At 50.3% G+C, this 272,914-nt stretch overlaps 19 protein-coding genes and 1 long non-coding RNA gene across 27 annotated transcripts in view; 12 read left to right on the forward strand and 8 right to left on the reverse strand.

Annotated features, from left to right (window-relative positions):
- Window positions 1–9,787, forward strand: part of SGTA (small glutamine rich tetratricopeptide repeat co-chaperone alpha) — a 13,004-nt gene extending 3,217 nt beyond the window's left edge. Inside the window, exons 5-12 of the mRNA XM_058821080.1 lie at window positions 379–478; window positions 2,056–2,160; window positions 2,964–3,102; window positions 4,892–4,954; window positions 5,298–5,335; window positions 6,052–6,141; window positions 7,962–8,077; window positions 9,464–9,787. Of these exons, the coding sequence (XP_058677063.1) occupies window positions 379–478; window positions 2,056–2,160; window positions 2,964–3,102; window positions 4,892–4,954; window positions 5,298–5,335; window positions 6,052–6,141; window positions 7,962–8,076 (650 nt within the window). The 3' untranslated portion in view covers window position 8,077; window positions 9,464–9,787. The remainder of the gene's footprint in view (window positions 1–378; window positions 479–2,055; window positions 2,161–2,963; window positions 3,103–4,891; window positions 4,955–5,297; window positions 5,336–6,051; window positions 6,142–7,961; window positions 8,078–9,463) is intronic.
- Window positions 9,788–11,508: 1,721 nt separating this feature from the next.
- Window positions 11,509–17,704, forward strand: SLC39A3 (solute carrier family 39 member 3). The gene is made up of 4 exons (XM_058821125.1): window positions 11,509–11,518; window positions 12,177–12,315; window positions 13,380–13,675; window positions 15,372–17,704. The coding sequence occupies exons 3-4, from the start codon at window positions 13,469–13,471 to the stop codon at window positions 16,104–16,106; spliced, it is 942 nt and encodes a 313-aa protein (XP_058677108.1). The 5' UTR covers window positions 11,509–11,518; window positions 12,177–12,315; window positions 13,380–13,468; the 3' UTR covers window positions 16,107–17,704.
- Window positions 17,705–19,653: 1,949 nt separating this feature from the next.
- On the forward strand, window positions 19,654–22,308 carry DIRAS1 (DIRAS family GTPase 1). The gene is made up of 2 exons (XM_058821114.1): window positions 19,654–19,748; window positions 21,683–22,308. The coding sequence occupies exon 2, from the start codon at window positions 21,699–21,701 to the stop codon at window positions 22,293–22,295; it is 597 nt and encodes a 198-aa protein (XP_058677097.1). The 5' UTR covers window positions 19,654–19,748; window positions 21,683–21,698; the 3' UTR covers window positions 22,296–22,308.
- Window positions 22,309–26,552: 4,244 nt separating this feature from the next.
- Window positions 26,553–79,589, forward strand: GNG7 (G protein subunit gamma 7). Of its 3 annotated transcripts, XR_009275747.1 has the most exons (6): window positions 26,553–26,653; window positions 42,853–42,909; window positions 53,952–54,019; window positions 72,859–72,977; window positions 74,790–74,992; window positions 79,485–79,589. XR_009275747.1 is itself a non-coding variant. In XM_058820898.1 (5 exons), the coding sequence occupies exons 4-5, from the start codon at window positions 72,897–72,899 to the stop codon at window positions 74,913–74,915; spliced, it is 207 nt and encodes a 68-aa protein (XP_058676881.1). In that variant the 5' UTR covers window positions 26,553–26,653; window positions 42,853–42,909; window positions 53,952–54,019; window positions 72,859–72,896; the 3' UTR covers window positions 74,916–75,080. The 3 variants fall into 3 exon arrangements, 2 of the variants coding, with proteins under 2 accessions (XP_058676881.1, XP_058676882.1); XM_058820898.1 differs by lacking the exon at window positions 79,485–79,589 and having other exon boundaries at window positions 74,790–75,080; XM_058820899.1 differs by lacking the exons at window positions 26,553–26,653; window positions 79,485–79,589 and adding an exon at window positions 27,885–27,984 and having other exon boundaries at window positions 74,790–75,080.
- A 5,184-nt stretch (window positions 79,590–84,773) lies between these two features.
- GADD45B (growth arrest and DNA damage inducible beta) lies at window positions 84,774–85,905 on the reverse strand. The gene is made up of 4 exons (XM_058821068.1): window positions 85,746–85,905; window positions 85,554–85,655; window positions 85,099–85,312; window positions 84,774–84,980 (listed from the first exon to the last, which is right to left on the reverse strand). The coding sequence occupies exons 1-4, from the start codon at window positions 85,781–85,783 to the stop codon at window positions 84,867–84,869; spliced, it is 468 nt and encodes a 155-aa protein (XP_058677051.1). The 5' UTR covers window positions 85,784–85,905; the 3' UTR covers window positions 84,774–84,866.
- Window positions 85,906–88,896: 2,991 nt separating this feature from the next.
- Window positions 88,897–89,977, forward strand: LOC131569039 (cocaine- and amphetamine-regulated transcript protein-like). Its single transcript, XM_058821237.1, has 3 exons — window positions 88,897–89,100; window positions 89,570–89,653; window positions 89,742–89,977. The coding sequence occupies exons 1-3, from the start codon at window positions 88,960–88,962 to the stop codon at window positions 89,847–89,849; spliced, it is 333 nt and encodes a 110-aa protein (XP_058677220.1). The 5' UTR covers window positions 88,897–88,959; the 3' UTR covers window positions 89,850–89,977.
- Window positions 89,978–90,705: 728 nt separating this feature from the next.
- Window positions 90,706–99,785, forward strand: MAP1S (microtubule associated protein 1S). The gene is made up of 7 exons (XM_058820962.1): window positions 90,706–90,844; window positions 92,008–92,109; window positions 92,605–92,687; window positions 92,765–92,905; window positions 93,634–96,751; window positions 96,834–97,051; window positions 98,275–99,785. The coding sequence occupies exons 1-7, from the start codon at window positions 90,706–90,708 to the stop codon at window positions 98,428–98,430; spliced, it is 3,957 nt and encodes a 1,318-aa protein (XP_058676945.1). The 3' UTR covers window positions 98,431–99,785.
- A 3,371-nt stretch (window positions 99,786–103,156) lies between these two features.
- Window positions 103,157–119,611, forward strand: FCHO1 (FCH and mu domain containing endocytic adaptor 1). Its single transcript, XM_058821061.1, has 27 exons — window positions 103,157–103,183; window positions 103,751–103,842; window positions 103,931–104,005; window positions 104,081–104,222; window positions 104,302–104,454; window positions 105,231–105,335; window positions 105,799–105,897; window positions 105,983–106,079; window positions 106,828–106,872; window positions 106,949–107,021; window positions 107,606–107,627; window positions 107,706–107,760; window positions 108,628–108,806; window positions 108,878–108,902; window positions 109,276–109,353; window positions 109,407–109,467; window positions 109,569–109,660; window positions 109,760–110,359; window positions 111,199–111,311; window positions 112,631–112,736; window positions 112,814–112,925; window positions 114,105–114,260; window positions 115,885–116,017; window positions 116,091–116,290; window positions 118,032–118,096; window positions 118,186–118,350; window positions 119,446–119,611. Exons 1-27 carry the CDS (start codon window positions 103,157–103,159, stop codon window positions 119,466–119,468), a joined length of 3,093 nt encoding a protein of 1,030 aa, XP_058677044.1. The 3' UTR covers window positions 119,469–119,611.
- A 411-nt stretch (window positions 119,612–120,022) lies between these two features.
- On the reverse strand, window positions 120,023–134,132 carry JAK3 (Janus kinase 3). Its single transcript, XM_058820956.1, has 23 exons — window positions 133,928–134,132; window positions 133,035–133,158; window positions 132,836–132,947; window positions 132,226–132,371; window positions 131,231–131,513; window positions 129,680–129,808; window positions 128,841–128,998; window positions 127,714–127,825; window positions 127,342–127,528; window positions 126,760–126,884; window positions 126,549–126,683; window positions 126,385–126,469; window positions 126,163–126,290; window positions 125,473–125,611; window positions 124,737–124,888; window positions 123,913–124,063; window positions 123,703–123,842; window positions 122,887–123,076; window positions 122,251–122,375; window positions 121,830–122,002; window positions 121,228–121,345; window positions 120,251–120,361; window positions 120,023–120,162 (listed from the first exon to the last, which is right to left on the reverse strand). Exons 1-23 carry the CDS (start codon window positions 134,130–134,132, stop codon window positions 120,046–120,048), a joined length of 3,345 nt encoding a protein of 1,114 aa, XP_058676939.1. The 3' UTR covers window positions 120,023–120,045.
- A 2,252-nt stretch (window positions 134,133–136,384) lies between these two features.
- Window positions 136,385–147,141, forward strand: SLC5A5 (solute carrier family 5 member 5). Its single transcript, XM_058820858.1, has 15 exons — window positions 136,385–136,755; window positions 137,229–137,586; window positions 138,455–138,532; window positions 139,529–139,580; window positions 139,677–139,744; window positions 140,152–140,306; window positions 140,976–141,116; window positions 142,100–142,229; window positions 142,689–142,777; window positions 142,865–142,977; window positions 143,494–143,564; window positions 144,396–144,482; window positions 145,466–145,716; window positions 146,362–146,465; window positions 146,939–147,141. The coding sequence occupies exons 1-15, from the start codon at window positions 136,385–136,387 to the stop codon at window positions 147,139–147,141; spliced, it is 2,271 nt and encodes a 756-aa protein (XP_058676841.1).
- Window positions 147,142–147,511: 370 nt separating this feature from the next.
- Window positions 147,512–149,792, reverse strand: LOC131568786 (translation initiation factor IF-2). The gene is made up of 3 exons (XM_058820859.1): window positions 149,679–149,792; window positions 149,156–149,636; window positions 147,512–147,828 (listed from the first exon to the last, which is right to left on the reverse strand). Exons 1-3 carry the CDS (start codon window positions 149,790–149,792, stop codon window positions 147,686–147,688), a joined length of 738 nt encoding a protein of 245 aa, XP_058676842.1. The 3' UTR covers window positions 147,512–147,685.
- On the forward strand, window positions 149,791–162,606 carry CHERP (calcium homeostasis endoplasmic reticulum protein). 3 transcript variants are annotated; one of them, XM_058820923.1, is made up of 18 exons: window positions 149,791–149,815; window positions 149,905–150,078; window positions 150,691–150,872; window positions 151,667–151,804; window positions 152,028–152,179; window positions 152,525–152,636; window positions 152,985–153,074; window positions 153,677–153,914; window positions 154,634–154,812; window positions 155,452–155,848; window positions 156,899–157,137; window positions 157,906–158,039; window positions 158,310–158,396; window positions 158,978–159,127; window positions 159,243–159,359; window positions 159,910–160,004; window positions 160,502–160,687; window positions 161,850–162,606. In XM_058820923.1, exons 1-18 carry the CDS (start codon window positions 149,791–149,793, stop codon window positions 161,852–161,854), a joined length of 2,700 nt encoding a protein of 899 aa, XP_058676906.1. In that variant the 3' UTR covers window positions 161,855–162,606. The 3 variants fall into 3 exon arrangements, with proteins under 3 accessions (XP_058676906.1, XP_058676905.1, XP_058676907.1); XM_058820922.1 differs by lacking the exon at window positions 161,850–162,606 and having other exon boundaries at window positions 160,502–160,695; XM_058820924.1 differs by lacking the exons at window positions 149,791–149,815; window positions 161,850–162,606 and having other exon boundaries at window positions 149,987–150,078; window positions 150,732–150,872; window positions 160,502–160,695.
- C28H19orf44 (chromosome 28 C19orf44 homolog) lies at window positions 161,630–166,493 on the reverse strand. Its single transcript, XM_058820925.1, has 7 exons — window positions 165,850–166,493; window positions 165,207–165,564; window positions 164,604–164,680; window positions 164,062–164,521; window positions 163,832–163,927; window positions 163,572–163,738; window positions 161,630–163,218 (listed from the first exon to the last, which is right to left on the reverse strand). Exons 1-7 carry the CDS (start codon window positions 166,162–166,164, stop codon window positions 163,138–163,140), a joined length of 1,554 nt encoding a protein of 517 aa, XP_058676908.1. The 5' UTR covers window positions 166,165–166,493; the 3' UTR covers window positions 161,630–163,137.
- Window positions 166,494–167,022: 529 nt separating this feature from the next.
- LOC131568818 (uncharacterized) lies at window positions 167,023–167,801 on the forward strand. Its single transcript, XR_009275748.1, has 3 exons — window positions 167,023–167,220; window positions 167,487–167,656; window positions 167,763–167,801. It is a non-coding gene; the product is annotated as an uncharacterized LOC131568818 (long non-coding RNA).
- A 1,020-nt stretch (window positions 167,802–168,821) lies between these two features.
- On the forward strand, window positions 168,822–210,145 carry EPS15L1 (epidermal growth factor receptor pathway substrate 15 like 1). Its single transcript, XM_058820986.1, has 24 exons — window positions 168,822–168,938; window positions 173,327–173,368; window positions 173,584–173,673; window positions 173,910–173,957; window positions 174,582–174,677; window positions 175,323–175,385; window positions 176,167–176,292; window positions 177,770–177,829; window positions 178,164–178,400; window positions 179,874–180,031; window positions 180,486–180,642; window positions 182,473–182,558; window positions 182,926–182,998; window positions 183,514–183,675; window positions 184,457–184,654; window positions 184,911–185,075; window positions 186,963–187,089; window positions 187,205–187,255; window positions 187,642–187,778; window positions 188,682–188,742; window positions 189,121–189,203; window positions 190,660–190,792; window positions 205,111–205,316; window positions 209,764–210,145. The coding sequence occupies exons 1-24, from the start codon at window positions 168,909–168,911 to the stop codon at window positions 209,908–209,910; spliced, it is 2,736 nt and encodes a 911-aa protein (XP_058676969.1). The 5' UTR covers window positions 168,822–168,908; the 3' UTR covers window positions 209,911–210,145.
- An 11,622-nt stretch (window positions 210,146–221,767) lies between these two features.
- KLF2 (KLF transcription factor 2) lies at window positions 221,768–224,278 on the reverse strand. Its single transcript, XM_058821060.1, has 3 exons — window positions 224,193–224,278; window positions 223,193–224,084; window positions 221,768–222,648 (listed from the first exon to the last, which is right to left on the reverse strand). Exons 1-3 carry the CDS (start codon window positions 224,265–224,267, stop codon window positions 222,473–222,475), a joined length of 1,143 nt encoding a protein of 380 aa, XP_058677043.1. The 5' UTR covers window positions 224,268–224,278; the 3' UTR covers window positions 221,768–222,472.
- A 26,759-nt stretch (window positions 224,279–251,037) lies between these two features.
- AP1M1 (adaptor related protein complex 1 subunit mu 1) lies at window positions 251,038–259,774 on the reverse strand. Its single transcript, XM_058820876.1, has 12 exons — window positions 259,699–259,774; window positions 259,094–259,250; window positions 258,660–258,727; window positions 258,075–258,205; window positions 257,793–257,940; window positions 257,287–257,413; window positions 256,071–256,213; window positions 255,326–255,397; window positions 254,908–255,066; window positions 254,170–254,295; window positions 253,887–253,962; window positions 251,038–253,139 (listed from the first exon to the last, which is right to left on the reverse strand). Exons 1-12 carry the CDS (start codon window positions 259,738–259,740, stop codon window positions 253,117–253,119), a joined length of 1,272 nt encoding a protein of 423 aa, XP_058676859.1. The 5' UTR covers window positions 259,741–259,774; the 3' UTR covers window positions 251,038–253,116.
- Window positions 259,775–260,350: 576 nt separating this feature from the next.
- Window positions 260,351–261,740, reverse strand: FAM32A (family with sequence similarity 32 member A). The gene is made up of 4 exons (XM_058821066.1): window positions 261,641–261,740; window positions 261,381–261,519; window positions 261,234–261,287; window positions 260,351–261,078 (listed from the first exon to the last, which is right to left on the reverse strand). The coding sequence occupies exons 1-4, from the start codon at window positions 261,715–261,717 to the stop codon at window positions 261,010–261,012; spliced, it is 339 nt and encodes a 112-aa protein (XP_058677049.1). The 5' UTR covers window positions 261,718–261,740; the 3' UTR covers window positions 260,351–261,009.
- Window positions 261,741–263,062: 1,322 nt separating this feature from the next.
- CIB3 (calcium and integrin binding family member 3) lies at window positions 263,063–266,993 on the forward strand. Of its 2 annotated transcripts, XM_058821006.1 has the most exons (6): window positions 263,063–263,113; window positions 263,431–263,465; window positions 264,197–264,308; window positions 264,655–264,802; window positions 265,539–265,734; window positions 266,211–266,993. In XM_058821006.1, the coding sequence occupies exons 1-6, from the start codon at window positions 263,063–263,065 to the stop codon at window positions 266,230–266,232; spliced, it is 564 nt and encodes a 187-aa protein (XP_058676989.1). In that variant the 3' UTR covers window positions 266,233–266,993. The 2 variants fall into 2 exon arrangements, with proteins under 2 accessions (XP_058676989.1, XP_058676991.1); XM_058821008.1 differs by lacking the exons at window positions 263,431–263,465; window positions 264,197–264,308.
- Window positions 266,836–272,914, reverse strand: part of RAB8A (RAB8A, member RAS oncogene family) — a 7,983-nt gene continuing 1,904 nt past the window's right edge. The window contains exons 5-9 of one of the 3 annotated variants that reach the window (XM_058821004.1): window positions 272,608–272,697; window positions 271,936–272,001; window positions 271,545–271,595; window positions 270,521–270,654; window positions 266,836–268,575 (exon numbers count right to left, since the gene is read on the reverse strand). In XM_058821004.1, the coding sequence (XP_058676987.1) occupies window positions 270,562–270,654; window positions 271,545–271,595; window positions 271,936–272,001; window positions 272,608–272,697 (300 nt within the window). In that variant the 3' untranslated portion in view covers window positions 266,836–268,575; window positions 270,521–270,561. Of the gene's footprint in view, window positions 270,655–271,544; window positions 271,596–271,935; window positions 272,002–272,607; window positions 272,698–272,914 lie in introns of all 3 variants that reach the window. The other 2 variants (XM_058821003.1, XM_058821005.1) reach the window with 2 other exon arrangements.

Raw genomic sequence — 272,914 nt, forward strand, 5'->3', positions numbered from 1 at the left:
AGGGAATGTTTTCTATTTTGTTTTCTATTTTGTTTTCTGTTCCTGCCTCTTGCTCTGCTTGGGCTGTAGGAATGTGGGGAGGTTTTGCTGTTGGATCTGTGGGATTTTTATCCCAAAAATCCTGTGGGGTGTGGAGCAGAGCATCCATCCTTCCTGCTCTGTGCATGGTTTTTTCCTGGGAAAAATGGGATAGGTGTGGGTGCAGCACCTGGGGTGGTTTTTGAGAATCAGGATCAGGAATGGGAGAATTTCCAGCACAGCCCCACTGCTGGCCCTGCCCCACTCTGACAAACCTCTCCCCTGTGCTATTTCCATGGATCCAGCCCTTTGCTTTGGTTTATCCCAGTTTTTTCCCATCTTTTCCCACCCTCCTTTCAGGAAATGACCAAATGAAGGCAGAAAACTTCGAGGCTGCTGTGTCTTTTTATGGAAAAGCCATCGAGTTAAACCCAGCCAACGCCGTTTATTTCTGCAACAGGTACTGGGCAGCTCCCCCTGCTCCAGAATGCCCAAAAATCGCATTTTTGGAACAATTCTGTGGAGTTTTTTGAGCAGTTTCTTGTTCATTGTGGGATCGTGCCGTGTTTTGGTGCCTCCTGGGATCTCTGTGTGGGATGTGGGTGTGCAAATTACCTTTATCAGACCTTTATCAGATGAGAGTTGCCATGGAATGGGATCTGCTTCCATGCACAGTGGGATTTGCTGGGAATTCAGGGTGGAATGAGGAGCTGGAGGCTCCTCGTGGAGAGTTAAGGGAGTTGTGTGTGCAGAATCAGCAGTGGAAGGAGGGAGGTTTTTGTGTTTCTCTGCAATTCTTGGATGAAACAGATTTTGAACTTTAATTTGATTCTATCCAGGTAGGAATGTTTGAAATCTCAGATTCTATCCAGGTAGGAATGCTTGAATTCTCAGATTGTATCCAGGTGGGAATATTTGAAATCTCTAGATTCTATCCAGGTAGGAATGTTTGAAATCTCAGATTGTAGGAATGTTTGAAATCTCAGATTCTATCCGGGTAGGAGTGTTTGAAAGCTGAGATTGTATCCGGGTAGGAATGTTTGAAATCTCCAGATTCTATCCAGGTAGGAATGTTTGAAATCTCAGGATTATATCCAGGTAGGAATGTTTGAAATCTCAGGATTCTATCCAGGTAAGAATGTTTGAAATCTCAGATTATATCGAGGTAGGAATGTTTGAAATCTCAGGATTCTATCCAGGTAGGAATGTTTGAAATCTCAGATTATATCAAGGTAGGAATGTTTGAAATCTCAGATTATATCCAGGTGGGAATGTTTGAAATCTCAGGATTCTATCCAGGTAGGAATGTTTGAAATCTCAGATTGTATCCAGGTAGGAATGTTTGAAATCTCCAGATTCTATCAAGGTAGGAATGTTTGAAATCTCAGGATTATATCCAGGTAGGAATGTTTGAAATCTCAGGATTCTATCCAGGTAGGAATGTTTGAAATCTCAGGATTATATCCAGGTAGGAATGTTTGAAATCTCAGGATTCTATCCAGGCAGGAATGTTTGAAATCTCAGGATTATATCCAGGTAGGAATGTTTGAAATCTCAGGATTATATCCAGGTAGGAATGTTTGAAATCTCAGGATTCTATCCAGGTAGGAATGTTTGAAATCTCAGGATTATATCCAGGTAGGAATGTTTGAAATCTCAGGATTATATCCAGGTAGGAATGTTTGAAATCTCACGATTATATTCAGGTGGGAATGTTTGAAATCTGAGATTCTATCCAGGTAGGAATGTTTGAAATCTCAGGATTATATCCGGGTAGGAATGTTTGAAATCTCAGGATTATATCCAGGCAGGAATGCTTGGCTCCTCCCTCTGGGCTCACATCTCCCAATGGGATGCTGTGGTTCTTATCAGCCATGCAGTGACATTCAACGGCTGTTATCAGCAGGTGTCTGCCCAGTTGTGGAAGAGATAAGGAAAAACTGCTCACTGAACAGGAGCCAGCTGCCATCCAGATAACAAACAGAATCCAATTTGCTTGGCAATGCAGGAGATTGTGGATTTTTCCCGTTTTTCCAGAGCTGCTGCCTACAGCAAACTGGGGAATTACGCGGGAGCCGTGCGGGACTGCGAGCGAGCCATCGGCATCGACCCCAGCTACAGCAAAGCCTACGGCAGGATGGGGTGAGCAGCCTCCTCCTGGGCAAATTCCCACCTTTCCTTGGGAATTCTGCAGCCCTGCACACCCCAGAACAAGGATTTTATCCATTTGTTCCACTATGAAAAATTCTTGCTGTTTCGGTTTTATAGGGTGGAGAAAAATTCACATTTTTCAATTCTAAGAAACTTGGTGGAGACAACTGGATTTAAAAAATGCCAAAAAAAAAAATCCTCTGTGACTTGGATTTTCATTTTCTTTCCACCTTTCCTTGGGAATTCTGCAGCCCTGCAAACCCCAGAACAAAGATTTTATCAGTTTGTTCCACCATGAAAAAATTCTGCAGTTTCGGATTTTTAGGGTGGAGAAAAATTTCACATTTTTCAATTTTTTAGGAGGTTGGTGGGACAACAGTTAGATAAAACGAGTGACCAAAAAATTCCTCTGTAACTTTGATTTTTTATTTTCTTTTCTGCTCGAATTTTGATTTCCTGAAACTTTCTTATTTCTCAATTCTAAGAAAGTTGGTGGGGACAACTGGATTTAAAAAGTGCCAAAAAAAAAAAAACAAAACCAAACTCTATGACTCTATGACTTTGATTTTTATTTTCTTTCCACCATTCCTGGTGGAATTTTCAATCCCTGCAAACCCCAGAACAGGGATTTTATCAGTTTGTTCCACCATGAAAAAATTCTGCAGTTTCAGCTTTTTAGAGTGCAGAAAAAATTCACATTTTTCAATTCTAAGAAACTTGGTGGGGACAATTGGATTAAAAAAGGTGACAAAAAAACCTTTCTATGACTTTGAATTTTCTTTTTTTTTTCCCAGCTTGGCCCTGTCCAGTTTAAACAAACACACAGAAGCCGTTGTTTACTACAAAAAAGCTCTGGAGTTGGATCCGGACAACGAAACGTACAAATCCAACCTCAAAATAGCTGAACAGAAAATGAAGGAGACTCCCAGTCCAGTAAGTTGTGGGATTTATTGAGGTTAAAAGAGCAGGAGCAGGGTTTTGCAACAGCAATTTCCACTTTTGTGATCAAATCTCTCCAAAATTCAGCTTTTTTTTTGTTTTCCCCATAGCACCAAAGGTGGGTTTTTTTGCACACAAAACTTTTTTCCCCAAAAGAAACCTGGAGGTTTGGCAGGAATGGGCTGGAATGTCCTTTATGGATCATTTTGAGGGGGATTTTAATTTTCCAAGGTTTTTTTCCAGGGCAGAGCTGAGGGGGTGAGCAGGAATCTCTGGGGTTTGGACAGAGCCTCTTCTCCCTGTCAGGGTTTAAATGTTGGATTTGGGATCCTCCAAAAAAAAAAATGGGGAAGGGTTTTTCCAACAGCTTGGAGAGACAGGAGAAGGGGAGTGTTGGGAAGGGTTGGGTGGGAGAATGGGAAAGAATCCTTGGATGGAATTCCCAGAAAAGTTTGGAGTGTCCCAAGGAAAGGTTGGAGAAGCTCCAAGGAGTCACTTCCAGGGGTTCAAGGGGCTCCAGGAGAGCTGGAGAGGGATTTGGGACAAGGGATGGAGGGACAGGACACAGGGAATGGGGTTAAAATGGGAAAAGGGAGATCTGAGTGGGATTTTTGGGAAGGAATTCCTGGCTGGGAGGGTGGGGAGGGAATGGGATGGAATTCCCAGAGCAGCTGGGGCTGCTCCATCCTTGGGAGTGCCCAAGGCCAGGCTGGGACAGTGAGAGGGGCTGGGAATGGATTCCTTCATCCCAACCCTTTCCTGCTGGGATTCACTGGCTCTGGCAGCTCTGGGAATGGGGAATGGGATTTGGGAATGGGGGATGAGAATGAGGAATGGGGTTTGGGAATGGGGAATGGGGATGGAGAATGAGAAATGAGGAATTGGGAATGGGGTTTGGGAATGAGGATGGGAAATGAGGAATAGGGAATGGGAAGTGAGGGAGTAGGGAATGGGGAATGAGGGGTGGGGAAATGGGAATGGAGAATGGGAATGAGGAATTGGGTTTGGGAATGGGGATGGAGAATGAGAAATGAGGAATTGGGAATTGGGAATGGGGTTTGGGAATGAGGATGGGAAATGAGGAATAGGGAATGGGAAGTGAGGAGTAGGGAATGGGGAATGAGGGGTGGGGAATTGGGAATGGAGAATGGGAATGGGGAATTCGGTTTGGGAATGGGGAATGGGGTTTGGGAATGGGGAATGGGAAATGAGAGATGGGAATGGGGAATTGGGAACAGGGCTGGGAAATGAGGAATGGGGTTTTGGGGAATGAGGAATGGGGTTTTGGAGTGGGAATGGGGAATGAGCAATGGGAATGGGAAATGAGGGATTGGAATGGAGAATGAGGGATGGGAATGAGGAATGGAGAATGGGGAATTGGGAACAGGGATGGGGAATGAGGAATGGGGTTTGGAAATAGAAATGGGGAATGAGGAATGGGATTTTGGAATGGGATTTTGGAATGGGAATGAGGAATGAGCAATGGGAATGGGGAATGAAGGATGGGAATGAGGAATAGGGAATGGGAATGGGGAATTGGGAACAGGGATGGGGAATGAGGAATGGGGTTTGGGAAATGGGGAATGGGGAAATGAGGGATGGGAGTGAGGAATGGGGAATGGGGAATGAGCAATGGGAATGGGGAAATGAGGGATGGGAATGAGGAATGGGGAATGAGGGATGAGCAATGGGAATGGGGAATGTGGGATGGGAATGAGGGATGGGAATGAGCAATGGGAATGGGCAGTGAGCAATGACAGCAGCTCTGGTTTCTCTCTTCCAGACCAGCGGCCCCGGAGGCTTTGACTTGGCCGGATTGCTGAACAACCCCGGCTTCATGAGCATGGTGATTGCAGATCCTGGGGTTCCCTGCAATGGAGCCTTCCTGGGGGCTCTGGTGTCTCCTCACATGGAATTCCTTGGCATGGAGCCCCTCTGGAAGCTTTCCCCACTCCCTGGGGCTGTGTGGAAGCTGCTGCTGCTCCCTTCAGCTCAGACAGAGCTGGGAATTTCTCCTCAGGCTTTTCCCAGCCTGTGGCAGGGCCTGCTGTGCTCTGGGCTTCGCCTTTGCTCTCCTTTTTGCCATTTCCCCCCTTTTCCTGAATTCCCAAATGTTCCCACCTTCCCTTTGGGGTTGATCCCACCCCGTCCCTGCTGCCTCACCCGGGTGTTGTTTTTATTCCCCACAGGCCTCAAACCTCATGAACAACCCCCAAGTACAACAGCTGTGAGTTGGATCCCACTTTTATTTATTCCCTCTTGGAATTCTGGGTTTGGCCTTTCCCAGTGGGAGCAGGAGGGAATTTGGGCCAGGAATGTTGAGGGGGGCTCAGAACCAGTTCCCTTGGGGGGTTTGGGTGCTCTGGGAGATGTTGGGAGAGGGATTGGAATAAAATTATTCCCAAGGGAGGTGGGGTGGGATGGATCATGGCCCTGGAATTGGTTCTGCTGCAGTTTTATGGGATTTCAGGAATTTCCCAGCTTGGTTAAAATGGGAATATTCCCATTCCTGGATGGCTGTGAGGAGCAGTTCCCAATATTTGAAGAAAATGGATAAATTCCTGAATCCATTCCTGAGCATCCCTGCAGAGTGTGGCAGGAGGGAGAGACCCTCTGGGGCCCCCAAATCCTTGGATTTTGGGATGAGACCACTCAGCTCCCTTTGGCTTCTCCCTATTCGTGGTGCCATTGGGAATTCCCACCTGGATCTAGCCCTGGAGGGAATCCAGGGAGGCAGAGCAGGGCTGGAATTCCATAAATCTGGGAATATCGACATTATTTTAACAATTTTATTCATTGTTCAGCTTAATTAGTTATTTCCAGCCAACCAAAAGCTGCTGCAGGGAATTCCGAGATCCCCAGGATGGGAAGTTGCTCCCAGCAGTCCCCAGGTGATTTTTTTGGGATTTTTCCCCAGTTTTGAGCCCTTTTTTCCCTCCCCAGAATGTCGGGGATGATCTCGGGAGGCCACAACGCCATGGGAGCGACCGGGAGCAGCCCCTCCACCAACGACCTGGCCAGCCTGATCCAGGCGTGAGTGGGGACACCTGGGGACACCTGGGGACAGGGCTGGGGGATAGCATTGGGGGACAGGGCTGGGGACAGCTGGAGACAAGGCTGGGCTGGGACTGGGGACAGAGATGGGGACGGGACTGGGGGATAGGATTGGGGACACCTAGGACAGCAGGGGACAGGACTGGAGACAGACTGGGACAGCTGGGGATGGCTGGGGGACAAGGATGGGGACAGGATTGGGGGACAGGGCTGGGGACACATAGGGACAGGGCTGGGGATGGAGCTGGGGACAGGCTGGAGGGACAGCTGGAGGAAAGGGCTGGGGACAACTTGGGGGCAGAACTGGACTGGGACTGGGGACAGGACTGCGGACAGGGCTGGGGACAGCTGGGGGATAGGATTGGATACAGCTGGGGACAGGGCTGGGGACAGCTGGGGACAGGTCCTGGGACAGGACTGGGAACAGGATTGGGAGCAGCTGGGGACATGACTGGGGACAATCCAGGGGGACAATCCTGGATCCAGGGCTGGGAATGTCCCAGGGTGTTGCCTGTGTCCAGATGTCCCCAATGTCCCCACTGCCCCTGCTGTCCCCCGTGTGTACCTGCTATCCCTGTGTGTCCCCTGCGTGTCCCCGCTGTCCCTGTGTGTCCCTGCTATCCCTGTGTGTCCCCTATGTGTCCCCGCTGTCCCCTATGTGTCCCCGCTGTCCCTGTGTGTCCCTGCTATCCCTGTGTGTCCCCTGTGTGTCCCCGCTGTCCCCTATGTGTCCCTGCTGTCCCTGTGTGTCCCTGCTGTCCCCGGTGTGTCCCTGATGTCCCCTGTGCGTGTCCCTGCTGTCCTTGTGTGTCCCCGCTGTCCCCTGTGTGTCCCCGCTGTCCCCTGTGCGTGTCCCCGCTGTCCCCTGTGCGTGTCCCTGCTGTCCCTGTGCGTGTCCCTGATGTCCCTGTGTGTCCCTGCTGTCCCTGTGCATGTCCCTGCTGTCCCTGTGCGTGTCCCTGCTGTCCCCTGCATGTCTCCCTGCTGTCCCTGTGCGTGTCCCTGATGTCCCTGTGTGTCCCCGCTGTCCCCTGTGCGTGTCCCCGCTGTCCCCTGTGCGTGTCCCTGCTGTCCCTGTGCGTGTCCCTGCCGTCCCCTGCGTGTCCCTGCTGTCCCCGGTGTGTCCCTGATGTCCCCTGTGCGTGTCCCTGCTGTCCTTGTGTGTCCCCGCTGTCCCCTGTGTGTCCCCGCTGTCCCCTGTGCGTGTCCCCGCTGTCCCCTGTGCGTGTCCCTGCTGTCCCCTGCGTGTCCCTGCTGTCCCCTGTGTGTCCCTGCTGTCCCTGTGCATGTCCCTGCTGTCCCTGTGCGTGTCCCTGCTGTCCCCTGCATGTCTCCCTGCTGTCCCTGTGCGTGTCCCTGATGTCCCTGTGTGTGTCCCTGCTGTCCCCTGTGTGTCCCTGTGCGTGTCCCTGTATGTCCCTGTGCGTGTCCCTGCTGTCCCCTGTGTCTCCCTGTGCATGTCCCTGCTGTCCCTGTGTGTGTCCCTGCCGTCCCCTGCGTGTCCCTGCTGTCCCTGTGCGTGTCCCTGCTGTCCCTGTGCATGTCCCTGCTGTCCCCTGTGTGTCCCTGCTGTCCCCTGCGTGTCCCCGCTGTCCCCTGCGTGTCCCCGCTGTCCCCTGTGTGTCCCTGCTGTCCCTGTGCATGTCTCTGCTGTCCCCTGTGTGTCCCTGTGTGTGTCCCTGATGTCCCCTGTGTGTCCCTGCTGTCCCTGTGCATGTCTCTGCTGTCCCCTGTGTGTCCCTGCTGTCCCCTGTGTGTCCCTGTGTGTCCCCACTGTCCCCGTGTGTCCCTGTCCCCAGGGGCCAGCAGTTTGCCCAGCAGATGCAGCAGCAGAACCCTGAGCTCATTGAGCAGCTGCGCAGCCAAATCCGCAGCCGGACCCCGAGCGCCAGCAACGAGGAGCAGCAGGAGTGAGGTGGGGATTGATTAGTGATTGATTGATTAGTGATTGATTGATTGATTGATTATTAATTGATTTGTTCAATACAGGAATTGATAAATCCAGTTCTAATCAGTCAGCAGTGAGGTGGGGCAGGAGCAATCATTGATGATTGATTGATTGATTGATTGATTGATTCAGTACAGGAATCAATAACTCAGGAGTGAGGTGGGGCATTGGTGATTGATTGATTGATTGATTGATTGATTGAATACAGGAATTGATAATTCAGGAGTCAGGTGGGACAGGGCCATTGGTTATTGATTGATTATTGATTTATTCAATAGAGAAATTGATAATGTCAATTTGAGTCAGTCAGGAGGGAGATGAGGCATTGACTATTGACTGATTATTGATTGATTGGTTGATTATTGTTGATTATTGATTATTGATTCAGTACAGAAATTGATAACTCCACAGTGAGGTGGGGCAGGATCAGTGTCATTGATTACTGATTGATTATTGATTGTTTGAATCCAGGAATTGGTAATTCCAGTTTGAGTCAGTCAGGAGTGAGGTGGGGCAGGATCAATACTATTGAATATTGATTGATTATTGATTGATTGATTGATTGATTGAATACAGGAATTGGTAACTCCAGTTCTAATCAATCAGGAGTGAGGTGGGGCAGGATCAGTGCCATTGATTATTGATTGATTGACTGATTCAATACAGGAATTGATAACACCAGTTTGAGTCAAATGAAGTTTTAAATTTCTATTCTAAATTTTCAAAATTTTAAATTTAAATTATTTAAATTAAATTAATAAAAATTAAATTAAATTAATATTAAGCTAGATCAAAATTTAAAGTAAATTACAATGTGCAAATGGAAAAGAATGAAAAAGTTAAATTTAAATTAATTAAAATCATTGAAATAAGAATAAAATCATTTAAAATGAAAATAATGAAAGCAATTTGAATTTAAAATAATAAAAAGTTAAAATAAAACTAAATTTAAATTGAAATAAATTTTAAAATAAATAAAATAGTAAAAATTAATAATAAATAAAATAATTATATAAATATATATTACGTCATTTTACAGGTTAATATATTAGTGTTATATTTATAATAGTAATAAGTAAATAATAATAATAAAACAAAAATTTGATTGAAAAAATAAATTTAAAATAAATTTGATTGAAATAAAATGAAATTATAATTTGAAATTAAATAAAAATAAAATTAAAATCAATTGAAATAAAATAATTTGAAAATAAATTAGATTGAAATATAATAAAATAAAGTAAAAATAAATAAGTTAAATGAAAATAAAATAAATAGAAATAAATAATCCAGATGAAACTGATGAAATTCCCTTTTCCCCAGGTGAATTCCCTGTTTTCCCTCTCTCCACAGCCCCTGGAAATTCCAGAATTTGCTTTTCCAGCTGGGAGCCACCTCCGTGTTGCCAATTCTTGACTTGGAAGTGTCCAAGAGGGGGAAAAAACCCAAAACTCCAACGGATAAAAACCACAAAAATTCCCAAATCTTCCCATGCCCTGCATGTCCCTGAGAATTCCCATTTCCCTCCCTTTTTTCCCCTTTTTTCCCCCTTTTTTCCTCTTTTTCAGGTTTATTTTTTGGGGTTTTTTTCCTGGCAGCCCCAGCAGAGCTGAACTCAGAATTCTGTTGGGAAATTCCCAAATCCCTGCAGGATTTGCTGCCTGGGGGGGGTCTTATTCCCAATTTTTTTTTTTTTTTATTTTATTTTTTGGAGCATTTCCAAGTGAATAATTCTCTTTTTTTTGCCCCAATCTTCCCCTTGGGAGCCACTTCCAAGAAGTGTTTGAGTCTCTGCTCATCCCCACCCTGGAATTCCTGGTATTTTCCATCTCTGGAAATGAAGATTTTGCTCCAAATCTGGGATTTTTTGGGAATTTTGCTGCCTTCCCCTCTCCAGGATCCACGGGGGAGTCAGGACTGAACCTCCCCCAGGCATTTTGGGGTTTTTTCCCAATCCCAAAAAATCCTGGAAAATCTCATTTGAGTGTTCAGCAACTCTGGCAAAAATGGGGATTTCTCCCTTGGAATGTGAGCAGGGAGGGAGTGAAGGTGTTTTTAGTGTGTTTAAAGGAGTTTTTTCTGAATTATTTTGATTTTTTTTTTAATTGCATGTCAGTGATCAGCCTGGCTGGGCTGGGGGTGGAATGAATCCAAAATCCCCCTTTGGATCCAAAATCCAGGATTTGGGCAGGGAGAAGCTCCTGGAGCCACCTCAAATCCCAGCTGGGGGAAACCAGAGGGAATTTTTTAAAAATCCAAAATGGATTTAAATCAAATTTTTTTGGCTCCTGGGGGAGGAGGAGCCCCTCTGGAACATTGGGGAGACGGAAAAAATCATGGAAAAATGTGATTTTTTTTGGTCAAGGCTCCGTGGAATTCATGTGGTTCGTGTCGCTCGTGAGGAATAAAAACCATTTGGACACTTTGGTTGTTATCCCTGCGTGCTCAGGTGATTTTCCAGAACTTTCTGTGGGCTCAGGGTCTGTTTGGGGGCACATTTTATTCCCATTTTCCTCAATTTTTTTTGTCCTTCCCAGTGGGAATTCTCCTGCACATTCCTACAGCACAAAAATAAGAAAACTTTTATTTTTCCCTCCACTTCTCCTTCCCTAAATTGCTTTTAATTTCTCTCCACCTGCTTTTTTTTGTAGCCCTACCAAAGGAATTTCAGGCTGGAAATGAAAATATTCTGGAATTATCCAAAAATATGGAAACCATGGCACTGCTTTCCTGCTGTTTTCAGCTCATTTTGTGCTGTTTCCTTTCCCTCACCCTCCTGGCTCTTTCCTGATCCATTTTTTTATATTTTTTTGTAATTTTCTTCCTCTCTAAGTTGGGATTTTCCAGCCCTGAATTCCAGGTGAGATTTTCCTGGGAATTCCTCCTGCCCTTCCTGGAGCTGCCCCTGAACTCCAGGATGAACTACCTGGAGTTCCCCAAAAATTCCTGAGCTGACAGCACCAAAAAAAAAAAAAAAAAAAAAAAAGGAAATTGATGGATTTTTGTGGAATTTTATGGAATTTTCAGGTAGGCCTCAGGTCTCCCTGCAGCACCCCACAGCTGCCATTGGTGCGGTTTAATCACAGAACAGCAGGAGCAAGGGTTGTGGGCGTGGCGGACGCTGTTCCAGGGATTGTTTTCCCGTTGCCGGTTCCCGTTTTTTTCCTGATTCCCGGTTTTCCCATTCCCGTTTTTCCCGGTTTTCCGGTAATCCCGGGCCCGGAACCCAACGCTACGGGACGCGTTTCCCGCGGACCGCAATAGCTGCTTCTCCCGCGGCGTGCTGTAGGTGCGCTGATTGACAGCTCTAGCGGCCAATCACAAATCAGCTTTCCCACCTCAGCCAATGGGAGGGCGCCGTGGGCGGGCGATGCGGGGCGGCCGGGCCGGGAGCGAGCGGGGCCGGCCGTGAGTGGGGGGGGAGGGCGGTTACCGGGGTAACGGGGCCGAGGGGGTCGTGAGGGGATGGCGGGGCCGCGCCGGGGACCCCGGGGTCGCAGCGGGGCTGGGGGAGCCGGGGCTGCGGGGGAAGGGACGGGAGAGCGGGGCTGGGCGGTGTGAGGGGCTGGAGTCCGGCCTTGGTGTGAAGGGCCGGGGCTGGGCCCGCTCTGGGTGTGAGGGGTCGGGGGGGGCCGCAAGCTCCTGTGGGGGGAACTGGGGTCCCCTCCTCATGAGGGGCTGGGCCCCTTCCCCATCCTGAGGGGCTCCTGTGAGGGGCTGGGCCTGGGCCCCTTCCCCATCCTGAGGGGCTCCATTTGCCTGTGAGGGGCTGGGGCTGAGCCCCCTCCCCACCTTGGAGGGCTCAGAGCAGACCCCAACCCCCTCTGAGGGTCTTCCCAGCTGAGCTCTGCCCATGTGAGCTGCTCATCACCCTCCTGACACCCCTCCCCTCATCTCTGCTCCCTTTAGGTGGGCTCAGGGTGGGCTGGGAGGAGCCCCTTCCCCGTCACCCCCTTTCTAAAAGTGGTAGGACAGTCTCAAAGGGCTTGGAAGGGCCGGTTTTAAACAGAAACATTGGGACTTAGAGGCTCACAAATGAGGAACCCCTTTGTTTCTCCTCCCACAGAGCCCTGCCTGCTTTATAGAATATTTTTCATCGCTTGGATGCTTCATTTTAAGCCAGTGACCCGAGCAGGAGCTGAGCTGGTCCCTTGGTGCAGCAGTTCTGGGGCTGGGGGCACAGCCCAGGTGTGCAGGAGGAGCAGGTGAGGAGTTCCCCAGATATTCCTGGGGCTTCCTTTCCCTCAGGGCTGCTCCAGCCCCATTCAGGGATGCTGGATGTAGGGGCAGGTTTGGGTTAAAAAGGGGAAAAAACTGAGGTTAAAGGGTTTCTGTGGGGAGCCAGGTGTGTTCCAGAGGTGTGAGCTCTGGAAAATGAGGATTTTATCCCTTCCCTCTGCCCTGGCACAGGCGTGGCTGTGCCTGGACCCAGATTTTGGGCTTGGCCACACCTGCAGTGAGTCAATGTCACCTGATGGGCTCTGAATTCCTCTCTTTGTCCCTTAGAGACAAAGAATTGGGGTGGCAGCGCACGGGGAATGGCTCCTCCCCACTGCCAGGGGCTGGGATGGGTGGGGGTTTGGGAAGGGAATAAATGGGATTTTGGGGAGGGGATGGATGGGATTTTGGGGAGAGGATGAGTGGGATGTGGAGGGGATAGATGGGATTTTGGGAAGGGGATAGATGGGATTTTGGGAAGAGGATGAGTGGGATGTTGTGGAGGAGATAGATGGGATTTTGGGAAGGGGATAGATGGGATTTTGGGGGGAGGATGGATGGGATATTTGGAAGGGGATGGGTGGGAGATTGGGAAGGGCATGGGTGGGATGTGGAGGGGATAAGATGGGATTTTGGGAAGGGGATAGATGGGATTTTGGGGAGAGGATGAGTGGGATGTGGAGGGGATAGATGGGATTTTGGGAAGGGAATAAATGGGATTTTGGGGAGAGGATGAGTGGGATGTGGAGGGGATAGATGAGAGTTTGGGAAGGGGAGGGATGGGATGTTGGGAAAGGGAGGGATGGGATTTTGGGAAGAAATTCCTCCCTGGGAGAGTGGGGAGGCCCTGTCAGGAATTTCCCAGTGCCTGCCACATCCCTGGAAGTGTCCAAGGACAGGGCTTGGAGTCCAGCCTGGCCTCAAAGACCTCCAGGTTTGAGGCGACCACAATTCCAGCGCTTTCAAACTCCTTTTGAATCCGGTTTGAACTTCGCCCTGCCGCTTCCTACAGCTCCTACAGGAAAATTCCCTGCGTTCTCCCCATCCCCAGGCAGCCTCTCTCCCCGAGGCCCACCCAGGCCGATGTCCCCGCTCTGAGCACACCCAGAGCGTCCCCTCAGGGCCCGGATCCGGGGCAGGATGAGGATCGTGGTGGCCAAGCTGCTGTGCCTGCTGGGCATCTGCGTGCTGGTGCTGGCCGGGGCGCTGCTGCCTGTCCGGCTCATCGAGGCCGACCACGAGAAGGCTCAGCGCTCCCGCCGCCTGCTGGCGCTCTGCAACTCCTTCGGGGGCGGCGTCTTCCTGGCCACGTGCTTCAACGCGCTGCTGCCCGCCGTCAGGGGCAAGGTGGGTCCTGGGGGTGTCCTGCCTAAATCTGGGCCTGCAGGGACCCAGCTGGGAGAGGAGCAAGGGGGCTGTGCCCAGGAGCTCACTGAGGAGAGCTGTGCCCACCTCCTGCCTTCATCTGAGCCTGCAGGGATCCGAGTGGGAGTGGATTGAGGGGGCCCTGCTGTGCCCCCTGGAGCAGCTTTGCTGTGCCCACTCCTGCCTTAGTCTGAGCCTGCAGGGACGCAGCTGTGGGGGCTCTGCCTGCTGGAGCAGCTTTGCTGTGCCCATTCCTGCCTTAATCTGAGCCTGCAGGGACGCAGCTGTGGGGGCTCTGCCTGCTGGAGCAGCTCTGCTGTGCCCGGGGACTCACCAAGGGGAGCTGTGCCCACCTCCAGTCTCAGTCTGAGCCTGCAGGGACCCAGCTGTGGGGGCTGTGCCCACTGGAGCAGCTCTGCTGTGCCCGGGGACTCACCAAGGGGAGCTGTGCCCACCTCCTGCCTTAATCTGAGTGTGCAGGGGCCCAGGGCAAATGGATTTAGGGGGCTCTGCCTGCTGGAGCAGCTCTGCTGTGCCCAGGGGCTCACCAAGGGGAACTGTGCCCACCTCCAGTCTCAAGCTGAGCCAAGGGAGATACAGGCTAGAATTAAGGAGGAAGTTTTTCACAGAAAGAGTGGTCAAATAGTGGAATCATCTACCCAGGGAGGTGGTGGAGTCACCATTCCTCGATGTGTTTAAGGGAAGACTGGATGTGGCACTTGGTGCCATGATCTAGTTGAAGTGTTAGAACATGGGTTGGACTCGATGATCTTAAAGGTCTCTTCCAGCCTAAAATTCTGTGATTCTGTCTCAGTCTGAGCCTGCAGGGGCTCTGGTGTGAGTGGATTTTGGGGGCTGTGCCCCCTGGAGCAGCTCTGCTGTGCCCAGGCCCTCACCAAGGGGAGCTGTGCCCACCTCCTGCCTCTGTCCACGGAGGAAGTGGAGGTTTTTGGGATGCAGAGGAGGCTGTGGGGTGTGAGATCAAACAGCAAGAGATCCACTGTCCTCTGCCAGGGGTGCTGTCCAAGGATGTGGCAGCTTCATGGATTGATGGAGTGTCCCTGTCTCTTCTGGGGAATAAAGGGGTGGATTCACTGTGGGAATGTGGAATGGTTCCCTTCAGAAGGATAAAAGGGTGGATTCACTGTGAATCAATGGGAATGTGGGAATGGGTCTATCCAGAGGGATAAAGGGGATGGATTCACTGTGGATCTGTGGGAATGAAGGAATGGTTTAGGGGATGCATTTATTGTGGATCTGTGGATCTGTAGGAATTGTTCTCTCCAGAGGGATAAAGGGGTGGATTCATTGTGGATCCGTGGAATTGTTCCCTCCAGAGGGATAAAGGGGCTGGATTTATTGTGGATTGATGGGAATGTGGGAATGGTTCCCTCCAGAAGGATAAAGGGGTGGATTCACTGTGGGAATGTGGGAATGGTTCTCTCCAGAGGGATAAAGGGGTGGATTCACCGTGGGAATGTGGGAATGGTTCTCTCCAGAGGGATAAAGGGGTGGATTCACTGTGGATCTGTGGGAATGGGTCTATCCAGAGGGATAAAGGGGTGGATTCACTGTGTCCATGTGGGAATGGTTCTCTCCAGAGGGATTAAGGGATGGATTCTCTGTGGGAATGGTTCTCCCCAGAGGGATTAAGGGTGCATCTTTTTCTCCCTTCCAGCTCGATGAGGTGCTCAGACAGAACAACGTGACCACGGACTACCCGGTGGCCGAGACCATCATGATGGTCGGCTTCTTCCTGTCAGTCTTTGTGGACCAGCTCTTCCTGAGCCTGCAGAAGGAGAAGCCATCCTTCATCGACCTGGAGACCTTCAACGCGGGCTCGGACGCGGGCAGCGACTCGGAGTACGAGAGCCCCTTCATGGCGTCGCCGCGCGGGCGCGCGCCCTACGGCGAGCACGGCCCGCACTCGCACAGCCTGCACCTCCCCGAGCTGGCGCGCTGCGGGCCCCGCCGCCTGCTGGGGCTGGTCTTTGCCCTCTGCACCCACTCCATCTTCGAGGGCTTGGCGCTGGGCCTGCAGGAGGACGGCAGCAGAGTGGTCAGTCTGTTCCTGGGAGTGGCCGTGCACGAAACGCTGGTGGCCGTGGCCTTGGGCATCAGCATGGCCAAGGCGTCGCTGGCGCTGAGGGACGCGGCCAAGCTGGCGGCGGCCGTGTGCCTGATGATCCCGCTGGGCATCGGGGTGGGCATGGGCATCGAGAGCAGCCGCAGCGCCGCGGGCAGCATCGCCTCCCTGCTGCTGCAGGGCGTCGCCGGCGGCACCTTCCTCTTCGTCACCTTCTTCGAGATCCTGGCCAAGGAGCTGGAGGATAAAAGCCACCGGCTGCTCAAGGTGCTGTGCTTGGTGCTGGGTTACGCCGCGCTGGCCGGGCTGGTGCTCGTGCCTTGGTGAGCCGGGGCCTCAGGAAGCCGAGGGAGCACAACCTCACCTCTCCCCTCCCACGGCGCCGGGAGGAGCCGCCCCTTTCACCGCTGGAACAGCCCGAGCCGGGCGGAGTTTCCGTGATGACCTGGAGGAGGAGAATCTCTTCCCGTGTGCTCAGAGTGAGGAATATCCCGAGGGATTGTCCCTGACCGAGGGGCTGCAGGGATTAGTGGACACAAACGTTGAGGATCTGGGTAAATTCTGCTCCCGAGAGCTCCTCGAATGTGTGTGTGCCTCCCTCCTTCCCTTCGGCCACGCTCCGGAGGCTCCGAGGAGGTGAGGAACAAGCAGGAGTGGAGGCAGAGCAGGTGTGAGCAGGGATAGCCAGGCTGCACTAAGCTGCTTTCGCTGGCTTAGTTGGGAGTAAAACCTGGTTGTAAGAGCTGCCAAAAATAACATCCCTGTGGGGCTCTGGCCTTCCAGGCCCTGCTGCCTCCACAGAGCTTCCAATGCTCCACCTGAGGCTTGGGGAGCTCAGCTTTCCCAGGGATTCATGGAAGAAATGAGGCCGGGCCCCTCTACCCTGCTTCCTTCTCAATGTTGTACTTATAGGCTGAGCATTCCCTAAGGAAAACCTCTGAAAATCAGGGGATGAATCCCAGCATGGTTCGAGTTGGGGAGGACCTTAAAGCCTGTCCAGTGCCATGGGCAGGGACACCTTCCACTGTGCCAGGGTGCTCCAAGCCCTGTCCAGCCTGGCCTTGGACACTTCCAGGGATGCAGCAGATCCTCACCTTATCCAGAGCCTGGAATCCATCAGCTTGCAGGAAACGGGCAGTAACAATTCCCAGCACTGATATTTTGGGGCAAACTCTCTGTGTTTTCAGTGCTCTGCAGTCAGAGGGGCTGAGATGCTCCCATCAGGGGCTGCTCCAAGGCTTTTCCAGGTTTCCAAAGGAATGGAATCACCTCCCTTGGGGGGGAGTGGAGATGATGCTCAGAGCCACGAGCAGCCCCTGGGAAGCTCCTGATCCTGATGGATTTGCCTTTGGGATTGAGGAGCTGGGATCAGAGGCTGAAGCTGGGAATGTGCTCCCCCCCAGCTGTGAAACACAGCCTGGCTGTGTTTTGGGGCAAACTCTCTGTGTTTTCAGTGCTCTGCAATCAGGGGGGCTGAGCTGCTCCCATCAGGGGCTGCTCCAAGGCAAATCCAGGTCTCCAAAGGAGTGGAATCACCTCCCTTGAGGTGATGATTGGAGATGATGCTGAGAGCCACGAGGAGCCCCTGGGAAGCTCCTGATCCCGCTGGATTTGCCTTTGGGAGTGAGGAGCTGGGATCAGAGGCTGAAGCTGGGAATGTGCTCCCCCCCCAGCTGTGAAACACAGCCTGGCTCAGGCAGGGGCTGCATTTTAATTACCCGGAGCTTTGGCTCCTGCAGCAGCCGGGCCGGGCCCCTGGAAGCGCTGATGGAATCGTGAGGATGGCGCAGTGCCGGCAGCGGGAAGGAGGCGCGGAGCCTCCGCGGTGGCCCAGCTGCAGCATATGGAGGCAGCTGAGCATCATCTGACAGATCCTGGGGCTCGTTAGTTTAATTGCTGCAACATCCCCGAGTCAATTAATCTTCCTTTGAAAACCTGGAGTGGAAAGGGGGGGGGGGGTGGAGGGAGGTTATTTTGGGCCTGGCATGACACAAAGCAGCAGGATGAGAGGAGAACGTGATTTGCCTCGGCGTGGTGAAGCCTCGGGGCTGTTTCACCTCTCTCCTAGGGGGGAGGTGACACGGTGCTGAGTGTCCCCTGTTGGGCTGTCACCTCCGTTTCACACCCTCCTCCTGCTGCGGTTTGGGATGGGGGGCTGTGAAGTGCCAGGGGGTGCTGAGCTCCCCCATCCTCATCCCGCTGCCCTGGGGGGGTTCATCCACAGGGTGGAGGAGGAAGAGGAGGAGGCCCTGCTGCTCCCAATAAATTCCCTGCCCTTCTCCCCTCGCTGTCACTCGCTTTTTTTGATGTCCCCCGTGGCTGCTCCGCGTCCGGCTCACGCGGCATCCACACGTGCCCAGCTCCAGCGTGGGCTGAGCCCCCTCCCCGGGCACACAGGAGCCCCCCAGAGCCCTGCTGAGCCCGGGGGCGGGGGCCGGGACCCCCCCAGCACCCCCCGCTCGGCAGCGCCGTGATTCAGCCCTGCGTGAGCGGCCGCCCCGTTGCGTCAGGCCTGGCGGGGAGCTGCGGCTCAATGGAACGAGGAGGAGCCGCAGGAAAATGATCAAGGGGAGCTCATTCATTCCCTCTAACGAGGAGGATCCGGCCGGCTCCGAGCGCGCCGGGGGGGGGGCTGAGGCTGCCACCAACCCCCTGGCATTGTCACCTCGCAGGGCGGGGCGGGCCGATGTCCCCGTGCCCCCCCTGTGCCCTCCCTGTTCCCGTGGGGACGCGGTGCCAGCGCGTGGGTGCCACCGTGGCCCGGTGCCCGCTGGCCGCTATTAATAGAGGCTGCGGATTTTAATTGCTGCCACTCCGGAGTGGGGTGGGGGGGAGGCAGGAGCAGACCCCGGCTGTGACAGGGACCCCGGAGTCATCGGTCACCTCCAGTGGCATGACACAGAGCTGGGGATGGTCACCCTGGGCACTTCTGGTCCCACTCAGGCATTGGGGGAGGGCTCAGCCACTGCTTGAGTGTCCCACAGCCCCGCCAGGACCCCCACTGTGTCCCCTCAAGGGTTTTGGGGCTCTGCCATGAGCAGGTGACACCAGTGTGTGACAAAGGCCCTGTGGTGTGCGCACAAGCTCCTGATCCTGTGCTGGGGTGGCACCATGGCCTCTGTGTCCCCAAAGCCCAGCATGGCTGCCCAGGCCACCCCCAGCTGCCACAGGGGCTCTCAGCACCCTGTGCCACGTGTGCCCTGCCTGGCTGGGACGTTGGTGTCCGTCTGTCCTGTCCCTGTGTCCCCTGTCACACCTGTGGGGCTCTGTCCCCATTCATGAGTCCCTGGGCTGTCCCTCCTCATGTGGATTCAGTCCCCACCTGTGCAGGTGTCCGTGTGGGGTCCCTGTCCGTGTGTCCTCATCCCCAAGTGTCCCTGTCCGCGTCTCCCTGCCTGGCTGTCCACTCTCACCCCCACATGTCCCCATCTCTCTCTCTCCATGTGTTCCCATCCGTGTGTCCCTGTCCCCATCCCCGCATGTCCCTGTTTGTGTGACCCTGTTTGAGTCTCTTCTCCGTGTGTCCCCATCCCGTTCCTGTCTGTCTGTCCCTGTCCCTGTGTTTCCATCCCACGGATCCCCATCGCTGCCCGTGTGCATCCCTGTCCGTGTGTCCCTGTCCGTGTGTCCCCGTCCCGCCGCTGCCGGGTCCCGGAGCCGCTCGGGGCCGGGCCCGGGGGTCCGGGCCCCCGGGCGGGGCGGGCGCGGCGGGCGGGGCCGGCGGCGGGGCGGGATCGGCTCTGCGGCGGCCGCACCGCACCGAGCCGAGGCGAGCCGAGCCGAGCCGAGCCCGCCCAGCCGAGCCGGCCCCGCCGCAGCGGCCGCAGCCCCGCCGAGCCCCGCCGAGCCCCGCCGCACCGAGCCGCGCCGGGCGGAGCGGAGCCGCCGCGCCGGGGCCGCCCCGGGCCGGGCCATGCGCTGAGGCCGCCGCGCCGCCCGCAGCCAAGGGCGGATCCCGGGCAGGACACGGTGAGGCGGCGGGCACCGCAATGCGACCGGCGCGGCGGGGGCCGGGGGAGCGCGGCCGGAGCGGGGAGCGGGGGTGCTGCCGGCAGGGGCGGGGAGCGGCGCGGGGGGACCCGCGAGCCTGCCCCGCCATCTGTCCGTGCCCTCCTGCTGCCGCTGCAGCTCCATCCTGAGCGGGATGCTCGTCCCTCCCGCCCCTTCTCCCGCTCCTCCATCTCCATCCTGCCCCTCTATCCTGCCCCTTCTGCCTCTCCGTCCGTGTCCTGCTCTTCCTCTGCCGCTCCATCTCCATCCTGAGCGGGATGCTCGTTCTCCCCGCTCTTCCTCTGCTCCTCCGACCTCCATCCAGCCCCTTCTCCTGCCCCTTCATCCCTCCATCCTGCCCTTCCCTGCCTCTCCATCTTCACCCTGCCCTTCCCCTGCTCCCTCACCCCTGCCCTGCCCTCCATCGTGACCCCCGGGTCCCCACCAGTGTCACCCCCGGTGCTGGGGGGCTCGGGAGGCTGCAGGATCAGCCCCGGGTGGTCCCTGCCTATGAGCAAAGGGGGGGCCGTGCTCTGAACCCTCGAACACCAGGGACTGTTGGGGTTGGGGCACAGGCCGTGGGGTCACCCCAAAGATCCCCCCGGTTCCGTGAGGGTCTGTCCAGCCCAGCCCCTGGGCTGTGAGTTCAGGGGCACTTTTGGCTGTGCCATGGACAGGTGGGACGGACAGGTGGAACAAGTGGGATGGGACAGGTGGGACAGGCAGGTGACACAGGTGGGATGGGAGCGGTGGGACAGGGTGGGAGCATTGCCAGCCCTGGCCGAGGTTGGACGTTCCCACGCGCCAGCTCAGCCCCGGCCCCCGCTGCAGCCCCAGCCCCCGGCGCTGGTGACGCTCCCAGCGTGGTGGGATCCAAGGAGCCCACGGTGGGATGAGCTCCTGGGCTCCTCCAGCTGCCAGCCTCGCCTGGCTCTGGTGTCTGGGGACATGCCCAGGGTTTGGGGCTGCTTTGTGGGGTCCAGACCCCCTGGTGCCCTGGGATGAGGATGGGGTGATCGTGGGAAGGGGCTGCTTCCCCCAGAGATGCTCAGGGATGCAGGAGCTGCTCTACGGGGCTGTCTGGGGCACTTTGCTGTCCCCCTTACCTGGACTGAGATGGCAGGAGTGGAGCTGACTGGGGACAGCAGGGCTCAGCCCCCTTCCCTCCCCTCCTTCCCGCTCGTCCTGTGACTGGGCACCTTTGGAAACCCTGTCCCGTGGTGGGTTTAATGTCCCCAAGGCTCTGTGAGGGTCCCACACACCCTGGGGACCCTCGTGGGACAGAGCTGGTGCTGCACTGAGGGACCAGGGCCCAGCACACACAACTCTTTGTGCCACCTCATTTCACATCACTGGGGGGCACTGGGGACCTTGCCCAGGTCCAGGTGTCCCCTGTGGGTGGGCACTGAGGTTTGGCAGCATGAAGGGGGCTCTGACCCCACTACCCACCACCTGCAGCCCACGGCTGTGCCATGCTCCTTTCCTGCACTCCTGGGGTGGGAGCAGAGCAGAGGGATGGCATGGCATGGGACAGAGTGACAGGGAGTGACAGGACACCAACAGCACAATCTGTGTGTGAAAGGGCACCTCTGTACCTGGTCAGAGAGCCCAGCTGGGCGCTCCAGATGCCACCATGACCTCACTGGGCTGTTGCTGCCCTGGCTGGGTGGACTGGGGGGGGGGGTCCCTGCCCAGCGAGCCCCCCCGGCAGCCTGGGCAGCAGCTGCGGTGCCGGTGGCCGCGCTCGGCCATATGGCCACGGCGGGCGGCCGGTAAAAATAGCCAAGGCGGCCTCACCCCTCCCCAGCCGGCAAGGGCGACCCAAGGGCAGCGAGCCCAGCTCCCGGCCGGGGCTGCATCTCAGGGGGGCCACACCTGGAGTTGGGGGCTGACGCCTCGCTGTGCCCCCGCAGCCACCGCGGGGCCAAGATGCCGGAGCAGAGCAACGATTACCGCGTGGTGGTGTTCGGAGCCGGTGGCGTGGGCAAGAGCTCGCTGGTGCTGCGCTTCGTCAAGGGGACCTTCCGCGACACCTACATCCCCACCATCGAGGACACCTACCGGCAGGTGATCAGCTGCGACAAGAGCGTGTGCACGCTGCAGATCACCGACACCACCGGCAGCCACCAGTTCCCCGCCATGCAGCGCCTGTCCATCTCCAAGGGCCATGCCTTCATCCTGGTCTTCTCGGTCACCAGCAAGCAGTCGCTGGAGGAGCTGAAGCCCATCTACCAGCAGATCGTGCAGATCAAGGGCAGCGTGGAGAGCATCCCCATCATGCTGGTGGGCAACAAGTGCGACGAGACGCAGCGAGAGGTGGAGAGCAGGGAGGGGGAGGCCATGGCCAAGGAGTGGAAGTGCGCCTTCATGGAGACCTCGGCCAAGATGAACTACAACGTCAAGGAGCTCTTCCAGGAGCTGCTGAACCTGGAGAAGAGGAGGAACGTCAGCCTCACCATCGACGGGAAGCGCTCCAGCAAGCAGAAGAGGACAGACAAAATCAAGGGGAAGTGCAGCATCATGTAGAGCCCCGGACTGGCCCGCGCCCCCTCCCCACTCCGGATACCCCCTCCCCTTCCCTCCTCCCGCCCACGGCTGGATGTGGCAGTGGCATCGCAGCGGGACCGTCCCCTCGTCCTCCGTGTGCCATCACTGTGACTGTGCGGGGCCGCCGGGGGTGAAGACGGGGCCGAGGTGAGGGACACGCGGCCATCCCCCCCCCCCCCGGGCACGGCAGGACCGGGGACACCCGGACCACCCCCCCGCACTCAGCACAACCGGAGCCACCGGGCCCGGCCCCCGTCGGTCCTCGCGGGAGGGAAGGACGGTGCCACGTGGGGATGGCGGTGTCACCCTTTGGGGACAGTCCCGCGCGTCCCCCGTCCCCACGCCATAGCGCTCTGCTCCTGCGGGCAGAGACCCGGGGCGGGGGCAGCCCCTGCGCGGTGCCCGTGTCCCCCTGCCCGGTGTCCCCCTGCCCCATCCTGGTGCCATGACCCCCTCCCCAAACCCCCATCCCCGTCCTGGTGCCACAGCCCCCCCAGCCACCGCAGCCCCCCAGCCTGGCACCGTGGTCCCCTTGCCCCCCAGGCCCATCGTGGTGCCCCCCGTGTCCCCGCCATCCCCGAGCCGGTGCCGCAGCCGGAGCCGCCAGCCCAAGCACAAAGCATCGGGTCCGCGGGAGGTCCTGACCCAGCACAATCCTGGCGAGCTCCGGCGGGAGAGCCCCGGCCCCGCGGCCAGCCGGGCCCCCCGCTGCCCCCGCACCCCCTCGGTGCCACCCCGTCCTCAGAGTCCCCCCGCGGGGACCCCCGGCACCCTCCAGCTCTGGCTCAGCCCCGCTTGTCCCCCCCGGCCGGAGCGGGGTCCCCGCGCTGTCACCAGCCCCTCGTCCCCTCGAGGTTTGTCCCCTCGCTCCGGCCCCGCTCCTTCCCCGCCGCCGCCACCGGGGTGTCCCCGAGGGGGTGTCCCCGAGGGGGTGTCCCCGGACAGGCCGAGCCCCCCCCAGCTCCCCGCACCCCCCGGCTTTTTACACGAGGATCCGAGCGCCCAGGGGACAAGGTGACGATGTAGCCTTTATTCTAGAAATAGTCTTCCTTCAATAAAGAGACGAGAAACGCTCCCGCGTCCCCCGGAGCCGCCCCCGGCCGGGGCGGGAGCCACGGGGGGAGCACGGGAAGGGGGCGAGGTGAGTGTGACGGTGAGTGTGTGATGTGTGTGCGTGTGCACAGCTTGGGGACAGCCACGGGACAGTGGGACGGCCACAGACCCGCGTGTGCAGGTGTGGGGCACGTTGGTGTGTGTGCAGGGCTGTGGGCATGTGTGACATATGTGACATTTGTGTGTGCGGGGCACAAATGTGACATGTGTGCACAGGTCTGTGTGTGACACAAATGTGGCAGTAAGCACAGGTGTGTATGGGGCACAAATGTGACAGTGGGCACACCTCTGAGTGTGACATAAATGTGACATGTGGGCACAGCTCTGTGTGTGACACAAATGTGACAGTAAGCACAGGTGTGTATGGGGCACAAATGTGACAGTGGGCACACCTCTGAGTGTGACATAAATGTGACATGTGGGCACAGCTCTGTGTGTGTGACACGAATGTGACAGTGGGCACAGGTGTGTGCGTGTGACGCGAATGTGACGTTTGTGCACACCTCTATGTGTGACACGAATGCGGCACGTGTTCCGTGCGTGTGACACGCGCGTGCCCCGTGCCCCGCTCGTGCCGCGCGTGCCCGCCTGTGACGTGCGTGCGACACGTGTGACGCGCGCGCGCTCCCGCGTGTCGCTGTCCCCGCCCGTGCCCGCGGGAAGGGGAGGGGGGGGGGCGGGAGCGCGGCGCGTGCGTCATCACGCCCGTCGCCATGGAAACCAGCGCTGCTCCCCGGGCGCGGGAGCCGCGTGGGCTCCGGGAGCGGGAACGGGGAGGGGGGAACGGGGGGGAACGGGGCTGCCGCGGGCACCGGGGAACGGGCAAGGGCACGGATCCGTGGGGATGGGCAGGGATCCGTGGGGATGGGTACGGATCTGCGGGGATGGCACTGATCTGTGGGGATGGAGCGGATCTGTGGGGTGAGCATGGACCTGTGGGGTGGGCATGGATCTGTGGGATGGGCACGGATCGGTGGGGATGGGTACGGGTCCGTGGGGATGGGCACGGATCAGTGGGGACAGTGATGGTTCCATAGGGATGGTCATGGATCCATAGGGATGGTTGTGAATCCATTCAGATGGTCATGGATCCATAGAGATGGTGATGGATCCATAGGGATGGTTATGGATCCATAAGGATGGCTGTGGATCCATAGGGGTGGTGAAGGAGCCATAGGGATGGTCATGGATCCATGCAGATGGTCATGGATCCATAGGGATGGATGGTGATGGATCCATAGGGATGGATGGTGATGGATCCATAGGGATGGTGATGGATCCATAGGGGTGGTGGTGGATCCATGTGGATGGTCGTGGATCCATAGGAATGGATGGTGATGTATCCACAGGAATGGCGATGGATCCACAGGGATGATTGTGGATCCCTGTGGGTGGTTGTGGATTTGTGGCAATAGCCACAGCTCTGTGGGATGGTCACGGACCCATGGAGATGCTCTGAGCTCCATAGGGACAGCACCAGCTCTGCAGGGATGTCACAGCCCCCTGGCACTGCCCATGGCCCCTGCTCCTGTCCCCGTGTCCCTTCTGTGGCCTGGGAGGAGCCGGGGCCCTCTGTGGGTGCCAGGGCAGGACAGTGGGACAGGCACACATGGACATGGGGACACTTGGTGCCAGTCCCCACCTGCTGGGACCCCTTAGGACTCTCAGGTATTTGGGGTGGCACCATCACATCAAAACTCAGAGCGCTTCCAGAGGCTCCACAACACCTTGGGGTCAGACAATCTCCTCTTCCCCCATTTCCCGGGTCTCCCTCTCCCATTTCCCCTCACCTAATGGGGACCTGTGCCCGCTCGGTCCCGGTCCTGCTGCAGCTCCGGTGTCCCTCGGGATGCTGCCAGGGAAGCGCTGGGTCCCTGCAGTCCCCCCAAACCCATCCTGAGCCTCCAGAAATCAGCGCAGCACCGGCAGGGATGATCCTCGCCGGGCGCCCGGAGCCTCCCCCGGGTCCAGGCGTTAAACAAAGCAGCTCCTGAGCGTTAATTAACGGGATGAGCCCCGGGATGAGCCGCTCCCGTCCACGAGCAGCCCTGGCTGCATCCCGCGGCCATCAATTTCGCAAATGCAGATTTTGGGATCCAAACCAGCTCCTGGCATCGCGTCTCGCACTGGAATATTGTCCCTTGTGTCCCTCACCGAGGGGACACCGCGGCTCCCGGGGCTGCCCATCTGCAGGGAAAGCGGATTAGGGCTCGGCGGGCCGGGACATACGGGAGCAAACTGGATTAGGGGGAAAATCAGCCTTCTTCCCACTAACAGGATTATGGAGTTTTCAGCCCGATTCCAGCGCTGCCGCCGCCGAGGTGGGGACAGCCCCGGGCTCGGCATTTCCCCACCTCAATTCCTGCTGGGATCGCAGCTGCAACTGGTGCGTACTGGTGCGTACTGGTGCGGCCGTGCAGACTGGGATGCGCTGGGAAGCCATGGGGACGTGGCTGTGTCCCCCCACGGTGACTCCCGAGGACCAGGCACCACCGGGACCCGCTCGCCCGGTACCTGAGGCAGCCCGGGGGGAATCAAAGCCCCGGTTCAAGGCGTGATTTCCGCTCCCTCCGCGCCGCCAGCGTGACTCCCGCCCGCCGCTGATTCATCGCCGCGGATTTTCCCCTCGGTCCCCGGGGGCAGCCGCTCCCCGAGGTGGGGGCAGAGCGAGGCCGCGACCCTCGGTACGCAGAGCTGGGCAGAGCCCGGGGAAGGTTTGGGGGATTTGGGGGGCTCCAAGCACCGCAGCGGGGTCACGGACGGGGTCCGGTGGGGCTGCACCGAGGGCTGCGGAGGAGCACAGACCGGGGGATCCCGGGGTGCCCGGGACGTCCCCTCACGGTGCTTCGCGCCCCGGCCGCCACGTGCCCCCTCCCACCTTATTAATATTAATGAGCTACTTATGAAGCCACGCCCATTTCCCAGCCCCGCACGCTGATTGGCCGTTCCTCCCGCCGCTCCTCCGCCGGCCCCGCCCCCTCCCGGCCTCCCTCCGCGCCGCCGCCGCCGCAACCGAACTTGGCGGCCGCGCCAAGCCCCGCCTCCCGGCTGGCCCTCCCCCCGCGCGCCGCTCTCCGCGGGTTCCCATTGGCCGGCGGCGCTGTCCGTCAGGCGCGCGGGGCGGGGCCGGCGCCGCCCGCGGGCCAGCAGGGTGCGTTGCGCCGCGCGGTGTCTGAGGCGGCGGCTCCGCTCCGCGCCCGCCGCGCCCGCTCCCGCCGGTACCGGTGAGGAGCCGTCGGGAACGGGGCGGGACTGCCGGGGACAGCGCGGGGGGACGCCCGGCTGCTTCAGGCCGCGGCTTGGCCGAGCCTCCACCTCGGCGCGGCCCTGCCCGGGGCCCCTCTCCGCCCGGGGGGGGCGGCGGGGCTGGGCCGGGGAGGCTTCGGGGGGTCTGGGCGGGTAAAGGCAGGCGGCGGGACCGGGGAGGGCGGGGAGGCTCCGGGAAGGGTGTGGAGGGCCCGGGCAGGGCTGGACGGGGGGCTCAGGGCGGGCTGGGGGTGTTGGGGATCCCTGGGGAGGTGGAGGGACCCTGGGGATGAGGAGGGGGCTCCGGGTACCGGGGGGCTCGGGGTGGGACGGGAGAACCCCCGGGGCAGCTCCGGGGGGAGGCTGAGGGGAGTTTGGGGGTCCTGGGGGGGTTTGGGGGCGCTGGAGCCTGGCACAGGGCGGGGGGGGGTTGGCATGAGAGGCTCGGAGGGACCCTCAGAGGGTCCCCATGGGGGTCACAGCGCTGGGTGGGATTTTGGCACAAGGATCAGGGCGAGGAGATAACGTGGAGGGGTTTGGGGGCCCTGGTGGATTTTTGGGAGGTTTCGGATGAGGGGATGGGGGTGAGGATGGTGAGGGGCATCTTTGGGTGGGCGAGGTGACAAGGGACAGTGGCAGTCCATGAGGGGCATGGCTCGGTGCCAGCTGCTTGGGAAGTTGGGTGACTTCATGGCGAACCAGCCCCAGGTTTTGGGGGTGAAAAAGGAGATCGGGGGAGCTGGGCAGAACATCGAACATCACATAATTTACTTGTTTGTTTCCCGCCGGCGAGTTGAGGGTGGCTTGGAGTGGTGGCATCCCGCCTGATCCGGGCAGGATTTGGGGAATTGTGTGGGTTACATAAAGGAGGGGTGGCTGCAGGATCTGGGTTTTGTGCTCTTGAGGTGTAGAGGAGGTAAGTGGGTGCCGCAGACAAAGGCAGTGAGAGAGAGAGAAAAATCTGTCTCCTGCTCCTCACTTCCACTTGGAGGTGTGCAATGGGAAGCTTTAGGAGTTGGGGAAGTGCAGGAAGCAGGGATTGGAGCTGTGGGCACAAACCTGAGCTTTGCCTCTGTCCTGTGACATTAAACCAAAGCCAAACAAGCTGGGCTGGGGCTGTGTCTGCTCTGAGACACCTCTGCTGCTGCTTGGGGGAAGTTATTGTGGCTAAATTGGTTTTTTTTTTAGGGAAAATTAGCACCTTCCAGCTCTGTGAGCTTCTTGTGGATGTGTCCAGAGGAAATCTGGTGTGTGACAGAGCACAGGAGTCATCAGCTCAATTAATCCTGGCAAAGTCGAGGCCTTTTAGGTGATTGCTTGGTTTTCCTTCGGGCCTCCATCCCCGGGAGGTTCCACAGGTCTTTGTGTCCCTGCCATGTGGGATGTCCACAGGCAGGTGAGCAGATCCTCGAGGCTTTCAGCTCCATGGCCATAAAACAAATTTATGGGAATTTGTGGCTCTGTACCCACCATTTATCCTGTTTTTTGTAGGGGAAAATGGAAAAAATACCCCCGAAAATACCCCATAAAACAAATTCATGGGAATTTGTGACTCTGTACCCACCATTTATCCTGTTCTTTTTGGGGAAAAACCCCTAAAAACCAAAAATACCCCATAAAACAAATTAATGGGATTTTGTGATTCTGTAGCCACCATTTATCCCCTTCTCTTGTGGGGAAAAACACCCCAAAAACCCTCCATAAAACAAATTCGTGGGAATTTATGATTCTGTAGCTACCATTTATCCAGTTCTTTTGGGGGGAAAAATACCCCCCAAAACCAAAAATACCCAACAAGTTCATGGGAATTTGTGGTTCTGTACCCACCATTTATCCCGTTGTTTTTGGGGGGAAAATGGGAAAACCACCCCATAAAACAAATTTATGGCACTTTCCTGATTTTGGTGGCACTTGCCTGATTTGATTTGGTGGCAGTTTCCTGATTTTGGTGTTCATTTCTTGGTTTTTGTGGCACTTTCCTCACTGGGAATCGTGGCTGTCCCTGTCCCATTAGAGCTGGACACTCTGTCCCTTGGAAAAAGCTGATTTTGGTGGCACTTTCCTGATTTTGGTGGCACTTTCCTGATTTGATTTGGTGGCACTTTCTTGATTTGATGGTTGGTAGGGGATTGTGGCTGTCCCTGCCCTGTTAGAGACATTCTGTCCCTTGGGAAAAGCTGATTTTTGTGGCAATTTCCTGATTTGATTTGGTGGCAGTTTCCTGATTTTGGTGGCACTTTCTTGATTTGATTTGGTGGCACTTGGCTGATTTTGGTGGCACTTTCCTGATTTGATTTGGTGGCAGTTTCCTGATTTTGGTGGCACTTTCCTGATTTTGGTGGCAGTTTTCTCACTGGGAATCATGCCTGTCCCTGTCCCATTAGAGCTGGACATTCTGTCCCTTGGGAAAAGCTGATTTTGGTGGCACTTTCCTGATTTTTGGTGGCACTTTCCTGATTTGATTTGGTGGCAGTTTCCTGATTTTGGTGGCACTTTCCTGATTTGGTGGCAGGTAGGAGATTGTAGCTGTCCCTGCCCTGTTAGAGCTGGGCACTCCATGCGTTGGAAAAAGCTGATTTTGGTGGAAATTTCTTGATTTTTGTGGCACTTTCCTGATTTTGGTGGCTGGTAGGGGATTGTGGCTGTCCCTGTCCCATTAGAGCTGGACACTGTCCTTTGGAAAAAGCTGATTTTTGTGGCAGTTTCCTGATTTGATTTGGTGGCAGTTTCCTCGCTGGCAGGGGATTGTGGCTGTCCCTGTCCCTTGGAAAAAACTGATTTTGGTGGCACCTTCCTGATTTGGTGGCACTTTCCTTGCTTGATGGCTGGTAGGGGATTGTGGCTGTCCCTGTCCTGTTAGAGCTGGACACTCTGCCCCTTGGAAAAAGCTGATTTTTGTGGCACTTTCCTGATTTGATTTGGTGGCAGTTTCCTGATTTTGGTGGCACTTTCCTGACTTTGGTGACGCTTCCCTGATTTTGGTGGCACTTTCCTGATTTTGGTGGCACTTTCCTGATTTTGGTGGCACTTTCCTGATTTTGGTGGCACTTTCCTGATTTTTGGTGGCACTTTCCTGATTTGGTGGCAGTTTCCTCACTGGGAGGGAATCGTGGCTGTCCCTGCCCTGTTAGAGCTGGACACTCTGTCCCTTGGGAAAAGCTGATTTTGGTGGCACTTTCCTGATTTGATTTGGTGGCACTTTCTTGATTTGATGGTTGGTAGGGGATTGTGGCTGTCCCTGCCCTGTTAGAGACATTCTGTCCCTTGGGAAAAGCTGATTTTTGTAGCAATTTCCTGATTTGATTTGGTGGCAGTTTCCTGATTTTGGTGGCACTTTCCTGATTTTGGTGGCACTTTCCTGATTTTTGTGGCAGTTTTCTCACTGGGAATCATGCCTGTCCCTGTCCCATTAGAGCTGGACATTCTGTCCCTTGGGAAAAGCTGATTTTGGTGGCACTTTCCTGATTTTGGTGGCACTTTCCTGATTTTGGTGGCACTTTCCTGATTTTTGGTGGCACTTTCTTGATTTTTGGTGGCACTTTCTTGATTTTTGGTGGCACTTTCCTGATTTTTGGTGGCACTTTCCTGATTTTTGGTGATACTTTCCTGATTTTTGGTGACACTTTCCTGATTTTTAGTGACACTTTCCTGATTTTTGGGGCAGTTTCCTCCCTGGGAGGGACCCTGGCTGTCCCTGCCAGGGCTGGACGAGCTCCAGCTCTGCAATATTCACCCTGGGAACTCTCTGCTGCCCTAAAAATGAGCTCAGGGTGGAAATTCGGGGTGGTTTGGTTGGGTTTGTACCCCCAGTGAAGCTCTGGAAGAATTTCCAGAGGATTTGAGGAGCAGCAGAGTTGGGAGAGCCCCAGAATTCCAAGCTGGCCTCGATGTAAAGATCTCACGGTGGAGCTTTGAGGTGGAAAACTCTGATTGCTGCAATATCCTGGAATTCCTGAATTGTGGAAACCTCTGATTCCAATGTCCTGGAATTCCTGAAACCTCTGATTCCAATATCCTGGAATTCCTGAAACCTCTAAATCCAGTATCCTGGAATTCCTAAATTGTGGAAACCTTTAATTCCAATATCCTGAAATTCCTGAGGTGGTGGAAACCTCTGATTCCAATGTCCTGGAATTCCTGAATTGTGGAAACCTCTGAGAATTCCCGAAGTGGTGGAAACCTCTAAATCCAGTATCCTGGAATTCCTGAAGTAGTGAAAACCTTTAATTCCAATATCCTGGAATTCCTGAAACCTTTGATTCCAATATCCTGGAATTCTTGAAGTGGTGGAAACCTCTAATTCCAATATCCTGGAACTCCTGAAACTTCTAATTCCAATTTTCTGGAATTCCTGAAGTGCTGAAAAACCTCTGATTCCAATATCCTGGAATCCCTGAATTGTGGAAACCTCTGATTCCAATATCCTGGAATTCCTGAAGTGATAAAAACCTCTAATTCCAATATCCTGAAATTCCTGAGGTGGTGGAAACCTCTGATTCCAATATCCTGGAATTCCTGAAGTGATAAAAACCTCTAATTCCAATTTTCTGGAATTCCTGAATTGTGGAAACCTCTAAGAATTCCTGAAGTGGTGAAAACCTCTGATTCCAATATCCTGGAATTCTTAAAGTGGTAGAAACCTCTAATTCCAATATCCTGGGATCCCTGAATTGTGGAAACCTTTAATTCCAATATCCTGGAATTCCTGAAACCTCTAATTCCAATATCCTGGAATTCCTGAAGTGATAAAAACCTCTAATTCCAATATCCTGGAATTCCTGAATTGTGAAAACCACTGATTCCAATATCCTGGAATTCCTGAAGTGATAAAAACCTCTAATTCCAATATCCTGAAATTCCTGAGGTGGTGGAAACCTCTGATTCCAATATCCTGGAATTCCTGAAGTGATAAAAACCTCTAATTCCAATTTTCTGGAATTCCTGAAGTGCTGAAAAACCTCTGATTCCAATATCCTGGAATCCCTGAATTGTGGAAACCTCTGATTCCAATATCCTGGAATTCCTGAAGTGATAAAAACCTCTAATTCCAATTTTCTGGAATTCCTGAATTGTGAAAACCTCTGATTCCAATATCCTGGAATTCCTGAAGTGATAAAAACCTCTAATTCCAATTTTCTGGAATTCCTGAATTGTGGAAACCTCTAAGAATTCCTGAAGTGGTGAAAACCTCTGATTCCAATATCCTGGAATTCTTAAAGTGGTAGAAACCTCTAATTCCAATATCCTGGGATCCCTGAATTGTGGAAACCTTTAATTCCAATATCCTGGAATTCCTGAAACCTCTAATTCCAATATCCTGGAATTCCTGAAGTGATAAAAACCTCTAATTCCAATTTTCTGGAATTCCTGAATTGTGAAAACCTTTGATTCCAATATCCTGGAACTCCTGAAACCTCTAAATTCCACTATCCTGGAATCCCTCAAGTCTTTCAGGCACAGAACTAAAAACACAAATCCAGTTCCCCATCCTGCCCATTGTCACATTCAGACCAAAAAAAAAAAAAAAAAAAAAAAAAATAAAGAAAGCAAAGCTGGGAGAGAGAGCTTTGTCTTAAACATTAATTAATCCAAGCTTTACCCACTTAATTGGTACTTGCCAATAAATTGCTGGGACTCAGAGAACTGGCAGAGCCCAGGCCTTGCTTTTGGTGCCCCCTGTTATCATCTGGTGCCAAAAAGGGCCTGGATGGCACAAAGGGGACAAAGGAGCCATTGTGCCCCAAAGCTCGGTGACATTTGGGGTTTCTGAAAGTGAAACTCGCTCCAGTTTCAATCTGAAATGTTGTGGCTTGCACAATCCTGCTCCAAAATATCTTTTTTCCTCCTTTAAAATACCTGAGCAGCCACTAATTAGTTAAAAAAAAAAACCCTAACCAAATGTGGTCACAAGGATAAATGTGTTTAATTTTTGTGTTTAATAATTGGGTTTAATTTGGTGAATTTTCGCTGCTGGGGGCTCGGAGGGAGGATTAATCTTTATTTTAAGTTAGATTTTTCCTTGGGAATGAGCTCTGGATGGTTCCCATCCCAGCAGGGTTGGAATTCCCAGCAGTTCAGGGTTGGGTTTGTGTGGAATGGGTGGGTTGGGATTGGATGTGACGTTCAGGACCAAAAAAAAAAGATTAAAAAAATAAAAAAAAGGAGGAAATTCAGGCACGCTGTTAACACTGAGACACAAAACAGGAAATTTAGTTAAGGGTTGTGCTTTTCCCTCATTTATCCTGTGGTTTAAAGTAATTCAGCCTGGGTTGGGTCTGTACAGCTGAAAACATTCCCCAATTTCCACTTCAAAATGGATTTTTGGTGACTTTTCAGAAGCTGCGAAAGCCAAGAAACCTCAGCAGCTCCTGATTTATTTTCATATTTAGAAAACAGAGTTGTTTGAAAAATAATCTTGGTGCTGATGGGAATGGGGGAAGCAGGAAAATGGGGAAGGAAATTTCCCCTCTTGGCACTTCAGGTCCCTCTCAGGTGACAACCAGGGCTGGACACTCTGCTGACACCCCCTAAAAATATTCTTTGTTTTATTCCCAACTTGTCCCCTCTGGAAATACAAAACAAATCTATTTTTAAATCTACAGAATCATTTGGAAATGTGGTGGTTTTTTTTTTTTTTTTTTTTTTTTTTTCAGCCCTGGAGGCATTTTGTCCATTTCTGCCTCATCTGCTGGTAGAAAAACGCACAAAATTTCAACATTTCTGGCGTGGTTTAACCCCTCCAAATCTCCTGTGAGCTCAGGAACTGCAGGATTTCTCTGGAGCTGCTTTTGGGAGGCTTTTTTTGTGTTTTTTTTTCTTTCATTTCCTCCACTCTGAGTTATTTCTCTTTTTGCTGGCAAGGCTTTGGTGTTTATGCTCCATAAATCCTGACGTGGCCTGGCTGCTCCTCCGAGCACTTGTGGTGCAATTCCCAAACCAAGATTGGGAATCTCATCAAACTTTTCTGTCTAAAGGCTTCAGGAGCTCTTTATTTCCTTTTTTATTTTTTTTTTTAATTAAAACGAGAGTTTTTGGTAAGGCTGAGAGCTGCTGGTTGTGTTTCCATCCTGGGAATTGTGGATCCAGGTGGGTGAGCAGGGAGCTGCATTTCCAGGGATCCACAGGGCCTGGCAGCATTTCCAGTGAGCTCCTCACTCCTGGGTGAAATTATTCCCAATTTTTCCTCTAATCCATGAGTTCTGTGGGAGAATCCATGGAATTCTGAAGGTTTCAGGCAGATTTAATTGCACTAATCCAAATTAAACCTCGACATTCCCATTCCGTAATGCCAGGAATTATGGAATCCTGATCCATTGGCTTTTTTAGGATAATCTGGTTTTTTAAGGGCTTTTCATTCCAATTTAATCCCATTGCTGCTTTCCCCACAAATGCCAGATATTCCCTGGAATTGTCCCCCAGGATAAGGAGGAGGTGTCCCTGCATGGCACTGGGATTTCCTGGGATTTATTGGGATTTATTGGGATTCCCAACCCAAACCATTCCAGCTTTTCCACACCAGGGCTGTGTGTGGATCCACAGGGTCTGGCAGCATTTCCAGTGAGCTCCTCACTCCTGGGTGAAATTGGGAATAATTTTTCCTCTAATCCATGAGTTCTGTGGGAGAATCCATGGAATTCTGCAGGTTTCAGGCAGATTTAATTGCACTAATCCCAATTAAAACTTTCATTCTCATTGTTTGGGATATGGAATCCTGATCCATTGGCTTTTTTAGGATAATCTGGTTTTTAAAGGGCTTTTCATTCCAATTTAATCCCATTGCTCTTTCCCTACAAATGCCAGATATTCCCTGGAATTGTCCCCCAGGATAAGGAGGAGGTGTCCCTGCATGGCACTGGGATTTCCTGGGATTTCCTGGGATTCCCAACCCAAACCATTCCAGATTTTCCACACCAGGGCTGTGTGTGGAGCTTTGCAGCACTCTGGGGTTTTTTTTTTGGGAAACAAATCCACGATGCTGACATTCCCAGCAGACATTCCCACTGGCAGCAGCGTGATCACAGATAAGGTTTTATCTCTCCCAAGTTTGTCCTGTTCCACTGAGCTCAGCTGGCTCCTGGTGCTCCAGCATCCCTGAGCTGGGTGAATCCCTCTTTCCTGGAAAAACAGAGCTGGGAATGGGCTGGAGAATTCCTGAGGTGGGAAGGGGATGGAGAATTTCTGACAGAGATGGGAAGGGGATGGAGAATTCCTGAGGGAAATGGGAAAGGGATGGAGAATTCCTGAGGGAGATGGGAAAGGGATGGAGAATTCCTGAGAAAGATGGGAAAGGAATGGAGAATTTCTGACAGAGATGGGAAGGGAATGGAGAATTCCTGAGGGAGATGGGAAAGGGATGGAGAATTCCTGAGGGAGATGGGAAAGGGATGGAGAATTCCTGAGGGAGATGGGAAAGGGATGGAGAATTCCTGAGGGAGATGGGAAAGGGATGGAGAATTCCTGAGGGAAATGGGAAAGGAATGGAGAATTCCTGAGGGAAATGGGAAAGGGATGGAGAATTCCTGAGAAAGATGGGAAAGGAATGGAGAATTCCTGAGGGAGATGGGAAAGGGATGGAGAATTCCTGAGAAAGATGGGAAAGGAATGGAGAATTCCTGAGGGAGATGGGAAAGGGATGGAGAATTCCTGAGAAAGATGGGAAAGGAATGGAGAATTCCTGAGGGAGATGGGAAGGGAATGGAGAATTCCTGAGGGAGATGGGAAAGGGATGGAGAATTCCTGAGGGAGATGGGAAAGGGATGGAGAATTCCTGAGGGAGATGGGAAGGGAATGGAGAATTCCTGAGGGAAATGGGAAAGGGATGGAGAATTCCTGAGAAAGATGGGAAAGGAATGGAGAATTCCTGAGGGAGATGGGAAAGGGATGGAGAATTCCTGAGGGAAATGGGAAAGGGATGGAGAATTCCTGAGGGAGATGGGAAAGGGATGGAGAATTTCTGAGGGAAATGGGAAAGGGATGGAGAATTTCTGACAGAGATGGGAAAGGGCTGGAGAATTCCTGAGGGAGATGGGAAGGGAATGGAGAATTCCTGAGGAAAATGGGAAAGGGCTGGAGAATTCCTGAGGGAAATGGGAAGGGAATGGAGAATTGCTGAGAGAGATTTTTGGGGATGTATCCTGGTGGTGTTGGGCACAGTGGCTGAGCTGGGAATGGATTTTTGGGAATTTTTCCTGGTGGTGTTGGGTGCTGGGAATGGATTTTTGGGAATTGCAGAAGGGTGGAGGACAAGGTGTGGCTCCAAGGAATTTATCCTGGTGGTATTGGGTGCAGTGGCTGAGCTGGGAATGGATTTTGGGGAATTTATCCTGGTGGTGCTGGGAATGGATTTTTGGGAATTGCAGTGGGGTGGAGGACAAGGAAGTGTTGGCTCCAGGGAATTTATCCTGGTGGTTGAGCTGGGAATGGACTTTTGGGAATTTTTCCTGGTGGTATTGGGTGCAGTGGCTGAGCTGGGAATGGAATTTTGGGAATTTCACAGGGGTGGATAACAAGGTCTGGCTCCAAGGAATTTATCCTGGTTGTGCTGAGTGCTGAGAATGGATTTTTGGGAATTTTTCCTGGTGTTGTTAGGAGGGCAGAGTGGCTGAACTAGGAATGGATTTTTGGGAATTGCAGAGGGTGGAGGACAAGGTCTGGCTCCAGGGAATTTATCCTGGTGGTTGAGCTGGGAATGGATTTTTGAGAATTTTTCTTGGTGTTGTTGGGTGCTGGGAATGGATTTTTTGGAATTCATCCTGGTGTTGTTGGGAGGGTGCAGTGGCTGAACTGGGAATGGATTTTTGGGTATTTCTCCTGATGGTGTTGGTGCAGTGATTGAGCTGGGAATGGAATTTTGGGAATTTCTCCTGGTGTTGTTGGGAATGGATTTTTGGGAATTTATCCTGATGGTGTTGTTGGGAATGGAATTTTGGGAATTTCTCCTGGTGTTGCTGGGTGCAGTGTTGTTGGGAATGGATTTTTGGGAATTGCAGAGGGGTGGAGGACAAGGAAGGGCTCCAGGGAATTTATCCTGATTTTGTTGGGTGCTGGGAATGGATTTTTGGGAATTGCAGAGGGGTGGGATGGAGCTGCCACAATTCCCACACCTTGGAGTGCCAGGATGAGCCACCCAGAGCAGGTCAGCCCCTGATCCCAGCTCTCCTCCCTCTCTCTCTGATTGCTAATTAATTAACATTCCCTGCCTCATTATCCCACCCTCAGCTTTTCTCCCTGAGCGTCTGAACCTTCCCAGAGGCTCCAAACTCTCACACTGGATTAAGCAGCAAACCCAAATCCCACACCCCACATTCATCATTTTTAGGGATACCCACAAAACCAACTCTGAATTCCATCCCATTTTGCTGTTTTTGATTTATGGGGACAATTCCCATTCCTGCATTGCCAGGATGGAGGAATCAGCATTTCCCTGCCTGCTTGGTGAGGAATATCTTTGTGACAACCCAATTTAAGTCTCTTTTCCCCATCCCAACAGGGACTTTAATTCCATTTTAACACTCCACGAGCTCATTAATGCTCTTTGCTGCAGAGACTTTTACCCTGTGGCAAAACTTTGAAAAATCTGTGATTTTTTTTCAATTTTTTTTTTTCTATTAAGGTGTGAAAAATGCTGTTCTCTGGAAATAATTCTCACCTTTGGAATAATACTGGAGAGAGAGAGGCAGAGCTGCTGAAAATAGCAGCAGCTGCCATAGGCCAGGATGGAGTTGTGTTGTCAGTCATGGGAACAGAAATCCAATTCCACCTGCAGATGAGCATTCCTGAAATAGAAGAGGGGTTGTCAACCACCAGAGGAGATGCATTGTGTGCATCCCTGGTGAGGGGAAAAAAAGAAAAAAAATCAAGCAGAGCCACGGTTTGGAAAAGTTGGGAGAGTCCCAAGGTGCTTTTGGCTAAAATTTGGTGGTTTGCAGGCATTCCAGGTGCAAATTCTTCATTTTTTCCTGCAATTCCTGAGGCATTCCAGGTGCAAATTCTTCATTTTTTCCTGCAATTCCTGAGGCATTCCAGATGCAAATTCTCCCCTGCAATTCCTGAGGCATTCCAGATGCAAATCCTCCATAATTCCTGAAGCATTCCAGGTACAAATTCTCAGTTTTTCTTGCAATTCCTGAGGCATTTCAGGTACAAATCCTGAATTTTTCCTGCAATTCCTGAGGCATTCCAGGTACAAATCCTGAATTTTTCCTGCAATTCCTGAGGCATTTCAGGTACAAATCCTGAATTTTTCCTGCAATTCCTGAGGCATTCCAGGTGCAAATTCTCCCCTGCAATTCCTGAGGCATTCCAGGTAAAATTCTTCATTTTTCCTGCAATTCCTGAGGCATTCCAGGTGCAAATCCTCCATAATTCCTGAAGCATTCCAGGTACAAATTCTCAGTTTTTCTTGCAATTCCTGAGGCATTCCAGGTACAAATCCTGAATTTTTCCTGCAATTCCTGAGGCATTCCAGGTGCAAATCCTCCCCTGCAATTCCTGAGGCATTCCAGGTACAAATCCTGAATTTTCCCTGCAATTCCTGAGGCATTCCAGGTGCAAATCCTCCATTATTCCTGAAGCATTCCAGGTACAAATTCTCAGTTTTTCTTGCAATTCCTGAGGCATTTCAGGTACAAATCCTGAATTTTTCCTGCAATTCCTGAGGCATTCCAGGTGCAAATTCTCCCCTGCAATTCCTGAGGCATTCCAGGTAAAATTCTTCATTTTTCCTGCAATTCCTGAGGCATTCCAGGTGCAAATTCTCCCCTGCAATTCCTGAGGCATTCCAGGTACAAAATCCTCCATTTTTCCTGCAATTTCAGCACCCACAGAGCCTCTGCTGCAGCTGTTTTTTTCCCCTGATTTATTCCTCTCATCCTCAAAACTCCTGTCCTGCATAAATAATCCCTCCCTGCCTGGTGTTTTCCATGTGCAGGCTGCTGTAATTGTGGGTTTGGATTCCTGCTGGGACTGATTGTGTGGAGCTGATCCAAATTCTGGTGCCCATGGATGAGGTTTGGGGCTGCTGATTTCAAATAAAACAGAATGGCTGGGTGGGAAAAGGGGTGGGCCTGGCCACCTTCCATTTCATTCTAGAACAGATTGGAAAAAGCTTTTTGTCCACATCTATATTTTCCTGAATGTTCTCTTAGGTTTTAGCCAAGCAGGAATTTTTTTTTTTCTACTCAGTGCTCTGGTTTTGGTGGAAATCCCAAATTTTGGGAGCTCAGAGCAGACAGGAAAAGGCTCCCTTAAACTCCACTGGGTTTCCTGTAATCCCAATTTGTTTTCCTGAGATTCTGTTATCCTAAACACAATTTTTCTCCAAATCCCACACACTGTGATCCTGTCAGAGCAGCCCTGAGGGGTTTTGGTGTAAATCCCAAATTTTGGGAGCTCAGAGCAGACAGGAAAAGGCTCCCTAAACTCCACTGGGTTTCCTGTAATCCCAACTCGTTTTCCTGAGATTCTGTTATCCTAAACACAATTTTTCTCCAAATCCCACACATCCATGATCTTGTCAGAGCAGCCCTGAGGGGTTTTGGTGTAAATCCCAAATTTTGGGAGCTCAGAACAAGCAGGAAAAAGCTCCCTTGAACTCCCCCTGGGTTTCTTGTAATCCCAACTCGTTTTCCTGAATTATTTCTCTGTGTGTGTGGGGCCGGCTCTGCCCCTCCCTGTGCCACGTCCTGGGGGTTTTGTCCTTGTCCCCAGCAGGTCCTGGTGGCACCAGGGAGCTCTGCAGGGGCATCCCTGGCACGGAGCTCCTGCTGCCAGCTGGGTCCAGGGCCTGGCATCAGTTTTCCCAATTCCCAGACAAATGGATGGGTTTTCCCAATTCCTAAGCAAATTCATGAGTTTTCCCAATTCCCAAATAAATGGGTGGGTTTTCCCAGCTCCCAAACAAACACAAATTGGATGAGTTTTCCCAATTCCTAAACAAATGGATGGTCCCAAACAAATGGATGGGTTTTCCCAATTCCTAAACAAATGGATGAGTTTTCCCAATTCCTAAACAAATGGATGGTCCCAAACAAATGGATGGGTTTTCCCAGCTCCCAAACAAATGGATGGGTTTTCCCAAGTCCTAAACAAATTTGAGTTTTCCCAGCTCCCAAACAAATGGATGGGTTTTCCCAATTCCTAAACAAATTTATGAGTTTCCCCAATTCCCAAACAAATCAATAGGTTTCCCAATTTCTAAACAAATTTATGGGTTTTCCCAGTTTCCAAATAAATGGATGGGTGAGTTTTCCCAATTCCTAAACAAATGGACAGATGAGTTTTCCCAGCTCCCAAACAAAATTTTGGGTTTTCCCAATTCCCAGACAAATGGATGGGTTTTCTCCATTTCTAAACAAATTTATGAGTTTTCCCAGTTTCCAGACAAATGGATGGGTTTTCTCCATTTCTAAGCAAATTTATGAGTTTTTCCAGCTCCCAAACAAATGGATGGGTTTCCCCAGTTGCCATTGCTGCTGTCCCCAGGGCAGAGCCACAAGAGGAGCAGACAAACCTCCTGAGTTTCCTGGGACATCCCTGGCTCCCAGTGCATCCCAGCTCCAGGTGCTGCTCCCTGCCTTTATCTGGGCTGGCTTTTGCTGTTCAGGATTACACAGGGAGGGGAGCAGTTCCCTCTGAGCCTGGCACTGCCCCGAGGCCTCCAGCAAAACCCTGCTTGGGTTTTGTCATCCTTGGAAAAAAGCTGGGATAATAATTTGTATTCTCTGCTCCCTGTGGGGTTATTCCATTAAAATTCCAGCATGAATTGAGGGTTTCTCTGGCCAGAAGAGAGGGATGAAATCCCAGAGTCCCCACAAAGCTGGCTGGGATGTTTACCCTGGAGCTGATGACGTTGGCGGGGCTGGGTTTTATCAGAGGGATAAATTAAACATTGGGAAGGGTTTTAGGGAAGCAGAGCTCTGTAACCACATCCTGGGCACTTGTTCCAAACAAAAGCAGGAACTGAGGAGGTGTGAGGGTTGGGAGAGCATGGGGATCTCTGCTCAGCTCTGCCCTGTCCGTGGAGATGGGGCTCCTTCCCTGAATTCCCTCCTTTTCCTTTGCTTCTGCTGTGCTGGGCCCCAAATCTGCTTTTTTTTTTGCTTTTTTTCTCTTTTTTTTTTTCCCTTTTGCAGATGTCATTCTCTGCCACCTGACAAAGGAACAGAATGCAGCAATTTTCCCTAACCTAAATAGTGGCTCTGTATTTCCAGCTCCCCTGGAACTGGAATTAATTTAGTGTGTGGGCTTTTTAATTGGCTGGTTGTGGGGAGGAACAGAAGATGAAATGCTGCAGCTCTGCCTTCCTCTCCCCTTTCGTGCCTTGAATCTTTGTCACTCTCCTTGTCTCTCACTTCCATGAGGTGCTCAGGTTGTTTTTCCCTGGTTGCTTTTGTTGAAGCCTCAGGGATGTCATGGATGTGGCTGGTTCCTTCAGAGGGGACAAATCCCCTTGGATGGGGGAGGGAATGGAGGGATGGATGGATGGATGGATGGATGGATGGATGGACGGACACAGGGATGGATGGAGGGATGATTGGATGATGGATGGATGGATGGACGGACATGGGGATGGATGGATGGAGGGATTCAGGGATGGATGGATGGATGGATGGATGGATGGATGGATGGATGGATGGATGGATGGATGGATGAATGAATGGATGGATCCATGGATGGATGGATGGATGGATGGACACAGGGATGGATGGACACAGGGATGGATGGATGGATGGATGGATGGATGGATGGATGGATGGATGGATGGATGGAGAGATGGATGATATATGGATGGATTGATCCATGGATGGATGGATAGACGGATGGACAGAGACAGGGATGGATGATGGATGGGTGGAGGGGAGGAGGGAGGGAGGAGTGGATGAGGGATGGAAGGATGGATGGATGGACGGACGGACACATATGGGGATGGATGGATGGATGGATGGATGGATGGATGGATGGATGGACGGACACAGATGGATGAGGGAATGATGGATGGATGGATGGATGGATGGATGGATGGATGGATGGATGGACACAGGGATGGATGGATGGATGGACAGGTGATGGATGGATGGACGGATGGACACAGGGGTGGATGGGTGGAGGGGTGATGGATGGATGGATGGATGATGAATGGATGGATGGATGGATGGACGGACAGAGACAGGGATGGATGATAGATGGGTGGAGGGAAGGAGGGAGGGATGGATGGATATGGACAGATGGACAGACGGACACAGGGATGGATGGACGATGGATGGGTGGAGAGATTGAATAATGGATGGATGGACACAGGGATGGATGGATGGACGGATGGATGGACGGATGGATGAGTGGGTGGTTGGATGATGGATGGATGGATCCATGGATGGATGGACGGACACAAGGATGGATGGATTGATGATGGATGCAGGATGGATGGATGGATGGACGGATGGATGGACACAGGTATGGACACAGGAATGGAGAGATGAATGGACACAGGGATGGATGGATGGATGGATGGATGGATGGATGGATGGATGGATGGATGGACGGATGGCATCCCTCGTTCCGATGGAGCCATCTCCAGACTCAGATCTGGAATTGCACAGTGACAGCCTGGGAGCTGCCAGGCTCCTTGGGGAAAGACTTTCCCCCCTACCACAAAATTCTCTGTTGGATTCAATGTGTTCAAAGCCAGTTCTAAGCCACTAGAAATTGGGGTTTTTTTATCCCCCATTCCATGGATGAGCATGGAGAAAGCGTCAAGTGCCACCTGCATCATCCTCACTAAACCTCTCCTGTGAGGACTTTTAGGATTTCATCCCCCTTCCAAAAAAATCTCCAAGGCAGGTCCTGAACAGATTGAAATGTAAATAAACCACCCCAAAGGGGACACTCCTCGTGTGGCTGGGTGGATTTAAATCCATTTGGAGTGGGCAGAAAATGGGGAAAACACATGGAAAAAATGGGCTGCTGGAAATGGGGATAAAGGTGTGAGGTGCTTTAAATAGTTCAGGAATGGGCTGGATTCCAGCAGGGAAAAAACAGGGAAAAAATGGGATGATGGAGATGGGGAAAAGGTGTGAGGTGCTTCAGCTGGTGGGCTCAAACCTGCTGTTGAGAGGAGCTGGAATTCCCTGCAGGATCCTTTCAATTGCTGAAAATTCTCTCTTTTTTTAATTTATTTTAGGAGATTTGTCCTTTCTCCCTGCAGCAAGTGCCAGAGGAGGTGGGGACACCTGCCCAGGTAGGTGCCAGCAGCACCCACAGACACCCAAACACCTCCTGAGCCCCAAATCAGGGATTTCCCACCCGGAATTTGGGTGGGAAGGATCCTAAAGCCCTTTCCACCATCCCAGGGTGCTCCAAGCCCTGTCCAGCCTTGGCATGGAGCTGTCCATGGTCACCTGTGCCAGGTGGGCACTCAGAGGTGGTGGCCAAGCCCTGGGGACACACAGAAATCTGATGTGGAACTGCTGCCTCTGACTGGAATGAAACAATTCCATTCTTTTCCCTGGAACTGGCTGATCCATCCCAAACCCCTCTGTGACACCACAACATCACCACTCTTGAGGTGTTTCAATGTTCTCCACCTTAAAAATTCTTAATTTAAAAAATATCAGAGTTTTGATAAGAAGATCCAAAGGTTTATCAAGGTCATGAGTCACTGACCTGCCTCAGGAGCAGCTCCAGAGATTCCTCCAAGGAATTGCCAGCCAGGCCAGAGCTTGGGCAGAAATCTCTTTTTTTAGGAGATTTCAGTGAGGTTTTTGTCCTCAGTCCCAGCTTTAAGCTGGATTTGGAGTCTCCAATTGGAGTTTCAATATTCTCCATGTTTAAAAATCCTTAATTTTAAAAAATATCAGAGTTTTAATAAGATCCAAAGGTTTATCAAGGTCATGAATCACTGACCTGCTTCAGGAATAGCTCCAGAGTTGTTCCCCTGTTCCTCAAGGAATTCCCAGCCAGGCCAGTTGTTTTTTTGGGCTGAAATCTCCTTTTTTTTAGGAGATTCCAGGAGGTTTTTGTCCTCAGTCCTGGCTTTAGGCAGGATTTGGAGTCTCCAGTTGGAGTTTCAATATTCTCCATGTTTAAAAAATTCTTAATTTTAAAAAAGATCAGAGTTTTGATAAGAAGATCCAAAGGTTTGTCAAGGTCATGAGTCACTGACCTGCCTCAGGAGCAGCTCCAGAGTTGTTCCCCTGTTCCTCCAACAATTCCCAACCAGGCCAGAGTTGTTTCTTGTGCAGAAATCTCATTTTTTAGGGGATTCCAGGAGGTTTTTGTCCTCACTCCCGGCTTCAGGCTGCATTTGGAGTCTCCAAGAGAGGGCACTGTGTCCCTGGCAGTGGAGCCGAGGATGAGCTGCCAGCCCCGAGCTCCTCATCCCAGCGAGCCCAGTAATTAACTGAGACACTCATTAGCAGCTGCTTTGGGGGCTGGACATCCTCATGTGACCGCTGCTCCTTGGCACAGCTTCCTCTTGCCTCATTTTCCTAAAAAAATAACCCAAAAATATCCCTTTTTGCCCTGATTTGTGCACTTGGGGTGTCCTCAGGAGGGGATGGATGTGGGGTCATGGAGTCACAAATTTCATCCAAACCAGGAGCAAAACAGAGAAAAACAAAAAAAAGGAAAACTCAGCGAGGTTCTCATTGTAATTTATTGTAGGAAATATTGGTGCTCCAAATCTTTGTTCACAAATTTTTTATGGAAGTGTGGAAGGGGGGATTTAATTTCTCCAGCCCTGAGTGCTCAGGATGGACCTGAGAGGAGGATTTGGAGCTCTGCCCTGGATGTTTTGGGGTGGTTGCCCTGGTGCCATTGTTGGATAATTTGCTATTTATAGGTTGATATTTTTAGGGATGTGACAAGTCTGGCTCTGGACGTGGATTTGGGGATGTTTATGGTGCACAAAAGGGGCAGAATTGAAGCTGTGGTGCTGCTGCATGGAGGGGATTGAATGCTGGGGGTGAGCTGAGCATCCAGGGAGACACCCAGGGCTGGGAAAGGAATGGAGAATTCCTGAGCGAGATGGGAAGGGAATGGAGAATTCCTCAAAGAGATGAGAAAGGAATGGAGAATTCCTGAGAGAAATGGGAAGGGAATGGAGGATTCCTGAGGGAAATGGGAAGGGAATGGAGAATTCATGAGTGAGATAGGAAGGGAATGGAGAATTCCTGAGGGAGATAGGAAGGGAATGGAGGATTCCTGAGGGAGATGGAGAATTCCTGAGGGAAATGGGAATGGGCTGGAGAATTCCTGAGGGAGATGGGAAGGGAATGGAGAATTCATGAGGGAGATAGGAAGGGAATGGAGGATTCCTGATGGAGATGGGAAAAGGCTGGAAAATCCCTTAGAGAAATGGGAAGGGAATGGAGAATTCATGAGAGAAATGGGAAGGGAATGGAGAATTCCTGAGAGAAATGGGAAGGGAATGGAGAATTCCTGAGGGAGATGGGAAAAGGCTGGAAAATCCCTGAGACAAATGGGAAGGGAATGGAGAATTCCTGAGGAAAATGGGAAGGGAATGGAGAATTCCTGAGGGAGATGGAGAATTCCTGAGGGAGATGAGAATGGGCTGGAGAATTCCTGAGGGAGATGGGAAGGGAATGGAGAATTCCTGAGGGAAATGGGAAGGGAATGGAGAATTGCTGAGAAAGATGAGAAGGGGCTGGAGAATTCCTGAGGAAGATGGGAAGGGAATGGAGAATTCCTGAGGGAAATGGGAAGGGCTGGAGAATTCCTGAAGGGGCTGGAGAATTCCTGAGGGAGATGGGAAAGGAATGGAGAATTCCTGAGGGAAATAGGAAAAGAATGGAGAATTCCTCAAAGAGATGGAGAATTCCTGAGGGAAATGGGAAGGGAATGGAGAATTCCTGAGAGAAATGGGAAGGGAATGGAGAATTCCTGAAGGGGCTGCAGAATTCCTGAGGGAGATGGGAAGGGGCTCAGCCTGGAGCAAAGCAGGATCAGGGGGACATTCCCAATGCCCCCAGGTCCCCAACAGGAGTGGCTCTGCTCCCAGGGGACACCAGGACAGGAGAGAGCAGCTCCAGGTGGGACAGCAGCAGGAATTCCCTCATGGAAAGGGTTTTTTCTCTTTCCCTTGGGAAGAGAATGATCCCATGCTTCTGATTTTTTCCCATTTTTAATCTCTTTGTGGTGCCAATTAAGATTCTCACACATTTCTGATTTTAAGGAGCAGCTTTCCATGCTCTGAGTTTTCCCACCATTCCTGAAATGACACAAACCCCTTTTTTTTGGGATTTATATCCTGCAGAAGTGGAGCTGCCCTGGCTCAGCAATCACTGATGGATCCCATTTCCCAGGGGTCATTAAGACATTTAATTTTTTCACTAATTGCCTGGACAAAATTGCTGATCCTGGAAGATTGAGGCCACTTGTGTAACACAAACCACATTGAAACAACCTCAGAAATTGCTCTGAGGTGAAACAATCTCATTTAAACCCAAACCTGGCTTCCAAATCCTTCCTTTGGATATTTTTCCTCCTTTCCCTGTTTTTTTGTGGTGAACTTTTCCCAGGTGGAAGGAAAAAGGGGTTTGGTTCAGTTGGAAGCAGGGCTGGTTTATCAGAATTCTTTTGGGTGTTTTTAGGGATTTTAAACAGCTTGATATTTAATATTTTACTGGAGAAATCCCCAAATTGTTGGAGCAGCCTATGGGATAACTCTGAGAACCCTGCAAAGCAAAATTCCTGCTGGTTTTTCCAGCAGCACTCCAGGAATCCCAAACCTCAGCATCCCAACTGGTATTTACAGTGTCAGGAATTCCCCTCAGCTGGATCCTCTTTCACCTTCCACACAGTTGTTGGTGTGCATTTCAAAATTCCTCTCATTTTTGGGATGTTCTTGGTGTGGATTTTAAAATTTTTGAGATGTTTTTTGTGTGCATTTTAAAATTCCTCCCATTTTTGAGATGTTCTTGGTGTGGATTTTAAATTCCTGCCTTTTTTGGGATGTTCTCTTGTGCATTTCAAAATCCCTGCAGTTTTTGGGATGTTCTTGGTGTGGGTTTTTAAATTCCTCCTGTTTTTGGGATGTTCTTGGTGTGGATTTTAAAATTCCTGCTGTTTTTGAGATGTTCCTGGTATAGATTTTAAAATTCCTGCTGGTTTTGGATGTTGTTGGTGAGGATTTTAAAATTCCTCCCATTTTTGGGATGTTCTTGGTGTGGATTTTAAATTTCCTGCAGTTTTTGGAATGTTGTCAGTGACAGAAGAGATCTCTTTGGATCTTGGCAGAGGCTTTGGGCTGAAATAATTCAATAATTCCATTAAACCTCAGGAGCAGGGAAGGGTTTGATCCCTGGTTTGATCTGCTTGGAACAGCTACAGGCATTAAAACATGAGGATTTAAACACAAATTTCTTTTTTTTTTTTTTTTTTTGTTGCTGTTTTGCCCTCTAAGAGGAAGAAAAGATGATTTTTATTTTTATTTTTTGGATGAAAGGAAGCTGGAAAGTCAAAGCCATCCCTGGAGTACCCCCGAGCAGGAGGAGCTGCTGCTCCAGCACAGTTTGTTCCATTAGCATGGGGACATTTTAAAAATCTCATTTTCCAAACAACTCCTGGAAATTGGCATCCCAGAAGCAAAAAAACTCTTTTAAAAATAGCTCTGAAATGAGATGAGCCCTGTTGTTTCCATGGCCCCTTGTCCTGAGGATCTCTGAAACTCTGAAGGGTTTGAGGAGATTCTGCTTAGCACAATCCACAAACATTTCCTGAGGAATGGATTTCTGTGAGGAATGAGCTCCTGCTGCTCTCTGCAGGGTTTCTTTTAAATTATTTTTCCCTTTTTTGCAATTCCTGGGCAGGAATGCCCTGAGAGGGTTGGAAAAATCCTTTGGAATATCCCGGGTGGGGAAATGTGCAGCTCCTTTTCCTTGGATCCATGAGGCTTTCTACATTTTAACTCCACTTGTGCATTAATTTGGGTTATCTCACCTTTTCCCCCACACAGGTGTGTGAAATCCCAAAATTCCTGATCTTCCCAGGGGCAGGATTTGCTTTAGGAAATATTTTAAAATGCCAAGTGTGGTCACTTTGCTGGGATTGTGAATCCTGCAGACCCTTTTTGCTTCCCTCTCCTCCAATTCTTCCCTTTTTAGGACTTCAAAAAAATATTCCAGAGCCTGATGCCAGCACAGAACTTCCAACAGCAAATGAGTGCTGGCTGCAGCAGCTGTTCCCAAAAAAACAAAACCCCAAAAAACCCAAAAAAACCCCAAAAAATCCCAGCTGGAAAAGGGCACAGGGAAAGAAGGATCTGCTCATCCCTTGGAGGAGCTCCCAGGAAAAAGTTCACGTTTGGAGCTCTGCCCTGGATGTTTTGGGGTGGTTGCCCTGGCGCCATTGTTGGATAATTTGCTATTTATAGGGGGATATTTTTAGGGATGTGACAGGTCTGGCTGTGGACGTGGATTTGGGGATGTTTATGGTGCACAAAAGGGGCAGAATTGAAGCTGTGGTGCTGCTGCATGGAGGGGATTGAATGCTGGGGGTGAGCTGAGCATCCAGGGAGACACCCAGGGCTGGGAAAGGAATGGAGAATTCCTGAGGGGGCACAGAATTCCAGCAGTACAAAATTCCAGGGGCACAGAATTCCAGCAGCACAGAATTCCTATAGCACAGAATTCCAGCAGCACAGAGTTCCAGGGACAGAGAATTCCTGCAGCATGGAATTCTTGGGGCACAAAATTCCTGCAGTACAGAATTCCAGGGGCACAGAATTCCAGCAGCACAGAATTCCTATAGCACAGAATTCCAGCAACAGGAATTCCAGCAGCACAGAGTTCCAGGGACAGAGAATTCCTGCAGCAGAGAACTCCTGCAGCACAGAATTCTTGGGGCACAAAATTCCTGCAGTACAGAATTCCAGAGACGTGGAACTCCAGCAGCAGAAAAATCCAGGGGCACAGAATTCCTGCAGCACATAATTCCTGCAACAGAGAACTCCTGCAGCACAGAACTCCTATAGCACAGAATTCCTGCAGCAGAGAATTCCAGGGGCGAGGAATTCCTGCAGCAGAGAATTCCAGGGGCGGGGAATTCCTGCTGTACAAAATTCCTGCAGCAGAAAATTCCAGGGGCACAGAATTCCTGCTGTACAAAATTCCTGCAGCAGAAAATTCCAGGGACACAGAATTCCTGCTGTACAAAAATTCCTGCAGCGCAGCATTCCAGGGGCACAGAATTCCAGGGACATGGAATTCCAGCAGCACAGAATTCCAGCAGCAGAAAATTCCAGGGGCACAGAATTCCTGCAGTACAGAATTCTAGGAACACAGAATTCCAGGGACCCAGAGTTCCTGCAGCACAGAACTCCTGCAGAACAGAATTCTGGGGACACAAAATTCCTGCAGCACAGAGTTCCAGGGGCACGAAACTCCAGCAGCACAGAATTCCTGCAGCAGGAAATTCCAGAGGCACAGAATTCCTGCTGTACAAAATTCCAGCTGCACAGAATTCCAAGGACGCAGAATTCCTGCAGCAGGAAATTCCAGGGGCACAGAATTCCTGCTGTACAAAATTCCAGCAACACAGAATTCCAGCAGCACAAAATTCCTGCTGCTGGTGGTCTGGGAGCTCCTCCTGGAAAGGCTCCTGCTCCTTCCCCCGGCATTCCTGGCTCCAGGGGGGAATTCTGCTGGGCTGAGCTGCAGGATTCAGTTTCCTCCCTTTCTCTGGCCCCTCCAGGATGCTTCACATTCCCAACTGTTGGTGCTTGCAGAGAATTGGGGAAGGAATTCCCCTTCCTGCTGCCCACACCCGCTGCAGGCATCTCTGAAAGGGATGGTCAGGCTTGGCAGGGTCAGGGGAGGAAGGAAGGGCAGGAAAAGCTGGATGGAGGCAGGAAAATCTGAATGCAGCCAGGGAGACCTGGAATACAGGAAGGGAAACCTGGATGCAGGCAGGAAAAACTGGATAGAGGCAGGAAAACATGGATAGAGCCAGGGAAACTTGGATAGAGGCAGGAAAATCTGGATGCAGGTAGGAAAACCTGGATAGAGGCAGGGAAAGATGGATACAGGCAGGAAAATCTGGATACAGACAGGGAAACCTGGAGGGAGTCAGGAAAATTTGGATACAGACAGGAAAACTTGGATACAGGCAGGGAAATCTGGATACACTCAGGGAAACCTGGATAGAGGCAGGGAAACCTGGATGCAGCCAGGGAAATTTGGATACAGGCAGGAAAACAGGCAGGAAAACCTGGATATAATCAGGAAAGCCTGATGCAGGGAGGAAAACCTGGATAGAGCCAGGGAAACCTGGATACAGGCAGGAAAACCTGGATAGTGGCAGGAAAAACTGGATACAGGAAGGGAAATCTGGATGAAGGCAGAAAAACCTGGATAGAGTCAGGAAAACGTGGATACAGGCAAGAAAACCTGGATACAACCAGGAAAACCAGGATAGAGGCAAGAAAACTGGATACAGACAGGAAAACCTGAATCCAAACAGGAAAACCTGGATACACTCAGAGAAACCTGGATGCAGCCAGGGAAATTTGGATACAGGCAGGAAAACAGTCAGGAAAACCAGGATAGAGGCAAGAAAACTGGATAGAGGCAGGGAAACCTGGATAGAGGCAGGGAAACCTGGATAGAGGCAGGAAAACCTTAGTGCAGAGAGGAAAACCTGGGTAGAGCCAAGGAAACCTGGATACAACCAGGAAAATAGGCAGGAAAACCTGGATACAACAAGGAAAGCCTGGATGGAACCAGGGAAACATGGATGCAGCCAGGAAAACTTGGATAGAGGCAGGGAAACTTGGATCCAGGCAAGAAAACCTGGATACAGGCAGGAAAACTTGGATGGAGCCAGGAAAAACCTGGGTACAGGCAGGGAAACCTGAATCCAAACAGGAAAACCTGGATACAGCCAGGAAACCCTGGGTACAGGCAGGGAAACCTGGGTACAGGCAGGGAAACCTGGATAGAGGCAGGGAAATTTGGATAGAGGCAGGAAAAGAGGCAGGAAAAGCTGGATACAACCAGGAAATCCTGGATAGAGGCAGGGAAACCTGGGTACAGGCAGGGAAACCTGAATCCAAACAGGAAAACCTGGGTACAGCCAGGAAAACCTGGATACAGCCAGGAAAACCAGGATACAGCCAGGAAAACCTGGATACAGGCAGGGAAACCTGGATAGAGGCAAGAAAACCTGGATAGAGGCAGGGAAATTTGGATAGAGGCAGGAAAAGAGGCAGGAAAAGCTGGATACAACCAGGAAATCCTGGATAGAGGCAGGAAAACCCAGATCCAGGCAGGATTTTGCCCCAGTGTGACATTCCCAGCAGGAATTGCCTTTGTGGGGAGGGGGCAGAGCCTTCCCAAGCCCCCCAGCCCCAGGGGGTGTTTCCCAGAGGGAGTGGCAGAGTCTGGGGCACAGGGAATTCTCAGTGTCCCCCGGTGTCCCTGAGTGTCCCCAGCTGGGCTGGCAGCAGAGCAGGGCTGCTCCACTGCAGTGGCTGTAAACAGGAGCCTGTGGAATATCAAGTTCCAAACCTTTGCACCAGGACAGGGCTGGCAGGAAGGAGGGGGCAGAGTTTATTGCAGAGTTTCTTCCAGCTGAGGTCAGCCTTGTTTTGCCTTGCAGAGCAGGGATCCTGCAGGGCTGTAAACAACAACCCAGAGATGGGATCCTGGCCCTCTGCAAAGCTCCAGGGTTGGTTTTTTTCCCTCTGGTTGTGGTGTGGCTGCTGGTCCCCATGGGGTCTCTGAGAGCAGCTCTAAACCTGAAATTTAATAATTTTTAGTGCTGGAAAACCTGTGTGGCTTTGGAAAGGAAAGCACAAAAAGGAGAAACCCAAAGCAGCCCCAAATTCCAGGGAAAACTGACAGAAATAATGCACAGGTTGTGCTGTCACTGCAGGATTTCAGCTCAGCTCGGTCTGAAGGGAAGGAAATTCTCATTATTGATTAATCTGACATGAATGGGTTCATTTTACCTGGCTGAGGGGTTTGGGGGTGCTTGGGTTTGGGGTGCTTTGTGTGGAGCTGATTTTGGCAGCAGCTTCACCTCCATGGAATTGTTTGCTTTGGAAAATCCCTCTGCAGTCAGGATGGCAGCTGAAAGTTGGATCTTATCCCAAAATTCCTGGTGGAACCTCCCAGGTGCTGCTGTATTTTGTCAGCTCATGGCCCTGTTTGTTCATCAGCTGCACTGTGGGGATGAATTCCCTGGAGTTTCAGACCTTTTGGGGTGAATTGCAGGATTCTGGAGGGAATCAGCAGGAAGGAGGAGGAGTGATCCTGATGATCCAGGTGCTTTTTTTCCATCCTCTCATCCCAAATCCAGCTAAAACCCCAATTCTGCAATTCCCCCCACCCCAAATCCAGCTAAAAGCCCAAATCCACAATTGACATCCAAGGATTCATGGGTGGTGCTGTGGAAAATCTCCCTGGAGCAATGGGAATGGCTGGAAGTGCCCAATTCCAGAGGTTTGGAGCAGTGGGAAGGGTGGAACTGGGTGGGATTTGAGCTCTTTCCAGCCCAAACCATTCCAGAATTCCCTGAGCTTCAGGGATTGCCCATTCCAAAGCCAATTCCAAACCTGGAGCTCTTTGAGGTGTTTTTGCCTTTGTCCCCAACTCCTTTTTGCTCTCCTGACCTTGCCCCAAATTCACCTTTTTTTTTTCTCTGCCCTCACCTTCTTATTTCCACACAGAGCTGGCCCTGCAATGTGAAATCTGTCAAAAATCTCTGTTAAAAACCAAAACCAAAACAAGTTTAAACTTGCTTTTTTTTTGGCTGTTCCTCACCCCTGAACCCACTGCAGAGAATGAGGAGGTGAAAGGAACCCCAGCCCAGAATCACTGACGTGAGTTGGACTCCTTCAGAAAAAAACCAAACCAAAACAAAACTAAAAAAAAAAAAAAAAAAAACCTGTTTGTTTTCAAGCAGTGAGCGAGGAAAACAAGCAGGGCTGGATTTCAGCTCTGATGGATTCTTGGAATTCATCCTGCCCTGACTCCAGCTGGGTTGAGCAATGTTGTGCTGGGAAGAGGGGACGTGAGGCACGAGGGGTTCTTGGGGAGGCTTTTGGGAGCTCTCCCAAGGGCAGCTCGTTCCTGCAGCCTGGGACTGAGCTTTTCTTGGAAATTCAACCTTCCAGGATGTGCTCAGCCACGGCAGGAAACTTTTTTTTTCAGTGCTGAAATGCTCAGGAACTTTTTTTCTGTGCTGAAACCTCTTTTTTTTTCTGTGGTGAAATGCTCTGTAACCGTCCCTGGAGTGATGTAAATGCTTCTTCTTTCTTCATATCCCCCCTTAAAAATGATGCAGATTTTTCTTCCTCATCTTCTCCTCTGAAATGGGGCAAAAACTCCTCCTCTTCTTCATATTCCCCCCAGAAAAATTATGCAAAGTTCTCTTCTTCATATTCTTTTCTGAAATGGGGCAAACTCCTCTTCTTCATATTCTCTTCTAAAATGGGGAAAATTCCTCCTGTTTTTCATATTCTCCCCAAAAAAATGATGCTAATTACTTCATATTTTCCTCTGAAATGGGGCAAACTCCTCCCCTTCTTCATATTCCCCACAAAAAAAAAAAAAGCAAACTTCTCCTCTTATTATTCTTCTCTGAAATGGGACAAAAACTCCTTCTCTTCTTCATATTCCCCCTAAAAATGGGGGAAACACTTCTCCCTCCCATCATTCCCTCTCAAAAATGGGGCAGACTGCTCCTCTTCTTCATATTCCCCCCAAAAATGGGGGAAATTCCTCTTCTTTTTCACATTCGCCCCCAAAAATGGTGCAAACATTTCTCCCTCTCCCCATTGCCCCCTAAAATGGGGAAGCACTTCCTATTTTTAATATTTCCTCGAAAAAATGAGGCAAGCAAACACTTTTCCAATTCCTCATTCCCCTCAAAAATGATGCAAACTCTTTTCCTTCATTTCCCCCCAAAAATGAGGCAAACACCTCTCCCTCTCCTCATTCCCCCAAAATTATACAAACCCCTTTCCCTCTCTGCTTTTCCCCAAAAAAATACAATTTAGACCCAAATATTTCCCTGAGCCCTCACTCAAGCTGTGATTTATAAAAACAAAGGAAAATTCCACAACTTCTCTGTCATTATTCTGATTATTGATCAATGAAGATTTTCCAGTGAATAATTGGATATTGATCAAACCAGGGATGTTCCTCACCAATTATAATTAATGCCATGATGGGGTAAATATCCCAAATTATAACTTTATTAATAACACAGCTCCATCTGCTCAGGCTGATGGATCTGAATTCCCATTTTTCTTGGCAGAAGCAATCCAGGAATCCAGAAAAATCAAGGAATCCACACAGAGAACGAGGCTGCTCTGCAGTAGGAAGGTGAGCAGATTTGTCTCATTATTGATTAATTTCCCATTAATTGGTTCATTTTATCCAGAAAACTTTCTGGATGAGGGGTTTGGAATGGGTTAGGATGTGGATTTGGGTTCTGTGGGTGCTGCTGGTTATGGGGCCTCATTATGTGCTCCAATTACCTCATTAATTAGGGAGAGAAATCTCTGCATTCCAGAGGGGACCTGGAGCTGTGTGGGAGCTGCTGTTCCATGGGAAGCTCTGTGAAGGGGTTGTTTGGGGTTATTTGGGTTTTTTTGGGGGGTTTTTGGGGTTGTTTGGGGCTGCTTTGGGGCTGTTTGGAGGTGACAAACCCAGAGCTGGGAATTGTGGCCGTGTTGTCCCAGGGCTGGATCATCCTCAGGGTTTTTATTGGAATAACTTTGGGAATTCAAAGGGCAGGAGGCTGAGCCCTCTCTGGATTTGAGAGACGTTTGATCTCCCCACAGGAGATGAAACTTTGGGACAAGAGGACATTGAGGTGATGAGGATGATGATGATGATGAGTGGTTGCTGCTCCTGGCTCATTCGAAGAGCTGAGATCCAGGTGGATCCAGAGCTCTGCGTTTCCCCGGCTTTGGGAGATGGAAACGGGCTGATTTTGTGCATTTTTTTGTGAAAAATCCCTTAAAATCCCATTCTTTAGAGGAAAAAATCTCCCAGGATTTCCTTGCCTGCAGTTCCTCAGTGCGGCCCGCAGAGGGCGCGCGTGGGCCGCGCTTGTGGGGCTTTGCTTTTATTATTTATCAATTAAGCTTTAATCTCATTATTTCTATGGAAATTCCTTCATCAAAACGCTCCCAATGCTTTAATTAAAAATGGAACCACCAGCAGAGCGGGGTGAGGCTCTGCAGGGCCACCAGGAGCAGTGGGGTTTTTTGGATGAGGATGATGATGATGAGGATGGATTTTCACCCTGAGCCGAGGTCTTCACCACAACCCCAACGCCCAAAAAATCACCCCAAAAATCAAATTTGCTGCCAAAGCTCTGGGTGCCATCGGCAGGTGGCAGCAGCCTGCCCTGCTGCCTGTGTTATTCCTGGCTGGGAGATTCCCTGGATCCAACCCCACAGTCTAGACCGACTGACAGACAGGATTCCTGTGCTCTTAGGTAAGCACGGACAGACACCCATTATGCAAATCCCCAGCCTGAGCAGCCTCCCAAACATTCCTCAGATTGTCTAAATAAGGTGTTGTTTCAGACCCAAACTGCAGCCAGGCTTTTGGGTGCCTTCCAGCTGGAGGTGGGATTTTTTTTTTTATAATTCTTTTCTTCTTCTGATCAGCACAGCCTGAATTTTGGCCTCAAAAACTGCCCAGATGTGCAGGGAGGAGAGAAAATTGGGCAGATAAAAAAACTTTTAGGCTCTTGTTGTGCCTCTTGCTGCTGGGTGCTGTTAAATGTGTTTTATATTTATTTTTTGCACAGAATTCATGGCGTTTTTTGCAATCAGCTGTGAGTGGGGAAGGTGCAGTGACCCAGCCTTGCGCGGAGGTGTTGCCCTGCTCAGGGCCTGCCTGACTCATTGCTGGGGCTGGAGGAGGTGGGGATGGATCATCAGGGATGATCCAGAGCCTTTGCAGCACTCTGTGCCATTTGCACTCGGTCCTTTTTACACACAGAAATTCAAAGAGCCTTTCAAGCCCTGTGGCTGCAGAGTTGTTTGTGCTGCTCTGGCTCTTCCACCATCCTGAAATTCCCAGGAATTTTCCTTCCATGCTGCTTCTGTCCCTAAAATCCTTCTGTAAAATCTATCCTGCAAATCTCTCCTTGGAGCTCACAAAGAGCTCAGACTGAGCTGCTCCAGGAGTTGGGAATTGGCTCTTGGCCCTGCCAGGAAAACATTGGAAACCCTCCTGCTCCTGAATCCACGTGATCTTCCAGTCCCTAAAATCCATCCCTAAAATCCATCCCTAAAATCCATCCTTAAAATCCATCCCTAAAATCCATCCTTAAAATCCATCCCTAAAATCCTTCTGTAAAATCTGTCCCCTAAATCTCTCCTTGGAGCTCACAAAGAGCTCAGACTGAGCTGGGAATTGGCCCTCAGCCCTGCCAGGAAAACACTGGAAACCCTCCTGCTCCTGAGTCCACGTGATCTTCCAGTCCCTAAAATCCATCCTTAAAATCCATCCCTAAAATCCTTCTGTAAAATCTGTCCCCTAAATCTCTCCTTGGAGCTCACAAAGAGCTCAGATTGAGCTGCTCCAGGAGCTGGGAATTGGCCCTCAGCCCTGCCAGGAGAACATTGGAAACCCTCCTGCTCCCGAATCCACATGATCTTCCAGTCCCTAAAATCCGTCCCTAAAATCTCTCTGTAAAATATCTCCCCAAAATCTCTCCTGCCCCAACCTGGAGCTCACAAAGAGCTCAAACTGAGCTGCTCCAGGAGCTGGGAATTGGCTCTTGGCCCTGCCAGGAAAACATTGGAAACCTTTCTGCTCCTGAATCCACGTGATCTTCCAGTCCCTAAAATCTGTCCCTAAAATCCATCCCTAAAACCTGTCCCCCAAATCTCTCCTTGGAGCTGCTGCAGCCCCTTCAGAGCACACAAAAAGATCAGGGCTGAGCTCCTGAGCTGCTCCAGGAGTTGGGAATTTGCTCTCAGCCCTGCCAGGAAAACATTGGAAACCTTTCTGCTCCTGAATCCACGTGATTTTCTGGGAATTCACTTGGAAGGCTGGCTCAGAAATCCCTGCATGGGGTGGTGCTGGCTCAGGGTGAGGAGTTTGTTCTGGTTTCTTTGTGGTGGCCTCTCAGCCTGTCAGTACCAGCTTTGCTCTTCTATTCCTTGCCTTAAAAAAAAGGCAAAAATAATCTGTTGTGTTGTTTTTCTTATTTAAATTGCATCATCCCTCCTGTTTTCCTGAGTGTTTTTTGTTTGTTTAGGGGCACAGTTAATCCTTTAAGGATTAAAGGGAAGGGAAAAGTTGGGATGTTCACCCTGGTTTTAGGGGGAAATGAGGAGAGGGAGAGGGGTTTGCCCCATTTTTGGGGGGAATGAGTAGAAGGAGAGGTGCTTGTCTCATTTTTGGGAGGAAATGAGGAAAGGGAGAGGTGCTTGTCTCATTTTTTGAGGGGAATATGAAGGATAGGAAGTGCTTCCCTCGTTTTTGGGGGGGAATGAGGAGAAGGAGAGATGTTTCCCCCGTTTTAGGGGGGAATGAAGAGAAGCAGAGGGGTTTGTCTCATTTTTAGGGTGGAATGAGAAAAGGGAGAGGTGTTTTCCCCATTTTTGGGGGGAATATGAAGAAGAGGAGGAATTCCCCCAAACAGAGCCAGAAGGGAGACTCTGAGCAGGGTGGCACCCTCATTTCCCACCATGGGAACTGTGATTCTGTCTTTTCCTGGGTGGGACCCTCCTTCCCACTGTGATCTGTGTTTTCCTGCTGGGAATTCTCTTTTTGGGGTCACCTGCATCCCCCATTTCCATCCACGCTCACGGCGCCGCCTTTGATCGCAGCCGCATCCCAATTTCCCCTCATCTCTGCCAGATTTTCCTCTCTGGCAGCAGGAAAATCCTAAATACAAGCCCTGCCTGCAGCTCCCAGCAGTTCTGGAGCCCTTTTCCAGCTCAGCTCAGCTCAGTTTTGCTGCTTTGCCCTTTCTGCTCAGAGATGGGAGATAAGGAAGCAGCCGGAGCGCTGCTGACTCACTCTGGGGTTTGTCCTTCCTGCCCTCCCACACTGCACCTGCACACCCAGAAACCTTCACCCCACTGCCCCCACACGGCTTTTCCAACCCCAAAATTTCCCTTTTCTGCTGCTCCACCAGCTGAGGAAACCCCTGGGGTTTGTTTTGGGGAGATGTGGGCAGGACGAAGGGATCACCGGGGTTTGCTCAATGCTGCCTTTTCCAGCCTGAGTCACCCAACCTTTCCCTGGGAATGCTGAGAAATAAACACCAGGACCATCCCAATAAACACCAGGACCATCCCAATAAACACCCCCAGACATCCCATTCCAGCTGTAGGAAGGTTTGCCTTGTCTGCACCCCAAACCGAGGAGCAAATCCTCATAAATCCACACAAATCCATAAAATCCTCCCCGCAAAACATCCCCCATCCTTTAAAAAAAAAAAACCCAAATCCCTGGGTTTGGGGTTGGTTTGGGGATTGTTTCCCAGCAAGGCTCACGTGCTCTCTGAGCTCAGGGTGATTTGTCAGAATTCTGAGAAGTTCAGAGCTGTCAAAGCACAAAATGCTCGTTTGGGGATGGCTCAGCTGAACCTTTTTGGGGGAAATAGGAAACGCTGCCTGGAAGAGGTGCTGAACCCACAGAAAAGCTGGGAAAAGCTGAGGAAATTGCAGCTCTTGGAAGTGAAATCACTGATGAAAGATTTGGGTGAAAACACCAAGTTTTCAGGGAAAACCCAACAAACTGGGAAGGGTTTTGTGGTTTGTAAGAAACCTTTTCATTCCTCCTGAGCTCCTGCACTTGAGCTCACCAGCACAAAACTGATTTTTAAACTTTTTTTTTTTTTTTTTTAAACTTAAAACTGAAACTTGAAACTTGAAAACTGATTTTTAATCGGTTTAAATATTTTTGAAACCCTCAGGTTTTACCCTCAGTCTGCAAACACAGGGAACAAGCTGGAATTGCTGATCCTTTGCTCCTTCCCTCCTGAATGTTGATTTTCCTCCCTCAGAGAGTTGACACCTCTTTGTTTTCCCAGGTTTTGGGGGAATTTGAGCTCAGTTTTCCCACAGAGGGGCATCCCAGCCCCTGGGAAAGCTCAGTTTTTATCTGGGTGCACATCTGGGAAAGGCATCACAGGCTGGGAACGGCTCCAGCCGCAGTTCCCAGCCCCAAATTCAGGATTTTGGAGATTCCCAGAGCAGCTGTGGATCCCTGGGAGTGTCCAAGGAGCCACCTGGGGTTGGGAATGTGGGGGAGCTTTGGGCTGGAGCTGCTGCAGGAGGTGACAGGGAGGGACAGGTGAGCAGGGTGCCAGGCCAGGAGCCTCCTGTCCTGTCCCAGGAGTCAGGACCGGTGGACAAATTATCAAATATCTGCATTATCCAGTTATCAAATATCAGCATTATCCAGTAATAAAATAGCAGAGTTGTATAATTATCAAATGTCAGCATTATCAAATAATCAAATATCAATATTATGCAATTATCAAATATCAATATTATCAAGTGATCAAATATAAACATTATCCATTTATCAAATATTACTATTACACAATTATGAAATATCAAAATCATCAAATATCAATATTGTCCAATTATCAAATATCAGGATTATCCAGTTCTCAAATCTCAACATTATCCAGTTATCAAAGGGAACCATTACCAAATTATCAAATATCGATATTATCCAATTATCAAATACGAGCATTATCCAATTATCAAATATAAACATTACCAATTATCAAATATCAATATTATCCAATATCAAACATCAGCATTATCCAGTTCTCAAATATAAAGGTTACCAAATTATCAAATGTCAATATTATCAAATTATTGAATATCAGTATTATCAAATATCAATATTATCAAATTATCGAATATCAGTATTATCAAATATCAATATTATCCAGTTATCAAGCATCAGCATTATCTAATTATCAAAAATAAACATTACCAAATTATCAAATATCAATATTATCCAATTATCAAATATCAAATATCCAATTCTCAAATATCAGATATCAAATATCATTATCCAATTACCCAATATAAAATATCAGCATTATCCAATTATCAAATATGATCATTATCAATTATCCAATATCAATATTATCCAATTATTAAATATCAGGATTATCCAATATCAAACATCAGCATTATCCAATTCTCAAATATAAACATTACCAATGATCCAATATCAATATTATCCAATTATCAAATATCAGGATTGTGCAATAATCAAGTACCATCATTATCCCATTATCCAATATAAAACATCAGCATTATCCAATTATCAAATATAAACATTACCAAGTTATTCAATATCAATAGTATCCAGTTATCAAATATCAGGATTATACAATTACCAAGTATCATCGTTATCCAATTATCAATATTATCCAATTATCAATTATCAATATTATCCAATATCAGCCATCAGGACTCTGCAGTTATCACACACCAGCACTCCTGGAGCTCTGATCCCTCTCCCTCTCTCCTGTTTTTGGCAATCCCAGCCAGCAGAGTTTCCTCACATGGCACCAGAGCTGTGCCACGTGCCTGCACTCATCCAAAAATCCTCATTTTTAACCAAAAATCTGCATTTAAGGCTCTTTGCATGCCCAAATTCTGTCCTTATTTCATCCTGCACATTCCCACCCTGCAGCCTCCCACAGTGGAATTTGGGAATTTGGGGATTTGGGAATTTGGTGATTTGGGGATTTGGTGATTTGGGGATTTGGGAATTTGGGGATTTGGGGATTTGGGAATTGGGGATTTGGGGATTTGGAAATTTGGGGATTTGGTGATTTGGGAATTTGGGGATTTGGGGATTTGGTGATATGGTGATTTGGGCATTTGGGGATTTGGTGATTTGGGAGTTTGGGAATTTGGGGAATTTGGGGATTTGGGGATTTGGTGATTTGGGGATTTGGGAATTTGGTGATTTGGGGATTTGAGGATTTGGGAATTTGAGAATTTGGGGATTTGGGGATTTGAGGATTTGGGAATTTGGGGATTTGGGAATTTGGGGATTTGGTGATTTGGGAATTTGAGAATTTGGTGATTTGGGGATTTGGTGATATGGTGATTTGGTGATATGGTGATTTGGACATTTGGGGATTTGGGAATTTGGGGATTTGAGGATTTCGGAATTTGGGGATTTGGGAATTTGGTGATTTGGGGATTTGGTGATTTGGGGATTTGGTGATTTGGGAATTTGAGGATTTGGGAATTTGGGGATTTGGGGATTTGGTGATATGGTGATTTGGGCATTTGGGGATTTGGTGATTTGAGAATTTGAGGATTTGGGAATTTGGGGATTTGGGATTGTGTCCCAGCTGACTCAGCCCTGTTTGTGCCCAGGTTTGGGGCTGGGGGTGCTGTGGCATCCCCCAGCACCTGCCACGGGCTCAGCCCCACCTTGCTGGCAATTCCAGGATATTTTCCCTGCTCTTTTCACACCCAGAGAGGAAAACTGGGCTGAGTGGGTTCCTCAGGGAACGTGACTCATGTGCCAGGGAAGGATTGGGAAGAGGAGGAGGAGGAGGAGCCACTCTGTGCCAAGGACTTCACTCCTCCTGCTGCCTCCTTTTTTTAGCCCTTAGTAGCAGCTGAATTCCCAAACTGGAATTCCAAATTCCCAGTTTTTTTTCACACCATGCTAAATTCTCCCTCTCCTCCCTCTATTTTTACCCCTGGGAGACTCCAGGTAGGAGCAGCACAAATTAATCTCAACTGAGGGACTGGAGGTTAAGTTGAGTTCCTTCGGTGCTGTAAAAAGCACTCAAAAGTGAATTTTGGGCAAATAAAACCTGAATTTAGGTGGTTGGGGGAGTTGGATTTTTGACCCTGAGTTTTAAATTCAGCTCTTAAATGCAGATGGTTTTGCAGCAGTTTGGGTGGGTGGGTGTTGGCTTTAAAATAGTGAAATTTGAGATAAAAATACATGGAAATTAACAGTTCACAAGCAAAAATAAATGGATTAAAAGTAGCTGGAATGGGTGAGGAGGAGGGGAACGGGATCAGCTGTGTCACCTCAGTGTCCTGGCACTGAGCTCCTCCTAATTTCACCTGCTAAATGAAGGTGCTAATTAGGCAGGGATTGCACAGGGCCAGCTCAGGTGAGCCTCTCCTTCATCCTTATCCCAGTTTATCCCAGTTTATCCCAGTCTGGCCACTCCAAGGCAGTGCCAAAGTGTGGGCACAGCTTCTCCCAGCAGCACAGAAATGTTGTTTATCCATTTCTTTTATCCAATTAGAGATGCAAATTGGGATTTGCAGCTGGGACCTCCAAGCCAACGAACAGGGGACACTTTCCACTGTCCCAGGTTGCTCCATCCCTGGAATTTCCAGGGATCCAGGCCCAGCTGCTGCTTTTCCTCCTCCACCCATCCCCACAGTCCTGTGACTTTCCCTCCCCAGCTTTGTTTTTGTTCCTGCTGGAGCTCCAGAGGGTGACAGGGTGACAAAGCCACCCTAAATCATCCCCAAACACCACGAGGCCTCAGCCAAAGCTGAGTTCAGAGCCTGATGACTCCTCTGCACTTGTTTCACCAGCAAACCCCAGCAAAGGCTGCAGCTTCTCCAGGAATCCCATCTCAACCCTTCCCCACCCTCAGAGGCAGGAATTGCCTCCCAAATCCCACCCAAATTTCCTCTTTTTCAGTTTGGAAGCCATTCCCTCCTGATAATTTTCTTGGCTTGATCATTTCCTGATCATTCCTGATCACTCCTCTGCATTTGTTTCACCATCAAACCCAGCAAAAGCTGCAGCTTCTCCAGGAATCCATCCCAGCCCCTCAAAGGCAGGAATTCTTTCCCAAATCCCACCCAAATCTCCCCTTGTCCAGTTTGGAAGCCATTCCCTCCTGATCCTTTTCTTGGCTTGATCGTTTCCTTGTTTCACCATCAAACCCCAGCAAAGGCTTCAGCTTCTCCAGGAATCCCATCCCAGCCCCTCACCGGCAGGAATTCCTTCCCAAATCTCCCCTTTTCCAGTTTGGAAGCCATTCCCTGATCATTTTCTTGGCTTGATTATTTCCTGATCAGGCCATTCCCTCCTGATCACTGCTCTGCACTTGTTTCACCATCAAACTCAGCAAAAGCTGCAGCTTCTCCAGGAATCCCATTCCAGCCCCTCAAAGGCAGGAATTCCTTCCCAAATCCCACCCAAATCTCCCTTTTTCCAGTTTGGAAGCCATTCCCTCCTGATCCTTTTCTTGGCTTGATCATTTCCTTGTTTCACCATCAAACCCCAGCAAAGGCTGCAGCTTCTCCCATCCCAGCCCCTCACAGGCAGGAATTCCCTCCCAGATCCCACCCAAATCCCCCTTTTCCACTCTGGAATCCATTCCCTGCATCCTGGCTCTCTGTAAATAACCCCTCCACCTCCCTGCCAGCTCCTGCAGGGCTGCAATCAGCTCTCTCCAAAGCTGCAGAATTTTCCCTCTTCCCCTCTCCCTGTTTTTCCCCAACCTGCAGCAGATAATTTTCTAAATTTAAACCCCATCCATCCCAAAGCTGCCCGTGACCCCGGGGCAGCTCCCTCACGTGCCTCAGCCCTTTGACACAGTGGGGAAAATTCCCTTTTTTAGCCTGGGCCGGCCACTGGCAGCAACCCCAGCCCTGAGCTCAGCCCTGGAGCTGTGCCAGGCCAGCGTGACTGAGAGAAAAGAACCTTCAGCTTCCTCCCAGCCCCAGCAGGGAGGGCAGACCCTCACATGACGCTGCAGTCATCGGCCTTTTCCCAAAAAGCCGCGGTTTTGCGGGAAAACGCAAAAAGCTGCTGGGCTCCAGCAAGCACAGAGGAGTCATCGGGCTCTGAACCCCTCGTGGGGTTTGGGGATGATTTAGGGTGGCTTTGTCATCGCTGTCACCCTCTGGAGCTCTGGCAGGAATGAAAACAAAGCTGGGGAGGGAAAGTCACAGGACTGCGGGGATGGGTGGAGGAGGAAAGAGCAGGGGGTGGCACTCATGTGATGGCCGTGCCCCAAAGGGCACTCACGTGGCCAGGGAGCGGGAAAGGGCCGGGAATGAGCTGGGCCCTGATGCCAGCAGGGCCCTGGAGCAGCTCTGTGTCCCCGTTCCAGAATGGGAATGAGCCCAAATCCCCAGTGCCAGCAGGGCCCTTTTGTAGGGAATGGGGATCCTGGAGCAGCTCTGTGTCCCCATTCCAGAATGGGAATGAGCCCAAATCCTCGATGCCAGCAGGGCCCTTTTGTAGGGAATGGGGATCCTGGAGCAGCTCTGTGTCCCTGTTTGAGACTAGGAATGAACCCCAATGCCAGCAGGGCCCTGGAGCAGCTCTGTGTCCCCGTTCCAGAATGGGAACGAGCCCAAATCCCTGATGCCAGCAGGGCCCTTTTGTAGGAAATGGGATCCTGGAGCAGCTCTGTGTTCCCATTCCAGAATGGGAATGAGCCCAAATCCCCAGTGCCAGCAGGGCCTGTTTGTAGGGAATGGGGATCCTGGAGCAGCTCTGTGTCCCTGTTTGAGAATAGGAATGAACCCCAATGCCAGCAGGGCCCTGGAGCAGCTCTGTGTCCCCATTCCAGAATGGGAACGAGCCCCAGTGGCAGCAGGGCCTATTATAGGGAATGGGGATCCCAGAGTGGTTTCATGTCCCCATTCCAGAATGGGAATAAGCCCCAATCCAGCAGGGGATTGGGGATCCTGGAGCAGCTCTGTGTCCCCATTCCAGAATGGGAATGAGCCCAAATCCCTGATGCCAACAGGGCCCTTTTGTAGGGAATGAAGATCCCAGAGTGTCTCTGTGTCTATTCCGAAACAGGAATGAGCCCAAATCCCCAGTGCCAGCAGGGCCCTTTTGTAGGGAATGGGGATCGTGGAGCAGCTCTGTGTCCCTGTTTGAGAATGGGAATGAGCCCCAGTGTCAGTAGGGTCCTTTTGTAGGGAATGGGGATCCCAGAGTGGTTCCATGTCCCTATTCCAGCACAGGAATGAGCCCAAATCCCCAGTGCCAGCAGGGCCCTTTTGTAGGAATTCCAGAGTGGCTCTGTCCCCCCATTCCAGCACAGGAATGAGTCCCACAGCCAGCAGGATCCCCATTCCCTACATTTCCTTTTGTAGGGAATGGGGATCGTGGAGCAGCTCTGTGTCCATTCCAGAACAGGAATGAGCCCAAATCCCTGATGCCAGCATGACCCTTTTGTAGGGAATGGGGATCCCAGAGTGGCTCCATGTCCCCATTCCAGCCCGGAGCTGGAGCTGGGTGTTCATCCCAAAGTTTTGGGGTTCAGGTTTTGGGGTTTTGCTCCCCAGCAGGGCTGAGTTCTCCCATTCCAGGTGAATTCCTGCCTTAGGGAAAAGATTCTCCCTTGGGCTTCTGAGGTTCCATTAGCAAAGGGCTGTTAATTATGGGGCTGCTCCTGGGAAATTGGGGAGAAGGAGATTCCAGCCAGGCCTGAGCTCCCTGGAATGGGAGAGAAGGAAAAAAAGGTGAATTCCTGGGTGCTTCAGGTTTCCCTGGATTTTAAGGTTTGAATGGATTGAAGTGGGATGCAGCAGTTCCAAAGGTTCCATGCATGCTGGGACATGGTGTGGCTGAAAATCCATTCCTGAGAGAGCCCAGGAGTTTTTAAGGAGTTTTTAGGGAGTTTTTAGGAAGTTTTCAGGGGAGTTTTCCCACCCTGCGATGGCTCCTGGTCCCACGCCACAGAAATCTTGAGGTCTGAAAGGACGTGAAGGGAGGGGGGAAAAAAAGGGAATAAAAATTTGCTGCAGTCAGGGAAAAATTCAATGGCTCATTGAGGCTGCTGCAGGAAGTGTGAAGGGAAAATGGAGCCGGCTTTGTTCTTGCCCAGACAAGGAGCGAGCGCCGCGGCCCCAACAGCCGCGCTCTGTTCCCCAAAGCCATGAGGTCATCCCGAAAAGCAGCGACGGGCTCTGGGATCGCCGGCCCGGCTCCCCCGCCCGGCTCCCCCCGCTTTTCCTGGCTCCAAGGAGGTGGCGGCGGCTCCTGGGCCGGCTCCAGCCAGGGGGAGCTGCTGCGTCCCCGGATCCCAAAACCCTGGGGCTGCTCCGTCCCTAAATCCCAAAACATGAAGGGTTTGGAGACTCTAAGGCGGCTCCATCCTTAAATCCCAAAACATGGAGCTGCTGCGTGCCTGGATCCCAAAACCCTGGGGCTGCTCCGTCCCTAAATCCCAAAACATGGAGCTGCTGGCTGCGTCCCCGGATCCCAAAACCCTGGGGCTGCTCCATCCCTAAATCCCAAAACATGGAGCTGCTGCGTCCCCGGATCCCAAAATCCTGGGGCTGCTCCGTCCCTAAATCCCAAAACGTGGAGGGTTTGGAGACTCTAAGGCGGCTCCATCCTTAAATCCCAAATCATGGAGCTGCTGCATCCCCGGATCCCAAAACCCTGGGGCTGCTCCGTCCCTAAATCCCAAAACATGGAGGGTTTGGAGACTCTAAGGCGGCTCCATCCTTAAATCCCAAAACGTGGAGCTGCTGCGTCCCCAGATCCCAAAATGCTGGGGCTGCTCCGTCCCTAAATCCCAAAACATGGAGGGTTTGGAGACTCTAAGGTGGCTCCATCCTTAAATCCCAAAACATGGAGCTGCTGCATCCCCAGATCCCCAAAACCCTTGGGCTGCTCCATCCCTGCATTCCCAATCCGGGTGGGTTTGGAGACTCTGAGGCGGCTCCATCCTTAAATCCCAAAACATGGAGCTGCTGCGTCCTCAGATCCCAAAACCCTGGGGCTGCTCCATCCCTAAATCCCAAAACATGGAACTGCTGCATGCCGGGATCCCAAAACCCTGGGGCTGCTCCATCCCTAAATCCCAAAACATGGAGCTGCTGCGTCCCCAAGGGTGGAGCTGCTGCGTCCTCGGATCCCAAAACCCTTGGGCTGCTCCGTCCCTGCATTCCCAATCCGGGTGGGTTTGGAGACCCTCGAGCTGCTCTATCCTGAAATCCCAAAACCCTCAGGCTGCCCAATCCCTAAATCCCAAAAAATGGAGGGTTTGGAGACTCTCAGATCTCTTCATCCTGAAATGCCAAAACACGGAGCTGCTGCATCTCTGAATCCCAAAACACAGAGGGTTTGGAGACCCTCAGACTGCTCCATCCTTAAATCCCAAACCACAGAGGGTTTGGAGACCTCCCTAAATCCCAAAACATGGAGAGTTTGGAGACCCTCAGGCTTCTCCATTCCTAAATCCCAAAATAAGATGGGTTTGGAGACCCTAAGGCTGCTCCATCCCCAAATCCCAGTCCTGGTGGGTTTGGGGGCCCTCAGGCTGCTGAATTCCCAAACCACGGAGCTGCTGCATCCCTAAATCCCAAAACAAGGTGGGTTTGAAGACCCTGGGGCTGCTCCATCCCCGAATTCCCAATCCTGGTGGGTTTGGAAGTGTAAATGCAGTCCTGAGAGGTAAATGAGGTTCTGGAAGGGTAGAGAGGGTCCTGAGAGGTAAATGGGGTCCTGAGGGGTTTATAGGGTCCTGGAAGTGTAAATGCAGTCCTGAGAGGTAAATGGGGTCCTGGAAGGGTAAATGTGGTCCTGAGAGGTAAATAGGATCCTGGAAGGGTGAGTGCAGCCCTGAGGGGTTTATGGGGTCCTGGAAGGGTAGAGAGGGTCCTGAGAGGTAAATGGGGTCCTGGATGGGTAAATGTGGTCCTGAGAGGTTTATGGGGTCCTGGAAGAGTGAATGCACCCTGAGGGGTTTATAGGGTCCTGGAAGGGTAAATGCGGCCCTGAGAGCTACATAGGGTCCTGGAAGGGTAAATGAGACCCTGAGGGGTTTATAGGGTCCTGGACGATAGAGAGGGCCCTGAGGTGTTTATGGGGTCCTGGAAGGGTAAATGATGCCCTGAGGGGGTTTATAGGGTCCTGGACGATAGAGAGGGCCCTGAGGTGTTTATGGGGTCCTGGAAATGTAAACGCGGTCCTAAGGGGTTTATTGGGTCCTGGAAGGGTAGAGAGGGCCCTGAGAGTTTTATGGGGTCCTGAAGGGTAAACGCGGTCCTGAGAGGTTTCTGGGGTCCTGGAAGGGTAAATGATGCCCTGAGGGGGTTTATAGGGTCCTGGACGATTGAGAGGGCCCTGAGGGGTTTATGGGGTCCTGGAAGAGTGAATGCATCCCTGAGAGTTTTATGGGGTCCTGTAAGGGTAAACGTGGTCCTGAGAGGTTTCTGGGGTCCTGGAAGAAGGGTAAAAGCCGTCCTGTGGGGTTTAGGGGGTCCTGGAAGGGTGAGTGCCACTCAGGCCGTGGCTGTCGGAGGAGTGGCACTCGCAGCTATGAGAGGAATGCAGGAATTCCCGGCGCTGTCGGGATCAGCGCATTTTTCCGCGCTGCCGTCAGCCCGGGCAGGTGGCACCGTGGGCCGGAGCCGCCCGGGAGCCGTGCCAGCCCCGGTGCCCGTCAGGCCGGGACAGGCCCGGCTTCCCGAACGGTTTCACCCTCGTGACCGCGATCCCCGCGCCGCGTTTCGGTTGGGAAAGGCTGGGCTGAGCCCGGGGAAAGGCAGCGATGGGTTTGGGGATGGGTTTGGGGATGGGTTTTGGGGGATCCGCGCCTCCTCCGTGTAATAATAAATCCGTGAATAAACCAATAAATAAATAAATGGACGAAAGGGCAGAGGCTGCTCGGAGCCAGCCCAGCTCCGTGATGGGAGAGGAGGAGGAGGCGTCTCCTGCAGCACGGAGCCGCTGCTGAGTCACGGCTCGGCAGAGCCAGCGCTGCTGTCACCGCTCTGTCACCGCGCTGTCACCGCGCTGTCACCGCGCTGTCACCCGCCGCTGCTGCGCGCCGCTGACTCAGGAGCTGCGCGGGTTTGCGCTGCTTTTTCCCAAGAAAAACAGCCCCAAATCGGGACTTGCTCAGCCTGCCGGGCACACACAGGGAGAGGGAGCTCGGGAACAAAGCGGCGCCGTGGGACGCGGAGGGGCCGCCCCGGCCGTCGCTCGGTGCTGCCGTGACGCGACACCGGGAGGGTGGCACAGCCTCCACTGGGGGGAATGCGAGCGCAAAACTCGGGATTTGAGCTTGGAAATGCAGGGATGGAACCCAGGAGACATTTGGGGCTGTTCGTGAGTCAGACGTGGCTCTGAGCATCCTGGTTTTAGTCCAGAATATCCAAACCGGTTTAAAACACCAAATCCTGATAATTCCAGGGTTTATCCTGACTTCAGTGCTTTCCCTAAACCAGGCAGGAGCGGTTGTGCCCCAGCCAGACCCTCCTGAGCTGTGTTTGCATCATTCCCAAACCTCACCTGCACTGTGGGATCCCGGATTTCCCAACATCCCTCCCATCTGTGTCCTTGCCCTGGAGCCATCCCAGTGATCCCTCCCTGCCCTTGCTCTTGTGTTCCCTATATTTGTATCGATTTCCTATTTCTTATAATCCATACCCTATATTTGTATTGATTTCCCGTGCTTTCAGTGCTGCTGGGAAAACTTTCTGTCAGATTTCCCTGTGCTGGGATCTGCCAGACCCAGGAGGAGCAGCCCAGTGACTCCATCCCTGCTGGAGTTTAAAACACCAAATCCTGATAATTCCAGGGTTTATCCTGACTTCTGTGCTTTCCCTAAACCAGGCAGGAGTGGTTGTGCCCCAGCCAGACCCTCCTGAGCTGTGTTTGCATCATTCCCAAACCTCACCTGCACTGTGGGATCCCGGATTTCCCAACCTCCCTCCCAGCTGTGCCACCCCGATGATCCCTCCCCGCCCTTGCTCTTGTGTTCCCTATATTTGTATCGATTTCCTATTCCCTATAATCGACACCCTGTATTTGCATCGATTTCCCGTGGTTTCAGTGCTGCTGGGAAACCTTTCTGTCAGTGTTCCTGCACTGGGATGTGCCAGACCCAGGGGGAGCAGCCCAGTGACTCCATCCCTGCTGGAAGAGCTCCAGGGCACAGCGTGAGGAGCAGCGCCACCAGAGCCATTCCCGAAAATCGCCCTCCCTGTCCCGAACTGCCGGGAGCAGGCGGGAAGCGCTGCTGCAGAATTCAGGAGGATTTTTGTTTGTGCTCAGGAGGGCTGCGGTGACTCAGGCCCGGTGCTGAGTCACGGAGCAGAGCCAGGCGAGGCAGGAGTCAGCGCTGGCCCTGCTCCAGCAGCAGCAGGAGGTGGGACCAGGCCGGGCTCCAGAGGTTTGCCCCCCTGGCAGAAGGAGTTCTGCCTCTGTGGGGGTCACTGCTTCACTTTTGAGGGGTGTGCAGGAGACCTGGGTGTCCCTGCTGTCCTGTGCTCCTTGCCCAGGCTGCAGGCGTCACATCCCAGCCCTTTCCCAAACGCTGATTGCGTTAAAAAATGGGCAAAGGGATGATGGAGATGGATCCAAAATCGGAGCTCTGCTGGATCCAACCCAGGGCAGTGCTGGATCCAAACCAGGGCAGTGCTGGATCCAAAACTTGGACAGTGCTGGATCCAAAACCTGGGCACTGCTGGATCCACATCTGGACACTGCTGGATCTGCACATGGGCACTGCTGGATCCAGCAGTGGATCCAAAACCAGGTCAGTGCTGGATCCACAGCCTGGGCAGTGCTGGATCCCAAACCAGGGCACTGCTGGATCCACAGCGCTGCCCTGGTTTGGATCCAGCAGTGCTTTTGGTTTGGATCCAGCACTGACCTGGATTTAATCCACTGCTGGATCTACAGCACTGCCCTGATTTTGGATCCAGCAGTGCCCTGGTGTAGATCCAGCACTGCCCTGGCTGTGGACCCAGCGCTGACCTGATTTGGATCCAACAGTGCTCTTGTTTTGGATCCAGCACTGCCGTGCTTTGGATCCTCAGGCTGCTGCAGGGACAGGGATGGAGGTGGGAGCAGCTCCCAGAAGTTCTCTGAACTCTCCCTGGGCTGATTCATCGGCCTCGCTCCGTAAACAGGAAGCTGAGAAAGTCCAGGCAGGTGATCCTGTGCTGCTGCAAACACTTGGGAACACAAATTCCTGGCATTTTTCCCCCCCAGCTGCCTGCTAACTCTTGTCCAGGTGAAGTGTTGTTCTGGCAGTTGTGCAGCAGGAAGGGCTCTGGAGGTCATGGCACGGGTTTGGAAGGAGCTGGGCTTTGGCACAGAGCTTTTCCCTGCTCCTAATCCCCTTGCAGAATTTGGGATTGGGAGGGATCCACATCCCCCTGTGGGACAGCACCGACTGCTGCTTCTCTCTTGGGAGGGGAAAATGCCCTGCTGGGAAGGGGGAAACTGGGATTCACTGGGATTCACTGGGCAGCTGCAGCTGGGCTGTTTTGGAGCACCTCAGATGGGAACAGGGAAACTGGGATTCACTGGGATTCACTGGGCAGCTGCAGCTGGGCTGTTTTGGAGCACCTCAGATGGGAAGAGGGAAGCTGGGATTCACTGGGATTCACTGGGATTCACTGGGCAGCTGCAGCTGGGCTGTTTTGGAGCGCCTCAAAGCGGAGCAGCAGCTCCTTCCCCAGGGAACAGCCTCCTTCCTCCTCCCGTTTTCCACAGAACCGGACCTGATTTCACCCTGGCAGCTTCCCCGTGCTGGCCTGACTTAACTTCCAGGACGGGAGAGAGGCGGAGATTCCCAAACAGCGCCGATAATTCAGGGAATCCTCCCTCCCTCGGGGAGCCGGGAATGCGCGGCTGCACTTTCCTCCTTCCCTGCCCCATTCCCGAGTGCTGCTCAGGGATTGAGGAGCTGAGAGCGCTGCCAAGCAAAATAATCCCTGAGAGTGCCCTTGCGGTCTGGAATGAACTCCCCAAACGTCTAAACATAGGCGAGACAGCGAGGATTTGGGCTGGGCCGGGCGCTCCCACCCCCGGTCCCGCCGGGAACGCTCGGCTTTGAAGCTGCCAGGCCCGGGCAGAAGCTTGGAGGAGCCTCTAATTAAGGCATGGAAGGGCTGCAGTGGGCGGCTGGCGGGTTTGCTCTGGCTCCTTCCCCTCCTGGAATCGTGTCTGGCTCTGGTGGGAGGTGGGAGCTGCCCCCCGTGCCCTGGGGGCTGAGTCAGCGGCTGGGACACCTCCATGGGGGTGGCACAAAGGGGACAGGCCAAGGGTGGCGTCTGGGCAAGGGATTCGGTGTGGCTGGAGGTGCCCCTGGGACAGGGGGGATTGTTTGGGTGTCGTGGAAAAAAATCCATCAGTTCCTGCTGTGAAACCGAGAGGAAGGGGGTTCAGGGCCTGTCAGGGCATTGTGGGGGTGCAGGGACACGGCCCCGTGGGCAGGTGGGATGTAAATCCCATGGGCAGGTTGGACATAAATCCTGTAGGCAGGTGGGACACAAATCCTATGGTAAGGTTGGAATAAATCCCATAGGAAGGTTGGACATAAATCCCATGGGCAGGTGGGACACAAATCCTATGGAAAGGTTGGACACAAATCCTGTGGGAAGATTGGACATAAATTCTATGGGAAGGTTGGACATAAATCCCATAGGAAGGTTGGACATGAATCCTATGGGAAGGTTGGATACAAGTCCCATGGGAAGGTTGGACATGAATCCTGTGGGAAGGTGGGACACAAATCCCATGGGCAGGTTGGATATAAATCCCATGGGAAGATTGGACATGAATTCTATGGGAAATTTGGATATAAATCCCATGGGAAGGTTGGGCAGAAATCCCAATGGGGAGGTTGGACATAAATGCTGTGGGAAGATTGGATATAAATCCCATTGGAAGGTTAGATATAAATCCCATGGGAAGGTTGGACACAAATCCCATAGGAAGGTTGGACATGAATCCTATGGAAAGGTTGGACATAAATCCCATGGAAAAGTTGGACATAAATCCCATGGGAAATTCAGATGTGGTCCCATGGACACAGCCCCATGTGCAGGTTGGACATGACCCACATGCAGGTGTCACCTGCCCAGGGACCCCAAAGCCCCCAGGGCTGTTCCAGGAGCCCCCAGATGCCCCCTTGGTGCCCAGCCCAGGCTGTGCTGGGGCAGAGCTTCCCTCCCACAGAACCGGGCAGATTTTTCCATCTGCTTAGCAGAGCTTTCAACAGAACTCCCTGGAAAGGAGATCCTGAGGCTCCTTCACAGAAAGGGCAACTTGAAACAACCTCAGGAAGCATCAGTGGGGCCACCAAAGCTCTTTTTGGTGGCTGTGGGTGTGGGGGATGAATTTTAACCTCCCATCCCATCCATCCATGATCCTGGGATGGAGCACAAAGCCAGGGCAGCTCCAGCCCTGCTCCAGCCCCTCTGTGCCCGTGTTCCCTGCAGGATTCTGCTGTGCTGGGGCCTGGAGCCGATGGCAGAGAATGTCCACGACTAACAACATAGCTCAGGCCAGGAAGCTCGTGGAGCAGCTCCGCATCGAGGCCGGGATCGAGAGGATCAAGGTGAGGATGGGAGTGGGAGTGTGCTCTCTTTGTTATAGGAACTGTTATAGGATTGTGCTCTTTGTTATAGGAATGTGCTCTTTGTTATAGGAACTGTTATAGGATTGTGCTTTTTGTTATAGGAATGTGCTCTTTGTTATAGGAACCTGCTCTTTGTTATTGGATTGTGCTCTTTGTTATAGGAACTGTTATAAGATTGTGCTCTTTGTTATAGGATTGTGCTCTTTGTTATAGGAACTGTTATAAGATTGTGCTCTTTGTTATAGGATTGTGCTCTTTGTTATAGGAATGTGCTCTTTGTTATAGGATTGTGCTCTTTGTTATAGGAATGTGCTCTTTGTTATTGGAATGTGCTCTTTGTTGACAGAGTGACAAAACTCTCCTTTGTCCCCTTGAAAAGGAAATAAGCTAAAAGTTTCTCTCCTTAATGAGGTGAAAAGGCATCTCATAGGACTTGGGAGACTTCACTTCATTAAGGATAGCTAATTGGACAGGAGTTAAAAAGTCTGGCTTGGACAATTTACTAGAAAAAAGAAGAGAACAAAAAAATCTAATGGCTTTTGTGAGGTGTTTTACTAGGGGACAAGAGATGCACTTAGATTAGTTTTTCTCTATAAAAAAAATTTGTTATTTTGAGTTTTATTAAAACCTTTTTGTTTCCAACACTGCCACAAAAGCCATCTCACTCATTTTATGCCTTCTGAAGTAGCTGAGCTATCTTAGGTGTAAAATCTCCAAGAGTTTATGAGACCTGGCTCCAAAAGACTCCTAATTCAGGTGGGAGTGGGAAGAGATCCTGGGTTTCCCCCCAGCATTCCAGGATTCCCTCCAAGGAAGCCAGAGAGGGTCTCTCCATCAGGATTTGGTGACAAGGACAAATGGGTTTGGATGGAAAGAGGGGAATTTTAGGGTTGGTGGACAGCAGGAATTCTCTCCATGGCACAGAACAACTCTGGCTGCCCCTGGAAGTGCCCAAGGCCAGACTGGATGAGCTTGGAGGGAAAGAGGAACCTCCAGATGTGGCTCCATCTCTGCCCTGTGTCATTAAGGAAATTGAAATTAATAAAAACAAGATCAGGAAATCTCCCTGGAGCCTCCTCTGATCCCTCCAAGCTCTCCCTTCCCAAAAAAAACCAGCTTGGAACTAAACCAAGCACTGCCTTAAACAATGGATCCTAAGGTTTTCCAAACCTTAACAAGAGGCTGCACTCAGGGAATCTTTTCCTTCACTTTTTCATCCCAAATCCATGAAAAACACAGCTACAATAATATCCCTTTGAAATCCTATAGAGAAAAACTGGATGTAAATCCCCAAAAATCCTGGGAATATTCCCATAAATTCCTGATTTTTTTCCTCCAATAATCCAGGTCTTTAAAGCTCATCCCAAATCCCTGAATAACACAGCTACAATAATAATACTTTTAAATCCTATAGGGAAAGGCTGGATGTAAATCTCCAAAAATCCTGCAAGCTCTGGTGACTCTGAGCTGGGAATATTCCCATAAATTCTTGATTTTTCCTCCAATATCCAGGTCTTTAAAGCTCATCCCAAATCCCTGAATAACACAGATACAATATTCCTTTTAAATCTCCTTGCTGGGGCATTTCCCCACACTCCTCACTGTAAACTCTGATTTTCCACCTCCAAAATTCCCATTTTTCTCCTCATCTCCCCAGAATTTCTATTGGGAAAAGCTGAATGTCAAACCCCAAAAATCCTGGAAGTGCTGCTGACTTTGAGATGGGATTATCCCCCAAATTCCTGTGATTATCCCTCAAATTCCTGCTTTTTTTTATCCCCAAAAATCCAGGTCTCCAAAGCATCCTCGGAGCTGATGAATTACTGTGAGCAGCATGCTCGGAATGATCCTCTCCTGGTGGGAGTTCCTGCTTCTGAGAATCCCTTTAAGGACAAAAAGCCCTGTATCATCCTATAGCTGTGGATCCTTCTGGAAGGAAATCCCCATCCAGCCTCTGGATCCAGGCTCCTCCACAGCTCCACCTGCACCCAGGGGTAAAAACTCAACGCTGGCTTCACACAGAACTTAAAAATTTCCTGAGAAAAACAAAAACAAAAAAAAAATTCCAAGAAAAAAAAAAAAAAAAAAACAGAGAAAAACAAAACAAAAAAAAAAAAAAACCCAAAAAAGTAAATTTGGAAGTGGGGGTTTTTAGGGAAAGGATGGCTGCTTCCTGGGGAGGAAAGTGGAATTAAGAATTGGAATCAGGATTTTAAAATTTACCCAGGGTTGGGGGAGGAAAGGAAGGTGGGGAGGGGATTTTTGAATTGGGATATTTGGATTTGGGAAAGGGGTGGTTGTGGGGTCATTCCCAGTGGGATGTGAGAGCTGGACCTGGATCCAATCAGAGCCAAATCAGCAGGAATTTCCTCTGGAGAAGGGGTGAGGTGGGAACCATTTTGTAAAAAATCAGTACAAAAAGAAAAAAAAAAAAAAACCAAAAAATCCCAAATCCAGCTGGAAAAATCCCAGTTGGGAATGGCCAAAAGGAGGCTGGGGAGGCTTTTCCCTGCATCCCACAGCTCTGCTGGGATCCAGGGATGGCCCTGCAGGGCAATTCCCAGCTGGGAGAGACCCCAGGAGGAATTTTAGGGATCCCCAGGGATGGGGGAAGGTCGGGATCTTTGGGGGTCTCTGTGCTGTCCCCAAATTCAGGGAGGGAGGGAAGGAGCTTCCTGGTGCATCCAGAATCTTGGAAAAATCAAATTTTGGGGGAGTTTCAACCCCAATCAGCAAATTCCCAGCGTTTCCCATCTCCCTTTTCCAACACTGGAATTCTTCCCACTAAATCCAGGGCCTGGGAATTGTCCAGGGAGGTTTAGGGCAGGTGGGGAAGGGGAATGGAAGGATCAGTTCTGTTCCCATCCCTTGGGAATCTGGGACTGGGATTGAACTGGGAGCGCTTGGATCTCATGGGGATGAGCTGGCGTGGAGGGGAGAGCAGGAAAAAGGGGAGCAGGGAAAAGGGAACAGGAAAAGGGAACAGGAAAAAGGGAACAGGAAAAGGGGAGCAGGAAAAGGGGAACAGGAAAAGGGAACAGGAAAAGGGAACAGGAAAAGGGGAGCAGGGAAAAGGGAGCAGGGAAAGGGGAACAGGAAAAGGGAACAGGAAAAGGGGAGCAGGAAAAGGGAGCAGGGAAAAGGGAGCAGGAAAAGGGGAGCAGGAAAAGGGGAGCAGGGAAAGGGGAACAGGAAAAAGGAGCAGGGAAAAGGGAGCAGGGAAAGGGGAACAGGAAAAAGGAGCAGGGAAAAGGGAGCAGGAAAAGGGGAGCAGGAAAAGGGAACAGGAAAAGGGGAGGAGGAAAAGGGAGCAGGAAAAGGGAGCAGGAAAAGGGAGCAGGGAAAAGGGAACAGGAAAAGGGGAGCAGGAAAAGGGGAGCGGGAAAAGGGAACAGGAAAAGGGGAGCAGGAAAAGGGGGAGATAGAAAAAGGGGAGCAGGGAAAAGGGATCTGGAAAAGGGGAACAGGAAAAGGGGGAGCAGGAGAAGCTTCCATGGAGCCCTTGGGTGGATGCTTGGGAGAGCTCCAGGAATTCCACAAAGTGGGGAAAGGACAAATCCCAGGATTTGGGTGCAGTGTCCAATCCCTGTCCCAGGGCCCATCGTGGGGCTCAGCAGCTCCTGGGAGACATTCCCAGAATCCCAGAATCCCAGAATCCATGAGGCTGGAAAAGATTTCCCAAAACCACCGTAGGCAGAGGCCATTCCTGGTTATCCTGAGCACAGGATTTTTGGGGAGAGAAGGGATAAAAACAACCCAGCCAGAGCTGATGCGAAATCCTGGGAGTTTCCCCATTCCCCACAAAGCTTTGGATCGGATTGGGAATGCCAGGGATGGGGTTGGGAATGCCAGGGATGGAATGCCAGGGTTAGGAATGCCAGGGATGGGGTTGGGAATGCCAGGGATGGGGTTAAGGATGCCAGGGTTAGGAATGCCAGGGATGGGGTTGGGAATGCCAGGATGGGGTTAGGGATGCCAGGGTTAGCAATGCCAGGGATGGGGTTAGGAATGCCAGGGTTAGGAATGCCAGGAATTGGGGTTAGGAATGCCAGGGATTGGGGTTAGGAATTCCAGGGATGGGGTTAGCAATGCCAGGGTTAGCAATGCCAGGGATTGGGGTTAGGAATGCCAGGGATGGGGTTGGGAATGCCAGGATGGGGTTAGGAATGCCAGGGTTAGCAATGCCAGGGATTGGGGTTAGGAGTTCCAGGGATGGGGTTAGCAATGCCAGGGTTAGCAATGCCAGGGATGGGGTTAGGAATGCCAGGGATTGGGGTTAGCAATGCCAGGGTTAGCAATGCCAGGGATGGGGTTGGGAATGCCAGGGTTAGGAATGCCAGGGATTGGGGTTAGGAATGCCAGGGATGGGGTTGGGAGTGCCAGGGATTGGGGTTGGGAATGCCAGGGTTAGCAATGCCAGGGATGGGGTTAGGAATTCCAGGGATGGGGTTAGCAATGCCAGGGTTAGCAATGCCAGGGATTGGGGTTAGGAATTCCAGGGATGGGGTTGGCAATGCCAGGGAGCAATTCCCATGGGAGAGGAATTTGCAATTCCCTGGATTCCCGCTGAAGCCCCGCGGCCCAAACTGGTGCTGCTGGGAGGGGTCACTGGTGCTGGAGCTGCTCCAGCCCTTTTCCAGAGGCTGATGGAATTCCCAGGGGGCTCCTGTCCCCTCCCCGGCTGCAGGAATGTCGCTGTTCCTTGTTTTCTGTCATTTGCCTTTGCCACAAAGCCGGGGAAATGCCACGTTTAACCCTAAAGCTGTGCGGCTTTTCCTGGGAATGCTCCCCGAATTCCAGAGCTCGGGAATGTCCCCCCATCCATTGGGGGGGAGCAGAGCAGGGAAAACGGGATATTTTCCCAGTAATTTCCCTCCCTGTCCCTCAGCCCCAGCAAAGCCTTTATTGGAGGGTTTGATCCCGAATCCCAAATCCCAAATCCCGAATCCCAAACCCCGCTCCAAGCTCCGCCCGCCAGGATTCACGCGGCCACTCCCGAGCCCAGCCCGGGATTCCTCCTCCAGGAGGGAATTCCCTCTTGTCCTTAATCTCTCGGACAGTTCCAGCCTTATTTTTCTACTCCAGATCTGATTCTTCCTCTGTGTTCGAGACCAGAGCTTGGTGCTATCCTTGGAGCCGGGGCTGGAGCCGGGAATTCTTCCTCCTCCTCCTCCTCCTCCTCCTCCTCCTCCTCCTCCTTCTCTTCCTTCTCCTCCTCCTCAGGGGCTCCAACCCCTCCATCCTGGGAGGATCCCGAGGGATGGGAATCCCAAGGGATGCTGGGTCAGATATTTTGGGGTCTGGGTGCTTTGGGGGTCGCTCTGCCTCCCCCATGCTGGGGTCCTGCCCGAGCCAAAGCCACGCTGGAGCCGGGAAATGGGAAAAGGGAAAAGGGAAAAGGGAAAAGGGAAATGGGAAATGGGAAATGGGAAAAGGGAAAAGGGACATGGGAAAAGGGAAAAGGGAAATGGGAAAAGGGAAATGGGAAATGGGAAAAGGGAAAAGGGAAAAGGGAAAAGGAGCCAGGAAAAGGGGCAAGGAGCAGGGAAAAGAGGAGAAGGGAAAAAGGATGGGAGAAGGAAAAGGGGTGGGAGAAGAGGTTTGGAAAAGGGAAAAAGGGGTTGGGAGAAAGGAAAATAGATTGGGAGAAGGGAAATGGGAGATGGGAAAAGGAGCCAGGAAAAGGGACCAGGAGCTGGGGGAAATAGGGACAAGGAGCAGGGAAAAGGGGTTGGGGAAAGGGAAAAGAGGTTGGGAGAAGGGAAATGGGGTTGGGAGATGGGAAAAGGGATGAGAGAAGAGGTTTGGAAATGGGAAAAAGGGGTTGGGAGAAGGGAAAAGGGAAATGGGAGAAGGGAAAAGGGGCCAGGAAAAAGGGGTTGGAAAAAGGGAAAAGAAGTTGGGAGAAGGGAGGAGGGGTTGGGAGATGGGAAAAGGGATGGGAGAAGTTTGGAAAAGGGGAAAAGCGGTTGGGAGAAGGTAAAGGAAGCCAGGAAAAGGAGCAAGGAGCTGGGGGAAAAAGGAACAAGGAGCAGGAAAAAGGGGTTGGGGAAAGGGATAGGAGAAGGGAAAAGGGGTGGGAAAAGGGAAAAGGAGCCAGGAAAAGGGGTTTGGAAAAGGGAAAAAGGGGTTGGGAGAAGGGAAAAAGGTTTGGGAGAAGGGGTCAGGAGAAGGGAAAATAACTGGGAAAAGTGAAAAGAAACCAGGAGAAGGAACATGGGCAGGGAGAGGGGAAAAGGGGTTGGAAAAAGGGAAAAGGAGCCAGGAAAAGGGGCAGGGAGCCAGGAGAAAGGCCATGGAGCATCTCCCATGGGATCCCTGAATGCCAAGGGTCCCACCAGGAGCTGGGGGTGGGAGCTGCTGGCAGGTGCTGGTGTCTCCATGGATGACTCATTTCTGTTGGGAAAAAAAATCCTTAAGTTTTATTTTCTTTTTTTTTTTCTTTTTTTCCCCCACCTTTTTTTTCCCTTTTTTTTTTTTTTCCAGAATTTTCTCCTTGTCCGAGTAAATCCGTGCTCATGCCGTGGGTGTTTTTGTATGGCAGAAATAGAAGTGCAGATTCCCAGTAGTTGCTTGTACTTTGTTCAGTGCATTTGCCAAATCAATTTATTAAAAAAAAAAAAAATTTAAAAGAAAAAAAGAAAAAAAAAAAAAAGGAAAAAGGAGGAAAAAAAACACAAAAAAAAAAAAAAAGAGGGGGAAAAAACACACACAAAAAAAGACTTTTCAGAACTTTTTAAGTGCTGGAAGGGGGAGCAGGAGGAGCTGGAGCCCAGCTCCACAAAAGCCTTTTTTTTTGGGATTTAACCACATGCCCAGATCTGCCCGGCCTTTCTTTATGGGATGTGGTGAAGCCAGTGCCAAAAATAGAAATCTGGGAATAAAAGGGCCAGGGAAACCAAACATTGCTCCTATTCCAGTTTTCCTCCCCTCCCTGTCTCGGGGGATGGAGCCGGGACACCCCGGAGCCTCTGCATCTCCCAAATGCCCCTTTTTATTTCCCCCCTGAAACTCCTTAAAAAATCCACCTTTATTTAACAAAATCCCAATAATTCCTTTACTCTGAACCCACGTGGGATCCTTGGCTCTCCTCGTTTTCTCCTCTCTGGTCTATCGTTCAAATAATCATTTATTATTATTATTATTATTTGCCAAACTCTGATCTCGTTGCCAAACACCAGTCCAGGTTTTTTTCCTGACTGTCCTTAGGAAGTGGTCGGTGTCTGTGCCGTAGGCTCCTCATCTGTCTGCAATTCCTGATTTTTTTGGGGGTTGTTTTGTTGATTTTGCCCTTTCTTGTGTGCCATAGCCCCAAAACCCCTCCTTGCACCGTGTTTAATATTTTGTGGAATCGTTGTTCCCAAGTGAATGGATAACACAATAAAAAAGGCTCACTTTGCATTTTGCCAATTTGCTCTGCCTGCCTGTGCTGAGAATTCCGTGTGGGAATTCCGGATCCTCCCTCGGGATTTCCCTGTCCCCTTTTCCACCCTTGGGATTCCCCTTTCCCACCCCTTGGAGCTCCCATTGGGATTGGGAATGCCCATTCCCAGGAACTGCAGCCCCTCAAGGATCTCAGCTCCTCAAAAATCCACTCTTGGGAATCCCCAGCTCTCAGGGATTCACCTTTCTCACCCCTGGATGCTCAGGTGGGATCAGGAATGCCAATTCCCAGGGATTGCAGCCCCTCAAGGGTCTCAGCTCCTCAAAAATCCACTCTTGGGAATCCCCAACTCTCAGGGATTCACCTTTCTCACCCCCTGGATGCTCAAATGGGATTAGGAATGCCAGTTCCCAGGAATTGCAACTTCTCAAGGGTCTCAGCTCAGAAATCCACATTGGGAATCCCTCCTCTCCCCTGGATTCCCCTTTCCCATTCCCTGCAGCTCCCATCGGGATTAGGAATTCCGATTCCCAGGAATGGAAGCCCTTCAAGGATCTCAGCTCCTCAGAAATCCCAAATCCTTGGGAATCCTCCAACTCTCAGGGATTCCCTTTTCTCATCTTGTCCTGGATGCTCAGGTGGGATTGGGAATGCCAATTCCCAGGAATTGCAGCTCCTGGAGGATTTTAGCTCCTCAGAAATCCCAAATCCTTGGGAATCCTCCAACTCTCAGGGATTCCCTTTTCTCATCTTGTCCTGGATGCTCAGGTGGGATTGGGAATGCCAATTCCCAGGAATTGCAGCTCCTGGAGGATTTTAGCTCCTCAGAAATCCCAAATCCATGGGAATCTTGCAGCTCTCAGGGATTCTCTTTTCCCACCTCCTGGATGCTCAGGTGGGATCAGGAACATCGATTCCCACGAATGGCAGCCCCTCGAGGATCTCAGCTCCTCCAAAATCCCCCCTTGGGAATCCCCAACTCTCAGGGATTCCCCTTTCTCACCCCCTGGATGCTCAGGTGGGATCAGGAATGCCAATTCCCAGGGATTGCAGCCCCTCAAGGGTCTCAGCTCCTCAAAAATTGGGAATCCCTCCACTCTCAGGGATTCCCCTTTCCCACCCCCTGGATGCTCAAGTGGGATTGGGAATGATGATTCCCAGGAATTGCAGCTCCTCGAGGATCTCAACTCCTTGGAAATCCACGTTGGGAATCCTCCAGCTCTCAGGGATTCCCTTTTCTCATCCCCTTGGATGCTCAGGTGGGATTGGGAATGATGATTCCCGGGAATCGCAGCCCTTCAATGATCTCAGCTCAGAAATCCCAAATCCTTGGGAATCCCTCCACTTTTCGGGATTCCCCTTTCCCACCCCCTGGATGCTCAAACGGGATTAGGAATGCCAATTCCCAGGAATTGCAACTCCTCGAGGATTTCAGCTCCTAAAAAATCCACCTTGGGAATCCCCCAATTCTCAGGGATTCCCTTTTCCCACCCCTGTTCTCCCCATCCCTGGTGGCTCCTCCTGGGACCTTTTGGGAATCTCCTTTTCCCTGGAATCTCCTGAGCCATCCCACGGGGAAATCCAAACCCAGCCCTGCATTCCTTCCCTTTTATTTCCCGTTAAAAGCGATCCCGGCCCGGCTGGAAACGCAGCGGGATCCAAGGCCGGGAGCGAGTCCTTGGAATGCGCCGCTCCCGCTGCAGCCGCGGGCCGGGAATTGTTGGGATTTTTCAGCGTCTGCTCCCAAAAACGCCGCTGAGAAGGGCGGGATGGACAGGGGGACAAACAGCAGGTCCTGTGTCATTGTCCCCAAGCCAGAATCCCAAATCCCCCCCCAGTTCAGTTCTATACCCGGAGGTGGCAGCGGGTGGCGGTGCCAAAGCGACACCGGCCGGGTGGCACCGGGCTGGGAGCGGCTAAAAATAACCCTCCCTCCTCCGCCGGGCTATTTTTAGCCTGGCTGCCGCTCTAATTAACTCCCGGCCGCCCTAATTAACTCCTTACCCCCGGAGCCGCGGCCACCGGGACAGCGCGGGCGGCGCAGGGACAACCGCGGGTCCCCCCGGTGCCACCGGAGCGGCGACAGCGCCGAGGTCACCCCCCGGCCGTGGAGGATCCCCCCGTGTCCCCACGCGGGTGGCACGGGGACACCCGTGACGCAATGGTGCCACCACGGTGACATCACGGGCGGACTTCCCGCTCCGGGCGTCACCGGCGGGGGAGGGGAGGCGGCTCCGTGCCTCAGTTTCCCCCGGGTTGCAGCGGGTTTGGGCTATCGGGGTGGGCTGAGCTGCCCCCCGGGGGGGGTTTGGGGCGGGCGGTGCCCCCCTGGTTTCGTGTCCCCGATGTCGCTGCCAGGGTGGAGCCGGAGCCGCCGGAGCCGCCCAGGCCAGACTCATAAATCAGCGGCTCCGGCGCGGCTCCGGCCCTGCCCTGTCTGGCTGCGGCCGCCCCAGAGCCAGGAAGGGGCTCGGTGTCCCCACCCGAACCGAACCCCCCCCGTGCCACCCCCCGTGTCACCCCCCCGCCCCCCTGGCGTCACACTCTGAGCGACATCTGCGCCCCCCGTGTCACCGCCATCTCCCAAAAACCAAAAAAAAACCGTGATACCTTTTAGGGGGGTGCCCACCACCCACCCTGCACCCCCAGGGCTGGCTGCGACCTCCTAATTAATTATTAATCAGCTAATTATCGCTCAGGGTTTAATTACCGCGCGTATCGATGCGGGTGGTCCCGGTGGCTGGGTGGGCTCCGGGGGGGTCCTGAGGATTTTGAGGGCTCTGGGGGGGGGTCTCACCCTTCCCAGCCCCGTGACACGGTCCCGGCCTGACACAGCGGTCACACGAGTGGCACGGCCGCGGTGACAGCGGCGACAGGAATGGCCGCGTGACCCCGCTGCTGCCTCATCAGTGAAACGAGTTTGGGCGGCCCCAGCCGCCCTCGGGCCCTTTCCCTTTGGGATTTCCCCAGGAACAGCGCGACCCCACCCCGAGCTGAGACCCCCGCAGCTGGGGGACCTGGGGGGGTCGCAGTTTGGGGTGTTGTCACCGCTTTGTCCCCGCCAGGACACGGCGGAGTGGCTGTCATACCGTGCCTCAGTTTCCCCGCAATCAACCCCCAAAGGAGGGCACAGGGCACGGTCCCCAAGGCACGCGACACTCCGGGACGGCCACCGTGTCCCCAGCCGGGGCTGGCCGGTCGCTGTGTCCCTGCCCTGGCGGACGCCGTGTCCCGGGCTCAGGATCCGCCTGGCTCCGGGCCGGGGCTGGCGCCGCTCCCGGGGCTGTCACCGGGGCCACCGCGGGTGACACCGCGCGCGTGACGGGGACAGCGCGAGCTCAGGTGAGCCCCGCATGCACCGGGGCGGGGTCCGGGGAGCCCCCATTGCCCACAAAGGGGGGACCCCACCCCTGAGCCCACCACCCTCACTTTTCCTCAGCCCTCGGGGTTCTCCTTGTCCCCACCCCCGGAGGACAGAGGGAATTCCCCACCCGGGATGGGGGCGTGGGGGCTCCCCCCACCCCCGCTGCAGCCCCCGGCCCGGTTCCCACGGCGGCCGCGGTTTCTGCGCGGGTGGGGGAAGCTCCAGCCCCGAGCCTGGGGGGGGGTGGGGGGGGGTGGGGGCAGTGCCTCAGTTTCCCACAGAGCCCGTGGGTGTTTTTCTTGGAAAAACCCTTATTCAGAGAAGGGTGGGGTGGGAATTTCTCCTCCAGCAGCAGCAGCGAGGCCACACACGGGTGGGAACCCCCCGGCCCTATAAAAGGTGGAGCCCACCCCAGAGCCCACCCCAAAACCCACCCAGGAAGCGCCGATCCCGCTCCCTTGGGAACGGCTCCAGCAGAGCACACAGGGAAGAGCAAACACCACTAACGTCAGACATTTTATTGCAAATAGATTTAGTTCCTCGCTCGGTAGAAGAATAAACTCTGGAAACGATTCAGCTCAGGGTGTCCAAGTGCAAAAGCAGCACCCGGAGGGTGCAAGTCCATCCGTGCAGATGTCCGTAATTCCTTGGAAAAAGCAGTTTGTGCACCAAAAAAAAAAAAAAAAAAATTAAAACTCCAGCTCTCTCTGCAGTCCTCGCCTCCATCGGGTCCCAAAATCGCGACAGTTTCCAGCTCGGGGGTCACCCCCGCGCTCCGCAGCGCCCGCCCGGGGCTCCCCAGCTCCTGCACGACTCCTCGGCCGGCGGCTCCGGCCACTGTCCACCGGGCTCCGGCCACTGACCACCGGGCTCCGGGCTCCGGCCAGCGTCCCCCGCCGGGCTCGGCCCGGCTCCCTCCATTCCCACCGCAGCCGCCGCGCTCCCGCTTCCTCCTCTCCGGTTCAAAAGAAAAATAAAATCGGTGGGTTTTGTGGGGCGTTGTGGGTTGGAACTGGCTGTTTCTCCCTTCTTTTTTTGGTTTTTTTTTTTTCCTGCTGTGTAGGTTGTTTTTTTTTTTTTTAAAGGGTTTTAATCCTTTCAAGTCCAGGCCGGGAAGGGCTCAGCGCTCCTGCAGACACACGAACGGCACCCACTGGTTCCTGTCGCGACTCTCGGCGCAGTAATTCGCCACCTCCGCCAAGCCCTGGCCCTTCCAGGCGTCCGTGTGCGGGTTCTGAGGGATCAGGAGGACGAGATTAATGCCACCAGCGCCCCGACACGTGTCCCCGAGCCGCCCCGTCACCCTCCCCGGCCGTGTCACGGGGCCAGCAGCGCGTCACCCCCGTGCTCACCGTGACAAGCAGGCAGTGCAGGTCGCGGGGCTCGGAGTCCGCCTGCGGCTCGCCCAGGATGGCGGCCAGGCGCTGCATGCCCGACACGCGCAGGATGTGGATGTCGTTGTCGCAGCAGAACGCCTGGATGAGCGTGAAGTGGATCTGCAGGGCGATGTCACCCTCGTCCTCCTCGTCCGTGGCCAGCACGCACAGCACCACGCTGTCCGGGTCCCTGCGGGGGCCAGGCGGGTTAGGGGCGACCGGGACAGCTCGGGATAATGGAACCCCTTCCCGCGGACCTGTCACTCCTCTGTGTCACCCCCCTGTCGCGACAGACACCCCAAATTCTGTCTGGTCACCATCACCCCGTAAAACGCTCCAGCCCAGCGCTAAGCGGGTCGGGATGAACCCCGCCACACGAGCCAGACCCCCCCCCGACAAACCCCCCGACAGAGCCGTGTCGCGATACTCACACATTCATCAGCTTGGCCGACTCGTAGACCCCCACGGTGAGGCGGTCCTGCCGCTGCGCCGCCACCAGCACCCGCTCCACCGCCTCGCTCACCGCCTGCATCCTGTCGGGAGGAACGGCACAGCCGGTGAGCGGCGACGGCGACAAACACAGATCCCCTCCCGCCGAGCGCCCCGAGCCGCCCGCCACTTACTTGCTGCTATCGCAAGGCACCAGCTCCTCCAGGGTCATGGTGCAATTGTAATCCGCAGGAGAAGAAGGCAAATTCCAAGAGTAATAATCCCGAGCGCGGCTACGACGGGGATATCGCGGCGCTATCGCGATCCCCGGTCCCGCTCCGCTCCCGCCGCCGCTCCAGCGCGATCGCTCTGAGCCCCAAGCGCGGCCGGCGCCTCATTTTATATCCTTCCTCGAGGGGCGTGGCCTCGCGCGGCGCCCCCGCCTCGCCCATTGGCTGGCGCCGCGCGGAACCGCCCACGGGCGCGGCGCTGATTGGGCGCCGCCGGCGGGACCCACGTGGGGGTGAAACGCGGGGGGGGGAAGCGCGGGGGAAACCCCCGCCCTGAAACTGCGCCCCCCCCGCGGGCACGGGCGTGGGACCGGCGGGACCGGGGGGAAACCGGGGGGGGAAACCGGGCTGGGGTCGGTCCGGGGGACCGGGACCCGCTCCCGGGGTCGCTCCGTGCACCGGGGACTGATCTGTGGGACCGGGGGCTGCACCGGGGGTCGCTCCCTGCACCGAGGGTTGCACCGGGGGTCGCTCCGGGTTTCGCTCGGTGCACCGGGGCTTAATCTGTGGGACCGGAGGCTGCACAGGGGGGTGGTTTCTTGCACCGGGACCCGCTCCGGGGGTCGCTCCATGCACCGGGGGTCGCTCCGAGGGTCAGCCGGTGCACCGGGAGTGGGTCAGTGGGACAGGGGGCTGCACAGCGGGGTCGCCCCGTGCACCGGGGGTCGCTTCAGGGGTCGTTTCTTTCACCGGGAGTTGCACCGGGGGTCGGTCAGTGCGCCGGAGGGTGATCTGTGGGACCGGGGGTGCACCGGGGGTCGCTCCGTGCACCGGGGATCGGTCGGTGGGACAGGGGGCTGCACAGCGGGGTCGCCCCGTGCACCGGGGGTCGCTTCAGGGGTCGTTTCTTTCACCGGGAGTTGCACCGGGGGTCGGTCAGTGCGCCGGAGGGTGATCTGTGGGACCGGGGGTGCACCGGGGGTCGCTCCGTGCACCGGGGATCGGTCGGTGGGACAGGGGGCTGCACAGAAGGGTCGGTCCCTGGGACCGGGGACTGCTCCGAGGGTCGGTTCTTGCTCCGGGGGTCTCTCCAGGGGTCGATCGGTGCACGGGGGTCGGCCCCTGACACGGGCGGCTTTTGCAGGGGCCGGTCCGTGCACAGGGGTCTGCAGCGGGGGTCGGTCCGTGGGCCGCGGAACGGTCCGTGCACCGGCGGCCGCACCGGGGGTCTGTCGGTGGAGCGGGGGCTGCACCGGGGGGCGGCAATTCACGCACCGGGCCGCGGGGGCGGTCGGTCCGTGCACCGCGACCCGCAGGAGGGGGCGGGAGGGGTCGGTGCGCTCAGAGCCGGGGGAAACGGGGACACGCGGGGAGCTCCGCGCTGCGCGGGCGACGGCCGCCACCTGCCGGGGACACACCGGGGACACACCGGGGACACACCGGGGACACACCGGGGACACACCGGGCCCGCCGGGGCCACAGCGCTCCCGCTGTCCCGGGGCTTGGGCACACCGGGGTCGCCTCACTTTGGCCCCGAGTCCCGCAGCTGCAGGGCCGGACCCGTCCGTGAACCCCCGGGGGTCGCGGGAGGCGCCACGCCGTGCCTCAGTTTCCCTCGGCCGCGTCCTGAGCCGTATTTCCCAAGCATCCCTCTGCCCACGGCGGTGCTGGCGCTCCGTGCGTGTCCCCGCTGTCCCCTGTCGGTGTCCCCCCGGTGCCCCCCGTGTCCCCTCGGTGTCCCCCGCGTCCCACCACAGCCATGGCCGCGCTCCTGTTTCGACTCCTCCGAGCCGCCAGGCGGCGCTGTCATCGCCTCTCTATGGCCGCCGCCGCAAAGCCTTCTGGGAAGTGTAGTCCGGCAGCGCCCCCTTTCCCCGCGATTAAACGAATACTACATTACCCAGAAGGCTTTGTGAGCACGAGTGGGCGGGGCCTCGGGGTGTGGGCGCGGCGCGGTGCCGCCAAACCGGGACCGGGACCTGGGCTGGAATGGGGCCGAGAGTTGGGGGGCACCAAACCGGCACCGAACTGGGCTGGGGGCGACCGAACCGGGACCGGACCTAGTGGGGGGAGCCGAAACTGAGAGGGGCCACCGGACCGGGACCGGACTGGGCTGGGGGCGGCCGGACCGGGGCTGCGGGGGTTGCGCTAGACCGGACCGGGGGGAGCAGGATCGGCGGTGGCCGGGTCGGGGTTCCCCACGCTGCAGTCCTGCCGGTGTCCGCCGGTGCCCCCCCGTCCCGGGTGTCTGCGGGGATCCTGTGGGTTTTGGGGATCCCTGGGGACCGGAGGGACATAGAGGGACCGAACAGGGATGGAACGGGACCGGAGAGCCCCGCTGGGGATGCTGGAGAGCCCGGAAGGGCTGTGGGACTACAGAGCGGCAGCGCTCCTCTGTCCCCTTGTCCATCCCTCTGTCTGTGTTCCCTGTCGATCCCCTGTGTGTCCCCCTGTTGTATTCCCTTGTCTGTCCTCTCGGCTGTCCCCCTCTCTGTCCCCAAGGCTGTCCCCCTCTCTGTATTCCCTGTCTGTCCGTCTGTCTGTATGTCCTCTCTGTCCCCTGTCTGTTCCCCTCTGTCTGTCCACTTTCCATCCCCTGTGTGTCCCCTGTCTGTCCCCACCTACGTCCCCTGTTTGTCCTCCTTTCCCTCCCCTGTCTGTCCCCCTTTCTGTCCGCTGTCCGTCCCCTGTCTGTCCCCATGGCTGTCCCCCTGTCTGTATTGCCTGTCTGTCCTTCTGTTTGTGTTTCCTCTCTGTCCCCCCCGTCTGTTCCCCTTTCCGTCCCCCCGTCCGTCTCCTGTCTGTTCCCTCGTCTGTCCCTTTTCCATCCCATCTGTCCCCCTCTCTGTCCTCCTTTCCATCCCCCGTCTGTCCCCACCTCCCCGTCCGTGCCCCCCCGTCTGAGCGGTGTCCGGAGCCGCTCCCGGTGTTTGTTTGCTCACGGAATTGGCAGCGGCTGCGGCCCGGGGGGGTCACCGGGGGGTCCCCGCCTGGGCCCGGCTCTGACGTCCGTCCCTGCCCGCTGCCCGGTGGCCGCTGTGTCCCCCCCGCAGCCCGGTGACGGTGACAGTGCGGGGTTTTGGGGGGACACAGGCGCCCCGTGTGCGTCACTGCGTGTTTGGGGGTGTCCAGGGTGGGCTATAAAGCCGAGCCTGGCACATCCCGGAGCATCCAGGGCATGCAGAACATGGAGAACGCTCTGCTGTGCCTGCTCTGCCTGCTGGGCTCCGGCCTCGTCCTGCTCGGCACCCCCGAACCGGTACCGGAGCTCCGGCCCGGACTGAGCCCGCCCGGGCACGGCCGGGAGGAGCCGGAGCTGGTGAGGGGCTGGGGGAGCGGGGCGGGGGGTCCCCAGCACCCCCCGTGAGGGTTTGGGGCATTTCGGGGTGTTCCTGTCCTCCCCATGAGGGTTTGAGGCCTTTCGGGGTGTTCCTGTTCCCCCAATGAGGGTTTGGGGCGTTTCGGGGTGTTCCTGTTCCCCCAGTGAGGGTTTGGGGCGTTTCGGGGTGTTCCTGTTCCCCCAATGAGGGTTTGGGGCGTTTCGGGGTGTTCCTGTTCCCCCAATGAGGGTTTGGGGCGTTTCGGGAGGTTCCTTTTCCTTGGGCGTCCCGGGAATGACCCTCTGGAGTCCCTGGGTGTCCCGGGATTGGGGGTGCCCCTCGGAGCCCCTGATATCCCGGCATTTCGGGGTGCCCCTCTGGAGCCCCTGATATCCCGGCATTTCGGGGTGCCCCTCGGAGCCCCTGATGTCCCGGCATTTCGGGGTGCCCCTCTGCTCTCCGCGGCAGGCGGAGGCGCTCCGGGAGGTTCTGGCCGAGCTGGGGACGCGGGAGTCGCCGGCGCTGGAGAAGAGGCTGAGCTGGGTGCCCTGGGTACGGCGGGGCTGGGGGCGGCTCTGGGGGACCCCAAACCCCCCTTTGGCGGGGATCCGGCCCCGGGGCTGACGGTGCCGCCCCGCAGTGCGAGCCCCGGGAGCCGTGCGCGGTGCGGCGCGGAGCGCGCATCGGGAAACTCTGCAGCTGCCCCCGCGGCACCTCCTGCAACCTCTTCATCCTCAAGTGCTCCTGAGCGAGCGGGGACACCGGGGGACAACGGGGGACACCGGCTGCCACCCGGGAGGGGCGCAGAGGGGAAGCCGCGGGTCCCAGCCCCGTCCCCGCACCGGGATGGATCCGCACGGCACTGCCCGAGCCCCGGCCCGTGGGGCTGGCCGTGTCCAGGGACACATTAAACCATTGGATCCCAGCCTGCCGCCTGCTTTTTTTTCGGGGATTTTGAGGTTCCCAGCTCCCTTTGCCTCCTGAGGGGGTGGGGGTCCCATCCTGTCCCCCTTCCCTGTCGGGAATTTGAGGTCGGGGCGGGAATGGGGGACAGGGAGTGGGAATCTCATCCCGCTGCGGGAGAGGGGGAGCGGGGATGGGAGCGCTGCGGGGACGGGCAGGGAGGTGAGTCCTGGATCTGAGTCCTGGATTCCCGAGCTGATGGAGGAGGATGGATGGAGGATCCGCGGGATGCGGGGAGCTCATACGGCCCGGCCCGGCCGCATCCCGAATCCCGCATCCAGATTCCAAATCCGCATCCAGAATCTCGGATCCCCACCCAGAATTCAGCATCCCCATCCAGAATCTTGGCTCCTCATTTAGAATTCCGCATCCCCATCCACGATCCCAAATCTCCATCCACGATCCCGAATCTCCATCCACGATCCCGAATCTCCATCCACGGCCCCGCACCGCCCGCGCGGGCCCCACCCGCTGCCCCACCCCGAGCGTTGCCCCTTTAAGACCCCTCTCTCCCACCTCCGCTCCGCCCACCCGCCTCCCATTCTGCCCCTCCCATTGGCTGGCGGTGACATCAGTGGGTGTGGTCTGGGCGGTGGTGACGCAGGGGGCGTGGCCAGCGGGGCGGGCGGGGGGCGCCGAAGATGGCGGCGGCTCCGGTGGCTCCCGCGGCTCCGGCGGCTCCGGCCGCGGGGCCGCGCCGCTTCTCGCTGCTCGCCATCGTGGGCGGCGGCTGCCACCGGCCCGGCCTCAGGGCCGCCGCCCTGCAGCAGCTGGAGCGAGGTGAGACCCGCGTGATGCTCCGCGGGATCCTCCGGGACCCGCCCCGCCGGCACCGGAGGAGCCCCCCCCGGGGATGCCGCGCTCGGTCCCGTTCGGTCCCGGGGTGTGATCGCCCCTATGGGGATGCCCCGTTCCGCCCCAGCCCGCCGGGATCCGCCCCTGCGCCTTCCCAGGGTTTGCGCCCCGAAATCCCGAAATTCCCAGGATTTGCCCCATTTCCTGCCCCCCCCCCCGGGATCTGCGCCCTCTCCTCCCCCTCAGCCCCCGCGATTGCCCCTCAAAAATCCCAGATCTGCCCCTTTTTCCTGCCCCCAAACCCTCGACGGTCTGAATCCTCCATCTCTTTATTCTCTCAAGATCTCCGGGATTTGCTCCTCCTGGATTTTCCCCCTCCAGGATCTTCCCCTTTCCCTACGCCCCTAAATCCCCGGGATCTGCCCCTAAATCCCCGGGATCTGCCCCTAAATCCCCAAGATTGACCCCACATTTTTTAAGGACCCCCCTCCAACCCCCACACCCCTCCCTGAGCCCTGCCCGGATTTTGGGGGGGGTCTCAGGCCGTGACATCCCAACGGGAGCAGATCCCAAACCCACATTCCCCACTCCATTGTCCCTTCCCTGTCCCAAACCTCACCGAAACCACCCCAAAAACGGCCCCAAACCCTTGTGCAACCCCGGTTACACCATCCCCCACCCATTCTCTGGCCGTTACCGGCAGCACCCGGCGCCACCCCAAATTTTTTTTGGGAATAAAATCCCAAAAATCCCTCCTGGGAAATCCTGAAGGTTTTTTTTTTTTTTTTTTTTCGGGTGCTGCACCTGTCCCGGTGCTGACAGGTAGCACCAAATCTTTTAATTCCTTAATTGGCACCTTTGAGGAGGCGTTGGCAGAGCTGTTCCGTGCCCTGGGGGGGTTGGGATTTGGGATTTGGGATTTGGCAGAGCCAGGGTGTGAATCACAGCACAAGGAGCTCACCTGCCAGGCAGGTGTTGGCACAGGTGGGCTTGGAGACACCCCAAAAACACCTCAGAGGGGATTTGAGGAGGGGATTTTACAGGATATTTAATGGGGTCATTAAATTGGCATTGTGTGGGGGTTTTGGGGTGGTGCTGGTGGGGTTTGAGCCCCCCAAATCCCAAATTTTTATTGTTTTTCTCCTCAGGGATTCGCTCGTGGGACATTGACCTCACCTGCTGCAACCTGGACGAGCAGCTGAAGCTCTTCGTGTCCCGGCACTCGGCCACCTTCTCCAGCATTGTTAAAGGTAAAAAAATGGGGTAAAAAATGGGGTAGAAACTGGGAAAAAGGGGGGGAAAAGCTGCCAGGGAGGGGTGGTAATGGGGGTTGGGATCAGGGACGCTCCCTCCCCCCAGATTTTGTGGGAACAGGGCTGGCTTTGTGCCTCCCCCATCCAAACCCCGTGATCCCCATGTGAGGAGCTTCTTCCTTTTCCAGCGTGGAAAAATTGGATTTTCCACAGAGGGGTGGAAAGGGGAAAACGGAGCTGGGGCTGCTCCAGTGCCTTTTCCCCACCCTCAGCTGGATCCTGGTGAGTTTTTCCTTGCTGAGAGGGGGAAATGAACCCCAAAACTGCCATGGGAGCACCCAGAGAGTTTCGGGGAGTCTCCCTGTCTGGTTCCCTCCCCTCCCTGGGCAGGAAGGACACGGGAAATGTGTCCCTGGTCCTTCTTCCACGGGAAAACCGGGCAGTGCCACCGCCATGGGGACAAACTGGGGGGGCATGGCTGTCACCCCACAGGTCAGAGGACCCTCCACCACCGTGGGGATGTGCTGGAGACCCTGGTGCTGCTCAACCCTTCCGACAAATCCCTGTGTGACGAGGTGAGCTGGGGCGAGATGAGCCTTGGGGCTGTCCCCACAGTGTCCCCTCTGTGCTGATGTCCCCTCTCTGTCCCCAGCTGAGGAACCTCATCACAGATGTGTCCCAGCACAAGCTGCTGGTGTTTGCTGGGCCCTGTGTGGAGGACACTGGGGAGCTGATGCTGCAGACCGGCTGCTTCTCCCTGCGGGATTTCATCCAGATCTTCACTGATAAGGAGGTCAGGGAAGGGGACAGGGAAGGTGACAGGGGGGTTTTGGGGCTGGAGCTGCTGTCTGAGCATAGAGCAGCTCCTGGGAATGCTGGCACATCCTCCCCACTCCTCACAGGGGGGTCCCTGCAAGGTGTGGGGCAAAGCTGTGGGGTTTGTGGCAGGAAAATGGGCAAATCCTGGGGATTCAGGGGAGTTTTGTGGGGCAGACCCTGGGGATTCAGGGGATAGATGCTGGGAGTTTTGTGGGGCAGGTCTTGGGGATTTAGGGGATACAGATCCTGAGGATTTAGGAGGTACAGATCCTGGGGATTTAGTCAGGTAGATACTGGGAATCTGGGAATGTAAATCTCGGGGGCAGATGCTGGGAGTTTGGGGAGCAAATCCTGGGGGTCTTGGGGGGAAGATTCTGGGGGGTTGAGGGGCAGATCCTGGGGATTTAGGGGTGGAGGCTCTTGTAATTTAGGGGTGCAGTTCCTGGTAATTTAGTGGGGCAGATCCTCAGCTGCCAGCCCTGGGGGGCCACAGTCTCAGCGAGGGTGGGGGTCAGGGAAAGCCTCTCCTTGGGAGCCCCCATAAAAGCAGCAGGGGGGGCTGGCACCCCAAAATCCCCCCAAAAAGCAGGCAGCAGGTGTGGATCCAGTGGTTTAAGGTGTCCCACCCCCATGGGTCCATCCTGGTGGGCGATGGGGGTGACCCCGGTGTCCCCTCCCACCTGAAGCTGCCCCTCTGTGCAGGTGGGCGAGATCCTGAGCTCTGCAGACCCCTCGGCCAAGGCCAGGCTGACCATCAGCTGCCCCGATTTCGGGGAGTGGAGGGACTCGGGCTTGGAGCACCACAACCTGCAGGACTTCATCGAGCTGCGCTACAACCCCGGCTGCGTCCTGCCGGAGATGGAGGGGCTGGAGGAGTTCATGGAGTACCTGTCCGAGTCTCTGGAGCCCCAATCCCCTTTTGACCTGCTGGAACCCCCCACCATGGTGGGATTCCTGAAGCTCTCCAAGCCCTGCTGCTACATCTTCCCGGGCGGGAGAGGGGACTCGGCTTTTTTCGCCGTCAACGGCTTCAACGTCTTGGTCAACGGCGGCTCCAACCCCAAGTCCTCCTTCTGGAAGCTGGTGAGGCACCTGGACCGCATCGACTCCATCCTGGTGACCCACGTGGGCACCGACAGCCTGCCTGGCATCAACAGCCTGCTCCAGAGGAAGCTGGCAGAGCTGGAGGAGGACCCATCCCAGAGCTCCCAGGGCAACGGCGACTGGGCCAAGAACCTCATCTCGCCCGAGCTGGGCGTCGTCTTCCTCAACGCCTCCGAGAAGCTGAAGGACATCCAGGGCGACTCAAAGGTGCTGAAGAGCTGTGATGAGGCTGCTCTGACCCTGCACTACCTGGACAAGTTGGGCATCAGGCCCAACCTGCTGGCCCGAGACAGCGGCCCCCGCGCCGAGCCCACCGTGCTCTTCCAGAAGATGGGGGTGGGCCGGTTGGACATGTACGTGCTGAACCCCGTGAAGGGCACCAAGGAGCTGGAGATCCTCCTGCAGCACTGGTCGGGGAACGGCTTCCCCAAGGAGCAGGAGCTGCCCCTGCAGTGCCTGACGTCGGTGTGCGTGCTGCTGGTGTGGCACCCCGTCAGCCGCTCCGAGAAGATCATCCGGGTGCTGTTCCCCGGCTGCACGCCCCAGGCGCGGATCCTGGAAGGGCTGGAGAAGGTGAAGCACCTGGAGTTCCTCAAGCACCCCGTGGTCACTAAGAATGACCTAAAGGGGACGGCGCAGGCGGAGAAGCCGCTGAAGCAGCGGAGGGCGGAGAGCAAGGAGAGCCTCAAGTCGGGCTCCAAGCTGAGCTTGGTGGAGGCCGTGGCGCCGGCGCCCAAGGAGAAGGCTCCGAAGGTGGAGAGGAAGGAGGTGAAAGCTGGGACCAAGGAGAAGCCAAAATCCCTGGGGGACACGGCCAAAATGGGGTCAGAAGAGGAGAAAGCCAAGGATGCCCGAGCCAAGCCGGACTCGGCGGCCGAGAAGGCGAAGCAGAAGCCAAACAAGGAGAAAGCGGCACCCAAGAAGGAGCCGGTGGCCAAGAAGGAGGAGAAGAAGCCACCAAAGAAGGATGAGGGGGCCGAGGCCAAGGTGGAGGCCAAGAAGGAGGTGAAGGTGGTGAAGAAGGAGGTGAAGGCCGAGACGCTGAAGAAGGACTCGAAGGACAGCAAGGCTGAGGCCAAGGCTCCGGCCAAGGCTCCAGCCCGGAAGACGCCGGTCCCGGAGAGCCGCAAACCCCTGGCCAAGGCCGGCAGCATCAAGAAATCCACGCTGAAGAAAGAACCAGAGAAACCCAAGGCTAAAACCGCCCGGAAGGAGCCGGGGACGTCGGACGGCTCCAAATCCTCCTCCCCTGAGGAGATGCTGCCGGAGGCAGAGCGGGATGGCGGGAGGAGGAGGAAGGAGGAATCCACAGATGAAGGCATTGCCACGGCCGACAGCGAGCTGGAGCCGTTATCCCTGGAGAACGGGGGGAACCGACGCCCAGGGGATCCATCCTGCCTGGAGAACGGCCTGGAAGACCCCGAGAGCCCCCAGCGCCTGCGCTACCTGGAGAGCAGCCCCCTGCGAGCCGTGTGCCCCCCGTCACCCATGGCCAAGACCCCCAAGAGCGACCGCAGCGTCAACTTCGACCTGACGCCCACCGGGCTGCTCAACCACGGCCCCGAGGGCGCCGAGGATCCCTGCGGCAGCTCCGAGGAGAAGACCCTGGAGATGATGTCCCCGGCCAGCTCGGGGCCGGCCAGCGCCGGCCACACGCCCTTCCACCAGTCCCCGGTGGAGGATGGCGCCGAGGAGCCGGGCACCGGCGCCGCCCGGCAGCAGAGCGCGTGGCCGGCGGGCAAGGAGGGCAAGGAGGGCTCGGTGCCGGACAAGCAGGCGGGCTGCCTGTCCCTCAGCCCCTTCAAGGATGATGTCCCCGACGTGTCCCCCACCATCACCACGCCCTCGCTGCCGGCCGAGGTGGGCTCCCCTCACTCCACCGAGGTGGACGAGTCGCTCTCGGTGTCCTTCGAGCAGGTGCTGCCGCCGGTCAGCGAGTCCCCCCCGGAGGACGGGCGGCGATCCCGCGCCTCCGGGGACACGCAGGAGCCTGAAGCCACCAAAGGAGGGCTGTCCCTGCCGCTGCGCCCGTGCCACCACCCGCCCTGGGCCGACGGGGATGCGGCTCCGCGGCCCGGCCGCCGCTCGGACTCGCCCCACGACGTGGACCTGTGCCTGGTGTCCCCCTGCGAGTTCGAGCACCCCAAATCCGAGCGGTCGCCCTCGGCCGCCGCCAGCCCGCGGGAGCTGTCGGACAGCGACCCCTCGCAGGAGCTGGCGCCGCCCCGGGGCCGGCCGGGCGAGACCCCCCCCACGTCGGTCAGCGAGTCGCTGCCCACCCTGTCCGACTCCGACGTCCCTGCGGCCACCGAGGACTGCCCGTCCATCCTGGCCGACGGGCTGGAGTCGGACGAGGACTCGGAGCGGCCGCCCCGCGGCGTGGCCAGAGCGTGTGACCCTCTGCCAGCCCCCCTGAAGGACCCGTGTCCCCTCCCTGCCCAGCCCGGAATCTGCATGGTGGACCCCGAGGCGCTGCCCCCCGGCCGCAAGGAGCCCACCAAGGTGAAGAGGACCCCGTCCCGCGTGGGCTCGGCCCCCAAAGCCGAGCCCCCCCGCGTCCCCTCGGCCAACAAGGCCAGGCCTGCGGCCAGCGCTGTAGGTGACAAGGCCAGGCCACCCCTTGGGGACAAGAAGGGACCGTCCAGCAGCGCCTCCAGCAACGCCCGCGGCGCCGCGGCCCGGCCGGCATCCGCGGCTGGGCGGGCATCGCCAGCAGGTACAGGCGGGTGGCACTGCAGGGTGGCGCTGCAGGGTGGCGCTTTGGGGACCTTTGTGACGCTGTCCCCCTGTCCTGGCAGGCACCAGGGCTGCAGCCCCCCAGGGACCCCCGGTGTACGTGGACCTGGCGTACCTGCCCGGCTCGTGGAGCGCCCGCACGGTGGACGAGGAGTTCTTCCGGCGGATCCGCGCGCTCTGCTACGTGGTCAGCGGCGATGACCACCTGAAGGAGGGCGTGCTGCGCCCGCTGCTCGATGCCCTCCTGGCGGGCAAGCACCAGTGGGGCATCGACATCCAGGTGGGTGCCCAGCCTGGGGTGAGGGGAGGGCTGGGATTGGCTCCCTCAGGGTGCTGGGGGGAGATAAAGTGTCCTGGGGGTCCCTTCCTGATAATTGGGGGTGACAAAGTGTCCTGGGGGTCCCTTCCTGATATTTGGGGGTTGACAAGGTGTCCTGGGGGTCCCTTCCTGATATTTGGGGGGTGACAAGGTGTCCTGGGGGTCCCTTTCCATTGCCAGGGGGTGACAAAGTGTCCTGGGTGCTCCTTCCTGATATTTGGGGGGGGCAAAGTGTTCTGGGGGTCCCTTTCCATTGCCAGGGGGTGACAAAGTGTCCTGGGTGCTCCTCCTAATACTGGGGGGTGGCAAAGTGTCCTGGGGGTTCCTTCCGAAAATCTTGGGTGTGACAAAGTGTCCTGTGTGCTCCTTCCTGATATTTGGGGGTGACAAAGTGTTCTGGGGGTCCCTTTCCATTGCCAGGGGGTGACAAAGTGTCCTGGGTGCTCCTCCTGATACTGGGGGGTGGCAAAGTGTCCTGGGGGTTCCTTCCGAAAATCTTGGGGGTGACAAAGTGTCCTGTGTGCTCCTTCCTGATATTTGGGGGTTGACAAGGTGTCCTGGGGGTCCCTTCCTGATATTTGGGGGGTGACAAGGTGTCCTGGGGGTCCCTTTCCATTGCCAGGGGGTGACAAAGTGTCCTGGGTGCTCCTTCCTGATATTTGGGGGGGGCAAAGTGTCCTGGGGATCCCTTCCCAATATTTGGGGGATGACAAAATGTCGTCGGGGTCCTTTCCCAGTGCTTGGGGGTGCCAAAGTGTCCTGGGGGTTCCTTCCCAAAATCTTGGGGGTGACAAAGTGTCCTGGGTGCACCTTTCCATTGCTGGGGGGTGACAAAGTGTCCTTGGGGTCCCTTCCAATATTTGGGGGGCTGACAAAGTGTCCTGGGGTTCATTTTCCACTACTAGGGGGGCACAAGGTGTCCTGGGGGTCCCTTCCTGATATTTGGGGCATGACAAAGTGTCCTGGGTGCTCCTCCTGATGCTTGGGGTGTGACAAAGTGTCCTGGGTGCCCCTTCCCGGCCCTGGAGGTGGTGACAAAGTGACCTGGATGCCCCTTCCCAGTGCCTGAGGAGGTGACAAAATGCCCTGGGTGCCCCTTCTGATGCTTGGCGTGTGACAAAGTGTCCTGGGTGCCCCTTCCCAGCCCTGGGGGTGGTGACGAGGTGGCCTGGCCGTCCCTACAGGTGACCTTGATCCCCACCTTCGACTCTCTGGTGATGCACGAGTGGTACCAGGAGACGCACGAGCGGCAGCAGGAGCTGGGCATCACCGTGCTGGGCAGCAACAGCACCGTGGCCATGCAGGACGAGACCTTCCCCGCCTGCAAGGTGGAGTTCTGAGGGGGCACGGCCCGGGTGCCACCCCCTGTCCCTCCTGTCCCTCCTCCCCGAGCCCCCCAGCCCTCTGTGAGCCCCCCAGAGGGGAGGGATGGGGACACCAGGGATGGGGACACCAGGGTGACATCCCCGCATGCCCACGCTCTGCACCCAGCCCGGGGAGGGGACAAAGGACCAGCTGGGGACACGAGGGGGTGGCAGGATGTGTCCCCCTCCCCTCCCTCCCAGCAGCGGGGCTGAGCCGTCCCCCACGGGCAGCTCGATGGAACAGGGTAAATTTTGGTGTTTTGTTGGGGTTTTTTTCCCCTTTTCCTGGATGAGCCACAATCCCCCCCCTCCCCAAAATACCCTCAAAGTGTTGGGGGAGGGGTTGGGTCTCCCTTTTTTTTTGGGGGGCACAAAGCTGGGACAACCTCGGGGTTCCCATCCCCGATGGGGTTGGGGTTATGGGGTTGTCCCTGCTATTTTGCCCCACCCCAAAACATTGTGCCCCCCCAAAAAAAAACTTCTGTGACCCCCTCCCCACACCCCTAAATTGATTGTAACCCCTCCTCACATGCAGCATCCCCTCCATGGGCTGAGACCTGCCCAGCTCGCTGCACTGATGGCCCTTCCCTCCCCAACCCTTCCCCCCCGAAAATTTTGGGGTGGGGGATAGACAAAGGCACCCCCCAGCCCCTCATTTTGTGGGGGGGAGTGAAAAGCAGCCCCCCCACATCCACCCCCACCCCCGGGAGCTGCAGAAAGCTGTTCAGAACCAAACGTCACGTGCAATTTTTAAGGGGTTTTATGAGCTGAGAGCACCAAAGGGGGGGTCATGGTGGGGTTTGGGGTAAGGGGGGTACAGAATGTGACAACCCCCCCACCCCAAAATTCCCCCCCCCCCGGGACAAACACTAACCTGTTTTTGTAGGAGGCTCCTCGATGGCTCTTTTTGTAATGACTTTTTAAGATAAAACAAAACAGAAAAAAAAGACAAAAATCGTGAAAACTCAAGAAACCAAACCTTTTTTTTGTTGTTGTTGTTGTTTTTTTTTTCAGGGGGGGTTTATTTATCTTTTCTCCCCCCACCCCCCCCCCAATAAATGCCCTTGGGGGCTTTTACCTTTGATTGTATCGTCCTACAACGTGTTCGGGGAGGGGGCACTGAATGTTTCACCTTTAGTGCTTTATATCATTATTTTCTCAGCTGGAAGGGTTGGAGGATGCTGGGAGGGGTTTTTTGGGGTGGCTGGGGTGGTTTTAAGCCCCCCACAATCCCCCCAAATCCCAACCCCTGCCCGTGGCCACCGGCACACACTCCCTGTCTTGCACGCCACCTTCCCATTTGGCAATTGTGTGGAAAAAGAGCATTAAAGAGGATCATTCCCAGTGGGTCTTTGTGTTTTGGGTTTTATTTTTATTTTTTTGGGGGGGGGGGGTCCCCATGGATTTGGGGAAGGGGTGGAAAAGGATGGGTTGGGCTCGGTCTTTGTGAGGTTTTTGGGGTGGGAAAGGGATTTTGGGGTTTTTTTTTTTTGGGGTGGGGGGGTGCAGCTGGTGTTGGGGGATTTGGGGGGGTCCGGGGTGTCGGGTGGGGGGGTTCAGAGGGGTCGGGGGGGGGGGGGGTGGATGCGCTGCGGTGCGGCAGCACCGAGGCTGAGGCTGGATGCGGGGTTGCCATGACAACGCCATCCCCATCCCCATCCCTGCATCCCAGCCCCGCCGCCCCCGGCCCCACCAGCAGCAGCAGCAGCAGCAGGAGGAGGAGGAGGAGGCTGCACACGCTGCCTTCAGCCCCCGCGGGTTTTGGGGGGATTTTGGGGGGGTTTGGAGCCTCCTCGGTGCTGTGGGGAGATCCCTGTGCTCAGCCCTGTGGGCAGCACGGGGCTGGCAGGACCAGGGGACAACAAAACCCCCGTGCCCACCCCAAATTCCCCTTCCCACCCCTTCCAGCCAATCCCAAACCTCCCCTTCCCCAAAATCCCCTCGTTCCCAGCCCTTTGCTCCAGCGGGGCTGTTTTGGGGAGGGGGCTCAGGGGGGGTTCAGGTGTCAACTCCGGGGCTGTCCCTGTGCCCCCAATCCCCTTCTGAGCCCCCCACTCTGCTGTTACTGCCCTCAGTGACTTTGGGTTCTGGGGAGGGGTCTCAGAGGGGGCTTCTCCGGGGGACGCGTGGGGACGCGTGGGGACGGTGCGTGGAGCTGGAGAGGGCTCTGAGCCCCCCGAGCCCAGCGGCGCTGCCGCGGTGCCCCCGGCTGGGCCTGGCACCGCCACCCGGGCGCGGTGGCACCTGCCAGGTGTCGCCGGGACAAAAGGCGGCGTAACCGAAACCGCCGCGTGACGTCCCCGCCGTCCCGGCTCCGGTGGCACCGCGGGGCCGGCGCGTCCCCGGTCACGGCGGGATGTTCGGCGCGTTCCCGACGGGAATACGGGAATGTCGCACCCCCGTCGGGAATGTCCCCCCCCGCCCCGCGGGGACGCTCCCGCAGCTGCGCCGGTGACAGCCGGTGACAGCCGGGCCATGAGCTCAGCGGGGTGCGAGGCACCGGCTGGCACCGGCGGCGGGTGTAAGCGGGGGGGACAGCCGGGCGCCGCGGGTGCGGTGACACCGCCGGGGTCGCGGGGGAGCCGCCGCACCGGGAGCAGCACCGGGAGCAGCACCGGGAGCTCGGGGGGCGGAGCGCGCGCGGCGGCGGCAGTGCCGGGAGGGAGGGTGGGGGTGACAGCTCGGGCTGGGTGACAGCCGAGGGACGGCGGCAGCTCCAGCTCCAGCGCCGCTCCCCGGTACCGGCGGCTCCGCTCGCGCATCTCCCCCCGCGCCGCTCCCGCCGCGCTTTGGGGCGGCGGCCGCTTTAAAAATGCAAATGAGCCCCCTCCCCGCGCGCGGCGCGGCGGCGCCTCCACCAATGGGAAGCGGCGGCCGCTGGCTGCGGTCACCGCTGCCGGGCGCGCCGGCCAATGGCGGCGCGGCTTGGCGGGAGGGGGCGTGGCCAGCGCCGCCTCCGGCGCGGTCCCGGCGCGGTCCCGGGGCGGCGGCGGCGGCGGAGCGGGGCGGGGGCGGCGGCCCCGCAGGTGAGTCCCGCGTCCTCCCCGGAGCGGGCACCGCGCCCCGACCCCGCGCCCCGCACGGGGGTCCCGTCCCGTCCCGGAGTGCTCCCGCCGCGGCCCCGCCGCGCTGCCTCCCGGCCCCGCCGTTCCCGCGCGGGTTCCCCCGCGCCGCCCCCGCAGCATCGCCCTCACCGGGATGCGCGGTGCATCCCCGCGCCGCCCCCGCCGTACCGGGGATCCCCCCCATCCCTCGCTGTGCACCGCGCCCCGCTGCACTGCACCGGCGCCCACCGTTACTAACGCCCCGGTTCACCGGCGCAGCCCCCGCTGGCCACGAGCCCGCTCCCGGTGCTGCGGGCGGCCCCCCCGCCGCCTCCCCGCGCTGCAGGTGCAGTGCTCGGTTCGTCGCTTTCCCTCCTTTTTCATTTTGGGGGTGCACGCCCCAAAAATAAAAACCCCCGCGGTGCCTCCCGTTCCCGGAGGGGTTTTGGGGTGCGCAGCCCCCCCGCATTCCCGAACCGGACCGTCCCCTTCCCGTCCCCCCGCGTCCTCCGGGGGGTCCCCCGCGCCCCCCGCTCAAGGTCACGGCTGCGGGTGTGTCCCGACCCGCCCGGTTTTGGTTTTGGGGCGCGGATGGGGGGGGGGGGGTCCCGGTGCCGCATCCCCCCCATCCCGCACCCCCCGTCCCGCTCGGGGACTCGGTGCCCGCGGGGACTTTGGCCGGCGGAGCGTTCGTGGCGTTTGCGGCCGCCCGGGACCGGCGGGGCTGGGGGGGTGATAGGGGGGGTCCAGCGGGCCCCGAGACCCCTCCGAAACCCCTCCCAGCTTTTCCCCCTCCCCCGTTTACCGGGGGGGCCGCGCTGAGCCCGCCCCGCTCGTGACACAGGTGGCGGAACCGGTGCGGAGGGACCGGGCAGCGGCGGGGGCTCCCAGCGGGTTTGGGGGCCCTGAGCCCTCCCTTGAACCCCTGCAGACCCCCGGCACGCCGAGGATGCTCGAGGGGGCCCCGCGAACCCCCCAAGAGCGCAGCGTGAGTCGGGGGGGCCTCCCCCGGTGGCGCCAAGCAGGCGCGAATTTTTGGGGTTTCCTGTTTTTCTCCGGTGCATGATGGGGAGCGGGTTCGGGGGGGCACAGCCAAGGGCGGGGGGCACAGAGCGGGGTGGGGGGCACATCTGGGGTGTGGGCACATCTGGGGGTCCCCCACTGGGTGCTGGGGGGCTCGAGGATCCCCAGCCCCGCGAATTTAGGGGGGGGGGGTGTCGGGATGCTTGGATCCTTTTTTCTGTGGGGGTTCCTGGGGGTGTTTTAGGGGAGTTTTTGGGGGGGCCTGGGGGGCACGGGCAGGGCCGGGTGTGGGAGCAGCCGCCGCCGCACGCAGCAGCCGCTCATTTATTATTGATGTGCGTATCTGGTGTCGGGCCCAGCGCCGCCCCGGGGCCCCCCCGGTGCCCTCCCCGGTGCCCCCCCGGTTACCCCCGGTACCGCACACCTTGGGGAGGGGTCGCTGTGTGGAGCTGGGGGGGGGAATCCTGCGGTTTCCATGGCCACGGGGCTGCGTTTTCCCGGCAAAACCGATAAAAACGGGGGGGGTGCGACCCCGCGGAGCCCCCCCCGGTAAAATCCCGGTGTCCCCCCGCCCCCCCCAGGGCGCCGGGAGTTGAGCTGCGGGGTCCCCGCGCCGCTGCCGCCCCCCCTCCAAGATGTCCTATTTCACCGAGCACTTCTGGGTAAGCCGGGACCCCCCCTCCACACCCTTGGGTGCCCCCCACCCTTGGGTGCCCCCCACTCTCAGAGCCCTTGGGGGAGGTGAATTTTCATTAATTTGGCACCATCATTAATGCTGTTAATTAATTAATTGGGGGGTGGGCGGTGTGGGGGGGTGGTCTGGGGGTCTCCCCGCCGTGTTGACATCGCTGTCCCCCCCTCCTTGGGTGTCCCCAGCCCGGGGGGGGGCGGGGGAAGTCGCGTGGCCGGCGCTTCCTGGTTCGTCACCTTCCTCTTCCTCCTGCCTCAGTTTCCCCTGGGGGTTCACCTGCACCTCCAGCGTGGCTGTGGGGGCGGTGGGAGCTGAAGTGAAGCCACTTTGTGGGTGTGGGGCAGCACCCAAAATAACCCCGGGGATTTTTGGGGTTCAGCCCTGCCTGTCCTGGGGAGCTGGTTTGTGGTGAGGATGGGGGGGAGCTCAGCACCCCAGTTTGGGGGGGTTTGGGCCTCTCCAGACGCTGCTCCCAGGGGAAAAGGGGGTGTGGGGTCCCTTGGGATTTGGGATCTGAGTGAGGGGGCTCCCCTGGCAGGGTGAGAAGAACCACGGCTTCGATGTCCTCTACCACAACATGAAGCACGGGCAGATCTCCACCAAGGAGCTCGCCGACTTTGTCCGGGAGAGGTACCCAGGGTTGGGGACACCTTTGGGGGCTCCCCAGAACCCTTTCAGCGGTCCCCAAAACCCAAATCCCCCTCCTCGCCATCCCCAGGGCCGCCATCGAGGAGAACTACGCCAAGGCCATGGTGAAGCTGTCGAAGATGGCCACGAACGGGACCCAGCTGGGGTACGGGGGGGTCTGGGACACCTCGAGGTGGCTTTGGAGACACTTTGGTGACCGTTGTGGTGGCCCCCCGGGCAGGACCTTCGCGCCTCTGTGGGAGGTTTTCCGCATCTCCTCGGACAAGCTGGCGCTGTGCCACCTGGAGCTGATGAAGAAGCTGCACGACCTCATCAAGGAGATCTCGCGCTACGGCGAGGAGCAAGGCCGGGTGCACAAGAAGGTACTGCCGTCCCCTCCCTGGCATTGTCCCCTGCCCGGTGTCCCCTGCCAGCCCTGCCCACGCTGCCGTGTGCCCACAGTCCAAGGAGGAGGTGGCAGGGACGCTGGAGGCCGTGCAGCTGCTGCACGGGGTGGCCCAGCTGCTGCCCAAGTCCAAGGAGAGCTACCACAGCAAGTGCCAGGAGTACGAGCGGCTGCGCAAGGAGGGCACCAGCCAGAAGGAGATCGACAAGGTGCCAGCCCCAGTGTCCCCTTCCCCTCAGTGTCCCCGTGTCCCCCTGGGTGATCTCTGGCTCCTCTTGGTGGTTTTTGTCCTGTCCTTGGTGGTTCCTGTCCTCTCGTGGTGGTTCTTCTTCCTCCTCCCTGTGGTTCCCGTCGCTTCCCTCGGTGTCCGTGTCCCTTCCCTGGCGATTCTTGACCCTCCCTCGATGGTCTTTTTGTGTCACAGTGATCCCTGTCCCCTCCAGAAGGTTCCTGTCCCCTCCCTGATGGTCCCTGACCTTGTCCCAGCTGTCCCCTGTCCCCCTAGGTGGTCTCTGTCCTGTTCCTGATGATCCCTGTCATTCCCCTGGCTGTCCCCTGTCCCCTCCCTGAGGATCCTTGTCCCTGTCCTGGTTGTCCCCTGTCCCCCCTGCGTGATCTCTGTCCTTTTCCTGACCATCCCTGTCCTTGTCCCGGCTGTCCCCTGACTGTCCCTTGTCCCCTGGCTGTCCCATGTCCTGTTCCTGATGATCCCTGTCATTCCCCTGGCCGTCCCCTGTCCCCTCCCTGACAGTCCTTGTCCCATTTCTGACGATCCCTGTCCTTGTCCTGGCTGTCCCTGGCTGTCCCTGGCTGCCCCTGGCTGTCCCCTGTCCCATTCCTGATGATCCCTGTCCTTGTCCCAGCTGTCCCCTGGCTGTCCTCTGGTTGTCCCCTGTCCCCCCTGGTGGTCTCTGTCCCATTCCTGACGATCCCTGGCTGTCCCTGTCCTTGTCCCCGGCTGTGCCTGTGCCCGGCGGTGGTGCAGGCGGAGCTGAAGTCGCGGAAGGCGGGCGAGGCGCTGCGGAGGGCGGTGGAGAAATACAACGCTGCCCGCGCCGACTTCGAGCAGCGCATGCTGGACTCGGCCATGGTGGGCACGGGGGAGAGGGCTGGGCATGGGTGGCACCTCTGGGAGAGGGATGGGAACTGGGAAAGGGATGGGCATTGATGGGATTTGGGAAAAGGATGGGCATTGATGGGATCTGGGAAAGGGATGGGAACTCGTGGGAACTGGGAAAGGGATGGGCATTGATGGGAGCTTGGAAAAGGATGGGTATGACTGGAAAATTGGAAAGGGATGGGGCATTGGGGGCACGTGGGCAGGGATGGGCACTACTGGGACTTGGCAAGGGATGGGAACTGATGGGATTTGGGTGTGGATGGGCATTGGTGGGATTTGGGGAGAGATGGGATCCCTGGGGACATCCCACCCATCCCAAACCCTTCCCTGCCAACCTGGAGACATCCCACCCATGCCGACCCCCTTCCCTGCCCACCTGCCGATCCCTGGGCATGTCCCCCCCATTCCTGACCCCCGTTTTTCCCCGCTCCAGCGCTTCCAGGAGGTGGAAGAAGCCCACCTGCGGCACATGAAGGGGCTCATCGGCTCCTACTCGCACTCTGTGGAGGACACCCACGTCCAGATCGGCCAGGTGAGTCCCCAGGTGAGTGTGGACCCCCTCCCCATTCCCATTCCCCCTCTTTATTCCATGTCCCCTTCTCTTTTTGCCCCCCCAGGTGCACGAGGAGTTCAAGCAGAACGTGGAGAACATCGGCACGGAGATGCTGCTGCGGAGGTTTGCCGAGAGCAAGGGCACGGGGAGGGAGCGGCCAGGTGAGATGGGGGTCCCACCTGGGCGGGGACGGGCCCCTGATGATCCCGGGCTGATCCCGGATTGATCCCGGATTGATCCTGGGTTGATCCCGGGCTAATCCTGGTCTGATCCGGGTTGATCCTGGCTGGTCCCAGTTTGATCCCGGGCTGATCCTGGGTTGATCCCTGATCCCAGCTAATCCTGGGCTGGTCCCGGGTTGATCCCAGGCTGATCCTGGGCTGATTCTGGCTAATCCTGGCTCATTGTGGGTTGATCCCAGCTGGTCCTGGCTCATCCCAGGCTGATCCCCACCTGATCCTAGCTCATCCTGGCTCATCCCAGGCTGATCCTGGGCTGATCCTGGTTAATTCCAGCTGATCCTGGGTTGATCCCAGGCTTATCCTGGCTTGATCCTGGATTGATCCCAGGCTAATCCTGGGTTGATGCCAGGCTGATCCCGGGCTGATCCTGGTTAATCCCAGCTCATCCCGGGTTGATTCCAGCTAGTCCCAGGCTGATCCCAGGCTGATCCCAGCTCATCCCAGGTTGATCCCAGCTCATTCTGGGTGGATCCCAGCTGGTCCTGGTTAATCCCGGACTGATCCTGGGCTGATCCCAGGCTGATCCCAGCTGATCCTGGGTTGATCCCAGCTGATCCTGGGTTGATCCCGGGCTTATCCCAGCTGATCCCGGGCTTATCCCAGCTGTTCCTGGGTGCATCTTGGGCTGATCCTGGCTGATCCCAGCTGATCTCGTTCTCCATGGCAGGAGCATTGGATTTCGACGAGTACCGGCTGGCTCCAGCGCAGGAAGGCAAGTACGTCTGCATCCAGCTGGGAGTGCCAGGGGCTGCGGAGGCCCTTCCTCACCCCGCTCCCGCTTTCCCCAGGACCCAAGAGGAGCCGGAGCAAAGCGTTCCGGATCCCGGGCTTGAGCCGTAAGGAGCGGGAGCGTGACGCTGTGTAAGAGCCTCAATCCCTGCATCCCAGAGTTCCTGCATCCCTGCATTCCCACATTCCACATCCCTGCAGCCCTGCATTTCCACATGCCTGAATTCCCACATTGTTTCATCCCTGAATTCCCACATGCCTGAATTCCCGCATCCTTGAATTCCCACATCCCTGCATCCCTGAATTCCCACATCCCTAATTTTCTGCATCCCTGATTTCCCACTTGCCTGAATTCCCACATCCCTGAATCCCTGAATTCCCACATCCCTAAATTTCTGCATCCCTGATTTCCCACATCCCTACATCCCTGAATTCCCACATCCCTGCATCCTGGAATTCCAACATCCTTACATCCCTGAATCCCTATATCCCTGAATTCCCACATCTGTGCATCCCTGAATTCCCACATCTGTGCATCCCTGAATTCCAGCATCCCTGAATTCCCACATCCCTTCATCCCTGAATCCCCACATCCCTGAATTCCCACATCCCCGCATCCCTGAATTCCAACATCCTTACATCCCTGAATTCTTGCATCCCTGAATTCCCACATCCCTGAATTCTCACATCCCCTGACTCTCCCCATCATTCCCCAGGGAATCTCCGGATAACGACCTGGTGAGTGTCCCAGTGCCCCGCCCCGGCGCTGCCGTTCCCAAACTGGGAGCACTGGGAATGTCAGGGGTGTCCCCGCAGGGCTGCCCCGAGGTGGACGAGGACGGATTCACCGTGCGCCCGGAGAGCGCCCGCAGTATCCTTGGGAAAGGGGGGAATTTGGGGGATCCAGGGGAATTCCAAGCGGGGATTTTTGGGGATCCAAGGGCAATTCCAGCTGGGTAGTTTTTGGGGATCCAGGGGGAATTCCAAGCGGGGATTTTTGGGGGGATCCAAAGGGAATTCTGACCAGGCCTTTTGGAGGATCCAAGGGGAATTCCAACTGGGAATTTTTGTGGATCCAAGGAGAATTCCAGCTAGGCATTTTTGGGGGATCCAAGGAGAATTCCAACAGGGCATTTTTGAGGATCCAAAGGGAATTCCGACTGGGCATTTTGGGGGATCCAAGGGGAATTCCGAGCAGGGATTTTTGAGGGATCCAAGGGGAATTCCAAGCAGGGATACTTGGGGGATCCAAGGAAATTCCAACTGGTTATATCTGGGGGATCCATGGGAATTCCAGCCATGCATTTTTGGGGTATCCAAGGAGAATTCCAACCAGGGATTTTTGGGGGATCCAAAGGGAATTCCAAGCAGGGTTTTTTGGGGGATCCAAATGGAATCCAGCTGAGCATTTTTTGAAGATCCAAGGGGAATTCCGAGCAGGGATTTTTGAGGGATCCAAGGAGAATTCCAACTGGGCATTTTTGGGGGGTCCAAGGGGAAATCTGGGCATTTGTGGGGGATCCAATGGGGATTCCAAGCCGGGATTTTGGGGGATCCAAGGGGAACACCAAGCAGGGATTTTTGAGGTATCCGAGGGGAATTACAACCAGGCATTTTTGGGGGATCCAAGGGGAATTCCAAGCAGAGATTTTTGAGGGATCCAAGGGGAACCCCAAGCAGGGATTTTGGGGGGATCCAAGCAGAATTCCAGCCAGGCATTGCCTTGACATGGGCTCAGGCGAGGTGGAGAACCCCGGCTGCTCCTCCAGCGACTCGGACTACGACGAGGACGAGCCGCGCAAGTTTTTCGTGCACATCAAGCCGGTGCAGCCGCGGGAGGCGCCCGGCAGCGCCGAGGCCGCCGTGGAGCAGCTCAAGGCCACCGTGGGCAATCTCATCCTGGCCCCCGGCGTTGGGGTGAGCCTGGGGGGCTGCGGGGATCCCCGGAGTTTGTGGGGTCACCTCAGCCCTGTCCCCTTCTCTTGCAGGGCACCGTCAGGAGGCAGGCGGCACGTAAGTGGCCTGGGGGGTGGCACTGAGGCTGAGAGCCACTGCTTGGGGACATCTCATCCTTCCTGACCCCTTTATTGGGGACATCACACCCTTCCTGAGCCCCTTCTTGGGGACATCACATCATTCCTGAGCCCCCTTCCTTGGGGACAATGCCACTCTCCTTAAACCCATCCTTGGGGATATCCCATCATTCCTGAGCCCCCTTCCTTGGGGACATCACACCCTTCCTTAAACCCAATCCTTGGGGACAATGCCACCTTTCCTGAGCCCCATTCCCTGTCCACTTGCCGACCAATGGGGACACCTCACCCTTCCTGAGCCATCCCGGAGTCCCCGTGGCTCCGTGTCCCCTCACGGTGACATCCCCTTGCAGGGCACACGGCATCCCTGACCCCGGCCTGCAGTGACACAGACCCCGAGGGGATGCTGGCAGCAGGTGAGACTGGGAGGTGTGTCCTGAGGATTTGGGGGGCACACGAGGGGTCCTTGTGGGGTGCAATGCAGTGTCACCTCTCTCAGCAGGTGACAGCACAGGGAGGGCTCTCCCGGTGGCACAGATGAACAGGTAGGGAACAGTGAGGGATTGGGGTGCAATGGGGTGGCCACCCCCCCTTCCTGGGGGGTTCTGGGCAGGCTCTGAGCCCTCCCACTCTGTCCCTGTCCCAGCGGCCCCGGGAAGCCCCCCCAGGACCCCCCACCCTCAGCCGCGCTCTTCGGTCCCCCCCTGGAGTCGGCGTTGGAGGCAGAGGAATTCCCGGGTGAGGATTTGGGGGGCAGGATGGGAACGGGAATTCCTGGGTGAGGATGGGAACCCCCGGCAGGGCAGGGGCCACGCTCTGACCGGGGCTGTCCCGCAGCCCCCCGCTCCTACGTCCTCACCTCGTCCTCGTCGCCCTTCTCCTCGTCGTCCCCGGAGAACGTGGAGGACTCGGGGCTGGACTCGCCCTCTCACCCCGCTCCCGGTCCCTCCCCGGACTCCCGGCCCTGGACCCCGCAGCCGGGGACGCCGCAGAGCCCCGAGCCCAAAGCGGAGCCGCCCCCCGGCTTGAGCAGCAGCAGCAGCGCCTGGGCCCCGCGGCCCCGCAGCCCCTCCGGCCGCCTCCCCGAGCCCCCCAACTTCGCTGTTTTCAGCGGCCCCGGCGCCGAGGGGCTCTGGGGGGACGCGGGGGCCGCGCCCCGGGCTCGCAGCCGCTGCCTCAGCGGCCCCGCGCCACGAGAAGCGCCCTCGCCGGACCCTTTTGGGGATCCCCCGGTGTGGGGCAGAGCCCGCAGCCCCGGCGGGGAGCAGCCCCCCCTGACGCGGCCTTCCTCCAACTCGGCCTCCTCGTCCTCCTCCTCGCCGGCCCCCCCGAGCGGGGGGGAGTCCTCCAGCCCCTCTCCCTGGGGCTGCCAAGGACCGGGGACCAGGCTGAGCGAGGGGGGCACGGCCGGGACTCCCCCTCTGCAGTCGGAGCCGGGTGAGTGGGGGGGAGCTGCCCCACGGTACCCCTAAATGTGACTCCCACAGCCCCAACTCTGCCCCCTGCCCCGTTATCCTTAACCCTGCTCCCCCATTACCTCTAAATCAGCCCTCATGACCCTGAACTGTGCCTCCCATGGCCCCAAACTCTGTCCTGAGTGACCCCATACTCTGCCACCCAATTAGGCTGAACTGTGCCCCCCATAATCCCCAAACTTTGTCCTGAGTGACACCAAACTGCCCTAAATTAACCTGAGCTGTGACCCCCCTAACCCCCAACTCTGCCCCAAGTGACCCCAAACTCTGTCCCTCAGTTAGCCTGAACTGTGCCCCCCATAACCCCAAACTCTGTCCCGAGTGACTCCAAACTCTGCCCCCCAATTAGCCTGAACTGTGCCCCCCATGACCCCAAATCTGCCCGAAGTGACCCCAAACTCTGCCCCCCAATTAGCCTGACCTGTGCCTCCCATAAGCCCCAATTCTGTCCCCAGTAACCCCAAACTCTGACCCTCCCATGCTCCAAACTCTGCTCTCCCCCATGACCTCAAACTGTTTCCCCCATAACCCCCAACTCTGCCCCAAGTGGCCCAAAATTCTGCCCCCTCCATGACCCCAAATTCTGCCCCCCAGTTAGCCTGAACAGTGCCCCCCAAAACCCCCAACTCTGCTCCCCCAAACCCCCAACTCCACACCCCACCCCAAAACCGAGCCCTGCCCAATTCCCCCGTTCCCAATTCCTGCCCAACTCCCGGGGGGTGGTCCTGGATTTCGGGGGGGGGGGGGGGTCCTGGCGTGTCGGGGCTCTCTCCTCACCCCCCCTTATTCGTGCCCCCCCAGATTCGGTGCCCTCCTGGCCCAGCGCTGCCCCTCGGGACGTTCCTCTCGTGGCCCCCCCGCGCCGCTCCCGCACCAAGCGACCGCCGGCCGGGCCGGGCAGCAACAGCGACCTGGTGCGGGGTTGGGGGGGCGTGGGGACCCCCGGGCTGGGGAGGGGCGAGGGGACCCCCGGGAGGGGCGGTCGGACACGGCCCGGCTTGCCAGTGCTCCCAGTATGGGAATGGCAGCGAGGGGAAGGGGGAACTGGGAGGAGATTGCCTGGGGAATGGGAAGGGAGAGGTGATGGAGGAGAAGGGTGGGATGGAGGGGTGGGAATTTGGGGGTTCGGGGGTGTGGGGATTTGATGTGTGGGAATTTAATATGTGGGAATTTGAGGATGTGGGGATTTGGGGATGTGGGGATTTGGGGATGTGGGAATTTGGGGATGCGAGAGTTCGGGGATGTGGGAATTCAGAGTGGGGGGATTTGGGGATGTGGGGGTTTGAGGATGTGGGAATTCAGGGGTATGGGAATTTGGGGTGTGGGAATTTGATATGTGGGGATTTGGGGATGTGGGGATTTGTGGATGTGGGAATTTGGGGGTGCAAGAGTTCGGGGATGTGGGAATTCGGAGTGGGGGAATTTGGGGGTGTGGGAATTTGGGGATACAAGGATTCAGGGGTGCGGGGTGCAGGGATATTGAGTTTTGGAGTTCAGGGGTGGGGGATGAAGGATTTGGAAATTTGGGGATAGAGGATTTTGGGAATGCGGGGATGCACGGAGATGGGGGGATGTGGAATTCGGGAATTCGGGGGTGCAGAGATGTGGAATTTGGGGATACAGGGATACAGGGATGTGGGATTTGGGGATGCAGGGATGTGGAATTCGGGAATTCGGGGATGCAGGGATGTGGAATTCGGGGTACAGGGATGCAGAATTCGGGGTGCAGGGATGCAGTGATGTGGAATTTGGGGATGCAGGGACGCAGAGATGCAGAATTCGGGGCTGCAGGGGTGCAGGGACGTGGAATTTGGGGATGCAGGGATGCAGAGATGTGGAATTCGGGGATGCAGGGATGTGGAATTTGGGGTGCAGGGATGTGGAATTCGGGGATGCAGGGATGTGGAATTTGGGGATGCAGGGGTGCAGGGATGTGGAATTCGGGGTGCGGGGATGCGGAATTCGGGGTGCAGGTGTGCAGGGATGTGGAATTTGGGGATGCAGGGGTGCAGGGATGTGGAATTTGGGGATGCAGGGACGCAGAGATGTGGAATTTAGGGATGCAGGGGTGCAGGGATGTGGAATTCGGGGATGCAGGGATGCAGGGATGTGGAATTTGGGGTGCAGGGATGTGGAATTCGGGGATGCAGGAATGCGGAATTCGGGGTGCGGGGATGCGGAATTCGGGGTGCAGGTGTGCACACACCCACCCCCACCCGCCTCGCCCCCGCAGTCGCGCTCGCTGAGCCCCTCGCCCTCCTGGAGCTGCGGCCCCTCGCACTCGGCCCCCGCCAGCCTGGGCGAGCGCGGCTTCTTCACCGTGGCCCCGCCGGCGCTCGGTGCGTCCCGGGGGGATCCCGGGGGGGTTTGGGCTGGGGGTCCCAGCCCCGCGCTGACCCCGCTGCCCCCTCCCCAGGGCTGTCCCGCGGCCCCAGCCCCGTGGTGCTGGGCTCGCAGGACGCGCTGCCCGTGGCCACCGCCTTCACCGAGTACGTGCACGCCTACTTCAAGGGGCGCGACGCCGACAGGTACGGGGGTTCACAGGATTTGGGGGTGTCCCAGGGGTGCTGTGCGGGGATTTTGGGGTTCAGTCTGATTTTGGGGTCCCCAGGGGTGCTGTGGCGAGGATTTTAGGGTTCAGTCTGATTTTGGGGTCCCCAGGGGTGCTGTAGGGGTGCAGCACCCCAAAACCGTGGGGGGACCCCAAAACCTGAGGGGGGAGCTGGAAATATGGGGCGACACCCCAAAAATGGGGGGAGACCCCAAAACCGCAGGGGGATCCTGGAACATGGAGGGGACCCCAAAAACCTGGGGGTCACCATGGCCACAGCCACATCCCTGGGCTGTATCCGATCCCAAAACTGCAGGGGGACCCTAAAACTGGGGAAGGGGGTGGGATCCTGTAACGTGGACCCCAAAACCTGGGGGGGGAGCTGGAAATATGGGGGGAGACCCCAAAAATGGGGGGAGACCCCAAAACCGCAGGGGGATCCTGGAACATGAAGGATGCTGGAACATGGTGGGGGGAGGACCCCCAAAACTGCAGGGGGATCCCAAAACTGGGGGGGGAGCTGGAAATATGGGGGGAGACCCCAAAACATGGGGGTCACCATGGCCATGGCCACAGCTCTGGGCTATATCCAAACCCAAATGGGCACCCCAAAAATGGAAGAGACTCCAAAACCACAGGGGGGTCATGGAACATGGGGGGAGGATCCTGGAACATGGTGGGGGGGACCCCAAAACATGGAGATCATCATGGCCATGGTCATGGCTCTGGGCTGTATGGGACCCCAAAACTGCAGGGGGACCCAAAACTGGAACATGGACCCCAAAACATGGGAGAGACCCCAAAAATGGGGGAGACTCCAAAACCGCAGGGGGATCGTGGAACATGAGGGAGGATCCTGGAACATGGAAGGGGGGACCCCAAAACATGGAGATCACCATGGCCATGGTCATGGCTCTGGGCTGTATGCGACCCCAAAACTGCAGGGGGACCCCGAAACTGGAACATGGACCCCAAAACATGGGAGAGACCCCAAAAATGGGGGAGACTCCAAAACCGCAGGGGGATCGTGGAACATGGGGGAGGATCCTGGAACATGAAAACCCCAAAACTGAGGGGGAGCTGGAAATGTGGGGGTCCCTCCGGCCGCCGTGTCCTGCCCGTGGGATGTCCCCTGAGCCCCGGCGTGTCCCCGCAGCTGCCTGGTGAAGGTGACAGGGGAGCTGACCATGTCCTTCCCCGCCGGCATCGTGCGCGTGTTCGGCGGCCCCGCGGCGCCGCCCGTGCTCAGCTTCCGCCTGCTCAACGCCGGAGCCATCGAGCAGTTCCTGCCCAACGCCGAGCTGCTCTACAGGTGTGGCCACGGGGGGCATGGGGGGCACGGGGGGACAGCCTGCGAGGGGCGGGGGGCAGTGGTGAGGGGCTGGAGTTGGGGTACAGGGGATGTCTGGGGGAGTTAGGGGGCTTGGGAGGTGATGGATGCGGGGATTGGGGTGGGTTTTGGGGGTACAGGGGAGAAATGGGGAGCTTGGGAAGTGTGGATGCAGTGATGGGGGCAGGTTTTGGGGTACAGGGGATGTCTGGGGGATACAGGGGTCTTGAGGAGATGGTAGATGCAGGGATGGGGGCGGGTTTTGGGGTACGGGGGGTGTCTGGGGGATTTAGGGATCTTGGGAGGTGATGGATGTAGCAATAGGGGCAGGTTTTGGGGGATAGGAGGGACATGGGGAGCTTGGGAGGTGATGGATGCAGGGATTGGGGTGGGTTTTGGGGTACAGGAGGGGTATATGGACCTTGGGAGGTGATGGTTGCAGCAATGGGGGCAGGTTTTGGGGTACAGGAGGTGTCTAGGGGACACAGGGATCTTGGGAAGTGATGTATGCAGGGATGGGGGAAGGTTTTGGGGTACAGGAGGGGCATAAGGACCTTGGGAGGTGATGGATGTAGCAGTAGGGGCGGGTTTTGGGGTACAGGAGAGACAAGGGGAGCTTGGGAAGTGTGGGTGTAGTGATGGGGGGCGGATTTTGGGGTACAGGGGGTGTCTGGGGGGACACAGGGGCCTTGGGAGGTGATGGATGCAGCAATAGGGGCAGGTTTTGGGGTACAGGAGGGGCATAAGGACCTTGGGAGGTGATGGATGCAGAGATGGGGGTGGGATTTGGAGGTACAAGAGGTGTCTGGGGGATTCAGGGGCCTTGGGAGGTGATGGATGCAGCAATAGGGGTGGGTTTTGGGGTACGGACTGTCCCTGTTTTCCTGGGGATACCCTCAGGAGCTGAGGGATGGGGAGCAGAGTTTTGGGGGTTCCAGGGCTCTGAGTGTCCTGGGAATGCAGCAATGGGGAGCTGGGTGTTGAGATTTTGGGGTTTTGGGGGGTCTGGGCATGCTGAGAATGCAGCAATGGGGAGCTGGGTATTGAGATTTTGGGATTTTTGGGGGTTTGGGCATGCTGGGAATGCAGCAATGGGGAGCTGAGTTTTGGGGGTTCCAGGGGTCTGGGCATGCTGGGAATGCAGCAATGAGGAGCTTGGGATTGAGATTTTGGGATTTTTGGGGGTGTGGGCATGCTGAGAATGCAGCAATGAGGAGTTTGGGATTGAGATTTTGGGATTCTTGGGGGTTTGGGCATGCTGAGAATGCAGCAATGGGGAGCAGAGTTTTGGGGGTTCCAGGGCTCTGAGTATCCTGGGAATGCAGCAATGGGGGAGCTGGGTATTGAGATTTTGGGGTTTTTGGGGGTCTGGGCATGCTGAGAATGCAGCAATGGGGAGCTGGGTATTGAGATTTTGGGATTTTTGGGGGTCTGAGCATGCTGGGATTGCAGCAATGAGGAGTTTGGGATTGAGATTTTGGGATTCTTGGGGGTCTGGGCATGCTGAGAATGCAGCAATGGGGGGCTGATTTTTGAGGATCCCAGCTCTCTGGGCATCGTTTGGGGGTACCCAGACCCTGCTGCCCCTCTCCCCCCACGCCCCCAGCGACCCCTCCCAGAGCGACCCCAGCACCAAGGACTTCTGGCTGAACATGGCAGCGCTGACCGGGCACCTGCAGAAGCAGGCGGAGCAGAGCCCGGCCGCCTCCTACTACAACGTGGCGCTGCTCAAGTACCAGGTGAGCCCCTCGGGGCACCCCCCCGGGCACGGCAGGGTCTGGGCGCCCCCCTGAACCCCCCGATGTGGCGCAGTTCTCGCGGCTGGGCCCCGGCTCGGCGCCGCTGCGGCTCTGCGTGCGCTGGGACTGCGCGCCCGGCGCCACGCGGGTCAGCGTGGAGTACGGCTACAACGCGGCCGCCCTGGCACTGCCCGTGCCCCTGGGCAACGTGCACGTCCTGCTGCCCGTGGAGGAGCCCCTGACCAACCTGCGGCTGCAGCCCGCGGCAAGCTGGTAACGGGAATGGGGAGAGGGGGAATGGGGAGGGAGCGGGGATGGGCTGTGGTGGGGTGGGGGGTGAAGGGTCTGGGGTCCTGAGCATGAACAGGGGGATGAAGGTGGAGAGTCTGGGGTCCTGAGGCTGAACGGGGTGGGAAATGAAGGGTCTGGAGTCCCAAACCTTCACAGGGTGGGGGATGAAGGGTCTGGGGTCCTGAGGCCGAATAAGGAGGAGGTGGAGAGTCTGGGGTCCTGAGCCTGAAAGGGGTGGGAGAAGAAGGGTTTGGGGTCCTGAGCATGAACAGGGTCGGGGATGAAGGGTCTGGGGCCCTGAGGCTGAACAAAGTGGGGGATTATGGGTCTGGGGTTCCAAACTTTCAGAGGATGGGGGATAAAGGGTCTGGGGTCCTGAGGCTGAACAAAGTGGGGGATGAAGGGTTTGGGGTCTTGAGCATGAACAGGGTGGGAGAAGAAAGGTCTGGGGTCCTGAGGCTGAAAGGGGTGGGGGATGGAGCATCTGGGGTCCCAAACCTTCACAGGGTGGGGAATGAAGGGTCTGGGGTCCTTAACTGAAAGGGGTGGATGATAAAGGGTCTGGGGTCCTGAGGCTGAACAAGGTGGGAGATGAAGGGTTTGGGGTCCTGAGCCTGTATGGGGTTGGCGATGAAGGGTCTGGGGTCCTGAGGCTGAATGGGGTTAAGGGTGAAGGGTCTGGGATCCTGAGCCTGAAAGGGGTGGGGGATGAAGGATCTGGGGTCCTGAGCTTGAACAGGGTGGTGGATGAAGGGTCTGGGGTCCTGAGGCTGAACACGGGGGAGGTGGAGAGTCTGGGGTCCTGAGACTGAATGGGGTGGGGGATTAAGGGTCTGGGGTCCCAAACCTTCATAGGGTGGGGAATTAAGGATCTGGGGTCCTGAGCATGAGCAGGGGGAAAGTGGAGAGTCTGGGGTCCTGAGGCTGAATGTGGTGGTGGATGAAGGGTCTGGGGTCCCAAACCTTACCAGGGTGGGAGAAGAAGGGTCTGGGGTCCTGAGGCTGAAATGGGTCAGGAATGAAGGGTCTGGAGTCCCAAACCTTCATAGGGTGGGTAATTAAGGGTCTGGGGTCCTGAGGCTGAACAGGGTGGGGGATGAAGGGTCTGGGGTCCCAAACATTCGCAGGGTGGATGACACAGAGCTGGGAGCCCCAAACTCCCCCAGGGTGAGGGGCATACACAAGACTGGGGGTCCCAAACTTGCCCAAGATGGGGAGCACAGGAGTGGAGCCCTGAATCTCTGCAGGGTGGGAAAAATGGGAAATGGGGACCCTGAACTGGGAAATGGGGACCCTGAACTGGGAAATGGGGACGCTGAACTGGGAAATGGAGATGCTGAATTGGGAAGTGGGGACCCTGAATTGGGAAATGGGGACCCTGAACTGGGATATGGGGACGCTGAATTGGGAGATGGGGACCCTGAATTGGGAAATGGGGACACTGAACTGGGAAATGGGGACACTGAATTGGGAAATGGGGACCCTGAATTGGGGAATGGGGACCCTGAACTGGGAAGTGGGGACCCTGAACTGGGAAATGGGGACGCTGAATTGGGAAATGGGGACCCTGAACTGGGAAATGGAGACGCTGAATTGGGAAATGGGGACCCTGAACTGGGAAATGGGGACGCTGACGGGGTAAGAAAGGCAGGATGTCAGGATGGGCAGCAAGGGCTGAATTTTGGGGCTGTGGCGGATCGAGGACACCTCCCTATCCCGGCAGGAACCTGGAGGAGAAGCGGCTGCTCTGGAAGCTGCTGGACATCCCCGGAGCCCCGGGGCAGGGAGGTGAGGCCGGGCCCGCCCTGCTCGGGGGTCGCGGGGCGGGGGCTCCGCGTCCCGACGCCCCCAACCCCTGCGCTGTCCCCCCTGCCCAGGCTGCGGGCGGCTCTCGGCCAGCTGGGAGCCGCTGGGGGGGCCCAGTAAGCCCAGCCCCGTGGCCGCCCAGTTCAGCAGCGAGGGCAGCACCCTGTCGGGAGTGGAGGTGGAGCTGGCGGGCGCTGGGTACCGCATGTCGCTGGTCAAGAAGAGGTTTGCTACAGGTATGGCCGGGGGTGGGGACAGGGATGGGGATGGGGCTGGGGGGTCCTTTCCTCACAGCCTTGAGGGGTGCAAGGTCCTCTCCCCATCCCCTGGGTTCTGGGGGGACACGGGGTCCCTTCCCTGGGGTGCATGGGGGGCATTTCCTTGGGGTATTTAGGGTCCTTTCTCTGCTCTTTGGGGTGCTCAGCGTCTTTTCCCTGGAGTATTTAGGGTCTTTTCCCTGCTCCTTGGGGTGCTCAGGGTCCGTTCCCTGGAGTATTTAGGGTCCTTTTCCTGCTTTTTGGGGTGCACAGGGGTCCCTTTTCTGCTCTTTGGGGTTCTTGGGATCTGTTTCTTGATCCTTGAGGTGCACAGGGTCCCTTCCCTGGGGTATTTAGGGTCCTTTCCCTGCTCTTTGGGGTGCTCAGGGTCCCTTCCCTGGAGTATTTAGGGTCCTTTTCCTGCTTTTTGGGGTGCACAGTGGTTCCTTTTCTGCTCTTTGGGGTTCATGGGGTTGTTTCCCTGCTATTTGGGGTGCACAGGGTCCTTTCTCTGGGGTATTTAGGGTCCTTTCCCTGTTTTTTGGGGTGCTCAGGAGTCCCTTTTCTGCTCTGTGGGGTTCATGGGGTCCTTTCTCTGCTCTTTGGGGTGCTCAGGGTCCTTTCCCTGGGGTATTGAGGGTTCTTTCCCTGCTCTTTGGGGTGCTCAGGGTCACTTCCCTGGGGTATTTAGGGTCCTTTCCCTACTCCTTGGGGTGCATGGGGTTCCTTTTCTGCTCTGTGGGGTTTATGGTGTCCTTTCCCTGCTCTTTGGGGTGCTCAGGGTCACTTCCCTGGGGTATTTAGGGCCCTTTCCCTACTCCTTGGGGTGCTCAGGAGACCCTTTTCTGCTCTGTGGGATTCATGGGATCATTGTCCTGCTCTTTGGGGTGCTCAGGGTCACTTGCCTGGAGTATTTAGGGTCCTTTCCCTGCTCTTTGGGGTGCTCAGGGTCACTTCCACGGGGTATTTAGGGTCCTTTTCCTGCTCCTTGGAGTTACCCAGTCCGGTACTGGCAGTGCCCGTGCCCGGCCGGGGCCGTGCCCTCCCTGCTCTGTGCCCACCTTTCCTCCGCAGGGATTTACCTGGCGGGGTCCTGAGAGGCTCCCGGGTCCCCCCCGGGCTTTTCCCGCGGTTGTGTGAATTGGAAACACTGGATGGAGGCGGGCTGGGGAGGTGGCACCTCTTCCTCCTCCTCTTTTCCCTCCTCCTCCTCCTCCTGTCCCCTCCCTGTCGCTGTCCCCGCTTCGTCTCCTGCTCCCCCTCCCGCTGCCCTCCCCTGTGCTGTGAAGGGAGCAGGAGCTGCTCTTTTATTAAACACTTTATTTTCTAATAAATTCCCCCCCGCCGGCTGCTGCCTCCTTCTTGCCACGGCGCCAATCCCAGAAATCCCAAAAATATCATAAATCCCAAAAATCCCCCAAATCCCATATTCCCATAAATCCCATATTCCCATAAATCCCATAAATCCTATATTCCCATATTCCCATAAATCCCAATTCCAATCCCAATTCTGCCATGGAAGGGGAGGGCAAGATAAAAAGGGGGAAAAGCCAAAGGGATGGGACGGGGGTTGTGATGTGGGAAAGGGGGCTGGGGGCTGTGTCCCCCCTCACTGTCCCCTCAAAGCTCAGGGAAGAATCACCATGGATTGAGGATCCATTCTGGGGGGGGGTCTCAACCCCGAGTTTTGCTCCGCCCATCCCGCAGCGCCTCGATTTTGGGGGAAAGCTCCCCAAAAGTGGGTCTGGCGCCGGGAGTGAAGGCCCAGCAGCTCATCATCAGCGCGTACACCTGGGGGGGACAAGGGACACGGTGGGGACATCAGGGCAGGAGGAACACCCCGGGGACCCTCCCACCAGCCCCGGGACAGCGGTGTCACCTCCGAGGGACAGCCAGCAGGGGCCGGGAGTCGCCGGTTGTCCTTGAGGAGCTCCAGCAGGTGGCAGATGATCTGCGGTGGCCTCGCGGTGCCCATCATGCGCAGGAATTCCTGTGGGGGACAACCGTGAGCTCCGGGACAACCGGGAGAGCACTGGGACACTTGGGAACACTGGGACACCTGGGAGCCACCAGAATGCCCAAAATCTCTGGGACGTCCAGGAGATCCAGGACACCCAGGAGCTCTGGGACACTCAGGAGCACTGGGACACCTGGGAGCCACCAGGATGCCCAAAAGCTCTGGGACGTCCAGGAGATCCAGGACACCCAGGAGCTCTGGGACACTCAGGAGCACTGGGACACCTGGGAGCCACCAGGATGCCCAAAAGCTCTGGGACATCCAGAAGCTCCAAGACACCTGGGGACAATGGGACACCCAGGAGCTCTGGGACACTCAGGAGCCCTGGGACATCTGGGATCACCTGGGAGCACCCAGGAGCTCCAGGACACTTGGGAGCAATGGGACACCTGGGAGCACCAGGATGCCCAAAAGCTCTGGGACATCCAGGAGCTCCAGGAGCTCTGGGGACAATGGGACACTCAGGAGCTCCGGGACACCCAGGAGCTCTGGGACACTCAGGAGCACCAGGATGCCCAAAAGCTCTGGGACATCCAGGAGCTCCAGGACATCCATGAGCTCCAGGACACCCAGGAGCTCTGGGACACTCAGGAGCACCGGGACATCTGGGAGCACCAGGATGCCCAAAAGTCTGGGACATCCAGGAGCTCCAGGACACCTGGGGACAACGGGACACTCAGGAGCTCCAGGACACCTGGGAGCACCAGGATGCCCAAAAGTCTGGGACATCCAGGAGCTCCAGGACATCTGGGATCACCAGGACACCGGCAGCACCAGGAGGGTTGTGAAGGGTTGGTCTCAGTGGGAATGGGCCCCCCATTTTCCAGGGAAAACGTCACCTCCGAGGGGCTCTTGCTCTTGGAGCTGTAGGTGAAGAGCTCGTAGAGGAGCACCCCGAAGCTCCAGGCGTCGGAGGCGCAGGAGAAGATGTTGTCAGCCAGGGATTCCGGAGCGTACCTGCCGGGAAAAACGGGGTCAGAACCCCGGGAAAAATGAGTCCAGAGCTCTGGGAAAAACGGGTTCTGAGCCCCGGGAAAAGGGGATCCTGAGCTCTGGGAAAAACAGGTCCAGAGCCCCAGGAAAAGGGGAACCTGAGCCCTGGGAAAACGGGTTTTGAGCTCCAGGAAAAATCAGTTCTGAGCTCTGGGAAAAGGAGATTCTGAGCCCTGGGAAAAGTGGATCCTGAGCCCCGGGAAAAATGGGTTCAGAGCCCCGGGAAAAGTGAGTTCTGAGCTCTGGGAAAAATGAGTCCAGAGCTCTGGGAAAAACGGGTCCAGAGCCCTGGGAAAAACGGGTTTTGAGCTCCAGGAAAAGTAGGTTCTGAGCTCCGGGAAAAGGGGATCCAGAACTCTGGGAAAAGCGGGTTCTGAGCCCCAAGAAAAGCAGATTCTGAGCCCTGAATCCCGCTGGAATTCCAGCCCTCCCTTCATCCCCCTCTCACCAGAAAACGGGGCTCTGGCCGGGCTCCCGCACCACGTAGTAATCCTTGTCCTGCGGGAGCAGCTTGGCCAGCCCGAAGTCGCCGATCTTGACGTGGCTGTCGCTCTCCACCAGGATGTTCCTGCTCGCCAGGTCCCGGTGCACGCAGCGCTGCGCCCCCAGGTACTCCATGCCCTGCCGGGACACAGCAGCGTCCCCAGGGCTGGGGAACCCCCGGGTGAGGGTCCCAGGGGGCTCATCCTGGCTGGAGCACAGCCCCAGGGGTGAGGGTTGATCCTGCAGCATCCCCAGGGCTGGACAATGACCCTTGGGTGACCCTGGCATTGCTCTGGCCACCATCCATGGCTGACCCATGGCATTGCTCCAGCTCCATCCCGGGACAGCAGCACCCCCGTTTTCCCCCATTCCTGCCCTGATCCCACCTTGCAGATCTGCCAGGCGTAGAGGAGCAGCGTCCTGTGCTCCAGGCGGGGCTGGTTCTTCTGCAGGAAATCCCGCAGGCAGCCGTTGGGCAGGAATTCCATCACCAGCCGCAGCCCGCGCATCCCTGCGGCCACAGCCAGCACCGGGATGGCTGGAGCTGGGATTGGGGATCCCTGCGCCGTTCCCTGCCCCATTCCTGCCCCATTCTCAGTGTTCCCAGCCCCATTCCTGTCCCATTCCCCGCCCTATTCCTGCCCCGTTCCCTGTGCATTCCCTGCCCATTCACAGCCCCATTTCTGCCCCGTTCCCTGTCCATTCCTGCCCATTCCCAGCCCCATTCCCTGTGCATTCCCTGCCCCATTCCTGCCCCATTCCCTCTCCATTCCCTGCCCTGCCCTGTCTATTCCTGCCCCATTCAGAGCCCCATTCCTGCCCCATTCCCAGCATTGTCTGTGCATTCCCTGCCCCATTCCCAGTGTTCCCCGCCCCATCCCCTGTCTATCCCTGCCCCATTCTCTGTCTATCCCTGCCCCATTCTCTGTCTATCCCTGCCCCATTCTCTGTCTATTCCTGCCCCATTCCCAGCCCCATTCCTGCCCCATTCCAAGCCCATCCCAGCCCCATTCCCAGCTCACCCCGGCTGTAGCAGACACCCCGGTATCTGACGATGAAGTCGTGCTGCAGCGAGTGCAGGATTTGGATCTCCCGCTCGAAATCCCGAATTTCCTTGGCCGAATCCTGCTGCAGCCTCTTCACCGCCACCAGCTCGCCCGTGCTGTCACCCAGGGGGTCGTAGCGACACAGCTCCACGCTCCCGAAATTCCCCTGGGAATTTTGTAGGATGTTGGGGGTGCCCCCCACATTCCCAGTGCCTCATCCCCCCCACCCCAAAATACCCCCCCAGTTGCCTTTTCACACAGCTAGTAAAGAACAATTACTGTTCAAAAGAACTTCCTCTGATTGCTGGCAATGACCCCATTAATTGCATAATTAATTAATCCCAACTGATACAGCCAGGAGACTGTAATGGGTGACAGCCTGAAGGGGATTGGGATCCTATCCCAGCCTCAGGAAGGTTGGGATAGAACGGGATGGGACAGAAGGGTTGGGATAGAACAGGATGGGGCAGGAGGGGCAGGATGGTACAGAAGGGTTGGGATGGGGCAGGAGGGTTGGGATCAAGGTGGGAACCCCAGGAAGGTTGGGATGGGTCAGGATGGGGCAGGAGGGTCAGGATGGGACAGGAGGGTTGGGATCAAGTGGGAAACCCAGGAAGGCTGGGATAGAACAGGATGGAACAGGAGGGTTGCGATCAAGTGGGATGGGGCAGGAAGGGTTGGCAGCAGGACAGTGCAGGAGGATCAGGATCCAGCCAGGATGCCCCACACCCCAAATCCAGGATGGGAAGAGCGTCTGGGCTGAATTTTGGGGGTCTTTCCTGTTCCCCTCACCTTGCCCAGCAGCGAGATGTACTTGAGGTGCCTCTCCTGGAACTGCTCTGGGTCCTGGCTCATGGCCAGGCACTCATGTCCCCAAAAGCCATCCCGGAGCGTCACATCCGCGGGGGACAGGTCCGAGAGCAGCTCGTAGTCTGTGGGAAGGACAGGGTGAGGTCGCTGTGGGGTCCCCCCATGCCCCCCCCAGCCCGTCCCCGTGCCCACCAGAGGTGATGAGGCTGTTGAGGTCACGGATGAGGGCGCGGAAGCAGGGCCGGCGCTGGGGTTCGTACTCCATGCACTGGGACACCAGCGCGGCCAGCTCGGGCCACCGCGGGGCTGGGAGCTGCTGCTGGCTCTGGTAGAACTCCAGCTTCTGTGGGAATGGGGGTCAGGGGGTGTGGGACCCCCAAAGAGCCCCTGAACGGCTCTGAGATGGGGCAGGGTAAAGTGGGATGGGGATGGGAACATGGGATGGGATGGGATGGGATGGGATGGGATGGGATGGGATGGGATGGGATGGGATGGGATGGTGGCTCTGGTAGAACTCCAGCTTCTGTGGGAAACGGGGGTCAGGGGGTGTGGGACCCCCAAAGAGCCCCTGAATGGCTCTGAGATGGGGCAGGGTGCAGCGGGATGGGGCAGGACAGGTGGGGTGGGATGGGATGGGAATATGCGATGGCGTGGGATGGGATGGGATCCATAGCAGGGGATGAGGATGGGATGGGATGGGAATACGGGATGGGATTTATGGGATGGGATGGGATCCATAGCAAGGAATAGGATGGGATAGGATTTATGGGATTTGTGGGGTGGGATGGGATCCGTAGCAGGGAACGGGATGGGCTGGGATGTAGCAGAAAGGGACAGGAGGACTGGGGCAGGAAGGTCTGGATACAGTAGGAAGGGGTGGGATGGGTTGGGATCAGTTGGGATGGGATAGGAGGGTCAGGATGGGGCAGGACGGTTGGGATGGAACGGGATGGGGCACGAAGGTCAGTATGGGGCAGGAAGATTGGGATCCAGCGGGATGCTGGGATCAGCCTCACCCTCTGCGGCTCCAGCAGGCTCAGGGGCATGTTCCCCCCACTGAAGATCTCCCAGAGGGTGGCTCCGAAGCCCCACTTGTCAGCTGGCAGTGCCAGGCTCCCGGGGTCGCTGACACACTCGGGGGCCACCCATGGGATCCTCTCCACCAGCACTGTGGGTGCCCAGCCCTGCTCAGCACCCACTGTGGGGGCCCAGCACCCCCAGGACCCCCCAGGACTGACCCCAGGGTGGGTGAGTTTGATGAAGGGGATCCAGAGCCCAGAGCCAGGACCTGGCTGGGAGGATTAACACAGGACCCCAAACCCAGAACCGGGACCCTGAGCCCAGAACCAGGACCCCAAATCCAGACCTGAGATCCTGAGCCCACAGTCAGGATTCCCCATGGAGGATGAACACAGGACTCCAAACCCAAAACCAGGATCTTAAGCCCAGAACCAGGATCTCAAACCCAGAACCAATACCCCGAACCCAGACCTCGATTCCCCGTGGAGGATGAACACAGGACCCTGAACCCAGAACCAGGACCCCAAATCCAGAACCGGGACCCTGAACCCAGAACCAGGACCCCAAATCCAGAACCGGGACCCTGAACCCAGAACCAGGACCCCAAACCCATACCTGGGACCCAGAGCCCACAGCCAGGATTCCCCATGGAGGATGAACACAGGACCCCAACCCCAAAGGCAGAACCCCAAAACCAGCACCCTCAGGACCCCCTGGGACCCCCTGACTCACTGTCCCGGGCCAGGATGGTGACGCTGACCCCGGGGTCGTTGAGTTTGATGAAGGGGGGGCTCCCCCCAGCTGTGTCCCCCTCCCGTGCCAGCAGCACCTTCTTGGCAGAGACGTTCCCATGTGGGATCTTCTTGTCCTCCTGGATGGGGGGAAGAGGGGGTGGGACACTCAGGGTGGTCCCACACATTGGGGTGGGCTGGGGGAGCAGCAGGGATGGGCGGGGGCTGTGGGATGGGGATCCATGGGATCCACTGGATATGGGGCTGTGGGGGATGTGGGATGGGGATGGATTGGGGGATGTGGGATGGGGATCTGTGGGATCCATGGGATGTGGGAGTTGTGGGGTGTGGATGGACTGGGGGCTGCGGGATGGGGATCCGTGAGATCCCTGGGATGTGGGGGTATGAGGGCTGTGGGATCCACCTGGGATCCTGAGCCCACAGCCAGGATTCCCCGTGGAGGATGAACACAGGACCCCAAACCCAGAACCAGGACCCCAAAACCAGAAATGGGACCCTGAACCCAGAACCAGAACCTCAAACCCAGACCTGGATTCCGCATGGAGGATGAGCACAGGATCCCAAACCCAGAACCAGGATTCCCCATGGAGGATGAACACAGGACCCCACACCCAAAGCCAGAACCCCAAATCCAGGCCCCCAGGACCCCCTCCCACCGCTGTGGGCTCACCAGGTAGTTGAGGGCATAGGCCAACTGCTTGGCCACCGTCAGCTTCCATCCCGTGGTCACCGCGCCCCGGTTCTTGCGCAGGTACAGGTCCAGGGGCCCGTGCCGGACGTGCTCCTGCACCATCACACCTGGGGGCACCCCGGGAGGGTCAGGGGGTGCCCACACTGACCTCAGGGTGCCCAGGTGGCACCGTGGCCACCACCCACCCCTCTGGGCACTCACTGTCCTTGCCGAGGCTGACGCCATGCAGCAGCACCAGGTGCTTGTGGGACAGCTGGCTCATGGTGCTGGCGGCCTCCAGGAAGGACTGGGACAGGACAGAGGGGTCAGGGCGGGCCTCGGGGACCCCGAGGTGACCTCATGGAGGCGGCAGTGCCACCCCTCACCTCCAGGCAGTTGCGGTGGCTGCCGTCCATGACCTTGAGCACCACCGGGGTCTGCCGGGCTCCGTCCTCCTCGTCCTCGTCCCGTTTGACGCCTTTGTAGATCTGGGTGAAGGAGCCCTGGCCCAGGCTCTCGCCCTGGGGGACACGGGGACATTGCCAGGGGGTTCCTGTCCCCCTGTGCCACCCCCCGTGGCCCTGCCCTGCCCCGTACCCGTGTCAGGCTCTGGGGGTCGATCTTGTGGAACATCATCTGCTGCAGGCTGCGGCGCCGGGGCGCGGGAGGGGACCCGGGGGGACAGGGGACCCCGCTGCGCACGATCAGCAGGTTGGACTTCTCTGGGGGGCAGAGAGGGCGTGAGGGGGGGCCTGGGCAGGGGACCCCCACCTGGGGACCTCACACAGCCACCAGGTGATGTCACAGCGCGCTCTGACATCACAGCATGCTCTGTGACATCACAGCCTGTTCTGTGACATCACAGCCCCCTGTGACATCATAGCCTGCTCTGTGACCTCAGTCATTCTGTGACATCACGGTCCACTCTGTGACATCACAACTGCTCTGTCATGTCACAGCTACTCTGTGACCTCACATCCTGCTCTGTGACCTTGCAGCTGCTCTGTGACATCACAGCCCCCTCTGTGACCTCACAGCAGCTCTATGACATCACAGCCACCCTGTGACATCACAGCAATTGTGACGTCACAGCCTGCTCTGTGACATCACAGCCACTCTGTGACATCACAGCAGCTCTGTGACATCCCACCCCGCTCTGCCATGCCCCCCAGGTGTCACCTTTGGCCCGGGGGGGACAGACCACCTCCAGGCGCATGGATGCCCCCTCGGCCTGCAGCCCGCGGTGCCCGTAGGTGCCCAGCAGCTCCCGCAGGCTGCAGAACCTCCGCGCCACCCCCGAGAGCCACCAGCGCCCGTCCTCGTCCCGGCGGATCTGGCACCGCTTGTAATCCCGGCCGGAGCGGGTCTGGGGGGGGAACACCGGGGTCAGCACTGGGGGGACACCCCAGGACATCCCCAAATCCCTCCTGCCCCAAAGGGACGCTGAGTGGCACTGTCCTTTGGTCACCGCCCCGCAGGTGCCAGTGCCGCGGTCATGATGCCACCCAAACCCCCCTGCCCGGTGTCCCGGGGGTCTCCTGGGGGTCTCACCTGCACGCACACGGTCAGCAGGTAACTGTCAAAGTCCTGGGGGCTGCGGCGCAGCAGGAACAGCCCCGGGGCACCCCCGGCCGCCTCCAGCTTGTTCACAGCAAACTCGGCGCTGCCAAGGGCAGGGACGGATGTGGCGGCACATGGGGACATCATGGGCACCCCCTGTGTCCACTCCCTGTGCCACCTCTGTGTCCCCCTCCATGCCCACCCCTGTGCCCTCTCCGTCCCCACCCTTGTGCCCCCTCCCCAAACCCAGCAAATCCCCGTGGAGCCCCATCTGGGCCGGGGGTGGTTCCGTCCCCTCCATCCCTGCATTCCCTCGGGCTCAGGGGTGCCCAGGGGGTGCCGGTACCCAATTCCCAGAGGTTCCCAGCACCTGGTGCCCAGGGATTCCTGGTACCCAATTCCCAGGGGCTCCTGGTACCCAATTCCCAGGGATTCCTGGTACCCAATTCCCAGGGGCTCCTGGTACCCAATTCCCAGGGATTCCTGGTACCCAATTCCCAGGGATTCCTGGTACCCGGTGCCCAGGGGTTCCTGGTACCCAATTCCCAGGGATTCCTGGTACCCAATTCCCAGAGGTTCCTGGTACCCAATTCCCAGGGATTCCTGGTACCCAATTCCCAGGGGTTCCTGGTACCCAATTCCCAGGGATTGCTGGTACCCAATTCCCAGGGGTTCCTGGTACCCAATTCCCAGGGATTGCTGGTACCCAATTCCCAGGGATTCCTGGTACCCAATTCCCAGGGATTGTTGGTACCCAATTCCCAGGGATTCCTGGTACCCAATTCCCAGGGGCTCCTGGTACCCAATTCCCAGGGATTCCTGGTACCCAATTCCCAGGGGCTCCTGGTACCCAATTCCCAGGGATTCCCGGTACCCAATTCCCAGGGGGTCCTGGTACCCGGTGCCCAGGGATTCCCGGTACCCAATTCCCAGGGATTCCTGGTACCCAATTCCCAGGGGCTCCTGGTACCCAATTCCCAGGGATTCCTGGTACCCAATTCCCAGGGATTCCTGGTACCCAATTCCCAGAGGTTCCTGGTACCTGGTGCCCAGGGGTTCCTGGTACCCAGTTCCCAGGGTTTCCCAGCACCCAGTGCCCAGGGTGTCCCGGTGCCCACCTGATGGGCCCGTGGCACTGGTTCTCCAGGTCCTCCAGCAGCCGTGGTGGTGCCACCTCCCTGCAGAAGTAGTGCTGGGCATCCGCCGTCAGCCGGTAGTAACCATCGAGCAGAGCCACGAAGGAGCGAGCCTCCCGCAGCGTGGAGAACTCCACCTCCTGTGTGTGGAAAACGCCGGTCGCTTGGTTTTAAAATTTTAAAAGTTTCATAGTAATAAGATGGTTATAAAAATAGTAATACAATTATGATTTGGATAATTTGAATTAAGACAATATGAGACAATATATACAAAGAGTTACGGATATCCGGGTACCTTTTTCTGGGCAGCCTGAGCTCGAAAAAGGACACAGTTAACAGAGGATTAACTCTTAAAAGCAATAGCCCATTGTATATTCATACACTTCATACATGATGCAAAAATTCCATTAAAATATAGAATTCTATCTGGTCATCATCAGCTTCTGCCTCCAATCCTAACAGCACCTTCGAGGTGGGAAGAAGTTCGTTTCTTCTGATAATGGGGCAATAAATTCTCTTTCTCTGAAAGATTTAGGTGTCCTGTGGCTGCTATCTCACTGCGAGTCCTTTCTTTAAAAGAAGTATCCTACATAGCATAGTTTCTATTTTAACATTTTTATAACCTAAAACTATATTTAATGCACTACTTAAGAGAATTAATACAGCATCACTTTCTAACACAACACATATAATATTCACTTCAATACTTGCCAAAAGCCAATCATAAAATACATGCACTTTTCACACTGTGCCAGCCTTGGTGTCACCCCCTTGTCCCCTTGCAGCCCTCCTGGGGCTCCCCAAACCCTTCCTGAGCTCACCAGCACCCGGTTGTCTGCCTTGGTGACGGTGACCAGCCGGTTCTCCACGGGGCTGCCGCCGTCCCGGCTCGCCGCCTGCTTGATGCTGATGTCGGCGATGTCGGGGAAGTCACAGAAGTGCTGGCGGCTCTACAAAGGGACAGCAAAGGTGACAATCCCGCCCTGGCAGCTTCCCACAGCACACCCAGCCATGCCGGAGCACCTCGGAGCCACCATAGCTCCAGGCCATGCCGGTTGTAGTGTGTTTTTATACTTTGATTTTGTATCCCCGTATTTTTCCCAAATTGTTTACCCCAGATTGTTCCCCCTCCCTCTGCCTGTGCAATCCCTTTCCTTTCCTGAGATCATTCCCAAATCCCCACCCTGTCTCCCTGTCAGTCACTCAGCATCCCCTCCCCTCCATCTAGAACTTTATGTCCAGGACATCGAGTGATTATCCAGAGGCCAGAGGTCAACCCTCCAAGTATTACCCCATACGCTGTCCTAAATGTCCATTCCCCAGTATCCATACCTTAATTTTTCTTATTGGTTAGTAAAATGTTATTATCTACTTTAGGTTTCCACCTCCCTTTCAATGTAACCTTGGCACCTCTCTGGGGCTCTGAACAGGAGCCCCTTGAGTTTTGTGGGGGCTCCTTGGAGCTCCTGAAATAAATCTTGGGTTAACCCCTGCTAGGAGTCAGCCCCTTCATCTTCTGCTGTTGTGTTCCAGCGTCTCCTTTGCTGCAGGGGATCAGCCTGGCTGCCTTCTGTCCTTTGGTACCCCCGGGATCAGCCTGGCTGCCTTTGGTACCCCCTGGATCAGCCTGGCTGCCTTTGGTACCCCCTGGATCAGCCTGGCTGCCTTTGGTACCCCCGGGATCAGCCTGGCTGCCTTTGGCACCCCCTGGATCAGCCTGGCTGCCTTTGGCACCCCCAGGGATCAGCCTGGCTGCCTTTGTTACCCTCAGGATCAGCCTGGCTGCCTTTGGTACCCCCGGGATCAGCCTGGCTGCCTTTGGCACCCCCAGGGATCAGCCTGGCTGCCTTTGGTAGCCCCAGGGATCAGCCTGGCTGCCTTTGGTAGCCCCAGGGATCAGCCTGGCTGCCTTTGGCACCCCCTGGATCAGCCTGGCTGCCTTTGGTAGCCCCAGGGATCAGCCTGGCTGCCTTTGTTACCCTCAGGATCAGCCTGGCTGCCTTTGGCACCCCCTGGATCAGCCTGGCTGCCTTTGGCACTCCCGGGATCAGCCTGGCTGCCTTTGGTACCCCCAGGGATCAGCCTGGCTGCCTTTGGTACCCCCTGGATCAGCCTGGCTGCCTTTGGTACCCCCTGGATCAGCCTGGCTGTCTTCCTTACCCCCAGGGATCAGCCTGGCTGCCTTTGGTACCCCCTGGATCAGCCTGGCTGCCTTCCTTACCCCCAGGGATCGGCCCGGCTGCCTTTGGTACCCCCAAGGCATGGGACAGTGCCCTCCCCACGCTGTTCACTGTCTCAGGGCTGGCTGGGGTCCCCTCAGTGGCACTCGGAGGGACTCAGTGACACTCAGAGAGACCAGAACACCGGAGCACCTCAGAGCCGCCGCAGCTCCAGGCCACGCCGCTGTCGCCGCACACGTGGATGGTGACGGGAGCCGCGGATCCGGGCGAGCGCACGTGGAAAATCTCCTCGCTGCGGCGGCGCTGGAGCCGCTCCAGGTCCAGCAGGTACTTGAGCTTCAGGTGCGGCGCGTCCGGCCCGCAGCCCCCCAGGCGCCGCAGGGATTTGCCGAAGCGGCGCCGCAGGCGCTTGCGGGTCACGAAGTTGTGCTGCTGGATCTGCGAGCGCAGCGGCGCCGGCAGGCACGACTTGTAGCTGTGGGGAGCGGAGTGGGGTGTCCCCGGGGGTGTCACAGTGTCCCCGGGGGTGTCACAGTGTCCCCGGGGGTGTCACACTGTCCTCATGGTGTTCAGGCTGTCCCCGGGGCTGTCACACTGTCCCCATGGGATTCAGGCTGTCCCTGGGGTTGTCCAGGAGTCCCCAGGGATGTTAGGGTGTCCCCGGGGCTGTCACACTGTCCCCAGGGGATTCAGGCCATCCCCAGCCATACCGTGCTATCCCCATGGGTGTCACACTGTCCCTATGGGATTCAGGCCGTCCCCAGGCATGCCAGGGTGTCCCGAGGGGTGTCACACTGTCCCCATGGATGCCACACTGTCCCGATGGGATTCAGGCCATCCCCAGCCATGGCAGGGTGTCCCTATGAGTGTCACACTGTCCCCATGGGTGTCACACTGTCCTGGGGGTGTCACACTGTTCCTATGGGATTCAGGCCGTCCCTAGCCATGCCAGGGTGTCCCTTATGGGTGTCACACTGTCCCCATGGGTGTCACACTGTCCTGGGGATGCCACACTGTCCCGATGGGATTCAGGCCGTCCCCAGCCATGGCAGGGTGTCCCTATGAGTGTCACACTGTCCCCATGGGTGTCACACTGTCCTGGGGATGTCACACTGTCCCCATGGGATTCAGGCTGTCCCCAGCCATGCCAGGCTGTCCCCGGGGGTGTCACACTGTCCCTGTCTCACCTGACATGGCTGCAGACCTGCTTGGGGCTCTGCCGCTGCTCCTGGGCGATGCGCAGCATGTCCAGCACGGCCAGGCTCAGGCACTGCTCCTGCGAGGGCAGGCTCAGCCCCACGGCCACGCGGCCCCCGATGAAATCACTGCGGGACTGGGAGGGGCACGAGGCTCAGGGGGGGCTCTCCCATCTCCCGAGACCCCCCCAAACCGTGCCCGTGTCACCCTCGTGTCCCAGAGCGCCCAGGAGTCACATCCTGCCCAGGCTCTGCCTCCCTGCCCCCGGGGTGTGTCCCCATCAGGGGACAGTGACCCCATCTGGGGGTGGCCATGAGCAGCTCCAGGTGAGCCAGGGAAGGGAGAAGGAGAAGAGAAGGAGAAGAGAAGGAGAAGAGAAGAGAAGAGAAGAGAAGAGAAGAGAAGAGAAGAGAAGAGAAGAGAAGAGAAGAGAAGAGAAGAGAAGAGAAGAGAAGAGAAGAGAAGAGAAGAGAAGAGAAGGGTCAGAACACCCCAAAACCACCTCCGGCATCATCCTGGTCCCCACAGGTGACAGAGAGAGCCCAGGGGATGAGGAGGGTGAGGATGAGGAGGAGAAGGAGCCAGGTTGGCAGCGCTCACCTGGGCGAACAGGTAATCAATGACGGGATAATCCAGGACGGGGCTGGCCCGGCCGTTGAGCAGCTGGAAGCGGTGGGACTGTCCCAGTCCGCACCAGTTGGGGAAGAAGAACCTGGTGGGGACAGAGGAGGGGTCTCAGCGCTGCGTCCCCCAAGAGAGCACGACCCCAAGGGATGTCAGGGAAGGGTGGGAGCCTCACCTGATCCTGTACACCACGACCTGGCTGCAGGACTCGTCCACGGTGAACACGTGGTTGGGGGGGAACCAGCAGCTCAGGTCTTCGGTGGCCAGGGCGAAGAGCGGGTGGCACACGGGCAGCACGCCTGGGGACAGACACAGGGCTGGGACCTGAGCCCGTGGCCAGGAGCTCAGCTCGGGGCTGAGACCCCACAGCCACAGCCAGGATCCCCTGGCAAGGATGTGCTGGGGACACTGAGCCCATCACCGGGATCCTGAGCTCATCGCTGGATCCCAAGGCCACAGCCAGGACCCAAACCCCACAGCCAGGACTCAAACCCCACAGCCAGGACCCAAACCCCACTGCTGGGATCTGGAGTTCACAGCCAGAATTCCCTGCTGAGGATGAGCACAGGACCCCGTACCCACACCCAGGACCCCGTACCCACACCCAGGACCCCGTACCCACACCCAGGACCCCGTACGCACACCCAGGACCCTGTACCCACACCCAGGACCCCATACTCACACCCAGGACCCCATTCTCCCATTCAGAACCCCATTCCCCCATCCAGGACCCCATCCCCAAACCCAGGACCTCATACCCACAAACAGAATTCCATTCTCCCATTCAGGACCCCATTCTCTCATTCAGGACCCCATTCTCTCATCCAGGGCCCCGTACCCACACCCCAGACCCCATTTCCCCATCCACGACCCCATTCCCACAAACAGAACCCCATCTGCACATCCAGGACCCCATTCCCTCATCCAGGACCCCATCCCCAAACCCAGGACCCCGTACCCACACCCAGGACCCCATATCCCCAAACAGAACCCCATTTCCACACCCATGACCCCATTCCCACACCCCAGACCCCCCACCCCGGGGGTCCCCCCGTGCCCGTCGCTCACCGCAGGCTTTGGCAGCGCGCACGCAGAGCTCCTCGGCCGTGTACTCGCCGAAGGTGAAGCTGAGCGTGCCCGCGGCGCTGCCCGGTGCCCGGTGCGGGCCGGGGGCCCGGTGGTACAGGAACACCTGCAGGGTCCCGCTCTCGGCCGACGAGAGGCTGCAGGAGCGGCCCCCGATCAGCGGCGTCTCCTCGCCCAGCGGGGCCATGGCGGGCGCTGCAAGGAAAGGGAGACTCGGAGTGACCCCTCTGTCCCACCCTCGTCATCCTCCCCGCGGTCAAACCCCGCAGCAGCACCCGCAGGGCTGGGATGGGCCGCTGCTGGGAAGGAGGGAGGGGAAACTGAGGCACGTGGTTGGATATTCCCTCACTCTCCCAGCCTGTCCCACCCTCCCGGCCGCTCCTCCTCTGCCTCAGCGCTCTCGGTGTGAGCGGGGGGGACCCGGCTCCATCCCCGGTTCCAACCCCGGTTCCATGCCGGCTCCATCCCCATTCCATCCCTAGTTCCATCCGGCCTCCATCCCGTCCCCATCCCTGGTTCAGTCCCCGGCTCCATCCCCGCCCCATCCCCGGTTCCATCCCGGCCTCATCCTCGGTTCCATCCCAGCTCCGTCCCGTCTCCATCCCCGGTTCCAACCCCGGTTCCATGCCGGCTCCACCCCCATTCCATCCCCAGTTCCATCCGGCCTCCATCCCGTCCCCATCCCTGGTTCAATCCCCGGCTCCATCCCCGGCTCCATCCCTGCCCCATCTCCGGTTCCATCCCGGCTCCATCCTGGCCCCATCTCGGCCCCATCCCCGGCTCCATCCCTGCCCCATCCCGGTTCCATCCCGGCCTGACCGCCCCCCCGGCTCCCCCCCGGTACCTCCCCGGGCCTGGGGAGGGGGTCCCGGACGGGCTGCGCCGCCAAACCGGGGTTCTGGGGGTGCGTAGGTGGCTGCGAGCGAAGGGGAGATAAAAAATCCCCCGGGCGACTTCCTTCCTGCCCGAGGCCTCCTGGGCGGGCGGCTTCCTGCCAGGGGAGGGGGGACAGAACGCGACACCCCGGGCCGCTGCCAGGGAGTGTCGGGAGGGTGGAGGGCTAAAAACCTGGGCATCCCCGGGCACACTCTGGGCACCCCCTGGACTCTCTGGACACCCCCGGGCGTCCCTTTGGGCAAACCTGGGGACAGTCTGGGCACTCTCGGGGACTCTCTGAGCACCCCCGGGCACACTCTGGGCACCCTCGAGCATCCTCTGGGCACCCCTGGGGACAGTCTGGGCACTCTCGGGGACTCTCTGGGCACCCGCGGAAACCCTCTGGGTACCTCCAGGGACCTCTGGGCACCCCTGGGGACAATCTGGGCACTCTCGGGGACTCTCTGAGCACCCCCGGGCACACTCTGGGCACCCTCGAGCATCCTCTGGGCACCCCCGGCCATCCCTTTGGGCACCCCCGGGGACTCTCTGGGCACCCCTGGGCGCACTCTGGGCACCCCCGGAGAACCTCTGGGCACCCCCGGGCACGCTCTGGGCACCCCGGGCATCCTCTGGGCACCCCCGGCCACCCCTTTGGGCACCCCCGAGCACACTCTGGGCACCCCCCGGGGCTGGCGCCGTGGGTACCACAGGCACGGGGGATGCTCTGCCAGGGCAGCTCAGCCAGAGCTCTGCCAGCCCCTCATTGCTGCCACTCCCAGTGCCTCTCCTGGCCCCGGTCCTGCCCTGGTGCCGCCGCGGGGCTGGGCGTGTGCCAGCCCCGGGCCCGTGCGGTGTCGCACGTCCCCGCCCGGCGGATGTGGCCCAAACTCGTTGTTTTTTCCCCTGGAGCTGCTCCAAGCCCGCTCGGCGAGGAGGAGGCGCCGCGGCGGGGAGGGGAAGGGGGGTCCTGCCCTGCCCTGCCCTGTCCCCCCACTCCGGGGACACGTGGTGGGGACAGTGCCACCACCAGGGATGGAGGAAGGGACAGGGACCCTCGTGTGCCCGGCGGGGAGGACTCAGAGGGTGGCACCGGGGAGGGGACGGGGACATCGTGGTGACGGATCAGAGGGGACGAAGCCTTCGTGGTGACACCTGGGAGGGGACAATGCCTCTGTGGTGACATCTCGGAGGGGACGGTGCCTTCATGCTGGTGACCTGGAGGGGACAGTGACCTCGTGGTGATGGCCTGGAGAGGACAATGACCTCGTGGTGATGCTGTGTAGGGGACGGCGACCTTGCAGCGACACTGTCGGAGGGACAGTTCCTCCGTGGCCACACCTTGAAGGGGACACTGCCCCCATGGTGACACTCTGGGGTGGACCTTTCCCCCTCGGTGACACCTCGGAGGGGGTGGTGACAAATCACTGCCAGCTCTGTCCCCACCTCAGCGCTGCTCCCCTGCCCCAACCCCAACCTCACCTGCGGGCTTCGGGTCAAGAGCGTGGAAATCCCCAAACCTGTCCGAGCCCGGGCGGGACAAGGTGGCGTTGGTGGCAGGGAATGAGGAAGCGGGGCCAGCCCCACGCCCGGTGCCACGTATCCCTCCGGGAGCCACCGTCCTGCCCCGCCACCGCCGCTCACTGCCGGGGCTCCGCGGGGCTCGGAGCTCCGCACCGGCGCCGCGGCCGCACGGGAGGGAAAGGGTTATTTATTTATGGCCGACAGCTCCATCCTCCCCGCCGCGGCTCCCTCCCCGACCTGCTGAACGTGCCTCCCACCGGCCGGAGCTGCTCGAGGCACGGCCGGCCCTCGACACCTCTGGGGACACGTCAGGGACCCCTCCCCGGGGAGCAGCCCCCGCTGGGCTCCTCGGGCTCGGTCCGGCCGGTCCGTCCCGCTCGGCCGGCAAACAACAACCTGTTCCTTCTGGGGTAAAGGTTTCCTTCGGGTTTGTTGTTTTTTCCCCTCCGCTGAGATAAATTTGGCTCCGCCGAGGGCTTTGCCCCTCCTTGTTTGTGCTGCTTTGGGGGAGGGGTCTCTCCCCCTCTCTCTCCCTCCCCGCTCCCTCCCGGCCGTGTCCCTTCGGAGCCGGTGGTCGGAGCAGCCGAACCGGGGAGCGATCGGGGGCAATTCACAGGACAAATTCTGCCTGTTCCTTCTCGGACTCTGCCCTTTGGCACCCCTTGGCACAACCCCCGCCTGGGAAGGGCACAGAGGGCACGGGGTGCGGCACAAAATCCCGCTCCCCTCTCCTGCTTTCCGCTGGGCGCTCCCATTCCAAGGATTTCTCTCTGCCTCCAGTCCCCCCCTCCTCGGATGCGCCGCTGCCGCCGAGCCCGGCCTAACCCCGCTGCGAGTCCCTCCCTCAGCTGCCCCATTTGGGGTCCCCACACTCTAAAGCCAGCATGCAGGGACCCCAGGACGTGCGGGCGCTCACCTTCAGCCCGTGGGATTACGGGGTGTTCGCGCTGATGCTGCTGATCTCCACGGCCATCGGGCTCTTCCACGGGCTGGCCAAGGGCGGCCAGAAAACCTCGGAGGATTTTTTCACTGGTGGCCGGAGGATGTCGGCGCTGCCCGTGGGGCTCTCGCTGTCGGCCAGCTTCATGTCGGCCATCCAGGTGCTGGGGGTGCCGGCCGAGGCGTTCCGCTACGGAGCCAAATTCCTCTGGATGTGCCTGGCGCAGCTCATCAACAGCGCGCTCACCGCGCAGCTCTTCCTGCCCGTCTTCTACCGCCTGGGGCTCACCAGCACCTACGAGGTGGGGACACGGCGGGGACACGGCTTGGGGGGGTCCCGTCGAGGTGCCGAGCATCGCTGCCAACGGGTCCGGGCTCGACTCGGCGGATGAGACCCCCCCCCGAGGGGTGCGAACCCCGCTCCTGATGTGTCCCAGGGTGTCCCGAGGGGTCCCCGGGGGTCCCGAGTGTTCTGGGGTGTCCCTGGGGGTGTCCCGAGGTGTCCCGGGTGGTGTCCCAGGGGTCCCGAGGTGTCCCAAGGTGTCCTTGGCTGTCCTCGGGGTGTCCCAGGGGGTGTCCCGAAGTGTCCTAAGATGTCCCGGGTGATGTCCCAGGGGTCTCGAGGTGTCATAAGGTGTCCCTGGCTGTCCTGGGGTGTCCCGGTGGGCGTCCCGGGGGGTCCTGAGATGTCCCAAGGTGTACCAGGAGGTGTCCCGGGGTGTGTCCTGGGGGTCCCGAGGTGTCCCGAGGTGTTCTGGGGTGTCCCTGGCTGTCCTGAGGGTGTCCCGGGTGTCCCCTCGCAGCCCCGTAGGACCCCACTCCCTCTGCCTTGGGGTGCTTGGGGGTCTCTCCCTGCCCCTCTCCCACCTTGCCTTGGGTTCTGGGGGGGTCTCTGTGTCCCCTCCAACCCCACGGGGGGCACGGACCCTTCTCACCCCCTGGCCCGGATGCTGTGGGGTTCCCCCAGCCCTTCTCCTCCCTTGCCTTGGGTGCTTGGGGGTCTCTCCTGCCCCTCTTCCCCCTTCCTTGGTGTTCTGGGGATCCCCCCAACCCTGCGGGACCCCGCTCGCCCTGCCGGGGTTCTGGGGATCCCTCGAGGCCCCCCAGCCCCCGTTCAGGGCTCACTCCGGGGTGGCCCCGACGCGCTCTTTGTCCTTGTCCTTGTCGCAGTACCTGGAGCGGCGCTTCAGCCGGAGCGTGCGGCTGTGCGGGACCGTGCAGTACGTGGTGGCCACCGGTGCGTGTGCGGTGCTGGCCGCGGGGACAGCGCGGGGACAGCGCTGGCGGTGCCCCGAGGCCCTGGGGAGCGCCCTCGGCCCCGCGCTGGTGTTTGCGCTGGCTCGGAGCGAGAGCGGCGCGGCGGGAGCGCTGTTTGGAGAGAAAACGGAGCCGAGAGAAAAACCGTGGCACCTGCGAGGGGACACCGAGCCCCCCTTGGGGACACTGAGCACTCCCTTGGAGCACTGACCCCCTCCTTGGGGCACTGAGACCCCCTCGGGATCCTGAGCTCCCCCTTGGGATCCTGAGCCCCCCTTTGGGCACTGAGCCCCCCCCTGGGTACATTGAGCCCTCCCTTGGGGCGCTGAGCCCCCCCCCTTGGGATCCTGAGCCCCCCTTTGGGCACTGAGCCCCCCCTGGGGACATTGAGCCCTCCCTTGGGGCGCTGAGCCCCCCCCTTGGGATCCTGAGCCCCCCTTTGGGCACTGAGCCCCCCTGGGGACATTGAGCCCTCCCTTGGGGCGCTGAGCCCCCCCCCCTTGGGATCCTGAGCCCCCCTTTGGGCACTGAGCCCCCCCTGGGGACATTGAGCCCTCCCTTGGGGCGCTGAGCCCCCCCCCCTTGGGATCCTGAGCCCCCCTTGGGGCACTGAGGCCCCCTTGGGGACATTGAGCCCCCATCGGGATCCTGAGCCCCTCTCAGGATCCTGAGCCCCCCTTGGAATCCTGAGCCCCGTCGTGGGGACCCTGAACCCCCCTTGGGGGCACTGAGCCCCTCTCGGGACCCTGAGCCCCCCCTTGGGATCCTGAGCTCCCCTCGGGACCCTGAATCCCCCCTTGGGGCATTGGGTACCCCCTCGGGGCCCTGAGTCGCCTCTTGGGAACCTGGGCCCCCCCTTGGAACACTGAGCCCCCCTTGGGATCCTGACCCCTGAGCCCCCCTCGTGTCCCTGAGCCCCCCTCGTGTCCCTGAGACCCCCTCGGGACCCTGACCCCCCTCGGGACCCTGACCCCCCTCTTCCCGCAGATGCTCTACACCGGGATCGTCATCTACGCGCCCGCCCTGATCCTAAACCAAGGTGTGGTGCTGTGGCTCGGGGGGGGCTCTCCCCGTCCCTGTGTCCCCCCCCTCAGGTGACAATTCCCACCCTCAGCACTGTCCCCTCTTCCCTCAGTCACCGGGCTGGATATTTGGGCATCGCTGCTGTCCACGGGGGCCATCTGCACCTTCTACACCACCATCGTGAGCGGGGAGGGCTGGGGGGTCCGAGGTGTCCCCAGGGGCGTCTTGGGCTGTCCTGGGGGTGTCCCGGAGGGTCCTGCGGGGTCCTGGGGGGTCCCGAGATGTCCTGGGGGTGTTCTGGGGGTGTCCCGGAGGGTCCCGGGGTGTCCCGAGGGGTACTGGGGGGTGTCCTGGGGTGTCCCACGGGTTCCCCAAGGTGTTCCGGGGGGTCCTGGGGGGGGGGGGGTCCCGAGGTGTCCTGGGGGTGTCCCAGGGTGTCCTGTGCGTGTTCCAAGGTGTCCCTGGCTGTCCCTGCCTGTCCCTGGCTGTCCCATGGGACGTCCCAAGGTGTCCCCGTCTGTCCCAGGAGGTGTCCCTGTGTCTGTCCCTGTCTGTCCGGGCGCTCAGCCCCGCTCGCTGTGCCGCAGGGCGGGATGAAGGCTGTCATCTGGACCGACGTGTTCCAGGTGTTCGTGATGCTCGCGGGCTTTGTCGCCATCGCCATCCGGGGGGCGCTGCTGGTTGGGGGTCCCGCCGAGGTGCTGAGCATCGCCAGCAACGGCTCCAGGCTCAACTTCGCCGAGTGGGTGCCCCCGAACCCCCCAAACCCCCCGAAACCCCGCGGGACCCCCCTATCCCTGCCCTGGGGTCTGTGGGGTCACTCACGGCCCCCTTCATCCCCTGTTCTGGGTTCTGGGGTCACTCCCAGCCCCCCTCACCCCCAAGCCCGGGATCTGTGGGGTCACCCCCCAGCCCTTCACCCCCTTCCCCGCGTTCTGGGGTCTCTCCCAGTCCCTTCTCACCCCTGTGCTGAGTTCTGGGGTCACTCCCAGCTCCCATCCCCCTGTTCTGGGTCCTGGGGTCACCCCCAGCCCCTATTCTCCCCCTCTCCATGATCTGTGGGGTCACCCCCCAGCCCTTCACCCCCTTCTCCAGGTTCTGGGGTCACTCCCAGCTCCCATCCCTCTGTTCTGAGTTCTGGGGTCATCCCCCAGCCCTGCACCCCCTTCCCTGAGTTCTGGGGTCACTCCCAGCCCTTCTCACCCCACTCCGGGTTCTGGGGTCACCCCAGCCCCTCTCCTTCCTACCCTAAATTCTGAGGTCACCCCCCAGCCCTTCACCTCCTTCCCTGAATTCTGGGGTCACCCCCAGCCCCTCTCACCCCCTTTCCCGTGATTTCTGGGGCCACCCCCAGCCCTTGCCCGCCCTCCCCGGGCTCCGTGCCATGCCGTGCCCCCCTGGCCGTGCCCAGTTTCAGCCCGGACCCGCGGAGCCGCTACACCGTGTGGACCTTCGTGCTGGGCGGGACGCTGCTCTGGCTCTCCATGTACGGCGTCAACCAGGCGCAGGTGCAGCGCTACGTGGCCTGCAGGAGCGAGAGGGAGGCCAAGATGTGAGTCCGGACCCCCCCCGGGATCCCCGGGATCCCCCGGAACTCTCCGGATCCCGTGCTGGAAGTCGCAGAGGGGAGGGGATGCTCTGAGGGGGGATTTGTCCCCTGCCCGGGTGGTTGTGTGGGTGAAGTGCCCTGCAAGGACCTGGCACGGCCCCTGCCAGGACCTTTCATGGAGGCCGAATTCCCCTGACACCCCTGCCAGGACCTCACACCCCTTCATGGACCTTAAATTCCCCTGACACCCGTGCCAGGACCTTGCATCCCTTTAAGAACCCCAATTCCCCTGCCAGGACCTTGCACCCCTTTGAGGACCCCGAATTCTCCTGATACCCCTGCCAGGACCCCAACCCCCTGCCCGGCCCCTCCCGCCCTGCCAGGACCTCTCCAGTTGACCTGGCAGGACCCTGAACCCCTGTGCCCCTCACGACCTGCATGTCCCCCGTGCCCCCCATGGCCCCCTTCCCCCCGTGTCCCCTGTGCCCCCTGTTCCTCCCATGTCCCCCATGCCCTCCATGTCCCCTGTGCCCCCTGTGCCCTCCATGTTGTCTGTGCCCCCCGTGCCCCCGTGTCCCCCGTGTCCCCTGTGTCCCCTGTGTCCCCATGACTCTCATGCCCCCTGTACCCCCTGTGCTGCCCATGCCCCCTGTGCCCCCCATAACCCGCATGCCCCCTGTGCCCCCCATGTCCCCCATGCCCCCTGTGCCCCCCGTGCCCCCCATAACCCGCATGCCCCCTGTGCCCCCCATGCCCCCCATGCCCCCTGTGCCCCCCGTGCCCCCCATAACCCGCATGCCCCCTGTGCCCCCCGTGCCCCCCATGTCCCCCGTGCCCCTGGTGTCCCCCTTCCCCCCATGTCCCCTGTACGCCCTGTTCCTCCCATGTTCCCCATGCCCCCCATTCCCCCTGTGCCCCCCATAACCCGCATGCCCCCCATGCCCCCCGTGCCCCCTATGCCCCTCATGCCCCCCGTGCCCCCGCAGGGCGCTGCTGGTCAATCAGGTCGGGCTCTTCTTCATCGTGTTCAGCGCCGTGGCCTGCGGGCTCGTCATGTTCGCGCTCTACGGCCACTGTGACCCCCTGCTGGCCGGGGCCATCGCCGCCCCCGACCAGGTACCGACCCCCCGGGACCCCCCCCGGGATCACAGGGGGTCCCACAGGATCGTGTCCCTTCCAGGACCCCTCAACCAGTGAGGTCAGAGGTGGTTTTGGGGTCCCTCGGGGTCCTGCCCCTTCCAGGACCCCTCAGGGGCACAGGGGGTCCCTTCGTATCCAGATCCTCTCCAGGACCCCCCCAAGGTAATGGGGTCAGAGGGGGTTTTGGGGTCTCCTGGGGTTCTGCCCCTTTCAGAACCCCTCAAGCAGTAGGGTCAGAAAGGGTTTTGGGGTCCTCCAGAATCATCATCTCTCCAGCACCCCTTCAGGCAGTGGGGTAGGAGTCTGGGGGGCTCCCAAAGGGTTTTGGGGTCTCCCAGGTGCCCAGCACCCCCTGAGGCTGTGGGGTGGGAGTCTGGGGGGCTCTCAGGGGGTTTTGGGGCCCCCCTGTCCCCTCCCCTCACCCCTGTCCCCCAGTACATGCCCTACCTGGTCCTGGACATCTTCGGGAGCACGCCGGGGGTGCCGGGGCTGTTCCTGGCCTGCGCCTACAGCGGCACGCTCAGGTGAGGGGGATCCCAGCCCGGGGACACGGCGGGCGGTGCCACCACCCCGGTGTCCCCATGGGGCTGACGGGGCCACCTCACGCCCAGCACGGCCTCCACGTCCATCAATGCCATGGCTGCTGTCACCGTGGAGGACCTGGTGCGGCCGCGGCTGCCGGCGCTGTCCCCAAGGAAGCTGACGCTGATCTCCAAGGGGCTCTGTGAGTGCCACCGGCCTGGGGACAGGGATGGGACACCCTGAGGGGTCACTGTGCCTGAGGGGACACAGATGGGTCACGCCTGTGCTAGGCTGTGCCGTCCCATTCCACCCTATGGATCCCATTCCATAAATCCCAACCCAATTCCATAAATCCCAACCCAATCCCTTACCATAAATCCCAATTCCATCCCATCAATCCCATAAATCCCAATTCCATCCCATCAATCCCATCCATCCCATCCCATAGATCCCATCCCACCCCATCAATCCCATCCCATCAATCCATCCCAAATCCCAACCCTAACCCATCCCATAAATCCCAGTCCCATGAATCCCATCCATCCCATCCCAATCCCATCAATCCCATAAATCTCATCCCAATCCCATCAATCCCATCCCATAGATCCCATCCCACCCCATCAATCCCATCCCATAAATCTCATCTCAATCCCAATCCCATAAATCCCATCCATCCCATCAATCCCATCCCATCCCATCCCATCCCATATTCCCGCAGCTCTCACCTTCGGCACCTCCTGCATCACTGTGGCCGCGCTGTCCTCGCTGCTGGGGGGGGGTGTCCTGCAGGTGAGAGCCCCCCGAGACCCCAAATCCCCTCCCTCAGCTTCTACCATCCCAAAAAACCCCAAAACCCCCCAAAACCCCCCCGTGCTGTCAGTGACCATCCAAGCAGTGACACTACGGGGACACGGCCACGCTCTGGTGGCACCTGGAGAGCCCTCGAGGGTGAAGAGGTTGGGCCAGTGCCAGGCCCCCCTGGAGCGCTTGCAGACCCCAAAAAAACCCTGAAAAGCCAAAAAAAACCCAAAACCCCCCAACCCCCCTGTGCTCTCTGTGCCCATCCGAATGGTGACGCCATGGGGACACCGCAGGGATATGGCCACGCTCTGGTGGCACCTGGAGAGCCCTCGAGGGTGAAGGGGTTGGGCCAGTGCCAGGCCCCCCTGGAGCTCTCCCAGACCTCAAAAAAAAAAACCCAAAAAACCCCAAAAGAACCCCAAAACCTCCCCTGAACCCCCCAAACCCCTGCCCTGTCTTTGCCCATCTGAGCGGGGACACCACAGGGACATCTCAGGGACACCACAGGGACACGGCCCAGCTCTGGTGGTGCCACCTCAAGAACCTTCAAGGAGGGGGAATTGAGGCAGTGCCAGGCCTCCCCTGGAGCTCTTGCAGACCCCAAAAAAACCCCAAACCCCCCCAAAAAACCCAAAACCCCCAAACTCCCCCACGCTGTGACCATCCGAGCGGTGACACCGCAGGGACACCGTGGGGACACGGCCATGCTCTGGTGGCACCTGGAGAACCCTCGAGGGTGAAGGGGTTGGGGCAGTGCCAGGCCCCCCTGGAGCTCTTGCAGACCCTAAAAAAAACCCCAAAAAACCCCAAAACCACCAGGGCTCCTTCACGGTGATGGGGGTGATCAGCGGGCCCCTGCTGGGCGCCTTCGTGCTGGGGATGTTCCTGCCCCGCTGTGGAACCGCCGTGAGTGCGGGGTCAGGGTTTGGGGTTTGGGGTTCAGGGTTTGGGGGATTTGGGGTCAGGGTTTGAGGTTTGTGGGATTTGGGGTTTGGGGATTGGGGTTCGGGGTTTGGGGTTTCGGTTTGGGGATTGAAGATTGGAGTTTGGGCAGTTTGGGGTTTGGGATGGGGGATTTGAGGGTTGGGGTTTGGGTTGGGGCATTTGGGAGATTTGGGGTTTGGGAGGTTTAGTGTGAGGGTCTGGGGTTTGGGATCAGCGGTTTGGGATTTCAGGTTTGGGCTTTGTGGGGTTTGGGATTTGGGGATTGGGGTTTGTGGGATTTGGGGTTTGGGCATTTGGGAGATTTGGGGTTTGGGCATTTGGGGTTTGGGAGGTTTAGTGTGAGGGTCTGGGGTTTGGGATCAGCGGTTTGGGGTTTGGAGGATTTGGGGTTTGGGGAATTTGTGGACAAGGTCTGGGGTTTGGGGATTGGAGGTTTGGGGTTTGGGGATTTGGGCTTTAGGGGGTTTGAGGTTTGAGGATTTGGGGTCAGCATGGGGAAGGTTTGGGGAGTTTGAGGGAATTGGGGATTTGGGGGGTTTGGGGAGAGGGATTTTGGGGTGGGGAGAATTTTGGGGGTTCTGCCATTCAGTGCAGCCATGGGGATATTTGGGATTTTTGGAGGGGTCTCTGCAACTCCCCTGGGCCCTGCTGATCCCCTGTCCCTGCCCCATCCCTATCCCTGTCCTGTCCCTATCCCTGTCCCATCCCTGTCCCCATCCTTATCCCTGTCCTGTCCCTGCCCCATCCCTGTCCCATCCCTGTCCCTATCTCCCTATCCCTATCCCATCCCTGTCCCATCCCTGCCCCATCCCTGTCCCTGTCCCTGCCCCATCCCTGTCCCTGTCCTGTCCCTATCTCCCTATCCCATCCCTGTCCCCATCCCTGTCCCATCCCTGTCCCATCCCTGTCCCATCCCTGTCCCCATCCCTGTCCCTGTCGCACAGGGGGTGCTGGGGGGCCTGGCCGTGGGCCTGGCACTGTCACTCTGGGTGGCCGTGGGTGCCACCCTGTACCCGCCCAGCGCGGCCACCATGGGGGTGCTGCCCACCTGGGGGACGCTGTGCCCGCCCCACAACGCCACCAACGCCACCAGCGCCACCAGTGTCACCAGCGCCACCAGTGTCACCAGTGTCACCAGTGTCACCAGCGCCACCAGCGGCCCCGTCCTGCCCGCGCCACCCCCGGAGCCGCTGCTGTGAGCGGGGCTGGGGACAGTGCGGGCGTGCTCCTGTCCCCTGGGGTGGCACATCCCTGTCCCCTGGGGTGGCACGTCCCTGTCCCCTGGGGTGGCACATCCCTGTCCCCTGGAATGGCATGGCCCTGGCACTGTCCCCTTGGGTGGCACGTCCCTGGCCCTGTCTCTGCTGGCTGTGGTGTCACATCCCTTTTCCTGTTGGCTCTAATGTCACATCACTGTCCCCATTCACTGTGACGTCACACCCCTGTCCCTGCTGGCTCTGATGTCACATCACTACCTCTGCTTGTTGTGACATCACAACAATGTCCCTGTCCCTTATGATGTCACAGCCTGTCCAGGTTTTTGTGGCATCACATCCCTGGCCCTGCTGGCTGTGATGTCACATCCCTGACCCCATTCCCTGTGACGTCACATCCCCGTCCCCGTTCCCTGTGACATCACAACAATGTCCCTGTCCCTTATGATGTCACAGCCCTGTCTCCGTTCCTTGTGACGCCACATCCCCATCCCTGTTCCCCGTGACATCACATCCCAGTCCCTGCTGGCTATGATGTCATAACCCTGTCTCCGTGCCCTGTGACATCACACGGTGTCCCCATTCCCTGTGACGTCACCGTGTGTCCCTGCTGTCCCCTGTCACAGCCCGGCCATCCTGGGTGACTTCTACTCCATCTCCTACCTGTACTACGGCGCCTTGGGGACACTGGCGACTGTGGGGACAGGGGCCCTGCTCAGCCTGCTGCCAGGTGAGGGGGAGATGGCTCTGTCACCTCCTGTGTCACCCCCTGTGTCACCCTCCCCATCACCCTGTCCCTGTCACCCTTCCCTGTGACCTCATTCCTGTCACTCCCTGTCACCTTGTCCCTGTCACCCCTCCCTGTCATCCATCCCTGTTGCCCCTCCCTGTCACCCATTCCTGTCACCCCTCCTTGTCACCCATCCCTGTCACCCTGTCCCTATCACCTTACCCTGTGACCTCATTCTTGTCACTCCCTGTCACCCCTCCCTGTCATCCATCCCTGTCTCCCCTCTTGGTCACACTGTCCCTGTCACCCTGTCACCCCCTGTCACCCCTCCTTGTCACCCATCCCTGTTGCCCCTCCTTGTCACCCATCCCTGCCACCCTGTCCCTATCACCTTACCCTGTGACCTCATTCTTGTCACTCCCTGTCACCCTGTCCCTGTCACCCCTCCCTGTCACGGTGTCCCCTCCCGGCAGGGTCGACGCGCTGTCCCCCGGGTGTGCTGTGGTGGGACATCGTCAGGGCTGCACCCTCGGGTGGCCTCAAGGGTGACACCAGCGTTGGGGACGAGCCCCTGGACAAAGCCACGGTGACCCAGGCGCTGCTGGAGACGGGAGAGGAGCAGAAACCCCCGGGTGACCCCCCCAAGGGTGGCACTGTCACCGAGAGCGACGTGTAGGGGACAGCGGGGTGGGGACACAGTGCTGGCAGCAATAAAGGAGCTGCTGACCCTGAACAGAGCCTGTGCTTGGGGGGACAGGGAGGAAACACAGTGGGGGGACATGGGGAAGGACAGGGAGGGTACACAGGGAGGGGACATGGCCACTGTCCCTCAGGTGACACTGCTGGAATGGTGGGGAAGTGTCACAGACAGGTGTGAGGAGAATTTAGGAAACAAGACCTGCCCTGGAGAGATGTGTGTGTCTTGGTTTGGAAGGACAGGAGTCTGCTAAGGAAGGCAGGAGCCTCCCCTGAAATGGAGAATGTAAACCCTCCCCACCCCTCTGAATTGCTGTAAATTTTAAATTAAGGGGCTCTCAGGAAAAATATGGGAGTAGGAAATAACAGTTCTTTAATAGGGAAGAAAAAACCAATAAAAGGATAAAATAAACAATGCAGTACACTAGAGGAACACTGACAGGGTCAGAACCCAACCTGACACCCTGTGGGTCAGGGTGTTGGCAGCAGTCCCATTGGAATTGTGGCTCAGCCCTCCTGCAGTGTCAGGGGTGGTTCAGCTGGAGCAGGGATCCTGTAGAGAAGGATTTTGTATATTCACACACTTCATCCATGGTGCATAAACTCCATTCAAACACAGGACTCTGTCTGGTCATCATCAACTTCTTCCTCCGAATCCCAACAGCGCCTTCAAAGCAGGAAGAAGTTCGTTCTGATAAGAGAGCAATAAATTCTTTTTCTCTGAAAGATTGAGGTGTCCTGTGGCTGCTGTCTCGCTGCAAGCCCTTTCTGTTAAACAAAGCATCTTACAGAGCATCGCTTCTATTTTAACAATTTTTATAACCTAAAACTATATTTAACACAGCACTTAAGAGAATTAATACAGCATCACTTTCTAACACAACACATATAACATTCATTTCAATATTTGCAAAAAGCCAGTCATAAAATAAATGCATTTTTCACAATAGCCACCCATGTTCTAGGACCACCGGCTTGCTGCCTGAATAGCACAGGCACAGCTAAAGGATTTAGACTTCCTTCTTTGCAAATCTGGTGTCTGACTTCATCCCAGTCTGTTAGCTGAAAATTATCAAAATATTTTTGTGTGCTTTCTAATTTTGGGATTAATGCTGACGAATTTTCAGGGTTTAGTGTCCCAAACACTGCGGGGGAAGGACTCCGGAGCTATTTTGGGAACAGATTTTTTTTCGAAATTCTTTTGTGTTGGGTTCAAAGGGGCAAAATAATTCTCTGCCTGTGCTGTATTTATGAAAGCAGCTGTCATATTCCAGCCTCCCCCTCCTTTGTGTGCGTGGATGTGGCTGTGCGGGCGAACCGTGACACAAAGTAGTCCCACTCGGTGCTAGGAGCGGGGAAGGCGAGAACGCGGAGGGACATCAGGGATCGGCTGTGCAGCGTCACGCGCTGCGGAGGGATCTCTCGGTGAGATCTCTCTAAATGTGACTCCCACAGCCCCAGCTCTGCCCCCTGCCCCGTTATCCTTAACCCTGCTCCCTCATTACCTCTAAATCTGCCCCAAATTAACCAGAACTGTGCCCCCCACAACCCCCAACTCTGCCCCAAGTGACCCCAAACTCTGCCCCCCAATTAGCCTGAACTGTGTGTGCCCCCCATAACCCCCAAACTCTGTCTTGGGGGAAGGGTTAAGGGTAATGTGAGGCAGATTTGGGGGTTATGGAGGCACAGTTCAGGCTAATTGGGGGGCAGAGCTTGGGGTCACTTGGGGCAGAGTTTGGGGTCATGGGGGGACAGAGTTTGGGGGCACTTGAGGCAGAGTTGGGGGTCATGGAGGGGAACAGTTCAGGCTAATTGGGGGACAGAGTTTAGGGTCAGCTGGGGCAGCGTTTGGGGTCATGGGGGGCACAGTTCAGGCTAATTGGGGAGCAGAGTTTGGGGGCACTCAGGACAGAGTTTGGGGGCACTTGAGGCAGAGTTGGGGGCTGTGGGAGTCTCATTTAGGCGTAACATGGGGCTGTTCCCCCCCCACTCACCCGGCTCCGACTGCAGAGGGGGGGTCCCGGCCGTGCCCCCCTCGCTCAGCCTGGTCCCCGGCCCTTGGCAGCCCCAGGGAGAGGGGCTGGAGGACTCCCCCCCGCTCGGGGGGGCCGGCGAGGAGGAGGACGAGGAGGCCGAGTTGGAGGAAGGCCGCGTCAGGGGGGGCTGCTCCCCGCCGGGGCTGCGGGCTCTGCCCCACACCGGGGGATCCCCAAAAGGGTCCGGCGAGGGCGCTTCTCGTGGCGCGGGGCCGCTGAAAACGGCTGAGCGGCTGCGAGCCCGGGGCGCGGCCCCCGCGTCCCCCCAGAGCCCCTCGGCGCCGGGGCCGCTGAAAACGGCGAAGTTGGGGGGCTCGGGGAGGCGGCCGGAGGGGCTGCGGGGCCGCGGGGTCCAGGGCCGGGAGTCCGGGCAGGGGCCGGCGCGGGGTGCGAGGGAGAGTCGAGCCCCGAGTGAGTCCAGCCGCGGCTCCTCCACGCTCTCCTAAGGGCGCCGCGACCGCGCCATGCGACCCCGCGTCACCGGCGCCGCGCGCCGTCTCCACGGCGACGGGGCCGTAAAGCGCGGCCGCGCGGGTGTCGCAGCCGCTCGGCGGGCAGTGCGGCGCGGCCCAGCGGGCCGGGGAGCCGCGGCCATGGAGATGCCGCTGCCGCCCGACGGTGAGGGGGCATCAGGGGCTGCGGGGGGAACGGGGGGCGACCGCGGGAATGGGGGGAGAGCGGGGGATGACGGCGCTGCTTCCCCACAGACCAGGAGCTGCGGAATGTCATCGACAAGCTGGCGCAGTTTGTGGCGCGGAACGGGCCCGAGTTCGAGAAGATGACGATGGAGAAGCAGAAGGAGAACCCCAAATTCTCCTTCCTCTTCGGGGGCGACTTCTACGGCTACTACAAGTACAAGCTGGCCCTGGAGCAGCAGCAGCGTGAGTGGGGCCTGCGGCTCGGGCAGGGCCGGCTCGGGGCTCCCTCCCTCGCCGGCCGCGGGGTCTCGGGGTCGGCCGGCGGAGACACTTTTGTCTCTTCTGGGCTCGTCCTGCTCCGCCGGGACCGGTTTGCGGCGCTCGGGGTTCCCGGTAGATGGTTCAGCGCTGCCCGCGGCTCCTCACGGCCCCGGTTGTGGGTTTGGAGGCGGGCAGGGGGAGCCGCAGGGACGGGCGGCGTGGTGAGACGGAGCTCGGCACCTGGAGAGCCGGAACTCACTCGGCTTGTCCTGGAGTTGTCCCTCTGGAAGTGCACAGGGAGTTGCTGACTCTCCTCTTTGGCACCGGCCACCTGTGATTTTGCGTTAACCGTAGAATCATAGAATGTGCTGAGTTGGAAGGGACCCATCAGGATCATCGAGTCCAACTCCTGGCCCTGCACAGGACACCCCAAGAATCCCTCCAAGTGTCAGAGCATTGTCCGAGCAGCTCTGGAGACCCCTCTCACCCCCTCAGAGCGAGGGTCTCTTTGGAACTGGTGCCATTTTCACCCGTGGGCTGGTGGTAGCAGGTTTCTCTGGGAGGTTTACTTTCAAAGTTTACTCTGTCTGATAGTGTTGTGCAAGCAAAGCCAAGATATCGAGGCTTCCGCACAGATCCAGCCCCTGCCACAGCCCTCGCTGCCGCCGGCTGCGCCCATCCCAGCCCCTCAGGGCACCCCGTCTGTGGAGGAGCTCATCCAGCAGAGTCAGTGGAACCTGCAGCAGCAGGAGCAGCATCTCCTGGCCATGAGACAGGTTGGTTTGAGATGAGCACTCATCTGGTGTGTCCCGGCCTGTCAGTGGGATTAGGAGTGAAGGGGGAAAGGATGGTTTAGTGCTGAGCAGAGCTGGAGGTGAGGAGAAGGGATGTTGCTTTCCTTACTTTTGTTGTGTGGCAAACACCATTGTTCCCCTAGAATGGATGTGTCTGATGTGTAGGTTGGGTTATGATTGCATATGGGTTATGTTATTATGGGATGAGTGATCTGTGATTAAAACCTTCTATTTGCTCTTTGAAAAATCTTGTTAGTTTTAGAGTGGAATAAATTGTGACTGCTTTAACCTTGGTTTGATGCTGCAAATTGCTGGGAACTGCAAGATATTCCAGTTTGTAGTATTCTGACTTATACTGGAGGGGAACTGTGTGCTATCAGCTAGCTGATTTTTGCAGATGTTTAACTGTTAAAGCTGCTGAAAACCAAACTGAAGAGTTCATTGTGCCTTGGTTATGTTCCTTATGCTTAAGAGTTTTTGTAATTATTTTTTATTACATGATAGATTTTAGAAGTAGAAGTAGAAAAGTAAACTGGAAGTGGAGAAGTAAACTGGATTTCTCCAGGAAAATATGAAGAGTCTTTTCTTTTCAGAACGAAAGAATTGAAACATTTTCATGAAGTCACAGTGCCTGTAAAAGATTTTGGTTTTTGAGATTGCCACTTAGGTCCAAGAGGATAAGGATACAGCAGCTTCATTCTTTAAAAGAGTTTTGGCTGTAATGTAATTCTTTCTCTTTTTTTTTTTTTCCTTTATTTTGTTCTTGTTTTATTCAGGAACAAGTCACATCAGCAGTAGCCCTTGCAATCGAGCAACAAATGCAAAAAGTTTTGGAGGAAACCCAGTTAGATATGAACGAATTTGACAACTTGTTGCAGCCAATAATTGACACTTGCACAAAAGATGCAATCTCAGTAAGTGATCTGAATCTGCACAGGGATTTGGTGGCACTGTGTGTCCATTTGAATTTTGAGATTCTCTGTACATTACCAACAGCTTTATATCCATGTTGTGTGGCAGGTTAGATGAAAGCTGTTACCTGAAAACCTTCCTGCAGTTATTTCAGAACTATAGGAAGCCTATATCATGGGAACACATTAGACTGACTAAAAATATTTTAAAATTTGCTTTTCTAAGGCTGGCAAGAACTGGATGTTTAGTAATGCCAAGTCTCCTGCTCACTGTGAGTTGATGGCCGGGCACCTGCGGAACCGGATAACGGCGGACGGAGCTCACTTTGAGCTGCGCCTGCACCTCATCTACCTGATCAATGATGTTTTGCATCACTGGTAAGAATTCAGTTCTGGGCTTCAGTTTGCTGTTTTGATCAAGTTTTTCTCCTAGATACAGTGTTGGTTTGACTAGTCACTTCATATTTTATTGTTTTTATCAGCTGTCCTTAGATGTCCATAGATTTGATCTAGTGCTTTAGTAATCAAATTTAGGTAAAACCATTTTACCTACTTTGTGTATTTTTCCTCCAGACAAGATTTTACAATAAAGTCATTCGGGAGAGAACACTCTATTTCATGATTCCGCTACTTTTAGTATAGCAGAAGTTGAGATTAATTGAATATTCCAATGCACTTGGTGTTATAGTGAAGAAGATAACTCTGCCCATTCCTTTCTTGAAGCCAGAGGAAGCAAGCACGAGATCTTCTGGCTGCTTTACAGAAGGTGGTGGTGCCTATTTATTGTACCAGTTTTCTAGCAGTGGAGGAAGATAAGCAACAGAAAATTGCCAGAGTGAGTATCTGGTTTTGGTTTAACTTTGACTTTTGCTTTGTTAGGTTGGTGCTGTGTAAATTCACAAATAGGCAGGTGCAAGAAGGTGAGTGAGATTTTTCTAGTCTGATTGTTTTCATAAAGTTTATTATAGAAGGTGCTCTAGTACACATTTAAAATAGAACTTCAAAGTCCTTAGGCTTTATTTAAGAGTTATCACAATGATGAATGCATCTGAATCTTTAATAATTCAAAAATAATTAGAAAAATCCTAGGTCTTATGAAAAGCTGAAGACACAAAAATGCTGTGGCTCAGTATTTCTTTGATTGTTCATAATTTCTAAAATCTTTTCACTCTTATTCATGCAGCTTCTTCAGCTATGGGAGAAAAATGGGTACTTTGATGAGTCCATTATTCAGCAGTTACAAAGCCCAGCTCTTGGACTTGGCCAGTACCAGGTTAGCCACAAAAATATCAGTTTTCTTATTTATACAAATATTTTGAAAATGATTTTCCTTTTCAAAGTATAATGTTAATTTTTGTCTCCCTTCCCCTCCCTTGAAGTTGCTTACAAGGGATTACAAAAAATAATGTAAAATATAACCTTGCTATTTCAAACATTCAATAATCCAGCTGCTGATGTGGCCCTGGATACAGGATACAGACTGATACAGTCCTGTACATATTTGACAGTGTCTTGTATGGCAGGGAGTGTTTGGTTAAAAGGAAACAAGGAAACAGGGCTTTAAATTGGATACATTGAATATAAAAATTGTAGTGGCAGCAGGAACTTTTCCTTTTTATTATTAGTAATGAATGCTGTTGGTTTGAGCTGTATTGGAAAGGCAGTACTAAAGGTGGTGGGTTTCAGCTCGCAGAGAATGTTTTGGAAATCTCCACAAAGCTTTGTAATGACACTGGGTGGTTCTGCCACCATTATCCTGCATCCTCAGGCATTTTTTGGGAGAGAGGATGAAGGGCAATACAGGGAATTTGGAACAAGTGGATAAGGTGGGTGTTGTAGGTTCAGTGTTCACTTGTTCTTAATTTCTTTTACCAGGCAAATCTGATCACTGAATATGCAACGGTTGTCCAGCCTGTGCAAGTGGCTTTCCAACAGCAGATTCAGAACCTGAAAACTCAGCACGAGGAGTTTGTGAACAGTTTAACGCAGCAGCAGCAGCAGCAGCAGATCCAAATCCCCCCCCTAGAGAACGAGGTGAAATCAACACCCCCACCTCAGGCCCCCACAGCAGCCCCAGCCTCAGCTCCACCATCTGTTCCAGTCACACAAGCAGGTACTGACCTGACCTGGGACCTGTGCAAAATTCACTGGCTGACAATGTTATGCCTTTTTTTTTTTCCACTCCTATTACAGCGACTTGAGTGGGTCGCTGCTGGTGAGAGAGAGATGGTGAATTTTGTATCTTGATTAGAAGGTTTATTTATTAATATATGATATAATACATTATAGTTATACTAAATAGAATACATAGAGAGAGGTTTGCAGAGCTGCTAGCTAAGTTAAGAAAAGATAGAGAAGAACTCACAACAAAGTTGTGGTTAAGGACTCAGTTTTTTGGCTTGAATTGGTGATTGGCTCTTAATTATAAACATAGAAAATGAGCCAATCAAGGTGTTTTTGTTGCATTTTTTAGCAGCTGATAATAATTGTTTACTTTCTCTTCGGGGGCCCTCTGGCCTCTTGAAGACGCAGAAATCTGAAAGAAAGGATTTCTGTAAAGAAATGTCTGCGACACACTCCTTTTTAAATAATGAGCCACAATGCACTGCTGGTTTGGTTCAGGCAACAGCTTGAATCTGTTCAGAACCTTGCAGCAGGTGCAGGTGGATGCTTGAATATAAAAAGAACCAGAGATGAGTGTTAAATGGATCAGAAATCCTGTCTCCCAGTAATTAGATTTCTGCAGAAGGAATTAATCTGGAGCCTGGTGTGCTGATGTTTTATTAACTGCAAGTGATTTTGATGCTGACAATAGTCTCTAAATTGTTCCAGATGATGGTAAATCTCAGCTGCCTCTGGCTGGTTCTACAGAGTATGACACAACTGGGTCTGGAGTGCAGGATCCTGCCTCAGGTGGACCACGTGGGCCTGGATCTCATGATCAGATTCCCCCAAATAAACCACCCTGGTTTGACCAACCTCACCCTGTTGCGCCGTGGGGTCAACAACAGGTAAGAAACAGTTCTAAAAACCCATGTGGAGGTTTAGAATGACTGTCTTGGTTGTGGAGGTTGGGAATGACCACCTTGGTTGTGGAAGTGCAGTGAAAAGCTAGAGAGTTAGAAGCTGTGAAAGTTATAAATCCAGATTTCAATGCTAAGTTTTGTTATTCTGAGTGCAGTTAAAGGCAAAATGTTAATCCTATTTCAGTTTGTTTACCACCACAACTACGGTGGTATTCCTATGAACAAGAGCTGTTTGGTTCAGTAACAGTTTGGTCTTTTCCCATCTTTTTTCTGAAGTTGCAGTCATTCAGACTCGTATTTGAAATGTTTTTTCACCTGTGCATGGGCTGTATTTCTTTAGGAAGGTATATTATTGTGTTCTTCATTCTTGTAACCTTTTGTCATTCTGAGTGCAGTTAAAGGCAAGATGTTAATCCTATTTCAGTTTATTAACCACCATGCTATTCCTATGACAAAGAGCTGTTTGGTTCAGTAACAGTTTGGTCTTTTCCCATCTTTTTTCTGAAGTTGCAGTCATTCAGACTCGTATTTGAAATGTTTTTTCACCTGTGCATGGGCTGTATTTCTTTAGGAAGGTATATTATTGTGTTCTTCATTCTTGTAACCTCATGACTTCACCTCCAGGGACCACCTCACTGTCCTCCCTGGAATAACAACCACGAAGGAATGTGGAACGAACAGAGAGATCAAGGCTGGAACAATCAGCGAGAAACACCTTGGAACAACCAGCCTGATCCTTCATGGAACAACCAGTTTGAAGCACCATGGAACAACCAGCATGAACAGCCTCCATGGGGTGGGGGTCAGAGGGAACCTCCATTTCGAATGCAGCGGCCACCTCACTTCAGAGGCCCATTTCCTCCACATCAGCAACATCCCCAATTCAACCAGCCCCCGCATCCGCATAATTTCAACCGCTTTCCACCTCGCTTCATGCAGGATGATTTTCCACCTCGCCATCCCTTTGAAAGGCCTCCTTATCCTCATCGTTTTGATTACCCCCAGGGGGATTTTCCTCAAGGTAAAGTGTGTACCAGGCCAGGTTTTCTTGTGTTGTAATGCTGATTGCCATTACAAAATTATTTAGTGATTTGGGATGACAGTTGTGGATTGCTGTGATTTTCCTTAGTTTGGGAGTTTGGGAAGCTACTGCTAAGAACTCAGTAGGAAACACATGCAGAGTTGGATGCTTCCTTGCTTTTTGAGTCTTCCCTAATGAATAAGAAATTGTAGTCCAAATTCAAGTCAGCATCTCTACAGGCACCTCTTTTGCAACTACTTTGCTTTAAAAGTAGGAAGTTCAAAGGTGAGAAGCAGCATTTTCTTGTAAATTTAACCACCTGCACATCAGCCCATAGGTGAGGGCTGATGAGAGCTGTGACCTGTGTAGATGGAGGAAGATAAGAGGAAGGCTGAAAGGATTTATTCCTGTACATACACTCATTTGTTCTTTCTTTTTATTTTGGCTGCCAGGCTCTCTAGTTTTCTGCATTTAATGTTGTGTGGCTTGGTAGTGTGTGGTGAAACGATCCTTACCTCCAGTTCTTCCTCCTCATTGGGCTTGTTCTGTTGTTGGAACATGGGAATGTGTAGGAGTGTAACCTGGTGCAGCTTGCCTGGCCAGAGGTAGTTTCCATTTCACCTGCTGGAGTTGCTGTTACTCTGGAATGATCCTTGTCAGTGTGAAGGCCAAAGATCACCCTGGTTCTGTGTGACAAGTCATTTAGAAAATAGGAGTTTCTGTGTAGGAGTTGCTATGTTAATCCTAAAGGTTTCTCAATTTTCCGAGTCCAAAAATGGTTGAAAACCAATGGATTTGAGTCCTTTTGACCACAGTATGTCCCAAAGGAAGCAGTGGCTTGGGGCTGAGCTATCCTGTTGTCTAGAGAGTGTGGCCAGGGAGGTAAATGCACTGCAGGGACCTGTAGCCAGCCTCTGGTCCTTCATTTCTGGTGCTTTGCTGGATCTGCTGAGATTGGGTTTTAGGATAAACGCAGTAATTAAAGTACATCTCTGACTGCCTTCTTTCTTTAATGGCTAAATAAAACATTTTAACCCTCCCACTCTGCAGAAATTGGACCTCCTCATCATCATCCTGGTCACAGACTGCCTCATCCTGGTATCAGCGAGCATCCTCCCTGGGGAGGGCCACAGCACCCAGATTTTGGGCCTCCCCCACATGGATTTAACGGGCAGCCCCCTCACATGCGGCGCCAAGGGCCCCCTCACATGAACCATGATGATCCCAGCCTGGTGCCAAATGTTCCCTACTTTGATCTTCCTGCTGGCCTGATGGCTCCACTGGTCAAAGTAAGTGCTTGCTATGGGACTGATTCAAACCAAGGCACTGGTGGGATTGAAAGATCCAAAACCTGTTGTTGTTATTAGGGACAGTTCAACATTGATGTGTATGATTTCAAATCCTTCCATTCCACAAGCAAGTTTAGGGTATAAGAGCAGGAGTAGTTTGGGGGACTAAGTAGTGGAAATGGTGAGAATTTTTGTGTGTTGTTTGCTAGAGGAAGCTGGTTGAACCCACAGTGTGAAAGAGCAATTTATCCTTGCAAGTTCAACCCTCTTTGTAGGAAATGGAAATCCCCAGTCATTTCCAGATGACCAGAGAGACCTCACAGATCTGATGGGGCCACTGTTTTAGTTCTTCATAATCAGAATTCTCTTGAAGATGTTTTACAATATCAATGTTATATATACAAAGAGAGATAGAGAACAGGAAACATACATCAGCATCTTCAGGGATAGTTACATTTATGTATTCTGTATTTGAGATGAACACCAGTTTGTGCCAGGCTCCATCCAGCACAAAGGTGGATGAGATTTGCATTTTATCTACCTGGTGATCCACTTAATACTTCAACCTGTACAGTGCAGGCTTTTCTCAGAGAGCTCACAATAGTGATAGCATGAGGAAGCACTGGTTTGTCTACAGAATCCTTATTTCCAGATCATTTTTTATCCAGTATTGAAATTTGAGATCTCTACAGCTAAATCTGTATTTAACTCTTCAGGTAGCCTCCCCACGACACATGACACAAATGTAATTTGTTTTGTTTCTGGCAGCTTGAAGATCACGAGTATAAACCTTTAGATCCTAAAGATATTCGTCTTCCACCTCCAATGCCCCCCAGTGAGAGACTTCTGGCTGCAGTTGAGGCATTTTATAGTCCACCATCTCATGACAGGCCTAGAAACAGGTAAGAGTAGGTGTAGGCAATAAAATGGTAAGGAAAATGCTCTAAGATGTTGCCTCAAATCATGGAGTGCCTCCCTCTCTTTTGCCTGTGTCTTGGTTCTCCTAATGCTGTTGTTGTATTGCAGCTGCACTTGCTGTTTGATCTTATACTGAGATTTGTGAGACAGTTTTCCCAGACCCTTTTTTATGTACAAAATTCTGTGAAAATCCTTAAGGTCTCCACTGAAATGGAATTTACACGTGTGGGTTCTGTGTGGTTGATTTGTTGCAGTGAAGGATGGGAGCAGAACGGACTGTACGAATTCTTCAGAGCTAAAATGAGAGCAAGGCGGAGGAAAGGGCAAGAGAAGAGAAATAGGTGAGAGTTCCTGTGTGCCACCTTCTGCTCTGTGCTGTTCATCTGGAAGATGCTTGGGCTAAATGCAGAGGGAAAGTCTATTCAGCAACATGCTGATGGAAGAATGAGTTTCAATGTGCTGGAATTTCTGTCTAATCTGCAGAAAATGGACACGGCACAGGTTGCCCAGAGCAGCTGTGGGTGCCCCATCCCTGGAAGTTCCCAAGGCCAGGTTAAACATGGCTTGGAGCAACCTGGTTTGAGGAGGGTGTCCCTGCCCAATGGCAGGGGTTGGATGAGCTTTAAGGTCTCTTCCAACCCAAACTGCTTTGTGATTCTGTGAAATCACAAAATCACAAAGGGCTTGGAGCAACCTGGTTTGAGGAGGGCGTCCCTGCCCAATGGCAGGGGTTGGATGAGCTTTAAGGTCTCTTCCAACCCAAACTGCTTTGTGATTCTGTGAAAGAGTTTTTCACACTCAAGCTTTCACTTTCCCTGCAGAAGTAGTGCTTGTGTGTAATTTGAATTTGATCAGGAGTAGATTTGTGTTTGTGGTGCTTCTCCATGGAATCTCAGTGGAGTTTCTCTGCTCATTTGTGCAGTGGGCCCTCTCGGTCTCGCAGTCGCTCTAAAAGCCGAGGCCGTTCATCTTCTCGGTCTCACTCACGATCTTCAAAATCATCCGGCTCCTACTCGAGATCCCGCTCCCGCTCTTGCTCTCGGTCGCGATCCTATTCTCGCTCGCAGTCCAGGTAGGGCACAGGGGGCTGGACTTTGGGAAGTGTGGGAGTGGGGAAACCCCAACCCTGGAGGCTGACCCAAGGATCCACGGGGTTGCTGTGGTAACTTGTGTGCTCTCCCTTTCAGAAGCCGCAGCAGGTCCCGCTCCTCGCACAGCCGCTCGCGCTCTCGGTCCCGGTCTCGCTCCAAATCCTACTCCCCGGGGAGGCGGCGCCGGTCCCGCTCTCGCAGCCCCACTCCTCCGTAAGCTCTGCTTTGGTTCTGTCTCCTTTCACCTGGGCTGTTGGAACAGAGCCTGCAGGGGCTCTGCCTCCTTACCAGGGGATAATCAGCATTTCATCAAAGAGCAGGAAAGATGATGGAGAGCAGATCTAGAAACAATTTATCTGCTAGATGGGCTTGTAGAGAGAATATTACTCTATTGTGGTGGCTTTTTATTTTAACAAAACTGCATGCTGAAGTGAAAACTGCAAAACTGTGAAGTCTGTGTATACCTTCCTTGGGAGCAGGAGTAATTCTCTGTGTGCTCCATTGGGAAGAGCACAGTTTCTCTTCCAATCTAGAAATTCTGTGTGATTCTGTGTGTGATTCTGTTTGATTTCCCTTGTGCTGAGAAGCAGGTGATGTGTTTCTGGCACCTCAATAACTGCATAATCTGATGGCTGTAGTAAAGAATAGCTTAGTAGAGTGGATAGAATTGTGTTGGATGTTAATGCTTAACAGAATAGAACTGACTGTGTTTTGTGTCAGAATAACATCACTGGTTCTAAATTTGTTGTTCTTGTTTTCTTAGTTCTTCTGCTGGTTTGGGCTCCAGTTCTGGGCCTTCTATACCAGAATCGAGACTTGGAGAAGAAAATAAAGGCCATCAAATGCTAGTGAAAATGGGTAAGGTGCTGTTGTAGAATCTTAGACAAGCCAAGAAACAAAATTAGACACCGAAGTCTTAGATGTAATTAATTAATGCATGTTCATAAGGAATTATTCCTTGGCATTCCAAGGTCAGCATAAGAATATTCAGAGATGTAAAATACAGAAGACAGGGATGTGAGTTTGGCATCAGATAGAACTGACCCTACCTGAAGTATTTCATCTCCCTGCAGTGCAGGTCAGCAGGGCTGACTGGACAGATTGGACTTGCACTGCTTTTCTTCTTATCCTCCTAACAGTTTTTAGGGATACTGCTGCTGTCAGCTCCTAGAATCTCTGCATATTAATGCTTGTGAGATAAATGGGACAGTTCATGTGCTGTTTCAGGTTGTCTCTTCCCATCCTGCTTTATCAAAGTGATGCTGTCTTTGGTTGTTTCCAAAATGTGTTTGTCTTCATAATTATAGTCCTAAAAAAAGCAGTGAAAGGATTGCAATGTTGTGTCCTTGCTGCAGGATGGAGTGGATCTGGTGGATTGGGAGCCAAGGAGCAAGGAATCCAAGACCCAATTAAAGGAGGTGATATCCGAGACAAATGGGATCAGTACAAAGGAGTGGGAGTTGCATTGGACGACCCTTATGAAAACTACAGAAGAAATAAAAGTTACTCATTTATCGCACGCATGAAAGCCAGGGATGAATGTAAGTGAATGTTTCTCAGCAATTTAGAAACCTCTGTGGACTTCAAAGTGATTTTTGTAAACCCAAATCAAAATAGCAGTAGCTCTTAATTTTTTCTAATGTAACTGATACAGTAAAACAGCAGGTAAGTGGATGTGTACTCTGATTAACCCAGCAAGTTTTTCTTTTTAGGCATTGTGTTGTGTTTTAATTTCTGAAATGTTAATTAATAAGTGTGTTCTGTGTAAGTCACTTGCTGGCTGCAATACTGAGCACCTGCATCTTTGAATATTCCCGCACAAAAACTTGAAATAGTCACAAAGTTCGTGGAGGGGGAGCTGTGCCACACAAGGGACAGCTGCAACAGCAGGGAGGTCCTTGTGGTTGGAACCAAGTTAGGCAACACTTACTGTTTACCCCTGCCCTAGTCAGAGTTTTCTACCATTAGTATCACATTCTGCCAAAGCCAGAATTTGTAATAAATTCCCTGTAGTGCAGGAAGGGTTCAGAAAAAGACAATTACCCAAGTGATGGATTTTTGCAGAGTCTGTGATACATTGAACATTGGCACTTGCCAACAGCTAAAAGGAAAACTGGCATGCTCAATGAAATGTCACTGCTGCCTCTAGATTGGTGGAATCAAATGGGTTCAAATAAAGCCCATAAGGAAAAATTCCTTATTAACAGAACCCTCATTCCACCAAACACTTCAGACAGCTTAGGTAACTGCAGAATGTGTAAGAGCTCTTCTCCCTGTTGTTTCAGTGAAGCATGAAACACAAGACCCTTCACCATTTGAATAAGGCTCTCTGAAGAAACATGTCTTGCACCTTCTGCAAAACATTAAACTTTTAGAAATCCCGATTAAAGTCTGGACAGAGTGACAAATTAATTACTTTTAAAACCATGGTGAAAAATTGAAAGCTATGACATGTACTTCAATACTTGTCAATTAGTGCTTAAAAAAGGCCAGGTCTCACTATGACACGTCTAGCAAGTTTAAAAATTCCCATTTATCTTGCAAAACTTTCTAATTAGTTCCCCATTTTATAGCAGAATTAAACCCCACTCAAGCTGTTCCTGATGCAGGACTGTGCCTCATTCATTCCTGTGGAATACAGACATTATGTGATGTGGTTCTATGTTCTCTAGTTCCATAATATATGTTTATTTCTCTCAAAAGGTTAATTCTATTTGAAGTGGAGGGGTGCTGCCTTGGGATCAAGTCAGACTGATGCTGAGCAGTGTATCCTAATGTCTAAATGGGGAATGAAGCATCTAGTTCCAGTGCAGGTGACCTCTGAGCACTGTGCAAGCTTTTAGAACCTTCCAGTCACCTCCAGGCCCTGCCCAGCAGCTGCTGCAGCCACCACTCGGGGCAGGACACAAGGGTCACTTCTCTGGTAGCTTCCCCAGCACTCTGAGGGATGGGCAATGCTTTGTAATGGAACAGAGTCTTTGAGCTTTTTATATTTTTGTATATACCCTTTAATAAAAGCTAATTAGTTCAATAGAAGAGAATCCATTTTCTCTGCTCTACACGTTTCTATCAATGAGATGTTCTTGGAAAGTTGCTGTAATCTAAATGAAAAAAAGAAACAAATCTTTTGTAACTGTTTCCAGAGACCACCAGCTAGAGCTGTTAGGCCCTTACACTGCACTTCCACTCCCCAGGTCTGCCCCTTTTCCAGTTGTTTGTTTGTAGAGCAAAATCCCTCTTAAAACCATTCAGTTAGTATGGTGGAATATCAGTTTGTTCTAGATCTACTGTAGTTGTGGAACTGTACCTGTCTGTGAATCAGCATACAACACCTGTATGTTACCAACTTGTGAATGTTGTTGTTTTGCCTTCCAATAAACAATTTTTTTAAAATAAAAAATGCAGCTGAGATTTCCTGAAGCTTGGTTATAGGCCTGTCTTGTTTTGAATTTATCTTAATAAACACACCCAAGTGTGTGTTTGGGTTTGTTGTAATCTGACAAGGCTGATTATACAGAAATGCTGTTTGGATAATGGCACTGAAGTCAGGATATGGTAATTTTCTGCTGTGGTTGTATTTCTCAGGGGCTGTAGAACAGACTTTCACTTCTACCACCATCATAGATGAGATCACAGATCTCACAATTCACTGGATAAATGTGAATGACTTATCATTAATGACTTATCACTGTGATGACTTATCACAGTCCCATTAGGCAGAAGTGTTATCTTGATGTCTCTTGCTGACATAGTCTGGCTGAAGGTTCCTGTGTATCCCTGTATTGTGTACACAATATTGAGGTATAGAAAAGTAAATTATATATAATAATTAGCAACTTGTACTAACTAATTTATACTAACCTAGCAGTTTGTATGAATTCTTCCAATACAGTTTATAACCTGTTATCTGTGCAACTTGGAAAGGTTTCTTGTTTCAGCCTTGGAGTTGTGAATATAAATGTCACTTGAAGTTCAGTAACTGTCCAAGCACTTAATTTCTCCTGGGCTCTCTCCGAATTTCTTCAAGTGCTTGCTCAATTGTTAGAGGTGGGGATTTGTGATTCTTGATGTACTGCAAAAAAAAAAAAGAGTTAATAAGCTAATGTCTTCATTATGTAGATTATTATTTATTAAATAGTAGAAAGCAACTAATCTTCATGTCAAGATACCTGCACGTTTCTGTACTAGCAAAGAAAAGTGACCCTTCTGTTGCAGCATCTGAATGACCCCTGCTCATTTGAGGACAGCTAAATGCTACAGCAGAAACCTTAATCTTTAAAAATTATGGCCTCCAGCAGGACTTGAGTCTTTTTTTTTTCCTTTTAAACTTATTAATTATTCGTATGCAGAAAAACTAGGTTTGCTGTCAATACCGCAAGCGTTTGTAAAGGAATTCACGCTCGGTCTCTGGTTTGTCATAATTACCTCTTTAGCCTCTTCCAGGGTATGGTAGTGGAACTTCTCATGCTCCAATGACTCCACGAGGGCTGTGTGAAGGTGGTGAACGTTCTGGACAAACTGCTGGGTCAGCATCAGGTGCTGCTTGCACATGGTGTGTAAGACAAGAACCGAGGGGCTGTACGCGGTCAGGGCTGTGAGAAAGGGACAGCAAGGGCTGAGCAAACCAAGCTGGGCTCAGGTGCAGAAAATAGAGTGAAAAAGAAGAATAAATGTGGTTTTGGTACCTTCTACTGCATCCATGCTGATGACATGACTGGCAATTGGCACTGGGTCGATGTAGCTGGTTCCAGTGGGTGGGCTGAGCACTGCAGTGGGGTTTGCTGTGCATGGGAGAGATCAGAATTACTGGGGGGGGGACAGGGGAAATGTTTAGTGCCACTGCCTGGTTCTTGTGCAGTTTCTAGGCACAGCAGCTGCCCTAAAAGCACAGCACAGCCTAACAGGCTGAACTCACCCTTTGCCCAGCAGTAGGTGAAGGGAGGCTCTGCTGTCTGCACTGCAGTTTCTGTGACGGTCACTTGGTGGCCCTGGCTGTGCTGTTTTGGGGTGACCAGCAGGGATGACCCTGAGGATGGGTGTGCTCCAGGAGACCTGCAGCTCTCAGCATGTTCCTCTACAGATTCCCTATCTGTTGCAGACAGAGACTTTTCAAAATCTTCAGAATATTCTGAATTAAGAGTACTTTTGTTCTGATTAGGATAATCCTGTTTGTGTGGAGGGAAATCTGAGGAAACTCCACTTAAATGTTCAGAGATTTCAGCTTCAGAGACACATTTTTCAACTTCCTCTTCAGAAGAATCTTCCACACCAGTTATTGCACTGGTCATTTTTAGAGCAGCCTGGTCCTCTTCCACCAGCAATTTATCTTTTTTCACATATTTGTTTGATTCTTGAGTAAACTGAATGTCTTTTCCCTGTAAAAGTGTTTATTTTAGAACCTCCAAACTCCACCGAAGGCAGACTGGGAATATGTGCTAGTGGGGAATTTCTACTTACTTTCTGCTTTAATTCTGCTGACTTACTGGTAGTATCTGGTGCCAAATCATCAAGGCTCATGATATTCAGTCCAAAGTCTGCAAACAAATGACACCTACACATGAGAATTTGCATGAAAATTACAGTACACTTTCTTGTAAGTGACAAAAATGGGGGAAAAAAAATCCTTCTTCAGTACTGAAAAGTAATAGCAATCAGTCACTGATTCTTTAACTTCATAGAAACTCCTAAAATTTCCTCCTTTGATCAGCTGACAGTCCTGAAGTTCAAGAGATTTTTTCTGCCCCTCATTTCCAGCTGTTCTCACTCTGACCACCCATTGGTACATTGTGCCACTGATAGAGAAAAACTACTTTAAATGTTCTAATTGTTTTGACATCATAATGTCACCCAGGGCAGCATCATTAATATGAACCCATTAAGTCAAAAGCTAAGAAAAATACAAACCTATTACACTAGGAAAAAAAATAAACAGATCAAGATAATCACTTTGATCAGGCCTTGGTTTGTGTGAAATTTCACCAGTGAATCCTATTTGCCCATGTTTATTTAGAGAATTTATCAGGAGATTATCAGTACAATTGATACTGAGAAAAAACTTACATTTCAAACTGCTGCTGGATGGATCTTCTGCATCTTCAGCTCCTTCAGAAAATAATTCATCTAATGACTTTATTTCACTTCTGTCACTTTCAAGGCATTCTTGGATGTGCTTGGTGTAGCCTGCTTTAGGCAGAGCACGCTTTACAGTGTTGTCCTTTGTGGAAGATGACAGCAGTTGAGATCTCCTGGTATGTCCTGACAGGTTTCTGCTGGTGGGTGAAGGTGCTGGTGAATTAACTCTACCAAACACGCTTTTCTCTGAGTCTTTGTTGTGAGAAGAAGATGCTTTAGATAACTCTGCTGATGAAACTTCCTTGTGAGGTGGAGGAGCCTTTCCTGATGGAACTGGAGTCTTACTCTTTTTGAAGAACATGAAAAAGAGATTTATGTGTTACTTCATTGTTATGTGTAGATTGCTAAAGGGAGAACAAATCATTGTGGGTAAAATAGAGTAACTTTAAGATATTAAGATGTGAACCTGAAACCTATCATGAGCAAGACACAAATGCAAATTTAGGATTTAGTTGCTAGTGTTATTTAAATAAAAAGCAACCAATTAAGACAGTTATATGAAAGCATTAATAAAAATACATAATCCAGCAAAGTTTGTATTTACCTTTCTACCTTACTGAGCATCACTTACCAGAACCTTCTGATTCCCACTTCCACTGGAAAACCCCAAAGAGCTCTCCATCAATTCTCTCATTTCCTCTTCATCACTATCCAGATCAAGCTGTTGTTTAACCATAACACTCCTTTTAGGGCTTTGCATGCTTTCCTCTTCCCCAGAACAGGCATCTCTGCGGGTCCCAATCCCACTGGTGGCACCATAATTCTTCCAGTACCTCCTGCCCCTGGCGCCACCTTCATGCCCAGAGGCGGATGAGCTGCACTCCTCATCCAAAGCCTTCAGGCCCGAGTCAGTGTTCTGCAGTTCCAGGTGCTTTTTTTGAGCCATGATTTTGCTTTCTAGCTGTGCCACTTTGTTCAGGACGGAGTTTAGCCGCGTGTGGGCGGCGCTGTCCGGAGCGCTCGGGGCTGCCCGGCTGCTCCAGGCCCGCACGGCGCTCCCCGGCCCCGGGCAGCGCTGCGTCCCAGCGGCGTTTCCATCGCACACCTTCAGGAACCTGCCCTGGTGCGACGGAGTAATTCCGGCGCTCTCCAGATCTGTGTCCGCCAGCGTTAGGTCACCAAGGGTGCTGCTCCTGCGGGGTACACGGCTGTGGCCCTGCCAAGAATCACAGAGTTACCGACCTTAGGAAAGACCTGACAACTCCGAGTCCAACTTTCGACTGATCCTGTTGTTAACCGGACCAAAGCACTGAGTGCCACATCCAGACTTTCCTTAAACATCTCCAGGGATGGCGACTCCACGGGCAGCTCCTTCCAGTGTCCGACCACCCTTTCAGTGAAGAAATCCTTTCTGATGTCCAACCTAAACCACCCCTGTCACAGCTCAAGAGTGTCCCCTCGTCCTGTCGCCGGTTCCCTGGAGCAGAGCTGGCTGCACCCTCCTGTAGGGAGCTATAGGAAGGGGCTTGTACAGATCCCTCCCCACACAAGACCGGCCCGCGCTGAGGCTGCCCAGGTACAGACTGAGACAGGGACCGGTGCCTCACCTGCCATCGGGCCGCGGGTGCCCGAGAGATCGCGGCCATCCGGGACGGAGCAGGGTGGGACAGAACGCCGTCCCGGGGCTCGCCCAGCCTGAGGCGGCCGAGGCTTCTCTGGGCCGGGCCAGGGCGGGCCGTGCGCGGCCCGCTCCTGGAGTCCGCGACTCCCCAATATACCGCCCACTGATTGGCTCAGCCCGGCGGTTCGGCGCCGCCAGCGAATCACAAGCGGGTTTACAGCCGCCGGTAGCTGTGCCCCGACTACAAACCCCAGCATGCACCGCGGTCAATACACGGGAATTTTTACAAACCCGCGATTTGCTAATTATTGGAGCGAGTTGGGAATTAATCCAGTTGTTCCGCAGGATTTGCGTTAAGACTCCTCACTAAAACAACATATTGTAGGTTATTACCTGCCCTTTGTATATATACTTGTAATACAATTATTTAGCTATTGAGCTTATGCTATGGATCATTTTTATTTTGCCAAGTTTTTTGTTCTTCTAGGTTAGTTTTCTAGTACTTTCTAGTGATATCATTCTGCTGTAAGTCAGTTCCTAAGACTTGAGTTTAATGTTCTTAAAAACTTTCCCTTGTTATCTCTAAAACCCTGGCTGACATACACACAGCTGTATACTCCAGTTATATATTTTGTTTAAAATTCCAGATCAGACTTATGAAATAAAAATTGATAACAAATGCATCTGGCAACCCAGAAGATTATTTAGCCTGTTTACCACTGAGGAAAATTAATGATCAAAGAAGCCCACAGACTGGGATGACTGAATATGAATTTGTGATCTAATAGACCAATTGATGATCTAAATCAGACCTGAGGTAAATTGCTCTCCTTATTCTGTGTTAGTGGATTATTTAATTTCTTTTTAATATAGTTGAACTGTGCACTGGTTTTGCTTTCTTAATTTTCCTGTGTCTTTTAAAGGATGGGATGAACCTGGACCCATGGTGGAACTAGTGCTGAGGACCTGAATTTTGGGATGAAGAATAATAATAATGCAGAATGGTATTATACTGTAGTCGAGATTCCTCTATACAGTTTATAAATAATTTCCTTCTCCTAGCTAGAGGAACACCTTGAGCCCCTTTCTTTGCCCGACTGTATTCCAAACATGTAGTTCATCCTAGGGGAAATTAACAGATGTTGAGGTTTATGCAAAAGATTTTGGAGATAGAAACTGGCGAGAAATGAACATGAAATTCCCATGGGTGTTTTCATTCTTTATTTCCACGTTTTAAAGATTCCTTGTCTAATCTGACTGAGAAACTATTGGTGTATACAAATGAAATTAGAGTCCTGAAAAGGAAATTAATGTAAAGTAGGCTGAGGAATAGCAGGAGGAAGGACTATGGAGGAGAAGTACTTTGAGCAATAGCTTAAGAAAAACATTAGAAAGTAAAGACGACTCAGGAAGGGACAGAGCAATGGGGAATTATATTTATAATGTGTGGTATGGAGAGGAACCCTGTCAGTGTATGCAGGGAAGGGTCAGAGCACGGACCAGGGGGCCCAGCAATGGGACAAGAAGCAGCAGGCAGAACATGACAAGAAGTTTCACCTGAATACGAGAAAAACTTTGCTGTGCGGTGACGGAGCACTGGAACAGACTGCAATCCCTCACTGGAGATATTCCAGAACTGTGTGGACACAATCCTGTGCCATGTGCTCTGGGATGGGGCTCGGCGGCCCGCTGTGCTCCATTCAAACCTCGCTCGTTTTGGGCTGATGTGGCTGCCCAGGGAGCTGGGCAGGGTGGTGAAGTCCCTGTCCCTGGAGGTGTTTAGGGAGCGACAGTGATGTTGGATAAGGGGGTGATGTGTCAAAGACTCAATGACCTGAGAAGTCTCTTCCGTTCTAAATGCTCGGGTGACTCCGTGGAGCGCTGCGGGCAGCGGCAACTGCCGCCCAGGAGCGCCTGCCGGGCCCCGATAAAGCCGCGGCCGCTGCCGGCGGGGCTCGAGCACCTCCTCAGCCGCCGCCACCGCCTCCTCGGGCCCGCCCGGCCCGGCCCGGCCGCCGCCTCCCGCCCCTCGCTCCGCCCCGGCCGCGGCCCGACCCAGCGGGAGGAAGATGGCGGCGCTCATCCCCCTCAGCCAGCAGGTACCGGGGCTGCCGGGGACGCGCGGCCCTCCGCACCGGCGGCCGGGCGGGCGCGGGGAGCGGCAGCGGGGCTGCATCGCAGCCGGGCGCAGCCGGGCTGGAATTGCCGCTGGGTACAGGCCCTGTGCCGGGAGGGGCTCGGCCCGCGGGGAATAAGGGTCGGGGCGCGGCGGGGAGCGGGACCCGGGCGGGGCAAGGGCGGCGAGCGGCCCCCGCCGTGCCCCGGGACCGCGGTGCGCGGTGCTGGGGGGGCCGCAAGCTGCGCCGCCGCCCTCCCCTTATGGAGGCCCTGGAGCTGCGTCCCTGGGGAGGGGCAGAGGGTCTCCTGGCGCTTCCCCACCCCGAGCCGCCGGGACTACCGTGGGCCGGGGCTTTGGAGGGCACAGGGCTGGTGCTCCGCACGTCAGCCCGTGTTCCTGTTGGTACCGGCGGTGATGCCGCCGGGAAGTGCTGAGCTGTTGTGGCGGGGTGCCGTGACCGGGTGGGGAGCGGGGACACCGGGAAGGGGCTGAGGGATGAGCGGGAGGTGCTCGCCTGTCAGGAGGAGGAGAAGCTTCTGCAGGGCAGGGGACAGGGCGCCTATCCTGACCCCTGGGAGAGGCTGCGTCCAGCTCTGGTTGGATGCTTGGGATCCCTTGGTTGATTCCTCTTGTTACAAGTTTTTTTTATTTTATTTCTCACCCAAATAATTCAAGCTTAAGCAGTGTGATCGCTGTTTATTATTTTCTATAGCCATGTGAAGAGAGTCAGTGTACTTATTTATATCTCACTACCTTCAACGTCTTAAAACCAAACCTGTTTTCTATACTGTGCCTAGGCCAGTCAGGCATTCTGAATGACTCCTATTAGTAGTTCAGACTATTTAAATATATCAATTTCCTTTTAATAAAGATCTTTGAGTTGTGATACTCTAAAAATTTATCTCTCAGTGGAGTTATGTGATGCTTGGATAACATAACTTGCTGTGTGTCTTACTAAGAACATGTACTGCTGTTTAGCTTCTGTTTAGCAAGTCTTGATTAACATTGATTTGATTAAGTGAACATCTGAAAACATCCATGTACACACAAACTGTTATCAAAAAATTCATGTGATTAATGTGGTGCAAAATATGGAAGTCAGATAAACTCCGGATGTGAAAGGGTTTGTAGTTGTGAAATTCTGTAATACATTGGTAATAATCAAATAATTATCAAATGCTTACTCTAGAAATCCAGTTTCTCTAGTTTAAATTCTCATTGATCTTTGAGTCTGGCATCAATAGTATTCCTTTTGATAAACAATGTTATGTTTAGGGGGACTAAGACCACATTCTGTAAACATACCCATTATTTTTATATAGTATTTTCCAACTAATTCAGTGGAAGCATTGTAGTTCTAAGACTTGTTTTCATATATCGAACTGTCAAGAGTAATCTAGCTGTAAACAGAATTTCCTTTAAGGTAATAAACTTCCTCTTCTAATAGCTTCAGTTTTGTGATTACTAAGGACATGTGTGTTAATTAGAGTAAATACCAGAAATGGAATTAGACAGAATAGGAGAGGGTATGTGTGTTGTAACATTGAGGCATGTCCACTCAGAAAGCTATAAAATAAGATGCCAACATTTAAAGAGCAGCAAAGAGTTTGGGTAATTCAAGCAGCTTAAAATATTTTCCCATTTATCATTATCATAATAATACTTTATTTAAAGTAATTAATGTGATCCAGAGATCCCTGTGACCCGGAGATGACTTCAGGAACGAGAATTAATTGTTCTGGTGGCAGGTGCTTGCTCGTGCCTTTTTGCCAGACCTGCACTGAGTCATTTACCTAAAATTGGTCAGAAAGGCTGAATCTTTGTAAAATTCTGCAAGTAGAGAATTGATCTTGAGGTGCTTTTCAGCAGTGCTTGGGTGAATAATTGGCTGTAGAAGAAATTTCACAGCATTGACTTGGAGCAATATCCATGCACGTGCACTGTGTACCACAAACACAGTGTGCAGGCTCAAGACTTCAACTTCTGAACAAAAAGTCAATTTGGAAGTTCAACAACAAGGTGCTAGGGCTCTGAAGGGTCTGTTTGGGAGGTGGTCTAAAGCATTGGTCAGAGGTGATGTTTTGGAGAGTGTAGAGCAGGGGAGGATAAACTCTTGGTCAAACTGAACCTCTCTAACAGGTTATGCTTTGACATCATCAACAGTGCACTCTTCAAAATTTTTGTCTCTGCCACTGTTGATGGTCCTGGGTTGGCCCTTCATGAGCAGATGTCACCAAATGACAGAATCCTCTTGAATGATGGTGATGTCATCACGTGTAGTGATGGGTAGATAGGGAGCTGTGCTATTTTTATCACTTGAACCCATTTTGTCTGGTCTGCTTCATCACAGAGATGCAGTCATTTAGGTAAATCAGTCAGAAACACTGAATCTTCTTAAAATTCTGCGAGTAGAGAATTGATCTTGAGGTGCTTTTCAGCAATGCTTGGGTGAATAATTTACTGTAGAAGAAATTTCACAGCACTGAAGCACATCACCCTGGCTTCCTGCCACCTCTGCCAGGTAAGTCAGCTCCATGTCATGGCTGACAATATCAAATGGGGGTGACAGGAGTGTCTGGTGATGGGATGAGCTCATTCAGTCCTGCTGCTGGAGCAGTTTGCTCTGTATCTTGGTACCAATCCAGTCTCTGCATGCTCTAGGTCACTCACTGCACCAGTTAGAGGAGCTTGTAGTTGGTGGCTGACTCTTGTCTGAGCTTTCTGATAAACATGAGGTGCATAGTTTGGTGATAGTTGGCTGAAAACATGGTTTTATTCAGAGTGGAACAGGCTATTTCCTACTTCCACCTTTTCTCTGAGTGATGTGTTTCCTGCTTGGACAGGAACACAATGCTTATATGTGCTGATGGTTTACATGCCAGCACAAAGAACAGTCAGATTTATGAGTTATGTTTGCAGCATCCTCCTGAAATCCTGTCTGCCATCAGGGAGAGCAAGAGCTTCCAGAGGCTGCTAATGTTGGAAAATGCAGCAGCTTATTTTGTTGATGGTTATAAGTGAAGTACATTTAAGATGCTTAGGAAACTGTTCTGAAAATGCAGGATTTTTCTATTCCAGTAGAGCTGTAATCTTTAGAGAGTCAGTGTTTGCTTGTGCTCTGCTCAGTTATACTGGATAGCTCCTTAAATGAAGATTTAGCATGTAAACTCACAAGAAGGTTCTCTTGGTGTAAAATAAAATTTTCACGCTCTTCATTGGTCTTTTCTTTCATCATGTTCCTGCCTTCCTTCCTCTCAGAGTAAGCAGAACATCTGGAAATCCATGAGGATAACAAGGAGGAAGGTGACATTTGGGAGGGGACATAGCACTGATGGGACTTAGTGTGAAATCCTCCTTTTCAGGTGTCTGACTGCTGTCCTGGAGGTGCAGAGTGCTTATCCCAAGCAGGTTTTGTGACATCTCTGTGTTTTGCTCATTGACATCTTTATTGGATTGTTTTGTTGCTTTCTTTTTAAAGTCTCTGAGTGGTCTAAGGACTGACCTGGTTTTGACCAGATTGGTTTTGCTGTTGGCATTGAGGCTGAGGAGAACAGTGTGGGGTAACCTGCACAGGGTTAGAAATCCCATGGCAACTCTAGGAAGTGTGTGAGAAAATGGGCTTTGGGGCTTTTTCTGCATTTCTTGGCATTCCAGCTGCCATTTGCTTGCAATGTCAGCAAGAGGAACTGAGATCTGCTTGTTTAGGACACTGAAAAGGCAGGGCTGTCCTTGGGTCTGCAGTGGTTACACCAAGTTGAAATCCTCCAAAAGCATTGTCAGGGAATTGTGAAAGTTGTTAATTTGCCATTCATTTAATATATATATATATATATATATATATATATATATATATTTGAGGGTTGTTTTGTTTGGTTGGTTTGGTTTTTTCCTTTACTCTGTTTCAGTTTAAGATCCTAGTCTTGAAAATGAGTTAACACAGGCACTGTGTGTGTATAATTGTCTGCTGAAAACATTCTATAAGGATGTATTTGGTGCAGTAGGTAGTCAGATAGGCATTGTGTTGAAAGGTGGATCTTTGTTATCAGTCCCTCTCATACTGAGATCTGAAATACTTCAGCAAATCATTCAAAGCTGTTCTTCAAAACCTTATCCCTATGTAGGGTCACTAAGTAAAAGTGTGAGGAGAGGTAGGAATCCTGATGAATGGCAAGTTCTAAGAGATGACAGTGGTCTGTGGTCTTGGTGGATCACTGTTATCCACACTTAAATTTCAAGTGTCCAGTTTGTAACACAGCAAATTAACACACTGTTTTAGATTCTTGATAGAAGTAATACACAAAGTGCTATACATTTCTTTTCCTATCAATTCTGATTGTTGTTTATTCTGTTTTCTAACTTGTGTTTCAGTTTTCTACTGGGAATCCAATATATGAAACATATTACAAACAGGTATGTTCTTTACAAGAAGTAAAAAATAAAGTGCAGTTTCTTCTTCCCCAAGATTTCCTTCTCTTTCTTTTCCCCATTGCAGTGCTAAAACTGTGTGAATTCTGAGTGGTGATGCAGTTTCTGTAACTCCTTTTGACCTAGAGGCAAGATTGCATTTCTTAAATCTGCTTTCACAACAGCCATGTTTCAATTAAGTGTTAATTTTTCTCCTTCAGGTAGATCCAACATACACAGGGAGAGTTGGGGCAAGTGAAGCTGCTCTGTTTCTTAAAAAATCTGGTCTCTCTGATATCATCCTTGGAAAAGTAAGTTGAAGGAATTGGATAAAGCAGTACTTGTCTTTACGCTTCTTTTAAGTGAAAGGAAAAATTTAAAAAGAAAATTTGGTTTTTGTGTAACATTTTTGTTGTTAACTTGACAATTCAGTAACATTGTTTGTAATTTCTTGAAAGCTGAATGAACACTTTAAGACATACAGTAGGAACTGTTGAGCTAAGTTTTTTTTGAAATTCACGGCAGCTTTTATTTTGTATCTCCACAGATATGGGATTTGGCTGACCCAGAGGGTAAAGGATACTTAGATAAACAGGTAAATAAAATGTTCATGTAGACTTCCTGTATTACCTTTCCCAGATTAACCTTGTTTCTATCAAGCCCTGGTACCATTAGTAGTTATCTTTATCTTTTTCAGGGTTGAATTTTATTTACAAGATGAGTTTTTTTCCCCTGCTTATATCCAAGTGTATTACTCAGTGAGGCTGCAGGAGAAGTTTGGTTCTAATTTTTTGTATCTCTTTTGTTTTGTATATAGTTGGTGTGTGTACTGTGTAGGTACACAGACATTGAGTCACAAATGAAAACTAAGATTTGACTTTAGAAAATTTTTGTGCGTGAAAAAATTCAGCGTTTTTACTAAAAATGGCTTGGAATACCAAATAGCAAGTTACAAATTAACTGTTTCAAAAAAAATTTTTAAGAAAATCTGTTGTGTTTTAATTAGGAAAGAGTTTTTATGAAGAACTAACTTTGTTTCCTGTTACTGTAAAATTTTTCTGGACTCATCCTTAAAAACAAAGGGGTGATTACCATTATGGGGCTGTACTTGTGGAGTTTTCTTTTTCCTGAGTTGCACATATACAGGTGTTATTAAAAATGGGAAGTGGGTTATTTTTTTGTGATTGGAACTGGTTTTTAATAGCACAATATTTTATAGGGTTTCTATGTCGCGTTGCGCCTCGTGGCATGTGCACAGAACGGCCACGATGTGAACCTGAGCAGTCTGAATTTGACTGTGCCACCTCCTAAATTTGTAAGTAATATCCACTTGAATGCAGGTATGTGCTGTATGAGGATTGAGGCTTCAGTTGGAACATTGGAATGATCTCATGTTTCATAAATGTCATGGTGCTGGGCTTCAGGCTGCTGTCAAACAGTTCCTCAGGGCACAGCAGCCAGGGCAGCCACAGGCTTGTCATGCTGAGTGACAAGAAACCAGCCCCTTCCTGGACTGCAAAACCAGAGTGAGTTTAAGTCTGGTCAGCTTGGTCAGGAAGCTGATGTGGCTAAACTGTGGCTAAACTGTTAATTCATTAAAAAAAAGGAAACAAAAAAATTATTATTTTGGGGCTGGCTCAACAGGAATGAGTAGTACAAGGCATTGCTGCAGCTTTGCCCTGCCCTAGCTGCTGCAGAACCTCTTTGGCTTGTGTTGGTTCTGTGTTTGGACACTGATTGCATCTACTGGATGTCCTTACTCAAGGACTGTAATGCTATAAAATGAGTGTGATTTCTATTTAGGTACATGTGCAGCCTATTGTCCTCAGTGTAGTTAAGCTTCATGTCTATAACCATCTCAAATTTAGTGCAATTAATAAGTACTAGAGGCAGAAGTATGTATATTTATCTATTTCTATAAATGTATATATATAAAAATAAACCATTTTCTCATTTTTAGCATGACAGTAGCAGTCCTTTAATGATCACACCACCCTCAACAGAGACTCACTGGGCTGTTAGGGTAAGTGTAAAAGAGAACACATTCCATCCATTTTTTAGAAGTAAATATTTTTCTTGTGTGTAATTTTCCCAGTGAGGGAATTTTATATCAAATGTATTTCCCATTTCAGAAGTCCTCCCTTTCTGTGCAAACCTGTAGTTTTAGATTTGCAATAAGTATTAAACAACCCTTTGACAACCTCTGGTGGGATGTTTTTAAGAAAATGAATTTTAATCTTCTGCCTGGATTTCTTCCAGAATCCTACAATTAGGCACTTTGTTTGTATAAAGGAACCCAACTGGGAACAGCAAAGTGTTTCACCACATCCAGTCTGAACTGTTAATTTAAAGCTTGAGTTCCTAGTTTCTAATTAGTATTCAATGATACTAGCAATAGATATAATTTGGAAAAAATAGCTTTTGATGTATATGTGGGGATATTTATATTTAGGTAATTTTCAACTCCAAACATTTCCAAAAGGTAGAAATTGAATAAAAAAACTTGTAGTTATATGTACTTTAAAGTGGGAGGAATAAGTTTTAGTTCTATAGAGTTTATCAAAGTTATTTTTAAAAAGAAGCACACCTTGTCTGCTGCATGGTAAAATCTTCTTTAGATTTAGGAGCTTAATTTCAAAGCTTTCTCTATGAGTTTACATTTAAATACAATACAGTGGCACTTGCAAGAAAGCTTGGAAATTTAAGATGAATTACTGACCAGTCTTAATTTCTTGCAAGATCTCATTTTCATTACTCACACACACACACTTTTTTACTTATTCAGACTATTTCTTACCAACTAGGTGGAAGAAAAAGCAAAGTTTGATGGTATTTTTGAAAGCCTTTTGCCAGTAAATGGTTTACTTTCAGGAGACAAAGTAAAACCAGTACTGATGAATTCAAAGCTACCTCTTGATATCCTTGGAAGGGTAAGTAAGTTGTTTAGATTGAGCTAGTCTCTGTTTAGCTTCTCATAATTGCAATGTTGAAAATGTAATTTATCAACAGAGATCAGGTTTTGGCTGAGATTTTGCATCATGTGCTTGCTATAAAGCAGGAACATTTAGACTTTGAAGTCTTCCACTTACAACTCTTACTCTTATTTCTAATTTCAACCCTAGTGTAGATTGGCTTCATTGTCTCTCTATTCATTTACAAGTGGAAATTTGATTTTGGTTGTTTAAAAACAAGAAAAAACTTTCCTGAGTCATAATAGCTGTTAGGACATTAGATTCTGCTGTTTTGTCATTTTTACAAGTATAAGTTATTAGATATACATTAAATCCATCCTCTGCTTGTACAGTAAAATTCCTTAAAACATCCTCCTTTATTCATAGTGCAAATTGTCAGGTTGGTTTTTCTTTCATGTGTATTTATAAATACTTCCAAGGTCTGAGTTTTGTCCATCCATTGTATATTTACAAGGGAAGCAGACCTTAAAATATTTTTCTGCCTCCATTAAAACCACATTCTTTAATGCTTTGCATATTGATATTTTTGAGTACAATCTGTGTCAGAGTTCTGTCTGTGTTGCATACTTCTATCTCTTCAGGAAGAAGTGCCTCTTGGTGTGTATTATCTACAAAATCTAAGTATGATTTGTTTTAATTCTGTACTTGAGGATTGAGAAGTCTTGAAAGGCTTCGGATTTTATCTTGTTATTGTCACAAAAGAAATTCAGGAAGCTTTTGCCTCTTCCAGAAAAATAGGACACTGAGAAAATATACAAAGGACTAATCAAGGAGCTTAAATTTGTCAAGGCTCCAGTGATAAAGCAAAGTTCTCACAATTGAGCCTCAAGTCTTGGCTTTTTGAGGACTCCACTGTCCCCAGGTCATATTGATGATTAAGCAGTGCTGTGTTGGAGTTCACAGAGTTTTTGCAAGATTCATTGACTGTGCCTCACCTAATAATGAACTAAATTAAGCATTGATAAATGCTTAAATTCTCTCCAACAGGAAATTCAGGGGGCCAAAGGGAGTTGCACATAGTTTTAGTTTTTAGTAGAAAACCCTAATCATCTGGAAATGGAATAGGAATTAGAGATGTATTGAATTTTCTGTTGAATTTTCTTGTGAAGAATTAGAATGATCTGCTAGCCCACACCCTCTGGGCAGTTCTGAAAGCCACCTCTGAATGCTTTTACTCAGCTTGATGACTCTGTAATTGCATCATAGAATGATGAAAAACCTGCCTGAGTTGCAGCGAGAATTTGTTAGAGCCAGTGTTGATTCACGTGGCCAGAAAACTCTAATCCAGTCTGTTTCATCAGAGAATTTTTGGATAGGTGGTATAACTAATATGATCTTCACCAAAATCTGTTAGGAGTCCTAAGAGGACTTATTACAATGAATACATAAAGTGTAACTTGGTCTGCAAATCATTTTTTAATCTTAATTGCTGTAGGTCTGGGATCTCAGTGATATTGATAAAGATGGTCACCTGGACAAGGATGAATTTGCTGTGGTAGGTTGCTTTAAATTCTCAATTCACTGTCTGGTCTGTTGAAGCAAATAACTCATTTCTTTCTCAAGAGCTTTGCAGCTTTCTGTGCTACAGTCAACTGTTCTAATTTAAATTGTTCACATGGAGCTATTTAATGACCTTCCTCAAATCCACCTACTGACTCTTGCCCGTGTCCAGATTAAACTTGTTGGAATTACATTCAAAATTAATTGCTCTGGTTTACATTTCTAGTCTTACTGTCTTTGTTTTAGTAATATGTAAATGACTGACACAGGAAAATCTTGTTGCTTTTTCTAATAATTGTCAATGTTATCTGACCTTTTTGCCTTCGCAGGCAATGCATTTGGTTTATAGAGCTCTTGAGAAAGAGTCAGTTCCTTCACAATTGCCCCCTTCTCTCATACCACCTTCTAAAAGAAAGAAGAGCTCAGTCTTTCCTGGTGCAGTCCCTGTTCTCCCTGCAAGCCCTCCCCCAAAGGACAGCCTCCGTTCCACCCCGTCCCATGGCAGTGGCACCAGCCTGAACAGCATAGGGAGCTTGTCTCCCAAGCACAGCATCAAACCAGCACAGGTACCCGTCTTCCTTGTTTATTTTTGTACATTTGTGTGTTTGTAAGCTGTAGGAAAAATAAATACATTTTTTAATTTGGGAGCTTGCCTCCCAAGCACAGCATCCAACCAGCACAGGTACCCGTCTTCCTTGTTTATTTTTGTACATTTGTGTGTTTGTAAGCTGTAGGAAAAATAAATACATTTTTTAATTTGGGAGCTTGTCTCCCAAGCACAGCATCCAACCAGCACAGGTACCCGTCTTCCTTGTTTATTTTTGTACATTTGTGTGTTTGTAAGCTGTAGGAAAAATAAATACATTTTTTAATTTGGGAGCTTGTCTCCCAAGCACAGCATCCAACCAGCACAGGTACCCGTCTTCCTTGTTTATTTTTGTACATTTGTGTGTTTGTAAGCTGTAGGAAAAATAAATACATTTTTTAATTTGGGAGCTTGTCTCCCAAGCACAGCATCCAACCAGCACAGGTACCCGTCTTCCTTGTTTATTTTTGTACATTTGTGTGTTTGTAAGCTGTAGGAAAAATAAATACATTTTTTAATTTGGGAGCTTGTCTCCCAAGCACAGCATCAAACCAGCACAGGTACCCGTCTTCCTTGTTTATTTTTGTACATTTGTGTGTTTGTAAGCTGTAGGAAAAATAAATACATTTTTTAATTTGGGAGCTTGTCTCCCAAGCACAGCATCCAACCAGCACAGGTACCCGTCTTCCTTGTTTATTTTTGTACATTTGTGTGTTTGTAAGCTGTAGGAAAAATAAATACATTTTTTAATTTGGGAGCTTGTCTCCCAAGCACAGCATCCAACCAGCACAGGTACCCGTCTTCCTTGTTTATTTTTGTGCATTTGTGTGTTTGTAAGCTGTAGGAAAAATAAATACATTTTTTAATTTGGGAGCTTGTCTCCCAAGCACAGCATCAAACCAGCACAGGTACCCGTCTTCCCTGTTTATTTTTGTACATTTGTGTGTTTGTAAGCTGTAGGAAAAATAAATCCGTTTTTTGATTTTTTGCCTCGTGTGTTTGGGTGGAGAGGGTGAAATGAGAATGGTAAGACTTGGAAGAACATTGGGTGAATTTTAATCACTGACCATGAGGTAGAAAATCTTGGTGGGAATTTTCACTTTTTGTAGAAAGGAGAGCCATAGAAAGGTTTTGTTTGTGTATCTGCTTTAATGCCAAAGAAATCATTAATCTACTTCTAAATCTCCTGCTATTAGTGTGAGGACTTTATATGCCTAATTGGGTCTGTATTTCCAAAGAATTAATGCCTTTCAACTGATGAATAGCTGTTTATCAGTGTTTTTATTCAGATAAAAAGTGTGAAGTTAAAACATGCAGTGAAAATACTTGTTTATTAGTCAGACTGGAGTATGCAAGATGTTCAACACATCCAGCTCTGGATAATGTCATTTATACTTAGTGTGTTCATCAAGACTATTTCTGTTCTTTTGAAATGCCAACCTTTGTTTTGCAGCCAGCTGTTAATTGGGTGGTACCAGTGTCTGAAAAAGTGAGATATGATGAGATTTTCTTAAAAACAGACACAGACATGGATGGCTTTGTGAGTGGCCAAGAAGTAAAGGACATTTTTATGCATTCAGGTCTGTCTCAGAATCTCCTAGCACATATATGGTAAGAATTCTGTACTAGCTGTACTTTTGTAGCTTGCTGATCTGGGAACTCCGATTCAGAATGTGATCCTAACATTAAAAAGACACCAGAAACAAACAAAAACCCCCAACTTCTTTTACTTGTCCACATACTGTAATATGTGGACTATATGGAAAATTAAGGGAGAAGTAAATACTGCCTTTGCTTTTCTGGGAGGGGGGGCAATAGGTCAGTCTGTGAATTGTGGTTGTCTTTTGAAGTTCTAGTGCTCTAAATATTTTCTCAGACTAACACTACTCTGTTCAGTTAAATATATGTAATAAAATCCCTCATGGTTTATGGAAATTTGACTAGAGTAAGTAAGCCTTGATAAGGATGAACCAAAAAGAAATTACATGTATATATGTATTTCAGGCTTTTATATAGGGCAGAAATAAGATTTTCTTGTTTATAAGTATGATTTATTTTTTATCAGGTCTTTGGCAGACACGAGGCAGATGGGAAAGCTCAGCAAAGACCAGTTTGCACTTGCCATGTATCTCATTCAGCAGAAGGTCAGCAAAGGGATTGATCCTCCACAAGTGTTAACTCCAGATATGATCCCTCCCTCAGACAGAAACACACCCATCCAGGTAAGGCAGCAGTTACTGTAGATACACTGAATTTATGTGCTTTAAAAGTGATGGACTTTGAGTATGAATTTCGTGGTTTTTTTTAGTATTATGATAAAGAATTGCCAATATTTTTTCTTATCTCCTCTTACAAAATTCTTTTACCATTTGAAAATATAGCTAATTTTTTAACAACCAAGGCAGTAAGTAAAGAAAAATGCAGTAAAATATTTCATAAACCAAGAGGTAATAATGCTGGAAAAAATCTAGCACAAAGAATAATCCTTTGTCATACAGAAGATTGAGTCAGGGAACTTGTGGCAGCAAACATTAAAAGCTGGTTGAGCAGCATGTCCCTTTGATCAGCACCATATTCCTCCCATGGAAATGTAAAATTTTTTAATGGCTAAATGAGGAGTGATGACTTCCTAGTTTCTGGGATTCATCCTCTGTAGCAGTCCACAGTCCTGTATCCATCACTGCTAATACCACTTCACTGGAGCATCTGATCCTTTGCTGACCCTGCTTTGTTCCTTTCCTTGATAACATGCCAGCTCTTCTGAAACTGAATTAAAGAAATACTTCTGTCATGCCACTAGATTCACCTTTTCTATCAATTATACTGTGTTTTTCTTTACTTTTATTTGCTTTCCCCAACCAGAAACCTTTGGAACTCTAAATATATTTTAATTATTGCTGTTGCTATGGTCCTCCTAAGGTTTTTCCTATATCCTTTTCCTGTAGACTCTGTCAGGTTACTTGACCCCTGTAGGAACTGAGATCTCTGCACTAACAGAAATGCGGCGTGTGAGTAATTGCAGTGTCCAAAGGAATGCACATTTCTCATGTATGCTTTTTGGAACTTCAGAAAAGCTTTTCTTTCTATACCTTTGCCTGTCTTTGCTCTTGAGTTCTGTGCCACTTGCTCTTGGTGTGGTGATAATGTCACAGCAATGTGAAGTGCTCAGCACTGGCTGCCAGCCTGGTGATTTTCCTTCCTTCCTTCAACAACTGGAGATGCATTGATCTGGCAGGAAATTCCTGGGACAGGCAGCTCAGTGCTGCTGAAATGACTCCTGGACTAGTTCTCTGCAGCTGGGACCAGTAAATACATCTTGCTGGTCTTGGCTTCTTGGTTGTTTTTTAATGTTTAATAAAGCCAAGCTTTCTGTGGTTATCACAGCAGTCTCAAAGTGAGTGAAGCAGGCAAACTCTGCTTTCTTCTTTGTGAAATGCTGTATAAAAATTGTAGGTCTCTTGGTTTGTCAGACTAGCAGTGAGTTCAGTGCTGCAGTCTTTGCTCAGTTGTGGTGAGCTTTTTATCCTTTTTATAACAACAATAACAACCAGTTTTGTACCCAATGCTGACATCCTTTCTTAACTTATCTAGAAGACAGGGAATGCCCTTTGTGTCTTCCCTGATCTCTGCCTGCATGAATGTAGAAACAACCTACAGGAAATGGGGTATAATTGCAGAAATTGCCATCTAGAAGACTGGACTTGCAATCTGATTTCATTAAGTCCACTGTAAACCTTACTATTGACTACAGCAGAACTAAGTTTTAGGTTTTGAATTTTAATTGTACCAATTCTGCAATTTCCTCGTTGGCGTTGTGCCTGTCCTTTCATTGCTGTGTGTTCAATTGTCCTGACTGTTAAACAGGCATATCAAAAATTCTCCTATCTCATGAGTAGAACTGTGGGGCATGTTCCTTGCTTGTTACAGAATAATTTGATGTCTCTTGTGGAATTTTGCAAATGCAAATAATGAGGATTTTGTATCCCGCCTTTGTTAAAGGAAGAGCTTCTGTCCCTACTTCACATTTTAATAGATTGTTTCATTCTTAACAGGATAGTGCAAGTTCTGTTGGATCAGGAGAATTTACAGGGGTGAAGGAGCTGGATGATATTAGTCAAGAAATTGCACAGCTGCAGAGGTAATAGTTGTGGACTGTTAACAACTTCTTGGTGTAGAACAAACACCTAAGTAAGTCTGTAGTACTGATCTGTCAGTTTATATTCTCTTAGTCATTTTGTCATTATTTGTTGCTTTAATTAGTGGTGAATTTCCTAGTGGTACCCTACAGGTCTATCAGGTGACTTCAGAAGATTCACGATGGGCAGAAATGGCATTTTTCAAAGAATAATTGATACCTATGCACCTTTTCTCCTTTAAAGAATACATGAGAATACAGGCTGGCATTTTTGCCTGCATGGTGTTTCCAGAATAATATTTAATTGACTTTTGCATGTGTGTTGTGTTATTTAACTAATCACAAGTACATGTTCTTGTTTGTCTGACAGAGAAAAGTATTCTCTGGAGCAGGACATTAGGGAAAAGGAGGAATCAATCAGACAGAAAACTAATGAAGTTCAGGTAAAAACTGTTTATCATCAGTAGTTTTCGTGTTAATCTAAGTAATATGTAGGAATTTAGCATTTTTCTGTCTTTCTATCATTCTTTCTGTCATTCTTTCTTTCTTGGGATTTTCCTCTGACTGGCAGAAAAAGATTTATTTTACTGTTCTCCATCAGAAGTGTTTTCATCTGATGCTGGCTAATATAAGCATAGTATATGTGAACAGTTTAATGTCTTTTATTAGTGTTTAACTAACATGTAATTTAGGAAATCAATGTTTGCAGAGTTTGGTTTTGATAATTAGGATAACTCAATGCACTGTGCTCTGTGTCACAGTCCCTTTTCCTTCTTGTGAGCAGAGATTTATTTCCTGGTGTATTACACAAGTTCTTGCAGAAACAAACAGGCCAATGCAGGGTGTAGCCTATATGATACAGAAAATATTCTGAATTTTGTTAAGTTCTTTATCTGTGGCTGATGCTTCCTTAAGATAATAGCAAAATATGAGTTACAAGTTGTGGAATTTTCTTCAGGAGCTGCAAAATGATTTAGATAGGGAAACAAGTAACTTGCAAGAGCTGGAGGCTCAAAAACAAGATGCCCAAGACCGCCTGGATGAGATGGACCAGCAGAAAGCCAAACTGAAAGATATGCTGAATGATGTGAGGCAGAAATGCCAGGAAGAAACACAGGTGGTAAGTGGATATTAATTTTGGACCAGGTCAAGAGTAAAATGTCTTCTGTTGAGGGAAATTCTATTTATTTCTTTTTACCATAAATAGCAATTTTTACACAAATATAGAGGTCCAAGAAAGGATTTTGCCATCCTTAATACCTCCCTTAAAGGTCATAAAAGAAAGGTTGAACCTGATGATCTCCAGGGGTCCCTTTCCACAGGAATTGTTGTTCTGAGAATATATTAAACATTTATTCATCCTCATAAGGCAGTTGAAAATCAGTAATCCTAACTCATGAGACAGGCCATGGCAGTGGTGCTGGTTTTGATCACCCTGAACATTATCAGGATTGAGTTTTCAGGTGGATGCAATTGCCAATGTTACCTTAAGGCAGAAACTTCCTGTGTAAGGAAGTCACAGAAAAAAGTGTCTAAGGAAGGTTATAAACAACTCTGTAATTTTAACTCTTAAAATCAGCATTAAACTACTTGATAAATGTTTGAATGGGACCAAGTTCTGAAGGTGAACGTCTAGGAAACAGCTTTTGATTACCTTTATAAGTAGTGGGGTATTTCTCTGATTTAAAATAGTATTTCTAGGTTTTATTGAATGTGCTTTTATCAAGGATTTTGTGCAACAGCAGAAGCAGCATGTATTTATTCATATTAAGTTCTAAAGATTTTCCTTATTCATTGATAGGTTGCTGTACCACTTTCTATTACTTATTGTAAATTCACCATTTAATAACTCCCATTTATTTCAAATTTCACTCTGATTTTTTTCTACTGTTTTGTTTCAGATTTCATCACTAAAAATGCAGATTCAGTCTCAGGAATCAGATTTAAAATTACAGGAAGATGACCTTAATAGAGCAAAAGCAGAACTGAATCGCCTCCAGCAAGAAGAGACTCAGCTAGAGCAGAGTATCCAGGCTGGAAAAGTGCAGCTTGAAACAATAATCAAGTCTTTAAAATCAACCCAGGAAGAAATAAACCAGGTATTCACTGTGCTTTATATCATTTTTTGCTTCTTGAAATGAGTTGAAAAATTATTTTTCAGAGGGGGGAAAAAGTCCTGGTTCATGAAATAAGCCTTTTTGACTGGTGTTTAGTAGGTAAATTCCTGGTTTGAGTTAGGCAGCTTTCCATTCTGTTGGGGATAAAATGCAACTGTCAGGCACCAGTGTTTAAGGAGACTGTAAAAATGTCTGTGTTCTTAAAAGTGTAACATGCTAAAACATTTTTCCCTCTCAGGCAAGAAGTAAACTCTCTCAGCTGCAAGAGAGCCATCAGGAGATGAATAAGAGCATTGAAGAATACAATGAAGCTCTCAATGGGATTCATGGTGGGAGTCTGACAAATTTAGCAGACATGAGTGAAGGCCTTGGGCAGACAGAAAGAAGCAATTATGGAGCTGTGGTAAAAAAACATTGTTATTTAGTAGATTTTACACTAATTAAGCTTCTGATTTGCACCTTGTCTGAAGTATTGTTTAGCTGGTATTTGGCAGGTGGTCTTGTGGATTTGTAACCTGCCACATGCTCAATCTCAGGACAGAGGTGGGGCTTTATTTCCAGTTTAGTGTTTCATTTTTTCTTCTCCAGTTTATCAAGGTGAAACCTTTTTTTGCTGTAAATTTTCCTTTATCATGTGTTTCCTTCCTTATTTCCAAAGGAAGCTTTATTTATATAAATTTCTGCTTTATATTGAGCTATATTTATTACACATCTCATATTCCCTTTCTGAAAGGATGATTCTCTTTTGCTTAAATAATTTCAGCATCATCTTTCTCATTTATTATGTTTTTATTTAATCAGCATATTTTTTTCCCAAATCATAAAATCTTTCAAGTTCTTAAATATTTTTCAAGTAAATTTCTTTTGGGTATCTAATGTTGATTTGGGTATTAAACATTCCTCTAAAACACAAGAATTTTATTTTGTTTTTTAAGCCTGTTTCTTGTTTTAAATGTGACAAGATAAAAGTTGCATACTTGCTTACACATCTATGTGGCCCTTCCTCATTATGGAATCACGTTTACTGTTGTAAGCACAGTATTTGCTATGGGTTTAGTATGAAATTGAATATATAATGTGTTAGTAAATATTTACTAGCCATTGTTTTTACAGAGCAAGTGTAAAGTACTGCATAAAGGCAGCAAACTGCTCAAAAGAAGAACAGTGTAGATAAAAACAGTACATTGAGAAATGTACTAAAGGTCTTAAAACACTTCAGTGCTTAGTTTCTGTGCTTGCATGGCTTGCATAAATATATTTAATTTCCAGTGAAAACTTCCAGATGTTTTCTTGCAAAACCTAGGAGCCACTTACTGGCAGAAAACACCAGTCTATGTTCATAGCAATTTTTTTAAACCATTGTGCCACTTTCCTGTTTCTCAACTCTTCCTTCCTCTTCCTTCTCTCCCCACCTCCCTCCCGCTGTTCTGAGAAGTATCAATTAGAATATTTTAATTTACATTTGTATAGGGATGAAAGAAATCCTGGCTCTTTCTGCTGTTGGGGGCAGTGTGAGTGGATAGTTATTTCTGGATATTCCTTATATTGGAATGGCTTCCAGTGTCCCTGGAATTCTGCTGTGCAGGTGCTGTCTGCACTTGGGGTTTCACCAGAGACCTCCAACAAGACCCAAGCCAGGGGTGTCATTCAAATGAATGAAGAAATTTCATAACTTCACTTTGCTGCTTGTTCATGCAGGGTGTTTTCTACAACTTGCCAAATGTAGATTTGGCCTCTGCTGAGAAAGCTCTTGTCATCAGAATGTTGGGGTGACTCTTCCTGCATGCAGTGCTTTGTCATGGGAAATCAGTATTTGGAGCTTTAAGCTCAAAGATGAGTTAACAAGAAGCAATCTAGTGTCTGACTACTCAATAGTAATTTGTTGGATTTGTAGTCCACAGATTATTTTTGTATCCTTTTTAAATAAGTGTCTTACCTGAGCTATAATGGCAGAGAAGAATTTTTTGTTAATGTGATGTTTGGGGTTGTTTTGCCTTTGTTATTAAAGAATTTGAGAGTTGAATATATTAATATGGGCAACAGTTTAACATTTAATTGCCATTTGTACTGTTATCTTTTGTTGTTCCGTGTAGCCTTGGGGTACACATTTCCTTCTGCTGTGTAATTCCTTCTACTTAGAAGTCACATATTCAGAAATTTCTTTAGGAAGCAATTTTAAAGACTGTTCAACAGGAACCAAGATAGCATGCAATTTCTGCTTAGTGGGTAACTGGGCATTTTTATTTTTATCATGACAAGCTGTTGTGTTGTTTCTCCTCTTAATTTTTAGGATGATCCATTTAAGAATAAAGCCTTGATGTTTACCAATAATACACAAGAATTGCATACAGACCCATTCCAGTCAGAAGATCCTTTCAAATCTGATCCATTTAAGGGAGCAGACCCCTTCAAAGGCAGTAAGTGATAAAGCTTATCAAGGACCTTGAAGGTCAATTGTTGAGTAAATTATATTTTCACAAACTTATCTTGCTAAATACTAGATAAAACAAATTGTTTTTCTCTTCTGCATAGGTGACCCATTCCAGCATGACCCTTTTGCAGAGCAGCCACCTGCTCCAGCAGGTAATAGCCCTTTTTAATGACAGGACAGGTGTGGTATAAACAATTTGTAGCAAAACACAAAGATTTACAAGCACAAAGGAAGCAAAAAGGTTTCCCTGGCTTCAGATTTTTGGTTTAAAAGTGTGGGAGCATAGAAACCAACAGGGTGTGCATTCAGAATCAAAATGTTTAATGAGAAGTGTGTAACTCTTTATTAAGTCTGAAAGCTTCAGATAACATGTTCAAACTTAGTAAATACCCTCTGTAGAGAGGTCTCTGGAAATCTATCAGATTTATCAAAACATTGTGTTTGTGTAAGAAAAATTGTATCAGTGAGTGTGAGGTCAAATAGAGAATGTTCTTTATAGACCCACCAGTGCTACACTGTATTTACCTTTTCATTCTAGATCCCTTTGGAGGAGATCCATTCAAGGAAAGTGACCCATTTCGTAGTTCTGCCCCTGAGGATTTCTTCAAGAAACAGGTGAAGAGTGACCCATTTACCTCAGATCCATTCACAAAAACCCCCACTTTACCCTCAAAGGTCAGTAATTTTTAAATCTACACTTAATAGATTTCATTACTATTGACAAGCTTATTGTCTGAAAGCTAAAAGGAATGAAATAACACAAAATACTTTTTTCCTAACTGATGAAATATCATTAATTATATTCTTAAAATGCAAGTATGGATTGTTCAGGCAATCAGCAGTGTTCTCTCTGGTTCCATGATAACGAGATACATTCACCATTAAGGTATTTCTAGGTGGATATTTTTCCTCTCTGTTGGGAATTTCAAAGCAGCAGCACCCACTCATTCCCACCATTCCCTCCATCCCAAAGATTTCTGCAGTCATGTAGTGAATGAGATGGAGGAACTGCTCTGGGTAAAGGATTCCTGAGCCCTCAGCACAGTGGAGGGACTGCACAGAACACACTTGTTATAGCCAGAATTGCAGTTCTAACCTGTCCTGATGTGTGTGCTTGTTTGGGGAGGAGTATGATTTTTTTTTGGTTCTGTTTTTATTAGTATTTTCCTCATTCTTATGCAATTTGAGTGTTGCTACCTAAGACCAGTTTCAATGTGTGGGAAGTCAGCTTTTATTTAAGTACAATCCTATAGTGCAAGACAAATTGACTTGTCAAGCTGAAGAGCAGCTGTAAAAACCATCTGTTTAAAAAGAAGCAGTATACAGACTTTGAATTATTAATAATATAAATGCATAACCTGAATATTCTGTCTGTTGCTTAAAGACTAAATGCAATTAGCCAAATGCACTAATAATGTAAATTTCATATAATGAGTTGATTTTATCCTACTCTGTCCACTGAATAGAGTGATCTGAAACTGGAAACTATTTGTCTTAAAGCAAGAGATTTTCATAGGCATGAAATGGTAAGTGCACAGTCCAGCAGAAAATTAATTACATATATCTGTTCTTATTTAGCCTGACCCTTTTGAAAGCACTGATCCTTTTACGTCTTCCAGTATCTCTTCAAAAGGTCCAGGTAAGAAATAAACATTTTATAATGAGGTATCTTTTCATGAAAGAAGAATCAAATATAAGAGTTGAGAATAAAGAGTCTTGTGAGCCATTGGCAAAAATTGTCATGGCCTTGTGACAGTTCATGAAGGCTGTCTTTGTGGCACTATGTATTGTTTTCTTCTCATATTTTATGAGACATTATGTCACTGTTTTCTTCTCATATTTTCCCTCCAAACAACTGGTAGAAAACCTTTTGTTTTGTGGAATTCTCTTTGAACATCTCATGGCAGGTGTGTTTTAATCACTTGCCTAGTTTTGTGCTGCATTGGCACCACTAAGCATTCCTTGTAATTCTTAAGTATTATTCAAAATAACTTTTTTTTTTCTGCATCTGTTCTAGATCCATTTGGAACACTGGATCCATTTGGAAGTGGTGCTTTCAGTGGTGGTGAGGGATTTGCAGACTTCAGTCAGATGTCAAAGGTAAAGGTTAAAAGGAAAGCAACTGTCTTTTTAAAAATCTATGTACAGACACTTTCTAAAAGAGTGTGATATTATTCTAACTTTTTAGCTGACAGTCTGATTTTGTTAATTTTCTTTCAGTCAGCCTCACCAGCTATATAGCAAAGAATTTTCCAGCCATGTCAGATATGGTAAAGTCTTACTAAGACTGGTAGATTCAGTAGGGATAAATAAAATTTTCACAAATATTTTCAATTACCAGATCAGGAAAATTAATTAACTTCTAGTTTTAACTTGTAAGAAGAGGTAGTTGTTGCAGATATATTAATATATTTCAGTGTCCAGCCTTCATCTAAGTCCTGGAATTTGCTTCTTGGTTACTTCATAGTAAGTATCCTGACTTGTTTCTAAGCTTACCTTAAAATCATTAAGGTTGGACAAGGCCTCTAAGATTGAGTCCAACTTTTAACAAAATACTTTGCTACTAAATAAATGTAACCTAACCTTACTCCACTCTTAACAGTCAGTCAGTCTCTCCCATGTTTTAAGTGTGCAATTTCTGTTCATTTTAAATAGCAGATGAAGAAAAAGGTTCAGGACACACATGAAAAAGATGGATAATTGGAAAGGTCTTGGTCTGCTTTCCTGAGGTGGAGTTTGAATTTAGTTAACTCAGTGTCCAACTCCTTACATTAGTTCTGCAGTAACACTTGAACACTGTGGAGTAAATGTTAAAAACAAAATAGGTTCTCATTTCACTTTCACTAATTACATTTCTTGGTGGTTTTTTTCCTCTTCTAATCTTTACTGTTTTGGGGAGGGTTTTAGTTCTCCACTAGATGGCAGCAGCCTTCACCAGTAGACATGGCTGGTTGAGGTAGAAATTGTAGCAAAGGTTTGACTGCAGTTTTTACCTTTTTCACAAAACTCCTCTTTCTTCATTTCACAACGATAAATTTCCCTGCATGGCACAATCCTTTTGTGCCTCTCTCAGTAGGAGAGTCCTTTAGAAAAGCTGGAAGATTTAAACACATGCTTTTGGATATTCCCTAAAGTTTTGATTAAAAAATCAAATACCTATGTGTAAGTTCATAAAAGTTTGGAATAAAGTTATCCCTTCTGCACTGTTTTTCCAGGTTCTGTCATGGTTCTGTTTATTAGAGTGAAGGTCAGGCTGTGGTATTACTGTTCATTGCCAAATAGTAAAAAGTAAAGTTTTACTTTCTTTTATTTCCTCATCAGCTTTTTTGCTAGGACTAGAAGTTCTAGAAGTACTTAAATGATTAAAAGCATAAAGTCTTTGAATGTTTATGGAATCTTAGCACCTCTGTCTTGGGCATTACCCTCCTACACCACTTAAAATAATGTACAGGTTTTGAAGTTAATGCTTTTACTTGATTTAACCTGTAGCTTCATGAAACCACAGGTATTCTCCAGTGTGCTTACATCCCTTTTCTTTTCTTTTTTTCTCATATAGTCAGTACCTTCAGACCCCTTTGCCTCCTCTTTTGGAGGGGCAGGATTCACAGATGACCCTTTCAAAAGCAAATCAGACACACCAGCATTACCACCCAAGAAAAATATCCCTCCACGACCCAAGCCACCCAGTGGTAAGGAGGTTTTCTTCCTTTAAAAGCTTCTTTCAATTTGCAGTGTATTGCTGGATATAAGAGCAAGTTGACAGTCTACTGTCTGTCTTATATTTCCATGGAGGAAGATGTGAAGTTATTGGTAAATTGACAAAATTATCAGTAAACCAGCCTGGAACTCTTCAAAGTGGAAAAGAGATGATGAGACTGCTATTACAGATCTATAAAATCACATGTGCAGGAAAAAGCAGGGGAAAAATATATTTTCTAAGTAGGCAACATATAAGATTAGGAAATGGCATCTTTAAAATAAAGAGGTTTGGTTTTACATGGTAATATAAATTCAGGATTTATTTCTATGTTTGCCAGAGAATATAGTGAATGCAAAAAGTTTAAATAGTCGTAAAAAAACCTCTAGATAATTCTCAGAAGAAACAGAGACAACAGGGTGTACCAAAAGCCAAAAGGCTGGCTCCAGCTCCTTTGCAGCTGAGTAGCAAGGCAGTATGACTATGGCTGCATCTTTATCTGGTTTTGATGTTCTTCCTGAGGCATCTGCCACAAGATCAGGGTACACAGACCTGTCCTGATCTGTCTGTCCAGGTAGGATCATTCTTGCATTTGCACATTACTGTGTGAATTAAACAGAAAACACTTTCTGAATATATATGGCTTTGTTCTGCTTCAAGTCCATTATTTATGGAAATCTGGGAGATATAGAAATCTCATGAATTGAAAATAAAATCTCTCTCAGTGGAGCTTCAATTTCTGTTCTCCCTGCAGTTGTTTTCAAGATATTCAGCTACCACTGAAACTGTTTAAAGAACTGAAGCCATGTAGTTTCAAGTCTCCTTTTAACAACAATGGTTGAGTTCAGTTGATGTCAAGAGGGAACTTTCAGTTGGCTCAAAAAAAAAAACAAACCAGAAGCTAGATGCTGCTTATGGATAGTCACAGAATTTTTCACTAAACACACTGATCATCTTGTATTTATATATCCACAGACAGTATTAGGAAGCATAGAACAAAAAGAACAGATCCATCATTAATGTCTCCTGCAGTGTGTGGGTTCTCTGCCTTTCTGCTGGTGCATTTTGGAGCAGAGCAGGCAGCCTGTTTGTGACAGGTGTTGTTGATCTGGCTGGTTTTGCAAACCAGTTATTCTAGAACAAATTCCTTGGATAATTGAAAAGTGCTTGCTTATTACCTTAATGTCATTACCTGTCCCATAAATTGATCCAAGACATGAAAGATACCATTTCACACATAGACTTACAAGCAGACCATTGCAGCAGTATTAGTTTGTTCCTGTTGCTGTGATTTTATTGCTTAAGAGATTATGGTGCACCCAAAAACCCTGAAAGCAGCAAATGAGAGGATTTTATAGGTGAGTATGCATGTAAAGTTGTCAGGAAATGCTCTAGGATTGTGAAAAAGCCTTTGAAGCAGTTTGTTCTATGCTTGCTTTGTGTATTTTCTACTACTCTACTAATGAGTTTTCAGTAATTTAAAAAACCCCACATAGTATGTCATGTTGACAAATATCCATCACTAGGACAGACATGAACAAAAGGAGAAATAGAAATGCTGGAGGGAATCTTGTTTCACATTGTGAATGATGTTTTCAAGGAAAGAATGCAAATGGCCATCTTTCAAAAAAATATCTACACAAAATATCATAGAGTTAACAGGGCCTATATAAAGTTGGATGATTCCAATAAATACTAGATATACCCATGTAATCTCCTGTATGTAGTTTCTTTGTATTTCTGGTTAGAAACATGGTTACTCTTAGCAAATGCAGTGAAATAGTAGCAGGAAAGGTGAGTACTGACTCACCTACATGAGGATTTTTGGGTGTCTGTGTCCTCATTCCCTCTTTTGTGCATACTGAGGAATTTGGGGAATATTCAGCTGTATTAATATGTTTTTTATTTAGACATGTGCACTCAGCCTTTAATCAGTTGGTTAAAAATGGTTTAAGTGTGTCTCTTCCCCCCCTTCTAGGGAGATACAGTATTTGTGAGGTTCCACGCTCTACCAAAAATGTTATGATAAAATAGGCTAAGGAGGAAACAACAGGTTTTTTTTTTAAAGCAAATGAGCCTCGTGTGTTTATGCAGTTCTACTCCTCCCTTCCTTCCACAACTAAGGCAATCTTCAGTGGTTACTTAAAGCATGAGAAATTATATGGTAATATAGTGTGATTGTAGCAAGAGATATGGGCATCAAATGTGTGTTAGAGTGCCTCAGCAAACAAACAACAGGCGTGAAGCTTCCGTTGTTTCTTACCTTTCTTATTGGTCTCTTTAATTAAAAAACAAGTAAGTGATAAAGATCTTGCTGAAGGATGAATAAACACTAATTATTATCACACAAACCTGTAATTCGCCTTTCTGTTCCATGCTTGTACTCTTTTTAGTAAAACTGTTCTTTCTGTTGGGGGGGGTTAATATTGAAAAACACTTTTGTGGTTTGGTTGCATTTTGGTAGGCAGGTGCAAAAAGCTCTGAAAGGAAACTTTACTTGTCCTCAAACCTCTGCACTCAAGTAGAAAATATAAATACTTTTGCAGAGCGTTGGAAGCTGTCTGATTTCCCAGGCTTTTGATAGTGGAAACTAAACAGGATCCACCAGTGATTGTTCCTGATTAGCCCTGATTTGGTGCTTTTCTTTATGTGAAGCTTTTGCATGTGACATGCAAACATTGTGTGATATCCCATTGAGGGATTGCACTGTGTCGTGGTCCAAAGTGTGCCACAGTTCTCACTTTGCCCATGGGTCTCTTTTTTTGTCCAGATGAATGAGGAGTTTGACATCAAGTCTCATTCCTTCATCGAAACAAAGAGCAAACCCTTGCAGCTGAGCACAGGATCAGGAAAACACTTAAAATGGCATGTCCTGACTTGGAAGGGACCCATAATGATCATGGAGCCAAAGTGCTGGCCCTGCACAGGATACCCCAACAACCTCACCCTCTGAAAGGCTGAAAACATTGTCCAAGCACTTCTTGAGCTCTGCCAGCCTTTAGGCTGTGACTCCTGCCCTGGGGAGCCTGGGCAGTGCCCAGCACCTTGCCCTGAGCTCCATGCCAAGGCCTGGCACAGCTGCAGCCCTTGCTGGGCTCCCGTCCCTGTGCCAGAGCAGAGCTCAGCCCCTGCCCCTGTGCCTGCCCTGGGGAGGAGCTGCAGCCCCCGAGGAGCCTCCCCTCAGTCTCCTGGGCTGCAGCTGAACGAGCCAAGTGCCCTCAGCTGCTCCTCAGCCCTTCCCCAGCTCCGTGTGCCTCCTCTGGGCACTCTCCAACAGCTTTGGGTCCTTCTGATCTCGTGGTGCCCAAAGTGCCCCCAGCACTGGAGCTGAGGCTGCCCCAGGGCAGAGCAGGAGAATCCCATCTCTTGTTGAGCTGTTGATGCCAGGCCTGGTGCCCTCCATGGTGACACTTTGGGCTGCTGGGGCACACGGGTGACTCAGATCCAACTTGCCACCAACCAAGGACTCCCTGGTCCCTTTCCACATGGCTGGTCCACAGCCTCTCATTCCCCAGTCTGTCCCTGCATCCAGGGCTGCCCTGGCACAGGGGCAGGATCTGGCACTTGACATGTTACGTTGAGGATTGCCCTGCCCTTTCCTTTGTCAAGATCTCTGTGCAACACATCTCTGCCTTTAAGGGAGTCAGCAGCTCCTCCCAACTACGTGTCATCACCAAACTTACTTAAGTCTGCCTTCCAGTCCCACATCCAGGTCCTTCATGAGGAAGTTGTCGAGCACAGGTCCTGAAACGGAGCCCTTTGGACACAACCTGTGTTTACCATGTAGTGATAGTCAGAGCAAAAGGCCTTCAGATGTACCTGGAATGACCTCTAAAAGGAGTTTGTGGTTCAGGGGAGCTGCTCTCATATCCAGGTTCTGGACACAGTCCTCACACAGCGTGTAGAGAAACTTCTCTGCTGCTGCAGGGGGTGTCAGTAACAGGATTGCAGTGGGTCATCAGGTCTGGTCCTACACATCCTGACCTGTTCTGCTTGTCAAGTGAAAATGGGTTGGTTTCTTTGGTTTTTTCCACAGCTGGAACATTGAGGAGCAGCTGTGATCTGAGTGTATTAGCAGGTAGTTCAGTTCACAGCTCTCTGTGAGAGGGAAAACCCTTATTGTGTGACATGGATTAGGCACCCTGAGATCCATATCTTTCCCTTCTTGAATAATGAGATTAAGAGAGGAGATGACAATCGCAAGATTATTTAATTAGGTTTGTATCTTGGGTAGAATCTCAGCTTCATGCTAGCTTTGTTCATCATAAATAATTTTCTTTTTTTCTTGCTCTATTGTTGACCTGCCTGTCAAGATCTTTTAGATGTTTCAGAGTCCTTATCTGATCCTTGCTTGGGCCAAGAGATATCTCATATTTGGTTTTATGGTAAAATACTCTCATTGAGTATTTATTCAGTATAACTGTTTGGAGAATCTTTAAAGAGAATTGGAGGAAGGTTAATAATTCAGTTAATCCCAATAGAGAATAGCAAGGGGAAGGTGTTCTAGAAGGAGCAAACCTAGGAACTAGTGTACCTCAAAGATCCAAATTACTGTTTCATGAAAAGATTTGGAACATCACTATCTCTGTCCCATACATGGTTTAAGATTCTCTTTAGGTTGTGGAAGATCAGCCAAGAAAAAGTTCTCAAGACTCTTCAAATGAAAATTCCCAAGAGAATGTGTGCATGTTCTTCAGTAAGGTATTAATTTCCATGAAGGTCCTAATGGACATTAGGTTTCCTAGGGCTCCCCTAGGACTTGGCTGGAGTAATTTGATGTTCACCAGGTGCTACTGGAGAATTTGCAGGTTTCTTTGGAGAAGAGTGGAACATTTTGGAAATTTATTGATGTTATACCTTGAGTAATGCTGAAAAAGCACCGAAGAAATGCCAGTGCTTTGTGTAACGAGCTGTGATAAACAGAAAGCAAATAATAGTAAAGTATCAGCATTCTTAAATAAAGGTGCCCTGTGACAAGGATCTGCATTCCACTGCACATTATTTTCTCAAACGCCCTTAAAACATTGCTGAATTTTATAGATTTATAAGGACATTTTACTTGCTGGCTGAGCACTGCCTGTGGTGTTCAGCACTACCGAACTTCTGGTTGCTTTATATTTCTTATGCACCTTCTCAAGCTTTATGGGACTTTGGTGTAATTAAGGATAAAAAAATATGAAAGGACTGGTAGACTGAAACCTGTCAGTTAAAATGGCTCTGGTAGGTTCTCACAGATTAAAAATTATGTTTTCTGCTGTGAGCTGCAGATTGAAATCAGTCAAGAGTTCGCCGCTAACTAGTTTCTAGGTAAAAGTTGTTGATTACAGAAAGAGAGAAACAGATTTTTTTTTTTTCTTTTTAATTTTTTTTTTTTTTAAAAGTACAGGAAGTTGCTGTGTGGGTGTCAGTGATTGGGTTATAAGTAAATGCTTTGATCGTGGGACCTAGTGCTTATGCCCCACCCTTACCACTTCCTTTCAGCGCAGCCCCATGCATTCCACATTGCGGTTATTGAAGCGCTGTTAACCAGTGAGATTAACCACTACTGACAAGCATCTGACACATTACTCTCTATGCTCTGGACTCCTTGTCAGGCCCTGGAGTTCCTGAAGGAAGCTGCTCTATCCAGGGAGGATGAGCAAAGCTTGGCCCCTCCTGTTAGAGCAGGTCGTGCCCTGCCTTAGTGATGCTGTACATTAAGGGTGTGAGGAGAGGACACGGGCATTGAGCTGTGTGGTGCTGAATCTGCCTTTTGTGTGCCCTTTCAGACATGAGAGTTCCTTCCCCATCAGGTTAACACCACAACAGGAGTGTGTGTAACCTGGCTTCCAAGGGGACAAGGCACACCAAGTTGTAGGATACAATCAGATCCCAATGATACCTTGCATTGTCTTGGGTTTTAGCACTGAGTATCCCTGTAGGGAGAGGTAGCACACACCCAAGTGCCAGAGAGATAATTTAGTGCCTTTAAGGCTGCTGGTGCATTCAGTGACCCATGCTCCATACCCACCACTCTGTATTCCTGCATGGAACTGAAATGACAGGATATAGTCGGTGTCACCAATGCTGGTTGGCATCCTCCAAACAAGTGTCACTGGCCCTGCTCAACGAATGATGGTCCAGGTGCACATGGTTGCTGGAGAAGCTCACAGATAACATTTTTTGCCATCAAGAAGTTTGGATGGATGTGATTCTGCCTTCATCCTGATTCCAGGAGTGATGGATGAGGTACCCAAATTTCAGGATGCATGGAAAACCCTAGAGCTGGCAGTAGGTTCAGAATGGCTTCTCATGCAAAAGTCACCCAGAAACCTCCAAAGTGGCACCCTCAATGTTTCCATCACTTGCACCATGCTTGCCTTTAAGATCCTTCCCATTCAAACCATTCTGGGGTCCTGTGATATTAGTGGAAGAACCTTCACCACAGAGCAGTGTGAAACCTTCAACCTTTCCTCAATTTTTATTGCTTGCTTATAGTGGTTTTCATCTTTTTAACTATGAAAGAATAAAAGTCCTAAAAACACAGGAAGAAAATACACTTTTCAATTTCAGTGTGCTGCTTCCTTACAATGGTTATTTAATAAACACAATTATTTTAAGAATTTTTATTATTAAAATATATTTTAGCTTGTGTAAATGTTATCATTTATATTGTTATTGTATGTTAGTGAATAATAGAGGCAGTGGATATTATATTAATAGTGAACTTTTAAAATGCTAATGAACTTTAAAAATTGAGTTTTTCTTTGGGTATCAATATGTAAATAGCAGAAAAATACAGTGTAACTTGAAATGTATAGAATCTCAGATCATTAAAGGGACATTAAAGATCATCCAGCTCTAACCCCCCTGCCTTGGGCAGGAACACCTTCCACTAGACCAGGTTGTTCCAATTCCAGGGATGAGGAGTCCACAGCCACTCTGAGTACATTTAAAGGAATAACATATTGAATTCATCCTATATAAGAAATAAATTAGTGGAGTTCCTTAGCTGCTGTTTGAAATACAGGTGTTAAAATCAATTCCATTGGTAAATTACTATTCCACGCTGCACATGGGGAGTTTGTCAGAAGCCTTCAGCTTTTATTTAGTGATCCATTTATTTTTTGTAGCTCTGGTCTATGATGGTAACTGAATATTGGCTTTTCAGAGGTTAGTGGTTAACACCTCTGTATCAACCTTTTTGAGTTAAGGGCTTCAGTTTTGTTCTCACAGTGTTTTTATTACTTGTTACGGTTTTGAAATGTTAAAATACTGAAAAAACATAGGGGACAGTAGCTTACCTTGGGTTAGGAAACATGACTGATCCCTCAGAGAGACCTGGTTCTGTGGAGCTCCAAACCTTGGTGCAAACACAAAGGTTTGCAGAGTGTTTGAGTGACTAGAAATTACTACAAAATAATAGTAATGATGTTGCTGATCATAAATTTAATCAATCAAGGTGCTAGGGTTCAGTATTCCACTAAATCCCTTATTACAAGACTGCTAGATGCATTTTGCTGTCCTACCAAAAAAGACAGAAAAGGCTGATTCAAGCAAAATCTGGCTGATAAACTCCTGGCTTTTCATCTTGCCAGTTGGCTGATGAATGATATCTGAACATGTAGGTAGCTTAAAGAAATGAAAAGGGGTCAGGGGTTTAAGATCTTAACAGGTCTTCAGGATGTTAATATTGTGTTTATTGAACCAATCTGCAAACTTACAGCTGTGCTGAATGTTGTAATCCATCACCTACAGAAACACTAATTCCCTGATTTGGGGTGGCCATCCTTTGCCTGTCCTTTGAAGTGTGGGTGCAGAAGGTTGTTGTCAGACTCAGAGAAGTTAGAAGTGCAAGAAAAATTACCAACAGAACATCTTTAATTCTGTTCCTGTGGTGCAGGGAGCTTGCAAGGGAAATTGCAGATGGATTTGCCCACTCAAGTGCACACAGTTGTGGAGGGATCTAAAAGAACTGTTCTGATGGCGCTTTGACCTCAAAGCTTCAGTGATTAGATACCCAGATAATCACATATATACAGACATGTTCTAGGTTTCCCTGGACCAGGATTGTTCAAATGAAAATTTTAGATTTTTTGGGGGTGTCTTTTGTACCCCTGGGACCATTTCAGAGGCCTCTTGCTCCTTCTGTGTGTAACCAGCTGCTGACCCAGCTCAGTGTTTGTGCAGCTTCTGCTGCTCCCTTCCTTTGTGTTTGATGCTTCCTCCTCCTTCATGCCAACGATAAATATAGCTCTTTTTTGTATGTGTCACTTCTCTAAATTAAAGGCATTTTATAGTTTGACTGTTTTTTTGCAATTTTAGACTTATTTCTCATCTTTAAGGCAGCCCAAGAGCACTGGCAGTGCACATTGACCTTGTGTTGACACTTTGAGTGAGGTAAAGAAGGCTTAGATCTTTGCTACTTTTTGAGTTGGACATATAAATAGGTTTTAGTAGTTTGTTTGCCTAAGATGTGTCTTCAGTGTCTCAACTAGATAAAAATTCAGACTTTACAATTGGTTCAGTGTCTTCCTTGTAAATGCAGGCCAAAGTCTGAATGTTCCCATGTAGATATTTGCTCTATGTACTTAGATAAATTTTAAAAGCAAGAAGCCATGTTAGGTATAATGGATGTAATTAGGAGTTAGGAACAAGAGAAAGGATTGTGTTAATCAGAAAAAAACAATAATGTAATATAATTCCCTTGATTTAATTTAGATTTAACTCTAAATTATGTGGATTTATTGAAGTTGTGGGTATCAGCCATTTGATCTAGAGCAGTGTATAGAGTTCTGTTCTTTACTCATGAGATGACAGGAGTGCTGGGATGTTTATTTGTGCATGATGCCACACACCTGTTCCCTTAGAACTTTTTCAGCACCCAGAATTATTCACAAGTACCCTGGTGCCTGTTTACCTTTATTTTTTCCCCCTCACCTGTAGCCAAGAGTGAGAAAATCAGCCTCGAAGTTGTGACTGACAGGAAAAGTTTTTTTGTTTTTCATGACTTCTAGAAGACCTGACAGTTACATTAGAGAGCACAGGCATCCCTTGTTGTGTAGGATAAATGACTCACGGGTGGAGCACCTGCCTGGCCACAAGCTAAAAATTCCATTCACGCTTTGATTCTCTTGTTTATGCTGGCCTCTCAGAGTAAAGATATTTCAGTACTGATGGTTGAAAGAGGTTGTCCAGAAGCTGTTTCAGAGCAGGTTGTTGGGCTGAGCATTGTAACGATTTCTCACCTTTCAAGAAGTTTGTAGATTGCCAGAATGTTTCCCTTAAGCAGAAGTTTTCGGTGAACTCAAGGTGCAGACTTTGCAAATATCAAGCAAAAACAGTTCTGAGGGGGTTTTGCAAGGGAAAACCTCTCCCTTCTGTTACAAAAAACATGTTGTGGTTTTTTGCAAAGAACATCATCAAATAGTTGAGTTTGCAGTAGCCCCTGTTGAAGACAAAGACCTCCAAGTATTCTGTAGAAAATTTAGTTTAATGTAATTAACCTTCAGGCAAAGTTTGAAACTAGCAATCATTTTTTCTGTGAGTTCAGTTTCTGAAGATTTTACTGTGCATCACTGGAGGAGCTGGATAATCTTAACAGGATGGTGGAAATCATGCTGAGTAAGTTGGGAATGAGATGTAAATTTGGTAAACTGCCAAGAGAAAGATGTGCAGGGAGGCACCTGAGGCTTCCTCTGCCATGTGAAAAAACAGGAGAGGTGGAAGTCCTGGGATTATATGCTCAGGTATAATCACAGGTATGGACTTACCTTATCACTCCTTATCCTCTGCAACACAACTCTGACTCCTTAAAGGCCATTTTTCAGTTTAGAAAGTATCCTGGAAATGAGCCCTTATTTAGTGAAAGTATAAAGTTGTGTCATTTCCAGTCTCTCCTGTTTGCCCATGAGCTTGATCCATCTAGGCTTCAAAGCCAGGAAAAATGCTGCTTCTCACCATTTAGCAAGATACTCTTCTAAGCAGAAAGTCGGGCCCAGCATTGAAACATAGAATATTGAGACAGTTCTAAATATTTCACTTCGTTGTCAATACCTTGTAATTCAACAAGACAAATTTTGTGTTTGTATCCTACCAGTGAGGTTATATTTGCTTTGAAATATAGATCTCAGCCCTCCAAAATCAAGTTTGCTGTGGGGTATGAAATTAGATAAGCCCTTTGTATGGGTGGAGTTCACTCTAAGTAACAGCACTTGCTGTGGTAAACCATTTTGTTCATCATCTCTTTTTGCTGAAGTGAGTCCTCGGTGTGGTTTGGGTGCACCACTTGGGTAACTGCTGAAACTGCTGTGGTTTCAGAATAGGACCTGTTTTGCTTTTTTCTGAACTTCTTTTCCCCTGAAACTATTAGCAGAAAAATCAAATAAGGGTTACAACTGTTTGCCTGCCATACCTCAGAACGATGAGCAGAGTCATGTACAAATGCAACATTTTCCAGTAAATGGAAGATTAATGCAATCTAGGTTATGACTATATTTTGCAGTATTGCAGTTTTACCAATGTCCATCAGTAGAGGTGGTAACTCAAACTGTGGTTTGGGTACTTTTGCTTTATGTTGTGGAAAGCCCATACCCACATTCTTGACACACTAAACATGGGACTGCAAAAATCTTGGTGTAGTTAAGATGGGCCACTTATATTTGTAAGTCAGCAAAGACATCAGAAAGATAATGCTGGTGTTGGTCTTACTAATTTGTGGCTAATAAATGAGTAAATTTGAACATCTAACTGAACCAAACTTCTGCCAGGCTTCAAAACCATGTTTGCAGAGTGTGGCAGGATAATGTGAGCTGTGAACAACATAGAAAAGGCACTAAAAGAGAGATTTGGGCTTGGAGTTGGACTTGATGGTCATCATGGATCATCAACCTTGTGGTTGATGTATTCAGAGTAGGTGCTGCCCTTAAAATTGCTCTGCAAAAATAAGCCTGATTGCATAAGGGTTTCCCTCTCACTTTTTTTTTTAATAGAAAAATTACCACCCTATTCTATTCTTTAACATCTAAAAATCTGAAGAAAATGGCACTCAGCGTGTAAAATGAAAGCTTTCAATATCATTAGCAGTAACTCTCATTATATGGTGACATTTCCTCTACAACAAAGTAATTCTTTGTGATCTTTTGTGAAGATGAAGCACAAGAAACCCTGATGCTCTGTGCAGGTTCAAAACCACCCAGAGCTTTGTGCAAAAACCTTAAACAGGCCACCCAGAAAAACCAGTCTTGCTGAACAAATACGTTGCAAACCCAGCATTTGTGTTAACAGTCACCAATTCCACAAAGTGGTTTCGCTAGCAGAAGATTTAACCTAAGACAAAAAGCAGCTCAAAATGGGTCAGTTTTACCTCCATCAATCCAAATTGATTTTGGGCAATACAGGGTGAGGTATGAGGGGGAATTTCATTGCTGGTAAATGGCAATAGAGGATGGGGAAATAACCTAGAGGGCTCTTGTTTTGCCTTGACCAAAAGTTGGAAATGCAGATACTTTAATTCTCTTTGTAGTTCTCCAAGGCCAGTTTGGATGGAGCTTGGAGCAGCCCAATCTAGTAGATGTCCCTGCCCATGGCAGGGGGTTAAAACTGGATGAACTTTAAGGAACCTTCCAACCCAAACCATTCTGGAATTCTATGACTCAAATTTAAAACAAGTTAAAATAAGTTGCTCTTTTCTGTGGAGCAATACATACAAAATGCTGAGCTGCTCATCCCTTGCCAGGCTCGCACGTCCCCTGGCATGGGATGGCAGTGGCAGTGGTGAGACCTGGAGGCCACCAGGATGGGCAGGATGGAAGTGAAACACGCCATTCCAGACAGCAAAAGGTGCCCTGTGGAAGGGCAGGTGGGGTGAGGGAGGGTCTGTGCTTGTGAGGAGAACAATTTCATGTACAGACTGTCACTTCCTTCCATGAAGGACAAAGCATTGCCCTGATCCGCCTCTCTTTATGAGCCACACGGATCCATGGGGATCTGCAGACCCACGTGTCAGATGTTATCCATGTACTGAACCTTGAAAAACAGAGCTTTAACAGATCTCCTTTATCTTCCAGCTTCAAGGCAGCTGAACCAGTGTTATTTCTAGAAACTTTCTCAAACCTCGTGGATGTGTTGATAGAATGTCTCCCAGAGCAATGGGCATGGCCCCAAGGCTGCCAGGGCTCAAGGAGCATTTGGACAACACTCTCAGACACAGGGTGGGATTGTTGTGGTGGTTGTGCAGGGCCAGGGGTTGGACTGGATGATCCCTGAGGGTCTCTCCCAACTCAGGGTGTTCTATGAATGTTATAAGTTCCCTGTGTAGTCTGGAGTATCCTTAAGTTTTTAAAATGTTGTGGATTTTCTGATGTGAATCTCTTTTGGTCCAGTCTAAATCCATTCACCTTTTTCCTGATGGAAGACTTGCAGGACTACGATCAAGTTCCCCTCAAACACTGTCAGGACTAAACAAACCCACTTCTATCTCCTACTGCACGTGCCTTGTTTTCCATGTTTCTCTCTGTCTGCTTGTTCAGCTGGGGACTTGCTTGCTTCCCACTTTGCATGCAGCTCAGTGCCTGCCAGTGGTGCAAATATTGCACCTGAGTGTGATGTTGGCACTAATGAGAGTCTGTGTGATTCCCTCTGCTCCATGTAAACCTGATTTCCTCAGTTCCGTGTACACCTGATTCCCTCAGTTCCCTGGATACCCAGTTCCTTCAGTTCCATGTAAACCTGATTTCCTCAGTTCTGGGATACCCAATTCCCTCAGCTCCTTGTAAACTTGATTCCCTCAGTTCTGGGATACCAAATTCTCTCTGTTCCATGTAAACCTGATTCCCTCAGCTCCATGTAAGCCTGATTCCCTCAGTTCCCTGGATACCCAATTCCTTCAGCTCCTTGTAAACCTGATTTCCTCAGTTCTGGGCTACCCAATTCCCTCAGCTCCTTGTAAACCTGATTCCCTCAGTTCTGGGATACCTGATGCCCTCAGTTCTGGGATACCCAATTCCCTCAGCTCCTTGTAAACCTGATTCCCTCAGTTCCCTGGATACCCAATTCCTTCAGCTCCATGTAAACCTGATTCCCTCAGCTCCTTGTAAACCTGATTCCCTCAGTTCTTGTGATACCAAATTCTCTCAGTTCCATGTAAACCCGATTCTCTCAGTTCCATGTAAATCTGATTTCCTCAGCTCCCTGGATTCCCAATTCTCTCAGCTCTCTGCCCACAGTGCCTCTGACTCTGGGGAATAGAGGCCAGCTGAGTACAAGGGAGGATGGATTTTGGCTTTTGGCTGGCCCTGGGGCAGGAGAGACTGAGCTGGGATTTACTGGAAGTTACTGGATAGATCATTTATTCAGTGCAAGTTTGCTGATCTTTATTTCCCTTTGATAAAAGTGTTTCCACACATCTGAGCATATATTCTGAAGTTCATGAGCACGTACCAAAGTACTTTCTGAAAAGCTCCCAGGCTATGACTTAGATGTGCCAAGAACACTCTGAAATTTGGGGTTTGATTCCATTTCTCTGTGCTTTCCTAGTATGTATCTCATAATGGGAATGAATGATAAGATTCCTATTGAATTATAGTTCAAATAATTGGATATTTCAAAGCAGCTCTATTGCTACAAATAATGTATGAAATTCAGGTTTTTATGCAGAAAGTTGTAAGTATTGCAACAAATTAAGTATACACATAATATTTATGAGCAAACACAATAATTCCTGTGATGTCATTTGTTGTTGGGGTGGAATATAAGAACAGTCACCTACAAAAGGTGGGTTGTGGAGCAAACACCCCAGAGAGAGGTGAATTTGCCTCCTTTTCTTTGTGTACATGGTGGTAGAAGGATGAACCAATTCCAGGAAAAAAAGCAGAATGCAGGCATTCTGTAAAGTGACAGCTAAGTTACTCTTTAATCCTATTTAACCTTACTTATCTTTAGAGATACATGGTTTTTAATTTTATCTCCTATATAATATCAAGCTTAAATTTAAAATATCTCTAATCCTGGAAAATCAAAGTCATACTTGCCAATTTTTTTCTGACCAAATGTCTTTATGATGGGTTTCATCATTTAAAATCTTGATGGTATTAATATTTTGGTATGTATAAATAGATAAATCCACTTAAATAAAACAACTCTTTTAGATGATTTGCACTGAGAAATGAATACCATTAAATTGGGTTAAATTTTCACCCACCCAGGGAGGATGGATGATGCTTAAGTTTATCAGTACAGTTTCCTATTTCAGGGCTTTGCATTGTCCATGGTAAGTAACTTCTCTTTTTCTCCTTTTTTTTTTTTGTTTTTTTGTTTTCCTAAACTTTCCAGGTAAAAGTACTCCTGTAAGCCACCTTGGGTCTGCAGATTTTCCCAAGCCCCATGATCCATTCCAGCCATTTGGGGCTGACAGCAGTGACCTGTTTCAAAGTAAAAAGGGGTTTGGGGACCCATTTAGTGGAAAAGATCCATTTGCTCCCTCCTCTTCAAGTAAAACTTCTAAAGACTCTTCCTTGGGGTTTGCAGACTTCAGCTCTGTAAGTTAAGTTCCTTGTCTCTGAGCAAACCACTTTCTGCTCTGCTTGCAGCAATCTCTGTTGGGTTTTTGTCTTACCTGCAAACCTACTGTTCCCTGGCTTCTGTCTCTCAGTACCTTCATGCTGTCCTCATTGTTTTTGTATTAATATTTCTGTAATAAAAAGGCGTTATTTCAATAAAAAAGAAGTTTTCCTACTAAATTTTCAAGGGTTTACTTGCATTTAAATTATTTTAGTACAGTGTGCCTTTACTCTCAAATTCTTTGTAGCAGAATCTGTGTATTGTTTTTGTTGCATGGAGGCTATTTTGTAAATGGATTTTTGGGAGCCACTGATGTAAAGACTCAAAACCAATTGATATTGAACATTTCTCTAGCAATTTCACCATATCCTGAGAAGCAAATCCTTGAAGAGAAAGTTTCTGATAAGTACTTGTAACTGTTTGTGGAGAAAATTCTGACATTTGCTGTATATGATGGAATGTGGTCAATAGAGAGACACAGAAATTGAGACAGAAATTGAAAATTTAGCTGTTGAATTTTGTTCCTGTTACTGATGTTGTAGAAAAGACAGAGAAAACAAAATGGTTTTGTAGAACCAAGGTAGAAAGGTCCACACTGCACTCCAGAAGACAGTCCCAGAAGGTTTGAAAACCAAGCCAGGTCCCCATTCAATTAAAAATACCGGGGCTTCCAAAGCCTGCCTTTGGTTTTAGTGCTGGAATTGGGAACCATTGTGAATGCAGTGCTGGTGTGGTTCTTATTGCTTCCAAAAGTGGATAGAATCTGTTCCATCCACAGCCTCAGCCTTCCTCGTCCTTTCACATTTTTGTTTTCTCATGTTGCCACGCAGTAAAATTGAACTTACTTTGTTCCTTAACTCTGCTGGACACAGGGCAGTGTTCAGCAAGGGGAGATATTTAAGCTGAACCTTTCAGGTTGTTTCTTTTTAATGTTTTGAGTTTTTTTTTTTTTTCCTAGTTATTATTTAATATTAAATGTGTATCACTTTTCCTATTTGATATTGTTAGCTGAGGTCATCTGTGCAGACTTTAGTTGGCCTCAGGGCTTTAATTTATCACTTTTGAAACGTCCAAGTTCAAGATTTGTTGTATGTTTTTGACCACAGCTAGTTGGATTTGCACAGTTAAATTCTGATTGTATACAAACTGGTGACATTCTTAATAAAAATAAGACACAAAACCTGCTTTATCTGAAGTTTCTTCAACAACATCTAATTTCTTCCTGCAATCAAAGACAAATGATGGAATGGAATGACTCTTACCCAGTTGTCATCTTACTTTCCAGACTCTATTTCTTAAAACGTGGTTTCCTCTGAGTGATTGTATCAAATGATTAACCAAAATCTCTGATCCCAATCCTAGTGGGTGCTCCAGGGTCAAATTTGCTGTGCCATCACGTTCTCAGCTCAGATTAACTTTAGAAGATAAGGAACAAGTAGGAAAAATGAGATAATGAGCAGTAGCCACTTAATAATTCCTGCTAAATGGCATTTCATCAAATGAAATAAATTTAAAATCAGTTTTCTGAATTAATTTCTCCTCCTTTAGGAGAAAGAAAAGAAATTTTGACTGAATTTGACTGAAAATACAGATTTGATCCCCTTTCTCCTCAGTTCATGTGGTTTTTTTTTCCTTTTCTATGACACAATTATGCTGCTACACTTGACAATTCCTAATCCTTCTGCACAGTATTTTAAATGTGCCAGTTACCTTGAAATGATTGAGAATATTGAGCTTCTCTTTGCCTCATGGTTGGGAAACTTTGTTCATAATGGAAATGAAAATCAGTTTTTCTTACAGAAGGTTTTTGACACCTACTTTGAATCCATGGGATCTGAGAACAGATTCATGTAGAACTGAATAACCAAACAACCTGATTTTTAATTGAAATCCTTGACTGTTCCAAGAAAGAACATGAGAAGCTTCATTAAATTTTAGTAGGAAAATCTGCTGCTTTTTTGACACACTGGCAAATCCATGCACCCAGAGTTTATGTACATTTTCATTGCATCCTTAACTTTGTTGCTGTCATTAAATATGATTCATTGGAACAAAACACTCTTTTGGTAGCTCAGATTTCAGGTATTTCTGGGTTCCAGCTGCAGTTTACAGAGCAAGAAAAACCTTTTTTTCTTTTTGCCAAGAAACAGAACACTTAGCACTAAGCTGGAAATCCAGTACACACAAATCAGTGGAGTTTTTGTGATTTGATTATTCTTGCTGCAGTTGGTTTCATCTATGCCTTGGGTCTGATTGTACATCTGAAAAAGAAAAGGAAAGATTTAATGTAATTACACATGTGACATCTATTTATAGACTTGTTGAAACCTGGACATATGCAAAAGATTGTTATTGTATTAAATTACCTGTAAATTACCTTTTTACAGACAATCTGTGCAAGAATCTGTAGCATTAATGAACTGTTCTGTATTTATTTCACTACTCAATGGTGAGAGTTGTCTCCTGAAAATTGTACTTTGTGCCAACCACTTGTAATAAGGCACATCCAGATTTGTTTCCAATGAATCACTTGCCTATTTTTTCCTTTTTCTTTTTCCACTCAGCACTTTTAACTGCAAAAATACAACTTGTGTCCAATAAACAAGTTATAATTGGGACTCTCATAAACTTTGGAAGCCTTATCCTAGAATGGAAGCCGTAGAAGTAAAACTGGTTTCTCAACATTAAAAAAATATCCCAAATAGTTTGACTAAAGTGTCTTATATTTCTGAAAATAGTAACCACTCATTTTCCATCCCAGCTGCTGGATCTGCCTCAATTCCTGGACTAAGCAGAGGATTCCTGCTTCCATTTATATCTGTCTTTACCTTGAAAAAAATAATCTATTTAAAATCTTAATGAGCTTTTTAATCTTAGCTATCAGCTGACATTATTTAAATGAGGAGTGTAGAAAGATCTCTCCATTTTAAAATTAAAATCTCAAAAGGTGTTACACTTCTATTGTATTTCAGTAACATCAAATGCAAAGATTCTCATCTAAATTTTTATAGCAATGGAAGCAGAGATATTGCATGAAGAAAAGTGGGGTATTTTTGCATCAAATCATCTCTAAAGTCATAATGGGAGAAAAAAAATGAAGAATGATGGGCATCCAGATGCATAATTAAATTCTGAGTAAATGAGAATTGGGTTTGGGTTAAAAGAAATTCAAATAGGCGGATTTATTTCAAAATATATAAAAAATAGAAATTACAGATACACTGCAGAGTGGAGGAGGAGGCTGGGTTGGGACCATTACAGTGTTTGTGCAGCTAGGCAGGGTTTAGCACTGAAGTTTGCATTTTAACACAAATTTTCAATATTTCAGGTTGGTCTAGGCAGGTGTAGCTGCAGCAGGCTGTGCTCAGTCACGGTGTCCTGGCCCACAAGGAATTTCTGCAGTATTCATCCAGCTGGAATTTTTCTCCTCAAAAACCCCTCAAATAATATGTTTTCCTGCACACACAGAGAGAAAAAAAATCCCCAAAACAACCCAAAAAACAGATTTTAGAAGTGGCTTTAATGCAAACATTTGCATGCAGCTGTTCCCATCCTCCTCCTCCTCAGCAAATGCTAAAATTAGCTGGGAACAGATTATGTTTGAGTTAGAAATTGCTATGATTTCAATTAAAAAATTTCAGATTTTGTTCAAACAAGCAAACTTTTGCATCCTTCAGTGGTAAATACTAGAATATCAGCTTGGAAATATCAGTTTGGACAAGTTCTGCTGCATTGCACTTGTGTTTGGGGGAGCCCAAACAGGTTTAGGAGCTGAATGTTATAAAATGTGATATTTTCTTAGTGTTCTCTGCTGGAGTAAATTGGATTCTCTCACATTATTTCTTACTGGTGAAACTCTTTATGAACAGCAGCAGAAGTACTTTGGGTAACTTTTGATTTGGTGATGAAACTTCCCACATGTCAGCAGCAGGAACCTCCACAATAAAACTCTGTTGTGCAGTTGCACAAGAATAAATAACTATTAGCTTTACCAGCTATTTATTCTTAGAAATGGCTGTAGTTGCTGTGCTTCCAAACCATTAACTTCCTTTTTTTGTGCTTCTGGAGGTTTTTTTTGTTAGTTTTCATAGCCAGCTGAGCCACAGTTGCAGGGACTTGCATCCCATGGGGGTTAATTTCCAGGTGGGAGGAGGAGATAACTAAGGAAATAAACTAAAGAAGGAAAGGAGAGAGGAATTAAGGAAATAAATCAAAGGAGGAAGAAATTAAGGAAATAAAGGATGAATTGAGGACACCAGTGAGTGAATTCCTATGTCAATTTAGAACTGCCCTGAGACAGCCTGGTGTAGTTGAGCTGCATATTCAATAAGTCTGATTCTTTGTGGGTTTTTTTTTTTTTTTTTGCATAATTTCTTCGAGCTGGTTGGTGACTTTATTAATTCATTTTCCATTTTCGTTTTGTAGTTTGGAAATGAGGAACAGCAGCTGGCCTGGGCGAAGAGAGAGAGTGAAAAAGCAGAGCAGGAAAGACTGGCTCGGTTGAGGAGACAAGAGCAAGAAGACCTTGAGTTGGCCATTGCACTCAGTAAGGCTGACATGCCAAACTCTTAAAGAGGGTCTTGGCCTCCACCCTGTTCAAGAGAGAAACCTTGGAACAAAGCTTTTATAAAAATACTAAATCCTTGGTTTATATTTGTGAGAATGATTTAAGTCACCTTCGGATCTAAACAGGACTGGGCTGGTTGTGTCTGACTGTGTGGCTTCTCCAAGTGCATAACCTGCAGGAATCACTGTATAAGCTGTATTATATGTTCTAGATCAAATTTATTGCTTGTAAGAAATTTAATGTGTAATCCTAAGGTACTGAAAGTTTCTTTATCTGAAACACAAATGTTGCATAGAGTAAACTGCAGCTTGTCAATCTGGTTTTTTTTTTTTTTTTTTTTAATAACCTGAATTCCACTAGATCTTTGAGGCTGCAGTATGGATTTAAAAGAAAATGTCATAAAAAAGAGAATATTTATAGAATTAGCTTTCACTTGTCACATTTATTTAATAATTCATGGTAGGCTAATCAGTACTTCTTCTGCATCATCTATGTCAAAGCATAAATTCATTGGTATTTTTATCCAGAAGTTGTGTCTTTAGCAAAAGAATCTGACAATTGATATACGATGGATACAGTGAACTCTGTAAAACAGTACAAATTTGAAGACTCTAGAAATTAGTAGTTCTTCTAATTTAAACTTTTGTTTGCATTGAGTTTTAATAATTATATACGACTAAAAGTGGGAATTTATTCAGGAAATGGGAGAAATAATTTAGCAGTTAAATTATGAAGTAAAAATTTGCTTTAGTGTAAGCAAACAGGATTGCAGGGTGGTGACACACATTTGGGTGCTGCTTTAATGTGACATCAAGAAATGAAGTGGTGGAAAAGTTGCCATGTTTGAGGAGCACTCACTGTACCCTCATTTACTCCTCACTGTACCCTCATTTACTCCTCATTGTACCCTCATTTACTCCAGCTCCCAGCACACAGAGTAGGTTTTGTTAGCCAGGTGACCCTCTGGGACAGTCTCTACCTCTGCTTCTTCAATTCCACCTCTTTGGGGTTACAGATCAAGCAGCTTTAGCTGAAATGAAGCCAAGTTGAATCAGATTTGAGTTGCCAAATACACATTCACGCATCAATTCTGGCAGCACTGCCTGGGTTGGCTCTAAAATCCAGTTTGCAGGACTCAGACCAGGTAGGAACAGGTTTTACATGCACTGAATGCTTCCACCTGGAAAACACAACACAGAATGTGTTTGACATGTCATAGAAAAAATAAGTCTGTGAATTTAATTTGCTTACTAGAAATGCCTTTTCTGATTACAGGAATTCTAAAATTTCAGTTGTGTTTGCCTTGGAATTTTCTGTCTGGTAGAGTAGGGATCTAGCACAGCATTTTTAAATGTCCTCAGTCTTCTTTCCTGCCCTTTGTTCTCTGGGAATACAAAAGCTTTACATTCTTACTGATGTTGCCCTTGTCTTACAACATTTTCTCTTTTTTTTAAATGTGATATTATATTCCTTCATCATCTTCAATGCATTTCTACTTTTTATGTCCTTGCTTCCTTACTTTTATTTTCATACTACAATGATAGTGCCTGCTCAGTGAATGAAATCAGTCTTTCCCTGTTCAGCTGGGATTGCCTTATCCTGGATGCTTTCCTTACACAGAGGGGTCAGACTGGATCTTTTTTAGCATCTTGGGAGCTTTCAGCTCTGAAATGCAGCCAGGACATTTGTGGCATTTGCAGTGTCAGGCTTTGGTGGGGAGGGAGGTGGATGGGTGGGTGTGCAGACACACACATCTATTCCTGTTTAGGATGTTACTTTTAGGAGTCACAACTCCTCCTTTGCTGTGTGTCTCCTGTGCTAATGGTACTACAAGTAATGTAAACCTTTTATTCTCCTCAGAGGAAGATTTATTTCTAATACCAAAACCAACCATATAATGGGTCTTTAGTACTGTCCTTTAATGAGCCCTTTGGGATGCAATAGAAGCTATTTCTAATTTTGAAGATCCTGATTTGAGATCCCCTCCCATTGCAATAATTTTTCTCTTAATATATGTTTGATCAAACACACTAAAACACAAAAAATTCTCCCTTCTGTTGGTGTATAGAACTTGAAATCTCTGAGAGCTAACCTGTGTCTGTCTTTAGGTAACGTGATAAAACTTTTGCTGTGAAAGAGCAATTTTCAAAAGCAAGATTGGCTGCAAGGTTCTCGGTGCAGTTCTACAGAACTGTACCCATGTGTAAGATCCTCCTAGGACTTGAGTTTTTGTGGTGTCTCTTCTGCTACAATAAAATTTAGAAAGCAATACCAGTTCTGGATGGGATGATGTCACTCCAGTGGGACAGGTGGAGGACTAAAGAGCTTGATGCATTTTTGAAGTTCTGTACCATAACAAGACTTTCTGCTGCTTTGTCAGGGCCCTAAAACACTTAGGCCAATGAAATGATGTTTTCAAGATGTCCAGCAGGGAGACAGAAATGTGAATTAATCCAGCATTCTGTATAGTGTTAGGGCTCGTTTTTGTATTTCCTTTTCTCATATTTGCTTGGACAGTAACTGCAGATCAACCAATGAACAGGGACAGAACCCAATATGTTGTCTATGCACAGTATTAGATGTAGGAACCTTACATTTACTGAAACACTCTTGATTCCAAATGTTGTCACTGCAGTAGAAGAAAACCTAGCTGTGATTTCTCACTTTGTATTTAATAGTTTTCCATATAAAAAAAGGAAGATTCCCCACATTCTTTCCCTATGCTGTAACTCAGTGTTTGTACAATACCTGCACTTGCTCTTTGGAGCAAAACTTTATTGCAAGACATCGCTCTTCTTCCTCCAGACCAGTGAAAATTAAAGCACAAACAGGCCTGTTGCTATTTGGGCAGAGAGAATACACACAATGTAAGATATGGAAAATGTGAATAACCCCCAGTGCATATACAGTGTACAGTGAGATCCATATTATTTGTGTCTATGTGTATATATACATACATATATATATATATATATATATTGTATAATGTAATCATAGTGTGTGTATATACATGTCCACATGCTATGTCCAGTATATAGTTCCTGGTGCTGTACATAAAATATGTATATACAGTGAATATGTAGAATATGCATATATATTCTATATATTAAAGCTTGTGTGGATGTATGAATTCTGTAACCACAGATGGATACAGAATTGAATCTTTACAGAAATTCAGATTAGCTCATGGCTCTGAGAGTTTCAAAGTCCTGGTTAAAGAAAAGAGGAGAAATTATTTCTAATCAATTTGTATCAAGATTTCTTTCATTGACATGAAAAACTCTGTTCATTAGCTGTGCCAGGTGTAAGAGAACCTTGGCAGAAAGTAGTAATTATCTGCACTGGATGTAATTTCACATTCTTTGTAGTTTTTAAAGTATCTGTTTGGAATGTAGGTTCAGCTGCTGATCTTGCATGTCATCTTTCTTCTCTGGGTGGAGGCAGGGAGTTTTTTTCTATTCTTGCTCATAGTTCCCCTCTTCCCTCTTTCCTTTCTTTTCCTTTTGAAAAAATCATTTGTGGGGAGCTGTTCCCATACCCACACCCCAAACAGTCACAGGCAAAGGTGGAAAACATGTTTTTCTTGCTTCATTCCTGTTAGATTGGTTGCACGTAATTTGTCATCTGGATTCCAGTTCTGCGCTTCCTCCATTTCCACCTAAGTTTTTATATCAGGAGGAACAAATATCCATTGCACAGAGAGGAAAGAGTGGGGGTGAGTCTTCTTTTACTCAGGTGAATTATTGGCCCTTGTGGTACCTTCAGTGGTCAGAGTTTGGCAGGGTTTGATGGTGGCACACGTGTTTTATATGGAATACATGCTACGGGATGGACTCATGGAAATCCCTGGATTGCACAGCAGTTGAACAGGACAGACAGACAATTATTCACATTGGACCTGCCCATGCAGACAGTGTACATAGGGCACAGATATTGAATTACCACATTGCCCCTCACAGAACTCTGTGTTCACATTTGCCTGCAGTGCTTTCCCTGAGTTACCTTCAAACCTCCCAGTCACCCTGCAATAAAAACAGATGCTCATAAAAGTCAAACTTCCACAATAATGCTGTAAGAAATATTTTTATATGGGCAACTTTTTCTTCATGGCACCTCTGCCCTGTGAGGGTCATCAGTCCTTCCTGTGTCTTGTTCCATGTTCTGTGCTCTCAAAGTGTAGGAAGTTCCAAGCTGTGTCTGTGCAAGCCTTTTTATTTTTAATTCCCACCTGTGAAATCTGTTGGCACTATTGTAGAAATCATTTTGTCATCTTATGCTCAAGGATAGCACGCTTTTCTTGAATTCTTCTTATAATCCTTTTGGGGTTACTATTTCTTCTTTAGTGTTTCTCCATTGAGAAGAATATTTGTTCTGTAGAACCGTGGCCCAAGGAGTTTTGGTCCAAGTAGAATTGTTGCTTTCCCCTGTGTAAGAGTTTGATTTCTCCTTTCTTCTGTATTTTTTTCCTCCCTCTCAGGAATTTCATTTCTGCTTAATCCTCATGTAGAGCTGGAACTCTGTTGATGTGAATTGATCTCTGCTGTTAATGCTCTAATTCAATTATCTTCCCATACTAGTGGAACAGCCAGGTTTTTGGTTATGTATTTGGTTTTATATTGCATCTATGTAGACTTCACAACAACCATCTTTTCTTAGAGAGGAATTTGCTTGGAGTATGATGGAATCATAGAAGATTTATTTTTAGAATAAATATGTTAATTATAATTCATTGACACACCTGTTTGCTCAGTTGATATACTGCTCTTTTTACTTGAAAGTTTTTTAAATAAAGGCTAATTTGTTATAAAATGGAATTTTCATTTTTCCAACTTCTGCCTCTCCCTTTAAATTTCAAAGGAAAGCTCCTAGTGACTGTGGTTCCTTCTGCTGTTGCAAGTGCAGAGTGCTTTTCTGGTGTCCCTTTTAATATATCATTCTTCAGCCTGATCTGAAAAGGTGGAAACACAAAGTGGAAACTGCAGTGTTGACCTAAATCTGACTAATATCTCCAAATATGTACATTATTGTGGTTATATTTATCTTTCAAATGTTATAACAAATTGTAAGGTATTTTAATTTTAACCCATCTCATGTGTTATATTGTTTAATATAATAAGAGAAATGTTATTGTTTAATATAATAAATGAAAGTTACTTTTTGGAGCTCTGAGATTTCAGCACTCTTTCTTTACTTTTTTTTTTTTTTTTGTCTAGTTTCACAAGCTTTTCTGTTAAATTTGTGAATCTTGCTTTGAGGAACAGCTCTGTTCTCTGCACTGAAATGTTTTTTACTGTTGTCTGGTGCCCTCTGCACTGTTTTCCCTCCTTGTCTTTCCCTTTCTTTCTTGTCCCAGCCAGATTTAGGCTCAGCAAACCAGTCCCAAACACAACACCACACCTTCCCAAGCAGTCTGTGTGCAGCAGTTCTGGATTGTCCTGGCAGTTTGCACTGGGAGTGGCTGGGGAGATGACAGGAGACAACCTTTGGCTGGCTGGAAAAGCACACCCCACCCCTGGGCTATTCCATTTACTCACTTTGACTCATTCTTCTCCCCGCTGCTCTGCTGTTCTCACCTGCTCAAAGTCAGCAGCAGGTTGCCAGGGCAGGTTTCCCTGCAATATTTTTAGTACATTCACATTTTGGAGGGTTTGAGTGCAGTGTGTCACAGATGGGCACAATCCCTACCCAATTCTCATCATTTCATGCTTCTCATCTCTCATAAAACCGCGATCCAGCTCTCCATGTGCTGCTCCCACTCGAGTTTCTGGTGTCTGACACACACAGCACTCTCATCCCTGTGCTTTGCCAAATTCTTTCCTTGTCTGGGCTTCATCTGAAAGGACACCAGCATGGCCTCAGAGCCCCTTCCCTGGGAAGGGCAGAAAAGCATCACCATTCTGTTCAGGATGTGGAAATTTCAACCTGAAGGCTGCCCAAGGTCTGAGCCCAACTGTGAAACCTCAAGCACAGCTCAAACATAGCATTTATTGTAAATATGTAAATTCCCAGGCCCAGCTCTCCCCTTGGAATTCTGTCAGGTTTATCTCTAAATTGCTGAATCTCCTGTCTGCTGTACATGACTATCAGTGTAGTCACTCTGAGTACCTTTTCCCTCCTGTCTGGTTGCTTTTTTTTTTTTTTTTTTTTTTTATTTAATGTTATCACCACAATTAAAACTTTTTATTGGTGCTGATGCAGCGTCTCGTAAAATTGCTGTAGCCTAATTGGTGAAATCTCACAGGGCCCTGCCTGCAGCATACACGATATATTTCTGCTGTTCAAATTCCCATTAAGGCCCTTGATCACAATTTTCAGAATGAAAAATTCCTTGCTTCCACAGAAAGGACATCCAGGCATTCTGTATCCCATATTTTGCAATATTATATATATATATAAAATCATTAAGATAACAAAACTTATGCTGCCATTGTGCACAGGCTGTAAATCAGTGGTTGTTGGGATCTGAGGATATTTTTGTGTGTTTTTTCTTTGGTGGTTAAGCCTCAGGCTCAGTAGTTATTCACCTAATATATTAAATGTCACAGGAGATCATATCCAAAATGATATTCCAGATATTTCTTTGTGACACAAGGAGTCAGAACTCCTGGGCCGTGGCAGGGGAGCTGCTGCAGAGTTCAAAGCTCTGAATGCTTCACTCACAGCATTTAGGACATAAATTCAGAGCATTGTCCTGCACAGGCAGGACCTGGGACAGACCCAGCTGAGAGCAGCTGCTTCGAGGACACTCAGGAATTTTAAAGTTTGTAGATGCCACCAAGTAGGTTTTGGATGCTAGCAATGGGGATGGCTTTCTCCCTGCTAAATTACATGAGGTTTGGGATGAATTTTTTGCTGGTCACCATAGTGATGGCTACATGACTTTGTTGTAGTTGTTTTTTTCTAAATATAGCAAAAGAAATTGCTAGAGCTTGGGGTTCTGGCTTCAAAAATTCAATTTAAGCAAAGCCTAACAGCTACTCTGTGTTAGAGGTGCACAAAATAGCTTAAGAAACCACAGAGCTTCTACCACAGAAAACCACAGAACCACACAATCCTATAATTTGAAGAGTGGACAAACTTATTTTGGCATTCTTGTGGATGGAAGACCAAAGTTTAGAGCCAGTCAATGTTTTCAGGCAGTTTGTAAACGGCTGTGAGTAACCAAGGGCTCGCACAGGTTGAAATGCACGAGGTGAGCCATGCCCAGCACCAAAGCTTCAGCTCTTCCGGATGTGATTAGCTGCAATACTGAATCTAAAATAAACTTCCAGAAAGGCCACGGGGTTTCTAGTCCAGCCTTCCACTTTAGGGTTAAAAAAAAAAAGCCATTTGAAAGTGTCCTGCCTGCTGGTTTGCTGGGTGCTGGCTGTGCACAGCGTGCTGGAGAGGTGCTGGGCTGTTTCACAGCGCTGCTGCCGCGCCACGATGGGGCTGGTTGTGCTCTGAGTGCTGGGGTGCTGCTGCTGGGCTGTTCCACAGGGTGCTGGGGTGTCCCTGGGCATGCACAGGGTGCTGGGGGGCTGCTGGATATGCAAAATCTGCTGAGCTGGTGGTGTTGGGTATGCACAGAGTGCTGGGCTGCTGCTGCTGGGCTGTTCCACAGGGTGCTGGGGTGTCCCTGGGCATGCACAGGGTGCTGGGGGGCTGCTGGATATGCAAAATCTGCTGAGCTGGTGGTGGCGGGTATGCACAGAGTGCTGGGCTGCTGCTGCTGGGCTCTTTCAAAGGGTGCTGGGGTGTCCCTGGGTATGCACAAAGTGCTGGGGTGCTGCTGCTGGGCTGTTGCACAGGGTGCTGGGGTGCCCCTGGGCATGCACAGGGTGCTGGGGGACTGCTGGTGTGGTTCTGGGATGGTGCTGGGGTGTCCCTGGGTATGCACAGGGTGCTGGGATGGTGCTGGGATGGTGCTGAGTATGCACAATCTGCTGGGGTGATGCTGGTGTGGTGCTGGGATGGTGCTGGGTATGCACAGGGTGCTGGATTGATGCTGGTGTGGTGCTGGTGTGGTGCTGGGCTGTGTCACCAGTGCTGGATTGATTCTGGATTGGTGCTGGGATGGTGCTGGCTATGCACAGGGTGCTGGGGTGATGCTGGTGTGGTGCTGGGATGGTGCTGGGGTGGTGCTGGGGTGGTGCTGGGTATGCACAATCTGTTGGGATGGTGCTGGTGTGGTGCTGGGCTGTGTCACCAGTGCTGGATTGGTTCTGGATTGGTGCTGGGATGGTGCTGGGTGAGCACACAGTGCTGGGGTGGTGCTGGGCTGGTCCTGGGCTGTTTCACCAGTGCTGGATTGGTGCTGGGATGGTGCTGGGGTGGGGCTGGATATGCACAGGGTGCTGGGATGGTGCTGGGGTGGTGCTGGTCTGTGTTACCAGTGCTGGATCAGTGCTGGATTGGTGCTGGATTGGTGATGGGATGGTGCTGGATGGACACAGGGCGCTGTGTCACCTTCAAGACCCAAAAGGGGACCGAGCCACGCGGCCCTGCAGCAGCTGGACGTGGCCCTGCTCTGGGCTGTTTCAGAATTACACTGTTCTGACAGTGAGGTCCCATCTCAGAGGAGTTTTACTGACTCTTCTCAAGTCAGTGGGTGAGGAAAAACCATTTTTAGCAGGGTGAAACAATGCTCTGAAACTCCACATGGAATGATCTGACTTTGAGCAGTGACTGCTCTGGATGGTTCCTGAGTTTGGCAATATTTACCTCCCTTTTCACTGGGATCATTGCGCAGGATTTTCCCATTTCTGCACTTAACCTGCTCTAACTCACCTCACAATCCATCTTAAAACAACAGGGAGCCCATAGCTGTGGTATCTTATATTAATATGTGTGAAAATCTTGTTTTCAATGGACTCTATATTTCCTTCCATTAGGTTTAACTACAACTACAACTTCTGTAGTTGTTTCCTTTCCATGATATGTTAAAATCAAATCCACAACAGCTGCAGGTTGTGGTCACTGGGTGCTCCCTGGGAGGCAGATGGTTAATTAGAAGAAAATTACTTAAGAGATGACAACCTGATGGTCAATTATTAGAAGATGTGGAGCATTAGTGGTTTCCTGCTGACTAGGGGAGGCTGGCTAGATCACTGGAATTACAGCATATCTTTGGATGTACTCATTTAAAACAATTAAAGAAAGGAAAAAAAAAAAAAGAGTTGCAAATTACTCATAATAGATGTGAGAAGAATGAGATCAGCATCTCTTTTTCTCTACTACAAGATGATCTCAAGATTCAAGAACAGGCAGTTTCCTGTAAAGACCACACAGCTGTTATCACAAATGCCCTCCCTTAAACAATGACAAGAAAGTTTCTTGTGAACTTTTATTAGTGCTCTGTCCCCCCATCCCTTCCAACGTTCAGAGGACTGACTTGATATCTTTTTATATGAGATCTTTTATATTTATGTATGAGGATTCCTGTGCTCTATTTTCAGTTGAGTCACTAATCTGAACACTCAGAGAGCATCCCTTCTCATCAGGGTCTGAGCACTATTGGTGACACAAATATCTCCCTGATAGCAGATATCAACTGTCTTATCTGAAGAGGTTTTAGTGAGCAGGGGCAGAGGCAGCAGAGGTGAAAACCCTCCCAGCCAGACTCTCACCTGCAGCAAAGGCAGATTTAGGTGCTCCCATGCTGAGGCACTGGAGGAGGAGAAGCACACAATGTGCAGGGTGCTGCAGAGCAGCCACATGAGGGGTTTTTAAGGGTTGGTGATTTAATTTCTGCACAAAGCAGCACACAATGCCTTCGTGCCACTCACAGCTGCAGCTGCTCTGCAATCACAGAGCCCCAGAGTGGTTTGGGTTGGAAGGGAGCTCCAAGTCCATCCTGTTCCACCCCTGCCGTGGGCAGGGACACCCCTCACTGGATCAGGATGCTCCAAACCCTGTCCAAGCTGGCTTTGAACATTTCCAGGGATGGAGCAGTGACAATTTCCCTGGGAATTCTATTCCAGTCCCTCACCACCCTCACAGGGAAGAATTTTTTCCCCATGTCCCACCTAACCCTGCTCTCCGGCCATGTGAAGACATTCCCTGTGTCCTGTCACTTAAATCCTTGTCTGAAGTCCCTCTCCAGCTCTCTTGGAGCCCCTTTGGGCACTGGAAGGGGCTTTGAGCTCTCTTTGGAGCCTTCTTTTCTCCAGGCTGAGGATTTGGAAGGGAAGAAAACTGATCAGACCAGCCAGAGGTCAGGAGAGGGCTGGGGACCAGCAGAGCCAGATAACTGTGCTGTGATGTTGTGATGCTTCAAGATCTCCTCCATCACTGGAAAGCTCTGGCTGGGCCCTTCCCAAGGCAGATATGGGGCTCTTTGCCTTTTAAATTGCATCAGAAAAAAAGGGGAATTGTTTAAGCTTGCACTGTTATAACAAAAACTGGGAATGCTGAAAACTACATGACTACAACCATTTCCACTCCTTCAGAAGGAGCAAGGGAAAGACAGGTGAGCATGAAGAGATGAGGGTAAGAATTTTTAAAATTGTCTTCCTAAAGTTATAAACACCAAAGGACATGCTGAAATATGAAATATGAAAATATTCAGCTATGGGGAAAGAGAAGGAAATACCTAGAACTGTTGCAACAATGCATGTGCCAAGTTTAGAACATCTTTAAGTCATCCTCACTTTCTGGAATTAGATTGTGCAATTTTTTTTTTTCTAGCAAATAAATGAGTTTTGTTTTTGATGAAGAAACACTAGAGCTCCCTTCTATTTCACTCTGAAAGAACTACAAAAGTGAAATGTGGAACTCGTTCTTCCATGCCAATGATTAGAAGCCCAAAATACATCTGTTCCACATGAGCAGCTTCAGCCTCTGCTTTCACAGAAGAACAGCTATATTTGTAGTTACACTAAATGCATTCCTGTTGCTTTCATTCTTGTGTATTCTAGCACATAAAGTCAGAAAAAAGGTCACAATCTTGATTAAAACCAAGCTGCAAGTATCCATATTTTAAGGGGAAAATGCAGCAATATTAAGCTGAATCTGCATATTTGATTAGCAGTGATGCACAAGCATCAGAACTCACCACAACACAGGAGCTGTAAAGACAGAGGTTGCCCATCAGAGTGTCAGAACAACTGCTTGGATTTACTGTCTGGCCTTCTGAGCTCATTTACAGCTCTGAATAATTTTTTAGGGGCTCAATTTGACTTTTTTAGCAGTTTTTACTGCTATAGCTGCTGCAGAATCCAGTTTGCTTGCAATTAGTTTTCAGAATCTCAATTCCTGGCTGATTTCCCCCCCAAATTGTTAATAACTGTCTCAACTCCAGAAATCTAGGTGGCACTACAAATTATTAAGTGAACTTAAGTTTTGGGGAATGAGTTATGAAGGTATTTTAACCTGTGTTGTGAATTCATGCTTGAATTCCACTACTGTTCCATTGGTATTCTGCACTGAGTTCTTGAGAACAAGGATAATTTATGTACAAGAATGCCTTAAAATAAGCCCCCATAATTACAAAAATGCAGTGTTTAAATTTATAGTAAAAACCCACACACTGCTGGCAAAACTAGAACTGCATCTGGAAAACATTAAGAATGCTATTAAAATAGTCTAGCATAAACTAGAAATGAGACTGAAATTACAGTGTTGCTTACTTAACCATTTTTAGGAAGTGTATTTTGAGTATGATCTACTTTCCTATTTTATTTTTTGATAAAGCACTGTACTATGTCTTCTTTACCAGTGAGAATACCTTACTTACTCTGTTATCTATTTCAAACAAATCCATGGCTCAGATTTTTTAAAGTGTCTTGTTACAGTTGTTGATAATTTGAAACACAATCAGGTGGTTGCTGGTCCAGCTATCAGGAAAAAAGGTAACAGGGATATCTCAAAGGAGAATAAAAATCACAGCAATTAAAAACTTATTTTATTAAAAAGATGAAATGTTTTCAACCATTGAAAAATTACGTTTTTATAAAAACAGAAAATAGGCAAAATACCCATTTGTCTTCTATTTACATATACAATATTTCTCATTGTATAAAATTATTTACAATATATAAAAAAATTACAGTAAATAGGTTATTTTCTTACAAGACATCAAGCCCTGTACTTCTAGTGTAGATCATGGCAAACAAGAATACTATTGCACCTGTGAACCAAACAGTCTAACAAGAGGAGTGTTCTCTTAGCCATGCCTTCAACTGAGATCTAAACTAACATCGTTAGCTACAGAAACATTCATTTTATCTCTTCTAGGGTCAACTTCAGGCAGTTTCCATACAAACATTGTCTTGTAAAGCTTAGGAACGGGCAGTTAGAATCGGGGGGGGGGGGAATAAAAAACATATTTACAGCTTCTTCTATACAATCTGTACGGAGTCTTAGGGAGTTTACCCTTCACAGAAGCTGCATAAATTAACCCCTGTCCTCCTTGCTGACCGGGACGGGCAGGTCCCTGCCTGGGGCACGGCCGAGCATCCTCGCGTGGGATCCTCCGCGTCCGTCCCGGCGCGTCGGGCGGTGCCTTCCCTGTGTAGTACCAGCTACAGATTCCTCACCCTCGTGCACCTGAGCAGTTCAACACGGTCCCGCTGGCGCCAGGGTGGGCTACATGTGCCGCTTCATGTGCAGGGCCAGGTGGTCCGAGCGGGAGAAGGCCCTGTCGCACAGGTGGCACTGGAAGGGCCGGTGGCCCGTGTGCTTGCGGTAGTGCCGGGTGAGCTCGTCCGAGCGCGCGAATTTCCAGCCGCAGCCTTCCCAGTTGCAGTGGTAGGGCTTCTCACCTGTTTGGGGAGACGGGACAGCGTGACTCAGCGTGGCATCACACAGCGGGCAGCCTGCCGGGGTTTGTTGTGGCGGGTCCCTGTGCATGCTACCAAGATCCAACTGCTTGTAAGCTCAGTTACTAGAAATTCCTTCACCATAAAGCCCTTCCTCCAAAGCCCTTTCTGTATACCTGTACTCGCTACCAAGATCCAACTGCTTGTAAGCTCAGTTACTAGAAATTCCTTTACCATAAAGCCCTTCCTCCAAAGCCCTTTCTGTATACCTGTACTCGCTACCAAGATCCAACTGCTTGTAAGCTCAGTTACTAGAAATTCCTTTACCATAAAGCCCTTCCTCCAAAGCCCTCTCTAAAGCTTTTTCTCCAGAGATTTTCATCTATAGCTGCAGTGAAAATCTTTGGAGAAAGGGCTTTAGAAGCCCTTAGAAAAGCTTTGGCTACATAGGTAAACACCTGGATGTCACAGAGCTGTGACTTTAACAGACTACAATCCCAAGCGGCACACAGCACATCTCCACACCAAGGCCATCAGCAATAATTACCTGTGTGCGTCCTGAGGTGAGCCTTCAGGTGTGAGCTCTTGGTGTAGGTCTTCCCACAGCCGGCATAGCTGCACGTGTGGGTGGCCGTCCTCTTCCTCGGCCAGGACCGCCGACCCCGCTTGGGTTTGGAGTCCAGCAGCTCCAGAGGGGAGGAAGGAGGGGTCAGCATGCCCCGGGGAGCTGAGGGCTGTAAGGGCAGGCTGTCCTCGAAAAGGCCAAACTGGGAGGTGTTCTGGTACTGCAGGTGGGTCTGCGGGTGGTGGAAGCCGGAGGCCGGGTGGTAGCTCTGCTGGTAGGACACGGACGAGGGGCACATCATCTGCGTGTGGCACTCGTTCACCATGAGATCGTCGGGGCTCAGCGGGGGCGTCTCTGCCCCGGGGATCTGCGGGGAGCTGGCCACCCGGGGCTGCTCGTAGGCCATCATGCACGTCGCGTTGCCCTCCTGCTTGATCTTTGGGCAAGCCTGGGGCACCAGACCCAGCACCGGTCCATAATTGTCCATGTCGGGCTCGGGCTTAATGTTCTCAACGAACTGCGGGCCCCCGAAGGTGGGTGTCACGAAGAAACGGCCGTGGACGCTGCCAGGGGGGCAATAGTTGGAGTCCATCTCGGAGCGCATCATCTCCGGCACGATGCCGGCGTTGTAGGGCGGGGGGCTGCCCTGCTCCAGGGCATCGTAGCATCCCGGGGACGGGTTTGTCTGGTAAAAGCCACCGCTGTCGCCTTGGGCAGGGGGATAATCCCCGCCGGCAGCGCCCTGGCCGTAGCCATCGCTGCCCATGGAAAGGATAAAATCCAGCACGTTGTTGAGATCCTCATCCTCTTTGCGCGGCGAGAGGCCGCCCCAGGTGCCGCCGGGGGTCTTGGCCTCCTGCTCACACTTCCACCTCTGGGGAGAGAGAGAAAAGGGACAGGGTTAGAGGCGCCGCTCGGCCGGGGGGACGCGGCGGGGACGGGCTCGGGGCGCGGGGCCGTCGGTGCCGCCGGGGACACTCACTTCGTGCAGGGCTTTCTCGCGGCACGGGCTGGCGAAGGTGGCGAAGGAGGGCAGGGCGGTGTCGCTCAGCGCCATGGTGCGGGACGAGCGCGGCCGGCCGCCCTCCGCACCTTATAACGCGGGCGCGGGCGGCCTCAGGCCAATTGCGAGGAGCGGAGGAAACGCGTCCCGGACGGGGCGGGCGGGAGGCAGCGGCTCGGGCGCAGCCTAAATTTAGCCCCGGTATAAAAGGACGCGGCGGCGGCGGCGGTCCCAGCCCGAGCGGGGCGGAGCGGAGCGGGGACGGGCCCCCTGCGCAGCCCTCCCCTCGCTGCGGGGCTGGGGCGGCCCGGGAGCCGCGACCCCCAGTTAGGGCAGGGGCTGGGGAGACGCGACCCCCAGTTAGGGCAGGGGCTGGGGAGACGCGACCCCCGGGTGGGACAGGGACCAGAGAGCCGCGACCCCCGGGTGGGACAGGGACTGTGGAGCCGCGACCCCCGGGTGGGACAGGGACCAGAGAGCCGCGACCCCCGGGTGGGACAGGGGATGGAGAGCGGCCACCCTCAGATGGGACAGGGTTAGGGAGACGCGACCCCCGGGCAGGGCAAGGGCAGGAGAGTGGCGACCCCAGGGCAGGGCAAGGCTGGAGAGCCGCGACCCCCGGGTGGGACAGGGGCCAGAGAGCCGCGACCCCCGGTTAGAGCAGGGGGACACTGAGGGGTCTCTGCCACAAGTGAGCTTAGGGAACGCCAAGGGATCTCTGCTGCAGGGACCCTGTGCTGTGCTAAGAGACACCGTGAGGGACTTGGTGGGATAAGGGGACCCTGCCCTGGAAACAGCGAGGGAGCATCTGTGACATGGGAGGACACTGATAGCTACGGGTTTCAACAAGGCTCTGCTGTGGGAAGGGAGCACTCAGGGGTCCTTGCCCTGGGGACACTGAGAATGACACCAAGAATTAGGGGTTTGATCTCCCCACACCTCAGAGCAGCTGTCCCACAACCCAGCCTCATCCCTGGGGCATGTGGTGCAGCCAGAATGAGAGAAAGAAGGTGGGGGAAGAGTGGAAGGTGTCAGGAGAACAGTGGGGGAGGGAGACATGTCCTGCTCCCATGAGTAAACTGAGCTGATGATGGGGTCTCTTGGCACTGGTCACCCTAAAAGGTCCCTGATGCACCTTGGTGCTGACAGAAAGGTGTTTGATGCCACTCTTGTAGGGTCTTTGCTGGAGTTTTACATTTAATGGAAGTCCATATGTGTAGCAGGATTTCCATTTGCTGCTCAAAGATTGCCAAAATCAGTGTTGCAATGTGACATTATGAGAGGAAGAATGCACCTAGCTTCCGTGATCTCTGCTGGTTGTAAGCAATTTATGGTCTTGGGGTTGATTTTTCAGAAGGGAACATTGTTCTTCTCCCTTACCTTGGCCTCTAGCTCAGCTGCTGACTCTGAAGGAGCAATTCTCCTATAACTTCTGATAACGTGCTCCAGACTCCTGTTTCTGAGGATCGTGGCTGCTTGGCCACCATCCAGGAGCAAAAGTGACAGATCTGAAAGGGGAAATCTATGATCTGTCAAGGGATAGACTGATTCTTTGTGAGCCCGTTCAAAGAAAGCTGTGCTTTCTCCTTTGCCCCTCTATATTGCAAAGGAAACTTTTAGAGGCGTTTCTAAGTGAGCTGGAAACCAGGAGGGTGCAGGAGAGCAGCTCTCAGGTTTAGGGGAAGGATCAATGCCCTTGGTGGGCTCTGGTTCTCCCAAGCACTTTGAGCCTGTTCACCAGAGCCCATCCCAGGCTTGTGGCTGTGTTTAACCACCTCGGGAAAACTCAGTTGCTAGGGTGAGTAAATGATCGTTTCAATAGCCACACGTGTTTTAAAACCAGGAATATCTCTTGTTTAACTTTCTATAGCTTTCATTCTCAAAGTTCACAGGTTGGCCAGAAGGAGCAGCCAAACTTCTGTGACTGGAGCAGAATCAATACACTGAATGCATGGTAACGCTGTACACAAAGATGTGTGACTCATGGCTCTGTAATGTCACACTTGTGTAATCTTTCAATGTAAACTCTTTTCCTCTAATAAAACGTCCGTAAGTGAATGATACGTATATATGGGGCTGTGAGTCAGCCAAGAAAATATACTCTGATGAATTCAGAATGAATGTGAATACTCCCCTGATAACACACCCTGAATGTCTGTGTCAGTTCATGTGCTTGTGATTTCAGCAACAGCTATAACAAAATATTTTGTTTCTAGGATATACAACTGGACGTGTAGGTTTCACTGAGAAGCTCCAATTGGATTGCAGGAGACACTGCAAGGACTTTTGTTTGTGGCTCCATCACCAAACTCTGCATTTTCTTTGTGTAAAGGAAAAGTTTCGTGGGCAGAGAGGATGAAAGCCAAGCACACAAAATAATAAATTCGCCGCCTTCAGTTTCTTTTTTGTTTTCAAGAAAAGCAGTTAGGCTAAAAATTGAGAGCTGCACTAAACCTGGGGAGACAAATGTGAGAATTTATTTACCTTGTGAGTCACCGGTTCTGCGCAAATTGAGAACAACTTTGCCATGACCTTCCACTCGCTCTGTGACAGTTGTGCTGACATTTTCTGGCTTTTTGCTGCTCACAACTCTTATTTTAAATACCTAAACGCAAAGATCCTGGCAGTGATCTCACTTAGCATAGACCAGGAGTGATGCCACTGATGTATAAATGTGAAGAATGTGAGATTAGAAAGTATTTGTTAATCTTCTGTGGGTAGAGGAGAGCTAAATGATGTGTGATTTGTCTTCCAGCCAAAGTAAACACGGACTCAGCCATTTTTTATATGGCAAAGTTCATTTTCCTAGGTGTTGCTGCTGCTGTCTCTTGTTGCTTTTAGATCAAGGAGAAACTTTTTGAGGAGTTGCAATCGAGATTTTGTATGTTAACAGAAGAACCCAAGCAAGAGCTGGATGGGTTGGTGCAATACCCACTCACCTGGCAGCCCCAGCTCTGAGTCATTACAGAACTCAAACAAACACAAAGCTCCTTTCTCAGGGATTGTTCTCAGAAAGTCCTGATTGCACCCACAGCAAACTAGCAAAAATAGTAATACCAGGGTAAACGAACCTGAAAATGACACCTCTTAGCACCTAGAGTACACAGCACAGGTAACACCGTGACGAACCCCTTCATGTTGAAATAAGGCAGAGGATTTCCTTGCCTGCCTCTCAAATTGTCACAGTTCTGTTGAGTATACTTTTTTTTTTTTTTTTTTTTTCTATTTTAAACTGCAGTTTCTGAGTAGGCACATTTTAGAATCTGCTGTCAAGGAAGTTGATAAAACGATGTAAACAACCACATAAAATGAAATATACAGGTATCTGTCAGAGACACACACATCTTAATTTGGGGAGAGTGATTTAATCCTGTAGGTCTTTTGTCTGAATAAAGTAACATCATTAATTAATTGGAGAAAGGAGCCTTTTGGACCAGACCTTTCATGACTGGAGCTGATTCCCATGCAGGGACTGACAGATGAAGGTGAGACATCTCTTTGATGAGCTGAAGTGGCTCATTTAAGTATTTTAGGAAAAAGTATTTTCCTTTAATACTTTTTTTTTCTTAGTGATTCCCCTCTGAGCTATTTCCACAGTCTTTCTTGAGGTTTGGGCACTGCAAAAGTGGAGTAGCAGACAAATATGAGTCACTTCTCTTTAAGGATTTGACTCGTGCCCTTTGTCATGATCTGCTGAGTCGCTGCTTGGCAAAGCCTCCTCTCCCCCAGCTCTGTGCCATGGAGGGACAGGGCACAGGGGATGGCTCCCACTGTCAGAGGGATGGGATATTGGGCAGGATTTATGTGGGCAATGTGGAAGCAGAGCACCTGGGATATGGGAGAAGAGCGGAGCAAAGCCCTGGGAGACCTGGTGGGACTGCTGGTGTCAGGAAGCATCAAGAGAGAATTGGAACCGCTGGGAGAAATGCAGCTGGTTTGGGGTAGCACAGGAAGGTAGAGGCTGTGAAAAATGCCATCAAAGAAGATGTCTGAGAGCAGAGCAATTCTGGTTTTCTGAACAATTCTCTGTTGGCCTGTGTAGGAACCTGTTTTTGTCCATGCCAAAAAGCAGGACATGTTCCATTCCTAGAGCTGTGGCCTCCAGCTTCTCTGTATTGCCACGAGTGGGGTTTGTGTCTACCTGGACACTTAAAATAATCCTTTAACAACGACATGCTCTTCAAATTAGGTTGCACTTCTGTGATCCTTTTAATCTAGGGCTTTACCAGAAACAATTTCTGTTTTCTTCCAGGTTATTGTTAACAACATTGAACGGTAAGTAATGATAAAAAAAAAATCAAGAACCGATAAACCTGCTTGATTAAAATCTAAATTCCATTTCCAGATGTGCTGGCCTGTGGTTGGACCAGTTTGCATGTGCACACCATGTTAATTTGTCATTTCTTAGTGTGAAAATCACCCTGCACCAAGGCACGTACTTATTCACAACACCATCACAAACGTCATTAACCAAACCATCTTTATTTAGAATTCTTTTTATGTCTCAAGTCCTCCCTGTCTCTGCCCAGGTTTATGTAACACTGACAGGCATATCTAGGTCATTCTGTTTACCCTGTTGCAATATTGACATAATATTAACATTCTCCAAGTCACCTGGGGCTTCCCCACTGCTCTGAAATGAATTGATAATAAACATTAACCATCTGGAGATGTCCTTAGTTGGTTCTTTGGAAACACTCACTTCTAAATTACCCAGACCTGGCAACTTAATACTGTTTGAGATGAGTAGCAGTTGTTTTAACATCCTCCTTAGTTACTGTAATGGAAAGTATTTCAACATCATTATTGTCTGATCTCGATACAGCATCTGGCTTTTTCCCAAAGAGAGAACAGAAATATTTTTTAGCACTTCTGCTTTTTCAACGTGATTATTGGCAGTTCTATCCCTTCCATTCCTTGTGATGGCAATCTTAGTGAAAGCGTTGTTAACTTAGCTCCCAAAAGATTAGCAAAAGTCAAGCTCTGATGCTTCCAACCTGCTTTAGCAAGGCAGAGTCCCATCAATACAGAGGGAAACCAGCTTAAATTCCATTTCAATATGTAAGTCAAATTATATAAATAAAAATATGCAAGAAAATATGTTCACAGTTGAATAAATCATGCAAAAATCCAGCTATTTAGTGAATATAATTGAGGTAGTTATGTATTGCTACTTGAATTTGCTGTGTGAAGAACGATAGTGTTCAGCTGTAAATGATTTTTTGTAATTTTTGATCTGGGGGCTCTTCAAACCTAAATAACATATGCCACTTTTTCAATGATCAGCTTTGATTAGGTATGTAGCTGTGTTTCTGCCAGCTTTTACTGACGTGTGCTGAATGCCCATATGTTGTACTGCAGATGTCCCTTTCAGCTGTCAATTAAAACACATTTGAAAAAACTTTCTTTTTTTTTTTTTTTTTTGTTTTACAGAACTGTGAACTGATACCACAGTTTCCAAAACTTGGCAAGCATGTTGAATCATATTAGCAAAACCGCTTGAAATGTCAGTCACTGATCATGACAAGTAGTTTTCAGTTGCTGCCAAATACTTCAGATTACAGAAGCAAATATTTGGTGAAGAAATGGGCAATTGGGGCATGGAATAACAGAAGCACAGGGCAGAAGTACCTATGTGATTTCATTCAGAAAAATCACTCTGGTGGTTAACAAATATTTAATGGGCTCTACAAGATCAGAAACCCAAGAGGATGAAACTCATTTAATGCTGGAATACAGGAGTGTTCATACTGGTTGTGTTGTTGTTCCTGGCCTCCGTTTTTAATAGAAAATTTCTATAATTGTTAGAGATGACAGGAGGAAAAGGGAAAGGGTGTCTTATCTGTCATGTCCACTTAGGACAGCAAGAGTTGTCAGATGTGCCAAGCTGACTGGGTTTAGAAGTGAGAACTCTTTGGGGTTTAATAAATTCAGGAGGAAAAAAAAATCTGAGGGGACATCAAAGCCCTAATCAGCTGCTTTTTTTCCTCTTTTTGGTTTGTGAGATCTGTTGCAATCTGAGTCAGCGCAGGTGCAGGTGCCCTTCTTAGCAGAGATTTTTGCCACTTTGAATTTTACATGTTTTAACTGGGGGAGTGGGAGACAAGACTGGAAAAAGCTTAAAAATGAGAGAATTACTGAATTACTGAGGAGTGAGGAGGGCTCTGGGGTTGTTTCCCTTGTTGGCATGTAAAACATTGGTCATAGGTTATGGTTGGATCTGATAAGTGGAGCTTTATTCACCAAATACACAAAGTAGGAGCTCATGGAGGGTGTGGGTTGCGAAGCCTTGATTACCATGTGGGGTTTAGTTCTCCTTTATAAAACACCATCTTTGTACTGCACCTGTATGATTTATTAGTCATAAGTCCCAGAGTAAAGTAATGGGAAATATTGGAGCGAGCATTTCATTAACCATGACGCTGTTAATTGGTATTGCTGGCTGCCTGGAATTACTTTCCCTGTTTGAATACATGGAAGTGTGAATCAGAGGCATGAATTGGCCAGTGAGAGGAAGACAGGCAGCTCTGCAGGACAGGCTGCACATACAGAGCAGCTGATTTCATTTGTCTTCCTGGCCTCTCAAGTCCTTGCAGACTTACATCACTGAAATATTCAATACGGTATATAATTTTTTTTTCCATTATCACAATTATTTATATAATTATGGTTAAGCTTTGAAGCTTCAGTGGGATATTTTGGGATAGACTTTTTTTCCAGATGCTTGTGTCCTTTGTTGTGATAATTTTTTTTTTCTTGAGCTATTAATGCCAACATTTTAGGATATTTATATATTTAAATTCCTGGCTATGTCTGAGCTTAGGAACAGTGCTTTGTGTTTCATAAAAAATGCTATTCAGAAACAAAACTTCAGCTTATTTTGTTCCACACACCTGAACTTTTACTCCAAATTGTTGGACTGATGCCTGTGAGGAATGTTGGAATCCAGCACCACTTGTCAGGGTTAATACTGATCAAAATTATTAATATTTGGTGCTGTAGTATATAAAGCAATTGTAGCTGAAGAGAACAACGCTGTTGAAACCCCTTGAACGGTTACAGCTACTCTTGAGCAATAAAATGCTTTTTCAAGGGACAGCCTGATACAATGCAACTTTGTAGAATGAGTTGTGAAATTCTCTTTTCATTTGCCACATAAAGCGCCAAATAAATGTTTGTAATAAAAACACAAGCCTGGGAAGAATGTGTTTTGCCAATTACAGCATAATGTGAGCTACAAAGAAGTGTTCAGCATGGACTGCATGGGGCTGTTAGTGTCAGGTTACAGCAGGCAAAAAGGTGCCTTAATTTACCAAATAACCAGCGTGGGCTTTAGCCCACATTTGCAAGGAAAATCACTTCTTTGAGAGAAAAGATGGGCCTAACCCCATGCAAAATGGATTTGGTGAGGAGCAGCAGGCTGGGAAGCCGAGGAGGGGGGACTGCAGGGCTCTGATTGATGGTGGGTGGCCAATGCTCCTCTTGTGGTTGCCACACGCGTCCCCTGCAGCTGGGCTCGGGCTGGGCCTGAACCCTCTCCAGCAGAAGTGGTCCAAGCCACACTGGGCCTGATGGTGACAATTTAAGGGGGCCCTTTCACCTATTGCTCAAGAACCTTCCACGATTCGCCTCGTTCCCCTTTTCAGGTTTCACATCACAGGAAAAAAAAAAAAAAAAAACCAACAGGGGGTTTTTATTTTTTTCAGCACAACTTTTACTTCGGCCTAAAGTTAGACACCGAAACGCGCCGGGCCCACGGCTCGGCTCGGCCCGACAAAACTCTAGAAATAAAACCCTGGATCCTGCTCGCTGGAAACTCAATAAGAGCTGCCTTGTGCTCAGCTTCTCTGTGGGCTGTTTTCTGTCTTTTTCTGCTCGAAAACCACCTGCTCTGAGGGGATGGCAAAGCATCTCATTCACATGGAGTCAGCGGGAAGCGGCGGCCAAGAGGCAGCGGCGAGTGTGAGCGAGAGGGGATCCTTGCAGCCTTTATATACCAGAGTTATTTTTAACCACAGCCTCCATGCTTATTACAGAGTTTCCTCTCTCAGACGCTCAGGAAGCCCACTTGGCTCTGTTTCCTGCTAACATTCAGCCCTGGCTCACAAAATCTTTGAGAACAACAGGCCTGAGACTGCTCGGCTCCATTAAAAAAACTGGCAGCTTTTCAAGCTCTGACAGAAAACCTTTGAAAACTCTGGATTTCCTCCAGCTAACGTATGAGGCTCCTACATCAGTGACAAATTAGACTGAAACAGCACAAAACACTCCTATGTAAATAGCCCTTTTTCTGCATTCGCTCTTTTAATAGTTCAAACATTATTTATAGTGATTTCTCTGGGTGGAAAAATATTTTTATATTTTTCCAAAGATGGGTTGTAGTGAAATGTTTTCTTTGTTTGTTTGGATTTTGATGTTTTCTTTTTTCCTTCGAGAATTTCGTGACAGTTTTCTTAGGCTCCAGGAGTAACCTTTTCTTCCTGGAAACCAGGACAAAATGGCTGTTGAGAGTTCTTCACTGAAAGACCTCTGTCCACAAGTCTCCAAATGCTGCCATTCCCCAGCTATTAAATAATAGTTGTAACAGGCACGACTGAGTTCTGATTTCCTGAGAGACAACAGGAGAGGTCAGCTGCACTTTATCCTGACTTCCCACATGCCTTTTACGTGTAACCTAAATTGTATTGAATTTTTTCTTGCAGGGTTTTCACTTCAGTTCCAGAGGGACTCCTACTTCCAAAATTGCTTTCAAGTATCCAAATAGATGTGATTTCATGGCTGAGAATGCTGTTTTATTCCTGCATTGCCATTGTGCAGCATCCTAAGAAATCTTAATGTTAAGTGACTGCCTATATCTGTGAGTAAAAATGACCTGGAATCATACATTATAAATCCAGATCATTAGACTGGTGGGATTTACTGATTTTCTAGGAGTATTTCCAGTATTTCTGCATCAGCATCACCTTAAATGTTATTTATTGCCCTGGGCATGAGCAGGAGCCATCAGTAACTTCTCCATGTCCTTTGTAGTCCCAGTGTTTGCCTCAGAGTGCTTGGTGGGAGCAAGTTCACTGGAGCAGGAGGATTTCCCCCACCTGCCCATTTTCTGGGCAGTCAAAAACACCTCAGCAAGGTGATTTTGTTCTCTCCTCCCAATTTTAATCATCCCCAGATTAAGGAGAAAGTGGTGGAGAATCCGTCCCTCCCTGGGATGATAAGGCCGCTTCTCACCCCGCTAAAGGCAGCTGTAGATAATTCTATTGCAGCCCTACAAATCCAAGGAATTCTCTTCCATTTTTTCCTTAAAGGATTACCTTCACTCCCTCAGTTGTGCCCTGAACCACTGGATTATGCCTATTTACTGTTTTTGAGGCTGACCACCTCTGTGGGCTTTGTGTGACAGCAGCATTTTCGCCCTCTGCCTTTCCTTTGGAGCTTGGCTGTTGTGTGAGAGCATCTCCAGTGGCAAAGCTCATCTGTACCATGAATATCTCTGCTCAGACAGCTGTGCTCTGCTCTACCAGACACAAGGAAACACTCAACAGGGAGCTGAGTGTATCAAGCATGATCTTGAGTAAGTAGCTCCCACCATCTCCAAGCCACCATCTCTGCTATGACCCTTGTTCTGATTGAAATCACTCTACTGCCTGATTTATCTGCATTTCACACAGATGTGGCTGACTTGTGCAGTTGAAAATTACTCTTGTGAGAACAGAAAAGTGTAAACAGCTCCTACGTGTGAAAGAATTGATTTCGACATTTTTTTTTAGCTTTTAATAACTCGTTGTGCAGCTCAGTTTTTGCTTTTTGGGGCTTTTATCTCACATCATACCCAACAATGAAGTTTTGGCTGTGCCAAGGCTGCTCTTTTGAATGGATCTTGGCAAGTGAGGCTTTTAAATCCTGCGTATCATTTTGGCAATGTGATCCTTATTTTGCAAATGTGAAATGGTTCCAGTCACAGCTCCCAGCGTTTGCCCTTGTAGTTTATGGAATAGCAGATTCACGTTTATTTTCAGGCAGGAAGCCAGTAGTGCAAGAATGCCTCGTGAACTGAAGGGTCAGGGTGAAATCTTTTAAAAAAGAACCAAGGTGGTTGGGCTGCGTTTATCAGGCACAGCCCAGAGGTCTAAAAACGACTTGTTTTGATGCTATTTGGAGCTCAGTATAATGAAAAAGTGACTTTGTGCAGATTGACTTTCTGCGTCACAGCCCATCTTGGGACAGTAATACCAGCAAGGACAATTAGTTTAACTGTTGTTCACAATTGCTGTTTGTTTGTACTCAGTGGTTTCTGGTAGAAGCTGCAGGATGACCCTTCCATTCCCCCTCTTGCCAGCAGCCTCAGTAATTGCCTACTAGTCACTGAGGGACAGACTCACCGAGGATTTTCAAAGCTCACTTACCCTCCTTCAAATATAACTGAAATTTATAGCTAGCAGCTTCTAAAATAACTCACATCACTGCCACCTCCAAAAACAGCTCTGCAACCATGTGGCCTTGTGGTTATGGCTCTGGGGTTGTGGTGGTGAAGTCAGAGATTCAAATCCAGTTGTAGGGAGATAAAAAGCTTCAAAGAAAGTGAAACTGCTTTTGCCTTGATTAGGTGGCAATAATAACACCTCATTTTGCTTACACCTGAAAACCCAAACTCATGGCCAAAAATCAGGTGCAATGCAGGATTCCATGTCACAGCAAGAGATGCACTGGGTGCCAAAGCATGTGGTTGCTATGAGGACAGCTCATGCCAATTGTCATGTCAGAGGGGTTTTGCTTCTCTTAATATATAATATTGAGGTGTGGGATGACAAAAGTCAAAGTCTGAAGCCTTCACAGCCACCACAGACAGAGACTGGTGAGGTTCACTCTATTTTTCAATGCACCTTTTGGCTGAGGGGCTGTTTCAGATAGGAAAGGATTTTGTTTCCTTGAGCTGCCCAGAGGTCTCTCTCTCTCTAAGCATTTAAGCAACATTTGCAGTCCTGCAAGAATCCCATGGTTCTACACTAGAAATTGTTATTATTGCACAATGATTACCAAATGCAAATACAGTAATAGCTTATGATTTTACATTGTACAGGAATTACAATTAGAAGGAGCCAAATAAAAACCAGACAGCTTTATAAGCAGATGGCCTTAGCCCTCAGCACCAAAATTATCTAAACCTGAATTAGATGTAAATAGATTTCTGAGTTATTTGGCACAAGAAACATCTGGAAAGCTCTGACTTCCTCCTCAATATGCAGAATTTTCACAAAGCCATTGCTGTCCTGCTGGGTTTTGCCTATAGCCAGTCAATATATTTCAAAAACTGGGCCAGTTCTGGCTTTAGGAGGGACCTCCCTATCTGCCCCCAAAAAAAAAACCCACCCCAAGCCCCTCTAAGACTCCAGCCTGTGGTATTAGTTTTCAGTTTTGTGTCTCTCACTGACACTGGAATTAATTCCCACTCTTTACACAGGGTATGAGAGGAATTTTAACTTGAGAGTGACGGTCAGGTTTAAGTTCCACTTCATTGTACACAGGATGTAAATGTGAAGGCATATTTCAAGCATAAATGTCTACAAACTCTCTGCTACAGATGATAACAAGAAGAGTGCGCAGAGCTATTAATCCTAAGAATAGCTGTTACTGGGTTAGGAGGACATCCAGAAACGAGCATGACACGTTTTCTGATTTATTTAGTAGCATCCCAGTGGGAAAACACAGAGATGATAATGTGCATCAATGGTACATATTGGCTCTGCAGGAAAATCCAGACCTGATTCCTTGGTGACAAGCTTGGCAGATTATTTCTTGAACTGCATCAAGATTAAGTCTGCAGCAGAGACAGATCTGAAGCATTTACAGAAAGAGAACTGATGTTTCCATTGTTGGAATCCAGTGGATATCAAAGATGTCTTTGAATTTCTACAATTAGAAGGAGCCAAATAAAAACCAAATAATTTTCCAAGCAGATGGCCTTAGCCCTCGATACCAAAATTATCAAGTTCCCTACACAGTGGTTTTAAGATAGATGTTAATGGATCTTTGAGCAAGAAGCATTAGTGATCTGGACTAGAGCAACATTTTAATTAAAAAGTTGTACAATAACAGACTCAAAATGTAAACTTCAAAACATTTAAAGCCTAAATTACCGTGGCTTCAGAACTGGCATTGAGTGTGTAATTTTTAACATTCCAGACTGCCTTCATTATAGTTCAAGAAGCCACAGAAATACACCGTTAGGAGCCAGGAATAGTTCGTCCTTTTATTTGGAAAGAGAATTACAGAGGGAGCTATTGGGAACTGAAGTTTGGTTCCTAAAGCAGGAGCAGGCTGCAGTATTTTTATACACAACTGCAACCACAGACTCGCACTCACTCAAACATGCCGGACTAAACGGTGCCGGCTGTATAAATACTCAGCACTAAGTTAAAACACAGCTTCTTTTTTATTTCAGCTTTGAAGGTTTATCATGCTATTCCTGCTTTTTCTATGTCATTTAAAGTCTAGATGACATACATTAAAAATGTATATATATATAGGTTTATCATGCTATTTCTAAATTTTTGTATAATTTAAACTTTAGATGACATGTATGTGTGTATATATAGGTTTATCATGCTCTTTCTACTTTTTCAGTATAATTTAAAATCTAGATGACATATATAAAAAATATATATGTTTATTATGCTCTTTCTAATTTTTCAGTATCATTAAAATATATATATATATAGGTTTATAATGCTATTTCTACTTTTTCAATATCATTTAAAGTCTAGATGACATATAATATATATATATATAGGTTTATCATGCTATATCTAATTTTTCAATATAATTTAAAGTTTATATGATATATAAAAATATATATTTTTTTATAATGTTCTTTCTACTTTTTCAATATCATTTAAACTGTAGATGACATATATACACACACACACACACACACACACACACATATATATATATCTATATATGGATGCCATTAACTTAAACCTACAAATTAAGACCATGGTTCTTCAGTGGGTTTGGAGAAAGGCTGATTCCTTTCTGGACATTGTTGATGACACAAAACTTTTTTTCATTTGTGAACATCCACTTAAAATCACAAAGTGAATCCTTCAGGATTTGTCGTGTAATTATTTTTTTCCAGTGAGTTACTCCACAACTGCATCATAATGCTCGTATAATCTTTTTTTCAGAAATTGGACTCGCATAACTTGTTGGTATGCAAAATATGTAAGGCCCCAGTCTGTTCTGAATTACACCCATGCAAACCGTTGAGACTTAAAAGGGAGTTTAAAATATGCATGAGTAAGGAAAACAAATGGAGCCTCACTTTGCAGAGTGCCTTGAGATCTTTACAAGATTTTCTGGAGAGCTTTACAAGATCACTGCACACTTTGTCACCTGTACCTTCAAGACAGAGAAGGGTTCTGATTCTTAAACTACTGTAGCAAAAATAAATCAATGCTTTTGATAAATTAAAATGGTAGGAGCAACAGATGCCCCACACTTAATGCTCTAAACTCACTATAATTAATTAAAAAGCTCTAATGGAAAAACATCCTAAATCTCATGGCTGGTCAGAACACAACTCTGGTTTTGTTTTATCAAGAGCAGTAAATAAACTTGATATGGATAGACATAAAGGACATTCTGGAAGTGGCTGGTTGTGATAATTCTACCCAGGCAGCTGCTAAGGAGCACCACAGACTGGCTGCCCTCTCCTTTGCTGTCTCTTTTTCCCTGTGTTTTTATAAAATCAGGGGAATTGATTTTGCTTCGTGACGTTGGTTGACTTGGACCATAGAGCTGCACTTCCAAAGTCTGGATTCTGGGAGAGAACACTTTGAACATGCCTTACAAACTGCTTTGGCTATTTTCAGATTGACTATTGAACCACAGTGGAAGTCTATGTATTCAAGATATTTCGGGTGATTGTGTAACTGGAAAAAACTGCCCTGATTTTAAAGTATTTTTGGCCTACAAGTGGAAGTAAATAAGCAATTTTAGAGACTCACTGGAAAGTAATTGCTCCTGCAGGATGCAGGCTGTGCCAGGAGCTCTGGCAGATCCACTGAACCCTCACTATTAAGCTTCAAAAAACCCTATTTTCTGATGCAAAGGATCAAAACTGAGGATATATAATCTAAAAATGTAAGGAACTTGGAAAGAATGGATGTCTGTGAAGGGTGATGTCTAAACATACGAGCTGCATTAGGAGGCAGTGTAAGGAGAAAGTGCCCGGTGAAGTCTGGAGACTCCTTGGCTTGTTGTGGTGGGCAGCAGGAGCTGTGGTGGCACTCCTGGTGTGGGGATGGAGCTGCTGGTGACACAGAGACCCCCAGGGCCACCAGATGTGAGCCTGGGCTCATCAAGGACTCGGAGAGAAAGATGGCAATGGCACCAGGGAGAGCAGGAGCAAGAGCAGCACCTTGTTTTGGGTGACACTGAACCACTGGATTGCAACCCTTGGATTGAGAACAGTCTGTCCCTGCACTTCCATCCAGTGACTCATCAGTGAGTAGGAAAGAGTCATAAAAGCACCACTGTCAGCTAATGTGTCACTAAGGGAAGTGTTCTGCTGCTTTTTTTCCTAAACAAGACATTAACAAAGTGCTATTTTCCCCTGCTCACGCTGTAAACTGGCATTTCAAAGGCTGGGGTGACTTGCCTTTGCTGTTGCTTCACTTGCACCTCAAGGCTGTAATTGAATTCACCCAGGCTGGCTTGCAGTCTGTTCTGTCAGCTTCTCCATGGAAATCCCTGCTCTCATCTCCAGCAGCCCCAGAATTGATCTGAAAACCTCAAGGGGCCGTGGACAGCTCTAGTGAGGGACACGAGTAGCTCCGAAACAGAAAGAAAAGTTTTTTACCTGCACAAAAAATTCAAGGTATGTGTATGACCAACTCCAGTTAAAGCTCCCCAAACAACCTGCCCAAAATGTGGAAGAAAAAAGTGCCAGGTTCATGTAGCTACCCCATGGACATAAATCTCATAAAGCTCATCTGGGTGGGTGTGCTTGACTGGTTTTTGCTTACAGCATCCCCCTCCAACGATGCCTGGCTCAGCTGTGCTCTGGGAAGGGTTGTTGTGATGGGATGTGATGCCAATACTGCGCTTTTTCCGTCTTGTCACTGCCTCTGGCTGTGTGGCAGCACCTCCTGAGCAAATGGGCTTGTGGCAGCAGAGGAGCAGCTTCATTTTTCATCCCAGGATCTTCTGCAAATGGATGATCCTGCAGAACGTGAGTGCACACCTTCCAGGAGCCACTGGCACAGGGGTTTCGGTGGCAGGAGGGAAACCGGCAGCTCTGGGCGTGTAACAGCCTGTTGAGGGACAAGGTGCAGGCCCTGCATGGCTTTGCACTTGTCTGTTTGGCCTAGGGCACAGCTGAGTGCTCAACTCCTCCACAATTTCACATCAACCGAACAGGTCGTTGGAAACCACCGAAACTCAAACTCTACGAAAGCAATGGTGCCACAGCCCTGAGCTGCTGAGCAGCACCTGAGCTGGGGCTCACAGGGTATCAATTACACTGACTGTTGGCAATGCTCTTTTTTCCCTTTGGAGCTGCTCTGGCCAGGGAAGATGCTCCTGGAGAAGGACAGGACGGCTCTGCGTGCCAGGCACTGAGACTTGGGGTTGTCCCCTCCTCCTGTTGGTGTTCTGAGAGCTCAAACAGCCTTTTTGACAGAAAAGCAATGTTTCAAACTTAGTGTTGTCTTTGAATCTGCAGCCTGAGCACAAGCAAACTCATTGCACCTCACCATTGGCATTGCCTGTGGCCCTGAGCTCTCAGCCTGTGGTGGGCAGGGTGGGGAGTGGAGCCCTGGCCCTACAGGAGAGAGACAAACCCAGCTGGATTAAACGTGAATGACAAGTGAGCTCTTTATGCGAGGACTGATTTTCTCGCTCACCCTGTGGTGCAGGGGAGGTTTTTGTGTGCTTGGGACCTCTCGATACCACAGCAGGAGCTGGTGCCAATGAAGTGACAGGAATCAGGGCAGGGGTGATGCAACAGCACCCCGAGCAGCCCTATGTCACTGAGAGCTGCAGATCTGATGGATTCACTGCAGGAAACGAGGGAGAGACTCTCTGGCCCCTCTGACGGGGAATCACAGGCTTCTTCCAATTTTCTCTCTCCCTCCAAATGACTTTTGGATGCTGCACCAGTGCAGCTGGTAGAGACATGCTGTGAGGCAACCCCTACAGGCTGATTCTGAAATGTGGATTCTGAAATGTGCTGCTCAGTGAAGCAAGTTAGTAGTTGTCATTGCCTCAAAAAAGTCCAGAAATAATATCTCAGAGCCAAAGCAAAGCCTGCCAAGGAATGAATGCCCTTGGGTGGAGATTACTGATGCTGCATTTATTATATTAGGCAGGAGAGATCAGACCATTCTTTAAAATAAGCTACAGTAAACAAGCTGGGTAGCTGAGCCCTTCAAACATTTCACTGCTGATGAGTTTTAACGTTAAGAGCTTCTATCGCACCAATCTTGATCGAGGGGAAGATAAATATGCTGTTTTTTAGCATTTCACTACAAACATGGTGTTTGTGCCAACTGACACAATGATTAAATATGATCATCTCTTCTGAGAAATGAGGAGAACTGTAACCGCACCGAGCTCTCCGCCGCCAATTTGAGATAAAAAGAGTCAGATCATGTGTGGTTTCCTTCAGACCAAACTTGTGGTGGAGCGTTTTTGAATGATGCTGTCCAAAGTCAAAATAATCTGTTTTGCCCGAAGGTATTTTTTACAGAACGCTGCAAGAGTGTATTTTTTTCAAGGGAATAATAGAAAATGTTAATTTATCCTTTGCACCATGCCCAGTGGTGGCTCTTTGTTAGGGCAGAGGTTCAATGCTCCAGTGTGGGAATTATTATGTGCCCAATTGCTTTCATTCTAACAATAGCTAAAAAGGCAATAGCCTCCAAACAAACTGAATATATGGTGGGATTTTTTTTTTAAATAAAATCTAAATTCAGGCCATTTTCCCACCACTGTGCCTGTTTATGCTGAGTGGTGCCCCCAACACCCCTGGGGCAGGGGTTCAGCCCAGCTTCATGTAGCATGGAGGGGCTGTTACAGCAGCCCTGGCACTGACGGGTGCTGTTTCACACAGAAAATGAAAAGCAGCTGTTTCTCTCTTTTCAAGAGCATCAAAAAAACAAGAAGATGGTTCCCTCCCTATGTGGGCCAAAGGCTCCTTCAGCCCTTTCACTTTCAGCCACGCTGGTAGCACCAGTTCTCTGCCTTCCTCTGAGTGAGCAGGCTTTCCAATTTATTTCACTGCTGCTCTTTCAGGCCCGTGGGAATTAGCTACAACTGCCCTTCCCCTGCGGCAGACCAAGATAAAAGCAGCGGTGGAACCACCCAAAAAACCCAGAGAAGCAAAGAATCGCAGCCCCAGGCACCTCAGCAGCCCGAGGGTGCTGCCCACACGGTGCTCTGCAGCCTCTCCAAGCCCTGCAGAAGCTTGGTTTGCTCACTCTGGGGAGGATGCTCACCCTCCTCAGCCAAGGGCAGCTGTGCTCACGCCTCCACCACCACCAGCTCTGAACTGATGCCTTGAGAAGGCTGAGCTAGAACAGAGGTTAGACAGAGCTAAAGAATAAAGCAGGGATTTATTTAAATGATCTCCTCGATGGATCCACCTTGGGCAGTACAAGAGCCCAGCCAGGGCTACCCAAGGTCAACCAAAATGGTCCCAAAATGAACCCAAGATGAACCAAAATGGTCACAAAATGAATCCAAGATGAACTAAAATGGTCACAAAATCAACCCAAGATGAACCCAAAATGGTCAGAAAATGAACCCAAGATGAACCAAAATGGTCACAAAATCAACCCAAGGTGAACCCAAATGGTTCAAAAATGAACCCAAGATGAACCAAAATGGTCTCAAAATGAACCCAAGATGAACCAAAATGGTCACAAAATCAACCCAAGGTGAACCCAAAATGGCCACAAAATGAACCCAAGATGAACAAAAATGGTCACAAAATGAACTCAAGGTGAACCAAAATGGTCACAAAATGAACCCAAGATGAACCCAAATGGTCACAAAATGAACCCAAGGTGAACAAAAATGGTCACAAAATCTACCCAAGATGAACCCAAAATGGTCACAAACTGCACGATCTCTCATGGGGTCTCTCACTTTAATCAGTTCTTCTCCGTTTGCATATTGAAGTTCATTCATTGTCCCATTCCAGCTTTAGCCCCTGCAGTCCCACCCTGCTTGTTTTTCTCTCTCCAGCCCACGGTGTTTGTGCTCCTGGGCTGAGATTTGGATCATTTGTCCTTGGTGCCCAGCTGGAGCAGGAATTGTTTTGTCTCCCTGCTCTGTGCACAGAGCTCACCATCCCATAAAATGAAGCCCAGACCCACCCACTAAAGCAGCACAGAATGTAAAAAATATAAAAGCTAAACCTGAGGCATCAGATACCTCACTGGTACCCCCAGGAAGCAGCAGCCCCTTTTGCCTGGCTCCACCAGGGCACAAACCTTTGCTTGGCACAGCTCTGTTGTGGCCCATTCCCAGGCTCCAGCAGGTGCATCCCAAGTCCTTTCAGCTCTGCTTTATGGGCTCTCTAGGACATGGGCTCAGGGCAGTGCCCTGCTGTCCAAATAACCTTCTGGAATATATCTGCCAGGAATAGGATCTTATAGGAAATTCATTGTGAGTGACAATTGTGATTCATCATGACTGACCTGTTAATTGCTCCTGCGCACTGAGATGGTCCTGAACCCACAATGTGGCATTTAAACCTTTCCTCTGTTGATGGAGCTGTTCAATGGCTCTGGACCAAAAGCTGTTGCTGATGGGACATGGGGCACCATTAAATGCTGGCCACAAAGAGCAGGCTGAGAGCTGCACTGTGGATGCAGGGGAGAGCAGCTGTAACATTTATTTCTCTCTCACTCTGTGGCTGTGGGGAGAGGAGATGGTCAGGAGCCAGGAGATGTGAGGCCAACATCCCTCACACAAGCACCAAGCCAGCAGCTTCCATCCCACATGGCAAAGGACAGGGGAACCAATGGCCTGGAGGGGAAAGGGGAAAATACCTGGGGCTCAAAATGAGGCAGCATTCACAGCTCTGGGTGTGGACAGAGGGCAGGGAGGAGAACATTTTTGGTGCCAGGCTGTTCCAAATCATCCTGGTACCAAAAAAGGATACCAGGATGATTTGGATGGCATCCAAATCCAAGCAGGATGGGACACGGCATGTGCCACTGCAGCAGGACAATTTTGGTGCCAGGTACAATGGGACACACCATGTGGCACTGTACTTTCCCACACACTGGCTTTCCCCTGCCCTCACAGGCAGCACTCTCACCCAGGATTCGTGCAGGAAACGTGGGTGAGAGGTTCCCCGAGAGCAGAAATGATCCTGCACCCAGCCCAGCCTCCCTCCCTGCTCTTGACTCAGCGTGTGGGGAGTCACAGCTGGGGATGTCCCACGGCACCTGCAGGAAACCTGCACTGACTGTGGAGGTGGTGGTGCTGCTGTGAGGGCAGCAGCTTTGATGAGCTCAGCAGGGGGAGAAGCCTCCAGGAAGGATTACGCTGATGTTTTGGAGGTGAGGAGCTCCCACAGCCCTTGAGAGCATCACCTGCAGCGTCCACGCCCAAGGGCAGGGCCTGTGGCAGCAGTTTTGGGGCTGCAATTTTTGCAAGAGTTGTTTTTTTTTTTTTGGTGAAGGTTCCCTCCCGTCTTCACACAGAACTTCGAGCTCTCCCCTGCATCAACTCTATCAGCAAATCCTTGCACACAAACAAATTCTCTCCTGGAAACTCCTCTAGCTTGACTTTTCCTTAACTTCCAGCAACTTGCAGCTGTTGTTTCTTTTCTCTGCTGAATTCACGTTCTCACCCCAATAAAAAAAAAAAAAACCATCTTGTATTTGCTACAAAAAAAAATGTCACTTCATTAATCTGAACCCCTCTGGCTTTGCTGTCACAAAATCCTGCTTGGAAAAGAGAAAGCTGCTCCAGTGCTGCTGCCTCGGAGAGTTTGGGCACCCCAACACCTCAGCCAGGAAAACCAAAACGTTCCCTCCTTCCACCACCTCCACCAGCATGCTTCAAGAGTGAGCAAGAGGGAGGAAAAAAGCTCTTAGCTCCCCATCTCTGTCTGTGTCACCCCCCTAAAATAACACCTGCCATCATCAGCCCCTGATATTTTGGGTATTTGACACAAGATGTGGGAGATAAGGTTGGGGATATAATTCTGCACTGCCACAGTGAGCTCCAAGTGCTGCAGCTCCTGGCTCTGGTTCTCTGGGAGATTTCAGGATGTTTTGGGGCAGGAATCAGTGAGGGCCAAATGAAGCTTCTGTGACCACTTAAGTGCTCACACTTCCAGTTTGGTTTTTTTTTTTTTTTTTTAGTGTGTACTACATAGAATAAAACTGAAAGAAAATCCTGACTTTTGTCATTGTAGAAGCCAGTTTTAGTGGTAACAAAATGATCCTTTTGGCCACACTTACCAAAAATTTTTCTATATAAAGTATATCTTTGATTTCTGATGTCAAGAGACATTTAAGGAAAATTTTAATAAGAGTGGAAGTCAGAAAATCTGGATGTGGGAGCTCTCAAAGGGCAACATGCAACAGTGCATTAAAGGTTGTGTGGCACTGACTATTCTGAAGGATCAAAATCACTCTTGAGTTATCAGAATTTCTCATTATGCACTTTTAAGGAAAAATTTGGTCAATCCTCAGGCTGTGTGTTGTGTTGTAGTTTTTCCTTCTTGGTGGTTACAGCTACTTTTGATGAAAACAGTGACAACAGCTGTGGAAAAAGCCACTCCAGCTTTATCAAATGGGCCAAGTGAGGCTTGCTATAATCAACAAGTGGTGTCATTCCATACAGAATATTAATTGCAGTATTGGCCCCCGTCCAAAAGAGCTCTTTACAGCTCCATTGAAGCACTATTTGCTCTGATCTAACACTAGTTATAGATGTTATTGCACTTTTTTTGCCATTAACTGTGTGAGGCAGAAGGGCTGTTCTGTTCAACACATGGATCATGCAGAACGCTGCTCATTTCAGAGCCCAAATATAACATTTTATCATCCAGTGAATCTGAAATTTGCTTGGATAGAGCTCAATCTTGCACCATAGAAGTCTATGAGTATTTAATGAAAGCTAAACACGGCCTGCATTGATATGATTTATGGATTTGTTGTTTATATGCTAAAGGCTTCTTTACAAGGCTTATATCACCACATTAATTCCTTTAAACATGTCCATCTGCACTCAAATAATAAAAATACACATATGGACTGTAACGAAATACCATCCTGAACCACGCAGGGCAAGAAAATTCATGCTGCAACTATAGCAACTACTAAAATAGCAAAGCACACTGATTTCTGCCACGAACCTGTTCCTAATGTCCAAGAGACACTGTGTGCTGCAAGCTTTATATACCACTTCCCAAAATATCCGAGTCCTGATAGGATGAGAAAATACTGTCATGTTCTTGCACCAGGCCAATTACAAAGCTGCAGTTCCTGTGCTGGTAAAGATGTTTCCTGTTGATAACACAACAGGACAACACAGCACTTAGCTGCTAATGTTATCTGGCACCCTTGTGACCTCTTGGAAACTCGAGCAATTGTAGAGTCCACCACACGCAGAAGCCTCTCTTCTTGTGCTTTTGTTTGAATAAATAAGCAAGCAAGAAAATAAACACTTGTCCTGCAGCTCGTTATTGGGCAGGGAGTAATTAGAGGTGGCTGAAACACAGAGGAGAACCCAGCTCAAGGAGCAACAGGTTCCTACCTCTGATGCAGGGCAGTGCTTGACTGATAAGTCCTTTTCTAAACAAATACAGTGGCAAAGGTGGAATTCTGCACTAATAATAATTTTTTGTCCATTTAAAACATGCTCCTTTTCAACTTTATAGGCTGCTTTTTTGTGTTTGAAGATGAAAAAGCAGATTTCGTTTGTTTATAATGTCAGCATTTCTGAACAATCCTCCTTCATTATCCTTTCCCTCAAGCTTTTCCCCTCAGCTTTTATACTGAAATTTCTTCAAACCCTTTCTGTCTGTGCAGTTTTGTCCCATTTCCTTGGCCAGACAGCAGCAGTGACAGGTACAGCTTGGAGCACCATTCCAGGAGTTTTAAGAAAATATAAAACCACACCTGAATTTGGGTGCTGTATTATCTCTCAATAACTGGCTGATTCTAACACACATTTGAGATCTCCCACACCCGCCATCCAATAGATATTTGCCACAGTTTATGTAAAATCTTGATACTACAGGAAACCCAGTGCCCCTGCTTGCTTCTGAGCTTGGTGGGATAGTTGAATTCTTCCTTCTTTTCTGGGGAGAATCCAGCAGCTCCTCCTTAACTACTTAAAATGAAAAAAACAGATCATGATTTGCCCTCTTTCTGATTTGGAGCAGCACCCAGCTCTCATCAGTGCAATCCAGTGTGCCCATGAAGAATCACTCTGCAAAGCCTTCCCTAAATCCATCAGTGATCTGTAACCCAGTGGCTTGAAGATCCATAAATAACAAATGGATGCATTTATCCTGTGTGCCTGATTTCCCTAGATATTCTTCTATCCCTCAAAATCTGGGGTGCGACCGCCATGCTGCCTCAGGGGGTCTAAGAAATTCTCAGATGAGGTGTAGGGCATTCCTTGAGAAGGATGGAAAAGGGCTTTTCCTAACTTAATAGAAAAAAAAAATCCTTTTAATAGAAAAAATATTTAAAGCTTTATCATAATATAATAAAGTATATTAAAAATATAAATATAATATATATATAAATATAGAGGATATATAACTACATATAATAATAAATTATTACATGTATAATAAATTATAATTATGTATAATAATAAATTATGTATAAATAATAACATATAAATATATTTAAATATAAAAATAAAAGGAATAAAATAAATATTTAATATAAACCCCATATATTGAATATTTGGGCTTCAGTTCAGTGTGGGGAGTGAGTCCTTTCAGTGGCCTTTTAAACACCCCACTGCTCTTCACCTACACCTGCCCAACTGGAATAGCAGAGGTAAAACAGTCAGCATTCTTCCCTGCTCCATTGTTATTCCTGCTGGAAAGAAGCAGAACTCCTTGCAGTGGTTTCCTTTGAGTGGTGCTTATTCACAGCAAGTCACAGTGGGAGTGGGTGGGAGGCAGAGTTCATTCATTTTTGTAGCATAACATAGAGCAGATTGTGTTTGGATTTCACTGGATATTTGTTGTTTTATGTTTCTTTGCTTTATATTGGAGAAGGGCCTGCAACAAAACTTTGATCCAAGGTACAAATCCACGGCCAAGATTTGAACTAAGCCTACAAAACTTTCTCCAGAACGGGCTGGAGCCCAGCATGCTGACTCTAGGAGCGTCTTGTTCCTCACGTTGCTGATCATTTGATTCAGGCCTGTTTCTGTTTATTTATTTGACCATCAGCCCACAAACAAACTTGGAGTCTCCGTGATCTAGCCCACAGTTTGTTGGGAGCAGCTCAGAGTGATTCCACCTACAGCAAAATGGAGTTTCATTGATGCAATGCTGCAGCTGTCAGGGCAGATGTAAGAGCAGATGGACATGAAGAGATGCAGTGTGGAGGGGGAATGAGAAGAGAAGAGAAGAGAAGAGAAGAGAAGAGAAGAGAAGAGAAGAGAAGAGAAGAGAAGAGAAGAGAAGAGAAGAGAAGAGAAGAGAAGAGAAGAGAAGAGAAGAGAAGAGAAGAGAGAAGAAGAGAAAGGTTTTAAGCTGGGCATAATTTCTGGTGTTAAACTCAAAATTATCCAAATCCTCTGGTTTAATGAGTTTGTCAACAATTGCAAAGCAGCAGAACAGCTGGAGTGGGAAAAGTGGATTTAGTCTTGCTTGGATGTTGCAGGGCTGTGGAAGGTCCCAGTTTCATATGGCTGCACCAATTCTTGGGAACTTACTAGAACACATCCTGACAAAACAGCACTGCTTCATTTTCAGGAGAACAAATACAGACCCGAGTTTAGCTGTAACTCCTATCTCTAAAACAATCCCTACATCTTTCTCTTTGGGAGCTGGTGTGAAAGAACAGAGCCAGATGTGGGGCTGCCCAGAGCAGTGATGGCACTGCTGATCCTCACCTTGATCCCCACACAGCTCCCACACTGCCAAAGCCTGGGAGGTCACAGTCACAACACAGGAAATGTAAAAGGACCTCAAACCCATCTTGTTCTGTCCCCTGCCATGGGCAGGGACACCTTCCACTAGACCACTTTCTCCAAGCCTCATCAAACCTGGTCTTGACTATTCCCAGGGATGGGGCAGCCACAGATTCTCTGGGCAACCTGTGCCAGGGCCTCACCACCCTCAAAACCAATCTTTTTTTTTCCTAATACCCAATCTAAACCCTCTCTCTGTCAGTGTGATGCCATTCCCCCTTCTCCTGTCACTCCAGGCTCTTGTGAAGTCTCTTTCCACCTTTCTTGTGGGCTCCTGTCAGATACTGGGAGGTCACAGTTAGGTCACCCCAAAGATTTGGAATTGGGATTCTCCCAACCTTTCTCATCCCTCTGATCATCTTTGATGGCCTCCTCTGGACTTGTTTCAGCAGGTCTGTGTCCTCCCTGTGCTGGAGCTCCCAAAGACCCAAAATTTTCACTAATTTCCTAATGAGGAGTAGCTACACAAGGGAATCTCCTGCATCTGCCTGCAGTGAGCTGTAACTGTGCTTTAACAAATGCTGAGTCAAGACAACGTGCTGTAACTACAGGAGAAACAAGTTTTATCTGTGTGTAGGGAGGGCATGACTTAGAAATCACATTGAACGCCATGGAAAAAAAGTTTTACAATTGTTTGCTTACATTTTGACTTCTCCTGTAGGGTAAATAGCATAGTTGTATAGTTAATTACCGTGGCAATTAAGATTATTCATATTGTCCCTTAATTTCGCTCTCTCACGCTGTTTTCTGCAAGGCCATCAACCCTCGCCATGCCAGGGCTGCTGAAATTACAAACAGCAGTGGGTGTCAACCACAGAGGGGAAAAAAAAGCTCTGAACATATTGCAACACTGCCTTTGGCACAAGATAAAGACAGAGGTGCCAAGGTTTAGCCTTTTTATTTTCACAGAATAAAGTCAGAAATAAACAGGTGCAATCTCCTAACCAGAGGCAAATCCACTCCAGATAAAGTCTCATGATCTCTCTTTTTGTGTAAGGATGTTTTATAGGCAAAACCAGCTCAGACTAGAATTGGGAAGCAAATATAAGCAGTCCAAAGAGCATTCCAGCAGAAAAAGCTGCCAGGAGAGAAGGAAGAGCAGGAAAACCTTAAAAACACATAACAGAAGACTCTTCAGCTGGAAGACCAAGGTGGAATGAAACTTTTCTGAGGGATTTTACTTGATTGGGACATAGGTTCTGTCTTAATTTATCAAGACAAAACCAGTTTTCTCTAGAGCAAATCAAGTGTGTGGGGGTGAAAAGGTCCTCTTATTTTTAATATTACATCCTATGGGAGCTTTCAGACCACGAGCTGAGGTTTAATTTGTGCCCTGGCAATGCCAGCACCAGGGTACAACCCCGAGTAGCTGCTCCTGTGGTCCTCCCTTCCCTGGCACCTGCACTTTGCACGAGTACCAGTATCAGCCACATGAGAAAAAAAAGCAAGAAATAAGAATGTTAAAACTATCCAGCTAAATGGCGAAGTTGCTCAACTCCAAAAAAAAAAAAAAAAACCAAAAAAAACAAAACAAAACAAAAAAAAAACCAAAAACAAAAACAGAAACAAAAAAAAAACACTGCATAAGGCTAAAAAAATAATTTAATTACATGTTTTGGGTGGTTGTTAATGCACTCGGAGTCACTAAAATAGCCGTGGCTGCCGAAATCAAGACTCGTTGGGTACAGAGCGCTCTCTCTCACGGCTCTTACTGGTTTGCACTGGGAGCAGCGGGCTCGGAATGCCATCTGCTGGCAGGGGCAGGGCACAAAGAGCGATGGCATTCGGCTCATTCAGCTCCACACACACACCAGCACTGGAAATTAAACTGCAGGACAGGGAGCGCCGCTGACGCACCTGGAGAGACAATTATCTAATCAAGGATAATTAAATGGTGCAAAGTGACAGGACTGTGTCTGGGGAGGGACAGGGAAGGTTTCTGCTTCATCTCCAGCCTGCTGCCAACACTGCTATGAAACCACAGCAGGCTGAAAACACAGATTAGGCACCTCAAACATGCAAATTGTCTTTTAAAAGTCTTTTGTATTAGGCACTTACCTATAACACGGTGGCAAACCGAGATATTTACATTTCACCACATTAAGCAGAGAACGAAGTTCAGTGAGATAAAGATTTAGCAGTCTAAGAACAAAACTTGTTCTTAGAAATAATTCCTCATAGGATCACAGGGTAGTTTGTGTTGGAAGAGATATTACAGCTCATTCTCCAATGGGACCTTCCACTGTCCCAGGCTGCTCCAGAAATTTCCAGGGAAGTTTCTTCTCAGTGTCCCACCCAAACCTGCCCTCCTTGTAGGAGATCAAGGGCTGGAATAACATCCCTTGGTTTTGTCTTTGTGCCCGTGCACCCACATTGTAACAACGAGTGAATGAAAAGGAGGAGGGGAATTTTGATTTCTGAGTACCAATTTTATGGTGCATGGGTGGATTTTGCTGAAAATAGAAAAGTGATTTTTTTTTTTAATCAGGAATATCAGCACTTCCCGCTTTTATAAAGTTCTGTTCCACTTTTCCAGGCCTCACATTGTAAGAGCTGAGCATACTCTGAGATCAGAGGCTACTACTTGGTGTAGATCAAACTGAAAAAGAATCAGGCAAAATACAACTGATTCAAAGAGGACTTTCTGCCTTTATTACCTTCTGGACAAGCATGGCTGATGCCCCATCATCAAAACAGTCAAACTGCAACAAAACAGGAGAAAACATGGTTCTGGTCCACAAGATCCAAACTCCAAGAGGAAAACAAAGATGGAGAGTCACATTTTACAGGCATAATTATCAGAGCAAACACTTGGAAAAAATAAAGTCAGCAGAAAGTGATTTGTCAACCAGTTACAGTTTTAATATAAAAAGGTTTAGTCCGGTCATAAGCTTAATTATTCAAATGAAAATGAGTAGTGGAACTGAAATCTTAAACAAGATGATTCTGTTTTAAACATCAAGCTTTTTGGGTGACAAACAGAGTCAGAATACACCTGTGCACACCCAGGGTTGCCAAAAACTGGGGGTGTGGTTGTTGCCAAACACCACCAGACATGAGATTTCCTGAGGCAAATCTTCTGTGATGTCACAGCAGCTGCAGCCTGGGGGGAGTTGAGCTGATTTTTGGCTGATTTACACACAGGTGTAGCTATGTACAGTCTACAAGGATTCAGTGAGGACAGTGACTGAAATACCTTCTCACTCTTTGTGGACACTCCTGGACTCTCCCAGCAGTGGAGAATTTTGCACATAGTGTATTGTCACATCACATCTGCAGACATAGATATTTAGATTTTGATGGTGTAAGTTTAGCACCTCTCAGGAGTACTAAATTCAAGCTAAAGCAGCCTAAAAGTTGTGTAAAGAAAATACTGATAACCGTCACAATTTTCCTGAAAATAAAAACCTCACCAAAACCCAAAATAACTATGTACACCCATGCCAATTGTAGCTTCTGAGAAAAAAACAATGAAATGGCATGTAAAAAAAAATAATACCTTGAAGAATAACATTGCAAACTGTTATTCATTCTGCCAGGAAGATACAGTAATAGCTGTTTACAAACGGAAAGGACTGAGAAAGAAAACATCTCTCCTTAGGGCAAATGAAGTTAAAGAATTCTAGCAAACTACAGCAAAAAAGGGGAAGTATTTGCCCTAAATTAACACAAAAGGCAAGCTGGAAGAAAGATGGCAACTGGATTTTTGTCGGCCTCTTCTTATACAGTAACTTCCAGGAAGAGCTTGGAGTATATTACTATTAATTGGAAAAATAATCATAAACACCCAATCTTCCTACCAAATCACATTACCTCTAGAAGGGTTTTGGTATTTTAATACCTAATCTAAGGCTTTGTGCCTACATCTGACAATTGGGAACTTGTTTGATGAACAGGAATTTGAAAAAGCAAATACTGGTCAGTTGGCAGAGGGTTTGCAGGCCCTGGGGTGTCACAAGGTTGGAATTCTTTCACCTGCATTTTGCTGACTGGAGGCAGCAATCCTGCTCCCACAGGCATTTACTCCTGTTCTCAGTTAACTTAGTCTTTAACAAACCCCTATTTTTGTTTCCAAACCTTTCACTTGAAGCTGTTCTCTCAGATTAATTCCTTTGAAACCATGCAAAAAAAAATTAACGGTGTTTTTTGACTTCAGATAATTTCAACTCATGTTCTGCAATTTTTTTTTTTTAAGTTAACAGAGCTATGAATGAGTTAAGGCACCCAAATGCCCAGAAAAAAAATAATAAATACCTTGGGCTAAATACAATGAAGTGTTCAGCAGTCATTTAATTGCACAATCATCTCCCTAATTTGTAGCATAATGCTGCCAATGTCTTTAGGGATTCTAAAATACAAATACCAGAAATTCTGCAACTGTGACTGACAAGGCATCAACAAGACATTCCCAAGGTTCATTCTGGATTCCTGGCTCCTCAATGTAACTGCTACTCCTAATGTAATTAGCATTTAGCAGCAAGATCAGCATGTTCTAAGAATGAAATAAATATTCACACAATCAATACTAATGGTTCAAAAGCTCAAACACATTATTGAAATCAATAAATTTCCAATCTGTCTTCTGTCAATCCAAGATTGCAGAAACGAGACCCTTGGCAACAACATTCACAGCTCTCAGGACCACAGAAGTTTCTGCACATGAATTCTAGGCCTGAAGGTTTCTTGTCTGTGGTGCCTGTGAGGTGTTTTACTGTGTTCGGAGCTGGTAGTCTGTAAAGGGGAAAAAAACCAACAAAAATCCAATTTTAGTAATTTGTCTCATTCAAGGGAGTAAAGCAGAGCAGCAAGCTGGGATAAAGTGATAAAATATCTTCTTGTTTAATGTATATTAATAAAAGAAGATGTAAATATCAATAAAACACTAAAACCCTTCAAGTGAAAGAGGGAGGGGTTAGATGGGATATGAGGAATAAATTCTTCCTCGTATCTGCAATTCTGCCTCATAGCTGGGGCTGCCCCTGGATCCCTGGAAATGCCCAAGGCCAGGCTGGGCAGGGCTGGGAGCACCTGGGACAGTGGAAGGTGACCCTGACATGGCAGGGCTGGAACAAGATGAGCTTTAAGGTCCCTTCCCACCCAAACCAGTCTGGGATTCAACAATTCTGTAAAATAAAAACCCCAACAAAAACAAACCCCACCGTTTTTGCTTGCTAAAAATCAAGTATTTTGTACTAGACAGTGTCTTATGCATTTTAAAGCTGGCAGAATGAGATGTGTGAGCACACTGCTAATGATGTGCTTGTTTTTAAATTTCCCAAATTCCAGCTCAATTAGAAACTACTTGAACAGCATTACCACTCTACCCCAGTAGGTCTTTTATTAATACAGTAAAAGGGATTAGAAAAGAAACAGTGTGGTTTAATTTACTGTGTATCTAAACTAGATAGGTCTATACTCATAAATAGGAGTTTCATTTAGTAGGTGTATTCTGGAAAACAAAATATCCCCTCCTCTCACCTCCATTCTGGGTGATGTACCTCACCCAGGGCAGAGCCTGGTAGCCACTCTTCTCAATTATCTTTAAGTAACGAACCTGCAAAAAAAGATCTGTAAGATATAAAGCCTCCCATGCTGACAAAGCAGCATTTAGCAAAAAAGAAAAGCAAAAAAACCCAACCATTTTATGGGTAAAAATTTGTCTTGTGGATAAAACTGAACAGGAATCATCAAGATGAGAAACACCTCGTGTGTTAGAGCCCAGCATGTGAATTTATCAGCATTTCTGTTTTCAAACACTGACCTGGATTCCTGAAGTGGTGAAATAGGGAATCTCAAACTTTACACTAATGGGAGGTTTTCCTTCCTTGTCTTCAGCTTCAACACTTGGAAGTCCAAAGTGAGCTCTCATCAGGTATTCTTTTCCACCCTATCCAAAAGAGACAATTGTTTATTTTCTTGAAACAGAAAAAATAATAAAAACTTGCCATGATAGAAGTAGTTTTCTTAATGTCAAACTGCTGAACTCCACTATTCATTCCAGCTCTTCTCCAGGGCTTCAAAGTGACATGTATTTTTATTTTTAAAATCTTTTGGAAAAAAAGAAGCAGATCCAGCCTGAGGCATAATTCATTTTCTTCCAGCCTTATACTCAAAAATTCAGATTAAATAGTGACACACAGCTGCACTATCACACCATTAGCAGTGGACAGAGCTCATGCTCATGGAACCACCCAAGAAGCAGAGCCTGACAAAACTCAAACAGCTGCTGCTAAAGCCAGGCCAAGGATTACACCACCCAGAGACATCACTCAAAAATCTGCTCTCTGCCTGGGTTCTGAAAAAATATCCAAGTGAAACAAATATAAACAACATCTATTAGCAAATTCCAATCTTTCATCCATGAAAAAAGAGGAAGAGTCCACTGCTACTTGTCTGATACCAACAGGATTTGCTTTAAGCAGAGTTTAAATGTGAATGGACTATCAGTGTTAAGTAATTATTACACTCTTTGGTGGTAAGAGTAAAAAATAACACTTACTGGGAAAGATTTAATGGACCAGACAATTTCACTGTTCTCTGGAACCCATTTGACACTTCCAACAGTGGTTTTAAACTTTGGCGAGTCTGCATCATTTGGAACTGGGATGTGAATCTCCACATTGTTGGCAGTTGATCTACGCTTAAATTGACTTTTTGCCTAAAACAATCAAGCAGAAAAGCAGAGTTTAAGTATTTCCATGATGCTGGTGAGCTCAGAGAGCTGTGAGACACACAGCTCCCCTCCACCCCAACCCATATGCTGACAACCAGAACTGGAACCGAGATCATAACTGACAAATGAAGTCTTCAAAGGTGTCTAAGTCCCACAGAAATGCTGAATACTCGTACAAAAATGTACAATCTTTGACAACAAACAAAAGAAGACTAAAATTAGCCATAATTATTTAATGTCTGACCTTGATCATGTACTCGATGCGGCTGTGGGAATGTTTCTCAATCACAGATTCAATCCAGATCAGGGGCTTTACCTGGTGGTGGAAAAACACAGCACAGCTCTGAGTTTTACTCTGACAGAGGCACCAAAATGTTGCTTTCCCTTAAAGCTACACTCAGTATGTGAGCCACAGAGAAAATGCAGCCTGGGGTATTCAAAATGACAGAACCGTGATTTTTTAGGAAATAATTATACACATGAGCAAGCACTGATACATCAATGAGCAAATGTACAAGAATTATAGGCTTAAAAATGTATGTCTCAGATTAATCCCTAATAACAAACAATTGCATCAGAAAATATTTTATAGTTTTACACACTGGGGACTGAACTATTTCTTTGCTATAGACCTTCTCTAGACTGAATTTTTTGACTTTTCTTTATCACCATGGCTGGCATACTTCAATAAAATTAAGTGACATAAATACTGTTGTTCACAAGCACAATTAATTGTTACACTGCCATTATGTAGTTAGATTAAAAACAATAGTATCTCAAAAACAGTTTCAACAGCAGTTGAAAATACAGAGATTTATTGCTAAGTGAAATCTAAACTTCCTTCTTCCTCCAGAAGGAGTGAGCACCAAGTTTTGCTATTCACAGATGACTCTGAATCCCATGGTTTAGGAGAAAACAAAAAGAAGGGAAAGCTGTTGTGGCTACAATCTAAACCATTCTCATTTCAAAAGGCAGAGATGCAGACTCACGTGGGTGTTGAGGCGATAGGACATGAGCTCAAACTCTCCGTCGGGGGGGATGAAGGAGATTGTCCGGTCGTTCTCAAAGCGAGAGAGACGAACGCACTGGTGGAACTTCACATCTTCCAGTTCTACTGATTTACTCTTCCCACCTAGCAGAAAACATCAGGTCACACAAACCATGGCTCAAATCTCAGCAGAGCACAGCTGCTGCCTGCTGACATTCCTTCCTTTTAGCCAATTTCTAGGATCAGGGTGTCGCAGACATTTCTCCACAGAAATCCTTTCTTTCAGATTTCTGCATCTTCGGGAGGCCAGAGGCCCCCGAAGAGAAGGTAAACAATTATTATCAGCTGCTGGGGAATGCAACAGGAACACCTTGATTGGCTCATTTTCTATGTTTATAATTAAGGGCCAATCACCAGTGCAAGCCAGGGGACTGAGTCCTTGGCCACAGCTTTGTTGTGGATTCTTTCTATCTCTTCCTAGCTAGTCTAGCTGCTCTGCAAAATCTCTCTCTATATTCTATTAGTATAGTAATAATGTATTATATATAATATATTAATAAATCAAGCCTTCTGATTCAAGAAACAAGATTCACCGTCACTCTCTCACCAGCAGCGACCCACTCAGGTCGCTGTAATATCAGGGCAGCGACTGTCCCCCTGTGCTGGGCACTGCTGAGGTTCCTCAAACCCTGTGATCAGTTCTGGACCCCTCACAACCAGGACAGGATTGAGGCTGGAGTGTGTCCAGAAAAGGAAACTGAGCTGGGGAGCAGCTGAGGGAGCTGTGGGGGACTCAGCCTGGAGCAAAGCAGGTTCAAGGGGAGACTTCTCACTCTCCATGACTCCCTGACAGGAGGATGGAGCCAGGTGGGGTCAGGCTCTGCTCCCAGGCAACTCAGGACAGCACAAGAGGAAATGGCCTCAAGCTGTGCCACTGGAGGTTTAGGTTATATTTTGGGAAAATTTTTTCACTGAAACGATGGCCATGCATTGGCACAGGCTGCCTAGGGCACTGGTGGGGTCACCAGCCCTGGAAATGTTCAAATCCCTGTGGATGTGGCACCTGGGGACATGGCTTAGTGCTGAACACTAACAGTGGTGCTGCTCAGCAGTTGGACTTTGTGATTTTAGAGGGCTTTTCCAATCTCCATGATTCTGTGATCCCAAACCTCAAGACTCCAGATAGCATCTGTGATGATTGTGATGATAACACTCACGGCCTGTGTTATCAAAGAGAACTTTGTCATTCAGCCCAAGGCGCAGCTCTGGCATTCCTGACAGGAAAACTCTCATTTTAATGGATCCAACTATCTCACTCCGCAGCACATTCCCGTTGGCACTGACCTGAACAAAGATGAACAGAAGGTAAGACATCTCTGATGGGGGACCTTGTGACATCCAGAAACACTCCCACCCCATCCCCATGCCCTGGGATTTCTTGGATGTGTTTCTTATGAGGAATAAATCCAGTAGAGTGAATTAAATCAGGGACATGAAGCAGCACAGGCAGAAGATCAAAGGACATATCCAAAAATCAGCAATACACACAATTAAAGCATTATTTGTACTGGATTTCCTTGGGGGAAATTAATAGTTCCATTGCTTTGAGTGTCACAGCACACCCTCCACAGTCACACTTTCTATTGCAGGTTTTTGTACAAAATGCCATTTTTAACACTTCCTACTACAATTCTCACACAAAGTTAAACTACAAGGTACCCACCAAAAGGTTAACTGACTCTATGACATCCAGGAACACCTCATTTTTCCTGTATTTTATCCCTTCTGATCTCCATGAAACAGCGTTTGTAACAGTGGCAGGCGGGCGTGGGGCTCCAGTTTCAAGTTTGTGGCCTTCCTGAGTGATGTACCTTCACAACCAGAGAATTGACATGGACAAAGAAAAGAAAATTAGTATTTTTGATCATTAGAACACATTGAAACATTTGTTTGCCTATGAAAAAAGGGTCAAAACACTCCTTTGTTACTGTTGAGTGATACTTACTCTTGTAAAATTTTACTATCAGTGGTTTGGGGATAACCAAAATCCATAAGCTCATCTAACAACTCATAAATAATAACAAAATTATCCCTAATGCTCTCTTCTTCCAACTCCTTGAAATATTCAGAAAAAACCTGAAATGCAACAAGAGGAGGGAGAGGGAGAAGAAGGACATTAAATGAGGCAGCACAGCACATGCAGAAGGAATTCCTGCATCTAAAATAATAATCTTGTAAAGTTCCAACCCCAACCCCATACTTTCCAAACAGAAGAAACTATTATGAAAAGTATTTATTCTGGAGAAAATATTTTTCTCAACAGGTACAGATGAACCAAATACAGATCCTGTGTTTGGATCATGCACCGATTCACAACCTCCTCCAGGTGCTCAGCTCTTGTGTAACTATTACAGCACCTGCCCCATCCTCTGCCTACACAGCTACAAAATATCAGTGCCCTTATCAGGTAGTTCTACAAAACAATCAAATATAAAATAAAAATGCTATTATTGAAGTTCTTAAAAAATGTGAAAGCTCTATGCATTTCTATCTAGACAGAACACAAAGGTTACTTTTGAAATATACTCACCTGAACTACTTTATATAAAAATGAAAACACCAGTGATACACAAGCATTTTTCTTAGAAGTTGCAACAACTGATGAAGGATGTTCAGGAATGTGCATTTCAAAAAAAGTTGACTAAGTTCATTTTAAAAAACCTAATTTTAGGCAAATAGAGTTGCCTAGAGGAATTATGCATTAACTACTTAACAGTAGATATGATCTAAGGAGATATGAAGATAAACATTTAGGAAGTCACTAATTAGAGTAAAATTAAAACACTTTTCCAGACCTTTTCCTGCTGTATGTAAAGCACAAAAAGCCCTTATTCAATATAACCAACTTTACTGAATATAGGCTTTTTGTACCACTTCACCCATTCTCCAACTTGCATTTTGACATTAAAAAACCCAAATTAGCAGCCTCTGGCATGGTCAGCACATGTGCAGCACAAAGGATACGATACAGGTTGTTGTGTTTAATCCACATGAAACGAACTCCCCCATGTGCTAGGATAGGAGAAAGCGTCCCCTCTTCTTCCTTTTCCATAAGGATTGGCATAAAATGTTCCACCTCTGACATGTCCACATCTCCACGGTAATTCCGACAGATCAGAACCTATACAGAAAGCAACCAAATCCCTTTTTCTCTTCCATAAGGACGTTCTCATGCAAGACACACAAATGCTTGAAAGGCCCCTGTAAAATCATCCAGCTTCCCTCGAGCCTCTCTGCATTTACACAATGCTGAAATGCTCTGCCGATTAGAACGAATACCAACATTTAAGTGCAAAGTCATGTTTTCCAGACTTATCCTTCCCCTATTCCTGTTCGCACTCTCACAACGATTTTAGGATACGAAAACAAACTCCTCTGAGGCAAAGCAGCCACAACAGCGGCAGAGATGAATTACCGGGGATGCCGCCTCACCTCGCCCCACCGGCGAAGGGCTACAGGCCACACTGCCCTGTGCCCGCCCAGGGGAAGCGGAACCCCCGCAGTCCCCGCAGCCCTCCCGGGGCAGCGGAACCCCCGCTCGGCTCCGGGCCTCCGGCTCCGGGCCTCACCTTCCCCTTCAGGTCCAGCACATAGACGGCGCTGGCCGACATCGCCCCGGCCGGGCCGCGTCCCGCCCGCCTTCCGCTTCCCCTTCCGCGGGAAGTGACGGCACGGCCGCGCCCGGCTGCGCGCAGCGATCCGCGCCGTGCGGCGGAAGGACACCGCGAGAGAGCTGCCTCGTTATGTAGTCCCCGCGGGCTTTCCCCCGGGAATGTCCCGGTAGCGCTGGCACGGCCCCGGGGCTGTCCCGGTAGCGCTGACACGGCCCCGGGGCTGTCCCGGTAGCGCTGGCACGGCCTGGGGCTGTCCCGGCCCGCCCAGGCTGAGCTGGGGCCCGGACACACCCTGCTCGGAACCTCATTCGGATTTAAGCGGCGCCTTACGGGTTCGATCGTTACATATATCATCCCTCAGAGGGGTTAAAATCAAACTCCACACTCCCCGTTTCATGCGTATATCAGCACCAAAAAAAAAGGGATGAAAGCAGCGTTTTAATAAATTAAATAGAATTTACAAGTTGCAGCAGACCCTTCAGAGCTCAAGATGGAGATGATACCATTGATACTCAAGATAGAAATGATAGTGTTGATACTCGAAATAGAAATGACACTGTTTTCCACAAAAATCAGATTCAGCACCCAGTGCACAGCAAGCCAGTAATTACACACTCGAGAGACACTGGTTATTTATTTCAGAGTTGCACAAGCCTGGATGCTCAGTGGGATCCCAGAAATCCAGCACATCAGCTATGAAAACTTGGATATCACTCAGAGCTTGTTGGCTGCTCTCTATTCCATGGATTAAACCTCCCTTCTTGCTGGTTAGGCTTGAAAGTATACAAAGATCAAATATCAAGGAATATGCTTTCGTAAAACAATTTTACATAGTTCACATTTTGCAACGGGGCCTCTGACAGAACTTGGTAGATAGTAATTACACAATTCACATAACTTAACAGAGAAACTTAAATAATGTGAGCCTGTCAGACTCTTCACCTCAAAGAGGGAGAACTGTTAGAACCAAAGAAATAAAGAAATGTTTTCCATCTGGCTCACAGTAATTAGTTTTGCCCTAATCTCACTATAAATACTAAGAAAAACCAGCCCTCTGCATCAACATAAACCAGAGATCCTCAGCCCAGAGGAGACACTGCTGCATGTTTGGTTTTAAAAAACAAGTCTATAAAATAAGACAGTATAAAGTCATAAAAGCTCAGAAGATGTATTAGACAATATGGAGAAAAGACAGGTTTACATGGCAACCCTGCTTGATACAAACAAAACACAACTCCAGCTCCAGAGCCGTGAAAAGCAGCCCGGTCATTTAGTCCAGCTGACTTTGGGAATGTCGTAATGCTCAGTCAGAGTATCCAAGTGCCTGTTGAAGTCCTGCGGGAGGAAAAGAGACAGAAAACGGGTGCTGACATTACCAAACTGAACCACAACCTACCCTGCGTCCCGGCTTGTGTTCGACAAGGAGGAACAGCTCCTTCAGCCCAACAATAAACACGCTGGCCTGAGGAACTCGGGATGGTTTTGCTCACCTCCACTCGCTGCTTGTGGGTTTTCGATGCTTTCTTCAGGATCCGCTCCATTTGCTGTAGGAGACACAGAAGGGCCGGTTACTCCAGGCACTCGCAGCCCCCTCAGCGGCCTCACCCCGGGGCTCACGGGGGTTTTTAAAGCCTTACCCGCTTCTCCTGCATCTTCTCGTAGGCCACCTGCGCCGGGGTCCGCTTGTCCAGCCCGCGCTTCTTCTCCTCCTCCTGCTTCTTGCTGCTCACGATCTGCTCCAGGATCTGGGCCTTGTCTTTCGCCTTCTTCTTCTTCCTGCGGGGAGCGCCCGGTCAGCGCTCAGCCCCGGGGCCGTGTGTCCCCTCCTCGCCCCCCGTTCTCCCGGCCCCTCCTCACCGCCCCCCGTTCTCCCCCGGTTCCCTCCGTCGCCCCTCACCGTTTGCCGGCCCCCAGAGCCCCGCCGCTGCCCTTCAGCCGCAGCGGGCCGCGCTGCACCGCCTCGTAATCCGCCATGGCGGAACGGCCGCGCCCGCGCCCCCTGCCGGCACCGCCGCAACGGCGCGGCCGGGGCCGGGAGCCGCGCTCGAGTCCCGCCCGGCCGCTCCGTGAGGGGAACCGGGGCTGCCGTGAGGGGAACCGGGGCTGCCGTGAGGGGAATCGGGGCTGCCGTGAGCCGCCTTGCACCTCCGTGAGGGGAACCGGGGCTGCCGTGAGCCGCCTTGCCACCTCCGTGAGGGGAACCGGGGCTGCCGTGAGCCGCCTTGCCACCTCCGTGAGGGGAACCGGGGCTGCCGTGAGCCGCCTTGCCACCTCCGTGAGGGGAACCGGGGCTGCCGTGAGCCGCCTTGCCACCTCTGTGAGGGGAACCGGGGCTGCCGTGAGCCGCCTTGCACCTCCGTGAGGGGAACCGGGGCTGCCGTGAGCCGCCTTGCCACCTTTGTGAGGGGAACCAGGGCTCCCGTGAGCCGCCTTGCACCTCCGTGAGGAAAACCGGCCCCTCCGTCCCTCGGTGAGGAGGACCGGGGCTGGCATGAGCCGCCTTGCACCTCCATGAGGGGAACAGAGACAGCCATAAGCCGCCTTGCACCTCCGTGAAGCGGATCGGCCCCTCCATGAGGGGAACCGGGAACGAGCCCCGCCCGGCCCATCCGTGAGGGGATCCGGCAGTGAGCCCAGTCCAAAATTATCTCCGTGAGGGGAACCGAAGCAGGACTTGCAAAATGTGGATGTTTTTAACCGTGTGCATTAAAGGAAAATAGTGGCACAGGCTGCCTAGGACACTGGTGAAGTCACCATCTCTGGAAGTGTTCAAAAAACATGTGGATGTGGCACTTGGGGACATGGTATAGTGGTGACTTTGGCAGTGCTGCATTAATGATCTAAAAGGGCTTTTCCAACCTTTCTAATTCTGACCCTATAAAACGTGAGAAGGAAAGGAGGAGAGGCGACCAAATTTCCATCATTTGATGTTAAATTTTAAAGAAGGAAAACACTACTAACACTTTTCAGTTAATTCCCCGTATCTGAAGGCATGAAAAAGCAGTGTCCACTGGGTCTACCTGCAGCTAAAGGGCACTAATGAGCAGCTATTACTTATTTGGCTAAATCCTGTAACCCGAGTCTTCGTGGTGCACACAGGAGACGGGTGAATGCTGCTGGATAAGAGCCTCAAGCAGCCAGACTAAAGATTTGATGAAATGCTCCTATTATGATACTTTGCAGCCTGTAGAAGTTGGTTACCTGATCCTCTGCTGTACCTGAGCCTCATTGTTGCAGCTTTTAATAACTGAATATCCAGACGACCTTTAAAGGTGCCTTTGAGGAAAGAACTGACAAGAGTCAGTATTCCCAGCTCAAAATGGGCAACAAGCAAACCATTTTCACTCAAGAGCAACTGGATGCATACCAGGTATAAAGCAAACTAAATGGCTGTTTGGGCAGGACATTGAATAATGGCAAAGGTATTGTTGGGTTTTTAAAACAACATCTTTTAAAAATTAGTAAGCAGACGTACTGAATTGCAGCAAAGATTTTAGGAACATAGTTTGATTTTTTTACAGCAAAAGGAAGGGTTATAAGATATGCCTAATTGTATGCCAAAAAGAAATCTTTAATGCTTACACATAAACTACAGTATAACTTTATTTAAGTCACTGCATGCGAAAAGTTTGGGCCAATGCATGCTAAAAACTGTCATTTTGTGTTATACTTTTTCTTATTTCATAGGACTGCACATTTTTCACAAGGAAAGAAATTCTGAGGTCAGTCTTCTGTATGCATGTTGTGGATAAAGGGCAGAGATTGCTGTAAAGGCGGGTTACATATGGGGTAATGTATTTTTAAAATAATTTTTAAATGGATTTACTAAAATTTAAAGTGATACTTTGGGGGCATCGGACCATTTTTTGTGGCTTTTTTCGTTTTCATAAACTGAGTCAGAATTCTAAATTTTATATTAATGAACTAGTCCCTCTTTATTTATTAGAAATAAATGTAATGAGTTATGTCTTAGTGGCAGTGACATCCACGGTTCTCTCACAGGGTTTTCAGACAGATGCTTCAAAGTGTACTGTTATCCTCTGGAATACTTTGCTGATTGTGCCGAGTTTTCTTCATGTTTTCTTGGAAACGATTACACTGCTGCTCCAAGATGCGTTTTTCTCATTGAACTCCCTATTTAATTTCTGGCCAGAGGATCTGATAAAGGCAGGATCAGGTGGGACTGAGAGTCCTCACTGAAAACATGAATTTGTTTTCCTCTCCTAAATGTTTGGCTGCATGTCCTGTGTAAGCATTTTAGTTCTGTAATGAAGCTTTGTATTTTTCACTACGTCGCTTGTTTTAATAATGGTTGTTCCAATAAAAACATACAGTTACTTAGTGTCTGATCTCCATGTGGTAATGGACGCAAAGTGTGAAAAATGAGGTGGAAAAGCAAACCAGCTTGTTCTCAGAAGTCTCAAGAGCCAACAAGGCTTTCTCTCTGTCTCAGGCTGTTTCACAGGTACCGAGACCTGGCCCCGCAGCTCGTTCCCCTTGACTACTCGGACAAACCAGCCGTGACACTCCCCTACGAGCTCATCAGCAGCATGCCAGAGCTCAAGGTACCCACACACGACTCGAGTGACTCATTCCAGCTTCATCTACCCTTTCTGAATAATTCATCCAGGACTAATTGCTGGGAGGCTGCCACGGAAATAAATTTGGGCTATCAAAGTGAAAAGCCTTTCTGGAAGCTTCTAGTAATTCCCAGAAAACACAGCACAAAGGTTAAACCGGGTGTGGCTGTGTCTGCTTCTGACACAGCATTAGACAAGAACTTAGAGGCAGAAAGGGGAGGAATTGCCAAAAAGGTGTTTCAACAAAAATAATCTGGCTCCACTTGCCTTGCCTGCAGTGAAATCAATGCTGGTAAGGATGACCTTGCCCTGCTCCTGTGCTGTTTCCCAGGACAACCCGTTCCGGCAGCGGATAGCTGAGGTGTTCTCAGAGCGCGGCGACGGCAACATGACTTTGGATGATTTTCTGGACATGTTTTCTGTGCTAAGTGAAATGGCTCCCCGAGACTTGAAAGCTTATTATGCTTTTAAAATTTATGGTGAGTGAGACATGCATAAAAAGTAAGTGGGGAAATCCTGCAGCTTCGTGGAGGGGTGCAAAATCCTTGCTTTGTCAGCATGATGACTTCTAGGTTCCATTTAACTGCACTTGAATGTTTGTTCTCCCTCCTCTAAAAACTTCTGGTTTTCTTTATCCTTTTGTCTCTAATTTATTTGGTATTAAGATTTACTATCAAATTTACAACTTGAAATTATCTGCAGTTTTCAAGAGCTGATAAACATGAAGAAATATTTCTGTCTGAGGGGCTGCTTGGAAAAGTACAGCACAGGGGATTTGGGTCCCCATGAATCTGTAGGGTAGATTTGGGAGGAGGAGGAGGTAGGGAAGCACACTGCAGGCTTTTTTCCTCCAAATACAAATATAAAGATTTTTTTAAAAGTGTATTTACAGTTACTTTATGATCAGCTAAAGACAAACAATGTATCAGACCAACACAATCTTGCTGGATTGATTTAATGATGGCTAGGCTATGTTCAGCCATTAAACTACTTACAGTTGTTACCCTGATGTATGAAAAGGAGAAATTAAGAGATTTTTATTTTGTAACACATTTCTTTTACAAATAGATGGAGGTAACTTCATTTCTGATTTGAGAGTTCTACTGATAAAAATCCATCACAGCCTGGGAACCAACCCTTCTATTGGGTCTTGGCAAACCACCATGTAAAATGCTGACTTTTGTCACTTTAAATTAACTTTTTCTCCTTTGTCAGACTTCAACAACGATGATTACATATGCAAATCAGACCTAGAGAAAACTGTTAACAAATTAACCCGAAATGAACTGACCCCAGAAGAAGTCAGCCTCGTGTGTGAGAAGGTGATTTATGAGGCTGATGTGGACAATGATGGCAAACTGTCCTTGGCAGACTTTCAGCATATGATTGTACGAGCTCCAGATTTCCTCAGGTAATATTTGCTTTGAATTTCTAGCACAAAATTCTCTCTGTTTCCTTGTCAGAAGCCTCTGAAGTGTGTGTTTATATCTCCTCAGTGTTTGCAGATCACCACTCTTCTGTGGCAGGTTCTAGTAGAGCTGCCCACTGCAAACACTGCAAAAAGAGATGCTTGAAAAAGCCTGGAGGCTTCTTGACTTGCTTTTGAACTTCCAAAGTACTTTTTGCATGATAGAATGTCCTTGTAACTTAAAAAGTTAGTATTAGCACTTAGGCTGCATTGATAAATACATGAGATTTGCTGACTCAGTGTTTAACATAGTGTTAATGTGGTTTCTTACACAAACCAGCACTCAAATCTTGCATTTATTTAATGTACCACATCTTTAAAAAATAAAGTTCCCAGTTTATCACAGAGCCCTACAATTAACTGTAGTAAACCCTTTAAACAGTGATGCATAAGTGCTCATGATTTCCTTTTTTTAACAGCACCTTTCATATTCGAATCTGAATCTCATCAACCTCGGGGATGGGAGAGCTTCTGGGATTTACAACAACCATTACTTCACCTGAGATTACCATGAGAGCACAAGATGAGAGAGGCAGAGAGGACAACTTCTGGTAACTGAACCACTCAGAGGTTCACTGAACCACTATCTTTAATTTTTCTCTTTAAAAGGAACAATTCATTAAGCTCTCCAGCAGAATTTCCCAGTAATTTAGCAAAATGTCTACCCACCCTCAGCTAGAGCAAACCTGGCCTGGACAGTCAGAAGGGAAGTATTTTTCTTAAAGTTCAGATACCACCAGGAAGTAAAGAAACTTGTATCAAACTATAACCTCTAAAAATTCACCCAAAAATGCCTTAACCAGTGAAAAAATCCCTTTAGTTTCAAAGACATAAGTAACTCTTGATAATTTATGGTCTTAATAAACGGTCCAATAAATCAGTTCCTGAAGTATTCTCCCATAGTTCAGGATTTACAGTGAAAACCTCAGCAGTTTAGACAAAAGTCTACCCCAGGTCCTGTCCCTCTTCTCCATTTTCAGAAATCCCCTTTTTTCCACACCCACCAGGGTCCCTGTGCACAAATGATGAACAGGACTGAAAACCTGAGTTTGTAAAATTCTCTTCTCATAAGAAGTTTATTTATGCAGTGCTTAGGGTCCTGTACAAGAGAGTAAAAACAGACATACTGTAATAAACAGTTTTTTTTAATACAAACATGAAAATCAATGAGAAGTGTTTAAGAAAGCAGTTGTAATGTGGGAAGGGTGGCAGCCAAAAGTGATCATTGGAAAAATACAATTTACAGTTATTTTTACAAATTTTGGGATGTGTTAAATTCCCTTCAAACAAAGTTTTAAGTCCCAACTCACACTCAATGTAGAGCAGATGATTCCTGCAGAAAGGCTGGAGTTAACCAGTTAACCAGCCAGTTAATTACCTTTATTAACCACAGAAACTCAGGATCAGTAAGGATGGGAATAAGGCAGCCTGGTACACTCAGACTGCAGCTACCACTCACATTCCTTTGAACAGATCTTTAGTTAAGCTAGAAATGAAGACACATGTTAGTCATCATTCTTCCCCAAGCACAAAGGAGCCCATCCTCACACAGCTGTTTGTGCAATCCCCTGGCAAGTCCAAGAGAAGAAGAAATCATGGCAGTTTTGAGCATGATCATCAGCCAAACACACCACCACAAAAACCCCTCAGCAATCATCAGGGAGATGATCAGCATCTCACAGGAAAGGAGAAACCAAAGAATTTTCAGCAGCAGTAAAGAGACTTACAATAATCCATAGGATTTATAAATCTGAGGCTGGAAGTCTGAAGCTGGCAGAAGGTTCTGATGGCAGGAAACATGAGCTGTGCCTGTCAGCACAGGACAAAGATAACACAGGTGTTAAATAAGTGTTAAAAGCAGCTCCACCATTAATTGACAGACTGACTGACAGGTCTCTGACAACTATGCAATGTACTGCAACCAGCCTCAAAAATAAGGTCAACCACAGAATTCCATGATACTCACTGAAATAAGGGAATTTGAGGACATGCTCAAAAATGGGTTTGTTTCTCTACAAAACAAATGTTAAGCAATTACTTGACATTTTAGTGGTATTCAGACACTAAGAATGTGTAGTAAGCACAGTTAGTTTTGCAGACCTACTTCAGTTCCTCAGTTTTACAGGTTTTGTACCAAATTTCTGGTTTTTTCCTCCTTAGTTAAAGAAAGCTTAGACACAAGTAGATTAAGTATGTATTTACAGAGTACCTCTCTGACAATTGCATTTTCCAGTACATTCATACTTAATAAGCACAGTAATTGAATGATGTGATGGAAACACACTGTACTTCTAGATTTGATGCCTGTGTTTAGTGACACACAGCTAAGCCCATGTGCAGTGCAGTGTCTTTAACCTTTTCCTCTCTTACACTTGCATTTTAGGTTTCCTGTTGCTTACACAGATTTAATGTCTGTGTAGAGAAGTACAGTGATGACTGTAGTCACAGTAACTGCATGAGACTTCCTGAGATCAAGCAATAATGCTGTTGTTCATAAACCCAACCATCTAAGAAGAAATAATGTCATAATTAGGTGCATAAACACATGCAACAACCAGCATAAGTTTAAACAGAAGGTATTCACATACAAATGCAAGAGTAACTTCAGGTTTAGAAAATGAGTGAAAAATCACAATACCATCCTTCAGGTTTTACCCACTTGTAAATGAATATGGTTTGTTTTCCCATCTTGGGATGAGTTATTGATACAGTCCACAGGCAAGAACCAGCATCATGGCAGAGCCATGGTATCAAGTCAGATAAACACCAATTTTTCCAGTCACTCTGAAAAATAAATCAGGCTCAGCATCTGGCTGTATAAAGCACAATACAGATGCAAGACAATCCACAGTTATGACTAAGCCAGAAGCAAATTGTTACAGAGTTATGTAGGAAATTCAGCCTGTCTTATCACCACCCCAGCTGTGCCTCAATCATTACTTGAAGCACACAAAAAATCTTTAAAAAACATCCTTAGCTCAAGACAGAGGTGCTGCTTGTCCAGTCTACAGGTCTGTGTTAACTACACTCTGTCTAGAAGCCTCCTCAGTAACTTAACATGGTTTTATCCTACAATTACATCTATGTATAAATCCCCTACAGGGCATGTTCATCAAGTCCTCATGCTAAAAAGCCACAAGTAAACAAAGAACCAAACCATCATAAGGTTTCGGTTAGAGGAAAGCTTTAATCAGGACAGAGATCATCTAAATGCATCTAAAATGCATTTCTATAAACCAGCAACTTACAGAGTGAAATCTTTTTCCATTTTGGAACAGGCAGTATTCCTGTTGGGCCCAATTGCATGCTGCAGATTTATAGTTTTAATTGTGAATTCAACAGATATTTAACCACAGCAACACTTATTAGCACTACTCTTAGGCCCAGAGTTCAATACCACAAACTCAAAGAAAACCAAACTGGTGAGTAAATTCCACAACTTCAAAATCAACTTGGATTTTACCCTTAAGTGCAGTTGTCAATGTAAACAAAGGCTGTTTCAGTTCCAGGGAGCTGCAGGACACAGCTGGTGTGTTCTCTGGTCAGGCACACCATCCCTGCAGTCCCTGGGACAGTGATGCTCCTGCTGTCTCCTCCTGTCGGTGTAACCCAGAGCCAGCCCTGCAGCCCCTGCAGGAGCTGTGCTTGGCTCTGGCCTTGCACACGTGGCAATGTCCTGGCCTGGCTTTGTGGGACAGACACAGCCTGTTCTGGGAGGGCTGGGTGTGCTCTGGCACAAGCTGTGAGCAGCCTGATGCTGCAGTGACCAACAGCCAGCACAAGAGAGCCTCACTCACAAGTGTTCTGGTGTGCAACACTGATCTGCATATGTGAGCAGGTGTGCATGGGAACACGTGACTGGCAGCAGTGCAGCACGTTTCTGTGTCGTGATTTAAAACTGCCAACTCTGTCAGGATAGGTCCGGAGTCATTCCCAGCTGCAGAGTGGTAAAGCCACCCATTGTAAGGTGACAGGTTTTGTGTAAGTGTCCCTGCCTGACTCTGCTTCTCCAAGGACAGATGACAGATCATCTGGACAGGACTCAGTGTAGCCATCAGCTCCTGTTAAACATGTCTGAATGTCTGGAGTACTTAATTAAGCACAGTCAAGTCTAACATGGATGAATTACCAATGGTAAGGACCCTTTCTATGTACAGCACACATTCTTTTCTTAAAAAAATAGATTCCTTTGAGGAGAATTTTTTTAAAACATCAATTGTACTTGTGGATTGTCTAGAGTAACACAGCTGAGTCAGAGACAGGCAGATAAAGGAGTTTCTCTGTAGCAGTAAAGAGGTGGAGCTGCAGAAAGCTCCCTGGTACCTCCTGGGAAGGCATCAGCCTGCACTGCTCACCTGGGTGCATTTCTGGGATGGTCTCATGCCACTGCTCAGTGTGCAGCTCATGTACCATCAATGCACACCTGTACTTTGTTAACAGTGGCATTTAAGTTTCTTATTTTGATCACAACCTCATCTTTCTAAACTGCATATATGACAGATAGGAATGAAGACTGAAGCAATGGTGCTGCATCCCAGGTCACATGTGATCTGCTCTTCCTCTGCTAGACAATACACATGCCCAGTGGCAATCTGACAAAAATAAACTTGTTTCATCTCCATAACTGAAGAGTCAGACAATTACCAAAATAAGCCATTTCTTATTCAGATGGTCACAGAGTGACAAGGTATGTTGGGAGCACTAAGTCCACAGAAAGAGGAGACCTCACTTAGCACAGGCACAGTCCAGCTCGGATTAAGGCCGCGTCCCTCACAGAAGAACACATCGGAAAAAGCTGCTTTTCTTTTGCTGCTCTTGTGTGATTTTGACTCCCTGGTTGCTGCCTTGAGGGCTATTGCCTTCCTGAAGGTGGAAAGAATATCCAGTTACTGATTTATCCTTAACAGATTCTTCCATCCACACTTATCTGGTCACTCTTAACCAAGCCTGACATACACAAGAACCTTTCCCACCATCAGTAAGAGGCTTCACTCATTTATCTCAGTCTTACACCAGCCATGATAAAAAACTGGAAAACTGCATCTGCAGCTTGTGGCTTCAACCAGCTCACACTGTGCCTAGGCCTCAGCTTCCATTAACCCAAAGACAGCTGAGACTAAAACCCAACAAATCACAGGGCATGTCAGGCTCTTGTTGGAAGGCTTGGGAATCATCAGCAAGACCGAAAATATCCCATGGCATCAGTTCATGTCTGGTCACATGAAGGTGGAAATATCAGTAAGAGAGGAAGAGCCTTCATTAGTTTAATTTCATATTTCTTAAGGAACAATCCAACATCACTGTGCATTTATTTGTTGTAAAAACACAACCCAGGATATTCATGCAAAGATTATCCAAAACCATTCATTCTTTACCTATCCTTAAACAGTTTGAAGTTTCTACCCTGAAGTATGATGTCTGCCTCCTCTATCTCTAATTTATATGATTTTCAGACTGCAAGAGTGAGAAGTATCATTAAACTGCTCTACCCCGGACTTTTGATAAAACAAATAACAGATAATTTTATTTAGAAAACCCCAACCATTACAGCTAATTCCTGAAATGCAGAGATGGCCAACATCAAAGCCCAGCTTGACAAACTAAAAATAAATTTCTAGAACTTTCAGGGATCCTTCACAAAAGAGACTATGACACATTTTTTATACAGTGTGAAACAGTTCTTGCAATGTGGCTTTTGGTTTGCTTTTTTTTTCCTATTTAAATCCACCATGGATGAAATCAAAGTTACTCACCAACTTCTTGTCCATTTTTGCTTTGATATCTCTTGCAAGAGTGAAAAATGCCTGTGACAAGTCAAACATTTCAGTGTTACAGGGTATAAAATACTTTCTAACAGTTTTGTATAGCAATAAGCTGCCCTCCCAAGTTTTAACATGCTATACAAGAACATTAACTTTTCAGTATTTTTCCCTCTGCTCCAGGTTTTAATGCTCCTTCTCTAGCTCCACAACCTTCTTTGTGAGCCCCAAAGCCACAGTGGCACTCCCAGGCAGGGTCTGTGCTGCAGGAAATGCAGAACAACCCATCTGTGGGTTCTGCACCCCACCAGCATGGACAGCTGCCCACACTGCTGCTCTGCACAGAGAGAATAAATAAATACAGGAGAAAGGCATCAGTACTCACATTCTCTATGTTTATATTTGCTTTTGCACTGGTCTCCATGAATTTAATCCCGAAACTTGCAGCAAGCTGAACAAAAGCAGATTGCACATTAGTGGAACAATTGCAGGAACAACTCCAAAACACAGCCCTGGGCACTGCATCTGTCCCTGCTGCCACCAGCCAGTGGAGCTGGGCATTTACAGACAGAACAATCTGCAAAAATGAGGAACTAAATCCCACTGCCACTGGCATCTGTTCTCACTGGCTTTGCTCTGCTCTTTTACACTCTGCACACATTTTAACTTGCTCTTTTTTATTTGTTTCTTGTACAGATACCTTGTCAGTCTCATAACAACCACAGTGCAGAGAAAAACTCTGCCTAGACTCAGTAACATCTGAGATGAGAAAAGACAACCCCATCCACCTTGTCCCAGGGGCTTTCAGCCAAAACATGTTTTCTCCATGTCCAACTCTAGATCCTTTTAGAGAAGTCCCATGCATGTCAGAAAATTGACAGCAGTCCTTAACAGAGGTTGTGCTGTTGGTCCCAGTGGGGGAAGCTTTGCCATGGCAGCTTGGGGACAGTTCAGTCACTCAGGGACACCCCTGGGGCACCACGTGCACACACCCAGCAGGGCAGGTTTTACACTCTGAAAAGCCCAAATCAAAACACATGGAGACCACAGCACTCACCTTCTCCCCTTGCTCTCTAGACACCTGTCTTTTGTCATTTGCATCACATTTGTTCCCCAGGATCATTTTTTCAACATCAGGAGAGGCGTGCTGAGACAAACACAGAGCAGAAACTTGGGCTTGGCTTTTGCAGACACACATTGTCAGGCAGGAGAGGCACCACTGAGTACCCAACACAGAGATGCCAGTCCCGAGCATCTTCCACAGATTTCCAGCCCCCTCCAACCCTTTTTCCCAGCATGTCACCTGCACCATGGCAGTTCTTGGATCAATTGTTGTGGCAGGAAATTAGCACATTTGGTGCCCC

The sequence above is a fragment of the Ammospiza caudacuta genome, chromosome 28 (genome assembly GCF_027887145.1).
Source record: "Ammospiza caudacuta isolate bAmmCau1 chromosome 28, bAmmCau1.pri, whole genome shotgun sequence".
Classification (NCBI taxonomy): Eukaryota; Metazoa; Chordata; class Aves; order Passeriformes; family Passerellidae; genus Ammospiza; species Ammospiza caudacuta.

What these genes read in the sequence shown, in the direction of transcription:
- KLF2 (XM_058821060.1), bottom strand. Translation starts at nt 224,267, where the DNA reads ATGGCGCTGAGCGACACCGCCCTGCCCTCCTTCGCCACCTTCGCCAGC. An exon ending in GCGAGAAAGCCCTGCACGAA is followed by an intron (nt 224,085 to 224,192) that starts GTGAGTGTCCCC and finishes CTCTCTCCCCAG; the next exon opens with AGGTGGAAGTGTGAGCAGGA. An exon ending in TCACCTCAGGACGCACACAG is followed by an intron (nt 222,649 to 223,192) that starts GTAATTATTGCT and finishes CTCCCCAAACAG; the next exon opens with GTGAGAAGCCCTACCACTGC.
- JAK3 (XM_058820956.1), bottom strand. Translation starts at nt 134,132, where the DNA reads ATGGCCCCGCTGGGCGAGGAGACGCCGCTGATCGGGGGCCGCTCCTGC. An exon ending in GTCGTGGTGTACAGGATCAG is followed by an intron (nt 132,948 to 133,034) that starts GTGAGGCTCCCA and finishes TGTCCCCACCAG; the next exon opens with GTTCTTCTTCCCCAACTGGT. An exon ending in GGCCAGAGCCCCGTTTTCTG is followed by an intron (nt 121,346 to 121,829) that starts GTGAGAGGGGGA and finishes TTTTCCCGGCAG; the next exon opens with GTACGCTCCGGAATCCCTGG.
- EPS15L1 (XM_058820986.1), top strand. Translation starts at nt 168,909, where the DNA reads ATGGCGGCGCTCATCCCCCTCAGCCAGCAG. An exon ending in AATCTCCTAGCACATATATG is followed by an intron (nt 180,032 to 180,485) that starts GTAAGAATTCTG and finishes ATTTTTTATCAG; the next exon opens with GTCTTTGGCAGACACGAGGC. An exon ending in GCAGCCACCTGCTCCAGCAG is followed by an intron (nt 187,256 to 187,641) that starts GTAATAGCCCTT and finishes TTTTCATTCTAG; the next exon opens with ATCCCTTTGGAGGAGATCCA.
- FCHO1 (XM_058821061.1), top strand. Translation starts at nt 103,157, where the DNA reads ATGTCCTATTTCACCGAGCACTTCTGG. An exon ending in GCCAGAAGGAGATCGACAAG is followed by an intron (nt 104,455 to 105,230) that starts GTGCCAGCCCCA and finishes GCGGTGGTGCAG; the next exon opens with GCGGAGCTGAAGTCGCGGAA. An exon ending in GCGCCCGGAGAGCGCCCGCA is followed by an intron (nt 107,761 to 108,627) that starts GTATCCTTGGGA and finishes ACATGGGCTCAG; the next exon opens with GCGAGGTGGAGAACCCCGGC.
- CHERP (XM_058820922.1), top strand. Translation starts at nt 149,791, where the DNA reads ATGGAGATGCCGCTGCCGCCCGACG. An exon ending in GATGCCGCTGCCGCCCGACG is followed by an intron (nt 149,816 to 149,904) that starts GTGAGGGGGCAT and finishes GCTTCCCCACAG; the next exon opens with ACCAGGAGCTGCGGAATGTC. An exon ending in CCAGGGGGATTTTCCTCAAG is followed by an intron (nt 155,849 to 156,898) that starts GTAAAGTGTGTA and finishes CCCACTCTGCAG; the next exon opens with AAATTGGACCTCCTCATCAT.
- AP1M1 (XM_058820876.1), bottom strand. Translation starts at nt 259,740, where the DNA reads ATGTCGGCCAGCGCCGTCTATGTGCTGGACCTGAAGGGGAAG. An exon ending in TCTCTTTGATAACACAGGCC is followed by an intron (nt 256,214 to 257,286) that starts GTGAGTGTTATC and finishes GTTTTCTGCTAG; the next exon opens with GTGGGAAGAGTAAATCAGTA. An exon ending in TCACCACTTCAGGAATCCAG is followed by an intron (nt 253,963 to 254,169) that starts GTCAGTGTTTGA and finishes CTTTTTTTGCAG; the next exon opens with GTTCGTTACTTAAAGATAAT.
- SLC5A5 (XM_058820858.1), top strand. Translation starts at nt 136,385, where the DNA reads ATGAGGAAGCGGGGCCAGCCCCACGCCCGGTGCCACGTATCCCTCCGG. An exon ending in GCACCTTCTACACCACCATC is followed by an intron (nt 139,745 to 140,151) that starts GTGAGCGGGGAG and finishes GCTGTGCCGCAG; the next exon opens with GGCGGGATGAAGGCTGTCAT. An exon ending in TGGGGGGGGGTGTCCTGCAG is followed by an intron (nt 143,565 to 144,395) that starts GTGAGAGCCCCC and finishes CAAAACCACCAG; the next exon opens with GGCTCCTTCACGGTGATGGG.
- C28H19orf44 (XM_058820925.1), bottom strand. Translation starts at nt 166,164, where the DNA reads ATGGCTCAAAAAAAGCACCTGGAACTGCAGAACACTGACTCGGGCCTG. An exon ending in CACCTACTGCTGGGCAAAGG is followed by an intron (nt 163,928 to 164,061) that starts GTGAGTTCAGCC and finishes TCCCATGCACAG; the next exon opens with CAAACCCCACTGCAGTGCTC. An exon ending in CCCTGGAAGAGGCTAAAGAG is followed by an intron (nt 163,219 to 163,571) that starts GTAATTATGACA and finishes TTTTTTTTGCAG; the next exon opens with TACATCAAGAATCACAAATC.
- FAM32A (XM_058821066.1), bottom strand. Translation starts at nt 261,717, where the DNA reads ATGGCGGATTACGAGGCGGTGCAGCGCGGCCCGCTGCGGCTGAAGGGC. An exon ending in AGAAGATGCAGGAGAAGCGG is followed by an intron (nt 261,288 to 261,380) that starts GTAAGGCTTTAA and finishes TGTCTCCTACAG; the next exon opens with CAAATGGAGCGGATCCTGAA. An exon ending in CCCACAAGCAGCGAGTGGAG is followed by an intron (nt 261,079 to 261,233) that starts GTGAGCAAAACC and finishes TTCCTCCCGCAG; the next exon opens with GACTTCAACAGGCACTTGGA.
- DIRAS1 (XM_058821114.1), top strand. Translation starts at nt 21,699, where the DNA reads ATGCCGGAGCAGAGCAACGATTACCGCGTGGTGGTGTTCGGAGCCGGT.
- LOC131568786 (XM_058820859.1), bottom strand. Translation starts at nt 149,792, where the DNA reads ATGGCCGCGGCTCCCCGGCCCGCTGGGCCGCGCCGCACTGCCCGCCGA. An exon ending in GGAGACGGCGCGCGGCGCCG is followed by an intron (nt 149,637 to 149,678) that starts GTGACGCGGGGT and finishes CGCCCTTAGGAG; the next exon opens with AGCGTGGAGGAGCCGCGGCT. An exon ending in CCCTCTGCAGTCGGAGCCGG is followed by an intron (nt 147,829 to 149,155) that starts GTGAGTGGGGGG and finishes CCTGCTTTGAAG; the next exon opens with GCGCTGTTGGGATTCGGAGG.
- LOC131569039 (XM_058821237.1), top strand. Translation starts at nt 88,960, where the DNA reads ATGCAGAACATGGAGAACGCTCTGCTGTGCCTGCTCTGCCTGCTGGGC. An exon ending in GCCGGGAGGAGCCGGAGCTG is followed by an intron (nt 89,101 to 89,569) that starts GTGAGGGGCTGG and finishes TCTCCGCGGCAG; the next exon opens with GCGGAGGCGCTCCGGGAGGT. An exon ending in GGCTGAGCTGGGTGCCCTGG is followed by an intron (nt 89,654 to 89,741) that starts GTACGGCGGGGC and finishes GCCGCCCCGCAG; the next exon opens with TGCGAGCCCCGGGAGCCGTG.
- GADD45B (XM_058821068.1), bottom strand. Translation starts at nt 85,783, where the DNA reads ATGACCCTGGAGGAGCTGGTGCCTTGCGATAGCAGCAA. An exon ending in GTGCCTTGCGATAGCAGCAA is followed by an intron (nt 85,656 to 85,745) that starts GTAAGTGGCGGG and finishes TCCTCCCGACAG; the next exon opens with GATGCAGGCGGTGAGCGAGG. An exon ending in TCGGCCAAGCTGATGAATGT is followed by an intron (nt 85,313 to 85,553) that starts GTGAGTATCGCG and finishes TGGCCCCCGCAG; the next exon opens with GGACCCGGACAGCGTGGTGC.
- GNG7 (XM_058820898.1), top strand. Translation starts at nt 72,897, where the DNA reads ATGTCCACGACTAACAACATAGCTCAGGCCAGGAAGCTCGTGGAGCAG. An exon ending in CCGGGATCGAGAGGATCAAG is followed by an intron (nt 72,978 to 74,789) that starts GTGAGGATGGGA and finishes CCAAAAATCCAG; the next exon opens with GTCTCCAAAGCATCCTCGGA.
- CIB3 (XM_058821006.1), top strand. Translation starts at nt 263,063, where the DNA reads ATGGGCAACAAGCAAACCATTTTCACTCAAGAGCAACTGGATGCATAC. An exon ending in AGCAACTGGATGCATACCAG is followed by an intron (nt 263,114 to 263,430) that starts GTATAAAGCAAA and finishes CTTATTTCATAG; the next exon opens with GACTGCACATTTTTCACAAG. An exon ending in CGAGCTCCAGATTTCCTCAG is followed by an intron (nt 265,735 to 266,210) that starts GTAATATTTGCT and finishes TTTTTTTAACAG; the next exon opens with CACCTTTCATATTCGAATCT.
- SLC39A3 (XM_058821125.1), top strand. Translation starts at nt 13,469, where the DNA reads ATGAGGATCGTGGTGGCCAAGCTGCTGTGCCTGCTGGGCATCTGCGTG. An exon ending in TGCCCGCCGTCAGGGGCAAG is followed by an intron (nt 13,676 to 15,371) that starts GTGGGTCCTGGG and finishes TCTCCCTTCCAG; the next exon opens with CTCGATGAGGTGCTCAGACA.
- MAP1S (XM_058820962.1), top strand. Translation starts at nt 90,706, where the DNA reads ATGGCGGCGGCTCCGGTGGCTCCCGCGGCTCCGGCGGCTCCGGCCGCG. An exon ending in AGATCTTCACTGATAAGGAG is followed by an intron (nt 92,906 to 93,633) that starts GTCAGGGAAGGG and finishes CCCTCTGTGCAG; the next exon opens with GTGGGCGAGATCCTGAGCTC. An exon ending in TGGGCGGGCATCGCCAGCAG is followed by an intron (nt 96,752 to 96,833) that starts GTACAGGCGGGT and finishes CTGTCCTGGCAG; the next exon opens with GCACCAGGGCTGCAGCCCCC.